General features: G+C 42.0%; 4 protein-coding genes across 6 annotated transcripts; 2 read left to right on the top strand and 2 right to left on the bottom strand.

Moving 5' to 3' along the window:
- Positions 1-1,550: 1,550 nt before the first annotated feature.
- On the bottom strand, positions 1,551-20,394 carry qsox1 (quiescin Q6 sulfhydryl oxidase 1). The gene is made up of 12 exons (XM_010902382.5): positions 20,004-20,394; positions 19,075-19,175; positions 18,691-18,739; positions 18,469-18,571; positions 17,979-18,069; positions 17,217-17,362; positions 15,931-16,071; positions 15,666-15,795; positions 11,400-11,522; positions 9,852-9,990; positions 8,066-8,242; positions 1,551-2,805 (listed from the first exon to the last, which is right to left on the bottom strand). Exons 1-12 carry the CDS (start codon positions 20,293-20,295, stop codon positions 1,853-1,855), a joined length of 2,445 nt encoding a protein of 814 aa, XP_010900684.2. The 5' UTR covers positions 20,296-20,394; the 3' UTR covers positions 1,551-1,852.
- Positions 20,395-23,527: 3,133 nt separating this feature from the next.
- cep350 (centrosomal protein 350) lies at positions 23,528-61,271 on the bottom strand. 3 transcript variants are annotated; one of them, XM_010902380.5, is made up of 38 exons: positions 60,899-61,271; positions 57,605-57,696; positions 57,354-57,397; positions 57,068-57,182; positions 56,619-56,790; positions 55,659-56,236; positions 55,430-55,543; positions 52,917-53,030; positions 51,251-51,367; positions 49,704-50,374; positions 48,968-49,092; positions 47,093-48,000; positions 46,832-46,991; positions 45,091-45,221; positions 44,263-44,452; positions 42,801-43,036; positions 42,550-42,713; positions 42,262-42,372; positions 41,886-42,026; positions 41,461-41,693; positions 40,870-41,033; positions 40,459-40,658; positions 39,605-39,798; positions 39,360-39,447; positions 39,105-39,251; positions 38,223-38,380; positions 36,458-36,580; positions 34,770-34,984; positions 34,484-34,671; positions 32,915-33,056; positions 32,123-32,283; positions 31,417-31,553; positions 31,104-31,186; positions 29,262-31,012; positions 28,190-28,666; positions 27,927-28,073; positions 26,053-26,175; positions 23,528-25,904 (listed from the first exon to the last, which is right to left on the bottom strand). In XM_010902380.5, the coding sequence occupies exons 2-38, from the start codon at positions 57,675-57,677 to the stop codon at positions 25,740-25,742; spliced, it is 9,060 nt and encodes a 3,019-aa protein (XP_010900682.3). In that variant the 5' UTR covers positions 57,678-57,696; positions 60,899-61,271; the 3' UTR covers positions 23,528-25,739. The 3 variants fall into 3 exon arrangements, with proteins under 3 accessions (XP_010900682.3, XP_010900681.3, XP_010900683.3); XM_010902379.5 differs by having other exon boundaries at positions 39,605-39,801; XM_010902381.5 differs by lacking the exon at positions 36,458-36,580 and having other exon boundaries at positions 39,605-39,801.
- Positions 61,272-64,172: 2,901 nt separating this feature from the next.
- LOC105029164 (voltage-dependent R-type calcium channel subunit alpha-1E) lies at positions 64,173-218,005 on the top strand. Its single transcript, XM_034293847.1, is given in 54 exon segments — positions 64,173-64,296; positions 82,233-82,728; positions 117,593-117,862; positions 124,535-124,640; positions 125,105-125,244; positions 150,424-150,527; positions 151,231-151,389; positions 153,760-153,950; positions 160,309-160,412; positions 160,743-160,858; positions 161,391-161,444; positions 164,393-164,482; positions 164,810-165,019; positions 165,576-165,688; positions 166,606-166,718; positions 167,143-167,274; positions 168,003-168,072; positions 168,258-168,375; positions 168,656-168,723; positions 169,019-169,110; positions 171,573-172,442; positions 176,967-177,208; positions 183,566-183,677; positions 184,117-184,246; positions 188,518-188,560; positions 188,563-188,576; positions 188,889-188,995; positions 189,153-189,164; positions 189,342-189,436; positions 190,071-190,078; positions 190,283-190,410; positions 190,647-190,725; positions 190,727-190,803; positions 192,526-192,575; positions 192,578-192,726; positions 193,202-193,243; positions 193,246-193,371; positions 194,508-194,618; positions 194,717-194,797; positions 194,905-195,024; positions 195,106-195,171; positions 195,293-195,384; positions 195,767-195,929; positions 196,066-196,193; positions 197,701-197,797; positions 198,779-198,884; positions 199,149-199,256; positions 199,361-199,461; positions 199,902-200,008; positions 200,120-200,261; positions 213,209-213,337; positions 213,815-213,959; positions 215,602-215,777; positions 215,912-218,005. Coding segments are annotated over 53 exon segments (7,449 nt in total). The 5' UTR covers positions 64,173-64,296; positions 82,233-82,255; the 3' UTR covers positions 216,482-218,005.
- A 4,577-nt stretch (positions 218,006-222,582) lies between these two features.
- On the top strand, positions 222,583-251,361 carry si:dkey-21p1.3 (collagen alpha-1(I) chain). Its single transcript, XM_020048788.2, has 66 exons — positions 222,583-222,683; positions 223,528-223,711; positions 226,143-226,244; positions 226,655-226,736; positions 228,327-228,397; positions 229,588-229,641; positions 229,823-229,942; positions 230,112-230,150; positions 230,546-230,599; positions 230,715-230,768; positions 232,423-232,530; positions 232,629-232,682; positions 233,312-233,365; positions 234,866-234,910; positions 235,177-235,230; positions 235,347-235,391; positions 235,481-235,534; positions 235,618-235,662; positions 235,769-235,822; positions 235,959-236,009; positions 236,369-236,422; positions 236,509-236,553; positions 237,141-237,197; positions 237,439-237,546; positions 237,661-237,714; positions 237,798-237,851; positions 237,979-238,023; positions 238,197-238,250; positions 238,443-238,487; positions 238,643-238,696; positions 238,812-238,865; positions 238,972-239,025; positions 239,162-239,215; positions 239,344-239,397; positions 239,502-239,546; positions 239,641-239,685; positions 239,904-240,011; positions 240,242-240,295; positions 240,384-240,437; positions 240,601-240,654; positions 240,750-240,857; positions 240,987-241,040; positions 241,171-241,278; positions 241,405-241,458; positions 241,614-241,667; positions 241,791-241,844; positions 241,934-241,987; positions 242,094-242,201; positions 243,645-243,698; positions 243,803-243,856; positions 244,010-244,063; positions 244,521-244,574; positions 244,672-244,725; positions 244,860-244,913; positions 246,125-246,178; positions 246,281-246,334; positions 246,411-246,464; positions 246,574-246,627; positions 246,727-246,744; positions 246,827-246,889; positions 246,993-247,067; positions 247,627-247,780; positions 249,320-249,426; positions 249,903-249,977; positions 250,066-250,275; positions 250,438-251,361. The coding sequence occupies exons 2-66, from the start codon at positions 223,673-223,675 to the stop codon at positions 250,585-250,587; spliced, it is 4,311 nt and encodes a 1,436-aa protein (XP_019904347.2). The 5' UTR covers positions 222,583-222,683; positions 223,528-223,672; the 3' UTR covers positions 250,588-251,361.
- The last annotated feature ends 1,365 nt before the right edge of the window (positions 251,362-252,726 follow it).

Here is a 252,726-nt window from a genome sequence, read left to right on the forward strand (position 1 = left end):
GAAGGATAAGAGGGTCTGTGGTTTTTGGTTGCCGAAGTACAACGCTAACAAAACAACTAACCAAGTATGTTACTGTGCTATTTACAAACGGTTTGTACATCGTTTCTTTTTAGAGCCAAAGAGCACGCAGAGATAGAACCCTCTCTGGAGTTTTATAGTGGATCAATCAGAGGTGTTCAGTAACAAGTCTCAAAAGTGCTGTTATTTCTGCGTGACAAACGATGCTTCATCAGTCCATACTAAATATCATAAAATGATATTTGGCTTAATTTGTAATTCGGAAAGGTTTGATTTAATCAGATATCACAGCTGGTAAGGCTTGGCGCTCTACTCTAATGTAGGACCATCAATCGTGTTTTGTTTTCTTGTGTTGACAATTGAGAGCTTCAGCACACCGCTGGCTGCTGAGACCATAGTTCTGCTCTGAAAGCTTGGAAATGGGGAGGGCTTGGAGTCAAAAGGGGGCAGGGCAATGTTCCAGGAAAACACAAAGCTCAAGATCAAGCGCTGGTGTCCTTCAAATGAGCTTGTAATCTGGACTACATCAAAACCGTCTTATCCCCAAAGGTACTCACCCGGCCTTCACATCCACCTCCGCCCCCACGGCCGAAACCCCCCAAAAGCCCATTTCCAAGTGTGTGAAGGAAGAGACCCTAAAAGCCGATTGCGTTTTAATAAAGTTTATTATCGGGTGGGAGCTAATCCTCACGGTAATCTCCCACAGTCCAAAGGAAAGCTGGATTACTCACTTGCTATAATCCCAATGAAATTGTTAGGATTTAGCTAACGCAACAGTCCAGATGGCAACAGGCTTTTCCCTTCAACCTACAGCCACCCCCACATCCTTACCCTTCAACTTGCGGAAAACAATACACTGAATGATATTTACTCGATCGGTCGCATGACATTTGTAAAGACGGGGAGGATCGAGAAAGCATATTTCGGGAATTGTTGGTTGGGTAAATTTTGTTTCCATGCATCCAGAGGTGTAGCTAGATAGATCAAAAGATGCAGCGAGCCATATAATAAACACTATCAGTCAACAAGTGAACAAATGTGACAACAATACACACTTAGCAAAAATAATTTTATTGAGACACGCGAAGCTGAGGTTAAGCGAGACCAGTAAGCTTAATTTAATGGAGACCAGCCAAAACCCAACCCAGTTTATTCAGTTCTCTGAAGTTGTGCTGCTCCACAAAATTTTTTGTCTAATAGTCAGCAGCGCAAAACTAAGTAGGATGATCAGACAGAACCAATAGACCACTGTGGAAAGTTATATTTGAACCATAGAATTACATCTTATTCTGTGAACGATACGTAATTACCAATCTGAGCACACTCTCTGAAACAGTCTTTTTTCTCACAAACATCTGCTTGCTTTAAACAAAAATCTATATGTATAATCCTCCAGGCACTGTTATTCCAAAATGATATTTAAGGCAGATTCTTCACTATAAAATCACATTTTCAAATGGAGGTTGATATCTTTCTAAGCATATAAAATGTTCCTCCATGGTAGAATAAGTAAAAGAAAATAATCCATAAAATTAGATACAGCGATTTATTTTCACAAATGCATTTATCACATTGCAATTACAATAAATATCAAATACATCTATTGATATATTAATAATAATAATAAAAATCTATTATTTTCCTCATGATTTCATTCATCCTACAAAAGTGGTCAAAAAGGCACTTTCTTTCCTCAAATGATCCCGAGTGCAAGCGCCAGAAAGCAATTCATTGATGCAGAACACATTGGATCCCTCACTTAGATGGTTTAAGGATGGACCACAGAATCACTGTTGCTTGTAAATCCACAGCGGTCCTGCCAGGCAATGTTGACTTACGGTAGAGCCACTTTGGTCCGGCGCAGCTGCAGGCGGTTCTTAAAGAAGAGGTACATGGCCAGAAGACAGGTGGACGACAAGAAGTATAGGATTACGCACAGGCTGATGTCCAGTCTGGAGAAGCCCACACTCAGCAGGGACATCCACTGCCTCTTGTTAAGCCTGGGGTACATCTCCAAGGCCCCCTCCTCCTCCGAACCCATGTACTGGCCCGTCAGTATCCTCTTCTGCAACATGTTGCGCTGCCCCAACAGATCGTCCGGCTCCACAGGCTCCAGCCCGAGCCCTAGCCTGGTCCCTTGTTCCAGGCTGGCTCGGAGCCTGGGCTCCTCCTGTCTCTGGAGGGTCCTGGTTCTGACGCGGGAGGACATCGCTGCTGCAGCGCGGAGGGCCTTGGCCTTGTAGTGGTGGTCGACGAAGGAGTCCAAGTCCACAATCTCATCCTGTACAGGCCTGAGTTTCAGACCCACCACGCTGGGTTTGCGGTGTGGCTGTCGGGGTCCCCCCGCCTTTATCTTTACCCCAGGCGGGGGTTCAGACATCTCTCCTCCTGCCCTCTGCCCCATTTCCTCCTCTGCAGCCAGCTCTTCTTCTGCTCCTTCCTCTTCTTCCTCATCCTCCTCCTCTTCTTCTTCTTCTTCTTCCTTCACCTCCTCCTGGCCTGGTAGCAGTTCAGACATGGTGTCCCGAGCTCTCCTTTCTGTTCCTCTCTTGGCCTCCTGGTTCTGTCGGGCAACCAGGCTCTCCTTCTGCCTGGAGAGGAGCTGCCCCTCCTCCTCAAGGTAGTCTGAAAGGAGGTGTTCAGACGAGAAGTGGGTGTGAAGGAAGGCAAGCACCTCTTCCTGCTGCCAGGTGTGTTCTCCGGTCGGCTTCACTCCGTGGCAGCTGGGACATAGCTCTGGGGGCGGCCACTGAATTTTAGGAAAGCGGGGGTCCTCACTTGGAGCACCTGGCCAGAAGGAAAACGACAGGACAGTTATCTGGGGTTGCTCATCGGAGGAACATTATAAACGATACAAGTAATAACAGTCACGTTGAGAGGGGCAAGTCTTTTGGTGCAGACGGTGACTTAACAGGTATCAAGGCACGGTGTCGTCTAATGACACAATAAGAACATCTCTCTCATCAAGACAGCCAATGTGATAATAAAACCGATGTATATTTATGTGTGGACTGGACGTAGCTGTTGAAAACATTCCAACCCATCTACTCCCACATGGGTCATAACAGTCAGCAAGTGCCACGTGTGTGTGTGTGATATCTAGGTGTGCGAGCGCATGACAGGGTCTAACAATGATCAATGGGCTTCTGGTCCATCCCCTGGAGAGAGGGGTGGCAAGATAACAGATGTGGTCCAGGCGGACAGGCCCCGCCCCCTTCTCCACTGGACCCCGAGCCCCTTACCTCCACACCCCTTTGAAGACGGCCCCAATCTCCAAATTGAATATGAAAGCAGTCACCTCCGGGGGGACTCTACCTTTAATGAATTAGAATTCTTTTGCTTTACATGGTTTCTTTAGCCCCCCAAATGGAGGCATCTGCTAATAAATTGCTTGTCGTCGCCATGCTGGGAGGGAAGTCAGAGCTGTAGCCGGGTCTGTCACTTTACAACGCTGTCAATTCACATCGCCTGGGTCGCCCCCCTGCCCCGGATAAATCTCAGTCATATGCATGTGTGTATGTACTCTGCATACAGCACTTTACATAAGAGATACATCAATTTTACGGTGTCCTTCCGGGATTGGGGGCCTTTTATACGTTTCACCAGTGTGACAGCTTTCATAACCCGTCCCCTCAAGATGACACGTGGGCCACTGGTCTCATTTCCAATCACCTCGCCTTTCATTTTACAGAGGTGACTTTAGCAATAATACCGATCCTAATATTGTAACAAAAGCTGGTCAGAGAATGTCATTCATAGCGCCGCATAAATATTCATTGAGCATGAATAAAGAGGAATTTACCACAGCAAACTCTTTGGCACTAGTTCTGAATGTTGAGAAGTATACTACAGGACACAAAGAATCTGTACCTTTTAAAGGGACTGGTAGATTAGCATACCGATGCTCTAACAAAACCCAACAGCAAAATGGATTCTGCGTCGGGAAAACGGAGATGCTCCAGGTCTCAGCTGCACGGCCGTGAAAGCCTCCTTGGCTTCGGCACCTCCCCTCCTCTTTGGCCCGTGGCTCGGCCCTCCATATCCACGCGTCTCCATTTCGCCCCGGCTGACAAGTGGCAATGGGACAGGTCTGCTGCAGCGCTGGCCCTGCTCAGTGCTCCCTTTGTGCCGGCTAAATTAATTGCGTCGCTAGTTTACAAATGGGGCTGGTTTCATGCATGGCTGCCTCTGAAAAAGGACGGGGGGGGGGGGTTTCTAAAGGGCCTCACTTTAAGGGGGAGGTGAAGGAAAGGGAGGATGCTTCCCCTGGGGAAGGCTGGAATGATAAGCAGAGACATGAGGTCTGCGGGGGAGGGGGGGGGGTGAGATATTGGTACTCATTGCTACCAACAGTGCTTGGGTTGAGGGAGGGGGGATGCCAGTGACATGGCGTGTGCCACCTGCTGCCACAAGCACCTTGGGAATTGAGTCTGGTGGCCCCCCGCTCTGGGAGACTGTTGCCATATCAATTGTCAAGCGGAGGATATGACTCTCTGGGGAGAGCGAGTAAGGCAGTCCGAATTGGGAGGAGTGTCTGAAGGGGTGGGGTTCACACGCAACCCTCTGCCCTGTTATCCGGGATGCAGGCTGTCCGGGAGATTGAGGACGGGGGAGTCGGCACCGCCGTCAAGAAAAGACAGCAAAGTGATTTGACAAAGCGAGGTGTTAATGACAGGCCTGTGCCTAATAAAGTACAATGGCGGTTTAAGTTAGCAGTCACACCGGCCTCATTTAAAGGACACATGTCGCAATGTAAAGTACCACAGATGGTCTTCGCTACAGAACATCATTAGATATGAACACTAATGAATACAAACACATAATTGCCAAAATGAAATAAACAATGCAAGTCTTTGCGGTTGGCAGTCTTTGCCGTTTGCAGTATTCAGAACTACTGTTAAGGTCACAGATTGAGTATTTACTGTTGACCTGTAGTGAGCTCTAGACAGGCTGAGGCAGGGCAGGGAGGCTTAGTCTCCTGGAAGATGGGCTAATCTCTGAGGAGGAGACGGAAGAGGGCGAGGAGAGGGGGGGGACAGCTGGTGTCTGCCCAGAGGATCGTTGGGGCGTATTACAAGGATTTCATTTAGGGGGCGAGGAGTTGGGACACTTGGTGGTGGATGAAGGGTGGGACCTGGTCCAGCAAAAAGAATGAAGGTGTGGTCAACGTGAGACCTGTATAAAGGAGTGGGAGGCTGAAATAGATCCTCTAAGGAGGAAAAGGGAAGAGGGAGGAGTACTAGAAGTTGGCAACATGTTCATAATTGGGAACCAGGAATGTGGTTTAACCGACATGAAAGAACGAGTGAAGTAGTGAAGTAAAAAAAAAAAAAAAAAAAAACAGTTTCCCAAAAGCATCTTACGGGGCTCAGTTCATTCAGAACCTTTACAGGAGACATGTTAAAGCTGTGAGCAGTTTACCAAAGCCCTCCTTACTCAAGTTGTACTTTAACACCCCATATTTAATGCCTGCCCCAGACCATTCGCAGAGCAGCGAAGTACAATGTCAGGTACTTCTATGCCTTTCTGCGTCACTTTCTAGAAGATACACACCTATTGATTCAGTGTTTAGAGGATAGCTGCCTCTCTGTGAGCATCGAAAACGTCACAATGTAGTGAGTTCAAAACGCATCTTATCCTGTGAGATGATAAGCCTATTAGGAGCAAGAAGGCCACATATGCTGAAATGTGACATGAACCTGTAACAGCTCATGGTGCGGAACAATGCTTTTCTACCGCCTCCACGCCAAGACTGCACCCATAGACTCCTGAGATCCAACCCTGCTCAGAGACCTTGTCCCTTCCTCACAGGTTCCACCACTCCCAGAAAAAACGGACTGGTTCCACTGAAGTCTCAGGATCACACAATACCGCAGTGCTCATTCCAGTAGTCGGTGACTTGATATTTCCTTTGGGATTAGCGAGTAGCCTAGCTTAAAAATACTTTTCTCAAGCACTTAATTTCAACATTCAAGAACCTACCTTTTTTATTCATTTGCATTTACACATGTATTTCCTGGGCCGCTAACATCAATCGCTGTCAGATTGCGGATTGATGCACCTGCATTGTCCTCATGGCTTAGTATGAAGCATAAGAATAGCAACCCCTTCTGTTGGTACTATGATCATGTCCCCAGTGAGCCTGGAGAAATCACTTTACAATCATAATCCCATTATACATTACACATACACAGTCCACGTCTGGAAGCACATTAAGGGTCATTTTGACCTTAGAACAATGTCATTACAGTTCCCGATAGGATAAACCCCTCCTTTGTCCTTCTAACCTTGCTAATACCTTTGAGCAATGGTGAGACCTGGGGATTCATATCGTATGGGATCTAAACATAGTAGCCATTTTTAGTATTAGTGTATTTGTGTATTTGTAAGTGTATTTGAAACAGAAATTATTTGCATTATCATTCAGTCAAGTTCCATTTTGCTAAATGTAGGATGTCTGTAACATGCCTCCCTCCATACATCCTTGTACAAACTGCTTGAGACAACTTTCACTCCAGTAACAGCTTCAAGTGTTTTGGGGTATGTACCAGCTTAGCACAGTGACTAGATCTGGCACAAATCGGAGTGATTTCTGACCATTATTTTTGGCAGATTTGCTCCAGGTTATTCAGGATGGTTGGACAATGATTGTGGACTGCGATTTTCAAATAGTGCTCGAGACTGAGATCAGGACCTTGACTGGGCCACTCTTGGACATTAACCTTTTAGTTTTTTAGCCGATCCTGTTTTGCTTTGGCCTTTTGCTTGGGATCATTGTCCTAACGAAAGGGAGATTTCCTTCCAAGCTTCAGATTTTTAGCACGCTGAAGCAGGTTCTCTTGCAGTATTTCACGCCATACATTCTTTCCTCCATTTTAACAACATGCCTGGTCCGTGCTGATTAGCATCCCCACAGGACGATGCTGCCACCACCATACTTCACAGTAGTGATGGGGTGTGGTATCTTGGAGTAAGGGCAGTGTAAGGTCTGTGCCACACATAGCACTGAGTTTTAGCTAAAAAGCTCTCTTGGTCTCAAAAAAACTTCCCCTACATTACAGCTGAGGTGTATTCATGAAATCCAAGGGAATCCAGGCTTCCCTTAAAAACGGACCAATAAAAAAAATGTAATTTAGTGTATTATTTTCTTATTTTTCCCTTTCGCATCTGGATACATTTCTACCGGAGATGACACGAGTAACAATGTCCTTATGTGTTGGCCATTTATTTCATGCTAGCTGGTATTACCACCATAACTATTGATTGATGGAAGCCACTTCAGATTTGTCTTCCCTTTATAGAACTAATAAAATAATTTGCCAATCAGCTCACATCACATTCATGCTTCCTGGGAAACTCCAGCTGTTTTCAGATGGTACTTCGACTAATGGCTTCATTCTTGTGATTTTCTCGTACAGGCCAGTGCAATACAGAACTCAAATTGTTGACGGGTGCACCATTACTCCACTCCCAGCTACTGAGTTCAACATGATTGTTGGGAGCGCCTTTCTTCTGCAAGTGTGCTCATTGGGATATCCAAACACATTATTTTGTACCAATTCCCTAATCTATGAATCTGCATTACTTTTGTCTCTTTGGTTTACATATTCAAAACAGGCAACCTTCAACAGTGGGCTTTTTATCCAGAAAATGGGACCTCAACTTGAATGGTTCACCGATGGAGGCCAATGGTAAAGCAGCTTTAATGGTTGTTAGTGCAATATCTTTCATCTGTATAAACCGGAAGCCTCCACAGCACAAGAGTTGAATACTTATGCATGCAACAAATTCTTCTATATATTTCCGTTTTCTTCTACATAAAATCTATTTCTCCCATACAATAACTGATTTAGAGGTTCTGCTTTAAAATATTAAACAAAATGACACGATTGTACGTTCTGTAGAAATATGAGAGAACTGGTCAGGAGTCTGAACAGTTTTGCAAGGCCTGATATATGATAGACAGAAATATGAAAACCCATTTGCCATCTATCAGCATGGGGAAAGGCCAAACTCCCAAATGAAATAAAGCAGTGCGTGTTCTCACCAGCCAGTCTGTTGTTGACTTGGTTATGACGGGACCAGAGCCACAGCACCGGGGTGATCCATGTCCCCACCTGGGACATGCTCTCCATCGCCATGTTCTCAAAGTGGGTGGCGCACTCCCGACAGCCAAAGAAGTAGTAGACATACAACCTCATCGCCTGGATTACTTCCTGTGGGTCTGGGTAGAAGAAAAGATGATGCAATATTTGTCATGCGTATCTGCAAGTCCTTTTGGAAAATCACAACAAGCCCAAGTCTAACTCAGGTAGAAAACAACCAAGCATTACTTCACCCCTGATCTGAGTTTACCCACTTAACCACCAGACCAGTACCTATGGATGTATGGATTTAACACATTGTTAAAATAGGTGAAAAAGTGAATAATTATACACAAAAAAATGTCAGGCTTACGTTAAGCCTAACCCTAAATAAAAATAAAACATTCATGATAACAGACAGTGGAGGGCTTTTCCAGTATTAACCCTTTTAGTGGTGAACAGGGCAATTTGGCCATGCAACCTAGGTGTCGTGGGCATTCCCACGGTGCTGTGCCATGAATAACTGTCAATGTGCGGGGAGAACAATCACACAGGCAGATGTCTGTACTAGCGCCTTACCAATGCAGACATCTCTGTGAGTTTTTGTTGTGTTTAATGTACTGCAACTGTAAAGCCTTGTTTTTGCCCTCCCTGGAGGTGGGGTGGACGCCTAATCCAGAGGTCCAGCCGCAGGAGGCCAGATGGACACCCCTGGCCCCCTTGGTGGCCCATCTGCAAGTTATATGAACCCCCTCCCCATCCTATAAGCCCTGGGATTAAGCCCTCCAGGAGAGGAGCGCTGGTCAGCTGCCTCTTTTATTACGCACACAAATTCCACTAATCTAAAGAAATCCCTTTTTACCCCCCCGCAATTAAAGACTGTTTCAACTCGTGGTGTCAAGAAAACAGAACAAAAAACACATTTTTGTTTTTCTTCTTTTGTACAGGCCTGTCCCGGAATTTGACACTCAAATACTTGTGTGTGTCCATGAGTGTGTGCTGTGTGTGTCCGTGAGTGTGTGCTGTGTGTGTCCGTGAGTGTGTGCTGTGTGTGTCCGTGAGTGTGTGCTGTGTGTGTCCGTGAGTGTGTGCTGTGTGTGTCCGTGAGTGTGTGCTGTGTGTGTCCGTGAGTGTGTGTGTCTACACGGTGTGCTTCCGCAAGTGTGTGGTCACATTAGGAAAATGTGAAACATTCTGCTAAGCATTCCGGGCAAATTTGTTCACAAAGCCCCACAAAGCCCCATTTCTTTCAGTTGAAAGCAACAGCCCTCCACGTGCACGCTGCACTCTTCTGACCGGCTCAAAGCACTAGAGGGATCTGTCCCCAGAGAGCAGTGAGAGTTCTAACAGACTGGAAACGTTTGTGTCACGGTTCATCGCCCAGCACACACTCCCGAACGGCTGAATGGTTGCTGACTTCCGGCCAATTTCCCATGTGGCAATGGGCTCCACAGGTCACATTTCTTTATTTACCATTACTTTACCAGGTAGGTGGACTGAGAACACATTCGTACGTGTCACGGTGGGGGTTGGATGAGCCAATTGGAAGCTGGTGATGATTAGGTGTCCATGACAGTATGGGGGGGGGGGGGGTTGACACACCTACCCCTTATGATCAATGCCATGGGATATTTAGTGACCCCAGAGAGTCAGGAAACCAGTTTAACCTACGGTCCAGAAGCGTCCCTGTTCTATACCCAGAAGTGTCATTGTTACCACGTAAACAGCTGTTTAGTGAGATTTTCCTACCTTTGCTGGCAGCTTCCTTCGCCTGAACAGTGAGGACATGGAAGAGGGTCCACATTCCACACGGGTATCCTCTGAAATGGGGCTTGGAGCCCTGGCAGCCCACCCACCTTACACTGTCTGGTAGAGCAGCATTGGGGACCTAGTCAAACACACAACCATGTACTGACAGTTCATTGCTCCAGACAGGGCCACATTGATCACTAAGCACAGAGCATCTTACAGGGCAAGCTCTGGGCATATGGGACAAAAGTGGCCGCAAATTGCAAAAAATTACCATCCCATGGCAAAATGTATAGAACTGCATGAAATTCGTCATAGAATTGCAAAATCTTTGCACATAATGTGTAAAATTTTAACACAATAAATCAGGGAAGGGCAAACTTTTTGGCTCAGGTTTTTGAAATTAAATGGAGGGACACATTTGTTTTATAATGTGTTAATCATAAATTATTTGCATGGCAGAAACAGGCAATAATTAAAACATTTATACAGTAGGTCCATTATAATCTCTAAATAATTTAATATTGAGATTCAGATGTATAAGAATGGGCTGGTGTGTTGTGTTTTACTTCCCCTCAAAATGATTTCATTACCTACCGCGGGCCGGATGGAATTGCCTCGCGGGCCGGATTTGGCCTGCAGGCCTTAGTTTGCCCACCCCTGCAATAAATGATAACCTTTTTTCTACATCCAGAAGTTAAATTCATGAATACAAGATAAACTTGTAAATAGAAAATATCTACTTCATTGCAACATGTTCAGTAAGTGAACATTCTGTGCCATGCTTCTCCCATTCAATGTCACTCATTTAGAAAAAAATAGAGAATTAAAGAATCAGTTTTGGGATAACCATTTTAAAATACACAGGGTACTTTCTGGAGGTTTTGTCCACCCCCTGAATTTAATATTGTTTACATATATATTTTTCCCCCTCTCCGTATGGGCAGTAGTTAGAGTGCATTCAGGTCAGGAGGAGGAAACACTGGTGAAATGTGGGTTGATCAAACAACATATTTCTTCTGACATGTAGTCATTTCCTTTCTGCCACGGGCCAGGAATGCAGAGTCTGTGATTGACAGAATTACTCTGAAGTCGATAGTAAAGATTCGCTGTGTGTATACGGTTCGACACCAGTCCATTTCCTTAGGGGAGCTGGTTCATACCTCCTCATTGATTCATTGATTCGGCTGCTAAAAAGCTAATGATGTCACTAAGTGACTGGTTCAATTTGTGAACCTTTACGTAGGCATGCATGCTTTCATCTAAGCTTGTTTGTAACACATGCTTTTTATTTATGCATATTTATGTGAAGCATAATGATAATACTAATAGCCTTTAGGAGCTTTTATCCAAAGCAGTTTACAGTTGTGAGTGTCTACATTACACATATAACCCTACTTCCCTGAATGCTGAAATGTAATGCTTTTATCTGTATATTTTAGTAATTAACTATGAAAGCATAAGATTCTGACACATCAACAACATGGTGGGTGGTCATTCTGCCTTGAGCTCGTCTGATTGGCTGGTGGCTGTGGGTTGACCTCTCACCTCTGCGGTGTTGTCCAGTGCATCCTTCAGTGAGCTGTAGGAGAGTTCCGAGTCCTTCCGGTCTTTGAGCCACGTGGCAACAGACTTCAGCAAGTTCATCACCACAGGACGACCAGGAAAGTACTGCCCAAGACAGAGTTAAACAAAGTTATTGTCATCATCATAATCAACTTTCCTTATCCCAGAGGTACTTAAGTATTATTTGAGTCACATAAATTTCCTATGTGAAGACAGCCTGAATGAATAGTTAGAATTTGTTTTGTCAGGATCCATGGCCCCTACTAATCTTACCTCCCAGATATGGCCCACAATTCACTAGTTTAGTACAGGGTCAATAGGCTATTCCATAGGACTTGCACTACTCTATGCTAGTGGTGTAATAATAAACCTGGCAATGAGTCGGAAATCCATCAGCAATGTCATTAAATCTGTCCAGGGTTAAGTCAGACTGTTCCAAATGGTTCCTGCTGTCTTTAGCATTTCTAATGTTGTGTGTTCTGTTTGTCCACTGACCACCTAACACGACATCAGATAAGTCCCCAGAGAATTTGTCAGGATTGTTTCTCAAGAAGCGTTTGTTTTCTTTCTCTAACCTCTGCAGTTGTCAAGACAACATGGTCTGTGTAGAAACATGACACCGCAACTAACGGGAGGGCAGCTCTGGGGGCAAGAGAGGAAATCCCAGTTCCTTGTGTCTGAGGCTGGTGTTGACAGGCCAGTGTCAGCCATAAACAAGGGAGGAATTAGTGACACAACCAGCTGACTGGAGGCACAAAGTCACTTCCTATCCTGAAAAGAGCCCATACATACTGTCATGACTAGACCCTACAGGTCAGCCTGGGTTGAACCCAAATGGCAGAGGACACACCGAAAAAATAAAAATAACGTCATGGCAACCCCCGCAAATTCAAAACAGAGCACTAAGTCAATTTAAATGTTCTACTGTTGAGTCATGGTGAAAATGTGACTACTTATAAGGAGGATGTAGAAAACAATGAGATGACAGGCACACCCACACCCACACCCAAGAATAAGGTCCAACTGTTGGTATAGTAACAGTACGCAGTGCGATACGGATGACTTGGATTGGGCAAGTTATGACCTTTGGTTTCCTGGAGCAGCACTGGGGCACCAACCCATCAATAAGAGCCAACACTGGACGGACCGTGGGGGGGAAGGGGGTGGGGTGCAGCCTCCCAGAGGTGCACCTTTTTTGATTTGTGCAGAGTCTTTTCAATTTGCTCGAGCCATCTGTTCAGCTACGTTTGGGTGCCTGGCTGGGTCCTCCATTCATCACTCTTAACTGGATGCCCATTACACCAGGCCCACTTAAATAGGCTCCTGGAGATTTACTTAACCCCTACGCCCCCACATGGGCTTTGAGTTGCTCCCTTAATCTTCGACATTCAGTCAAAAAGATAGTATTTGGGTATTTGCAGACACATATAGCCAGTCGAGTACTACAGGTGGGGCGTTAATGGGATAAAAAAGGCCCCTCTGTCCTGCAGCTGCTCTTGGTGAGGAAGACAATTGGTTTATCTGCCAGCTGGCCCAGGTCCGGGGACCACACTAACCAGGCCCAGGTCCGGGGACCACTCTAACCAGGCCCAGGGACCACACTAACCAGGCCCAGGTCCGGGGACCACACTAACTAGGCCCAGGTCCGGGGACCACACTAACTAGGCCCAGGTCCGGGGACCACACTAACCAGGCCCAGGGACCACACTAACCAGGCCCAGGTCCGGGGACCACACTAACCAGGCCCAGGTCCGGGGACCACACTAACCAGGCCCAGGTCCGGGGACCACACTAACCAGGCCCAGGTCCGGGGACCACACTAACCAGGCCCAGGTCCGGGGACCACACTAACCAGGCCCAGAAAGCTCATTAACGCACATTTGAATTTAAGAGGGTTGGACATTGGGCCAAACACACTTTGATAACTAGAGCCAAATGCTTAGCATTCGCTGTTCTCCACCAGAGTCTCCATTTCCCAAACCATAAGTTAACATGTTCAGCAAGGAGAATCAGCAGCACATCGTCTGAAGGGTTGGCAGAGAGGTCGCTGATGGAAAACGGTCGGCTAAATATTTAGAGTATGATGAACCACTGCTACTATATACTGCATGGCCATCGTGAAGAATCTCCCCATTGACCTGGGCTATCTTAACCACCTTACACCCCCCCAACCTCACCCCCGATGCCCACCCTCCCCCTGCCTCTCGCTGGACCATGACAATCCACTTCACCCCGGCAATATGTCATCCTAAATCCGATTAGTATCAGCACTTCAGAAACCGCGGTCTCCTCCGAGAGACGTTCAAAAGAGAATGCATCTGTCTGCCTGGTCCAGGAAAGCCCTTTTTAATCCTTCCCCATGCGACCTTAGGGACCCACATTCGTGCCACTAAGTAAAATCTGCTCGACTGCTCCCCCGTTTCCACTATGGTAGCAGGAAGGCGGCAGCAAACCTGTCTGTAATGAGCACAGCCTGACAGAAACCTCCCGTTTAACCGTTTAAGTCAAAAAAGGCTAGTAGGCTACCGGCAAAGTTACCGCCGGCACCGAATTCCTCAACCGTGCCTCTCCGCTAACCTTAGCATGGGCCCAGAGAGCCCCGCGCCACAGGAGAGAGATGGCTTGGATTGGGGCTCAAACCACGCTAATTCCTTGTTTTATTCCCTGGCCCTCCCTCCCACACTGCTGGAGGCTTCTTTCAAGAAAGCAGGATGGAAACGGTAATCCTAAAACCTCTTTTGTAATGCTCTCAAGCTTCCCAGATCCACTTTTAAAAAAAGATAATATTTTTTTAAATCCTCATATGCATGTAGGGATTCATAAATCGGGTTCGACAAGACAGTAAATCGAGTGATATTAAAGCGCAGGACAATAGATGTTGTCCCCGTCCTGACTGAGGTGGAGATTCAGGCCAAAGCGTGTGCGCAGGGCACGCCAACCGTTCTGTTGACAGCTCAATGTGTCATCCCCGGTGTGACGCTGGCTGCATCTTCTGACTGAACACAGTGACTCATTCTCAGGATAATCCAATTACGCCCGTCACTCTAGCCATTTAAAAACTGCAGTTTGTTGTAACACAAACTGTAATCAAGCTGACTGTTAAATGAAATTGTGCCGTCCTCCGTTTTGTCGTAATACGCACACAAGCAAGCCGTGGTTTTACACCCATGATTTACTGGCCTGCATAGCTTCGAACTGGCCCTGAAGAAAGGTTGAACACAAGCCCTTTGTTGAGGCAGCGGCCTTCGACATGCATCAGTAAACACTGCTACGGCTTTGGCTTTCTCTGCTACCGTCTCAGAAAGGACATGGTGGTGGCGACTGGCTGTAACAGCACAGGGAGTTGGAGGTATTGATTAAACAAACTGGAGTTAATAGGGGGCCAGAGAACCCCCCCCCCCCCCCCACCAACACCAGCATCACCCTCCCTCCAACTCATTCTCCGAGGGCCTGTAATAAGCAGAGATTGGTTGGCAGGGAGGTTGCCTGCTGCAAAGAGAGCAGAGCTGGGGAGGTAATTGTCTTGGGCCTAATCAAAAGGATCCCTGGCGCACTTCTGGGTAAGACCAGGAGGGGAGGGGAGTGGAGGGGGACCCAGTTCTAGGAAGTCCTTACTAGGGTATGTCTCCAAATACGGGGAGGGCTGGGCACATACATCGGGGAAGCCAAGAGTCTTTCTTTCAACAATTCCCAACAGAGCCTCTTGTATCCTGTCCAGGATAGGAAGTGACTCTAGGCTTGATCGTCTGTCATTCCTAATGTGCCACTCCCACTGTAATCCATTATACCTAAAATATGTCTGAAGGTCTCTATAAGGAACAAATGTAATATCAGTATGTCTTACCATACTAAATTATTTTTATTATGTGAAACTCAGCAACAGTGCATTATTGTTAAATTGATGAAAAAGTTAAATTATCTTCTTATTATGTTAAAACTAATGCGGTTCATTCAGAAGGTAACCCCAGTTTCACAACTGACAATCCAACCAGTCCAAACCACTGTCTTACTCTCCCTCTAGTGGCAAGACAACAGAACTGCATACACCTAATGCCAGGGAACCACCTACCTACACTACAAGTTAGTACTCGGGCAGACACTATTATCGAGAATGACTGACAGTAGTGCCATGCTTAACCAACCGAGCTACAAGGGTCCCTGCCTACCTCAGAGATAACAGAAATGTGCAGGGTGATTCCTCAGTGTGGGCATCAGATCAACAGGAAGCAGCAGACTTCCTGAACTTACTTTGACTAGGACGGTGAAGTACTCTTGCAGCGCACTCAGAGCCTCCCCTTTGATGACTGTGTGAGCAGCCAGCTCCACGCGCAGAGAGTAGTACAGAGTCGATTCCAGGTCGGCCATGTACACACGAGACCTGATATGACACACACACACACACACACACACACAAGTCAACATTTTTCTAACTGAATCACCAAGGTTACAATGATAAACACTGTAGCATGTTTTTCTGGACACTTGACTGCTTCATCGACTTCAAACCCTTTACCTGTTGAACGGCCTCTCATGGTCCCCTGTTGTGTTTTTCATGAGGTCATAAGTTGGTGGCGGTTGCGGCAGCTTCCCGGCCCGAACTACCCTGGGAAGCGTCTGGAGGGCGTAGGAGTAAAAGACACGGGCCTCGTTGTGTCTGGAAGAAAGCCAAGCAGACAGTTCACAGGTAGGAAACATACGTTTCCAGTGAACTGGCAGGCGGCCACATGAAGATTCTAGCCAGGGGAACAGATGAAAAACCCTTTGCTGCTAGGATGCCAACACAGCCTTTTCTACACTCAGTGTAAGTATGTGTTTTTAAGCTTCTGTTTAGGAACAGGATACAAGTGATGGCCAGTTCTGTTCCACCAGATAGGAGTTGGGAACTGGAGCCACAGGTGGGGCACCTGGTCCTCCCCTTACACCCATCTGGTCCTCCGTCTACTCTGCTGAACAGCTGGTACTGAGAAACCATATCTGATCATTTCCCTCTCCACTACCCCTCATCACAGTCCGTTCCAGCCAGCCAAACCAGCCTGCGGCCCAATGAGAACAAGAGGATGCCAGTTCCGGGCCTGAGATCGCCACTCACCCTAGCCTGGGATTCAATTACGCTGAACTGACCGGGGGAGAAGGGGGGGGGCTATTCATCCTGGGGTCCCCAGAGCACAGAGGCACGCTTCGGAGAGAACTGGGGGGTTGGCCCATGTTCACCTGGGAGAGGCATGCTCATGACCACCCCCCCGCCCGCCAGTTCCACCTTCCCGGATCAATCACGCATTCAGCTGTGATGGGCGACCATCTGTTGCAGTGCGAGGCAGGCTGGGAAGGCTTGGCAGGTGAACCGCAGAAAAATAACAATTGTTTCCACACAAGAAATTAAAAACCTTCCTGTATGCCCGGCAACAGAAGGCGGGGGAATAAATCGGCAATAAATCATTTCCTTTTTTGCATGTCAACTAAAAAGACACTCCCTGCATGCAAAGTTATTGAAATACGCAGAACAAAGCTAAAGATACAGCAGATTAATTCACGGGGTGAGAGCAATCATCATACAAAGTATTATGATATTGAATAATGACTTGCATTTCAATCCTATGCTCCCATTAAGAGGCCAGCTGTTTAAAGGCATCTTACTGATAGCTGTTGTTAATACAATGAATATACTGTAAAGCCTTTCTCAACAACAATGTTCCCTATTTAACTGTAAAATTGAAGGAGAAACACTTGATGAGCAGTTACATTAGGGTCCAGAATAAGCACAACTGAAAAAATATCCCAAATACTCAAACAGCCACTCACACTATAAGCCTGGTGAAATTTCCGCTGGGATAGTACAGGTAGCAGGAAGGAAAATCAGTAACTCCCAATTTAGTTACCAGGCCTTCTTCAGTGTTCAGGACCCTCCGAACAGCTAGGTTTTCATACTGCAGCATGTCCAGAATCACCTAGGAATTATAACAAACCAACCCAATAATCACCTGCCTGCGGTCCAAAACTGGTTTTATCAGCTAAACACACAAGTACATTGTTGACACTGAAACAACAATGATGCAATATCACTGTCAATATTGTCTGCAGACTATACACAGAAACATGTTCAAGGACGCTAAACCCAATTTCTCTATTGGACCACAACCAGGCCTTGTTGCTCCTATTCCCTCTGAGAAGCATGCAGCTTCATCAATTATATACAGCCCTGGAATGAATTAAGAGACCACTGCAACTTTTTCTTTCCTTTCCAAAAAAGTTGAAAAGGAAAGTTTTGAGTGAGGAACAGAATAAAAATTGAAAAGGAAGGTTTTGAGTGAGGAACAGAAGGTTCTGTTCCTCACAATACTTTCCTTTTCAACTTTTTTGGAAAGGAAAGGAAAAGGCACAGTGGTCTCTTAATTTCTTCCAGAGCTGTATATCTGGCCATTTTATGCTTTCATTGTCAGAGAGGTGGAAAGGAGTAGGTATAAAATGTGGGAAAAAAAGCAATAGGCTGGTATCTAACCTGCTGCAGCAGTATGTACATCTGAGACAGAGTTACCTTAGGCCACGGTAATAATGAAGTCTTACCTCTCTGCCAACATAGGAGTTTGACATCTCAAAGATCAACGCCAGGTGTTCCACATTGTTAGTATCAAAAAAATTGTCAATCTCCACTTTGCTGTGGAGAGAAGAGAATAAATATTACATTCAACACGGTGACCACAACATCTCAGATCACACTGACTTTAAACACAAAGTACATTTCATTTGAAACATGATATCAGTTAATCAGGGAAGTGACCCCAAAAATACATGTTCTTTTCTTCAAAAGGGGAAGACCTCATGATCTAACAACCAAGAAAAATTTGAAGCCAAGTGATGGATTTACTTCCTATTTAATCTACTGTTATCTTGTAAAGAGAATCGAGAACAAAATAACCACACATCATCAGTAAAACTGGAGTGTCACTGATAATGATTTGGAGCAGCTTGTGAGAACATATGCTTCACCAGGATGCAATGAGATGGTCGTTAAATGCGAGCTCCTGGGTGATGGCGCGATAAGAGGCTGCATCACCTTGCTGTCTCCAGAGGGGGACACGCTGGGGGCCAGGGATCTTTGTGGGTCTCCATCAAGTCGATGAGCTTATGGCGTAAACCCCTCACATCACGAGGAAAAGCTGCAGAGGATTCAGATAAAAGGAGAGCAAGCCGGAAATCCTTTTTTGTTCAAAACCTCCCATACTAGCCATGCGTATTATCCACACCTGCCCTGGAATTAGAGGACTATTTGCATTACCTTTGAAAACCTGACCCTTGGAGTCGGCCTTGGAGTAGGCGTGGAAGAACTGTCAGTGGAAGAGAGGGAGATTTTATAGGCTCAACTAGCAAGTCGCCACAAGCTTACAAACTTGGACGCTTTAGAGTACAACCCTTAACATCCGCTTAGCTGTTACAAATCAACTGCAGGTGTAGCAGCTCATTCATATACATGATCTTCCCTTTGTATTCAACAGGACAGGAAGGTAAAAAAAATAACATCTGGAGAATAGGCCTGTTAATTCATTGCTTTGTGCTTGCCTGCTTGAAAACCTTTTTTCTTTTTACTCAGTGCGGACTTTAAAACAGTTGAGATGATATAATAAAAAAAATAACAAGGCTGGTGGAATGTAAAAATAAGTACCTTCAGTGTTGGGTACCCCTTGACGTCAAAACCGGAACAAATTGGGATATTCACTGGATTTGCGCAGTCTATAGCGGCTAAATCCATAGCAGGTTTCCACTCTGGAGATACAATAAAATGTGTAAATGCATTACTCCATAAGAGAAAGGTTATGGACAAGAATCCCACATTCTAAACTGCATTTGTTCCTTTCCTATCAAATGGTTCATATATTGTAATTAATCCTACCAAGCATAGACAACTATTGTGTTTGATCAGCAGGAAAGCAGGCCATTGCTGGTGGACTCACTAAGACTAAGGCCTTACCTCTGTTAGGTTCCCATTGGGACCAGCTGTCAATTTTAAATGAATTGTAAAGGATTATTTTCCTGTTATAGTTAGTTGGATTCTGCTTACAGAATGCATTTTCATCTCTGACCACGTTCTAGTGAGACATTAAAATGTATAAATGCATTACTCCATAAGATCCAGGTTATGTACACAAATCCAAAAGTCAAAACAACTTTTGTTCTTGGTCCCAAGTATTCTTCATTAGGAAATAGGTGAATGATTTTGAAACAGGAGAAGTTATGAGACATGAACATAATTCGAACTCCTAAATCACATCACATGCTCCAATAATCAAATATTGAGCCTGCCCTCTGTGAGGGTTGACAGGGACATCTATCCTGTACTCTGGAAAACAACAAAGTATGTTCTCATATCACCTTTTGTGGTTTAATTTATTGTTGTATTATTTCTAAATTCGATACTACATACACTTGTGCTGCATACAAAAACAACATTATTTAGGCTAAATGAAGACAAATAAGCGGGTCTATAGGTCAGGAACATCTATATTTTAAACATACATTTTCATTATGATTGTTTTACTAACAACTACTTTTTTGAAATATTCATTGATATATTACAGGAAAATGGACACCAACCTTTAATATCCCTTGCAAGACTTTTCCAAACGGGAGAAAATGCAATACAATGACCACACCAAGAGGCGTAAAACTCAACTACCATTGCTGCCGTAGAATTTACCAAAACGCTATCCACATTATCCGGCGTTAAGATGACTATCTGATCAGAAGCGGTGTACAAACCAGCTTTAGTGGTGAAAGGAAATAATAAACACACAAATAAAAAGATCGTAGATATGAATGACTCTCTCAACTTGGCATATATTTTCGCTGTAGAACGAGACGTGGCACGGCAGCAGCGCCGCGCCATCTTCGTGTTTTCTTTCTGACAGCCAGCAGCACTGACCGGGCAACCACTGTATGAGAAAGTGGAAGAAACTTTTTTTCACTTGGTCACTAGTCCAACTCTACTCCCTCCCCCAACCTCTCACCTACCGCAGCAGGGCTACATTCACAAGTATGACGGAGATATTTCATTGGCTATTATTGTTCTTGACCTCAACAACAGGAAGCATTTTGTAAAATAAACAAAACGAAAACGATTGGCAAATCATTCCCATAAACAGATACAAAAAGGTTTGGCAACTCATTCTCATTCTCTTTCAATATGTGGCCACCAAAACAGTTTTTTAAATAATATTTGTATGTGCATTTTTTAGACACAAACTAATTTATATAAATGTAATAGTTAGTCACGTGATGTGATATAAAAAAGGCAGACGGATTTAGAGGCGTTCTGTTACTGTTCCATTAAATGTTCGAATTGGCGGAAAAAGATACCTTGAAAAAAGCTGATCATTTTGCCAGGAGCGTAGGTTATAGAATTTTAGAATCAGACGTTTCTGAGGTTTTCACACACAATTGTGTAGGGTTTACAAAGAAAGACTTGAAAATAGTAAATATCCAGTTGGCATTAACATCTATTTGACGAGGAAGCAACTGCGTGATGCCGCCATAGTGTCAGAATGGACCGACGTCTCTGCAATTTTCCAGACATCTGGTAGAATCCATGCTATTATCAAAGAAATCGTGTCCAACCCTGTTCTAGATTGTTGTCCAATTGGACACTGAGTGTACTTCGATAATGTACATAGCCTAATGATGTCTGCAATGCATGCATATGTTTTTAACTTCCGGCACACCATGAGCCTGGACGAATATGTTTTTCTTCCATCAAAAATCGTAATGTACTTAAACATTAGCTGTGACTTGCATGACTATTCCAAACTGTTTAGCCAGTCGACTCGTACCACCTGCTTCTGTCTAAATCAGTTCCCGTGACAGAGGCGGTGTTCTCCCATATTAAAATGTAAACATCCCATTCAAAATCCCTGAATATCATTCTGCCATAGCCATATACGTTTGGAAAGTATTCAGACGAATTCACGTTTTACATATTTCGTTGTGTTATAAATTTTTGTCATCAGTCTACAATAACTAATAATGAGAGCGCTAAGAGCTTAATGTCTTGGGTATGCCTACCAGCCCTCTTTGCAGATCCTTTTCAGCTCTATCATAATCAGAGTGGATCGGGTGCATCAGTGAAATACTCCAATCAAGCTCGGGAGACATTAAGGATGAACAAAATACACAGGACTCGGTGTGGCAAATGGTCTAAATACTTAAGTACATGGGAAGAAACATTTGTGAAGGAGTCTTTATACTTACTGAAGGCGCTTCACATTTTGTTTTTATCAATTACATTCTCCTTCCACCAGCTACTGTACAGACCCGATTCCAAAAAGTTTGGACACTGTACAATTGTGAATAAAAACAGAATGCAATGATGTGGAAGTTTCAAATTTCAATATTTTATTCAGAATAAAACATAGATGACATATCAAATGTTTAAACTGAGAAAATGTATCACTTTAAGGGGGAAAAAAATTGATTTTAAATTTCATGGCATCAACACATCTCAAAAAAGTTGGGACAAGGCCATGTTTACCACTGTTTGGCATCCCCTCTTCTTTTTATAACAGACTGCAAACGTCTAGGAACTGAGGAGACAAGTTGCTCAAGTTTATGAATAGAAATGTTGTCCCATTCTTGTCTAATACAGGCTTCTAGTTGCTTAACTGTCTTAGGTCTTCTTTGTCGCACCTTCCTCTTTATAATGCGCCAAATGTTTTCTATGGGTGAAAGATCTGGACTGCAGGCAGGCCATTTCAGTACCCGGATCCTTCTTCTATGCAGCCATGACATTGTAATTGATGCAGTATGTGGTCTGGCATTGTCATGTTGGAAAATGCAAGGTCTTCCCTGAAAGAAATGACGTCTGGAAAATGCAAGGTCTTCCCTGAAAGAAATGACGTCTGGATATGTTGTTCTAGAACTTGGATATAACGGTCAGCATTGATGGTGCCTTTCCAGATGTGTAGGCTGCCCATGCCACACGCACCCATGCAACCCCATACCATCAGAGATGCAGGCTTCTGAACTGAGCGCTGATAACAACTTGGGTTGTCCTTGTCCTCTTTAGTCCAGATGACATGGAGTCCCAGTTTCCAAAATTAACTTCAAATTTTGATTTTTCTGACCACAGAACACTTTTCCACTTTGCCACAGTCCATTTTAAATGATCCTTGGCCCAGAGAAAACACCTGCGCTTCTGGATCCTGTTTAGATCTGGCCTCTTTTTTGATCTATAGAGATTTAGCCGGCAACGGCAAATGGCACGGTGGATTGTGTTCACCGACAATGTTTTCTGGAAGTATTCCTGAGCCCATGTTGTGATTTCTATTACAGTATCATTCCTGTATGTGATGCAGGGCCGTCTGAGGGCCCGAAGATCACGGGCATCCAGTATGGTTTTCTGGCCTTGACCCTTACGCAGAGATTGTTCCAGATTCTCTGAATCTTTGGATGATATTATGCACTGTAGATGATAACTTCAAACTCTTTGCAATTTTTCTATGAGAAACTCCTTTCTGATATTGCTCCACTATTTTCCGCCACAGCATTGGGGGAATTGGTGATCCTCTGCCCATCTTGACTTCTGAGAGACACTGCCACTCTGAGAGGCTCTTTTTATACCCAATCATGTTGCCAATTGACATAAGTTTCAAATTGGTCCTCCAGCTGTTCCTTATCTGTACATTTAACTTTTCCTGCCTCTTATTGCTACCTGTCCCAACTTTTTTGGAATGTGTAGCTCTCATGAACTCCAAAATGAGCCAAGGCATGAAAATGCAAAATGTCTCACTTTCAACATTCAATGTTATCTATATTCTATTGTGAATTAAATATAAGTTTGAGATTTGTAAATTATTCCATTCCTTTTTTACTCACAATTTGTACCCCTACCTTTTTGGAATCGGGTTTGTACATCGAAGGCTAAACTGTAATGAGTTTGTGTTATGACTCCAGTTGTAAAAGGATATAGTGAAGACTTCCTGCAACAATGTTTGTAAAATGACTTATCAGACAAATCTAAATACAAATGGATGAAAAAAGACGAACCATATTTGATCAAGAAAACTGAGCAGTAGTGAGTCTGAAGGTCACAGCAGCCGACAACATTTTACATTTGGAAATAATGAAAGCTTTATTTACAATTTCAAAGTTCAATTTAATTAACAAATATATATGTATACTATATACATATTCGCAAAGTGAACAATATTTACTTTTACAACAATCTTCCAAGTTCAACAGTAAGTCAGATCCAATAGAAACTGTTCTTGTATATTTACACTCCATTAACCAATGTACAAGTCTTCAAGTGCACCTGCGTTGCTCAGTTGTACATTATCATAAATAGTTATTTACTTAACAGATGCATATAGTCTACTTGATTATTACATTGTTTGTGCCTAGTATAATTTGTGTCCCTGTCCTCAAAACTAGGGCCAACACAATCCTACTAGAGACCTTGCCTGTCTGCAGGCAAGTTCATTATCATATAAGAGGTTCTGAAAATATAAGCTACACTGTGATCCGATGACTTTCCACAAGGATACAAAGCTGGCCTGTATGATGATCCATACATAAAACAATGTACCCGACCAACAAATACTGACTAGTCATGAATGGGACATTACATCCCCCAGAAAAAATCAACACAGATTCTTCCAGGCCATTCTAGTTGGAGGTTTTGAAAAGCACCACCTTACAGAAATGCATTTCCTAGCTACTAAGCACATCACCATTTTAACATGACACACAGCTGGGACTGGAATATGAAGAAAAGTGTACCGAAGGTAAATATCCAGGCTCTAACAACAGATAGTTTCTCTATTCCTCCTCCTGGTAAAAAGAACAGTTTTACTGAAATGCATATTGGTAGGCAAAACTTACTTCATTTCAACCATTAAGGGCACTTTGCTTACAGGCATTACATCTGATGTTCATTGTTGTGCATCCTCAACTCATCTGTACATTACAGTATTCCTGGACTGAAGTAATGAATGAACATGGAAGACAGTATAAGCCCTTGAGTGTAGTTGTTGAATGCTGGGGCATATCAATCCATGACTCACCCTTGCTACTGTGATGTGAAAGCCGTTGCGTACGTGACAGATTGAACAGAACACACTTCCTTACAGTACTGTCAGATGTGCAATGATACTCTGAGGCATAATGCCATAGAAGCAAGTGTTTCTAAGCTACAGTAGGTACTAACTATTGACAATGCTATATATTGATACACAGACATTCAAATAGGGGACTTCCGATGTTCTCTGGTTAAGTATGAGCTTAGGTAGACACTGAATAAGGCAGACTGAAGTTTAACCAAGTTGGGAAACAAAATTTGTCCATTAGGTATTTATAGAATACAGATTACAGTAGATCACATTCAAAAGAGGTCCATAAGAGTAGACACAACAACGTAGGTCTGTAAGTTGTGTTGTTGCTCTTGAGCGAGGCCATTTGTAATATAAAACAAAAGAGGCACTTTAACTGAATCAGGATAGGCTTATCTTAAGGCTTGAATCCAGCATGACAGAATTAAAGGTTTCTAAATTAACCAGATAGAACCTCTTGGTATCAGTTTTCATTGCAGAGGCAAGTTAATAGGCAAAAATTGTGAAAATTGACAGTATTTAAACCCATCAATTACCAATATTGAACTGTTTAAATATTAAATACAAACAGGTATCTTTGCATTTCTTTTCAAGAACATTCCTTTTAAGATCCCTATACAATATATTGCCCACATGTCCACATTTACTTTTCTTGTTGTGCTTTGATATTTTATCAGTTGCTACAGTTATATGTTTCTAAACAGCAAGACAACAGACAAATTATAGTAATGGTAATAATGGTTTTCTTAATCAAATAATTTCAATATTATAACTATCACATTTTGGAAACTAAAGATGTGGTTTAACACAATCAAAAAAGGAATTGGATTACTTCTGTGATTCTTCCATACTTTTTAGTGAATCTCCTGTTTTAAGATATCCAGCCTGCTTATCAATGATGACGTGTTGTCTTGTGAAAATTCCCACGTCCTCATCACATAAGGTACAAGCTTTTCACAGAAGTGTACATTTAGCAGCATTGGTTAACTTAATGCTAAAAGGTCCTTTCCATCTTTGACGAGAAATGAAAAGAGCCGGCATGAGAAATTCAGAAACCACATGTTGGTTAAAGGCTGGATCGAAGACGTTCAGTGTAAAAAGTAGAGTAAATCCAAAATGAGTAGGTCCAAAGCAGTAGCCCAGTGGTACTGGTTACACTGAACTGAAGGTGTCTCAAAATCAATGGCACATCGGCTTTTGGAGGGAATGGTGGAAGCGTTTGAAAATATCAGGAAATAACTGTTTTTGATCTCTTCTGTTGAATGTGTGTGAGCACTTCTGCTGTGTCCTTTATCAATGCATCAAAGATCCCGTCAGCCAACTGCATTTTCACATAGAGCTCATCTTCATCATAGTTTACCCACTGCGACTCTTCCTCATGAAGCTCCTGTACCTGGATACACACAAAACACACAAGACTTACTACCTTTTAACTACCAGAGAGTACACTTCATATGTATCCATTAATAATATGAAGGACTTTCTGAATTGTAAAATATGTTATGAGGAAATCCTAAAGTTTGGTTGTTCAACGCCGTTACCAGAATATGATCCACTCTATCCCGTTTTTTCCTCCCGAATTTTAGCATCTTCTGCCAGTCTGTTTTCTGGTTGCGGTCTTTCTTCAGGCCATACAGCCTCAACACCTCTGTTGTGATGAAGGTCTGGAAGGCAAGATGAAATGTGATCTTAGGGCCCATTCACATTTAGTGACAGTAATTGGGACAACATTTAAATAACATGTTTCTATTCATCTTTGCGACAGGAACTCATTGGAACTTGACGCTGCCAAAATCTGATATAGGTGATGCAAAGAGGTTAATAAAAATTCACCCAAACAATTGAAATCTCATGGAAACATGCATGGAGTAAAGAATAAATTGCCTCATTGCCCTCCAGGAATATTAGCCTAGATTTAAGCTATTATTAATGTGTGTATTTTGCACAATGTTGAAGTAAAACACAGTAGATGCTTATATGGATTACATCCCTAATATTTGTGCATGTAATTGTCACCAAACCACTGCATTACAACTAGAATCTAAGACAAAAAAAATCGCCAATTACTGGATGCTCACTATGCTACCTGATCAGAATCCTTTTCTCTGCAGTAGACCAAGTATACACACTATTTCCAAGGAGAAGTATTTGTTACGTGTATTTTTTTGTGTGACATAATGAAAGAAAAGCATGAAAATAACGTGATTTGCTTAACATAATGTGATATGTTATATATAAACATTAAATATGTTTTGCCAAAAGCTAGCTAGCGACTGTTGCTGATTTAGTAACTAACATTATTTACAAAGCAGCTGCTTCCTGCCTGATTTCCAAACAGTCTTATATTTGGGGCAGTATTTTTACCACTTTAAGAAACAACCTAAGCAAATCCTTTGTGTCTGACGAAGTTGAGTTAGTTTGCTAATCTACTTCGCTAGTTAAGTCAATAATTTCATTAGCTTCTCTGGTGAATATGTCAGTGTCTGATTATACATGAGGCCGAAAGAGTATGTTGACTTCTGAATCTCTCATGTGATTACAATATAGGGCAGTTTTCTTCTTTGCAGGTCCCGCAGGCTGCTGGCAGTTCTCAACCAGCCAGAAAAATAAAGCTTGGTCCAACCCAAACTCTGAGTATAAACCAAAGTTGAAGCCCAAGCCCAGTCTAACAACAAAGGAATTTCCTTTCATTAAACCATGATCGCGGTTTTGCTAACCAAGCTATTTTACACTGGTGTTGACAGGAACACAGCAGCAAGCAAGAAGACTGCAGCAAGTGGAGTGAAGAGGATAATAACTTGCCTTTTATAAGTATAATAAAACCTTATATTAATTTCATTATAAATTGTTTTATAATAGGTTTAATCACAAAAGATTAACTGTTTTGCCTGATGAGGTAATTTGTGTTATTTACTCTGTTTTAAATGGTCAGACATTTTTGTATTTTATAATAAGCCCCTATACATTACTTCACTCACTGGATCTCTTATTTTTCTTAGTCTTAATATAACTTATATTCATTATAACTCAGTTAACAAAACGTCCAGTACGCTTTAACAAAATATCAAAGGGAACCTTGCATAATTACCCCAAAGGGCATTCAACCAATTAGAGGTAATGTGACAGTAATTTTTTTAAATCTAACCTTTACAACAATTTAGTTAACGTTGAATTGAGGACAAATACTACGCCAATATTACTTCAGCTTACATTGACTCTTTCTTTGCACAAATAGTTATTGACATAGACAAAAAATTCTATATAAACATTCACAGTTAATGTATGAGTGTGTACCCTATCGGCAGCTACAGTTCTCTAGCTGACTCTAGTACTGTGAATAGGCCCTTAGAAGTTATAAAACCAAAAGAAGAGTAATCCACTTTAAATAAGAGCACCATAAGCATGGCCGACGCACCTTAACTCTTGTGATATCTTTAGTGCTCTTTACTCGGTGGAAGTAGGAGGAGTTTGTGCGTCGAGGCTTCACCCACTGAGGCTGATGGGCGTTAGGATCCTCGGCAAAGACCTCCTGGATGATCTCCCATGTTAAGTCATACACTGCCTGCGGATGGTAAATGAAGGTTGGGTTGTTGGACATTTTACAATAAAAGCATGGTTTCTCAATTATTTCATATAGCATAAACAGTTGTGGCAAATCCTTTTCAAATGTGGCCTAACCTGTCTGTAACTGCGAACACATTGACCTTCCTGATCCAGGCCCTGGGCATCACATCCCAAGTACTCCTCCGAAGGCTTGGGGACTGGGTGACAAGGTAGGGTCTCGGTACCCTGGCCTAGTTTGCACCTGTCCCAAATCTCCTGGGTGGCAGCGTGGACCAGCTTTTCCACCTCTGGGGCCGAGTGGGGCACAACCATGGCAGGCTGTTCAGGAAGCTTGGGCTGCAGAGGCAGCTCGGGTCTGGGTGGGGTCTTCGCCTGGTCTCCCATTGCAATTGAGCCAGTAGACAGATCCTCTTCCTCCTCCTGCTGCCTCTGTTTTTGTTTCTGCAGTTCTCTACGAGAGCTCAGGCCATAGTCTTCATCAAACCAGTCCTGCTCATCCCCCAGTTCATCAAGAAGCTCACGGCTCAGCTCCAGCTCGGCTAGACGCTTGGCCAACTCCTCTTGACCACTGGCTCCTAACACTGGACTCTCCTACAGACATGGGGAAAGAGAGAGACATTGGCTACTTACAGTGAAACTATTCTATATTACATTACATTATATATAGGGATTTCTTTTTGTTCAAAAATACAAAAGTTTCTATATACTTCAAAAACTATAAAGACATTTACCTGGGTGAAAATCTACAAAAGGTAAAAAAATAAAGCACCGTATTAAATTGGATATCTGTCAACATCTCTTCAGCCAAGCCAAGTTGTTGTTTGACCTTGGGACTCAAACAAACCCCCAAAGGTTTTTTTTTCAGGTGAATCAAGACTGAATGGTAATCAACAGTGCTGATAAACAATTATTGGTGTGTATTCCCCCAGTCACCTGATCAGTTCTGTTTAATCATTAACGAGATGAAGCCTCCAAAGTATTTGGGCTAAAAACAAGGAGTTTAGGGGAGGTTAAAGCATTGGGCCATTATCTAATCAGTTGCTGTCTGTTGAGTCATTGAGTGGCTGTTCCCCAACTGGTTTTGTGAGTCCCTCTGGATGAGAGAGTCTGCTAAATTACTAATATATAAATGTGCTCTAAGCTTTTAATTATTTTGGAGGAGAGAACAGAGTTCAGATTAACTTACCGGTCGGTTGCAAAGTTCTGGGGATGAGAGTTGCTCATCAGGCTCTGACTCTAGGAAGAACGGCAGACCATCTCCTTGTTCTACAGACAGAGATTGGGAGAGAGTCTGCCTGCCCTCTTCTCCATTGAAAAGGTCCACTTTCATTTGATTAGCAGCCGCTACCTTTGCTTCTTTGGCCTTTCTGATCTGTGTGAACTGCTTCACAGCATCTTTCATGAAGGTGTTGAGGAGCTTATCGGCAAAAGAACTGAGGGCATCTCTCTCTAAATCGGTTTGCTCTGAGGTAGACTTCCGATGGACATCAAGGCTTGTCCTCTCAATGAGGGTAGTGGTTTCATCCAGAGTTTGCCTCCCCAAGGCAATCTTGCCCTGTATATCTGTGATGAAGAGACTGGTAGGTACGTCTTCAAGGTCCAGGATGATGGTCTTTGTTCTACCATTGGAGATTGGATAATCAGCCTGTTTGACCTCGTGTGAATTGGTCAGGTTTTTTGGGCGTTCAGCAGGACCATCGCTCAAATCTGCAGGTTTGTTTCCTCCAGAACTCATGTGAGATGTTACCGGTCTGTTATTTCCCAGATTTGTCTCCTCCTCATGCATCTCCTTCTCAAAATCAGGTTTCTTCAGCTCATTGTCAGACTGGTCATCAAGAAAAGAGTCCTCATCCTCTGTGGTGTCCACATAGATCTCAAACCTCTCTGGCAGATGGGAGATCTTGTCTGGAGGAGCAAAGATGCCATGACCCTCTGGACATTCAAAGTAGACCACATCATCGTATGTGCCATTATTGCTTCCCTCTGACTTGTCTAGCTCTACTCCAGCCCAGAAGCCATTGGCAAAGCTGGTGTGGCCCTTGAATCTAAGTGTACCGGGCTGGACATTGCTCACTAAAACCCTGTCTCCAATGGTAAAGTTAGGCATTTCATCAAGAGCTGGTGAAGGTACAGTCTGGAAAGGAGAGATTGTTGGGTAGTGGGTTGAACTAATGACATTTTCCTGGGAAACAATCGGCTCCTGTCTTTTCAGGTCCAGAATTTGTTCCGAGTGAGGGCTGCCACTAGTGACTACAGATCTTTCACTCAGTTCCTCAACGATTTCCTCTTCAGCACTGTGTGAAACGTCCACGGTGTCTTGGTAGGATGGTGAGGTAGGTTTGGAGCCTTGGTTATCCTCCCCAAGTGACAAATCCACTGATGATTCAAAGTCTTCAAGATAACCATCAGCTGAAGGAGCAGGAGATGTCTCCTCCCCCTCTGCTAAAATGTCCTTCTTAGATGGTATGACTTCAGCTTCTGGGGTGTAGGGTTGCTCTTTGACGGGGGACCGAGACTTAAAAGATTTCTCCTCATCATCGAGGCTGCTTGTTGGGGAAAGTCTTTGTTTTCCATTCTTTGAGGAGGCAGGCTCTGAGAGAGACTGGCACTGCTGGGAAGCTGGCCCCCATTCAAGTAGATGGTCTTCAGGGCTGGAGTGAGAATGCTCAGATCCTTCAGACTTCATAGAGTCCAGCTCCTCCAAGACAACACTCTCATCCCCACTGCCGGTAGCCTGTAGCCTGGCTGGCTCCATCAGGGGAAGCCCCCCAACAGAGGGCAGGCTGGGGAGGATGTCTGGGGACAGCAGGCCACTCAGACCGTTGCTGTGCTCTGGACTCCTATTCATTGGGGTTTGGGTGACTGTAGGGGGGTCATCGTCTGAGGAGTCCTCGTGCCCAGAAATATTTTTACTGAGGCCAGATGGTGTGAGCTCAGCTGAAAGACAGAACATTAAACAAATGTATTACAGCATGGGCACACATTTTTTGGATTTTAAGGACAAACCTGTGCCTGTAACACAACATACCTTGTTCAACTGGAGAATCTGGAAGGGTCTTCTCAGCTTTCTCAGAGTCAGAGACAACATTAAGATCTTTGCTTGTTTCGGGCCTGGGGAGAAAAAAGATAAGATCCCGTGAATACAGACCCATTCTTCAGACTTATGAGAGATTGAGTGAAATTGATTCAGATGGGCGATAAGTTAACTTAACATGGATTGATTGATTCAGACTTAAGGTGAGATAAGAGTCAACAGACCTGGACTTGATTACATTTTTAAAATTTATTTTCCTTAAATACATTTCTCAGTGTGAATCCAGCTCATATTAAAGTTGGTGTACCTGTAAGGAAGCAAGGGTTTAATCTTGGGTTTCTCGCAGGCTGAAGTGGGGGTTTTGATCTGAGGTTTGGTCAAAGGTGTCAAGTCCGGTTCTTTATTCAACTCAGTCTTAGTCTTCTCGATGAAGTCATTGTAGGACTAAACATAAGAAAACAGAAATCACAATTTAAGTTGCTGTTCTTGTGACTGACCATTGAATGTAGCAGGGCAGGCTGAGACACAGACACACATCCTCCTTAAAGCCACATTAACTCGACCATTTACAATGGGTTTGATGGTTGACTAATGAGGAAGAACTATAGCTTACATCAAGAGAAGTATTAACAAAAGCAATGGATTTAAGCACCCAAAGAATCATGCAATTCCATAGAACAGCATTAAATGTATGTACAGCTACAGAAAAAAAACAAGTGACCACTGCACCTTTTTATTTCCTTTCCAAAAAAGTGGTAAAGAAAGTTTTTGAGTGAGGAACAGAAGCGTTCAATTTGCAGTGGTCTCTTAATTTTAACCCTTCTGTTCCTCACTCAAAACCTTCCTTTTTAACTTTTTTGGAAAGGAAAGAAAAAGGTGCAATGGTCTCTTAATTTCTTCCAGAGCTGTATATATTCTTTAGGTTGTTAAATCCATAGTTGGGGATCAAAAAGTCATTTTATCTGATTTTGGAGCTCTAGTTTGTTTACTTTAGTTCATGCTCCAGCACTGACCTCTAGCTGCTTCAGCAGGCTGGCCTCCTGGGCTTTCAGACGCTCTTTATGTCTCTTCTTCTGCTCCTTCTTCAGTTGGTACACCACAGTTTTGCGTTTACGCAGCTCCTCTTTGAGAGCACGAATACGGCTCTCTATGTCGCTCTGATCCGACATGGGCTCTGTGTGGCACAATAAGTACGGTTAGAATGCAAAATCCAAACAGGGCCTGATTAGTCAAAAGTAATCCAACTCAGAGCTTCTGAATGGCAATTCTTAGAAAAGAGGTAAGAATGTTTTTTATCGTTTCCGAAAAGGTTCTTGGGCTGTCGATGTGGGTAACTTAAAATAACACTTCCTGGGTTCCATGAAGAATCCTCTTCAGAAGATTCTATATAGAAAGCAGGAGGGTTCAATCTGGAACAAAAAAGGGCTGAGAAAAAAAAACTGGTAATTCTTTGGGTCCAGCCAAATAACCATGCTGGTACCTTTGTTCCCCTTTTCTATGAATGTAGGCAAGTTTGTCATGTGCAATTTAGTAAAACCTGAATATCAAAATGTCCAAATGAATGGCACCACCAAACAGCAACTACAGTGAAAGGCTATGGCTCAGTGACTGAGATGGTTCCTGTAGTCCCATAACACTACCAAGCAGGTTGAATGTCAGGGAAGTGCACCAATCATCTTTTATTTCCTCAGCATCATTTTCTGTCCGAACTGTCAGTCCTCATTCTAAGCCCCGTTTCATGTCTCTAACCGAAAAGAAAAGACATTTCAGAGGTCCTGATGCTCCAGTAGGTGGGATCAACTCACCTGTGTGCGTGGCTGGAGTGGTGTCTGTGGCCTTGGGGTCGTGGCTGGTAGTCCTGGAGGAGGAGCGGAGCTGCATCTTGCTGCTGCTGCTGCTGCCCTCTGGGTGTGCATTAGTGCTGAGGCTGGCTTTTGGTGAAGGAGACTGTACAACAGTGGAAAAGGATAGGGCCCAAAGGGGAGTTCAGGACACAGTCTCCCATTCATCACAACAGCATGGCCAAGCTAACTAAGCATGCCATGAAAAACATCTCTTTCTAACACACACATACAATCAAAAGGTAGTGTCCTTAATGTAGTTAAAGTAATGTAGTACTGCCTTTGTGAATACAAAACTATTCTGCACCGTTTTAGACTTCAAGTCTATAGCAAATTTTCTTGACCCGGTTGGTCAGTTCATTAACAATGCGGCACGTCACACTGAGTAATTGATGAACACAATGAACTAAGCACAAGGAAAGTTACAATTCACCAGAAGCAGCAACTGGACAAAGGCATACATTTACCAAGTTCCCTAGTGATGGTAAGAGAGAGTTGACATTCTCAATTTGCTGTTAGGACAGAGGATCAAACGCAATGACTGACTTCCTTTTGAATGTTGCTTTAAAATTAATTTTGTATACCATAATTCTGTTTATAACCCACCCCATTAATTTTATAGCTGTGTGTGTACACAAACCCAAGTATTAAACACATCCATATATAAACTGCATTTGCCCAGAGAACTGAGACTCGTACATACATTGTACATTAATATTAAACATCTTTAATAGGGTGCTAACTAAATTAATTTGTTGAAGAATAAAAGATGCCTTTGAAAACCCTGTAACACAAATTGTATCTTAATTGATACACAGGTTTCTGAGACCTCTACGTCGTCATGCAATCATCTGGGAAAAAGATATCCTGTGGAAACAGCTTTAAAAATGTCAACCCGCCGTGTTAGTCGCAGCCACGTATAAACCCGCCGTGTTATTCGCAGCCACGTATAAACCCGCCGTGTTAGTCGCAGCCACGTATAAACCCGCCGTGTTAGTCGCAGCCACGTATAAACCCGCCGTGTTAGTCGCAGCCACGTATAAACCCGCCGTGTTAGTCGCACCTACGTATTAACCCGTTGTGTTAGTCGCACCTACGTATTAACCCGCCTTGTTAGTCGCAGCCACGTATTAACCCGTTGTGTTAGTCGCAGCCACGTATTAACCCGCCTTGTTAGTCGCAGCCACGTATTAACCTGTTGTGTTAGTCGCAGCCACGTATAAACCCGCCGTGTTAGTCGCAGCCACGTATAAACCCGTTGTGTTAGTCGCACCTACGTATTAACCCGCCTTGTTTGTCGCACCTACGTATTAACCCGCCTTGTTAGTCGCACCTACGTATTAACCCGCCTTGTTAGTCGCAGCCACGTATTAACCTGTTGTGTTAGTCGCATCCACGTATTAACCCGTTGTGTTAGCCCATTGTGTTACATATGACATGCTTTACCAACTGAGAACATGAAAACAGTGTCTTTCTACCGTAGCAACACAACACTTGCAAAAACATGACATTGTAACATGCACAGGGCCTTACCGTCTTGCCTCCGGAGGGGGAGTCAAAGTCCTGGGAGTATATGGTAGGGCTGTGCTGGCTTGAGGGCAGCTCGGAGATGGCGCCTGGCTGACCTGTGGGGGGGCTGTCAGGACGCTGGGACCCAGACAGCTCTGTGTGCACGCTGGAGCCCGTCACCACGGGGGAGTACTTGGCCTCGCTCACAGAGTCTGACGAGACGGGTGACAAAGTTCAAGGGTCAAAAACGGAGGCGCCACAAGCTCAGTGCACAGTCAGTCACCCTGTGTGTCAAACAATGGGCCGTCACCTGTGTCGGTCTGAGGCGGAGGGCTGAGCTGGCCAGAGCCGTCTCTGTGTTCTGGAGGCTGGTTTCTGGGCCGCTCACGGTCCCAGGCGGCCAGGGCCTGCTTCTCCATGCGCCGGACCTCCGCCTCCTCTGCATCCAGCCTCTGCTTCCACTGCAGCAGCTCCTCGGCGTGCCTCCTCCTCTGCATAAGGCCCTGCTCCCGCTTAGTCAGGAACCTACAGAGTGAGGTGGAGGAGGGCACAACCATCGTGAGGACAAGTAATAAAAAGAAACACCCCAACCCTGCGGGAGGTAGGGGAGACAAAGCTCACCCCGACTGTCCTGCCCATCTGCATGGCAAACTCCAAACCTCTAGGACTGCCCACCAAAAAGGCCCACCTCCACACACATGGTGTACATGACACTGCACCAAAGCTCTTCCCCAGGCAGAGTACAGGCCTTTGATTACGACGGACGAGAAACAGACAGGCAAGCAGTGGGGAGGAGATCATCATGTCAACATCATGCATCAGGTTCAACCAAGTTAACCATCTAGATTACGCATATTGGACGCGTCCATAACAATAAACAGGTCTCCCCCATTCAAGTCAGTGATTATTTTGTTCTAGATATTCTATGACTATACTGGCAGAATAGGCAGAGTCAGGATAGATGACAAAAAAATAAATAAAAAAAATCTCCTTCAGAATAAAGGACTGAATGTGTGTGTGAAACTCAGGCATGAACACAAGAATTAATCCACCATTCACACTGCAGAGAGTAAAGAAGCCATTCAAATCCCTTCATTGATTTGATTTATGATGTTCACTGAAAAGGACTTGTTTGTAATGAGATGCAGGTTAAGAAGCTATTTTACATGTTGAATATAATTAGGAGAAGTGCCTGACAGCACTTCTCTCACTCTATTGTATCAGTTTAATTCATACTACAGTTGAGAAAGACATTGTAGGGCACTGGGCTAGACGGAGCTCCTAATTCTGTTTGGCCCACTTATACCACACTAATTAGCCCATCACAAGCAAGATACCCAATCAGGAACATCCGTGAAGATTTATTGGGCTCATTAGACTGATAAAATCCTTTATCAGCGCTAAAGCACCGGCCAAAGGCTCTGTTGATTCTTAGAAATGGGATGTAGCCAAATAGCTCATGGGCTATGTCTATTGAGTAGCGAGCCGCTTGAATACTGGAAATTAGTAGATGCATGGTCATGTTTTCCCTTTGAATCAGAGTTAAATGAGGGTGTCACCCCACAGGGGTAGGAGAGCTATTGCTGTCCAATGGGAGAGTCTCGCTCAAATCAAGCGACACTTTCTTTTAAGTTGAATGTGTTCTTTGACCTCAGTTTATCAAAGTGAGGTCATATTAGCAATGATGATGCCTTTTCAGGCATTTCCCATCACTTTCTCCACCTGGTGTTCTGAAGTCTGTGCCCCTTCATGCATAGTTGTGATGGTACATGCAGTGATATTTGGTTGGCGTTGCCTTAAGACCAGCTCATTTGAACACAGTCGGGGCACTGGGTGTTTTTTTTCCTCTCACCAAGCTGACAATTCCCCCACTTCCTGAAAACAAACCCGGCAACACCCCATTAAAGTTTCTCCCTCCCAGAAGCGAGAGCCGAACGCAAGCATGCTCCATGGGACAGAAGTCAGGGGCAGCGGTGAAAGGCGAGAGAAGCACTGTACCTGACCAACTGGTTGTAGATAAACAGCTGGAATTTGGGATGGAGGTTGGGAAAACAGACACTGAGAGAGGCCCAGTGGTGAGCCGTGAACACAGAGAAGAAGTAGAGGACAGGAGAGCAGTGTCTACAATAAAAAAAACAAAGCAAAAAGAGGACATGTACAGGGAAAATTAACAACACATGAAGGACAGGGAAAACAGCAAAAACAGAGAAGAAAAGGATGAAACAAAAGACAACGGCAAAGACAGGGAGAGAGAGGTAGAGAGAGCAGTGAGTTAAAGCATGGTGTTTAATTGCACAATATTTCATCCAAAGGCAAGTAATCCTAGCTACTTAGTGGTGTTGTTTTTTACTTTTTACAGCTATTGTCCAACTTGTGAAAAAGACAGCTCTTGGGACTTACATAGGGTTAGGCACACAGTTGGCAGTGCGGCTACAATTTCTTTAAAACTTTAAGAAAATGTAGCCATAATAAGGACTTAGTGACTGGGTTAACTAGCAACGACCTGCATAAACGGGTATTTGTTTATCAGGAGCGGCCAGGACAATGGCAGAATGACAGCATTTGTCTTTTCACTGTGATAAAGGCTGGGTGTCTAGGAATGTGTACCCATGTGTAAATTCGTGTGTCAGTGCCAGAGAGGAGAGCTAGGCCTGATAGATAAATACTAATCCTCAAGGGCTTACGAGAGAGGCCTTTGTCTTGTTTGGCGAACCCAGTGGACATAATGCTTTTCCTTAATTAAAATGAAAAGGATGGGGGAATTTGGGGAGATTATTGTTGCTTAAAGTTGAAAAACAGAGCGCTGGGTAAACAATTTTGTTAATGTTTTTTAACCACTGCTTACTAAATCACGATTAAAGTGTTCATTAGAATAAAATGCTGACTAAAAGCAGATATTAAACTTCACTTTGATTAACAACAAAAATAATAGGTCTGATTATGAGAGAGGGCGTTTGAAAACAATGAAATGGCAGACGGTTAAAAGACCGCGCACAAAAGCACTGCGACGAACGAGGAATAGTCCAGCCTCACACTGACAGCCCTACTTTGAGCAATGACACTGGGTAAAATTGGTGAATTTCCATGTTTGAGGAATCATTAACTGACAGGAATTAGAACTGATTGATGATTAATACAATTAATAAGGTTTGAAATCCCTCAACAACTCAACTCTTGTTAAGATCTGTATTGCAGATGTTGAATGAAAGAACGAGGTCAGTCTGTGTGCGTGTCTGGACATTTGGTGGTCACGTGAGCCCCAGAGTCTTGTCCAGGCAGAATTAATCCTGCCCTGGCTGCTTGCCAGAAACACCAGACTCAGATCTGACACTAAATAATTGCCATGGATCATATCACAAACACCGGAATGAGTAGCACATGGGTTAGAAGGAATGACATGGAGCATGCTTACATTCACATCAGCACCACAGAAGAATCTGGGTGTCTGGTCAAGCCAACCTCAAAGCTATTACAAGACAACAGCAATTCGGAGGCGTTATTCTTGTGAATAACAGCAGCTCTGAAGCTGCTATCTAAATCCTTGTTAAACAACAAAGCAAACAGAATGACTGACACGCCCAACACGAAAACATAGGTCATTGTATCTTTAAAAGCTGGTATCATTTACAGGGGCCTGTTATAAACCCTGGAGCAGAAAAAAACTGCTAGCAAAGAGTTCCGCAGTAAACACTGGTAAAAATACATTTTAGTAGACAATAGAAAAGGGGGACTGAACAACGGGTTAATGGAAAGTGCAAATTACTTCTCGTCCATGTGAGAGCGCATCTTCTTGAGCTTCTGCATGATGCTGCTCGTCTCACTGCCAGACACAGAGAGGGGAGAAGTGCTGCGCATGTCCCCTTCGGTCATGGCAACGCTGGGAGAGGACGCCCCATCTACCAGCTCTGACACGGACGTCTCCTGGAGGACACAGGTGGTCACACAACAAATGACAGGCAGAACGAGACTCTCCATGAAAGCAGGTGCTGTTTTAAACACAGACAACAAAAGCTTTGCTTTCTGAAGATCAGCTCAATATCTACATTCAGATATAAAAATTCAACACACAAGTTAAAGATTTTTTTTCTTCAATCTATGACATTTGTCACACTCACAGGATAGAGAGTGGAAAAGAGTACAGTGCAAGGACTACTCATAAGCTACTTAAGTGCCGTGAAGTATTCAATATCAAGGTGAGATAAAACAACATGGGACAGGGTACCGGACAGGAAGTGGCAACAGAGGAATTCCTCTTACAAAAATCTGTCCGGGTGACATACCAACCGGACGCGTTTTATACGAACGTCAGTGAGAGAGGCAATTTGCTTACTCCAGTCAAAAGATGTTGTGTGACGCTTGAGATCATACATTTTATTATAGACGTGGCAGTTATGAATAATATTACCAGTGTTCACAAATTTGTCTGCCTTTTAATTGGCTAGAGCTGTCCCACCTGTTTTTGCCACCACTGGTAGAACGGCCAAACGACCATCTCGTCAATATTATAGATCTGTGCATGATAAAAAGGTGCTCAGATTTCTGCTCTAAAACTACAAGTCCTTGTCCCAAAGGTGGGAAGCCTGGATGTTAAGCGCCACAGAAACGTATCGCGCCTATTTTGGATGAAGTTTCCTCTAGTACTGACCGGTGGGGTGTCGCCGGCATACTTGAGGCGCTCCTTCAGTTTGAGGGTGGTGTGTCTCATTCTCTCAATGTCCTCTTGCTGTTTGAGGAGTAGCTGTCTCTCCTTCCTGGCGGCCTTGTTGGCCTCCTGCAGACGTTTGATTTCCGCCTGAACGCCACACAGGGTCAAATGGTCATGACACATTGACAGATGGGGAACACTTGTTGTTAATAGGTTCGCTTGATCCACCCTGTTCTCGCCTGCTCTGGTTCTTACCTGCTCCTGTTGCAATTTGAGTAGCAGGCCTCTCTGCTTCTTTCGGATGGGTGGCATCTTGTCATCCTCGCCCTTGTCTCGGAGGCGCCTGTAAGGAAGGGGCAGTGTGAAACATCAGCATAGAAGCATTAGTTCCCATTGAATTCCTACAGAGTGCGCCGACTGTTACACCAGACACTGGCTGAGACTGAATAAAAGAACCATGAAAATGCAACAGCATGGCTGTGGTTAGAGAAAACACGTGCCTCTTCTGGTGCTCCAGCCAGGCCAGCTCTGCTTTGGTCTTCTCCTTCAGGGCCTTCTGGCGCAGGCGGAGCAGGGAGCTCTGGTGGTGGGCGCGCACCTCCTCCTCTTTCATGTACTGGCGCACCATGTCCATAGTGAACCGAGAGAAGCTGTCCTGCCCGCTGGAGAAGACCATGCTGCCATCTGTCTGGGGCTGCTGGGGACGGGGAGGGAGCGGGGACAGTCATTATGATACCACAAGCCTTATCAATTAGGCAACACGGCACACACAGAAAGCAAACAGTGGCAGGCTGAGAGAAATCGTGTTTGCTAAGTAGAATCGGGTGTCGTAAATACCGAAGTCCAATCCAATCATTGTCGGAAGGCCTAGAGCGCAACGGAAGGCCGGGCGATGAGCATAAATCGCCACGGCACGTAGGGCAGTCGGGTTGGAACTGGAGCGTTGGGTTCCCTGCTATCTCTTAGCTTCACCACAATCAAATATTTTGTTTGCGGAATGAGTAAGGAACGAGGGGGCGGACTCAACCCGGCAGGGAATCTCAGAGGAGCAGTTAGGGCGGGAGCACACAGCATGTTTATTGTGCCCAGGCTAGTGAGGAGGTGAGCAGGCTTTCCCAGTCTCTAGGATCCCCTGACTGCGGGAGCAGTCTATGTACCCTCAGGCACACTTCAGAAAATCTGGGGTCCACCACTGCCTGACATTAGGAGCTGGGACACGACAACATGTTGGACCGAAGCAATCAATTCACCATTACGGAGGTTAAATAGGGCAGGGAGGCATAATGCCACGCTTTCCCAAGAGACAGGTAAAACCAACTTCAAACAACTAGCAATCAGAGGTCTTGGATCTGACCTTGGAGATTTCCGGGACAGAAGTTCTCTCTTGACTGGGATCTTCTTCTGACTCCTCGTGGGCATCCCTCTTCCTCTCCGTCGCCCCTCGCCTGTGAGACTCCGAGGGCAGCAGAGAGCGGAACGAGCGCTCCTCTATCTCATCCTCGGTCATAGACTCGTCAAACTTCAGCGAGTACTCCGTGGCGATGGAGGTGGTGTCTGAATGGGGTTGGAGAAGAAAATAAAACAGCGCATCCCTCTAAGACAGTCCATCAGGTAATCTAGTTCAGAGCTACAAGGAAATCGTTTTGAGGTCCCCGAGGAGTGATTGGAGAAAAAAACTGTTGAGAGCCATTTCATTAGGATTGGTACATTCTTTGTCAGTGTGTAAACAGTTGGCTGCTTTGGATAATGGCGCCATCTCGCCCACCTTTGTCATCCAGAAGGGACTGTGCACTGTCACTGGGGAGGGACTCGTCGATGGCCGTATGTGCCTCCTCCTCCGCAGCACTGCTCCCTGCCTCCGCCTTCCTCCACCCTCTCTGATCCGATGAGGCCAAGGAGGGACTCAGGTGGCTGCTGCTCTCCCCACCACTGGGGAGTGGAAGAGAAGGAGAGAGGAAGGTGGCGTGAGAGAAAGATGGTGGGGGGTTTATTAGGTAATCAAGACAAACGAACGGGATCAAAAGTGCAAATTAACACAGATTAACAGCCTAAACTGATGATGCGGAAAAACAGCTCTACGTGTGTAAAGATAATGTGCCAAAACATTATCTTTATTGCACTGAAAAACGACTGATAACATTGTTTGCTGTAGCCATCAGTCGGCTCATTCGCAACTATCCTTTAATTCCAAATTTCACATCCTTTCATCTTTGGGAAAAGTTAACAGCAAAATGACCGGCGTAGGTGAGTTGTATAGACAACTGTGGGTTTATGATCCCAGCTTGGATAAGCAACCAGCCAGAAGCAGATTCACTTAAACCCATCCCATGAGCAACATGTCTAGATCGCCCGTTACCTGAGGGTGGGTCTCCGGGAGGGGATGGAACCAGAGCGGCTGTCCAGGGACGATGGGGGATCCTCGGTCCTGGCCCGGACCTCGCTCCTGGAGACGTCGGCGTCGGCGCAGGGCTGGAGCTGCTTCATGAAGCTTTGGTGGTGCTGCCTCTGCTGGTCCAACAGGGGGGTGATGGGGGCGGCGGCAGGGAGTCCAATGGCTCCGGCAATCTGAGAGCGGGCAAGCTCCGTCATCTGAGGGAGACAGAGCAACGTGTATGGACTGAAGAAGACTTAACTGAGCCCTGTTCCTGAAGAGCAGCCGGGTCGGTAAGATTGCGATTCAACCCTGGAAGACCAGGTGTGTAAGATTAATTCAGTCTACCTCTGGCTAACAAAGAGAACAATGGTCATTTGATGAACAGGGATGAGGGACAGCGCACGGACCTCTTTGATTTGCCGGGCGGCTTCGGCTGTGTAGCGTACAGACTCAGCCTGCTGGTTGATCATCTTTATGGCAGCGTCCTGCACGCCTTCCAGAGACTGCTGCTGTGTCTGGGCCATGTTCTCCTGTAGCTCAATGTGAGCCTGCGAGGAGACACACATTGACTGAATCACACATCTTCGAAAATAGATCCCCAACACATCTTACCCCAGAGCAAATGTAGAACGCTGAACACATAATCTCAAGAGTTTCCCAATACAAAGCCATCATTCCATCCATCATAAGCGTCAACCATGGGCCAAATCGGTCGACGGTTTACACTGAAGCTCAGAAGTCTTCTAGTTCCGCCAGTAACAAACGGCAGTGCCGCCACCCCACCCTGGCTGCTTTCTGACGAGTCTCCTCCAGTTGCCGTTGGGTTTCCAGTGCCTCCACCTCGGCCTTAACCTTCAGCTCGTAAAGGTCACGCTCATGCCGCTGCTGTTGCGCCTGAAAGATTAGAGGTCAAAGGTCAGGGTCTATAGATAAAGGTTGAAACGACCAGAAGCATCATGCCAAAGATGTTGAAACTAACAAATCAAGACTCGACCAGGGACTGCACTAAGCATCTAAATAGACATGTAAGCAGCCTTATGATGCCCAGGTTGGCAGGCGGGCCTCCCTTACCTTGAGTATCTGGGCGAGCGAGACGCTCTCCTGCTGGGCCAGAGACACACCCCTTAGTCGTTCCACGTCACCCAGCTGGCGCACAGACTCCTCTATGGACTCAAGGTAGTTGAGCTCGGCAGACATCCGTTGCTGCAGAACCCCAGGGGTGTAGTGGAGATCGCCTGGAGGGAAGACCGATGTGGCCAAGACGTTGAGTGATGGAAGTATGTGAGGAATGTGTATCAAAGCACTTTCAGAGCAGGTATTACCTGCAGCTTTGGGCTCTGTTCTGCCACTGTTGGCCGGAGATTTTCCCCTGGCGGCAGACGACAGGGAAGAGGAGGAGCCGGGCCGGGCTGACGATTGGGGGGAGCCGGACCCCTGACCTGGGCTGTCAGCCCCGGCTAGGGAGGTGCTGCCCGGAGAAACGCGAGGAGAACCTGACCCTGGAGGAGAGCCAGCTGGAGACAGACTTCTGGGGGACTTCTTACTGTCCAAACCCAAACTGGAACCAAGAAAGGCTGGTGTTTAATTCATAGGAAAGAAACCAGTCCTTTTGTAGCTGTCAATTTAAATCAAGCCTGACACATTTTTTCTTCCCCTCCCCGCAGTTTTGAAGCATACGACTCGATGTGTCTCCACTATACTCACTGATTAACGATTAAAGTGGGTGCCCCCAGGGGAGTCACATTAAGACTTAAAGCAATGTTAAGCCTGACCAAAAGGTATCAATGACCGTTTTGTGCAGCCTTCCGCCAGTGGAATGGGCCTCAATGTCTAATCCCACATGATATATGCTTCTAAAGCTGGTAAACACTGGTGCCTTGCCCCTGCTAGCACGCCCAGGACCTAACCTTACTGGAGAACAACGGGCGCATTAAGGACTGCACCGTGAACGTAGTCGCTATCACATCACGCAGAAAGAAAGGTATGGAGGGAATCTTCCGCCGTGGCCTCTACATGCCTTTTAAGAGGCTCAAATGTCACAGGGAGATTTCTCCCCCTTTTTTGTGGCTGGCAACGCGCCCATTTTGCGGTGAGCAGATTTGACCACCTCGCTGCCCTAACAAAAGAGTCAGTGTTGGACTGTCGTCTCTGCCCCCTTCCTCCGCCTCTCAGCAGTACAGGGCTCTCTGCTGCAGACCCTTCAGCTGCGACCAAGAACTGCAACCACAAGACTTATTTCGCTGGCACTGGGAATCAGACATCCTTAACACATTTAGAAAATGAGTGCTCAGCCTCAACGTCCCGATATGTATCCTCAGCAAAATAAGCATTCTTGAGTGTTGAGTTAGACCGCGGAGTGAGTGAACTGGAGAGACCCTATTAATTCATTTACTCTGGCCAGACAGACTTTGAGATTCATTTGTATGTGGGTGGAAAAGACACGTAATAGAAAGAACAGTGGGGCCCTAATGGTTTTCAGGTTCACTGGAACATTAACCACGGTCAACTGAACTATGCAAACATTATTGGGTACAATGGACTTTTGGAAGCTGGCATCCGCTTTACCATTCATCTTATAATCATAATCATGTGGCAAACCTAAAATGTGGGGAAAAAGAAATCAGGACTGTGCTAGTTCTAACAACACCTCAAAACACACACGGGCTCAGAGTTGTTAAGAAAAACCAGGACTCTCAGTACGAAACTAGAGTAACTATTTAGGATATTCAGGTTTTCGTGGTAGTCCCCAAGAGCCCCTTATTAGCGGTCGGGAAGGCCCCTTACCTGTGGAGTGAGTGCCCGGAGGCACCCCCTAGTGTACAGTCAGAGAAGGTGTTCTTCACTAGGCTGTGAATTGAGCTTTCAGAGGCTGAACCACATCGTCTGGAGTCTCTAGAAGGGGCCTCCGACCCCAGAGAGCAGGGGCTCCTCTGCTCCTCCAATAGCGTGGCATCACTCTTGTCTGACGAACCACCTAAAAGAGAGCAAACAATTTGTTTCAGTGAAGGATATTATGAGCAGCAGAGACACTAAATGTTTTCAGGAAATGTGTTTATTGTCTGGGGAAAGTCCTTAAGACTTTCACCAATAAAAAGATTCTGTTACAATTGAATTGCAATACAATGAAACATATCTTCCATAGTTGCTTTGAAATGGCCTACAATTTGATCTCATTCATCCCATTAAAGACAGAAAAGTAGTAACGGGCTGCAGGTCCGTCTTTTTTCCATTTGCTTAATCTCCCGCTGAAAATTCTGGGCATGTGCAGATAACTTCCCGCACATATATTTATTCTCCATTGGCCTGAACCTTGACATTCGACTCTCTTTACTTCATATGTTTGTTTTTTTATGCTGCCAAAATGAACTTGTATCCTCACTGATGTTCAACATGTGAAATTGAGTGTCCTCCTTGACTACACCGGACAGATCATTGACGGGAAAGAGGAATGTACAGTACAGTACTAATCATAAAAATTAAATAAAAAAACTTGAGTCTGGAGAAAAGCCAGATCCACAGGTAATCCACAACCAAATATTTAGTTGCAATCATCATCCATAAGAGCCTAACTGAAAGAGGCAGTGTTTGCATATGCAAAGTACAAGGTCTAACCTCTCTTAACAGAGCTTCTCGAGTTAGGTGAAGACTGTGGAGTGGAGCCTGAAGACTGGACGGAAGGCAGGTCTGCGAATGGTGACCGGCGGCTTATCAGCTCTTCATAGTGGCTGTTCCCACTGGCAATACTGAAAATGACCATGAAACATTATTTAAATGGACAGAAAAGTTGAAACCAGCAGCCTAACTCCTCGCAACATCCCTCTGTGTTAACATGTGAGATGAGTGCCATCCTGTGGTCAATCTCCAGATTTACAACGGTTTTTCAAATGAAGGTAGTAATATTTTCAGATGGGCACAACTCCATTGTGTGACAGCAGGGGTCATATGGGATTCAGAAATCTACATATTCATCTCATGAAAATAAAATCAGAATTTTCAGCAACTTAACCTGGGTTTTATATTTAAAGGGAGTATTGTTTAGTGACACAATTAATGTTTAATAGTGAGATACACAAAATAAATTTGGCAGAACAAAGGTGTGTTTCCAACACATGACAACAACTGTGCAAGACTATTTGTCTCAAAGAAGAAAATTACTCAAAAATGAAAGTGTCTATTTCTTGCAAAGACGACATGTCCATCAGAATACTATTTGTGGGAAGCCAAACAATATTAATTTTTCTGCTGCTTTTCTGCATATCAATGAACATTTTATTTTCACTTTGCCCTGAAGAAGGCACACTTTCCAAACTGGATAAGTCAGGCAGAGCTTACTCAAATTCACATTTGATACCTGAAAAGTATTCAAACGTCCAAAATAAACTGCTATTCGAACGTGAAGAAATCAACATTGGAATATTAAGATTGGCGTCTGTCACATTTTGTGTGCGCCGTTTCTAAAATCCCCCTGCCTTGTTATTGCTGTCACTCCCAAAAAGTTGTTAATTAGCCAACCAGGTTGGACTTATTCATTATACTGCAGCTGCCATCACCTCAACAGTATGTGGCTTAAAATGCGGAATCCGTTTTCTGGTCAGCCCAGAATGTTTGACGAGCTGACAATAAAGCAGCTGACAATAACACAGCTGACATGGTGTCAATTAAACATGAGTAATGAAAGCTGACGGGCGCTTTGTTTCAAAAGCGCAAGCCTCATTTAAATTGCTTATGGTAAAACAGCAATGGAGAAAGCTCTACATTTAAAGTTCTGGTAATATAAATAATTTGGTTTCTGGGAAGTGAATGGAATCGTAGTTTATAAAATCGAGGCAGCTTTTGCAATCATTCAGCAGTAGCCTACTCTATGACGGAGCTCAATACATCGAATTCACCGAGACTGAGTCTGTTGCCAAACAGACCCGTCTAAGAATACGCTTGCCCATAGCCAGACACATAGGATAAGAAAAAGATCTGCATTTGGCATTTAACAAGTTTGTATGCTAGTATTTCTGTTGAACAACAAATATAGAAAGTGAATTGGGCAGAACAGTTGGGCCAGAATTTTTAGGGCAATGATTGAATTCTATTTACACAATTCCACTTGGCGTTAACATTTCAATTGCGCTTTTGTTTAATGTAAAGCCTAATGTAATGTAAAGCCTTTTTAAACAGACTCAGAATAATGGACACATTTTAGAATACAGTTTTACAAAAATTTTGATGGCCCTAAATGGGTCTAACATCTAAATGTGTTTAACAACCAAAATATTACTGCATTAGATCAGTATATTTTCACTTTAATATCGGATTCAGACCACCCCAAAAACATTGGTTGCCTCTAGTAGAAACCCCTTACCCGCCACGGCCGTTGTGTCCTCTCTTTGACTGGTTACTACCGCTGCTACGCAACGACACAAAATCGTCCTCATAAAGTGCTGCCCCGTCCGCAGCGCTGGCTGCAGAGATTCCGTTCCGTGCTGAAGGGGAGTTCCTGTCTCCTCGCTCCTCTGCGCCAACTGCCGGAAAAACAGGAGGTCAGGGGCTACATTTTGATAAATCATACACCATCGTCTAAAAACCCTCAAAGATGCACAGCTTTGAACGTAACACAGCTGACCATTGGCGTGGCTGTACAGGTGGTTCTTGGTGAAGATGTTGATGACGCTATGCGGGCTCCCCTTTGCCAGCTCCTCCCAGGGGCCTTGGCTGCTGTCCTGGGCCTGAGCGATGGGACTAAGGGCCGGGTACTTCTCTGCCTCTCTCCTGAAGTGAGAGATGGGCTGGAAACTCTCCCGCTGGCCTGCGCAGAAGTCCAGAGCCCCGAGGCACTCAGCCGGGTTGGGGACCGCCTTTGTGTTGGTGCCGGGACTTACGTCACCCTCAGACAAGCTGCATTCGCTCAGCAGTGGGCCCTCACTGATGGAGTCACAGCTGGAGTTGTGGGTGTTGGTCTTCCCCGCCTCCGGCTGCTTAGGGGCGCTGAGGCCGGGGGCTGTTGGAGGCCTGTCGCCCGGAGCGGTGGTCCTTTGTCTCTGTTCTTGGAAGCCCTGCAGGTTGCCCACCCCAGGGAGAGCTCCGTCATACGTACTCTGTGCCGCACTCAACAGCCTCTGGATCCTCAGGGACAGCTGGTCGCCTGTGTCGGCCTCGTCTCTGACCGGCGGGCTGACCGGGTCGGCCCATCGGCCATCGTCTTGAGGCTGAGTCCGAGCGGTCACATCCGCGGCACCCGTGCAGCCGTAGTTGATCCCGGCGCCAGCAAGTTTCCGCGCTTCGCTCTCTATCCGGGTGGACAGGGAGGCAGCTGTGGCTTTCAGGGCCTCGATGCGGTTCTTCTTGGATGCGTTGGCCGTTCCGGTGAGAGTGCAGGGCTGGGGCCTGGTTTGACGGACGGCTGCCTTCTTCAGGTCCAGGAGCTGGGAGAAGAGCTGGTCTGCAGGGGGAGACTGTGGGCATGGGGGCCTGACTATCCGACTCAGATGGTCTGGCTGAAGCCATGATGGAACACCCAGACCCAGCTCATTCCTACAGAAGGAATAGGTGAGGGATTAGTCAGATTATCTAGGAAATGGGAATTGGGGGAAAAGGCAACGAAAATAAATTTAACAGTTTCCAAAGGACTTTGTTTAGTGGATTCGCTAAGTTCTTTAATGTCCGGCCCAATAAAGACTTTTTGTAGAGAGCAATAATTCAAACTGTAAAAATAATTAAAAGCATGTAAATATGCATGAAGACACTAAAATGTGGGGCATGTACTGTATAATAATGAGCTTCTGAAAACAATGTTTGTGTATAAGCAATAGCACTACAGGGCAACAGATGAAATCGATGTGATTCCAAGAACTGCAGAACAGGGTCAGGTCTGGTGAACTAACGCAGCGCTGCCGGGGAAGAAGCACTGTAATGTCTGTGTTTAAGCTGAGGTGAATGAGCATGCATATGTACACATGTATAATCCAATATCCAGATATCTGACATTATGACTTCAGTGAATGGTCATTATTGGTAGACCTGTAATGACAAGGACAACCCTTTATTATGAAGAAAATTACCCTTGACATGGTATCTTACAAGGACTGGGACATTTAAACTAATTCAATTCAGTAGAACATCAAACTTCCCACTGTGGTTTTTAATGACTGAGTATTTAGCCCTAACTACTGTATGCAATTCCACCTGCTTCAAATAGCAATTACAAGAGCACATCTGATGAGGTTTTCCCATGAACTGACAAAGACCAACTCAAAACACATCCAGGAAAAACATTGAATTAAAAAAAATCTGAGTTAAGACTTCTTTCACTATTGCTTTAAAAAATGATGGAGAACATGAGCCGGTCCTCTGCCCTGAGCATGTGACATTCTGACTCATCAAAACAGCATTTTAATTCTGGATACCACCAGAAAATCATAATGGTACTACTGTTAGATTACAGAAATGTTAACAAACGCCCACTGTCTGTGTGTGTGTGTTTGTGTGCAAGTGTGTTGACCTGGACAGTGGTGGGGGCTGAGGCTCTGACAGAGACAGGTCACTGCTGGAGGAGGCACTCTGGGGTCTCTCCTGTCTGCGGTTCTCCTTGTCCGACTCACCAGACGGCTGGTACAGAGGCCTCTGCTGCAGGGTAACACAGACAGACCAGTTATGACTGCATTTTGACACTCCACCCAGCATCGGCATTTTGACTAAAGCTTACAAGGTGAGTAAGGGTTTGGTGAGGGCTTTATCCTCATAAACTAAGAATAACATTCAAAGAAACCAAGACTGGTCTCAGGCAAGACTTATACAAATTGACAGATGAACCGTAATCTTTCAATTTCCCGGCATTAGCGTCTTCACGTACATTTTCAAAAAGAAAGCAGACCTTTTATACGGAGAGAAGCTGGCTGTACTTTGATCCCATGTAGTACACTCATGTTGTGGGGTTATGCATTTAAAAACTACACACTTAAAAATATCCCCAAAAGAGGATCTTGGCGTGGTTCTAACAGGGCTCCAAACCGCCACTGAATGATTGCATTTTGCAACCTGTTTTTCTTGCCCTTTCAAGTTCCATTTGTAATTGGTCGTATGAGCGCAGTTTTAATTCTCCAAAACTAGATGCCTTACATTCTCCTAAAAGGCTATGAAAATGACCACCAAATACTGTTCAAAACTGAATCGCGCCCTGAGAACAACCTTGGTTTCCACTAATGCAATCCAGCCATTACAACCAAAGAGGCCTTTACCTGGTAAATGACAGCGGAAGTGGTTGGCTGTGCCTGTGGAGGCTCCTCCCCTAACTCAGCATGCTCCAGTAACAGTTTAGTGTAAGTCTCCTGCAGTCGTTTCTGGGCCGGGCCCTCCGGAACCACCCCCGGGACCACTGCCTGGCCTTTATTAGCTACCCCTTCTCTCTGCTTCCTGTACAGCTCCTGAAGACGTTGACTTCTCCTCTCCGCCTCCTCCTTCTGGGCCTTCCTCTCCTCCAGCTGACGTCTCTTACGCTCCTCCTGTTGCCGGGCGATGTACTGGCGAACCGAGTCGGCATCGTAGTGCCTCTTCTTTGCCCCTGGTTCAGAGGGCTCGCTCTTGTTGCGTTTGGCAGGGCTGGCACTACGGGACCCGCGTAAGGATGAGCCACCGGCCATCCACGCTGTGGTTCTGACCCGAGTGTCCGAGCCCGTCCGGGGTTCCACTGGACCTTGTCCCCCGGCTCTGCGCTCCAGCTGCAGATCGTCAAGGATGCCACGGATGTCTGCAGAGAGCAGGTCTGTGCTGAGGGCCCGGTTTTCAGCTGGGCCTCCAGACTTTGGGACAGGGGTAATCCTGTCCCGACTATGGGATCTTTCAGAGCTGCTGGGTCTGGACCGACGGTTCAGGTCTGGACGGGGGTAGGAATTTGATCGAGGGTGGGATCCTAAAGAAAATTATACACGTCAAGGAACAAAACCCTAAGCAGACTTCTTTAGGAAAACAACCCTAATCTTCTAAACGAACATCAATATGGTATCACTCAGAGTGATTTCTTTTTTCAAAGCTGTAGAATATTTATTGCAGAAGCGTTTAAAAAGGATTAAAGAGAGTTCGGTCTGGTTCGTTATGGTTTCTTTGGCAAGTGAAAACATTGGGATTCTGGCATTTCATTGGGGTCCAAGAGCAAACCATAACGAGGCACCATGGGTATGATAGGGCTATGAACGCATTGCATTACTGTCTGAAACACCTCCAATCATAATTATGTCATGGGACAGAACAAAATAGCCCTAAGTGTTTTACGGTGGATTTCCCCTTTTAATAAATGTTCTGTGGAGTTCAAGAGGAAGACATTATTTTCTGCAGCCTTGCTCTAATTCTCCCCTGTGTACTTCAGCCTGGTGCCAGGGCCATGGCTGGAAACCAGACAGTGCTGAATTGTGCAGTGAGTCAGAAACGGCTAGTCGATCTTAATTTTTTCCGGTCACTGACAGCCAAACGTAGTAAATGTGGGGGCCCTGTCTGTGTGCTGGAATAGACAATCTCCTAATTTATTGATATTCCCTCAGTGGTGCTGCTCTCTGTCGGGGGGCACTGTGCGCCTTTTAACACGCATTAGAGAATGAAAAAACAACATACGCTTTAACACTTTTCCACTACTGATGGGAAGATTTCTCATGCACATTTAGTTTATTTTACCAGACCACCAACTACTGGGTCTGCTTTTCCCTTAAGATGCGCTGTCTGAACTTAAGTGTGGTTAGGTGGGAGGGGGTGATTAGGGTGGACAAGGGTGAGGGTCAAAGGTCTCCCAACCCACCTATTGTAGCCTGCCTGTCAGCGACCTCCGGCTTTTGATCTCGAGGCAGACGGAGAGGGGGACCCAGGACCATCTTCACCAGCTTCTGGCCTTCACGCCACGATGTGGTGCTGATTACTGCAGCAACAGGGAAACCAGAGGAAAATACCCCAAAGGTCATTATCAATGTAGGGTTCTGTAGTAATGACCTGCAGCAGGGTTGTTTCAATCCAACAGCCAAGACTGACAACGTGAAATACATTGAAATAATGTATAATATTTCCGGAATAGGAATCTTCATGGCAAGAGACATACAATCATTTCAAAGTCAAATTAACAAGAACATAGCATAACAACGACAATAGACGACAACATTATTGACTCTGATTAATTATAAACTGATGTTTGCTTTCATATGTTTTTGTGATTCGTAGATCCTCGAATAAACATAGAGCCAGTGGTTTTGACACTCGATGGCTAAATGTTTTTGGGTGGCTCAGACATAAGGAAGAGGGAATAATATGATCTGTATGCTAGAAGCATTGTGGAACCAGCGTGATTGGGCGCTTAGTAAAACAGCCAGGCAGAAACTATAGACTGGATGCACTTAAATCCCATAAAAGGTCTACTAGTCATCGACAGGCAGAAGAGAAGGGAAAAAAAGAAAAGGGAAAAAATGAATATGTAAAGAATAAATATATGTAAAAAATAGATATATTGTACAATGTCCTCCATAATGGATATATTGCTATTAGAGAGGACACTGAAGCATACATTAGCTGCTCAATTGGACATGGACAACAGGGCAGATTTAACACTATAATGATATTATGAAGATATTATACACAGTATATCAGAGGGACGTCTGGGAAACAGCAGGGGAGCGGGGGGTTGGGGCACCACCTTTGCCAAATTTTTTAGCCAGCACAACCCTTGGTTGGCCAGCAGCGAAGATGGCTGCTTGTCAGAATCAGAACAGAGAGCCAAAGAGAGAAAGAGAAAAGAAAGAGAGAGCATCAAGTCCCTTATTCTCAAAGAAAGAAAAGAAAGAGAGAGCAAGAGAGAGAAGGGAAGAGAGCAAAAGATGGAGAGGGAGGGAGCATAAGACCAGACAAAAAAAGAGAGGAAAAAGAGCAAAGGATAAAGAGTGCGAGAAAAGGAGGACTTAGAGCTCACCAGTGAAGGCCTGACAGACAGGCTGGTATGGGTGCAGTGTAGGGTGGCTGCTCTCAGCTGTCAGAATGCTGAGTATGCCAAGCCCAGCTGAACGGAGACGTATCTGCATTCCAGAGTGTGTGCCTCTAAGCCACAGCGTGCGAAACATTCTGGACATTTCTTATAGAATAAGGGACTTGACGCTGGCATTCTCACATCAACAGAGGCCTGTTGACTAGGACATACTAGAAGAGCCACTCCAAACGACCTGTTGCACAGCTAAGCCGCGTTGTAATTCGTGGTGGGCGGTATATTACGAACCAGCTGTGATTCGTTGTTCTTTATGACAGAGGGGAATCCCTCGATTACAGAAGAAACGGTGGTTTCCGAATCTGCTGGCACTAGCACCCAAACATCAGACATCCTGAAGACACTTTCACATCAATTCAATGAATCCATCTAGGATGAACAAGCACTGCTGAGTGATGGAGAGGAAGAAAGAGAAAGGACTGGAAAGAAATTAAAGAACAACCTGGCTTGGTCTCAGCGTTGGGGACTGAAACTGATTTATGGACCTTCCTCACAGGCTTGGAAGGCTTCCTCTCCTTGGCCTTCTCTTGGGGCTGCTGTTTGGGCTTGGCGCTCTCTAAGATAAAGATACAAAAATCGATTACATAACTGTTTGGATGCAAAAGGAGGGCAAAAAATTACCAAACTATACATTTACAGAAATGTGCATGATACAAAATATCAGAATTCCAAAACGAAGCAATTGAATAGGAAGTCGGTGGGCTGTGCCAGTGCACGCCAGGCATAGGGAGCAGAGGATTTAAAACCCGGGGAGAAACCAGGTATTAGTAGAGAGCCATGGAGAACAAAGAAAAGAGAAATGTCTCTTCAAACATTCATAGAAAAAAATTTGGGAAAGCTAGCTGCGTTGCGGTTGTGGCAAAATGCCTGGAAAATCTACTGCAGAGAAAACCCCACTGCTGCATTTTCTTTTTCAACACTATTCTTGTCCCGAATAAGACGACAGCTGGTTTATTTCTTAAAGCAAACAGTTCAATGGAATACAGTAGGGAGAACAAGTATTTGATACACTGCCGATTTTCCCACTTACAAAGCATGTAGAAGTCTGTAATTTTTATCATAGGTACTCTTCAACTGTGAGAGACAATCTAAAATCCCGAAAATCACATTGTATGATTTATAAGTAAATAATTAGCATTTTATTGCATGACATAAGTATTTGATACATCAGAAAAGCAGAACTTAATATTTGATAGAGAAACCTTTGTTTGCAATGACAGAGATCATATGTTTTCTGTAGTTCTTGACCAAGTTTGCACACACTGCAGCAGGGATTTTGGCCCACTCCTCCATACAGACCTTCTCCAGATCCTTCAGGTTTCGGGGCTGTCGCTGGGCATTACGGACTTTCAGCTCCCTCCAAAGATTTGCTATTGGGTTCAGATCTGGAGACTGGCTAGGCCACTCCAGGACCTTGAGATGCTTCTTACGGAGCCACTCCTTAGTTGCCCTGGCTGTGTGTTTCGGGTCGTTGTCATGCTGGAAGACCCAGCCACGACCCATCTTCAATGCTCTTACTGAGGGAAGGAGGTTGTTGGCCAAGATCTCGGGATACATGGCCCCGTCCATCCTCCCCTCAATACGGTGCAGTCGTCCTGTCCCCTTTGCAGAAAAGCATCCCCAAAGAATGATGTTTCCACCTCCATGCTTCACGATCATCCAGATGGTCATTGGCAAAATTCAGACGGGCCTGGACATGCGCAGGCTTGAGCAGGGGTGACATTGCGTGCACTGCAGGATTTTAATCTATGACGGCGTAGTGTGTTACTAATGGTTGAGATCTCGCATGGCGCCCCAGACCGAGGGAGATTGACCATCATCTTGAACTTCTTCCATTTTCTAATAATTGTGCCAGCAGTTGTTGCCTTCACACTAAGCTGCTTGCATATTGTCCTGTAGCCCATCCCAGCCTTGTGCAGGTCTATACTTTTATCCCTGATGTCCTTACACAACTCTCTGGTCTTGGCTATTGCGGAGAGGTTGGAGTCTGTTTGATTAAGTGCGTGGACAGGTGTCTTTTATACAGGTAACGAGTTCAAACAGGTGCAGTTAATACAGGTAATGAGTGGAGAACAGGAGGGCTTCTTAAAGAAAAACTAACAGGTCTGTGAGAGCCAGAATTCTTACTGGTTGGTAGGAGATCAAATACTTATGTCATGCAATAAAATGCAAATTCATTATTTAAAAAAACACACAATGTGATTTTCTGGATTTTTGTTTTAGGTTCCGTCTCTCGCAGTTGAAGTGTACATATGATAAAAATGACAGACTACATGCTTTGTAAGTAGGAAAACCTGCTAAATCTGCAGTGTATCAAATACTTGTAGGTCATATACAGAGCTAAAATTACTGGAGAATATCTAATAAAGCCATCTCTTTTCAAGAGGAGTTTTAAATGTCAGAGCGTTTAAGCACAGGCAGTTTGAAACCAAAACGTTGGATCCATTTACATCCTGGTCCAGTAAGGCCTCAAAAGCCCACTATTTTTGTTGCACGATGATGAGCTGGCAGTTCATCTCCAGCCCATTGAGTTACTTAGTGCAATATGACCTGTTTCAAGTACAGCAGAAAATATCTACTTTTTAAATATAATAATTCATTGTATTTGTTCGATATATTTTAAAGACGTAGTAAATGGGAAAGTGCAATTTGTCTCTGTGCCAATGCTGTGTGTTTATTAATCAGAAACACCTGCAATGTTCTTGACAAGTTGTGACGGGGCTGAGCCAATACAATTTCAACAAACACGCTTTCACACAAGGCATGGAACCAATTAACTAAATAAAAAGTTTCACTTATTTTTCAGCAAGACTATTAAAAAATATATCACACCCAAGGCTCACGTCTGATATACCACAGCTTTCAGCCAATCAGCATTCAGAATTTCAACCACCTGGTTTATAATGTCTGACTTATAGTATTTGAGGCAGGAATCATCCGGTCTGTAATCCTCACCTGAAAACTGGTGCGACAGGTCTCGGTAGATCTCTCTGCTAAGGTTCTGGTACTCTTTCTCCCGCCACACTTTTCCATCCGGAGTACGGATCTTTGTCTCTGTGCTGTTGAAACCTGATACGGTGCCAAGCGATTGTGTTACAAAACATTTGGTTTCAATGAAATGATGTAATGCCGTTGTTAACACAAGGAGCGTAACAGGAAATTAACTTTGCGCCTGCGGTGGTACCTTGGTATACAGGGGCCGGAGGTGCGGCTGCAACTTTGCGTACTTTGGCAGCGGATGTGGCGGTGGTGTCCGTGGATCCGGCAAAACCCACTGGCCGCTCCAGGTAACCCAGAAGACTGTCCCGCTCTGTGGCTTCTGCCAGGTGCTCTCTCTGCCGGCGGATCCTCTCCTTCAGCTTCTCCAGCTTGTCGTCAGGCTGCCTCCGCCTCAGATTCTCCAGTCGTTGGGAGGCGGAGCCGGGACTAGAGGACACAGAGGTCCCCACCAGGCCCTCCGGGGTGTGGGCTTTGGCCCTGTCCTCTGGGGCCTCCTCCCTGTAGGGGCCCATGACTGCTGTAGCAGCGCGCTCCGGGGAGCGCAGAGCATCCAGTGCGGGACGGTCGTTGAGGTAGCGCAACACAGTGCTGTCCAGAGCAGATGAATGCGTGGTATCCAGGTCTCCACTGGTCTGCTTGTCTCGTGTGTCTCTCCGGTAGACAAGCTGGCTGAGGTCAGAGCTAAGGGGAAGGAGGGCGACCTCCGACTGCAGACTGTGGCCCTCCAGCTGGGAGGAGGTTAGGGGTGGTGGAGTAGCTTCTCTGGGGATAGGTTTAGGGTTAGGGGAATTAGAGCATGCTTAAGGAAACAAATTAGCTAAATGGTATTTAGGCAACACTCAGAAAACAGGTTGCCCCTCACACTGGCGTAAGCATTCGCGCTATTTAAGCAGAAGCTGTCAAGAGTGCACGGCTTGGCAGGACGGCCTTGCGTCCCAAGTGGCTACACATGTAGTTGTGGCGGTTATTGGTCTAAAAACGGCTGTAGCCACTTAATGACCACGCTCAGGCAGCAGGCCTTGTAGGCTCACAAGCTTTTGCCACTAAACTATAGCACAACCTCAGCTCAGTTGCTGCATGCATTGGTGCGCATGATAAAATACCCGCCTAACAAAAATGCTCAAGTTGTTGTAACAGTGCATACCTGTAGGAAACCAGAGGCTCCTTGAACTCTACGCAGTTGCTCCTGCGAACATTGCTTTCCTGTGTAGTGTTCCTCAGGGGACTACGGGAGCTCTTGTCTGGGCTTCGACGACTCCTGGTTCTGGACTTGGAGGTCCCGCCCGCCTGAGAGCAGTCCTCCATGCGACGTCCATCTGAGTCGGGGGACAGACCATTAATATTTTGAGGTAGTCTGATAGGCGGGGAGCCACAGAAAGCTACCTGTTTCAAGAATACCAACTGTCTCCATTACTAACATCAGAAACAATTTCAGAACATCTGAAATGGTGGGTGTCGATGTCTACTCTCTTGTGCTTTTTGAGGTAGGAAAACCCATCGACAAAGTAATGAACATTTCCTGTTTAAGGCTAAACAGTTTTGTAAATAGTAACCATGGCTTTCCAGGATGAGATATCCCATTGTGTGCCTCACCTCTGCGGCTGACTTTCCTGGTGGCACCCCCGGAGCTTTTCTTTGTATCCATGACCGACTCCAGCAGAACCCCAGAGCCAGGGGCCGCCTCCAGGCGGTTCTCGATGTGCCGCAACTGCATGAAATTCAAGAACATCTGACTCAGACACAAGACGCAGAACAAAACCTCACTTCAGAACACAGACAGGCGAATACTACAGCCCTTGTGTCATGGCAATAAGGGCTGAGTACATCTCAGAAAAATAGACTAATTGACAGATGACAGGGCAAAAACTGTTTTACTTACAGCAGCTTTGGTCTGATTCAGACTTTTCCAGGCAGCTGACAGCTCTGCGGAGAGAAAATAATTTTAGTGAAAAGAAAACCAGAGTCAGAAAAAAAGGCAGCTGTGAAAAGGTAAGCAAAGCCACATTTGAGGTGACATGAAAGGGGTTTTCCAACATATCTTTCTGGCTTTGGTGTGCCAGACAATAAAACACTGCATTGAAATGGAGGATGGTAATAGCATTAGAGACATTAAGAAGCTCAGAGGCTGACCTCTCCCGTTGTCCTGCCCAGCGGGCTGCGAGGGGCCCGTCACGGGCGGCTCATTCCACTTGGAGCTCCGCATCGCTCCCTTTCACCTTTGGCTTCAAAACAGGAGGAGAGCAGTGAAGTTTGAACATGAGTGTGACGTTGTTCACGGTTACATTTATCTGATCAATAAACATCATCCACTGTGTGCCTGAAGAATTTAAGGAAGAAAAAAAACGCCAAGAGCAATACTTTTTGCTGTGCCATCTATCCAGGATAAATGCTGGCAGTAGGACAGGTAGAGAATCAAAATGACTTGGACAAGCACCTCTCGTTACCAGCAGTTGAACAAAATAGGATTACCTATGCATACATATAGCCCATGCGTGGATGTGTGAGAAAGACTACATTCATCTTTCATAGCTTTCTGCTGACTCAAGAATTGTTGCAATGCCTTCCATTTAAAACTGGTTCTACAGCAAATTCCAAACAAGGTTTCTGTATGACAAAATAAGGAGAGAACCATTAAAAAAGCAGTATCTATCTTAGGTTGTGTTATACATCAAAGTCATGCTAGAAAGAGTATAAAATTAAGGTGAAAGACGAGTGCAATTCCACAGTAACCGAATGACACAGTTAGATTCATTCGATTTTACACAAACACTACAAAATATTATATATTAAAAAGATACTTAAACAGTGCAGATGCTAATTTTGATAACAGAATGCCAGCATTAACAGCACAAATTCATTTGGTTTGATTTCTTTTTAAAAACCTTCGCCAGACAAAAAAGTGTTTATCTACTAAATTATTCATCAAGTAAATGTCTCTGTAAAATGTTCAGTGGCTAGTTAAAAGTAGTCCGTGAGCATACCGCTTCCCTTAGCAATAAGTTATGTCGTTTATATTGAAATTGCCCAGAACGTCAGTATCCAAATGTTGACATGAAATCCATGTTTACCTTCAGGAAACATTACATGGCATTTTGGTATCTCAAAAATCAAACCTCATGCATTTCTTTCACGTCAGGAACGTTTATTCATAACAATAAAACATAACGACCTTGAATTAGTTCAGGTTGTTATGGAAGACTACGGCAACATAAATGCTAACATTCAAGATATAGCCCTGATCTACTCCACTAGTTTGGGTCTGGTGACCTATCATCTCCACTGGGATGTCCTCTCTCCAATGCCATATTAGAGTCACTGGCTTACTCACTGGCTTACTCTTGTTCAATGGGAGTGAACAATGTGGGCTACACTCAACCCACTTTTAGGGTGGTTGCGGTCTGATGCTGGGGAAAGTGGGTGGAGTAACTTTCGGCCTTGTCAGTCCAGTCCGGGATTACCTTTGTATAGGGCCCCAGTGTCTCTGGACCCCCCGTCTCAGACCCTAGTTATACAGTGCAATATAATTGTGCCGGGGGACTAGGGTCTGTCCTGTCTTAAGTCCCATTTGTTTACGTTGCAATAGTTTATGTGTTGGGGCCATGGGTCACCCTGAAAGTGTGCCCAGATATCCTTTCGAATATAAGGAATGCTCTCCTTAACTCTCCTGGAGTCCTGTTGGACCTCAGGAGGACGTGAGCCCTAGCCACTGCGGATCAACTCTGTTGTTGCTTGCTCTTTGGGGTCTCAGTCTGGGTACCTAACCACCTTGACAACTGCTGACGCAAAAAGAGCTTTAAAAATGAATGGAATTGATTCATGCTGGAAGATAAGCTATAATGTCACTGATACACATGACATCTCTTCACCATAGTCTGCAAACAGTTATTAAAATTGCATGAACATACACCACCCTTTGCTCCATATATTCTATACACTTTGACATGTTGTAGGCACAAACCTGTGCAGGGAAACAACCATTCATAAACTGGCTGTATAGAGTATTTAGACAACATGTAAGACATATCCAAAACGCATATTAGGGAAGGAATTCAACATGAACCGGCCCTTGCAAACCTAACGTATACCGTAGTCTATGGAGTGGCTGCACAAAAGTTAAACTCAATCACACGCTGTCTATCAACATCCTGTGGTAGCCTAACTGCATTACCACTGTGAAACTCAGCAAATCAGGTGGCAGGTAGCTTACATCCTAAATTAGCAGACAATTACAGCAGAGTACTTATGAAATGCATTAATAAACCTCCAGTGTTCTTCATTCAGCAGTTCAGAAATATGAGTAGGTTCCATCATCATCCAAATGTAAGTAGGAAGGGAGTGGGAGCATGGAAGGTTTATCGACAGATACATAAGAAAAGGCAAGGGAGACTGAATGCAAATAGCCATCTATCTACATATAGCATACAAGAGCATATAGGCCTGGGTGTCAAACAAATGGCTGTGGGCAGGAGGGTATAGCTCCAATGACATGTTTGGAAAGTATGTTGCTTGGACAGGTGTAAAGTGAAGGTTGGCAATTAAATGCATACTTTCAGTAATTTCATGTTAATTGTGTGTGTAACTCATTGGAATACCACACACAAAGTGTAATTCATTGGATGATCTCTCCTGATGACCTAGATGAAATAGTGATCCATCCTTACCCTATAGCCATAGAAAGTCCCAGAGGTTTTACTACTTCAAAATTGTGAAGTACTAAAAGGTTTTTGCTGCCTATGCTGAAACAACATTTTGGGCAACTGAGCCCTCTATCCCATTTCTTATGACTTTCAGCATGATTGGGTGTATTTATTCTTTTAAACAAGTTGAAACAGAAGAAAACAATAACAAAACTGGGCACCAGATCTGAATTGGTCCAATAGAAAGTAATATTTGATAATGTAACGTTTTGCAACTTAAATTATGTAAATACACACCTGTTCTCTCGTCTCTGACTCTAAACACGACTGAAATGGAAGGACGCAATCTTGCAACTAAAAAGACGTCTGCCTGCAACTGTGTCCTGAATAGTTAACTGCCTATGTAACGACAGTAACATTGGCTGTTATGAGAGGCAGAGCAAGTTAACCAATAATGTTAACCTAAAACAGTTGTTTTTAGGTGCTTGTTGTTCACATCGACTCGTGCATTAGATACCGTCTGAATTAACGCAAGTTACCGTACAGCACTGTAATTAACAATCCTCAAACTTAAATTAAGTTTAATTTAGCAACCAATGACAATGTAGTTAAACAGCTGACTGGCTAACTTTAGCTAGCTAGAGCAATACATTAAATGCAAAAGTTTTGGACTTACAGTAGCTAGCTAACTACAGACTGTTAGTAACAACTTGTCAACTACAGAGTGCTATTACAGTATTAGGGAATGTTGCACAACTTCACTAAGATGCGAATCGTTACTACATACCGGTATGGTGATGCTCGAATTTAGATGTCCATGGTAATGAAAACGTCTTGATGACAATGGTCAGAAAATCGAACTTCTCCAAAACCTGAACCCAGGCCGCTGCTAGCGAATAAACGTTAGCTAGCTACAACACTGTCTCCGTTGTCCTAACGTAACTGACGGGTTTTGGCCAGCTAACAACAGTAGCTTCGCTAGTTAGCATGAACCAGTTAACTTATTCCCAAAGATCTGTCCCCTGCTATCAATACGTCAGGTTTGTAGAATTTCTATTTAGGCTTCTATAAATTATTAGAAACCCGCCTTTCGCGTTGTCTTTTCCCGGGTTACAGTTGCTATCCCCCGGCAGTTAATTTCACTATCCGCCATTGACAAAATAACTACAGGAAACGGGTGACGCGAACACTCGCGGGATGTGTAAACGGGAAAACGTGATTTTACCAGCGAGACGAAGGGAGACATTCCACTGCATTTTTGTTGTTTTTAAGGAGACCTAACCCAGCTGCTCTAACATTGGTTTCTATGGGAGAACCACCCCGTTAAGTGGACCGGAACTTACCTTCTTTATGGTAAACGGCCTGAATGAAGCCAGCTAAAGATGCAAGAGCTCAATTTCTGCATACTTTCTCCTTCGTCCTCTCATGTTTTACTTTTTAAATGTGTCATAGATGATCAATAAATTGTGATCAGGAGGAAATTGCTTTAAATTGTGTATATGTTCCTATATATGTTCCTCAACGTGCTGCACAGAGCCACTGACCTTCAGGGGGCTCCAACCCAAAAAGGGTCTGTCTGGTAGCAAGGTATGATAAACATTCTTTAAGACATAAAGGTTTAAGGGTCACAATGGAGAGGGGATGGAGGGACTTTTATTTAATAGTTAAAAGGCCATTGGATGAGAAAGGACAAAAAAGTGGGAGGAGAATTGACTTTTTCTAAAATGAGAAAAGGCCAGGGTCACTGAGGAGAAAGGAAAGGGGAAGGTGAAGGACAGCGTTTTCCTAAATAATAAAAAATCAGAGTTCAAGTGTTCAGTGTTCAAGCAATTCAAAGCACAGATATTAAAAACCTTCCCATTATGTGGTATATGAGAACATGCACTTTTCACGCTAATTTCTGTTTTGCTAAGTTTGCTGAACAATTTTTGTAGGGTCTTTAGCATGGTCAAGATCTCAAGCTTTCTTTGAAGATGGCTAGAATTATGACATCTTATCCATGTTTGCCATTGCTAAACTTTGAGATTGGCTTATCCCTTCTAATGACCTAGTTGGACTTGACTCCAACAGGGTAATTAGAAGAGATCATCCAATGAAGTTATGAGTCCCGCCCAATTGACTTGATTAAAATTATACAAGATTTCAATGGCACTCATGCTATAACTGCTTTTTAGTCACCAGAACATTTGATTGATGTAGTTCTAAGTTGTCTTGAACACACCAAAAGTACTGTGTGTATAAACTGGTTTTTACTGACACCCAGAGGCCACCATGCATAATCAGAAGTTATGAGTCTGAAATCTTGGTAAGCAAAAAGAGACGCTTGATATGAATTGTTGGTTGAGAATGTGATAATTGATTATTCACAGTGGCTTCAGTATTCAGACCCTTTCATTTTCTCCACATTTTTGTTATAAATTGAAATTATAATTGATTACATTTTTGTTTTCTTTGTCATCAATCTACACACTGCTCCCTAGTGATGAAGCGACAAGACGTTTTAAGTCATTTGTGCCAATTTATCAAGAACCCCCCCCCCCCCCCCCCCCAAAAAAAAAAGCAGTGATCACAGCTTTGAATCTGCTTAGGTATGCATCTTAACATAACTTAAGACACCCGGATTTGGCCAGTTTCTCACATTCTTCCATGTAGATCCTGTAAATTTTTGTCAGATTGGATGGGGAAGATCTTCAGGTCTCCTCACAAATGTTTGTTGTGGTTCAAGTCTGGGCCCTGTTTGAGCGCCTCAAGGACATTCATAGTCTGTGGTTCAATGTGCTCTGGATCAGGTTTTCTTCAAGGATCTCCATTCACCCGTCCCTCAATCCTGACCAGTCTTCCTGTGCCTGCAACTGAGAAGCATCTCCGGAGCACACTGCTATCGGTATGGATGGTATTAGCCAGATTGTGAGTGGTACCCTGACATATTAATTGACACTCAGGCCTTATTATTTGATTTTGGTCTCATCAGACAAAATCATTCCTTCAGGCAGCATGGCATATGCCCTTTACTCAAAAGTGGCTTCCATCTAGCCACTCTACCTTAAAGGCATGGTTGATGGATTTCTACACAGATTATTGTCCTTCTGGTGGTTCTTGGTCACCTCCCTGGTGGGGCCCTTCTGGCCTGGTTACTTAGTTTGGCAGGATGGCAAGATTGAATTTCTTCATTTTCCCAATAACAATAAGCAAACTATGCTCCTCTGAACTTTCAATGCTTTAGCAATTGTTTAATAACCTTTATAATCTCAGGGGTCTACAGAAACTTTCTTGGACTTTTTTTTGCTCTCATATGTATTGTAGTGAAGGACCTGATGTGGAAAGGTGTCTATCTAATGTTTAATTAATGCCACAGGTGGACTTCAATCAAGTTCTTGAGACATTTCAAGGATGATCAAAGGACACAGGATGTCCCTGTGCTCAATTTTGAGTGTCATGATAAAGAGGCTGAGAACTTCAGTTTTTAATATTCAATAAATGTGCACACCTTTCAAAACAGTTTTTTTTGCTTTGTCATTATAGTGTTATGAGTGTAGATTGATGGCAAAATTCTTTTTTAATCAGTTATAAATTCTGTCTAAAACAGAACAAAATGAGAATGTGATGGGGATACTTTCAGAAGGCACTGTGCTAAATGGTATTACGTGGCAGGTGTTCATTTTAATAATTGGGTCCTATGGCAAGAAAAATTGTGTGCGTTATAAAATATTGTTCTTAAGTGAGCCATATAGCCTATATTCACATAAGCTCATGGATATGAAGTAAGAACTAAGAAGAATTATTAGCTATTTTAAGATCTTATGCTTTTTTTTTACTTACATTTGCCCTCCACTCATTTGCGTGTTTCCGATTATCTACGTAACAGGGAAATTATCAAAAGTGAATAAAATCGATTTCCTAATAATAACTGACAGGATGTCGAAATAGGAAAAATAACAAATGTGATGACCTAAATTATTCATTTTCTTTAATTGCCAATACTGTGACTCTCGCGGCCCCCCTGTGGTCGGTGACTGGGTGAAACTCAGCAGACATTCAGTCTTTCTATCCCCGCCCGGCGTTACCTTGCCACCTCTCACTCACAGCAAAGACATTCTTCGATGAACATGGACATTACCGTTATTTAAGAACAGTTGTTGTTCTTGGGAATCAAGGAAGAAATGGAGATACACCCAGTATATTTAGGTAAAATTGTGTTATTTTCTTCAAACTGTCGTTTCACTTAGAATGAATGGTAAGGCAAATGGCCTATTAGAATGTATAGCACTTGTAGCTCTATCGACTGCCTATGTCACATCTGGGTTTGCAAGTATTTAGATTTTTTCCGTGATTGCACATATTAGCGTATTATTAGTTTTTATCATGGAAAGTGTCATCAGACAACTTTTGTATTACGCAGACAGTAGGCTACCGGGATTGGTCCAGGTACGTTTTTTGTGTTCATATTTTTTATAGTTTACTGTCAAATATCAGATCCCTGGATCGTTCACTTCAGTGAGGCTACAGTGCTTTAAGCGTTGGGAGAGGGAATTTTCCAGTAGTGATTTTAGACATCGTACGTGGTATAGACATTGTACTGGATGTGCAATTGTATATTTTAGCCATGACATGTTGAAGCAGTTTTTTTGTATGAAGATTAATATACGGTAACATGGGGGAAGACGCAGTTGCTAAGATCAATGTCTAATTGCTGACACCAAAAAACAAAGTTCTAAAAAAAGTGGAGATGGCCATTCTAAGGGGTTACAAACTATAAAGGAATATAAATGGCTACAGTTAAATTTTTAAAAATTATTTAATAAAATGTGCTTTCGTAGGAGCTAGCGGGGGTAAGTTGCATCCTCCATTGGGGTAAGTTGACCCCCTAGCCCTTCCAATGTAAGATTATGTCATAGGGGTTCACAGAAGTTTCACACCTGCACATTAATTCCATTTTTTCTTTTGCTTTTTTTACAAGCTCCATTATGTACTGTTAAACAAAACTCATTATCATTTGAACATGTCAGGATTTTAATGTCCGGCAGTGTTTAGACACATGACCAAATGGTTTTAATAACACTGTAACACTTTAGGCTACAAACTGGGGGAGCCCAATATCGTTTCTGGATTCCCTAGTAATAGACAGACAAAAAAATTGTTATCAACTTGGAAATTTGGATGGATAATTTTAGATTATGCTTCATAAAACTGTAAAAAAAAAAAACGCCATCCTTTATTGAATAATTGAGTGAAACAATGCAAACTGAAATATGCTCTCTATTTATTAAAAGATATATTTGAAATAAATGAGGAGTGTATTGTATTTGTACTAAAATGCTAGTTTCAATTGTTTATTATAAGTACATTATGAAATAAGTGATTTTAAAAAAAAAACACCCTTTAAAAAACACTGCTTTATTAAAAAAAAATAATAATCTATATAGAAATTATCTAAAACATTTTCCCATTTTTCATTTCTCAAGTCCAGTGACAGACAGAGAAAATGTATTCATGAATCATGTCAATTAGTCCGTTTCCATTTCTTCATCCAATAAGATAAGTGCACCTTGCCTACGCATGAGCAGCACACTCTGTGAACCTCTGTGGTACATCTCAATCCATAATGATCCAATTTGGATTCCAAAAGGATTCTCAGTCCTCCACTTTGGCCTTATTTACTCCCTCTTATAGATTCCAACAGCACAAGTGTAATGTATAAGGTGAAACTGAACAGTTGCAGAGCTGCTTTGAACCAATTGCTTAATACTTCATCAGTCAGAGGGCGGCTGGGAATGTTGGATGTTATGTACGATTTAATTGTGTTGCTCACATACAATATCCTGTATAACAATGCTTTCCCACAACTTAGAGTTGGTCCATACATTTTAATCACCAAGTGAATTTTGCCCAGCCAAAGTACTCCAGAGGTACTCTCTTATGTGCATTTGACCAATGCGCCTCATTAGTCTTCTCAGTTACCCCATGTGGATAGCCCCCCCAGAGGTACCCCCAGAGGTCCTAGTACACCTGCTTGGTAACCATTGTTGTGTATATGATTTGACAGTTGATTAGTCTAAAGAATCCAGTCTGAATCCTTGAAGAGCTGTGACTCACCTGCTTGCAGTCACTTTTCTTTCCATGTAAAGTTCATTCCTTATGCAGAAATGTCCTTATTTAAAGCTTTGATTTCCAGTTCAGCTTGATGAGTATAACTTATTTTAGTCATGTTCCATGTTTGTACTAATAACCATAACTCAGTCATAATCATAACAAAGTGCCACAGAAGCTACAAAACTGAAACTTAGCCAAGTGCTTGCGTAACTGCCTATGTTTATATAATCTCCAAATATGTGTAAATGTTCTAAAATACTTGGTTTCGGACAGGCTTTTCAAAGGACTTCATGTTTCATTCAGTTTCATGACAGAGTACATTAATGAAATCGTCTTACAGTCATCTGAAAAAGTAAGAGCACTCCCTAGAAAGTTTTTTTTTCTTGTACAGATTTCAATATAAGGATTGTTGAGCTAAATTCCAAACACATTCTTTTATAAAGGCCCAATTCAACAAATCACTTCAAAGTAGATGCTCTTTCTGAAATTAAAATATAGATGGAATTTCCTTTAGTACACCCCTACATTGACCATCACATAACATGGCTACCGTTACAATCAGTTGCACCAAAATGTGTGAAAAGAGAGGGTCCAACCTTCCTTAAAGATTTGAGACTGGATCAGATTTGGTGTTAACCATGTGGGTGTCTGGTAACACATTATGGCAAGATCAAGACCTATCCGAGGCCCTCGGAAGAAAGATAATTGATGCCCATGACTCTGGGAGGTGTTACAAAGCCATTTCCAATTCAAAGTAAATCATTCTCCTGGTCAACGGACCATCTACACCTGGAGAAAAGCTCTGTCCATTAGCAATCTACATAGGACAGCTCAGCCCAGCAAATTCAGCTCAAGAGCTCACCGAAAAATTGTCATAGAAGTCTCTAAGAACTCCAGGATAACATCAAGGGATCTACAGGCCTCTCTGGCTCCACTATGAATGTTGAAGTACATAAGTGAACAGTGACAGAGACTCAGGAAGGGAACAGCCTCTGCCCTAAAAAATGTATATCAAGACATGACTGCCAGTTAACACCTGTGTAAAGACCAAAACTACTGGAACAATATGCTCTGGATAGATTAGTTAAAGTTGGAGTTGTTTAGACGCAATGCCAGAGACAATGTTTGGTGAAAAGCAAATACACCAATAGAATAGAAGAATCTCATAACTTTAAAGAATGGAGCTGGTGATATAAGGTTTGGAGCTGCTTTTCTGCCTCAGAGCCTGGCCAATCTGCAATCATTGAGTCAATCATAAATTCCATATTGAACCAGAGAATTCTTGAGGAGAATGTGAGGCCATCTGTCAAAAAGCTGACGCTGAACCAAACATGGATCTTGCTAAAAGACTGATCCAAAACATGCAAGCAAAGCTACAACAGAATGTCTAAAAAGAAGAAATGGAGGGTTATGGAATAGCTGTGTCAAAGCCCAGATCTCAACCCTGTTGAAATGCTGTGGGAGAATTGAAGCAGTCTGTGCATGTAAGAAAACCGTCAAACATGACACAGTTGAAACAGTACAGTCAAATAGGCAAACATTCCATGCAGTCTGTGAGTTACTGATAGATTGTTAGATGAAACAGCTACATGATGTTATTTCAGCCAAAGGGGCCAACCCCTTCTATTGAAGCTAGGGTTGTACTTTTTTTCAGCAATGCAAAATTAGATTTCTGTAGATTTTTGATCAATCAATGATTGCGAAGTGTAATCTTTCAGTGTGCTTTGTAGAATTATGTTACCTTGAACTGCCAACAGAGTTGAAATGAAGATTACATGTCTGTACGTCCAAATACGTGAAAAAAGTGTACTTCCTTTTTCACACGACTGTAATTATGAAATTATCACAGTCTAGCTTATTTTTAGAGCTAGAGTGTGGAAAGGAAACTTCCCAACACAATAGCAGAGATGGGTGGGGGGAGCAATTATTACCACAGTTAGAAAGAGCAGGAAAAATCCATTAAGCTCAAAAACTGAAATTAGCTATGACTAATTCTAGTGCCTATATCTAATCTTAATAAGATCCCATTCCACAAGACACGAACATCCAAAATAGTCCATATTGATAGAACAGTAATTGTTGTCAACATAATTCAGGCTTTTCATGAGATATGCCTTATTGCTGCTCTAGCAACTCCTTGAGGTGGTTTGGGGGCATGCAAAGTCAATTATGGTGGTTGGCCAGAATTTTGGAATTTGGAGATTTGGTAGTTCTTGTGTTCACTCGTTCACACATTATTTAAAAAAACTATTGCTGATTTTTCTTTTGACAGAAGCTATAGAGACCAGTAAAAAAATATAAGTTAATTTAGCTGATAGTGGCATTGTGATGCAACTTAAATGGAAGCATGCATACACATTAGTTCTTGATGTCTTCTCTTATCACGTGACATTAATTTGCACATCTGCATTTCTAATTATCACCAGAACAAACAAGACAAAGTGTTAAATAAAAAAACAGGAACTCAGTAAAATAATCATCAACGTCAAATAGACAGGTTTTATATTCTCACTGCTCTCAATGTAACTATCTTGGTCTTTGGCTCTCTAAATGAAAACCTGTTTATTTGCCACAGAGGGGGCAAGACACATTTAATCGGCCCCTGTTTGATATACAGTTTCAGTTAGGGCTAATGATGTCAAAAGTAGCTGGTATCACAGAATAATTGTGGAGTCGAAGTAAATCATCATTAAGTAGTAGACAAATCAGAAGAATTGAGATTCAACCATGATGGATCTCACAGTTGCCGATGTTCCACGAGAAGTCCCCAGAGTGTGAAAAGGCTGTGCAGTCCTGTTCAACATCCACCTGTCCGCTTGGGGTAATGCTGAACCAATTTTGCACGGTCGGTGTACTGCAACCAGTATTTGAAGACGTAGCAGTAACTGTGAGGCAGTTACTTAGACAACCCATGCCCACCACTTGGGGGCCCCTGTAGACATATGTATTTCTGTGTGCCTGGCGTGTTTGAATGTCAGCCCGTCACCTTAAACTTAACTCAGACAAGATGGAGGGGCTCTTTCATTGGGGAAGGCCTGTCCACTCTTAAGTCGTATCCATAATGATTGACCTCGCCATGGTGTCCCACTCTCAGAGTGCAAAGAACCTTGACATGACACTTTACCGTGCCATGTTGTTCTCTGCAAACATTGTAGAGGGTGACTCGCTGCTGCAGGTTAATGCTGTACATGATTCGTAGTTTACCTCACCCTACACCGGAAGTGGTACTACTCTGGTGACTGGTCCTCTCACGTCTGGACTGCTGCAACTCATTGATGTTTGGGCCCCCCTCCTTGTGCCATCAAACCCTCCAATCTTACTCAGAACATCTGGTGTTTAACCTTCCCAACTCTTTCCCATGCCACCCAACTCTTTCCCATGCCACTCAACTCTCTACCAGATTCACACTGGTAAATCTTCAAATGCTTTATTTGATCTGCAGAAACAGGGACTCCTATGTGTAAAATGTCTGTAGTATCATTTTAATCTGTTGACCTACGTATCTTTGCAAATATGAGGGCAACATTTCTGAGTGGAAGGAAGTATGTCTACAGACACTGTTCTTATTGATATCTCTGAAGCACTATACTAAAGAATGACTCATTTTAGGAGCCCTGCATTCTGCTTTGGCTTGTGTTTCCTGATTCTTTAGCATAGTCTACAGTAATCTGTTAACATTAACCAGATCTAGACATCCATTCTCCTATTAGTTCTCCCATCAGCAATTAGGCTGATTGAAAGTAGTACCCTTCTTTCAAATCTATTTGATGTTATGTTGAAATAACTTTTAGAATCATTTAACTAGCTCATTCCTTCCTGTTCATATCTATTCATATTTATATTTAATGTTATTGTGTAATTCTATAATACCTTAGTGTGTAGTTCTATAAATAAGACATGTGCATGCCTATTGAATACAAGAAAACACAGAGCACGTGTCATGCTGTGTTAGGTGAGAGTATAGAGCTCTGACAGTAGATAGGAGGCTCCCCATGCCTCTTCCATTCAGAAAATGGACTGAGTTAATATTTTTTCAGTATTTCTTGCCATAGCATTAAATAAAAAAATCTGACCTTGGAGCGAGGACTCCTGGCCAGAAGGTAATTATAATTGTGTTTGTGTGTGCACGTTGAGCTGTGCTGAGCTTAAAGGGGTATGCTGGTTCATGAGAATCCACAGTATATGTTCTGCTGATGATGATGTTGCTGTAAAATGGGGTGGGTGGGTATTCTGGGTTCAGATATATCGTGCGGTCCATCAGTCTAGAATAGGGGCTCTATTTTCCTCTTCGCTTTTCAGTGTATTTGTAATATGTACTGGTCCTCTTCTTATCTGCCATGGTGACAAACAGCAGCAGTATCTGAGTGCAGCCATGAATCATTTCTTTTCATCATCTGCAGAAAGATGGCATTTGTGACAGAAAATAGACCCATTTTATAATGAGGAGGCCATTTACTGTAAGATTTAACCTTCTGTGTCTGGCTGTTTATGAAGTGAACAGCATTAGTGATATATGCAGCTGGACCTTGCTAACCTTTGAGCACAACAAATCTCGGTAGCTGAAATATACATTTGTGTGCGTCAGGAGTATTGCAATGATCTATTTACTTCATGTTTTTTCACCCTGAAACAAGAAGTGAGTCATGTCTTGTGTTAAGTCCTTCTGTAGGTGTATCCTGCCTGGAATAAGATTGCACCCGATGGTTTGTGTGTTGCAACATAATGCTTAGGATTAGTTGGGGCACAACTAGAGTGACAGGGGTGCCAAGTGAAACATTGTACTTTGCAAGAAGAAGATCGTACACACAGTGTAGTTCATTTGGATTAGCTGCACAGCTTTATCTTAGAATAGGCCCCTGTTTATTAGATGACGACTCAAACTAAACTTTTCTACTGCAGAATTGTTTGCTAGATATATCAGTCAGGCACAACCGTACCTCTCAGGTATTCTGTTTGTATTTAACTATTTTGTAATCCGCGATTACATTCGGTATGAACATAAATTGGTGCAATTACGTCAGCTATCCCCCGTGCTATTAATCCTTATGAATCACTATTACGTTGCTCCTTAATGTTTCGTTATTATTTTGCTCCTTAACATAATTGATTCAAAATGAAAATGTATGATTATTATTTACATTTATGGTTTAAGGTTAATTTTGGGAGAGGGTTAGGCATAACAGTACTGGCGTCAGGGTAAGGATTAAGGTTAGGGTTAGGCTACAGTTAAGGTTAGGGTTAGGCTACAGTTAAGGTTAGGGTTAGGCAACAGTTAAGGTTAGGGTTAGGCTACAGTTAAGGTTAGGGTTAGGCTACAGTTAAGGTTAGGGTTAGGCTACAGTTAAGGTTAGGGTTAGGCTACAGTTAAGGTTAGGCATCACAGAGCTGAGGTTAGAGTTAGGACTAAGGTTAAGTGGAAGGTTACAAAGACAGAAAAACATCTGTCTAAACAACACAAACTCTATTCATATGAATACGTTCATATCTGCCCCAAATGGCTGGTTGCGATGGTAAACATGCCCCAAATATTGACACTGAATGTAATCGCGTTAGTTAAGGACCAATAGCAATGGGACATGTTGATATTGAATGTAATAACCCTGCCATGTTATGAATGCTCGAAATTCCTGCAATGATGGATTGGTCAGAGGATCCTTCTAGTCATTTAGATTGTTAAAATGAGAGAGGTTCTACCAAAAAAAAACCTCCATTATTGTATCATCTGTAACCAACTAGAATATCAAAGCCAATTACTCATTTTCTAAATGCCAGGACTAGATTTTGATCACTGGCCCAATACATCAGTTTATTGGACCAGTCAGATGGTTTGGTCGTTTTGCAACTGGAGAGTCCTCGGGGAAATGTTCAAATCCAGACTTGCTGAAGAGGATAAACGAATGTCCGTGGGTGTGGCATAGTGTTCAATGTTTGGGTAGCCAGACAAATTAGTTTGTGAAAGCGATCATAACAATATGATACATGACACATTAATAATTTAGACAGATTTACTGTTCATATCATCAGTGATGCCATGTTTTGAAAGCATGCTGCCTGCATTTTATATGAACTGTACTACATTTAATGATTGGGTCCAGACGATCTGTTCTTTAATGCCTTGTTTCTCAATGAACTGTTTAAAGCACCATCTTCATTTGATCTTTAAATGGAGTGATGTCAGTAGTCTTCAAATATTTCCCCTCTGGTGTATTTTATGCTAGTGCTATTTTCCGTAATAACTGGAATAAATCCTTATATACTATAGCTCATCAAGATGCATATATAGTATATACATATTGGTTACTTGTTTGATCACAGAGATGCAGAAAACAATTGAAAAGCTGTCTATTTAACATAGATGTTGGCCTCAGTCCAAGAATTAATTTGTCAAAAGCCAGTCAGTGAAAAAAATAAAAAAATAAAACATGCAGGGCAATAGACTCTGTGCACCAGCGTAGTGAGGAACTTCCGCTTTAGTCTAGAAGTCTGCATTGCAGTTTCCGGTTTACTTACTAATACTCATCCGCATTAGTAAACACCTAAACTCACAACAAGATGAGTGATGCTGTTTTACGGAAGAAAATGAAATATAATGTACGTGACTCATTGAAGTTTCAAGGTACAAGTGGGGCATCATTTTAATCAGGAGAATGTCCTCTTTTTAATAAAATAGGGCTTGCGCCATTCAATGACTTCAAACGCTAGACTAGACATAGTCAGAAAAGGCGATTTTTTTAATATACTTCCACGTAATGCAGGTTTAACCGCAATTATTACCATATAGGACCAGATGTTTACTTCCTATGTTTACTAATGCAGATGAGTATTAGTAAGTCAACCGGAAACTGCAATGCAGACTTCACCTCACTACGCTGGTGCACAGAGTCTATATTGCATTGTATGATGTAATTCAGTGTTCTTCACTGCAAGGCCCTCGGGCTGCAGATGGCCCCTGGTGGACGTCTGTGCAGCCCTTAAGGTTTGCCTTATTTTGTCTTGTGGCGGCCCTCAAACAGTCTTATCAAACAAAGTGGGCCCCGTTGGAAAATGTGAAGTACACTGATGTTATTTAATAAATGCAAGACATAGTGCTTTTCTTTGCTTTCTGTTCTTTGCATTGCTCCCTAATTGATAGCCTACATATTCGAGCATGTCCAGCCTCTTATTTCAAGATTCAGTTGACTTGAGCTGTGATGGCATTTCCTGACAGACGTGCTTGTTTCGGGTACTACAGATTGAGGTGAATCCAGAGTAGAGATGAGAGAATGCGACAGGTTCATCAGCCCCTGACATGGGCAGCAGGTGTTTCAAGTGGGGTGATCTCCTCCTTCCCTGGGTGGCAGTTCATCTTTTTCACTCCTAATAATCAGCAACTATGGGAACTTGTAGCTCTTCCAATGAACATGAAACATGATTCTATGACCGTGAGTTTATCTTTCCATTCAGATGTTTCAGGGTTCACCCGATTTGATGTTGTTAGATGGTTGTTAGTCTGGAAAGCATGAGTGTCTTGGGCCTGGGGGTTGATAGTAATAATAAGGAAGGGTAATGAGAGGTGGTTGTTACACAGCTGTTCAGCCATGATTGAAACACACACACAAAATAAACGCCTCTTCCTCCCTGTCTGTCTTACAGTCCATAAATCCATTCACGTCCAGCTCTTAACAACCTAGAATTATATGATCCATGATGAATGAGACACGTGTGTGGCTTGCATACATATCAGTCAGGTCCATGTACAGTACCTTCAAATAAAGTGGGATATTACAGTGTCCATGATCAGTGATTGTTACCTGGTGAAAAATACAGTATTCAGAATACAGTATTAAATGTACACTATTAAAAATATTCTATTAAAACTATAGTATTCCCTGTAAAGATGTTTTTTTTATGTTTTCGTTAGTGGGGAAATGGTCATACCATCAGTAAACTTTGTTGACTCTGGTTAATTAAAATAGTAGAGATTTACTCCCCTCAGACATATTTCTCCCAGCCTGTGTAGATGGCTATATCAAAAACTATTTGTAATGCATTCATGAGATTTCAGATCAATGTACAACTCTGCCTTTTTAGGCAGAGCCCGTGTGCTAGAAACCTGATAAGCTCCATTATTTGAACAATTTATTTTACTTTAGTTTGGTTTTATTCGTTCTGATCCAGCCACATGCCAGTGCAGCTAGAGTCTAATTAGGCCTCGTGGAGGATACTTGGCAGCGACAGGTGATCGGTTTTCTGACTCTGTTGGAAGCACATTCATTACTTGTCACGCCTTGATTGGTTTCACCTGTCTCACTATTGTTTCCACCCCCCCCCAACAGGTGTCTCCTATGTCTCTGTTACCTCATGTCCATTTATGCCTGTGTTTTCTGTTCACCCACTGCCAAATCGTATTGTCTTTTCATGCGTTTCCAGTGTTTACTCCCGAGTTACCAGTCTTCTGTTACCCGTTCTCTGCTCAGCCTTCCCAGTTACCTGGGAAGGCTGAGCCTTGTTGACCACCTCATTACGACCTTTGCCTGCCCCCGACCTCGAACCAGCCAATTCCTCTGTACCTCTAGGATTCTGATTCATTGTCTGACTTCTGCCTGCCTGCCAACCACGAGCCTGCCTATTCCTACACTAAACATCTGTGCATGACATCTCCTGTGTGTCCACGCTTGGATCCACACCCCTGCCCTGTCATTACTATGCAGCTGCAATATATCTGGCTCATTTAGTTTGCCTGGAATCTGGTTCTTTCATCATCTAGGTAAGCGCTACAGGATCCATATGCAACATGGATACTTACAACAGAACCACATCGTGTCCTCCAGAATTATTGGTACCCTAGGTGAATTTGAACAAAAAAGGCTGTGAAAAAAAGGCTTGTTCTTGACTCCAAAAAATCATATGAATCTTACTTTTAATTGAATTAAAATGTTTCTTTATTTAAAATCACTAATAATCTTTCTCAAACAGGTCTTTTGACCTTGGCATAATGTAATACCAGACACCCAGATGGTAAAGAACAAACCAGACTAAGTTTCTAATGTTAATGGGAGGCTGGACCATCCCAAGTTACTCTCTAATTATGTCCTGATTAATTGCATTTGTTTTGCTGCATCTAATTCTAAATTTAATAATTTTATATAATGGTTAAGGTACGAGTGTGCTAACTTTCAACGAATCAGGAAGTTGTATTTCTTTTCATTTTATTTGCATGAATTGTTTTGTTGTCATTTGTAGAATTGGGCTACCATTATCAATTAATGTGTTTGAAATTATATAGCACTGTGTCCACATATGTGAAATACAGACAACTTTCCAGTGGGTGTACTTACTTTTTCAAATGACTGTACCACTTTAACATATATGGTTATCATGAAATTTACCCAACCTATATTTTTGTAAATATCCTTAGTTATGTAGCTGTTTTCTTTTTCTTTTAGATTTCTGTCCAATATGTTTTGGGATGGCTCCAAGTCATTAACATTTCTGTACCTGAACAGGGCCCGATAGAGGAGGGAGACTCACTGCTCAGAGGCTGTCAAGTACGAGTTATTAAATATGGGAATGACTGGTTGTGAAAATATTATAATTATTATTTCTACTATAATACATAATTGTAATGGTTGCTTATGTGTGGGTAAGCATTCTAATTCTCTCCATTAGAATGTTTTGTGAAATGGATACCATGGTAATGAAGTGGCTAGTATTTGGTAAATACATTTGACGCTTTTAAGAATTGATGCCGCAGACACACATGTATAAAGGTGAACTACAGATTTGGGACATGGTAAATAAAGGGATGTAAAACAAAATACTTATCACTTACCAGCTACCCCAAACATTAACTAAGGTTTTTGTTGTTTTAAGGAGCTGCAATGCTAGCTGTTTCTTAAATTGGTATGATAAATCATTGTGATTAATTACTGCAAAATATTAATGTCTTTCTGCTTCACATTTTCTCAGTTGCTTAATCTCGTTAATTACTGTGTAGTAGTGTCAATGGATTTCGATGCTGGTTTGTGCTGGGTTATGGTCATAAAAGAAGCTAACAACCTGTTTTCTGTGAAATGAAACCTACAAATATTTCCTTCAGTTATCCTCCTCATGGAAGGACAGTGGTCCTGAATGTTGCAGTCATCCATGGATTGTTTTGATACTTTGGGAAATGAAGGAAAGGGGGATTTCTCTTGAAAAGACTGTTATTGGAACTGTCCATATGGTTGATAGGCCTAGTTGATCAAAAGACTTCCCAGAATTCAAATGGCAATGAGTCAGTCCACCTAAAGGAAGAACACTTCTGTGCCAACCATTTCCAGATAAAGTACTTCCAAAATTGTTTGTCATTAGTAACATATTACTGTTATTATACAATATTATTTTGTTGAAATATTTCATTTTAGGGAAAAAAATATACCTCTTTTTATCCCTTCGTCATATATAAATTCTATCTATAGCCCTATATCACAGGTGTCAAACCGGTTCCACGGAGGGCCGAGTGTCTGCAGGTTTTTGCTCTCTCCTTGTACTTGATTGGTTAATTAGGTCACTGATTGGTTAGTTTCTAACCTCACCTGGTGGTGTAGGTATGAACTAGGAACCAATTTATAGGAAAAACCAAAAACCTGCAGACACTCGGCCCTCCGTGGAACCGGTTTGACACCCCTGCCCTATATCATTGCAACAGCTCGCAATGCATTCTTTCTAGGCATCCGCTCCAAGTCATTTGCCTTTTATTCCCACAGCTTTTCAAATCAGGACATTTTTCAAATTTTCTAATGAATAAATATGTGTAAAGGCACCTTCACTCACCTGTCAGGTTTCCATGCGCCCAAGCCGCCTGATGGAGTCGCTAGGGTGCAATGAGACTATGAATTTCCTGCCGACGGTCCAATCTGCATCACCCATGGGTCTTACCAGACACTAGTCCGCTACTGTCACATTCAGGAAACCTAGACTGTGGAGGCCAGCTTGGTAATACTTTGAGAATGCCCTTAGACTACTCCTCACACGCAAGTAATGGTGAACACGGAAGGAATACAAAAGCTACCTACAGAAAAATGTGTATGAAGCTACAGCTTAGAGAGTTGTTTATTCAAATTATCGTATCTAATGTTTTATCGAATACAGTAAGCCCATTTCTGTGTTAAACCAGTTCTGATCTTGAATATTCATTTCAATTAGATGTGTACTCACATGCAACCTGAATAAGACTGGATAAAGAAGGGAGCTAGTTTACTACTTTTTTACTTAACAGCAGAAACAAGTTACATACTAAATCCTACAAATGAAATACTTGATTTTTCAGTGTTTCCCTCAACAATAGGGTAAACATCATCATAAATGTGTTAACATATTGAGAATACATTCACTTTTTGGGTAATTCACTTAAAACATCTGGTGCAGTTAGACCATTTCTGGTTAACACAGCAGTTGTAGTGGTTTCAATATTACATTATGATCTGTAATGGGTTTCAACTGTACAATTTCCCAATTCCCAAAGACTGTTCAAAACCCTGACCAAGTCCCTAATTTATTTGAATTACAAATGGGACAATTTCGTTCTATTTGATATTATATACAGTGTATAAAACACAAAAAATAATTATACAAATGAATATGTTTCTTACATAAGTATTCAAACCTGTGCCGTGGAAGCTCCCAGTCAACACAGAAATAAGACATTGCTGTGAGGAAACAGTTGACTTACCACTGTCCTTTACCTGTGAACCATTAAAGTAGCTGTCATATTTTGTGGATGTTAAATGATCATTGGTCAGCCTGGAGTTTGTGTAGAAACGGTGCACCGGTTAACCAAGACATCAGCATAAAACTGGCCCGTATTGGAGAGAAATTAGAAAGAAAGAAGCCATTACTCAAATAATCTGAAAGCATTAGAGTCATGTGGGAAAAGTTTTTTTTGGTCAGATGACACCAAGATAGAGCTTTTTGGCACCAACTGCGGTTTAATTACAAAAACAATTTGTAATTAAATAAAAATAGAGAATTGATCAGGGTTTTCAAATCTCTTGCAAGGCATAATACTGCATGTTCAGGACAGAACATTTTCAGTTTTTTAAATTCTGCGATCTGTCTAAAGCATCATGCACCAGTCGTCTCACCTGGAACCAGTTTTTGGGGGAGGCCAGAGGAAAGGTTTGGGAAACCCTGCTCTAATGAAAGGGTAATGAAAGCTATCATTGAAACCAGAAGTAATGTGCCCTGAACCCAGTTGTTCTGTACTATTGCTTATGCATACAATAAAGATGAATTGTGTTTTGTTTGCGACTCCTGAGGTTTTGTCTCCAAAGCCATAACTGTGGTTATGGACTATTTTGAGAAGAATGTGAAAGTAAATGGGCTTATTACAAATTTTCACTTCTTCACTGGTGACCATGCTGGATAGTATAAAGATTTTACAACATTTTAATACATTTTTGCCAGCATGAGGAAATTGCTACTGGTGCCTCTAGTCTATGCCACAAGCCATGAAAAAACTAAATGAGATTGTAGAAACAATACGTCTTACAGAAACAGCAAGCCTTAAAACAGCAAGCCTGAATCTTTAAAATCATAATTTAGTTCAAGATAAATGCATGAAAACTTTGCATATAGAAAATAAAAGCAATAAACTTACAAACTCGATTTCAAAAAAGTTGGGACACTACAAATTGTGAGTAAAAAAGGAATCGAAAAATGTACAAATCTCAACTTATATTTAATTCACAATATAATCTAGATAACATATCGAATGTTGAAAGTGAGACATTTTATAATGTCATGCCAAATTTTGGCTCATTTTGGATTTCATGAGAGCTACACATTCCAAAAAAGTTGGAACAGGTAGCAATAAGAGGCCGGAGAAGTTAAATGTACAGATAAGGAACAGCTGGAGGACCAATTTGCAACTTATTATGTCAATTGGCAACATGATTGGGTATAAAAAGAGCCTCTCAGAGTCAGGATGGGCAGAGGATCACCAATTCCCCCAATGCTGTGGCGAAAAATAGTGGAGCAATATCAGAAAGGAGTTTCTCAGAAAAATTGCAAAGAGTTTGAAGTTATCTACAGTGTATAATATAATGTGTAGATGATGTGGCAAAGTGGAAAAGTGTTCTGTGGTCAGACAAATCAAAATGTGAAGTTCATTTTGGAAAACTGGGACGCCATGTCATCCGGACTAAAGAGGACAAGGACAACCCAAGTTGTTATCAGCGCTCAGTTCAGAAGCCTGCATCTCTGATGGTATGGGGTTGCATGAGTGTGTGTGGCATGGGCAGCCTACACATCTGGAAAGGCACCATCAATGCTGACAGTTATATCCAAGTTCTAGAACAACATATGCTCCCATCCAGACGTTGTCTCTTTCAGGGAAGACCTTGCATTTTCCAACATGACAATGCCAGACCACGTACTGCATCAATTACAATGTCATGGCTGCATAGAAGAAGGATCCGGGTACTTAAATGGCCAGCCTGCAGTCCAGATCTTTCACCCATAGAAAACATTTGGCGCATCATAAAGAGGAAGGTGCGACAAAGAAGACCTAAGACAGTTGAGCAACTAGAAGCCTGTATTAGACAAGAATGGGACAACATTCCTATTCATAAACTTGAGCAACTTGTCTCCTCAGTCCCCAGACGTTTGCAGTCTGTTATAAAAAGAAGAGGGGATGCCACACAGTGGTGAACATGGCCTTGTCCCAACTTTTTTGAGATGTGTTGATGCCATGAAAGTTAAAATCAACTTATTTTTCCCTTAAAGTGATACATTTTCTCCGTTTAAACATTTGATATGTCATCTATTTTGTATTCTGAATATTAAATATTGAAACTTGAAACTTCCACATCATTGCATTCTGTTTTTATTCACTATTGTACAGTGTCCCAACTTTTTTGGAATCGGGTTTGTATGAAATATGACTTTTATAGGACAACATGACATGGAATCTGTGCAGATCAACCGGGAGTATCTGTAAACCATATGCATGCACAACTACACCCCCACACACACCCACCTCACACACATGCCTGTAATCAAACACCTCTATCTTGGTCAAAACTGACCACAGCACAATGATCTGGAGTTTTTCTGGATTATTTTGTTGTTATACTGTCTCTCACTGTTCAAATAAACCTACCATTAAAATAATAGGGCAAACATACAAAATCAGCAGGGGATCAAATAATTGTTCCCTCACTGTATATCAGATGACCACGTTTGTTTAGAGACAATGTTATTGATTGCCACGTTAAGGCAAGGCATTGCTGAACAAATGAACACTTAATCCATTAATACAGAGCATTCTTTCTCTGACTGCCCTATTTTTCAGGATAAATAAATTCTGAATACCAGTAGCAAGATAACTGTATGCAAAGTTTACTTTTGAAAATGTCAAAAATAAATCTAAACTGGGTGGTTCAAATACTGAATGCTGATTGGCTGAAAGCCGTAATGTATGACAACATATACCACAAGTATGACAAATAATTACCTTACCATTACCATTACTTTTAACTCTGCATTGGTAACAATTTTATAATAGCAGTAAGTAAACACTATTGTGGTTGGTGCTGTATATGGTCAGTATACCGTGGCTAAAGGATGTATCCAGGCATTCCACATTGCCAAAGAGAAGACCTTAACTGTGGTATATTGGCCATAAACCTCACCTCCTCATGCTCTGTAGAGATCCCAATCCGTTAGTGTGGGTATACACCGATCAACCATAACATTATACCCACTGACAGGTGAAGTGAATAACACTGATAATCTTGTTATCATGGCACCTAAGAGAGGGTGGGACATATTAGGCAGCAAGTGAACATTCTGTCCTCAAAGTTGATGTGTTAGAAGCAGGAGAAATGGGCAAGCGTAAGGTTCTGAGCGAATTTTGATGGCTAGACGACTGGGTCAGAGCATCTCCAAAACTACAGCCCTTGTAGGGTGTTCCTGGTCTGCAGTGACTGCACTGACAGTACCTATCAAAAGTGGTCCAAGGAAGGAAAAGCGATGAACCAGCAACAGGGTCATGGGCGGTCGAGGCTCATTGATGCATTTGGGGAGCGAAAGCTGGCCCGTGTGGTCCGATCCAACAGACGAGCAACTGTAGCTCAAACTGCTTAAAAAGTTAATGCTGTTACTGATAGAAAGGGATCAGAACACGTAGTGCATTGCAGTTTGTTGCGTATGGGGCTGCTTAGCCGCAGGCCAGTCAGGGTGCCCATGCTGACCCCTGTCCACTACCGAAAGTGCCTACAATGGGCACATGAGCATCAGAACTGGATCAGGAAGCAATGGAAGAAGGTGGCCTGGTCTGATGAATCACGTTTTCTTTTATATCAAGTTGATGGCCGGGTGCGTCTATGTTGCTTACCTGGAGAACACATGGCACCAGAATGAACTATGGGAAGAAGGCAACATGGTGGAGGCAGTGTGATGCTTTGGGCAATGTTCTCCTGGGAAACCTTGGGTCCTGTCATTCATGTGGATGTTACTTTGACACATACCACCTACCTGAGCATTGCAGACCATGTGCTCCCTTTCATGGCAACAGTATTCCCTGATGGCATTGGCCTCTTTCAGCAGGATAATGTGCCCTGCCACAAAGCAAAAATTGTTCAGGAACACAACAGCAAGTTCAAGGTGTTGACTAGGCTTTCAAATTCCCTGGATCTTGTTCCAATCGAGCATCTGTGGGATTTGCAGGACAAACAGATATGATCCATGGAGGCCCCACCTCGCAAATTACAGGACTTAAAGGATCTGTTGCTAACGTCTTGGTGCCAGATACCACAGCACACCTTCAGAGGTCTAGTGGAGTCCATGCTTCGCCAGGTCAGGGCTGTTTTGGCTGCAAAAGGGGGACCTACACAATATTAGGCAAGTGGTCATAATGTTATGGCTGATCGGTATATGTCTGCATGTGTCTTGTGAATGTTCAGGCTGGCTGGTGACCTTAAGACCCTGCGAGCAACCACAGGGAGATCCCGTTGAAACCATTCCCAGCTTTTCCTGTGTGTTAACTGTCTCTCTCCCTCTCTTAACAGCACTATGAGAAAACAGCTCCAGGATGTTGGAATTTGGCACCCGTTCAGACATCTCTCAGCCCGCGGCGGACCACAATGCCCTAGGGGTGCCCCAGCTGGCCAGGGGAGGTGTGTGCGGGACCAGCACTCCGCGCCGCTACGTCCTCTACCCAGAGCCCGAAAACTGGCACAAGCACCGCCTCGGCCTAGCCGGGGGTTCCCGCTCCTGTTCTTTACTGGAGCCCCAGATCCTGTCAGACAGCCTCTTGTCCCACACGGCCAGCGTCGACTCCCTCTACCTCCCTCAAAATGCCCACACCCGTCATGGCCTTTCACTGGACGTGGGCAGCTCTTTCGACGGACCAGGGGGAACACCGGGCATAGACCCCGACCAGCCTGTCAGCCCTATTGCCATTAATCGACGTAGGGGGGGCCTCATCGAGCAGCGGGACATCATTAAGGCCCACCAGGCTCACAAGATTCAGAGCACCCCACAGGCCCTGCGCAAGGAATGGGAGTAAGTAAAACCTGCCGCTCATCTTTTAGCAAGCAAGCTGTCACATGCAAAAGGTTGTGAGATCAATTAGTTTTTTTGGAACTTGAGAGTATCTAGAGAATTTATTCTATAAAAATGGGGACTGTCAAATGTGTTTATTATTTATTCTATTTCTACTCACTGATTTAAGCCCAGCATCACCATAAAATCACTATGTTTTGAATTTTTTATGAAATCCTAAAGGGCACATTTTTATATGCTCTTTATTATAAGCAACTGCAGTTTGACTTAGCTGAGTTAATATCTTAACACAAAGTGTTTCCATTAAAAAATTGTTTAATAGATGATTATAAATCATTCTGTTAAAATCATTGTGTAATAGGTGATTATAAATCTTTCTATGGTTTGAACTAACAATGGACTGAATTTGTTTAATGTTTTGTGGTTGTTCCTTTATAAGATGTAATTACTGAGGTCTCTGTTTAATGGTATGACTGTGAGGTCAGAAGGAATTTTCATTGATCAAAATAACAAAATCACTCACATCAATCTCTGTCAATGCTGCCTGGGGTTGGTGTTGGACACAACATAAATTGCCTAATCGTTGTAGGTCGGGCACCTGCAAGCTCAGTCGTTGTTGCTGGCCAGTGAATGTGTTTTACTACAAGTGTATAGGTCCTGGCAAGTATTTCCTGGGTTGGTAAGTGTGTGATTAAAAGCAGAATGGTTTAGTGGGATGTGCATTGAAGGACACAATTCTCGATCCTGAGTCTGCCTGGAGTTGTTCTGATAAGGAAAGTCCAGAAGCATCCATTGGAATTCACAAAATTGTTAGGGGAGAAAAGCTATAAATATGTATATTTGAAATATATTTACACACTTTTATTATTTTTTTACATTTTTATTTTTAAGTAATTGTTTCACTTATTTGATTTGATAATTCACTCAGCAGTGTACAACTTTCAGTATAACATGTCAGGGGAAGTGAGTACAACAGCACAAAAAGTTAAACGTGAAAAGTGATTAACAACAAACAGATATACCTTCATAAAAAAACAGGTTGTTGACACCACATAGTATGTAACAACAAAGCACAAATAATAATCCACTGTAGGTGCAAACAAGTGAGCAATATAAATAGTGTCCTTGGTGATTGGTAATGAGGAACAGGTGTGCAGGAGTGGGGTGCATTCAGAACGACTGCCGGTTGTGCGGGCCGCTGGTTAGAACACCTTGGTTAGTACACCTTGGTTAGTACACCTTGGTTAGTACACCTTTGTTAGTACAACGGCGGGGCGGAGTGCAAGAGAGGATCCGGAGTGTTCCGGATTGGTGACATTACATTCACAGGTATTATACATGGGTTTAATCAATAGCAGCAGACAAAACTGATTCAAAGCTGTGTGAAACTGACGGCACTCCCTTGCAGTGCTAATACTTAACTTTGCCATAGAGATGAGACTCCTTCATCCTTCCCAGAGGTGTTCTTAAATCTGTGCTTCCTGACCGTGATGACTACCTGTCTACCATTATATTACAGTGACTGTGGAGTAGCCCTCTACACTGCAAGTTGTTTATCTTTTTTGAAGTATCTTTCCTTATACAGTATAACACCTTTTTTTAAGTTCAATTCTGACACTGTAAAGTAAATGTAAGAAAAAAAACTACACATTTTACGTGCATTATCTTTTTATTTTGCTGAGATGAATATGTTTTCATTGTGGCCATGTCATCCCCACTAGCAGCACCCCAGGCACAGGAAGACCTGCCTGGCTGGAGAGAGAACATAGATAGGGGTCATTAACTAGGGCTGATGGGGGGGGGGGGGGACTATTAGTCTCTGCTCCAACCATTTCCCTTTGTTTTAATTAACAAATACAATGTCAAGGGACAAGACAGGGAAAAATGAATATGAGCATTTAAAGGAACCATGAGCTTTATGTGGAAATGAATAAAATTGGTCTGTGTGCAGTTACATTTTGTGTTAACTTACAATCCATGGCTTTGGTTTGTCATGTATTTTGATGAAGAATATGAGCCTCTGTTGTCAGAGATCTGTCCTTTTTGCATATGTTGTGACAGTAGAAAAAGACAGGGCATGGGGTATTTGATTAATTACTGCGTCATCAGGCTTGTTCAAATGGTTTTCACAGTTGGGGCTCGCTTCCTATTGCGTGGTTAATTGATTTGGAACAATTCGATCTGAGTCGGCTTGTGTCATCGCCATGGGCTTTACCTCTCAGTGTCATTTAGAAGGGTTCTGTCAGGTGCTACCAGGCAGACAGAAATATACAAACACACTAGGTTTATTAGTACTAGGTTTATTCTGGCGCTACGTTTAGAGTCAGTAGGGATGAGAGGGACAACATTTAACGTGTAGCCACATGGACATGTGTAAATCGCCTCGGAAGTGTTCGATTAAACCAAATAACAGCAACGAGAGGCTTAAAGTAAAGATAAAAATGACAGTTATTTTCCATAATTTATCTGACATTTCCATACGTAACAGTTGCTATAGGTGAATTCAACTGATGGAGTTGTCATCAAGGAAAGCATTGAAATTCTGATCGTTTGTCCCCACCGTTGTTGAGAGGGCCCAGCGTTAGCAGGACCACATGCAGCTGTGGAGGGATGTGACCATCAATCTCTGGATTGTGGATAATTACTACTTCATTCAGAGTTTATTTAGAGGGCAAACAGGAAGGCTGTTGTCAAGCCATGGTAAATCAAGACTGGATCGAATTGAATATGGGTTTTAATTGAGAAAGAAAATGCCTTGCTTCGTATTGTTTTCTCCCTCACAGTTAAAGCGCTGATACTCAGATGATTAGATGAGTGTTATGACACATTGATGGGCTGGATAGAAATTGGAATAGGAATGATTTAAAAACCTCCATGGTCCGATTTGGTTAAATATGTTCTTAAATGTGTGTGCCAAAGGCGCGACGCTCTGTCAGTGTCTTGCTGTATACAGTGAACTCAAAGTGACAAATGTTTTTTGGCTCTGTTTTCCCGTGTATTTCAACTGAGGCAATCACTTTGTGTTTGAGGTCCAGTCTGTCAGTTTTAATTTGAGGTTATTTTCATACATTGTGGATGGGCCTTTTTCAAATTGGAACGTGTTCGGTACATTGTCCCCCAATTTAAGAGAGGGCAGCACTTGCCTATTCTTTGCATTCAGTGATTACATGGAGTCTGCTACTTATAAACATCGGCACTGCAGCCGTCTTCAGTTCCTGAACTTTTTAAAGACAAACAACAACTTGACATTATCCTGACAAACTTCCAAAACATAGATTTCCACAAATGTAAACAAGTGCAAGACTCCAAATGAACTTTTCACTTACAAACATCTACAGTGTCTTCTTCAGTCTTATATTTGGCATGTGAAAGGCATGCCAAATTGGATTCAGGTAAGGGTATTGACTTAGCCAGGTGAGAACCTACCACATTTTGGCACAGAAAACATTTGACTGACATTTACATATTGGTAGCAATGTAAGTGTGTTTGGGCCTATTTCATGAAGCGCCCTCCAATTATTATAGAGTTCACCCTGCTACCGCTATCATAAATGTTGCCTAAAGTTAACCAATTTATCTTCCAGTGGCAGCCAAGCATTCTCTAAACCCCCCACACCCCATATTTCACAAACGAGATTGTGTGCGAGATCCCTTTTCAGACTTTCGTCTTGCCATGTTAAATGTTAGTCTCACATAATTTTCTTCGATAATTTTTGGACTGTCCTGTTTTTGAGGCTTAAAAATCATCTGTACCTTGCAGGCCAGCCTCTGTAGCTTGGCTGGTGAATTATTCTGCGGTTTGTCATTGCTGACATATCCAACCCTTATGGAGACTGTTTCCTTTCCTTTTTTATTCATTATTGTTTGCATTCTTTGGTCTTTCCCTGCAGAAGCGTTCCAGGTAGTTTGTTATTTCTAAGCTTACTAGGCTTACAGTGCTTAATGGATCAACAGTTTATTTTGGCACATCTGATGTTATGGATATGTCTCAGATTTTTTCACAATTATTGCTATAATGGCAATCTTGTACATCGTACATCGACACCATGACAACATGGCCCTCATGTTGTCATATGCTAGCAAAAGTTTGCAAATGCCGATGCAATGCCTAGAATGAAGATTAGACATTTACAGCTCTATTATGCTTGCACTAACAATGCAAAAAAGCACACCTGCCTAAAAACAGAGATTAAGCAAAAATGCAGCTATGAGCATTTCAGTTAATGTGAGAAAACAAACACTCAATACGGTTGGGAATCATTGTGCCACAAATATCAATATGAATGTTTTTTAAATCAAGTTTTTTTTCTGAAATTTTATATTGTAAATAAACATGTTCTACCCCAAACCTGTTCAATATCAAGGAAGCTCAGCTGTGCTTTATTATCTATTCCACAACATTGTTACAATGTTGAAAGAAGTACATCTCCATTATAGGGTGTTAGAACATGCTTATATTTTAAGGTCTGCTAGCAGCAAGTATCCAATGGTGAAGAATTAAGCTGTGTGAATGCCAAGGCCATTGAAGTGGTTCCCAGTTCTTGCAGGGAGGATTGTTTGATCATTTCCAGCGTCTTCTACAATGTGAAATGTTCAGGATTTTTAAACCCAGGACCAACATATTGCCAGATATTCATGAGGAAAGGCATTATTCTTCCTTCTGTCTAATATGTTTTTTCTATTTTGTTCTTCTATCAGTTTCTTTCGTAATTTACTGTTCGGTAACAGTAGGTCATAAATACAGTAGTTTGTATTGCGTTTATTTTTGTGGTATTGCTTTTTGTTATATCACGCCATGTTTATTTTGTCAACCTTTTTAACTTCAATGTTTATTTCCCCTGCTCCCAATTTGCTTTATATTTATAAATAACATATGGTAATGAATTGAGTCTGTTCTTGTGTGACTTCAATGTACACCTGTTTGTCAGTGTGATAAAGGCACTTGTGTCCGCAATGCGTTGGTGCATTATTAATCATTTCTCTGCATGTGGGGTAAACAATAAAGGCGATATAATGTTATCACTACATGAGAGGGCCTTGATTACTTCTGGAAGTATGGATGTCAGTTGCAGACACTCCTATAATAATATTTGTATCGCAAAATCAAGTTGTGTTGTTTACTGTGTCAGCAAAGCCTTGCTAAGGAGTGCAGCCTGCTACTACATGTCAGAGTCATAATAATCTCGCCACTCCAACGCTTGTCTAAAATTACTTTGATAGTGGGACTCTGTGAATGGTTGCTCACTGGGGTGTGAATGCGCATTCATCATCAAACCCAAACCAAAAAGAAAAAATGTGTATGGAGTTGTTCTAGCTCTGCTAATACGACACTTTCAATTTGAAAACATGAACACAAAAGGACATGAAGCCGAGCATACACGTTCTACCCTGTTATTATGTTTGCTAGGTACCACTGATGTTATGCCTATATTTGTAGAGAATATAAATGATTGCTGCTCAAGACTGGCAGTGATTTATCTTCCTAGCTCACATTTCTCCTTCACACAAACCCAGGTGAACATTGTTATCACTCCAAAATCCACTAATGCTAGAAGTCATTCAATCATCTTCAATCAAAGGCTATATGTACATTCTATAGCAGAATGGACTGATTGGATGCATGTAGATTAGTGTATATGTGTCAGTTGAGTGTGGGTGTTTGTGAGTTTACAAAAGGTCTTGAAGGTGCAGGTCAGTGTGCAGGGCAAATAGTAAGATTACCAGTCTGATGGCCTTGGAGTAGACGCTTTGTTTTCAGTCTCTCTGTTCTTTATGTTGCTCCTGATCCATCTCTGCCTCCTAGATGGTAGCAGTGCTAATCGTTCAAAGCAGCAGCATGGCATCCTGCCTGCCACTGATGTCTGGCCTTCAAAGCTATGCAAGGTTGTTCCTGGTCAGTTCATGGTTGAGAGAACAGTTTGAAATGTTGTTGAAAGGCCCTTAATTCCGGTCTAATGATACACTACATGGCCAAAATTATGTGGACACCCAACCATCACTTCTATATGCGCTTATTGGAAATCTCATTCCTATCAAAGTTGCCACTCTTCTGGGAAGGGTTTCCACAAGATTTTGGAGGATCTCTGTGGGAATTTGTCCCTATTCAGCCAAAAGAGCATTTCCAAGGTCAGGCACTGATGTTGGACATGAAGGCCTGGCTCGCAATTGCTGTTCCAATTCATCCCAAAGGTGTTCAGTGGGGTTGAGGTCAGGACTTTGTGCAGGCCACTCAAGTTCCTCCACACCAACCTCGTCAAACCATGTCTTTTTGGCCCCAGCTTGTGCAAAGGGGCACCGTCGTGCTGGAACAGGATAAGGGCCTTCCCCAAACTGTTGCCACAAAGTTGGAAGCACCCAATTGTCAAAAATGCCTTTATATCCTGTAGCATTTAGATGACACTTCACTGGAAGGGGCCTAGCCCAAACCTGAAACACAGCCCCATACCATTATCCCTCCTCCTAACTGTACAGTAGGCACTATGCATTCTGGTAAGTAGTGTTCTTCTGACATCCGCCACACCCTGATTGATCCATCAGACTGCCAGATAGTGAAGTTTGATTCATCACTCCAGAGAACATGATTCCACTGCTCCAGGGTCCAGTGACGGCGTGCTTTACACCACTACAGTCAACGCTTGGCATTGCGCATGTTGATGCAAGGCTTGTGTACAGCTGCTAGGCCACCCATTTCATTAAGCTACCGATGCAAAGTTGTGCTGATGTTGCATCCATAGTTGTGCTGATGTTGTGCTGATGTGACGCAATAGATGATCAGTGATTTTTATTCGCTACGCACTTGGCCATTCAGCGGCCCCACTGTGTGCATTTGCGTGGCCTACCATTTCGTGACTGGGCGGTTGTTGCTCCTAGACACTTCCATTTCAGTAGAGCACCTTCAGTTGACCAGGGCAAATCTAATGGGCAGAAATTTTACAAACTGACTTGTGCCAAATGACTCTGCCACGTTTAAAGGCACTGAGCTCTGCAGTACAACCCATTGTACCTCCAATGTTTGTCTATGGAGATTTCATGGCTATGTGCTGGATTTTATGCACCTGTGAGCAATGGGTGTGGCTGAAACGCCTGAACTCAATAATTAGTAGGGTTGTCCACATACCTTTGGCCTTATAGTGTAACTCAAATGGTTTAGTTGAAGGTCCTTGGATATTTTTGGTTCCAGTCCCTCCCTGATTGTTTCAGTAGTATTACAATACATCAACTAAATGTGTAACTAGTACTCAAGTACTTTGTTGACTGAGTACTCTTTTATTCTTACTTGAGTTGATGGTTACTTTTACATCAGTAACTATAATCGTATTCATGTACTCTACCCACCCCTGGTGGTTACTAAAGATCCGATGGCGGTTATTGTAAGAGTAGGGCTGTTAATCCTAATAAACCCCAAACCTGAAGCCTTTGAATCTCTCTTCAGTAACTTTGTCAATGTGTATGGGGGGGGTTCTCTTTCATTGATCTCTTGAAGTTCATGATAAGCTTTTTATTTACACTCACCTAAAGGATTATTAGGAACACCTGTTCAATTTCTCATTAATGCAATTATCTAATCAACCAATCACATGGCAGTTGCTTCAATGCATTTAGGGGTGTGGTCCTGGTCAAGACAATCTCCTGAACTCCAAACTGAATCTCAGAATGGGAAAGAAAGGTGATTCAAGCAATTTTGAGTGTGGCATGGTTGTTGGTGCCAGACGGGCCGGTCTGAGTATTTCACAATCTGCTCAGTTACTGGGATTTTCACGCACAACCATTTCTAGGGTTTACAAAGAATGGTGTGAAAAGGGAAAAACATCCAGTATGCGGCAGTCTTGTGGGCGAAAATGCCTTGTTGATGCTAGAGGTCAGAGGAGAATGGACCGACTGATTCAAGCTGATAGAAGAGCAACTTTGACTGAAATAACCAGTCGTTACAACCGAGGTATGCAGCAAAGCATTTGTGAAGCCATAACACGCACAACCTTAAGGCGGATGGGCTACAACAGCAGAAGACCCCACCGGGTACCATTCATCTCCACTACAAATAGGAAAAAGAGGCTACAATTTGCACAAGCTCACCAAAATTGGACAGTTGAAGACTGGAAGAATGTTGCCTGGTCTGATGAGTCTCTTTTTCTGTTGAGACATTCAGATGGTAGATTCAGGATGTGCATCCCACAAATCTGCCCTGGATGTGCATCCCACAAATCTCCATCAACTGCAAGATGCTATTCTATCAATATGGGCCATCTTTTCTAAAGAATGCTTTCAGAACCTTGTTGAATCAATGCCACGTAGAATTAAGGCAGTTCTGAAGGCGAAAGGGGGTCAAACACAGTATTAGTATGGTCCATCCATCCATCCATCCATCCATCTTCTTCCGCTTATACGGGTCCGGGTCGCAGGGGCAGCAGTCTAAGCAGAGATGCCCAGACTTCCCTCTCCCTAGACACTTCCTCCAGCTCTTCCGGGGGGACACTGAGGCGTTCCCAGGCCAGTCGGGAGACATAGTCCCTCCAGCGTGTCCTAGGTCTTCCCCGGGGTCTCCTCCCGGTGGGACGGGCCTGGAACACCTTCCCGGGAAGGCGTTCAGGAGGCATCCGGAACAGATGCCCAAGCCACCTCAGCTGACCCCTCTCGATGTGGAGGAGCAGCGGCTCTACTCTGAGCTCCTCCCGGGTGACCGAGCTTTTCACCCTATCTCTAAGGGATCGCCCAGCCACCCTGCGGAGAAAGCTCATTTCGGCCGCCTGTATCCGGGATAATAATGACCCAAAGCTCATGACCATAGGTGAGAGTAGGAACGTAGATTGACAGGTAAATCGAGAGCTTTGCCTTGCGGCTCAGCTCTTTCTTCACCACGACAGACCGATACATCAACCCCATTACTGCAGAAGCTGCACCGATCCGTCTGTCAATCTTCCGTTCAGTCCTTCCCTCACTCGTGAACAAGACCCCTAGATACTTAAACTCCTCCACTTGAGGCAGGGACTCTCCACCAACCTGAAGTGGGCAAGCCACCCTTTTCCAACTGAGGACCATGGCCTCGGATTTGGAGGTACTGATTTTCATCCCCACTGCTTCACACTCGGCTGCAAACCGTCCCAGTGCATGCTGAAGGTCCTGGCTTGAAGGGGCCAACACGACAACATCATCCGTCTCGAGGGAGATGTTGAAAGTATTAGTATGGTGTTCCTAATAATCCTTTAGGTGAGTGTATATAAATTCATTATTATTAGAGAAACAATACTAAACAGTTCATGAACAGTATTCTACTGTAGGTAAAGATACAGATGCTTCTTTCTGCAGTATTTGTTTCACTGTCTGAAAGGTAATAGCTTGCTGCTTTCAACATGCTACTGTAGCATTTTTATAGAATATAAGGGCTTTTTTACATTATGAGTGGCAGAATTAAACACTAGATAGACATGTCTTATTTTACATAATAATTTCCATAATGTTTGAATTTATATGTTCCTGGGTAATCCTGGGAAATTTGAGGGATATGTTTTACGCAGAGAAACGTACGGTAACATGGGGCAAGACGCCACCTGCGGTAAAACTGCGGTAAGACCCCAAGTAACCCTCACAAAAACCACCAAAAATATTACCTTTCTTTTTTTCAATACCTCCTTTGGCTGCCACTAGTCTTAATCAACTACACATTTCCTCTATATCATCAGACCTGCTCAGCCAACTATTAAAAAACCTTTTCTTCTGAATCTGCATTATTTAAACGATAATAGGTTTCTTTAAAACCCTAAGGCATTATCTTCTATTGGGATAAGATTCCACAGGAGGCAACTAACCCGATGGGGGGCATCTTTCCCCAGTAGCTGGGGAAAATGCCCCTTTCCTAGAATATACATTTCATTAAATACAAATGACTCTATCAACTTAGCCATTTATTTTACTTTATAATGTTACCCTATGCTTAGCCATCTTCAACATACAAAATTTTTTACTTTTCTTTAATATTTAAGTAAATAGACATGAATCTTCGGGGGGCAATTACCCCAAACAACCCTAATAGTTGTGCCAGAATTGTCTTCACCCTTGCATATCTTTGGGGTGTATAGGAGGAGCATATGCCAGACAAAATCTAGGAACAGTAAACATTGCCAATTAAGATTTCCTTATCACACATGGAGAAAAACACCTGTGTTCATCCACCAGTTGATAGGACTGAAAGTGGACGAAGTGCAGGCTATTGTTTAATGAAATGTCACACTAAACTATTTTGTAAACAAATTGCCATTTTGTACGGATATTTCACCTTTACAAATACAGTTTACATAGCTACATCTGTGTACAGGAATTGTAATATTCCAAGGATCACGTTAAGGTAGTGCTATTGGTTACAGAATGTGGTAAGAGAGTAAGCTTCAAATGATTTACAGTACAATTATGCAGTTCTAAAGCCATTCCTACAGGGTGACATTTCCCCTACTTCCAGACAGGGCATCTATCAGCTGCCAAATATGATAAACTCTTCAATCTCCTAATGGCTGCAGTAGCTATTACTCTGCTCATGCATGTTTTCAGATGGAATATTATATAATAATGTATGCTATACAAGCTAGGTATGTTTATGAAAACATGTGAAAGATACTGTAGCATATCGAACTGTTTCATTCATTCATTTCCCAGGTCATTGCTGTAATTGAGATTGAGTTCTCTCTTTCCATAACAATTCCATAACACAGTCAAAAAAAAAATCTTCCTTGCTACAAGGGAGATGTTGAAAGACACAACAGTGATGCTCCTTTGAGACTGGTTAGGGCGAGTAATTCATTTGTTGGGATAGGGGGGTTGGTCAAACTCTAGGTGTCTATAAATGAAATGCACCACCCTCCCCAACCTAAAAAAGATCTTCCACTTGTCCCTCCCCTTGTCCCGAAGCTACTCCTGTGCTGCCTTGTCTGTGTGCTTAGGGTTGTTTGCTGTTGGAAGGTGAACCTTTGCCATAGTTTGAGGTCCTGATCACTCTGGAGATGGTTTCATCATGGAAAATGCTGCAGATATTTTTTGGTACCCATCCCCAGATATGTGCTTCGACTCAATTCTGTCTCTGTGCTCTACGGACAATTCCTTCAACCTTATTACTTGGTTTTTCGGTCTGACATGCAGAGCATCTGTGGGGTTATGTATAGCCAGATGTGTGCCTTTACAAATCATGTCCAATCAGTTGAATTTACCATAGGTGCACCTGAGCTACATTTGCAGTGTAATAGCAAATGTTCTGGATACTTCCGGAAATGTGATATTTCTGTCGAAATAATAAATATATATATTTTTTTTGCTTTTTCATTATGGGTAATTGTGTGTGGACTGACGACTGATTAAAACAATTTAATAATTTAAGGCGCTAACGTAACAAATTGTGGAAAAAGTGAAGTTGTTTCAACTTCCCAAATGCTCTGTACAGGATAGATAAGCAGGTACCATTTAGTAAGCCAGCTAGAAAGAAATGTAAATCATTTTAGTTGCTAGCTATATTGAATTTAAGGTTTTACGATTGCTAACAGGCATTGTTCAATACTGCGGATCTCTAAATGCAGTTATCAAAACAACATGTAACTTGGCAAAGCACATCCTACATGTTTCAAAAATATCTTTCTACCAAATGAAAGCTAACAATCTGTCACGACATGCACACTTTGTCATTCATAGTATCATGACCTACAAAACAAAAAAAAAACAGCTACCACTTACAAATTTGCCAATTTGTCTTTGATAGCATATTGTTTTAGATTAACCAGCAGTAATTTTTTCAAAAGACGAGTGGCAAACGTAGGCAATAGAATGTTCTGCAATATATGTAAATATATGAATTAGATAGGCTGCAATATGCTTCAATACAATTTACTGTATTTTTGCAAATTACTGTATTTTGCTTTTTGCACAAAATTAAATAATTCCAGTCCTGTTTAACAAAGAAAATAGTATACACACTGTGATTATGTATAACATATTGTCCAAATGAAACAGATATATGACAATGCAAGTCAACCCTGTCTGCTGCAGGTTCTCATCCACAACACAACGTATGGCCTGGGTAGGTCTTCCCTTATGTAATGTAGAATGAAAATCAGCTGCGAATGATTAAGAGTTATTATTATACACATAATTCACTGTTGCTCTGGCGCAACAACCTTAATTTCAGCAAAGGAATGTTTACATACAAGCTATTTATTAGACTACTTGCTTAAGTGGTGATGAAACCTTTGTTCTTTAGTTTGGTAGCAGATATTATTTCCAAGAACAGAGCAGACAATTTCTCTATGTGTTTAATTTCTGGGCATGTATGTTGGAGAGGCATGTTAGGACTATTACCATATTTCGTGTTAGCATATTTCTAACTGAACGTTCATCAAAGCGTTGGCTACTGAACTCAGCTCAGATTCTTCCAATACAAGTACCATAAAACAAGGCAGGGGAAAGATGGAATTAATTAAATTAAGAAAATCTGCAAACCCATCTTTAAACCCCCACCAAAAAAAAACACTCTGCCATCCCCTCTGACCCCCCCCCCCCACACACACACAAAGACTCCCACTAAGCAAAAATACATCCCCATTTCTATTTCCCCTACCACAATTAAAATCAACCTGTCCCTTAGAGAACTCATGTTAATGCTTCATGCGTATATGCCAGGGCTTACCATCCCAGTCACAGCAGACAATCTGCATTGAGTTTGTGAATACTGGAATCAAGACAATATCCGACTGGGTGCAAATATCTTCTCTGAACCAACGGAGACATTCTCATGGTTGTGTTGGGAGCAGGAGTTAGCGCAGCGACACAACTTAGACTGCTGCGCTAATCAGCAGTACCTTCCCCCAGATATTTAAATGACATTTGATAATGAAATAGATCACTTCCTCTGTAATTTGGCTTGTACACCTGTTTTTCCTTAATATGTTGTAAATTCTTTTTGCACTGTTCATTCTAGACGTTTGGTTTCATGAAAGAGTGTCCTCCTTTGTGAACTTGTCCGAATCAAGTTAATTTTGTTCTACATTAATACATTTTAAATTCAAGCTGTATAATAAAAATGTGTATAAAGCCAAGGGGGTTGAATACTTTTTGAAGCCATTGTGCATTATATTCCACTGTTGTACCTAACAAATGGTGTATACAGAAACATTCATTTGTTTGCTGACTTGTTGCTTTTCTTAACAACATGTAGAACGACCACAGAAAAGAAATGAAGGAGCAGGTGGCTAATTTGCTAATATTTCAACTGGTGAGGTGTCCGTATGTGTTATATCTATTCAGTCGGATTATTCAGATGAATTGTAACCAAACAAATCTCTGAATTGCCCCAGTGAGATGATGAAAGCAGCATGGTATGTGGGAGCTACTCAATGAAAGACGAGTCCATCTTTTTATCATCTCAGTATCTGCGTTATGTGTCATCAAGATGATTGATCAAATGTTCTACTACAACACAAAAAAAATTCATTGTCACACTGTTCCAGTGATGGAGGTAGATATGCGTAGGTTGGCATCTGCAGACAAGAGGGAAGTTTAATCAAGAATCGTCAGTTGATGTATTCTCCAGAGGAGCAGGAAGGCTCAGCTGTCGTATATGAAGGTTAGAAACATCAGATCAGCAGAATGTGAGTGTAAGCCTGCAAATAACAACATTTTCAATTCTGTTCATGACCTGACTGTAAATTCTGTTCATTCTCTGGTCCTGTCCATAACTATATCTCCATAGAAACAAGCCTATTTTTCTTCTTAACGGTTTCTCAGAACATTGGCCGGCTCATTGAAAGGTAATAATAAGGTGTCAGAACCTCCTCTAGCTATGATTTCCTGGCACAAATATATACAGTAAATGTTTTAGCGAAACCCAGAAACTCCACTGTTTTAATGTCGTCATCATATCAGCCTGTTGAGACGCAGACGCTTTGTGAGACTGCTGTGACCAGGAGATTGTGATTGAGAATGGCACATTGACGTTTAAACATGTGGGTCTGACAGGGATCTCACAGGGCCAGACATAAGGGTAGTGTGCTGTACTCTGGAAGGTGGAGGTGTTCCAAAGTGCGGAAGATTTGGGTTTATCAGATCCTAACTCACAGAAACTGAAACCCCTCTGGTGGTTTTCTGTCATGTTTTCTCAGTACATCTTTGCCCATTGACCGTGCTTATTGAAGTGGTCCCACTTTATATCTGAGAGTACATCAATCAGTTTAGGTAGTCCAAAAATAGATTTGTTTTGAGCAGGTCATACATGCTTGATAACAATGGGCAACAACAGACCCCAGTGTTAGGCTCAGGACTAATCTGTAAACAAGATGTAAGAATTATATATTAATCTAAAGTTCACACCAAACTCTCCATTACTCTTAGTTTCCTAAATTACTGATAAAATAATTTCTTCCTCAATTGTTTTCATCAGACTATTAATATATCCGACTCCCTCTGACAAGGGGGACAGTGTAAATGTCAGAGTGGTGTGTCACAGCTTCATTATTTATGTTGACATGTTGAAAAAGCTTATTCATAATCCTTATCTGATGTGTCTGTCACAGAAAAGAGTAAGAAAAAAATAAGCATAAGTCATTTAAGAGCCCAGAAACCACTGTCTGATGCACGCTAATATCTTCCTTAAATGTGTTGGATGTCTTCATTAATGAGAAATAGTGGACTGTTATAGAAAAGTCCAGGAACGCAGGTCCATTGCTTATTCAATTATTTATTTTTATCCCCAGTAGCATACACTCTTCCCTGCATCAAAGTGAAACGTAAAAAAACAACAGTGATACATTAGAAGAACAGTCCCATTGTGTGACTATGTATAGGTGTTAAGGAAAATACAAGTATAGTAATTCAATCCTTGTTCTGCAATGATATGTTTAGTCAAGCCTTTTCTTAACAGTAGATATAAGAGGGAGACAAATGAGTTGGAAACAGAAGTGAAGGCTCTCTCAGGCGACTGCCCTCACAGACATAGCATTGTGCCTTATTTTTATACAATTGTTTTCCTTTTTTCCTAACACATTTTTCTCCTTTTGTCTTATCTCTTTTATCCACTTGCTTTTTGGACTTTGATTAAATATTTTGCAACTTGAATTGGCCATACAGTCAGCATCCATTCTCAATAGTTTCCCAAAAAAGCTAAACGTGTCACTATCCACATACTTCTGGAGGTTTACTATCATTCATGGTACTCCAAATAATATTTCCAGTGTGTTTTGTGTAATTTATCATGATTTGATTATCTGCAGTTTTACTGCAGTTTTATCTTAGTTTTACATTTAGTCACTGGATTTTTAAATGTGCAATATGATAAAGATCTTCTGAGTATTCTTGCCTTTGGCACTATAATGTTTTAATTTATTGCTTTTAACATCTACATTTAACTACAAATAAATATTTTTTTTTGGGTTGAGCAGGGCAAAGCAAACTCTCAGAATAATGGAGTGCCCTGACAAGCTCACATTCAGCTCTGCAGTGGTGCAGTTGTGTTGTATTGTTTTGGAGCAAGTAGTTGTAGAGTCTGGAAGGTGTCAGTGACAAGTTCAATTTTATGTGACGTGAAACAGAGACGAGTGCCAGGGCTTCTTGGCTTGAATGGACAGATTCCCTTACTCATCAAAACATGCCCTGTGTAGGAATAGATTGTGGTGATGAAGATCGGTCGGAGGAAAGCCCTGTAATGTCATTTTGACTGCTGGGGATGCATTGTTGTATTAGTGTTGTTTCTATCTAGTGCAGTAGTTTTCCATAATGGTAGTAATGCTTGTGGCCATAAGGTATTTAAGTACCTTAAATTGTGCTATTTTAATGAGACTCTAATGTGATTATGAGAGAAAAACTAGTGTTGCTTTTATTGCTTTAGATAACAGCTGGTTCTGAGTTCCATTTACGTTAAGCATTGAATTCAGGAAGTGGTGCGCTACATTTTGAAATGTGCTTTGCATCTAGACTGACATTAGGAGTTGATACATTTTCTAACTGGAGAAACAGGAGGGGTCCAGACAAAGAAAGTCTTGGTAGACCCATCCATAAGCTGCCAATGCATGGCTTTTACAAGAATGTTAACAATGGTTGAATGACGGGTTAACACACTCTCATTACTCTATAACTCATCAACATTAGGCATAATGGCAAAGCAAAGAGGGCCTGATTATAGATCCATTTCTTTGATGAGTCTCATTAATTTGAACATTAAAAAATATTTTTGACTTTAGCGTAATCCAGAGTTTGAATTATCCTTTGATTATCCCTCCAGCAATTAAATGAATTAAAAAGAATTGTTAATCAACAAGTTGTGCGGAGCAGGACATTTATATTCCAATGTTAATCGATGACCTATACATCCCTACACAATGCAGCAACTACATTAAAAATATATAGATTGTCTGGTTAGGTGAGACTTTAATAATGTTGTTGGTGTTACAACACTTTGTGATGGCTTGTGTGCCTGTGAGGTCAGTGGGAAATGTCTTCGGACACATAGGGATCCGTGTCTTGACTTCCTGGTTAAGTGAGCAGCGTGATAAGAACCGGAATGGCATTGGGAGGGCTTTAGAAAACACATATCTCAACATCTACTGTCCCAAATCAGCTGGGAGTTGCTCCAGTGAAGCGGGACCTTAATTACAAATTGGATGTCTCCACATTCAGAAAACTAAAAAGATGAGAAAAAGGATAGAATGGGGCTTGTAAAAATAATGGTAAAAAAGATTTATTGTTTTGAGTCAGTTTGTGTGGATTCACTGTCAACAAAACTACAGTTGCAGCTCACACAAGATTAATAAATCCATTTTTGATGCTGTCATTATTATTCTATATAATTTCAACCAGAAAAAAAACAAGCTTGCAATGTTTTGATTGCTTGCTAATAACAGTGTGTCTTTATAATATGTTTCATTGGATTTCACATCTTTCAGAAATTTGTGGCAGATCCGGATGAAGAAGAACAATGAGGGTATTTGTCTTTCTCTCTCTCTCTGCTTTTCTCAGTGTGTGTCACAGTGTTGTAGGGAGTGGAGACAGACACAGGAAATGTGTTAAGGGTTTCTATAACCCAAATCAAAGCACGTCAAAAAACTGACTGGGCAAGTCCAAAGTAAAGTGAGGTGAAAAGCCTCCAAAACCCGAACACGCGGGCAAAGCCAGAGCGATACAATACACATAGGCATAGAATATTTGTACTCACTGCACGGTGACATGGAAATAATAACCAACACGGCACTGGGGAAACAGGGCCATATATATAGGCATGAAAATCAGTGAGAATGGGAAACAGGTGTGGGCGACAATATGGGGACAGTCTGGGGTGAAGGTGATTAACCGGAAACCGTGGTGCCTGGAAGGCTGGTGACGTAGACCCCCGGAGCCGGTGCAACGGAGGAGCCCCTGCACCGAAGGGATTCGTGACAGTGTGTTTCTATGACATCTGTCTATCTGCTGGATTTTCATTTGATATTTAAAGTAATGTTAAGTGTTCATGTGATTTTTGAGCTCATTAGAATGTAGACAAAATCATTATTTCATTGAACATTTCTGATTCTTTTTCATAATTTATTGCACATAGGTCCACTCTTAGTAATAACACATTTAATGTTACATTTTCTTGAATAAGTAACGATTTGCCCAGTATAAATGAGATTAGTTCTTATGTAACAATGAGAAAAGCCCAAGAAAAGAATCTCATTGCAATAGATCCTATTAGAAATGTATGGTTGCTAAAACAATTTTGTAGGACAATATCCATATATAAAAGTCTAATAGGAATTATATAGGATTGTTTTTTTTCATGTTTATTTATGAAAATGCTATAGGTCCTATAAGAAATCCAAAGAAAATCGTGCATTTACAAAACATGACAAAAAAAATTGATTTTTATATTTTAAACCTAAAGGATGTTTCGACTAGTGTAGACAGGAATGGGTGGTACTTGATTATATATTCTGATTGACCGGCTTTTTTCTGTGTTAGGATATTACATACCACTTTAATAAGGTCATATACAGTACCTGGTCATTCCAAATGATCAAAGCTTTTTAACCTAATCTTTGCAGGGCAGGATTAGTTTCTCTTTTTGTTCTCACCCATCCACTCCATTTCATGGAAAAGAAAATGGCCACCATTCATCTTGAGGCCCCTGCTCCACCTACAAATATAGTGTCTTGTGAAATATGGCCTTGACCCTTATACAATAGACCCTGCGGTTGCCTTCACTGTAAGGCACACACATTGTTATATGTGTTCAATTATTAAAAGGCGCCAATCTGGCTGCAAGCAATATTCTGAAATAACCTCAGCAGCTCTTTTTGATGGTGAGGTTTCAACTGTAATTTGGTTTGTCTACATATGTGTTGAACACTCTCAATCATATTAAGTCACTAATAATATTTACTGTGAACATTTCAGTAAACACTTCACTGTCAAAGTGTTATTTACACTCTTTAAAACAACCTTGCTTGGAAGACAGAGATTCATATTGTATTGTGATTAAAATGCACTCTAGAAATGAGCAGACAGTGACTTTTCTTACGAGCATGGAGGGGTTGTTCCTTACTAAGGACCTGGGCCCTGCTGAACCATCCAGTGTAGTCAGGGGCCACTCTGGCCACATACAGTGGGGAGAACAAGTATTTGATACCGGAAGGATCTGGAGAAGGTCTGTATGGAGGAGTGGGCCAAAATCCCTGCTGCAGTGTGTGCAAACCTGGTCAAGAACTACAGGAAACGTATTTTCCGGATTTTTGTTTTTGATTCCGTCAGTCACAGTTGAAGAGTACCTATGATAAAGATTACAGACTTCTACATGCTTTGTAAGTGGGAAAACCTGCAAAATCGGCAGTGTATCAAATACTTGTTCTCCCTACTGTAACTTACTGCAGAACTCTCAGGGTTAAATGTAAATCTGGGACATTCTCACTAATAGGATTTACTACTTAATGCTACAGATTTTCAGCTGGATGTGTAATATGTCGTTTATATGTGCATAAACTAAAAGAAGAATCACTATTACCGTATGTCAGTTAGCCATGACATTTTTAGCGAGTGATTTGATGACATGGCTCATATAGTCAAATAGCACAATAAAGACCCGTTTTGGCTCGATAGCATTACAATTTCTGCAACCAGTGGACAAAAATGGTGGTGTGCAACTTTATGTTTAAAGTTAAGGTTAAGGTATGTAGGTTGGGATTAAGTGTTAATCAATGAAAGTTAAGGTAAAGATTGGTGTTTGGAAAATATTTAATAACTACTCCTGTGGATTCAAACTCAGTCAGTCAGAGTCTTTATCCAGAATGCAAATGTCCAGTCTGTTCAAATTTAAAATTGTTCACAACTACCCCTAGTGGCTGTACAAAACGTAAATATCATACTAACTTTAGTCTCGTAGCAAACCACACCAAAAGAAACATATCATACTCACTTTATTTTCACAGAATTATTTGTCTAATATGCTACTTTTATCTGTGAGACCAGATCACTGACAATATTGTTCCAATCACAGAATTGGCAGATTCTTTTGCCCATGCACAGGGTTGAGGTGGGGATTTTAGTTAGGGCATTAATATATCTGTTCCCCCAAAAAAGCTGCACTTGACCCTGTTGCCATTCACTGGAGATCTGTTGTGAGTCTGTTAAGTGATGCAGGATGCATGAATGCATTCTCTGTCCTTTGCTGTGGAATCACTCATATGCATATAGCAGATTTAAATATCAAAGGTGAAGCTGTGTTCACTGCTGTTGGCATGCCAGCAGATGCCTCCTGTCTTTGATGAAAGATAATGAAATGCTTCCCTCTGTGAGGCCTATCTGGATAGATTTGGTCTGGTCTAATTTCCAAGCCTTTTTTGGCTTTCTTTTCTAGCCTCGTGTTCTCAGTATCCAGGCTCTCCTGTGGTGCTAACGTAGTGAACTAGACAACTCTAGCTTGCTGCTAATACCCTGTTCAAGGACTCTCTCTCTCTCTCTCTCTCTTTAGAAATATTGTAGGGCCTCTAGGTTACCATCTCTCTCTTCTTGAATAAATATTTCAATTTTATATTTTTTTCATTAATTAACACATGACTATCACTGTCCTCTTCCATTTTCAATGTTAAAAACAGTAATTTTTGTTATAATCTGTAAAATGTTACATTTAATGATGAAAACACTGGAGACAGGTAGCATAACACTGGAGACAGGTAGCATATTGCTATCTTATAGCAATACCTAAAAAAAGAGAGAATTATAGTTTTTTTTCAGTCTTTGAGGGTTCATAATTAGGTAGCTAGTAATAGGATTGTTCTCTCTCATTCTCTCCATGGTCATTTGTTTTTGTCTCAAACGGGGGGAAATAATCTGGATGCATGTTTAGTTATAATCAGTAGATTGCATGATTGTACTTCCATCTGATGTTCGAAGACAATTTGCAAAGGTGGATAAGAAGTGTTCATGACCTGATGCTGTCAGACATTCTAACTTTGCCAGCATGTTCCCTAGAACTCTCCTGTTAGTTGCATGCAGTTTTACAATGTTATGTCATTTATTTTGGGATTTATGATCATTTCAAACTATAAGTTGTAGGTAGCACAGAGGCCCAACTTATCAGATGGACCAAAAATACAGATAATTTTATTATAACACTTCATCTGTTGTGGGAATTGATTAACTTATTATAGGAAATGAATAGATACAATCCATATTCATTACAAACAACTGTAGATATTTGTTATATTGTGAAAAATATGGTGAAAATAACTAAATGTAGGAAAATAGGGCATCTTGGAGACCGTAACCCTAACGCTGTTTTACAAAATTAACTAAAACTATGTCTAAACTGTGTTTTCTCTAAATTAGGTTTAATGTTTGGGGTTGAGACTGGTGCTTTGGATATGTCACCTTGGGGCTATGTCTGAAGGAGTAGCTGAAGTAGCTTGCCTGTATTTTTATCTGAGGCTAAGATATGGCCAAAAATCTATAAAATTATTGTCAAAATCGCCATACAATTTTGACTGTTTGTGACTGCACTAAACATGCAACCATACCAAAATAACAATAGGTAACATTTTGGGAGGATTAAATCTAGCAACTCCACACTGTTATCTGTAGGTTGGAACCAGATCAGACAATTCTACTGTGGAATTATTTAGTTATTGATCCGGAAATGTAACCATTCAATTCATCCTTATGGAACAACCCCTGACCTCTGTGTAAAATATGAAAGCTTGGGAGTTGAGACTATTGCTTAGAACATGTCACCTGGAAACTAGTCTTGAATTGTATGGTGATTTTGACAATAATTTCTATAGATTTCTGGCCATATCTTGGCCTTAGATAAAGATACAGGCAAGCTACTTCAGCAACTCCTTCAAGACTAGTTTCCAGGTGACATATTCTAAGCAATAGTCTCAACTCCCAAGCTTTCATGTTTTACACAGAGGTCAGGGGTTGTTCCATAAGGATGAATTGAATGCTTTGCGGGTTAATTTTCAGGATCTATAACTAAAGAATTCCTCCGTAATATAATCTGATCTGGTTCCAACCTATAGATATTAGTGTGATGTTGCTGGATTTTATACTCCCATATAACGAATTTGTAGATTTGTTACATTATCTTGGGTATTGAACAGGTTAAAGGTAAGCTACTTTTGCCATTACTTCCAAATGTTGCCAATTGTTGTTTTTGCAACATTGCCTGTTTTTTCTATTCAGGGTTATTTATGGTAATTGCCCTGTTGGAATGATAAGACATGGTTCTAACAGCAATAAAGGTATGTTTTTGTCCTCTCCACTTCAAATACCATCTCACAGAATGTTCTAAAATATCTATTAACATCAATTTAGTTTTGTGAATTAGGGTTAGGTTAATAGAGTCAATGAGTTTTTGTTTAATTATATTACACATTTCTAGTTTTAATGGTTTGTAGTTTACATGACATCATTACAAATAGACAGGAGAGATATGTAATCTAACAAGGAATAATTTTTGGTCATATGTGTATTTTTTCATATAAAGCTGTAATGGCCCATTGACATGAATGAGAAATCCAAAGTGCAAAGAGGCCCTATAAATATTGAAGTAGCCGAGATGCCCTACCGAGTATCTGCGATGCCTTACCGAGTAGCCAAGATGCCCTACCAATGTAGCCAAGATGCCCTATAGGTAGCCAAGATGCCCTGTTTCGGGTAGCCAAGATGCCGTTACAGATATCTCTCTCTCTCTCTCTCTCTCTCTCTGGCTGTCTGGCTTTCTCTCTCTTCATGTGGGTAATCTATAATTTTGACTGCCCATATAACTTACAAACCAAATGTTCCAGTGTGTGGACTAATGTTGCTCCTTGGAGCCATTTGACAAATAGCTGATGTACATCCCTCCCAGCATGTCTTTTACTATTTTCTGTTTATCTGTTGTCTCTTCCCTCTGGTGGAGATTAAGGGAACTGTTCATTGGGATTCTATTCATCTTGTTGCATGCAGCAAATATGGTTCAGGGGATTTTGGGGTACCCTAAACTGATTAATTGCTGTACTTGACACACACACACATTTGTTTTTCAATACTTGGGACCTGAAACCCCCAAAACATGTTGTCTATTCCTTAACACTAAACAAGATATGCCTAAACCTAACTTTAACCTAATTCTATACTCTAACATTTGGCTGCAGAAGGGGGTGTTCTGAAGAGCCCATGATGCAGCAATACATGAGCACTGGAGGCAGCAGCTTAGACCACTGAACTATCCTAGGCCACAAGAGCCTGGATTCGAACTGCATCCATAATAATCCATTGTTATGTTGATTTAAATCACATATTCATCCCATTATTTCATAAAAACTGAGTGGCACCAACTTAAGATTCCATTAGTGGTATTTGCTATTTCCCCAGGACAGCTCACCGCTTTCTATTTTGGTAAAATCTTCAGACTCACTTCAGATAAACAGGGTAGACAGTTGTATATAGTGGAGTATTTCAGATATTTTGTTATTGACCATAGAATAAATAAGAATCATACACCAGGGACATGTGTGATTTGTTTAACAAATGGAAAGTACAAACACCCAAAGACGAAGACAAAAATATGAAGACCATAAAAAGGTAACCAACCTGCATGTCAAGCCTTGCCAAATGCATTTCAATCTTTAATAAAAACTAATCTCATACATTTTGTACCCTTATTTTACAATATAGTACGACTGAGAACTCATTTAAAATTTTAGCAATGACCTGGGAGCGATCTAGTTTTAGAACTTTGCTGGCTCTGAGATTAAATCAAGCAACCTTTGGTTTTTTTTTAGCTGCTAGGCTTACCTGCTGCTGCAAAACCCAGAAGGGCTCTCTCCCTCGGTCAAGAAATGTATTTACATTGGGAGATTAGAGATGAAAAGGATGCAGTGGGTTCATTTATAATTTGCTAGTGGAATAGTTGGGATCCAACCACAAACAACAACTTGGGGACGAGCCACATGGGACACGTCTGAGGTCTAAAACAACAAACCAAAATCTCAAACTGGCTTTTGCTTTGACCCTAACTTTAACCAAACCTTAAACCCTGACCCTAAACCTAGCCCAAATCTTCATATACCTTCAACAAATTCTGAAAATAAATGTTTGTTGCCGGGTAATACGAGTCCGTATAGAATCTCCTGACCTAGAGTCTCAGAGCCGGCGATGTAACTAAAACACTACCAGCAGACATCACAAATTTGGCCAGCCATTTCACACCAGTTGAATGGTACGTTTTGATGGAAAGAGAGGCTCTAAACTCTGACAGTTTCAGATAGATTGAATGAGTCGTCTGTGGGATTCCTAGCAGCTTTCCCTTCGATCAACCTGTCCAGGCTCCAACAATTCAGTTACAGTAAGTTCCCAACTCTGTCTCTCCAGCCTCCTGCTATTCCGCTCACATCCCAGCTGTGAGCCGTGGGGCTGGCTGTCGGATAGGGGGGAAGGAGCCCGGCACACCCCGTTTCATGCCCTGGTCCTGGTGCAGTGTCTCTGCGCCACACATAAACCCGGCAGGGCTGTCCGTGTATTCTCAGAGGGAACAGCTACTGATAACTCTGCTGTAGAGGGCGAGAGATTTACAGCCAATATTGATCTGCTGTGCTGCCAGCATGAATTTAATTATAACATTCATTCATTTTAATATTCTGTCAGATCCCTGAAGAGATATGCAGTATGAACAGTTGGATTGATTCATTAAAAAGAAAGTAGACAGACGGGAGAGCATCCTCAGTCTACATTGGATATGGTTTACTTGTGGCTTTTCCGATTACTCCCCAGTTTTCTCCCTCAGCAGTTCTCTTTTCTGTTTCTCCTCTTTTTACCTGAAAGACCCTTTATTTTGACACAAATGTTTTCAGATATTTGAAGTATAAATGTTGTTCTGTTGGTGTACTTCCTGTGTGAATGCATAGGACACAGATGTTTAACTAGCTTAATTATATATATTTTTAATTTATTTTAGAGACGTAACAACCTACATTCCTCCACCAGAGGGAGATAAAAGCCCAGAGAACACTGTAAGACAATAGTCCGACATCCCATTACCGCTCAAACACAGATGCTTCTATTGCCATAGATGAGTGAAATATCCCTTTTAGTATCTCATCTGTCTTATTGGTGGACTTTAATAGAAATAACAAGCACTTACACACATTAAGAACCAGGGCTGTATTACAGTGGGGTCTGAAGTTAGACTGCCTTGATAAAGAAGACTCAATCACTGTCTGGCATCCTTATATTTTGCTCATGCATGGTATTTTGAACACCAAACACACCAGCAGTGTGAATTGCTAAAGAGGTTTGGCTGGTGGATCTTTGATGTGATAAGACTATTTTGCTTCTTCTGGTCTTGGAGCCCATAAAGGTATGTTGTACTGTATCCTTAAGTAAACCCAGTACCAGATCCAGCAACACACATCAACACCCACAGGAAAGAAATTGTTAATTGGCCACCAAATCAACATAATGCATTTGGCATCTTAATTTTTGTGTGTGAAACTAATTTAAAACGTGTGACTAAAGAGGGTGGTCTGAAAGAATAGATATGAAGGACCTGGGAGGATTCTGTCTGAAGGAGTGGTCTAAGGACCCTCCTAATAGGTTGTCCAACTCCTACATTTTGGGGGGAAAACGTCCAGTGCCCTTAAAATGGCAAGGCTTTTCTTTTTGATTTGATGATATATCCACAGGTTCCCCTAAGTGAAAGTTCTTTGACTTAGATGATTACTGTGTGAACACTGCCTTTAGACGCCTGTAACTGTACCACTTACTGTGTTGCAGTTACGTTCACACAACCTAAAGACGTTTCTAAAGGACAATTAAGTGTGTGAACACAAACCCTAGTGATTGGCTGTTCCTTTTTGTGCTATGCATTGTCTGTCTGCTGAGTGTTACTTGTGGTGTTCCTCTGTACATACTAATTGTATCTTTGTATCACCATTTTAAGTGTCTTTTCAAAAACCTGCCTAGTGACTTTGTTTGAAACAGCTAGTTATAAAACCAACTCTTTTGGTGGTCATACAGATTTCTGACCTTGAAAAAATAAGATAGCAAAATAAAAAGCATGCTAGATTTTGTGCTTAATTGGGTTATGGTTATTTCATATTATTTTGAGAGTTTAGGTCACACTTTCTGCTCTCTTAATCTGAGTTTCATGAGAATGCATGTGAATTAATTGTTTTAAGTTATTATTGTAATTCTTTCTGTAATGAAAATAGTCAATATCTTACTGGAGGAAATGTAGCTCAGAGTATAAGCTGCTATGTTTCTGGTCAACCTGGTAATGAGCTGGTGGACACATCTGATCATACTGGTAAGGACATGGTTGAGCAAGTGGCTGGCTTTTCTTTTAAAGATACCTGTTTTTACAGCGTTTTATTCTTTATTGTCCAGGATAGAGGTGAAATGTAGGGTGAATCGTTTTTTCTTTGCTGAAAGAGCAGTTGTCTGGATTTGAACCCACACTACAGCAACACATTTGCTCTGGAGCCAGCTACTTAGACCACCCTAGGCTGTGGCTGGAGTTTCCAACAGAAACTACATCTGGTTATTTATATCAACTGCCCATTTCACCCACATGCCGAATAATCATTCATCTCAATCTGAATCATTATACGATGTGATGGAATGTGTTCGAACTGAAAATGCATCTTTGGTTTTCATAGCAGCAGTAACGCTGAAGAGGGGTGTGATTGATATGAATTTTATGTAAGCTACGGTTTATGGTTACTGCTCGCTATTAACATGCTCGGAAGAGGATATATTGGTTGCTAGGTAACAGCGTGAAGAAAACACTTAACTGCTCAAACTAAGGCTGTGGTTTGCAATGCTGCAGCAATGCTATACATGTGTTTCATTGCTCTTCACAGTTCTGGTGAAGTGCAATGATGAATGAAAATCAGCTGTTGTGTTTCTGACACAGACTTTTAATGCTGTTCTGCAGACAACACTGGAGGGTCAATTATTCTGCTAATCCAATCATTAGCATCTCAAAGTGGCTAAAAATATACTGTCCTCACCTGACCTTTTCATGCTACCATAATGACATCACTATGATGTGCCTAGGTAAGCACACAGCAGGTGTCCTTTTGTCAAATACTGACAGTTACACACAGACTAGCTGATTAAAGGGCTGACTTCCGATTGACACATTTGTCTTTGGACCTACTTTAATACCAATTGATTATTGAAGAATGAAATATAGTTAACTGTTGTTCCCCATAACAATCAAAAAGACAATCAGATTTTATCTTATGAAACTGTATATGATGTGGCAAGGTAGCCTTGCCATTCTATCTCTGAGCAAGACAGTTAACTCAAATTTCTTCCAGATCATTGCACCACCAGGTTATTGTATATATTGCATATATCCTCAAAACATGGATACTATTATTATTTTAATTGCATGGGTGTTTTATCTGTGTGCTATAGCTCTATTTATTAATCTGAGAATAGGGACATTTCACCAGCCCCATCCCTTTAGCCGCTTTCTAAAAACCAAGATGGACCTTTCAACCAAATTCTTATATTTTAATGTTTTTTTATATGATGTAAGATGGTTACCTATCTTCAAAATAGTCTATGGGCCAAGAGAAATTGTAATCCATGTTTCAGTTTTCTTTTAATAGCCATTACAAACCTTTAGGTAATGCTAACTAAAAATAAATATAATACATTTGAGCATCTTTTTTAAATTGCCAAACGACCATAGACTACTTTCAGAGAAACTAAGCATTTAAAAGGCTACACATTAATTTCAATGTGTTGGGACATCCCAGTGAGCATTGTTGGATCTATAATCAAGGAAGTGGGAGCTTTGTCACACCACCCAGGCACTGCCAAGAAAAGGCTGTCCCTTATTACTCAATGCTTGAAAAAGAAGATGATTCATGAGAGAAGCTACAGATTGGCCAAAAACAACCACCAGAACGGATAATGGTGACCAAGGCTGCAATGTTAAAAAAGGTTTTGTGGTAAGATGAGAGCAACTTAAAGCCTTTTAGCCAAAACTCAAAGTGCTCTGTGTAGTGCAAACCTAACATTGCCGATTCCTCAACACAACAACCTTACAGAGAAGTATGCTGGTGGCAGCATCATGCTGTGGGGAATCTTCTCATATGGAGTGGGCGTCTTGTTTAAATTTAAGGAAGAATGGAAGGAGCTAAATACAAGCAATACTGTTAGAAAACCTGCTTCAGTCCACAAAAAAACTGAAGCCTGGGAGGAAATTGACCTTTCAGCAACAAAAACATGAATGTCCTACAGCGGTCCAGTCAAAGTCCTGATATCAATCCCAATATCTTTGGTACTACTTTAAAATTGCAACCTGAATCAAAGAAGAACAATAGGCCAAACTTCCTGCCACATGGTGCAGATCTGATACATACTTACCACTACTTTAAGATGTTATTTCAGCAAAAGATGGCTCTACCAGTTAATAATGTGTAGGGTTGTATACTTATGCAAGCAACATATGTCTGCTTTTAATGTCAGTCAATGGGTGAATGCAAGTCTTTTCCTTTGATTATTTAGCTACCTTTACTTAAGCTGCTAGTGTTAATACTTGTCTAAGTTAAAAATGGGCTGTTGAAACTACATGATTATGTCCTTTGAGTTATGATGCATTGTGAATATTTGCATCTTGAGAAGCAGGATCTGTGGTGGTGGTTAGGGAAAAAGGAGGTGTCTTTTTACAATGCCCAGTCTGGACAAGTAAGAGGACAAATCAGACATTCAATGGTGTACTGTCGCTATGGAAACTACTGTTAAGATGAAAAGGATGCAGAATTATTCATGCAGTAGCGGCGACATTTTTCAAGCTGATACTCCTCTGCTAACTGCTTTAATTAAATGGTGCTTACGTAACACATATAGGTAAGCAGACAGTTTACGAGTTTGATTTAACCCGGCAACTATTAACATCCAGTATAGTGATGCTCTCCCTCAATTCTTGTCAAACAAAGCTCCTTATCTAAATGAAAGTTAACATGAACTCCAAAGCCAACATTGTGAAAGTTGTTTTAAGAGTATATGAATCTGTATAAAAAATCTCTAGGTGTTTTATGACTTTAATACTACCATGTAATGAAAATGACCACCACAGAGCCAATTATACAGGCTAACACTTGAAAGCTCACAGAAATGACCACTTTGGCATTGTTAATAACAACAGGGGTAACCTCATGTTAATCTTCAACTGGTGACTGCTGAAACCTTCAGGTAACACTAATAGGCCACATGGGCTGACCTCCACCCCTTCCCTCAAACTTTTTCTTTACCGAGCAGGAGGTGACTTTTTGCAAACCCCCTACTCCTACTTCTCCCCCTTGAGATTACGGGCTCAACTGTAAGTTTGGCTGTATCATTTTAACTCATATAGATCGTCACCGCAGCTGGACAACATCACAGCAATCACCAAGATGCCACACGAGCAGAAATGCAGAGCCTTACGGAAAGTATACAAACCCCTCCACTTTCTTCACATTTTGTTTTGTAGATGTTTTTTTGCAACACACAATACCACATAATGAAAAAGCAAAAACATATCTATGCCAATTTATAAACAAAAATTATATATATATATATTACATAAGTATTCAGACCCTTTATTCAGTACTTTGTAGAAGTGCCTTTGGTAGTGATCACAGCTTTTACTTTTCTTGGTTAGGCCTGTACCAGCTTTGCACACCTAGATCTGGGAAGTTTCTGGTGAATATGTGATGTTTTAAGGCTGTTTTGCCCTGAAAATCATGTTATGATACCAGGCATAATGGATTCTGTCAAGAATCAGGAGATTTGTTTAACCAAAATCTGCCTGCCTCAGGCAAAAATTGGAAACATTCGATCTTCGAGTAGAACAGTGATCCAAAAAAATGTGTCCATATCCACACAAAGATGGCTATCACCAAATCAAGCTTTTGCTTTGGCTATCCCAGTCCCTTGACCTCTACCACACTGAAGATTTGTGGGTTGAGCTGAAGAGTCCTTAGGCCAGTGGACTCTGAAGGACCTAGAGAGATTATGCATGTATGATTGGTCTCAAAACTCTTGATATGTCTTCTCCCACCCCATTAAACATTATATTGGAAGACTCAATGTAGTTATCTTGGCAAGGGTTTGGTGCATGAACTAAAACTTGCCAATAATATTGACATGTTTTTTGAGAAAGGCACTGTATATATTTCTAGATTAAGTATAGTTTTTTCTTCAACCAATCATTGAATTTCTCTTTTATTTTCAGTGTAATATCAAGATGATATAGTGTACGTACAGTGGGGAGAACCAGTATTTGATACACTGCCGATTACAGAAATCATACGTTTCCTGTAGTTCTTGACCAGGTTTGCACACACTGCTGCAGGGATTTTGGCCCACTCCTCCATACAGACCTTCTCCAGATCTTTCAGGTTTCGGGGCTGTCGCTGGGCAATACGGACTTTCAGCTCCCTCCAAAGATTTTCTATTGGGTTCAGGTCTGGAGACTGGCTTGGCCACTCCAGGACCTTGAGATGCTTCTTACGGAGTCACTCCTTAGTTGCCCTGGCTGTGTGTTTCAGGTCGTTGTCATACTGGAAGAACCAGCCACGACCAATCTTCAATACTCTTACTGAGGGAAGGAGGTTGTTGGCCAAGATCTCGCGATACATGGCCCCATCCATCCTCCCCTCAATACGGTGCAGTCGTCCTGTCCCCTTTGCAGAAAAGCATCCCCAAAGAATGATGTTTCCACCTCCATGCTTCACGGTTGGGACGGTTTTCTTGGGGTTGTACTCATCCTTCTTCTTCCTCCAAACACGACGATTGGAGTTTAGACCAAAAAGCTCTATTTTTGTCTCATCAGACCACATGACCTTCTCCCATTCCTCCTCTGGATCATCCAGATGGTCATTGGCAAACTTCAGATGGGCCTGGACATGCACTGGCTTGAGCAGGGGGACCTTGCGTGCGCTGCAGGATTTTAATCCATGACGGTGTAGTGTGTTACTAATGGTTTTCTTTGAGACTGTGGTCCCAGCTCTCTTCAGGTCATTGACCAGGTCCTGCTGTGTAGTTCTGGGCTGATCCCTCACCTTCCTCATGATCATTGATGCCCCACAAGGTGAGATCTTGCATGGAGCCCCAGACTGAGGGAGATTGACTGTCATCTTGAACTTCTTCCATTTTCTAATAATTGCGCCAACAGTTGTTGCCTTCTCACCAAGTTGCTTGCCTATTGTCCTGTAGCCCATCCCAGTCTTGTGCAGGTCTACAATTGTATCCCTGATGTTCTTACACAGCTCTCTGGTCTGGGCCATTGTGGAGAGGTTGGAGTCTGTTTGATTGAGTGTGTGGACAGGTGTCTTTTATACAGGTAACGAGTTCAAACAGGTGCAGTTAATACAGGTAATGAGTGGAGAACAGGAGGGCTTCTTAAAGAAAAATTAACAGGTCTGCAAGAGCCGGAATTCTTACTGGTTGGTAGGTGAGCAAATACTTATGTCATGCAATAAAATGCAAATTCATTATTTAAAAATCATACAATGTGATTTTCTGGATTTTGGTTTTAGATTTCGTCTCTCACAGTTGAAGAGTACCTATGATAAACATTACATACCTCTACATGCTTTGTAAGTAGGAAAACCTGCAAAATTGGCAGTGTATCAAATACTTGTTCTCCCCATTGTATGTGCTGCCACTACCTTGACCTAACCCAGCCCAATAGTCACTACCTTGACCTAACCCAGCCCAATGGCCACTACCTTGACCTAACCCAGCCCAATGGCCACTACCTTGGTCAAAGCAATGCTAGCAGATCTCTGTCCTATCATTGTCGAGGTAATCAACACATCCATTCAATCTGGCTTCAGTGTCTCCATATCGGATGTACATTAAAATCCTGCTGTGCCACTCTGGGTGCCCACAGGCATCTAAAGTATACGTTTAAGACTGTTAAAGTCCTTATAGCCTTAAGCCTATGATTTTACTTTAATCATTGCTCAGTAAACACCCACACCATTGGCCAATGTAACAAAATGCATAGGGGAAATGTAGCCTTGAGAGTTTTGCACATTGGCAAGATGTCACCAACACTTTAGAGCAACATTTTGACACTTGAATGGTGTATAACCAATGGAGAAGTGTAGAATTTTAAATATATCTGGAAAGAGCTCCATGTTCTCCATGTTACAGTTTAACCTTGTATCATATGTTCCAAAGTTGTGCAAACATGTGCCATCTGGATGTAGGACTATTATATGATACTGTAGGTCTATAATGTTATTTTTTTATTAAAAACATTTTAATTGTCTTTGTTATTAATAATGATAATATATTCTTGTTTGAGTACTTTTTCTTTCAGTTTTGTTTTCCTGAAAGGTCTCCAATGCTTTTCATCGCATGCATTCATTCAGTAGATAATGACAATGTGTTGACATGTATGCAGAAACATGCTCATAGGTAGCTTGCTCACACACAAACCCATACACAGACACACAAACCCATTCAGACGCACAAACGTATACACAGACACATAAAATCATACACAGACACGTAAAATCATACACAGACACATAAAATCATACACAGACACACAGATCCATACACAGACACACAAACTTATACAAAGATGCACAAACCCATACAGACAAAGAAACTTATACACAGACCCAGAAACATGTACACAGACACATAAAATCATACACAGACATGCAAACACACAAACCCATACACAGACACACAAACACACACACACACACAAACTCACACACACACACACACAGACACACAAACACACAAACACAGATACACAAGCAATCTTGTTTACTTGTTCCAAACCCTGGTGCACTTTGTATACATCCTTTTGAGGTCTTTTTTGTTGTTGTGATAATTGGCCTTTCAAAGAAGGCTCTGACAGCTTGGGAAAGCTGGGGCCTTTGTGTAATAGGGGCTCTTATTTAAAGAGCAAGTCTATTCTATACATAGAGCCTCCCAGCGCCACGATCAGGGATCTGTCCCTAAAAAATACTTGTTTAGTTCTAGACTAATCTAGACAAACATCCCATAATCAGGTTTCACCTCAGTTCTGACAGATGCTTTTAAGCATGGTCTTGTATCTATTCATTTGTTAAATAGGTTCTCTGATGTCATGTCAGTGTAAATTCATTTTTTTTACCAATGTTAAAAACCAGTTCCACAGAACCGATAACACATGGCTTTAATCTGAATAAAATTCAGATTATATATTTTCAGAAATACTTATATATTTTCAGAAATTATACTTACTACACATGTAAACAAATAATATATCATTTGTACATCACCTATATACATTTAGTTGTGTTTTTGGCTTTATGTTAATGTAACTTAAACCTTAGAATTTACCTTGGGATAATAACAGATGATTTCCATTTTGTTCTATTTCCACACTCCAAGCTGTGCAGCTGTCTTTTTAATGACCTCAATATTAGAGGATACTGGGTTACTGGATCTCTGCCCTCTTCATAACTATTAATATTACCACAGCCTATTGGTCTCAGTGTGCTAGTATAATTCTTCAGTACATCCATATTTTCTCATTTTTTCACCACACAAAATAACTTTTTGTAATAGAATGACCATTCAATATGATTTCACAGGTTTGTGCACATAGGTTTTTGTAGACTAATAGTTATGGCAAGTTTATAGGGATTAACTTAATTTCCATTCCCACTATAAAATACTACTTTTGTTTCTTTGGTTCCAATGAGTTTCAACGTTTAGTTGACGAAGATTGTCTGTTTACTCCTCAGGTTAAAATTTTCATTAAATGTTTTACCAATGTTGTATCCATGTTCATGTTTGAGACTTGATTCTTCTGGAATTCGGCCCGTGCGTCTAGTAAGCTCTCCCGTGTTTGAATGTAGGCTCTCCCACGCAACGCACATTCACTGGGAGGTCATGTCCTGAGACAATGACTTTTAATTAACCCAGCAATTACCTTTTATCTTCGTGGCGGTGCAGACTGTGTCTTGATAGTGGATATCATATGCAGCAAAAAAGATAACCTACGCGGTACTCTGAAAATGCGTCGCCTTTTCAGATGAATAACTTTGATCTAATATGTTTTATTATGAAGGATCCGCTAAAACGTGCTAAAGAGATGTACGATTCTTTAAAACAGAAAACAGTCACAAGAGACAAACAAACAAGAGGTTACAACAAAAAAGTAGGTGTTTGTTATTGATTCAAGATAGCACATCTAGTCTACGTACTGCAGCCTATAACCAACATTACTGGGATGTTGGTGTGTGAACTGAATTAAGATTATTAATATCTTGATCATATTTACATAACATATATTCCCATTACTGTAACTTGCATTAGGCTACATAAATGTTATTACTAGACTGTGGAAGCTCTTAGTACATTTAAGTTCATATACAATGTTAAATAATCTTCTGAATTATCACCATGGCTATACAATTATTCTATAATGTATCGAATTTCAGTCGTCCAGTATGATATTTTAATTTTAAATATCATACATTTTTAAATTTTTCTAAATTTGACTGGAGAGACCAAATTAATGCAGCAGACACGTTTTCGTTGCTTAATGTAAGACCTTGCTACCTCATTGCAGAGAATATTGCTCAAAGGATAGCGTGGGTTATAGTGCCTCTACCTTTGTGACTTCCAGTTTAGCTTGTTGCGCATCGAGGGCTTGGTGCGGTTCATGTGGCACGGAAAAGCGAAGCAACATTTTTGATAAGGAAAAAAGTTTGCGCGCTGTTTTTTTTGTTGTTGTTTCTTTTTCAGTGGGAATGTGTTAATAGCAGATGCTCAGTAGGAAAATAGACGATGAAGACAGCGGTGTAATGACAAGCAATCTCCGTTCATCCGTGGACCCGTACAAAATGCTCTCATCTCTTACAAGGACAAACCTTCGGGAGACGTCGATCCTGTATTGAGAAATGTTGCAGAGGGGTGTGGATGAAACCTCCACAATGGATTTTAAATGGAGATTGTGTTTTTCAGTGAATTGATTGAAGTTCACGTTTGACAAATTGACTCTCGAGTTATCTTTTTTTTTTCTTTTTTCATACTTGGTTTTAATCTTATCCTGTCTATTGGACAATTGACAGTTGTGTTGCTTTGTAACATTCCTACTCGTTGAAGACGTGCGTGGACTTTTATTTATTCACAAGGATAGACAGCCTACCGTTGTGATGGCTTAAATTGAAACTGTGAACATTAAAACGGAGCAATATTTACATGTGGACTCTCCAGGCGGATATTATTATATATCATCACTTGTTGCCTTGACTAAGGACATAATGATGGACAAAAAACAAGTTTAATTTCTGTCAAATCGATTGCCTCACCCCGCCCTGCTTGCCAGGAGCTAACCCTTTTCATTCTCCCCTGTTTTCCTTGCTCCTCGCAGAATGGCCCGGTTCGGAGACGACGTCCCCGGCTTGTTGGCCTCCCGGGATGGGGACTCCGAGCGCAACAGAACCCGGGAGGGACCGGCTGTGTCTACAGGTGGTGGTGTGTCCCCAGCCTTCAAACAGACCAAAGCTCAGAGAGCCCGCACCATGGCCCTGTACAACCCCATCCCTGTCAGACAGAACTGTTTCACCGTCAATAGATCACTCTTCATTTTCGGAGAAGACAACATTGTTCGGAAGTACGCCAAGAAGGTCATAGAATGGCCATATCCTTTTGATTAAGTGTAATCACTCACATGTACAGTTTCAACAAAAAGTTTTTTTTTAAAATAGGTTGAATTGTCTATCCTGTTCACATTTGTTCTATAATCAAGGATATGCTTCCATGAATTGTGGAATCAGAACCATGGACAGAACCTGTAGCAGTTGTACATAGGATTTATGTAGCATTGGTTTTTGTTTTTGTATTCTACTCCAATTTAGGGCAGAGCCAACGATTTTGCCTATTACATACACGCATACACACACACACACACCAGCTGGATTACCATATTACAAAAAAAACACATGTAAAAAATATTTACATTTATATTTTTCTCTGTCTCAGTGGGTCTATGTGTTTCTCTCTCTTCCTCTCTCCATCTTCCCCTCAAACATATGCATGCACGCACACAACACACACGCACACAACACACACGCACACAACACACACGCACACAACACACACGCACACAACACACACGCACACATTGCACACGCACACAACGCACATGCACACACTGAGGTCTTCTTTACTGACCACCCATAATCCACTGAGAGTTAAGGCAGGCAACTGTGACCGTTGTCCATGGTCCTGAAACATTTCCACATGGTACGACCTTAGGGCTTCTGCTTTGTGTCATTGACCAGAAGTCCTAGAGGTTTTGGGTAACAACATCATGTGCTGTGTCTAGGCTAAGCACACACAGACAATGGGATAACACTTCCAATGGCCTCTCTTTTGTGGTGCTTGATGCACAATATAGAACCGGGGGTATTCAAGCCTCTGAGTGTGGATTCAGCGTGGTGAAGCATGACAGGGCAGGCAGAAGGCTGCACGACAGGTCTTCGGCTGTAATTGACTGCCAAGATTGAAGAGCCGCTATGATCAAGTGTATGAGATTGAAACCCTGTTATAGTTGAAAAGTGTTCTACTCGATTTCACAATGGTGTTCTTGTTGTAATACGTTTAAGATTATTGTTATCAGGGTCCATTCCATTTCATGTCCAGTCAAATTCTGGACATATGCAAGAATTCCTGTTCTATTCAATTATTTTAATAGGGAATATTTGAGTTAGGAGTTTGGTTCCTCTTTTGAATTCACTGGAACTGAATTGGAATTGACCCCAACTTGGCTCTTATTTCAGTGGTTATGGTAACATTATATCAGATCTTTTTTAAAACACAGATTTGCCTTTACATATCTCCTCTGCATGGTTAGCCTTAAATCTCAGACTTTTGAGATTTGAGATCAAAATTGGGTCAATATCACAAGGCCATCTTGAATTATTGATTTACTGTCCTCTTTCATTATGCCAAGGTTATTATTATGAAAATAGTAGTGTATTTTAAGGGTTTCATTTAGATTTTTAGAGTAAGAGTTCTTACAGGAAGACCTTTAGCAATTTGTAGGATATGTTTGACATTTGTCTTGCTTATGATCCTGGCGTTCACCTTTCAGTTATCAATGTATCATAGGGAAATCTGATGTTAAGCAAGCAGTGTGTCGAATCATAACGTACATGAACAAGATACAGCGGGGCTGTCACTGGAAAACCTTTGTAGTTTAGTCTATTTATGGCCAGACATTGGTGATCATTACCTTTGTCTAGCGGTGGGAGAGTGTAACACACGTCAGCCGGCGGAAAGTGAATTAGTCCCCTGTGCGGCCAACATCGTTCTGTCAACAGCATGCAGGTGTTCTCAAGCGTGATGATCAGTGGCTGGAGATTTGAGGCGCTTCGCCTCATTTCCACATGTCACAGAGGAGAGGAGATAGAACGTCCGAAAATGGAGGACCACTAATAGCCTGGAAATGACTTGGCACCACAGCAAAGCCTATAGAATTCCTTTTTCTTGCCCCCTTGCGTTGGTCTTCTATTGTTTAATGATAGGACACCACGGATCTCAGGTGTGTAGTTCCAGTCGTTCCTAGCTCTATGGCTTTCTCTTTCTAAAACAGTAGTCCTTGATTCATTTTAAGGCAGAATGGAATACCGAACTTGTTTCCTACTCGTATTTTCTTTATGGAAAGATTGGTTTATGAGCAGGGACACAGAGAAGAGGGAGTAGAAATGTGTAGGACTCTCGCTGGAATTGAACAGGCACCCCTGCCGCAGGGGAAAACATATGGTTTTGGAGCTGTGTGTGTTAACAAATCAACCAACCTCTGGCCCCTTTGATCATGCGAATGGAAGGGAATATTCTCAGCAGTACCAATGGCCTGGTTTTCCATTATTAATTCAACATTGAGTTTAGTCCCATTGAACTTATAAAAGTAGACTGTTGCGTGTGGCAAGGACAGCCTACATGCAGAGGGGTTCAATCCATGCATTCTCGCCACTGCAAGCGTGTAGAGCAGGGCTGACCAACCCTGTTCCTGGAGATCTAGTGTCCTGTAGGTTTTCTCTCCAACTCTAAGTCAGCGAACCTGATTCTTATAATTAGATGGATGAAAACCTAAATCAGGTTAGTCACAAATGGGGTTGAGGAGAAAACCTACAGGACAGTAGATCTCCAGGAACAGGGTTGGGCATCCCTGGTGGAGAGTTTCTGATTGTTGCTCCATTGCATCTTGCTGTGCTCTTGGTTGGAAAGTACTGAAACGAACCTACTTCTTAATGAGGCAGTGTGCTGGGAGTGTCCCATTTCATCTAATTAACTTAGTCAATGTAATTAACAAACATTATATTGATGACGTCCAATCTGTGTACCATGAGCTATAAAGTGATTAAAACTGTAACTGATTATCTTATTCAGAGCAGTTTCCTATTATGATGTGACACAGGCTGATATTGGGAAGCTTCATCTTCACCAGGACTCAAATATTCAACGGTGAGCCCTCACGCGCTCCCACTCACAAACCTGAACGATGCATGCCAGCGTGCACGCACGCACCAACGCACAATCAGGCCTCCGTAGATGACAGTCAAAAGGTCATAGTTGCGGGCAGAACAACCCGCATTCAGGCTCTTTGCGAGTGCTCAATTAAAATGAGTGATCGATGAGGAGGTTATTTCCAGGCTTCCGTGACTGGTGTGCTGCAAGGAGCCACAGGGGTGCGTCAGGGTCGATGTGGAAGCAAGCAGGGGCTTGGTGGAGGAGCCATACAGGCCTGATGAAACATGTGGCCCACTTTGGTGCAGGGGGCCTGGGGAGGACAAGCAGCTGCTCGCCCTGTCTGATGCCCACTGGGAGGCTGCTACAGGAAGTGCCTCAGGGTTTAGATACTCCGTTAATAATTGATCTTGTCCATGGAAGAGCAAGTCTGAGGGGCGGCGCCCTGACTGACTCCGCCCTCTGCCGCCACCCGTTCCTTGAGCAGCACGATCACTGACAGCAGCAGGACTGGCAAATCAGCTTGATTCGATTTCAGATGGCAGAACTTATCTGACGTTGGCACTTTGCCACATGTGCATTTACTCTCGTTTCCTGAGCAGTCTGTTGAGTTCTGAGTCGTTTGTTTTTAGCCATTGAAAAGGAGGCTAGCTAATTTCTTGAGACAGCCTTGCTAATCTACATCTAATTCTCTCGGCAAAGCTTTCCGACAATGCTGTATTTAACGGCATGGATTTAATGGCGGTATTTACCTTCGCATAAAATTTACTTCAGCCATTTTGAAAGATGACCACTTGTTTGCGTTTCAAAGAGTGCTGTCAAATGTCACACTTTTAAATGTAATCAATGACACTACGCTTTGATTGTAAGGGATGGAAACATAAAATGATCTATATCCTAATCAACACTGACATACTGCTGGTGTGTTAACGCTTAACCTAACCCAATACCGTATCTTTAATCTCAATAGCCTAACCTTTATACCTAAACCTATCCTACCCACAATTCCTGATCCTAAACCTAACACTGAGCCCAATTCTAAGTTTCCCCCAAATCCTAACCCCTAGGCTGGAGTAACCGTTGTGGGGATTAGCTGAAACCCCAAGTTTTATTATCATTGTGCAGACTTTTGATCCTCACATGTAGTGTTCGACTTGTCAGTGACTCAACCCATTCAGATGAAGTATGGTGAAAAGGATGACAATATGGGGTGACACAAATAAGCCAGTGACTCAGCCCCCATAATAGCATTGGAGAGAGGAGATACCAGTGCAGAGAGGGGAGCATGCCAGGCAAAGACAGCAAGGATGGTTTGTAAATCCAATGCCTTGCTGTTCATTTTCACGCACCTGGGCCCGTATCCATTTAATCAAAGGACTTGCTGAAGAGATCAGTCTTCAGTAAAGAACTAAAGGTTAAGAGTGATTCTGCATCTCTCATATGGGTCAGTAGATCATTCCACTAAAATGGAGCTGTGTAGAAGAAAGCCCTGCCTCCACATGTCTGTTTACAAATTCCAATGCAAATTGTGACTGTTGCGTACGGATTCTTGTTTACGAGTCAGAGAAATAAGTCAAAGAAATAATTCAGTTTAATGCTTTGTAGATTAACAGCAAAACCTTGAAGTCTGCCTTAACAGGTGTAGAGAGGCTGGCAATAGTAATGTGAGCAAGAGTAATGTGAATAAACATGAATAACTTGATTAGTCAACTCTCTAGGAGAGGAAACTATTCTTTTAGCTTACCAACTATTCAACATCTTGACCTCTTATCGGTTTCCAGGTCATTGAGGTTGTAGTAAAGGGAAGATAGGATCGAGGATCAACTTCACCTAGATGAGAAAAATGTGGGGGGAAAAAATGCTGTTGTTTGTTGATTTTGTCCTTACAAATATCAGTGCGGAGAAGAAGTGTGCTCAAAAAGGTTCTGTGCAATGGACAACTGAAAATGCAATTAACGGCATCCCCCAAAAAACTCTGGACACATTCTTTTTTACATGTTAACATGATTTTATCAACCCCCAGTTTGAAAGTCAATGTCATATTTTTATTTTATTTTTTTCCTTAAGGTTGTATAAAATCACATTTTACTTGTCAAACATGTTAGACTTTGTTCAGTGATCCAGAATCCACCACAGAATTATTCTCCCTGATGTCTCTGACATGGTTTGAATCCAGTCTTAAACCAGCTACATAGATGCACCGTGTAACACATTCCACTGCTATTTTTAACCTTTTCGTTGAACGAGAGCCAACACAGACTTGTCAGTGTGACTCGCACCCCCCCCCCAAACTGTCATTACAGAGCTCCTTTGTGGATAAATGGCACTGCTTTTCTCTGAATTATACATGATAAGATGAAAAATGTGGAAGATTTTCTGAGGTTACAGCTTCTCAATATAGGCCGAAGGTGAGACTGAAGATGATAGTGAAGCCTGTCCCTGAAGAAATCACTCTTCTCTCATTGTGTATAAAAACACATGGCTTTGTGTGTGTACAAACTTCATGTGTTGTATATGATTGAGTGGACTTTAGAGATTTCCACAAGGCGGGATTTGACATTGATCAGGAGGGCGGTTGTAACATCTGGGACTCCGCGATCATTACGAATGACGCCCATTTAATGTGAACACTGAATTTTGGATGAGAGGAGCCTGTTGCCGTGGATACCTCTCTCTCCCGCTCTGTCGCTGAGTACAGTTTCAGTGGTCATCCTGTTCATGCTGTCATGTCTGAGAGGATGCTAGGGTGTGGCTGTGCGATGGAGGCCTCTCAAGTCTCTGAGACAACCATGGGTGTTGTAGTGTTTTACAAGACGGCGAAAGCTACCAAATGAAAGAGGCGATTCATTTCCTACATTTTGCTTCTACTTGTTTGTAGTTTGCTCAGTACTCCCGTAAGAGCAAGCCAGGGAGTGCTGAATCCTGGCCAAATGGTAAAAGCTCTTGTTGATTTGGATATTCATTGCTCAGTTGATGGGTTGTCCCTGTGCGAGCCTCCGGGCAGCAATTCAATTCCAGCTCCGTTCGCATTGATCCTTCTCTCGTTCTGTCTCACCACCGAAGAGATGAAGGCTTTCTCATTCTCTACCCTTTTCTTTATACCCCGCGCAGCCCAAGAAATCCAGTTCCCACGCACAAAATTAGAGAATCGTGTATCCCTGGCTCATCCGTGTGCCCCATTTAAACCTCCAACCTCCACGGGTCCCTTGGTACGAGTTTTAAGTTGGTAGTGTAATGCCCTTATTTGTTTGATAGAACTCTGGTTCCACCCACACATCTCCTGATGCGCGGACCCATCTTTCTTCCAGATTCCCTGAAACTCTTCTCAAGGTTATGGCCTGTTTACTGCCACTGTCACCGGTTAGTGTTCACACCCAAACGTCCCCTGCCCCCTGCTACATAACCGGCTTGCTGAATGGTTGAATGGGCTCAGGGTGCTGTGAATTGCTGGCAGCCCGTGTCTCTGTGTGCCACTCCCTGTTTGAAGGATGAGCAGTGGGGGAGGATGTGGCGGAACTCTGCCAGGCGATCATTAGTAGGCTGGGTTAACCGCGGTCGGCCGCCCAAACAAACAGAGAAGTCAGGCAATCAGGCGCGTCCCACCGTTCAACCAATCAGAGGAACTGTCATCCGATGTCTTACAAACTTGAAGCAAGCGGGGCAAGTGGTCCTGGACCTGCCTGATGATGTCATCGTCCTGATATCACTCACGGTCGCGGCTGAACTATCACGTTGTGTTGTTGAATTTCGCATTTTAAGAATATTTGAAATAACAACAGCAGGGTTTATGCAATGTTCAGTTTGCACTGATAAATTGGTATTCCTTGACGTGTCGCTTCACTCCATTTGAGTACATGATCCTTGCAACCATCATCGCCAACTGTATCGTCCTGGCCTTGGAGCAGCACTTGCCTGGAGAGGACAAGACCCCAATGTCCAAAAGACTGGTGAGTCCCTGGTTACCCAACGTCTATTCTGTTTGGTCATTCTGAATAGAGCCTGGTGTTAGACAGTGTCAGGTTCATCCCCTTAAGCCTGTTAGTAGCTTTTTTTACTTTGGTAGATAGTAAACTAACTTCAGTAGATGCGAAACTAGCTATAATAATTGGTTCTTAATTCTTAGCTGCTGTAGTATTATTGCAGTGTATTATCATGCAAGCATGACAGTACCTTCTAGCTAAGAGAAAAATTATTTTAGAACATTACTTCATTTTGTGTAGTATGCAGATCAGTCATGTACACAGATGACTCGTAGTCAAAGCTTGATGATGTGTTGGTCATTTAATAAGCTGTTTAGTGCTATGGGCCTAAACACAGGTTTCCATTTGACCTTTTTTATGTACCTAAAGTGTTCATTCACCACACTTAAACCTTTTTGTGTCCTGCCATGTCTGCCATTTGTAATCCACAGGAAAAGACAGAGCCTTACTTCATTGGGATGTTCTGCCTTGAAGCCGGGATCAAAGTGGTGGCATTGGGATTTGTATTCCATAAAGGCTCCTACCTGAGGAACGGCTGGAATGTCATGGACTTCATCGTGGTTTTAAGTGGGTGAGTAGCCAGGCTGCTTTAGCCCGAGACAGTCGAAACACTGCTTGACTGTTAATTACTACTGCCGAACAGCGCCATCCTGTTTCAATACCCTGTCCACGGCTGTTTAAACAAAAAAAAAGGCCAATTTTACATGCGCTCCCAAGTCAAATGTGTTGTTTTATTTTTGGGGATTAGATTGGCCCTCAGTGCCTGTGTGCACCAAAGAGTTTGTTAAGCCCTAGGCTGACGGACAAATATGACACACAGCAATTTTACATTCTGTCTATGACAAGCCACAAGTTCTCTCTGGCATGGAAATAATGTTGCAATGATTCAATGAACGACTTCATGACATCGGTTGATCAAGATGCCCACCCTGTCGGTATTTGCTTTCACCACTTTGTCAAAACCATGCACTGAATTGGCGGGGGGGGCAGGGGTAGCACTGTGGAGAGACTTGCAATCTGGTGGCTGAAACGAGTAATAGCATTTTTTCAAAAGAAATGAGTGGAATAATGAATTGCATTGTTTAAAAAAGTTTATTTTATTTTAAATCACACAAATGAACTAAATGGTGGTAGGTAATACATCTGATTTCATATACTGCTTTAGTAAAAATGAGTTTTTATTTTGCCCCCCCTGGCTCGAATGTCAAACTCCGCCTATGGTCAAAACAACGCAAAGGAAGAGAAAAACTGCAACATGAAAATATCAACACGAGGCAGAGAATGTGACTAGTCAACCTTTATTCTTTAGACATATTTGCTAGATTTATGTCCAAAGCAAGCTGCAATAACTACTTCGCTAAGACAAAAGTTTGCTGAGTCAAAGGAAAGAAACAGAAATACAGAGCTGTTGATAACATTTGTAAATTAAGTGAAAGGACAGGTTTTGTGATTGGACAATAAACGTTCTATTGTTTTGTTCTTGACCCCGGAAAGTCAGCGCTAACCCTGCTCCCGAACAGGGCCAGTTAGCCCTAGGCTAAGTGTGTTGCTAACCCACTTCAAAATATGCAAGTGTGTACACCTGCTTAGCCCTGGGCTTAGGAGGCTCTTAGCCCTAGACTAAGGTGCAGTGTGAACACGCCTATTGATGCTTACCTGTTGTTCATTTTTTGAAAGGAGGTGAATTCATTTCTGAGGTAACAGTGGTGGCACATCTCAGTTCAGATGCCATGCAAAAAATGACTGTCAGTGGAATAACTCGAGTAACAGGGTATGGGATTCTCTGGAGAGGCTGAGATATGAAGGACAAATATATTTTTGCAATGGGAGCCGCCTTTTAAAAACAGCAAGGCCAACATTAGTTTGTGGTTGCTTCAAATCAGACACATACGCACAGTCGCACACAGATGAAATATTAATCCATTCCATAGTTCAAAAGTAGAAAAAGGGTTAGCAGGGTTCTTAAGGAATTTTACATGATTCTCTGCTTTCAATTATTGATGAGTGTGCTCAGCACAGGCTCTCTGTACTCAGTAAGGAGGAGAGAGGGATGAGGAGGGAGGGATGAGGAGAGTGGGATGAGGAGGGAGAGGGGTGTCAGGCCAGGGCTTTGGAGATCATCTTTAAGAATCTGTGATATGAAATTCTGATAATGTATCCTCAACCAAACTGCCCTGTTCCCCCCACCACGTCTCCTCTGTGAGTTTGTGTGTTGTGAAGGGATGTGTGTTTGTTGTGAAGGGATGTGTGTTTGTTGTGAAGGGATGTGTGTTTGTTGTGAAGGGATGTGTGTTTGCTGTGAAGGGATGTGTGTTTGTTGTGAAGGGATGCGTGTTTGTTGTGAAGGGATGTGTGTTTGTGTGTTGTGAATGGATGTGTGTTTGTGTGTTGTGAATGGATGTGTGTTTGTTGTGAAGGGATGTGTATGTGTGTGTTGTGAAGGGATGTGTGTTTGTTGTGAAGGGGTGTGTGTTTGTTGTGAAGGGATGTGTGTTTGTGTGTTGTGAAGGGATGTGTGTTTGTGTGTTGTGAAGGGATGTGTGTTTATGTGTTGTGAAGGGGTGTGTGTTTATGTGTTGTGAAGAGGTGTGTGTTTGTTGTGAAGGGATGTGTGTTTGTTGTGAAGGGATGTGTGTTTGTTGTGAAGGGATGTGTGTTTATTGTGAAGGGATGTGTGTTTGTGTGTTGTGAATGGGGTGTGTGTTTGTTGTGAAGGGATGTGTGTTTGTTGTGAAGGGATGTGTGTTTGTTGTGAAGGGATGTGTGTTTGTGTGTTGTGAAGGGATGTGTGTTTGTGTGTTGTGAAGGGATGTGTGTTTGTTGTGAAGGGATGTGTGTTTGCTGTGAAGGGATGTGTGTTTGTTGTGAAGGGAAGTGTGTTTGTTGTGAAGGGATGTGTGTTTGTGTGTTGTGAATGGATGTGTGTTTGTGTGTTGTGAATGGATGTGTGTTTGTTGTGAAGGGATGTGTATGTGTGTGTTGTGAAGAGATGTGTGTTTGTTGTGAAGGGGTGTGTGTTTGTTGTGATGGGATGTGTGTTTGTGTGTTGTGAAGGGATGTGTGTTTGTTGTGAAGGGATGTGTGTTTGTGTGTTGTGAAGGGATGTGTGTTTATGTGTTGTGAAGAGGTGTGTGTTTGTTGTGAAGGGATGTGTGTTTGTGTGTTGTGAAGGGATGTGTGTTTGTGTGTTGTGAAGGGATGTGTGTTTGTTGTAAAGGGATGTGTGTTTGTTGTGAAGGGATGTGTGTTTATTGTGAAGGGATGTGTGTTTGTGTGTTGTGAATGGGGTGTGTGTTTGTTGTGAATGGGGTGTGTGTTTGTTGTGAAGGGATGTGTGTTTGTGTGTTGTGAAGGGATGTGTGTTTGTTGTGAAGGGATGTGTGTTTATGTGTTGTGAAGGGGTGTATGTTTGTTGTGAAGGGATGTGTGTTTGTGTGTTGTGAAGGGATGTGTGTTTGTTGTGAAGGGATATGTGTTTGTTGTGAAGGGATGTGTGTTTGTGTGTTGTGAATGGGGTGTGTGTTTGTTGTGAAGAGATGTGTGTTTGTGTGTTGTGAAGGGATGTGTGTTTGTGTGTTGTGAAGGGATGTGTGTTTGTTGTGAAGGGATGTGTGTTTATGTGTTGTGAAGGGGTGTATGTTTGTTGTGAAGGGATGTGTGTTTGTGTGTTGTGAAGGGATGTGTGTTTGTTGTGAAGGGATGTGTGTTTGTGTGTTGTGAAGGGATGTGTGTTTGTGTGTTGTGAAGGGATGTGTGTTTGTTGTGAAGGGATGTGTGTTTGCTGTGAAGGGATGTGTGTTTGTTGTGAAGGGAAGTGTGTTTGTTGTGAAGGGATGTGTGTTTGTGTGTTGTGAATGGATGTGTGTTTGTGTGTTGTGAATGGATGTGTGTTTGTTGTGAAGGGATGTGTATGTGTGTGTTGTGAAGGGATGTGTGTTTGTTGTGAAGGGGTGTGTGTTTGTTGTGATGGGATGTGTGTTTGTGTGTTGTGAAGGGATGTGTGTTTGTTGTGAAGGGATGTGTGTTTGTGTGTTGTGAAGGGATGTGTGTTTATGTGTTGTGAAGAGGTGTGTGTTTGTTGTGAAGGGATGTGTGTTTGTGTGTTGTGAAGGGATGTGTGTTTGTGTGTTGTGAAGGGATGTGTGTTTGTTGTAAAGGGATGTGTGTTTGTTGTGAAGGGATGTGTGTTTATTGTGAAGGGATGTGTGTTTGTGTGTTGTGAATGGGGTGTGTGTTTGTTGTGAATGGGGTGTGTGTTTGTTGTGAAGGGATGTGTGTTTGTGTGTTGTGAAGGGATGTGTGTTTGTTGTGAAGGGATGTGTGTTTATGTGTTGTGAAGGGGTGTATGTTTGTTGTGAAGGGATGTGTGTTTGTGTGTTGTGAAGGGATGTGTGTTTGTTGTGAAGGGATATGTGTTTGTTGTGAAGGGATGTGTGTTTGTGTGTTGTGAATGGGGTGTGTGTTTGTTGTGAAGAGATGTGTGTTTGTGTGTTGTGAAGGGATGTGTGTTTGTGTGTTGTGAAGGGATGTGTGTTTGTTGTGAAGGGATGTGTGTTTATGTGTTGTGAAGGGGTGTATGTTTGTTGTGAAGGGATGTGTGTTTGTGTGTTGTGAAGGGATGTGTGTTTATTGTGAAGGGATGTGTGTTTGTGTGGTGTGAAGGGATGTGTGTTTATTGTGAAGGGATGTGTGTTTGTGTGTTGTGAAGGGATGTGTGTTTGTTGTGAAGGGATGTGTGTTTGTGTGTTGTGAAGGGATGTGTGTTTGTTGTGAAGGGATGTGTGTTTGTGTGTTGTGAATAGATGTGTGTTTGTGTGTTGTGAAGGGATGTGTGTTTGTTGTGAAGGGATGTGTGTTTGTGTGTTGTGAATAGATGTGTGTTTGTGTGTTGTGAATAGATGTGTGTTTGTGTGTTGTGAAGGGATGTGTCTGTGTGTTGTGAAGGGATGTGTGTTTATTGTGAAGGGATATGTGTTTGTGTGTTGTGAAGGGATGTGTGTTTGTTGTGAAGGGATGTGTGTTTGTGTGTTGTGAAGGGATGTGTGTTTGTTGTGAAGGGATGTGTGTTTGTGTGTTGTGAATAGATGTGTGTTTGTGTGTTGTGAATAGATGTGTGTTTGTGTGTTGTGAAGGGATGTGTCTTTGTGTGTTGTGAAGGGTTTGTGTGTTTGTGTGTTTTGTGAAGAGGTGTGTGCTTGTTATGTAGGGGTGTGTGTTTGTTATGTAGGCATGTGTGTTTGTATGTTGTGAAGGGTTTGTGTGTTGTGAGGGGTTGTGTGTTTGTGTGTTGTGAAGGGATGTGTGTTTGTTGTGAAGGGATTTGTGTTGGTGTGTTGTGAAGAGATGTGTGTTTGTGTGTTTTGTGAAGGGATGTGTGTTTGTTGTGAAGGGATGTGTGTTTGTGTGTTATGAAGGGGTGTGTGTTTGTAGATGTCAGCATAGATGTTTGTGTCAGGTCATTAGCTTCAGTTATTCTCTCATCTTTTGCATTACTCACCTTAACACAGCCCGATTCAATTAAAACACAGTAGGGTGCAGTCAGTTTAAATTGATTGGCTCACTCCGGTCAGTCTTTCCGGGTACTCCATCTCACCAGGCCTAATTTCCGTCCTTGAATGACCTTTTGTGTCTGACCTTAGAACTACCAGATGAATACTTAACTCTGATGCCTATTGATAGAGATTTCCCTTTATGTTTTCCTTTACTTTATTGTCAGAAATACAGTGCCTTCGGAAAGCATCCCAACCCCTTAACTTTCTCCAGATTGTTTATAGACCTAATTTATAATTGATTAAATGTGTTTTTGCCATCAATCTACACACAATACCCCATAATGACAAAGTGAAAGTGTTTTTGTATTGGAGACAATTTATTGAATACGAAAACATATCTCATGTACTTAAGTTTTCTTTTACAATATTTGTAGTGGCCTAAAGTGATCTAGTGACCTAAGATGATCTAGTGGTCTAAGGTGAACTAGTGGTCTAAAATGGTTTAAAGCTGAAGTGGTCTAAGGTGTTGTAGTGACCTAAAGTGGTCAATTGGTCTAAGGTGGTGTAGTGACCGAAGGTGGTTGAAGGTGTAGTGGCCTAAGGTGTAGTAGCCTAAGGTTTCAAGTGAGAATCTCTCCACTTCAGCTCCATTGATGTGTATGGGGGCATGAACCCCCCCCCCCCCTTGCCACTTTCTGAAGTCCACGATCACCTCTTTAGTCTTACAGATGTTGAGAGAAGGGTTGTTGCCCTGGCACCATGTAGCCAGGTTCCTTACCTATTCTCTGTAAGCGGTTTCATCGTTGTTGGAGATGAGACCCAGGATGGTAGTGTCGTCCACAAATTTAAGGATGATGTTGGAGATGTGTGTGGTCACGCAGTCTTGCGTGAACTGGGAGTACAGGAGGGGATCGAATATGCAGCCCTGTGGGGCTCCAGCGCTCAGGGTCAATGTAGAGGAGGTGAGGTTGCCCATTCTCACCTCCTGGGGTCTGCCCGTCAGGAAGTCCCGAATCCAGTTGCAGAGGGCGATGTTAAGTCCCAGGGTCCTGAGCTTGTGAACAAGCTTGGCGGGCACAATAGTGTTGAATGCTGAACTGTAGTCCATGAAGGTGATCTTCACATGTGTTGCCTTTTTCCAGGTGGGAGAGGGCGGTGTGTGTCGTCAGGGTGATGGCATCATCCGTAGATCCGTAGGTGGTTGAAGGTGTAGTGGTCTAAGGTGGTCTAGTGGCTTGAGGTAGTATAGTGGTCTAAGGTGGTCTAGTGGCTTGAGGTAGTATAGTGGTCTAAGGTGGTCTAGTGGCTTGAGGTAGTATAGTGGTCTAAGGTGGTCTAGTGGCTTGAGGTAGTATAGTGGTCTAAGGTGTTGTAAGGTCGTCTAATGGCTTAAGGTGATCTAGTGGCCTAAGGTGATCTAGTGGCCTAAGGTGATCTAGTGGCCTAAGGTGATCTAGTGGCTTAAGGTGTTCTGGTGGCTTAAGGTGATCTAGTGGCCTAAGGTCCTTGCCTCCAGTACATACATATTGTTGCAGCATGAGTTAATTTCCGACTTACTGCATGTTTACACTCCCTGGCCTGTCTTTACCATTTTCTCTCATCTATTAATAAAACCATACAAAATGCTTCTGGAAATGTACCTTCAAAATATATTCAGCAAATTGAATTCAACAATAATCCTTGAGCAGTGTCAGATAAGAGAATGTTGATGAACCAAACAGAATGTTCTTTTCCTTAAATTGCCTTCATGGCATGCAGCATGTATTGACATTATTAATCCATATGTTTTCCTGGGGTGTTTTTATATCCACATGTAATGCTGTACATGGCACTAACCCTTCCACCTGCCAAGTATCTGGCCATTGCCAAGTGATCTCAGCTTCCAGATGGATCCTTCTAGCATGTCTTGGATTCTTATTACTCTTGGTGAACACTTTCCAGCCTTGACCGATAGACAGATTGACAACTGCGACTTGTTTTTCTCCTCTTTGAGCGTGTAGAGGTAGCTGGATGATTCATGGAACAAAATGGGGGAAGGATATCTGCTTTTTTTGACTGATAGGAAATCAGAACAAATGCCACCTTTCAGTCCAGACATGGAGGACCACGGTCCTGGCAATCTGCAACCATTTATACAGTACAACATTATGGGTGAATGTGGACCGCAGCATGACAGCAGAATCTCGTCTTATGAAAAGGGACTTGTTGCAGTCTGGAGATACTATTCTTTTAGGTTATTTCGATTTATTTTCTGTATAACAAAATGGGGTTTGGCGGATGTTTTCTTTTTTGGCAACTGCAATGTGATTAAATTAATGTAATCTTTTCCTCTGGGTCTCTCTCACAGACACACACACACACACATTCCCAATTCCGGCAGGGGTTTGCAAACTTATTGGGTAATTAGTAAACACGATTAGATTTGGTGGTAGCTGTGGAGAAGTCATGAGGCTCAGTTTCTTTTTAATGAACAGACATTTGGAGACAACAGTCAACTGTCCACATTACATTTCTCTGCCATTAGAAGTCAAAGCTGAGGTTGCCGGGGTTACGGCATCATGGAACCCTGTGCAAGTTTCACTGTTTTCGAATGGTCAAATCACCCTTAACTGAATGTCAGTTTGAGTGGAAGACTTAATGGATTTTCGGGATGGATCAACCTAAGGCATGTTATTGGCTGGCTGTGGATCGGAGTGATTTAACTGCAAATACAAGGATGTGTTGGGTAATCTTATGCTTGGTTTCCAGTGGAAACGTCCTCTGCAGCATGTGTTGGAGAAGAATCCCCCATGCGTAAGGGCAGTAATTGGCACGTTGGCCCTGGTGGCCCCTTCATTACACTGAGAACATGATGACAGTCCGCTTGGCCCTCACACGGCTCATTGGCACGGCTCTTTCTGTGCGTCTGAGTTCTGTATCAGGGACTACTGGTTGTGAGAGACCAAAACGGAATTGCAAGTTTTTTGTGACATACAAACATTTCTCAATGGACATTTGTGATGAGCCATAATATTTTTGTATACTGTATAGGATGGGATTCTTTTTTTCATGATTAACTGTATATTCTTTGTGATATAAACATGTTGCACTGTGTTAGTGGGGCAGCTCTGCACATGTTTCTGCATTGTATTTGCAATGGCCTTGCGCCACACACATGCCAGCAAAGAGCGGAGTAGGGGGTCTCAGTCAGAAAAACTCATCATAATTCCAAGGTATAAACTGTCACAAAACTGGAATGGTTTGTGGTGGCAGTTTACTGAACATGTAGTACACCTGTGGTTTTCTGTTGTCTGCTTACATTGGTTTCTGTAACCTTGACTAGAGCTTTAGATTGCTAGAAACATTTACTGAGGCTTCAAGAGCAGCAATATGTTCCCAAATCTACTGACAATACAAAGGAAAATAATTTAAACTGCAGAGAAAAAACAGTAACACATCCAATAAACTAATCAACACAAAGATGCAGTCTGAACGGGATGTTTGAACTTTTTGAACTGGGTGTGTGAGATGTTGATTACATGTCCATAGTGTGTAAATAGACATTGCTGCGTAGTGGTATTGAATAGATATGGAATGGTCCTTAATGACACAGATCAACCCTGTGAACGGGCAGGCGACGTGAGCCCATCGGCCGAAGTGACATGCATTTTGCCAATGGACAAACGTACTACATGTGTGCACTGATGATGGATAGAAATGGAAAGTGAGTTTCCATCAGGGGGGGCAGAGGCTGTGGAGAGGGGGCTACAGTGGGGCAACATACTACTAGACCTGTTTTGGCTTGAAAGCTTAGCGTTTACCAACAGCTGCCAACGACTCCAGGATGCATCTTTAAAGATTGGATTCATGTAGAAAATGTTTTGTTATTTATGTTGGTTTAGCATACTGTACGTGTACTTAAATTATCATTGTATATGCAAAAACATATCCAAACAATCAAGTCTGAAAATGTACCTGCATTTGAGCATGCTGGGAAATACTTTTTAAAAACACTTAATGGCAATGAGATCCAATGAGATCAGTACAGTATGTGTAAAATGGATGAGGGCATACCAGATAGTGTATATGTAAAAACAATTCTGTGCAGGTGCAGTTTAAGATATTCTTTTCAGAACCCTAACCTCCACAAATAACCTTTGTTTTTCTATGTGGCGGGCAGCTTTGTTTCTCTGTCTTCAGGGAGATTGGGACATTAATGATCTGGACCTGCTTTGCCTCCATCCAGATCTTGCTATGTATCAGGGCTGGCGAATGACCTGGGGACTGAGACATGTATATGGCCAAGCTTTCACGATGGGTGAAATTCAATGGCAAAGTAAAGCAAGGGGGGAGGAAGTGGTGGGAGAGAAAAGTGGTATGTTGGGAGGTTCCAGATGGACAGACAGACAGCTGTCACAGCTAGGAGACCCACTGTTCTTCCCGGACTTTATAGCCTAGCAGCTATTTTTATTACAGCACTTGGCTCCGAGGGACAGGCTCTTAATGGGAGAGTTTCTCAGTTTCCCTCCTGTCACAGCACCGGCACAGAGCTGCCTGAGCCATAATGAGGGAAGAGGAGTGCAGCTTGGGTTGAGTGTGACCTGTGACGCTGGTGCTCTGTTAACAACTCTTTCCAAAGGGGTGACTGGGTTAATTAGATAGTCTACCCATTCTCGTTTCACACGCTGTTCTTATTGTCTCAGGGTTGATGTCAGGCAGAGTATTGTGACACTGTGACAACAAGCTGAGAACTAAAACGGTAAAAACGGTAAACAAATTGGTAGTTATATATCTTAGCTTTCATGCCATGTCAATATTGTCTGTGTGATGATTTGCTGTGGAAGCATAAAAGTATTTATTTTCTTAGAAACCTGTTCTCAGTCTTCTTTTTAAATAAAGAGCCAATAGATAGTACATTTATTCCCATAACCAGTTGTGGTTCTAGCTTGTATGGCTCCCTGGGCAAACCCCTCGTTCAGCCCCCCCATAAAAGTATGTAAAAAATTACATTATTCTCTTAAATTTCAAAAAGAAGTAACAAATATAAATAGAAACAACTTGTAGTATATGAATGCAAAAAAAGATAATAAATGTTTGCCCTGTTGCTAACAAATAATATACAACACGAAACTGCACAAAGCCTAGATGACTCCTCATCCTGGCCAGTGACAGTGGGTGCTCAAAAAGCTATCAGAAGTGACCCTGAATTTGCATTGAAATACAGTATACGAGTGTGACACCCTAAATGCATTTGTTGCAATGTTAAATATACATGTCATTATGTACAGTTTATGAAACTTTCAGAATAACAAATGAACCATACAACCTCCTTGACTAATTTCAGGCATAAGACATCCCAAAAGAGTAAATATATCACAAAAGACACAAAATATCAGCATAATATAGACATTTTCTAAGTTAGCATACAGCATTGGAAATTTCCCTTACTGAGCTCAGGATCTAGTCAATACAATCAATGAAAAAACCTTTGTGATCCGGCCTCAATGAAAATTAAGCAAGTCAATGATGTTAGGTTGTAGCCATTTTGCTGAAGGCTACATACATTATCATGATGAAACTGTGTGAAATGATATGTTACTGAATACTGTATAGTCGGCCCTATGTGTAATAGTGTATCAATCAACAAGATGCCATCCTGGGCGGCTTCCCATGTCGCCTAGAGCTAAAACCGCCACTGTCTGTAACATATTTTTTTTATTCTCATGGTCCTCTCTTCATTTAAAGCAAACCAATGGTCCGCAGTGTCATTAGAACTTAGAATCGGTGTGAAGTCACAGTATCAAAGCACAATACATATGGAATCATGACCTATTGTATCGACCCCTCATTATCTCATTGGTATCGTATCTCTATAGAATCATATCTCAATGATATCGTATCTCATTGATATTGTATAGGTACCCGGCTGTTCCTGGACTTTTAGTCTGTCGGTTAAAGCTCTTCTGTCCACCGGTCTGGGGCTCTCTGTTTTAGGATGACCCTAACCGAGACTCATACCATCACGCCATTAGGCACACAAGCACATGTGCATACACAATAGTTCTGTAGACGCAGCTAATGGGAATCATAATGAACTAAATGCATAAATAAAGACACACGCACACACAGAGTCCATCTGTTGTGTGATCCATTGATTAGAATGGACAAGGCAGAGGTTTCTGTCTCCCGAAGCAGGAATCACTGCAACCCTACACTGCAGCACAACCCTATGGCTTGGTCTGGCCTGACCACTGACAGGATGTCAACAGACTGGGTCGTGTCATTTAATGCTTTGGGTCATCAAACTGGACCAAGGAGTGAATCATTATTTCTAGACATCTCAAGTTCCTCAAGCATTAACTAAACACGTAGAGTTCACTAACACACACACACACACTTTTGTTTTTCTATCCTTGTCGCGACCGGACAACTGATTCTCCAGGTTCCTTAACCTTTTATCTATTAACCCTAAATTTAACCCAAACACTAATTCTTACCCTTACCCTAACCTCAACCATAACAAATTAACCTTTATGGTGACTTCACTTAGCCTTAATTTATAAAGCTTGCTGGCAATTCCTCTCAGTATTAATTGTATGTATGTAATGTTTACATGTCAATGTTTTTGTTCAAATTTGTTTATGCCTGTTATGTCTTTTTATTTCAGTGTTGGACCTCCAAAAAACTTACGATCATAGTGGCATCACCTAATGAGGAACCAAATTAACCCATAATACACCAAAAGTCATACAAATGATCTGTATAGCATGGCCTTGGATGCCATAGAGAAAACACTTCATTTACATGTCGATAATGTCTCCCTGTTTGTCTGGACTGTTTTCACTTAATTCAACAACATTATGAATTGAATGAGTTAGAGTAGGCAATAGAGTTATGTTCCATCTGTAATTCAGAACTGCTGAATGATAATCTCGTGGTCAAGTACTCCCAGGGAGCACTTGTTGCTGTGCTTCGGCTGAGTGGGAGAGACAGGAGAGCACTGTTACGTATCTGTCTGCTTTAGCTAAACCGACCTGAATATTTGGTAAAACATGAATGATGTTGAGGCATTATTAGTTGTAAACGTGCAACATTGCAGTTTGTTCCATTTAAAATGTGGGCTGAGACAGATGATTGGGGGATTAGTTCAAGGGGCACTGTGTAGTGTCCTGCCTCAAACTTAAATTAAGACTGAATTTAAACAATAACATGACTTGTCTCTTCCTCTTCTCTAACCAAACGAGACAGGAAGAGTATTTGCAAGTCCAGGTTGCTTTAGGGTCTGGGGGGGTAGTAATGTGACTGTCTATATCGAGTATGAAGAGACTAAAGGTAAATGCAAACTGATAGATGGATCAGAACATTTCATTGGGAAATTGCTCAAGCACTCTGAACAGTTTTGGAGAAAAATATTTCCTACAAAACATAATGAAATATTAAATACAGTATAATTTTTTTAAAAACACATACAAAATAGAAATACATTGAATGGCATTCCATGAGTGTGGGGCAAAATATTTAAAGGCTGTTTTACCCAGTTCTGAATAGGCACACGTTATCTCCAGCACTGTCTCATCTTGAGAGCTTGTTTGGTAACTGCTATTCTTCTAACTCATTTTCTCTGTAAGATAGAAAGATTTTGCATGACTGCCAATGTTTCTAGGTGTCATTGACTCCCAGCCTATAACAGCCAGTGATGAATGTGAAAATTTTGACCACTGATAAAACGGACGGTCGAATGATAGACTGCATCCTGAAACTTGAGTACAGAAGCTGAGACATGCATTTATCATATTTCACCATAATCTAGTAGCAACATTTAATTTCTTTTTTTACCAACTCATCAACGTGTTTTCATCCAACCAAATCTCAAGGTATTTGTAAGTAGCAATACATTCTGTAAAAGAACCATTTAGTGTAGTCATTTTAGGGTCATCCAAAGCTAGGTTCTGTAACAGTTGAATATCAGACAGCAGGTGTGCTACAACTTGTTCAAGAGAAAGAGATGTAGTGTATTGTACTGTGTCATCAGCATAAAAAAGAAATGCACAATTTCTATAGGGTAATATTTATCAAGGACACTGGGGTCCCCACCCTTATGCATTGGGAGCACATGAGAGTTTTTCCGGACTTTAAGGATAACCTCCGAAATTAATCATAAATTAAATATATGAATTAGAGCTCCAGCGATAATTGGAGCAGCCATAACCAATAAGCATAAAATATCAGCCCCTGTGGTTTTCTTAGTGTCTATAACTAGCAATGAATCAAGGACCTCTATTTCAGTGACTCAGACTCAGTGAGAACCCTTCACTCTTAAATCAGTGTTTCTGTATAATTACTAGATTTTTATGTATTCTTCTGTCATTTATTCCTCTTTCATTTGGGGTTGGTATATATATTTATTTTTTTCAAAAAGAACACCTACAATAAATAGGCAAAAAAGCATCAGCAATTGCATTTTGATCAGTAAAATGTACATAGTCCAACACTATCTGTTGTGGTAGTGTGTGGTGGCGGCATTGTTCTTCAGGGTTTTTACAGTTTTTCCGAATTAAGAAGGACGTCCATTACAGGTACATAGCATACTTACATAGTACTATGCTTTTGTAATACGTTTTTTACATACAGTGGGGAGAACAAATATTTAATACACTGCTGATTCTGCAGGTTTTCTCACTTACAAAGCATGTAGAACTGTGTAATTTTCTATATATTTTTTTAAAAATCCAGAAAATCACATTGTATAATTTTTAAGTAATTAATTTGCATTTTATTGCATAACATAAGTATTTGATACATCATAAAAGCAGAACTTAATATTTGGTACAGAAACCTTTGCTTGCAGTTACAGAGATCATCCAGACCTCTACATGCTTTGTAATTAGGAAAACCTGCAGCAGTGTATCAAATACTTGTTCTCCCCACTGTAGGTTTCTGAGTGTCTTAAAAGTCTGCCAGTGCAAGCAAGACGTTATTTCTATAATTTGCCAAAGCTATGTTTAATTTATGAACAGCGTCTGATATTTCAGAATCAAACCAGGGATTGGATCTGTTTTTCACTCTTATCTTTATATAAGAGGCATGCTTATCTGCTATATAGGTAAAAACACTAGTGGAATACAGTTGTGCTAGTTTGGTCTGTGGAATGGCTGAAATGGAAGTTAAGATGGTCTCGTAAAAAGCTTGTTCACTAAGATTTCAGGCAATGGTCAGGCAATGGTCGCTGATAGCGGAAATACACTGCTTGCCATATATTTTTGTGGAATGTTTGTCAATATATAATCCATTGGTGTAGACTTTATAGGCTCCTTTAAATTTGTCCAAGTTGGCTTGGAGAACTAGCAGGGTTCAGATTCAACCAACACTGAACTCCTTGATAGCATCAGCTTCCTTTGATTCCCAGTCAAGGCAACTGCAACTAGTAGTACAGTTCCAGGTCTAACAGCCAAGCCTTCTCACACGTTGCTTCGCCTGATGTCTGTTTAATCCAAGAAGCAGGGAAAAGAAGCAGCCTGGACTGGCGGCCATGTTTTGAAATTGTACTATGCATTTCATTAGGCGTGTAATGCTTGGACAAAAAACACAATGTGCACCCATTTGGGTTTCAGGTGTAGGACTGAAAACCACTAGCTGTGAATAAGCACATCAATTTTTGCACTCTTGATTTACTGCAATTTGTTCCATTTTAATTATCCATATTTTAAGATGAAAAAAATCAGTAATTTAGGATGCACAGTGTTTTGTATATGCAGTATGTGTCTAGTCTTGAAATCAAACAAACAAATGCACATGCTATATATTTAGGCACTCCTATCCATACTTTAGTGTGAAATTGTGCAAGCTCAGAAATAGTGAATGTGCCTCATGGAATTGTACTTTGCTAGTGGAGTCTGTAAAGTTGCACAGTTGCTGGACGGGCAATTAGACATTCTAAGTAGTCTTTACATCCTTGATGACACTGTGCTTCTGAATGTCCAAATCAATCAAGTCACATTTATTTTACCAAGCCCTGTTTACTTCAGCAGTTGAAACAAAGTGCATTTACAGACAGCCGGCCTGAAACCACAAAGAGCAACACGAGTTGATGCACAGTGGCTAGGAAATACTCCCTAGTAGGGTCCAAAATTAGGAAGAAACGTAGAGAAGAACCAGACTCTGAGGGTTGTCCAGTCCTCTTCTGGCTGTGGCTGGGTAAGTGTACACAACCTTAAGGGCAACAACAATGTTTTTGCATGTTCTGATAAGCAGGTCTCAAGTTACATAAACTAATGCAACGTAACAATTGGGACTTCAATTCAATCAAATTTATTTTATAAGGCTTTTTTTATAGCAACATTTATCACAAAGTTTTTATACAGATACCCAGCCCAGAAACCCAAAAGACCAATCAATAAAAAGAGTTGATGCGTAATCAGTCAGACTAGTCCCCTGAACATAAACTACAGTAGCCTAGTAACTGGGGACTGAGACGATGGGGGTGGGTGGATCAGAAGATGCTATTTCCCTGTCCTCTGGGTGGCGCACTAACTAAGAGGTGTCCTCCCTTGGGTTTGGCCTAGAGGACAATCCTCCCAGCGTAACCCATAACCCCCAGGCGTAACTTAATCATAGATTATTGCAGTGTAAAAACTAGGGACTGAGATGGGGGTCTGGACACTGTAGTAGCTAAGGTCAAGACAGGACAGACAATCCCTAGTCCCCTGGCACAATAACATTGCAGCGTAAAACTGAGGTCTGAGACGGGGGTCCAGACATACTGTAGTCCTGTCTGAAGTTAACCCCAAACAGGGACGACCAGGCTGGAAGGATGGAGGGCCAAGGGCAAGGGCGGTGGACCATTTGGTTTCAGTACGGGACAGTGACCTAAAAAGTGATCTAAGTTACTCAATTAAGAATCAATAAAAAATTGCAAACACTCTGTTGAGCGATTTTGATTTGTGCAGTACAGCACAGTATATAGAGGCATCACATCATTGTCCAAGAAATATACATACATCGCATCATTGTCCAAGAAATATACATGCATCACATCATTGTCCAAGAAAGTTCATTACAGAAATTGTACAAAGCAGCAGGTTTTAAAGACATCTGTTTCAGTCTGCTGTTCTCTGTCACCTTGCATTGTTTCAAAGTGGTAATGACCTAAATCAGTTTATGTCCACAGAGAAAGCGGTGAATGCATATTTGCCACACAGTATTAAATTATTCTCCTCTTACTTGAGCTTAGTCTCTCTGTGGTGTTCTCTAAAGGCTGTACTGAACAAACAGTCGATCGAATTTGAGCAACATGTTATATCCCCATCTGGTCTCAGTGGTCAACAGACCCAAAAAACGAATATAGTACTCAGACTTTGAAAGGCCTTGCAGCAGGACTAAGCAACTCTTTCTGTGGAGGGTTGCGGGTGCTTCAGGATCTTGTTCCTATGAGTCTCCACACTGATTGAATAAATTCCATCCACCTGGTCTTCCTGTTTAGATCAATTAAAACATGAAGTGCCTGCAGCTCTCCAGGACCATGATTGCCTATCTCTCCCTTAAAGGCTTTTAAAAACTGGTGGTTCAAGGTTTGAAACAAAAAGATGTTCAACAAAAGCCTCCAATACACTTTTTCTGTGGGTTATTACATTTACATGTAGTATCTGTGTTGAAGGGAATGGGAATGGCCAAGGATAATTAACATGAACAGAAACTTAAACTGTTGAACCCCATTGGGTTTGATGTCCTGTGGAGTGTCTGTAAAATTCAGCAGCAATTTTAGTGTGTTTATTCAGTCAAATAATACTCTAAATATTTATTACATTACAATACGCTAAATATTTATTGCATTTTTTATATTGCTCTAGGCAGCCGAGAAGGGAATTGTAGAGGGTGTCATGTCTCACAGGCCTTTCAGCTGAATGGCCCCGGCTTGTCAATGTTTTGAAGTAATGTTGTTGCTCTGATATAGAGTATTCACTCAAACTATCCCAGGGAACTTCAAATGGCCCATTTTGGTAAATTTGCTTTTTCATTTCTGTAGGATGCCTTCTCTAACTTCTTTCTCGCCAGCTTGTATGAGTGGGACACAATTTTCACTATTGGCTGTAGTGTCTGTGATGAGCAACTAAGCTGGGTTTATTGATATACTACAAGTTGTGTTTAGGCAACATTGACATCAAATGAGCCTAGACACTAGGTTTAAGGTTCCTGCTGCTACACACACTCTATAATGGCCCGCTAACAGCTGTTCCACTCGTGGGGCTTTATTTATGAAGCGTGCACAGAGAATACCCCAAATGTGTAGTTACGAATTGAGAATGCTCATACACATAGAAAAAATGTGATTTATCAAAAAGATTTAGGACAGTTTTTCTGCACACCATTAGGAGATCACCATTGATAAATCACTTGTTCTTATCCTCAAGCACTCATGCTGCAGAATGTCATTACATGTAAAATAAACAAACTCCTTTTAAATTCAACCTGTTTTTATTTACTTATTTAGCGTTATTTATACAGAGACCAACTGAGACCAAGGTCTCTTTTACAGCTGAGCCCTGTATGACGACAAAAACACATATACATAATGGCATTAAAATATACATTAAAAACATCACTCTTGAATTATAATATATGGAAATTGTGTGAAAATGTGTGTTTTGTGGACATTTATCGTCTTGCTCATTCTGGGTGGATAACACCAAGACAAAGTCCACAGAGAGAGAGGGAGAATGATCAAGGGAGAGAGAGACATATAGAGGGAGAGGGAGGGAGGGAGGGAGGGAGGGAGGGAGGGAGGGAGGGAGGGAGGGAGGGAGGGAGGGAGGGAGGGAGGGAGGGAGGGAGGGAGGGAGGGAGGGAGGGAGGGAGGGAGGGAGGGAGGGAGGGAGGGTATAGTTATCAAAACCTGCACTTGAACCAAGAAATAGCATCTCCAAAAAGTAGTCTGACGGATCAAGACCGGAATGGCTTCTTTGACTCGAGGAGAATAGCCTCAACAACATATTCCTGGATCGTTCTCAGTGGTGCTTTGATGATCAGTCAAGCCAATGTTAGTTTCTTGGTGGGAGAGATGGATGAGACAAGGCACCACAGTGCTTAATTTGTACATCGGGAGATCACGGGACACACTGGGGCGTGCGAGAGACATGGATCCAGTTGGCAAATCCGCACGAATAAAGCACATCGGTAGCGCAAATAGCGGAGTTGGACAACAAAAAGCTAAAACTTTCACAATCTTGTCAGGCATTGCTGAAGCTACAAGAGGCTGCAGGAATAGGCAATTTTATGAACTCTGATTGCTTTTAGTAGAATGTATACAGTGCAATGCGAACACAGTGATGGAAAAAGACAATCATGCGCAGCTGATCTGTGAAAATGTAGGTGCCGGAAAAAACTGAGGAAAATCGTAGAGGTGCTGGATCCTGTTCCGGCAGGATCCGACTCAAATGAACCACTGGGTCAGCATAGCCGGATTCAACGTTGTCATCCAAGGCCAGTCCTCTACTTTAGGGTCTTCAAATTCCGGTTGGTTGTATTCTTGAGACATATTGCTTGATTGTCACAGGCCAACTGTCTGTTTTTATGTTGTGTTGAGGAATGTGTTTGCTTAAGACGGGGCTTCAGGGTTTTACATCAGTCAACCAATGTGTAGTTGCTTTCACACTCTAACATGCCAACATTGGCCAGAAATGTCTCCAATCTAATGGAGTCATACAGTTTTAATGCTTCAACGACTTTAAACACATCTATGGTATTAGGGGTTCCCAGCTTTGGCCTCAAATAAAACACTTTTCGAAACATAGCCCATAGATTAGCCCATTATCACACCCAGCTGAAACACTTAAGACAATTCATAAAATGCGACCTCCCGGATCTCAGGGTTGAAAATGCATCCACCAATTCACCTGGCTTCAAACTTCAACTCCTCTGTTAACATATCCTGGTGTAGTTGAATTCAAGTGAAACTCTGCATCTTGATCATGTCTTTGCCATCCATTTGTAATCTCTTGCCAATTTACAGAGCAGCAGTTAATCTGCTAGCTTTCACCAGTGTTTCAACACCATTGTTGATTGTTGCGCCGCCCGCCATGGTTTGTAATGTGTACGTAAGTTTACTCAGGCAAGTTTGAATGACCACCACTGGGGTCTGTGTGGTTTAAATACACAGTAGGGTTGCAAATAATATAATAAAAAAACAGACCACTGCAGTCACCCATCGCATCATAAAACATGAAAGGCTGCCAGACATCGGTTATACCATCTATTACAGACGCATCATGTATAACAGTTATAGTAATATCAATTGCCTGGGAATTTAACAAACCAGAATGCTGGAGACCCATTGTAAAACATCAAACATCTATGAAGAAACCAAAGCAATCATAAATTACATAGTCAATCCATACACCCTGCCATATTTCATTCACTGGATATGCAGACATCATACAGGAAGTTCCACCCCTAGCATCCACCTGTCAAATCGCTTGACCGGAATGCCCATAAGGGTCATAACTCACCAAAGTGACAGAAGCTATCCTAGATTAACTACTCGTGATGTCACACCATTGCTTTACAGAGGTGATAGAATGGGGGATGGCCAGTTCCTGTGCCGCCACAAAATATAACCTTGGATGTTGATATGAATCAGGGGGTTTCACTGTCCCCTCTACTCACTTCCAGTTTATCAAATATTTGCAAGTTGTTGTTGAAACAACGCCCAAGGCATTGCATATAGAGATCAGCCGGCACGCTTCAGCAATGAGTATGAGACCAAGACACTTCTCTGTTTTCTAACTATTCCAGGTTGTCTATCACTGGCTGTCTGGATGTGATGTGTGACAAATAGCTAAGTGTTTGCTCTTTAGCCAAGATGAATAATAGATCTGGTGATGAGTCAATGATTCATAAGCCATCTGTCTTAGCGCAGAGCTGTGTCGTTGAGAGACGAACCCTCATCAAAGCACAACACTCTCTGTAACACAGCAGAGGAGACAGGCCGTAGAGCTCTAATTAACATGCTCGACTGACTGTAGTCAACGTTAATACGACACCGCTAATGCCTAATGTTTGTCCACTGGTCCATATGTGATATTGGTTACGCTGCCACCGTCTTTCAATTCTACACCGCCAAAATTCTGTCACCACGATCACCCAATGCCTAAACATGTGTAGTCAGAAACAGGACTGTATTTGGATATGAAGTGAATAACACAGATAATCCCGTCATCATTGCACCTGTCAGTAGGTGGGATATATTAGGCAGCAAGTGGACATTCTGTCCTCAAAGTTGATGTGTTAGAAGCAGGAGAAATGGGCAAGCATAAGGATCTGAGCGACTTTGACAAGGGCCAAATTGTGATGGCTAGATGACTGGGTCAGAGCATCTCCAAAACTGCAGACCTTTTGGGGTGTTCCTGGTCTGCAGTGGTCAGTACCTGTTAAAAGTGGTCCAAGGAAGGAAAAGCAGTGAATCGGCAACAGGATTCCTTAATGCATGTGGGGAGCGAAGGCTGGCCCGTGTGGTTCAATCTAACAGACGAGCTACTGTAGCTCAAATTGTGAAAATTGTAATGCTGGTACTTATAGAAAGGTTCCAGAACACACAGTGCATCGTAGTTTGTTGCGTATGGGGCTGCGTAGCCACAGACCAGTCAGGGTGCCCATGCTGACCGCTGTCCACTGCCAAAAGCACCTACAATGGGCACTTGAGCATCAGAACTGGACCACTGAGCAATGGATGAAGGTGGCCTGGTCTGATGGATCATGTTTTCTTACAAGGATACCTTACAATGATGGCCAGATGCATGTGCATCGCTTACCTGGAGAACACGTGGCACCAGGATGCACTATGGGAAGGACGCAAGCCGGTGGAGGCAGTGTGATGCTTTGGGCAATGTTCTGCTGGGAAACCTTGGGTCCTGTCATTCATGTGGATGTTACTTTGACATGTACCACCTACCTGAGCATTGTTGCAGACCATGTGCACCCTTTCATGGCAACGGTATACCCTAATGGAATTGGCCTCTTTCAGCAGCATAATGCGCCCTGCCACAAAGCAAAAATGGTTCAGGTATGGTTTGAGGAACAAAACAACGAGTTCAAGGTGTTGACTTGACGTCCAAATTCCCTTGATCTCAGTCCAGTCGAGCATCTGTGGGATGTGCTGGACAAACAAATCCGATCCATGGAGGCCCCACCTTGCAACTTACAGGACTTAAAGGATCTGCCACTAATGTTTTGGTGCCAGATACCACAGCACACCTTCAGAGGTCTAGTGGACTCCATGCCTCGACGGGTCAGGGCTGTTTTGGCGGAAAAATGGGGACCTACACAATATTAGGCAGGTGGTCATAATGTTATGGCTGATCGGTGTAAATATAGACATTGTATTTTTGATTACTGGTTGTAATTTGTTACATTGCAGCAGAGAGTCTATGGATTAAGTCACCACGATAAGCCAGTCTTACCAGCATATATTTGGAAATGGTCCTGGGGTAATGGAAAACGATAGAGGGTTGTTATTACTGTGGCTGTTGAAAACATGAAAACAGCCTTGGGTCAGCATGGCTGTTTGATTGACGGGGAGAGTTGCGGGTTTGTCGTCTCTGTCATGGGCATACACGTTAAAGGTGTCTGGTGGAAATGTGGTGAACTTTTAAAGCAAAGACTTCAACAACATGGCATACGTCCTCCCTGTCAAAGCTGTCAGTTAAATGAGTTCCTAACCTAGATTTGCCCTCGAGAAGTTGTGGCTGTCTGACATTTGACGTGATGCTAATGACAGGTGTCAACCATTGATAGCACTATGACTTATGCTTTATGGCACTGCCGCGTGAAATATTATGGCGTATCTTGTCTGTGGATTAGTTGTGTCACGTTTTTAAACTCAGCAGTTAATTGAATAATCACATTTTCTCTGAATCTTTTTCTTCCCTCAGTATTCTGTGATGTCCTGTACGCATGTTTGGCCTTGTATTGCAGCACACTCATCAGCAGGGAAGAGCAACAGCAATGCAGGTCTACTGTGAGGCAGTAACTTAGTCCACTGAGCAACTCAGTGGCACTTAAATTACCTACTTTCAATCAGTTTGCTGTTATTTTTTTAAAAACTTTTTAACCAGTTTTGCTTCCTGGAAATAGATTGTTCACTGGCATGCAGTGGTGCCAGAGACAGTGGCATGTCCTTATGGAGGCTTTGTGCTTTCCCTGAGGTACTCCCACACTGCTCAGCTTTCTGGTACAATGAAAGAGCCTCCAATCCTTCTGAAGCCTCCCACAGTGTCCTCATATCGCCCAGGGTTTTAACATGCTGCATTATGCTCCCTGGCTGAAAAAAACACTCTTGCCTCTGAACTTTGTTGGTTAAATAGTATTTCCTGAATGGATTACCAAATGTATGGGATATGCACCGGCAGTACCACCCACAGAGAGTTCCTCTTTGTACTTTAGAATGCCTTCTGTTGATTGGACCTGGGTGGCTACAATGTACTGTCAATATGAATCATCAAGCTTGTGGACCTAGCCAACACATCTGCCTGCCCAGTAGGCACGTACTCAGAACGCCGATCTAGACCAGGTCAGGATACAGCGCGCCTGGCTGGCTTCTCATAAATCACAAGGGTGCCTGCCTGAGCAGAAAGTGCATCTGCAGACAAAAACAAAAAACTATGGGGATGACATTTTTAGCTCCTAGACCCCCCCCCCCCCCCGTCTCCATAACAACTAAAGAGCGACCGAGACAGGGTAATGATTTAGAGAAGGGGAGAAGGTTTAAGTGTCTGTGCTCAGCTCATCCTAGATAGAATAATAGCATTTCTATCTCTGTACGGACATGCTATTTTAATAGCTCGCTCCAGTCTTAATTAAAATGTCTGACACCCTGGTGTCCTGACACCCCAGATGTGACTAATCCTCAGGAAAGTATGGCTGGAGCTTTTCTTTACAGACTATAATTGGATCTGTGTTATTTCTGGGTAACACTTTCTTCAGAAAATGTGAAAATGGAAACCATTTCCTAACAGTTTGCTACAATGTTTGCTTTGTTTGTTTGAGGACTCATCTGCAGCCACACGTCATTGAATCTCGGTATTTTCTAGTTCTGGAGTTCAGGTCATGGAATTGAAATGCGTTCCTGGAAAGAAACCTCAGAATCGGTCTCCAGTCTTTCTTGTGTTCAGAAATGTCAAAGTGAATTACATTGCCGTAGGTCAGATCTGGGCAAAAGGGCAGAAAAGAAAGTCAGAAAGCGCGTGGACACTTACTAAGTTATAAACTGCCTCCAGTATTCACAACATAGTGCCAGTGTCATATAGAGGAAGAGAAGCTGTATCAGAGGAGAGGGAGAGCCAGGGGCAACGTTTGAGAATACACTGGGAAAAGTAAACACCTGCTTCCCATATCTCCCTTTCACCTGCTGCACTGAATCTCCAATGAATTTGCCCCTATTAGCAGGCACATCAGAGAAAGGACAACATTTGCATTTTATAATGAGCTGCTTCTCATGTGTTCCAGCTACTAGCGGGCAAGCCGGGCCTTTCCTTACTATCTGTGGACCGTGCCATTTATCCGGGGGGCTGCGACTCCATGCCCACTGCTTGAAGGGTTAAAATTGTCGTCCTGTTTTGTATTCAATGTTTTAGTACGTGAGCCGCCATAATCTGTGTTTGTATCTATTTAACAGTTTACAGTATACTTGCCTCAGGTTACATTGCCTTGATGGAGCTGCAGTCTTCAGTTCCCAAATAGAATGTGCCTGTGCCTTCTTCCTACGCAGTGCAGCCAAACGAAGACTTCACTGCCTGGGATAGACCCTCGTGCTATATATTATTTCTGTTTGCTCGCATGCATGCGCGTGCCATTCACAAGCAACAACCAGTCAACTCCCCAGTGTTTAAACCTGAGTGGATCACATCTGTAATGGCTGGTCTCGTTTTTCAGTCTGAAAAAAAGAAAAGTAACACGGTTAGCTGCACACATGTGAAAGATGACTCAGATGAAACGCAGAGATGAAATGCTGTGATAGCGACTGAGTGTTAAACCGAGCAGGAGCCAAACACTCATTAAAATCTGGAATTGTTCTATTTGAGTTTTACCTATGACTAATACCGATGAATGGTATTGACGATAGACTGTATTAAGATATGTACCAGCTAATGGTCTTGCTTGACTGTTTCATGTGGTTTTGAGACTATTTTGTGCCAGTAGTATGAAAACAGAACCCTGTGTTGTAATTACGAAGATGAATTGTTTAATTAGTCACAAGCAGACTCCGTGCTGATGAAAAGTTGTATTTTCCTGGTGAGCTGATGTGATGAATTCACAACTGATGACTGTCAGAAAAAATGCGTTTGACACTAGTGCCAATACATTAACCGCCCACAAAGTGTGCAATGTGTTCAACCCTAACCGATCCTAAAAGTCCATGAAGAAATGTAACACACATTCCCTTATTCTGATCACTATTTGATTTAGTAACGACATATTACCGGTTAATAGCGTTTTAGGTGTGCATGCCAAAGCAAAGCTAGACTTTAGATTTCTCTCATGGTCTTAATAGGTGTGCTTGCATAAGGCACTATCATTTTAATACTAATTCTAGGATATAACAATATTTAAATGATTTCGCAACGCATTTCACCAGGAAAAAAGGGTCATTGCCTTGAAAGGGAACAATTGTTTTTTTGTTACGTAGAACCACAATGTTACAGAGGATTTCATTCAAAATGATCATGCTTATACTGTAAGAAAATCAATCTATAATACCAGTCTTATCAATCTATAATACCAGTCTTATTTTACCAGTCAACAGACTTTATAAATTAGCATTGAATAGTATGAATTAACCATAAAAAAAACATTTAGGCTGTCCCAACGTCAAAGTCATTAATGTGTATCGACAGTTACTATACTAAATTTGCATACATTGCATTAATTAAACCTAAAACAGTGTCTCTTGTACTGTTTAAGCTAGAGAAACCAAATTAATTTCAAATGTTTAGGCTATGCCAACTTGAAGTTCCTAAATGTACAGTACCAATCAAAAGTTTTGAGAAGTGTGTTTGGACAGAACTTTTGCCAAGTTATGTATATTGACATGGACAATATTAATAACCATGAATAAATCCTAAAAAAGTATCTCTTCAGTCTATCAAGCTAGGGGGACTAAACCAACATTGTTTCACGTGGTTTGGCCTTCCCAGAGCATTGAGTATAAACAAGCTGGGAAGCACACCACATTTACTCCTGTAAATGTATTTTCTAGTTTAATGTGTGTGTGTGTGTGTGTGTGTGTGCAGGATTCTGGCCACAGCGGGAGCTCACATGAACATCCCTGTTGACCTGCGGACACTTAGGGCTGTCCGTGTTCTGAGACCCCTCAAACTTGTCTCGGGAATTCCCAGTAAGTAGCCTATACCAAATAATGTAAGTAGCCTATACCAACTAATGTAGGTAGCCTATTCCAACTAATGTAAGTAGCCTATACCAACTGATGGCTAGAAAATACAGCAATATATATATATATATATATATATATATATATATATATAAACAAAACGAAGTGTCTTCAGATGTCTTGAGACTGAAAAGAAATCTATAAAATGTTTCCTATGAAATCACTAGACATTTTACGACATTTCTTCAGAACAACAATTTTGTTAAACATGACTATAAGTCTTCAGAGTGTTTCTTTACACTAACTTTCTTTCAAATGGTCAAACAATGTGTTATTGTGGAGTTGTGAATGGGTACAACAGTTAAACTAAACTAAACTACATTTAACTTTAAAAACTAATGATTTTAAAGTTAAATTCTTCAAGAATTAAGGAATAAATTGCATGTACTGATGCAGTATGTCCAACTCCAGACTGCTCCTTTAACCAAAAAGTTTAAAAAGATGCTGCAACATAACTAGAGAAGGTTAGGCAGGCAGAAATGTTTTGGTGGAACTGCACTGCTAGCCATTGTGTAAATGAGTTCTGACAGCGTTATGTTCTAAATAGTTCCCACACTTCTCATCTATTACTGTTCAGCGCTCCATGACTCACTGCTGGTGACACGTGACAGTTTTCTCTCTCTCTTGTCATCTTTCCTCATGTGACCAGGCCTGCAGATAGTCCTGAAATCCATCATGAAAGCCATGGTGCCGTTACTCCAGATTGGCCTGCTGCTCTTCTTTGCCATTCTTATGTTTGCAATCATCGGTCTGGAGTTCTACAGTGGAAAGCTCCACAATACCTGTCTGCCCATGCCCAATATTTTAGGTAAGGCAGAATATGCATGATTTTACATTTTTATTTTTTCACTTCTCTAGGACAGGTAAATTAAATATTGCTAGAATGGAAGATAATTATTTCTCAAATGGTTTTCTGACAATTCTTTTCAAATCAATTGAATAATTACTACTATCAGAATTGAATCAAATTGTTCCCTTAATGCAATGTTTAATACGCTTTTCTCCCAAAACAAGCAGACAACTGCTGGCACAAAATCCATCGCGTTTGTTGATCTTCCTTGCTAGTTATTGAGTTATCCATTTGCCAAGTTATAGAAATAAATTATTCTGCAAACAGTTTGTATATTCATGAACATTTGAGGGGACTGCTCTAGGAGAGAGAGAAAGAATGGAACTGTGTTTTTGGAAATACATTTTTTGATCAATGACATTATCTAGCAACATATTCATAGCAAGAACATATTTTGGTAATAAATGAAGCTAATGTGTTGAGTTCACACTCCCTAAAGTGTTCAATTATCAAACAGTCTAGATAAACGCTGAGATTTTACATTAAAAAAAAAACAATTGTGTGCCACCAATAAATGTATGTTGTTATATTAGGCTTGTTTTTTATAACAACGTAGCCATCTAGTTGTTTCACGGATCATCTACAAATAGACAAAACTGCAGACCACTGGCATTCTACATAGGACAAGTTGTCCCATGACATGCAGGCCAAGTGACCAAAAAATGCTCATAGAAATCTCTGAGAACCCCAGGCCTCCCATGCCTCCATCATTGTCGAGGTGCATGCATTAACTGTCAGAAAGAGACTGTACAAACCTGGCCTACATGGGAAGACAGGAATGAAGAAGCCTCTGCTTTCAAAGAAGAATATCAAGACAGTACTGACCATGGGAGGTGCTGGAGGTGCGGTTGCACCAGGCCCGCAGTGGATGGGAGGGCCCATGCTAGGCCTCAAGCAGAAAATTATTTTGTATTTTTATTTTATATTGTGAGTTTCTATGCGGTTATCACAGTCAGACGTCAGCTGTTAATCTAAGGCTATATCGGCTTTACATGTGTATATTCCGCTTCTTAATTTTTCATCCGGCTGGGGTGGGGTCTGTAAGGACAGCTTGCACCCAGGCCCAGCTCTGGACTGATGAGTCAAAGATGGAGTTGTTTGGAAAAGAAACAATGCCTTTGATCAGAAGAACCTCATACCAACCGTAAAGAATGTAGGTAGCATTGTGTTGTGGGGCTGCTTTGCTGCCTCAGGGCCTGGCCGACTTTCCATCATTAATTCACATTTTTATTTTAATCTGAGGCCATGTGTCAAAAGGTTTGCTACAGGACAAAGATCCAAAACACACAAGAAAAGTTACAAAAGAATGGCTCCAGAATAAGAAATGGAGGGTAATGGAATGGCCGTGTCAAAGCCCTGATTTCAACCCTATTCAAATGCTGTAGGATGACTTCAAGAACAAGTTCAATTAGGTTATCTTTATCTGTCAATAATCTATATTACATGTAAACATTTAGGGTACATCATCATAAACCTCCTTAAGCCAATCATTTATCATTAGGCTCATACTACGCCTACACAGCCTTTAAAACATGTGGATTATCATTTTCTGTGAAGCTTCCTCAGCTGTAATGACAGACCATGCAAACGTCCTGTGATTTTTCTCTCTTGCTTCGGTTCCACCCGCCCACCCAGTGTAGGTTGTGGTCAGGCTGACAGTAAATGTTACCCAACCGACCTGAAACAGTCAACGCCACAACCTAGCTGCATCTATAAATGTAACCATAACCTGCTTGGCTTCCTGTGTAATTTAACCCCACTCTATATCTCAAAACCTCAACTAATTGGAAAGGAATAAATAATGTTGCCTGGTCATTGAATGGATGACGTTAGATCTACATGAAAGGTTATCTCCTAAACATAATTTGTTATTCAGGGAGTATGGTAACAAGCTTACCTCAGGGTTTGTTTCTTAAGCTTTTCACCTTATAGTAATAATATTTGTCTCAGATAAAGCCTTGGGTTAAATGAGCTGTCCTCTGAAAATATCATTTTCAGAACAGATTGTCCTCACCTAATGAATACGATCCTTCGTTGAGGGCTCAATATCACTAATGACTTGACTGAGTCACACTGTGTCCTCTGATTTGTTGACAGACTGTCTTAGTGGATCTCTGCTGTTGTAGTGGACATCAAATGTTGAAAAATCTTATCTTTCTACCTTTAATAAAAACATGCTACCAACAATATTTAAGTGAAAAACAAATGGATCTTTTCTTGGGAAAATAATAGTAAATAATGTATCACTTTTGTTAAATGCCTCACATCAAATGTCTCCATTGGACAATATCAGCCAATTGAGAAAGCTGTCTTTTGTCTTTCTGTCAGAAAATGAGACAGTGGACAAGTCCGAATCTGAGTTCCCGTGTGGAGTGCGGAAGTGCCCTGAAAAATATGCCTGCCGTGACACCTGGATTGGCCCAAATGATGGCATCACACAGTTTGACAACATCCTTTTTGCCGTGCTGACTGTGTTCCAGTGTATAACAATGGAAGGATGGACCACAGTGCTTTACAATGTGAGTCACACCTGTTTTGTCTCTAACAATGTCCTTTTATCTGGTTAGGCCTATTACTTGACCGTAATATTTCTTCCTTTAGTTTGCCTATTGCCTTTGCTTTGTAGAATCAAATAGACCTGCATCACTGAGGAGGCGCAGTTGTCCTTTTATCTTTATGGAAGGTGCCAGTATAGAAGTACTCAGAATTAGACTTTTTGGAGTTGAATGACAATCGTTCAAGGGATTAACATGCTCAGAGTCAACCTATTCTGCATTCCCAATTGTAACATTGCAACTAGAATTTTTCTAATTTAACAAATACAGTATGTTCTCTTTTCACAATTTTTTTATTACAATTATGGCCTTGCCTTATTTCAACAATTCCATAGCAGGTTCAGGAGATTCAAAGATAGAGATACATGTCCTCTGATGGACAAACAGCTTTTAATCACACTGCTTGGTCAACCAGGAAGTATTTGGTGACAAGTATAAATAGCAAGAGAGTGTATTCCCCAGCCAGTTGTCCACTCAATCTTAATATTGATGTTATCTATCACCCAGATTAGTTGCAACAAGCTAAGCTTGACACCTTCGATAAGATAATTTCTTGATGGTAGCTCACACCTCAGATTACTTGGTGACTTCAATTTCCCAACATCTGCCGTTGATTCATTTTTTCTCAAATATTTCAAAATTTTGTAATATGGGTTAGTCAACATTTGACAGTGCAAACACTAAGATTCTCCCCTCCACTCTCTCCACTCACTTTATTTCTTAGGTGAGGTCTGCCCAATCCTGTTCCTGTATGTTTTCTCTCCAACTCTAATTTAGCCCACCTGATTCTAGAAATTAGATGGATGAAAAGCTAAATCAGGTTAGTCACAAATGGGGTTGATGAGAACCTACAGGACAGTAGATCTCCAAGAACAGGGTTGGGCAGACCTGTCTTAGGTTCTGCATTGCATCCTACCTGTCAGGCCTCTTCTACCAGGTGATGTGGAGAGGATCCCGCATGCTCTCACTACTGGTGTGACTGCTCCAATATTTTCCCTTTTCAGACCGTGGCCTGACTCTGGACAGCATCCTGTCATTTTCTACAACGCAGTGACCCGGTCTTGCAGGTTCATGCTCTAAATCATTTGTAGAGTACCACCTTACCCCACACAGAAAGAGGCTCTGGTCCTAATCCAAGCACTTGTAAACTTCCTTCTAGACAACAGTAACTCGCTGTTAGCTTCCCGCTTGTGCCATCTAACGCCCACAACTTGCTCCAGAATGCTGCAGCCTTCCTGTGGTTCGACCTTCCCAATTGTCCAACTGTAGTTGAAAGTTACCTTTATTATCCACTCTTTTCTATATTTATATAATTTGAATCTTTTTGCCGGACCGCGTAAGTGGAGCCGGCCAAGAAGAGCGAATGTCTCTTACTGAGTGACTGACTGACTGACTGACTGAGGATACCTTGTTAAATAGCGTAGTGGTTAGTGAAGCGGTCCTGCCAACTATAGATGCCGAGTTTGTATCTCCACGCAGGCAAAGCCAAGTACGCATTATGAATTGTTCCGTATAGACAAAAACTTTGCTGGCTAAAACCTCCAGTAACTACATTATCGTAAGCCTGAAATAAAAAAGTTTACTGTTATATTGCGACTGTTTCTGGTGGATTTTCAAAGCACGCATCCGTGCATGTGTTTTTGGTCAGGATAAACAAACACTTTTGCTGGCTACAACATACAGTAGTTACATTATGGTAAGGCCTTAACTGAGACTGTACACGGTTATATTGCGACTGTTTCTGGCATGGAAAAGCTCAATTCTTGATTATTCCTTGGACGTTAGTAGATACTAGTAACCCTATTATTGGCTTATAAACTGTTAAAACGGCCAGTGGCAAAAGCCACAGTTCATAGAGGCTATGGTGGAGGTAAACTTAATAAGAAACTTTAGTCAGTTTAACACAATCCTCAGTGGAGTCTAGCGACTGCTGAAACATGTAATGTCGTAGTGTAGTGGTTAAAGACAGTGCCCTTCATTTGGAAGTACTGAGTTCGAATCTATTGAGAGCAATGACATTTGTTAATTATTTCTGGTAGATTCCTCTTTTCTCTTGTCTTTTCACTTGATGAAAAAGTTAGTTATCGTCACCTTTATTGATAGTTATTGTATCTATGTCATTCATGAATGAAAGACAAAAGTACGTTGTTTTGCCATGAAATAAATAAATATGCTCTTATGCCATGAAATGAAATAGCTTTGGCAGACTCGCTAGCAATTGCTCAATTCTTATGACTATTCCAGTAAGTTAGTAGATACCGGTAAAGCTTATTATTGGGTAATACGCTGTTAAAACGGCCAGTGGCAAATGGCATACATAGATCCTATTTGTGGTGGAGGTAAACTAAGTCAGTTTAACTATATCAATGTCATTCACAAATGGCCATATAACTGTTAAAACGACCAGTGGCATAAGAGGATTTGTTCAGGATAGAGACAAGAGGCTATACTGACACCTGGCAAATATGCAGCTCCATGGTGTAGTGGTTAATGACACAGCCTTTCACGTGGGCGAATTGGTTTCGAAACTCGAGGTTTAGATTGTAAAACTGTTAGATTGTATAATTTAAGTATAATTTATCCAGTTTACCTTTTAATCCTGGGGCTGCCAGGATGAGCGCCTGAAGAGAAATTCAGGTTAATTGTCTTGAACAGGCACAGAAGTATATATATACATTTTCAACTTGCCAGCTCTCCATTCTATCTAGCAACATTTCGGTTACTGTCAGAAGCTCTAACCGCTAGGCTACAACTTAATGGTGTGGTTTATAAAACAAGTGAGCACCTTATCACTTTCATGTTTTGGCATTCAGGTCTAAACAGTCTTGTTGTGAATATTTCATGTAGATGTAATAAAGGAATTATTCAAATCAAAAGCAGTGCAGTCAAAAAGGAATTCAATTCAAATAGGTCACTGAAACTATTGAAACTGAAACAGTCAGATGTGTTGACAACTTGACACACTCTAACATAATTTTTCAATGACTCCCCTGTCCTGCAATTATAAACACAATCGATTCCACTCTGTGCTTGAGTCAAATACATGAAGCTTTGGACAATGATACGCAAACACCCCATGTAGCGTAGGCGTGTATCTGTGTCAGGCGAGTAGGGTAATTAAGTGCAGTGAATAGGCTGGAGAGTGAGACCAGGTAACGTATCCTGATTATCTCTCAACTGTGCTGCCTCCGCTGCCATATGCCCACTGACCCTTCTCATGTAATAACACACGATCGCTTAAACACATGGTCGTGATTTGGCCGATCTGGGACCTGACAGATATTTTGGGCTGCCACTGTTCTTTGAGATATCCGTTACACTCCTTATGTCTGATTAGACTCATTCTGAGGACAGTAAATCATCAGGGCAGACGTGAAATCTTTGTACTATCTATATTTAAGCCTCTTATAGCACATTGTACCGACTGCAAATTATTTTGATGGAATTATCTTACATTATTTCCCCCTTTTTTTTTTTTTTTACTTTAGATTTTCTGAGCGAATTATTTTGATTCCGTTCGTTCTTTTTGTTTAGTGTTTTTTTAGAAAATGAAAATGACTGAGACAACATTGTTGACTGTGCACGGAGCGTGGTGATTTCTGCATGTCTGACTGTCACACATTGTCTTAGGACTCTCCCTGATGTGAAGGATAAGAAAAGCTTTTCAAATGACAATTTGCCAAATCATAAAAACAGCATAAATACTATACATTTATTTAATGTAACATAAAAGAGCCAGCTGCTGGATTGTCAGTCAAGGACCTTGTGAAGTGTGAACTCTCCATACATGAGTCACATTCTTTCTGAGGATGATTTCACTAGACATTTACCTCAATACATCCCAGGTTAAAACTAGCTGTACTTGGCTGGCTGGCTGGTGTTATGTTGCAGCAGGCAGCGTCTATTTCAGGAGGGGCACAGACAGACAGTGCAGTAATTCCCTAATCTGATCATGTGCACGCCCAACTCAACCAAACTGAATAATGTTGGCCTATCCCTCCTTCGGCCAGCCAAATCAATTGTCGTCATTAATGCTTCTTACTCCTTGTCCACTCGTTTCACTCTCACAATGGATTGATTGTCACTGTTAATGTGAGAGGCAGCCTGCTGAAACCTGTGTTGTGTGTTAATGGTGATGCAATACAATGCCCTACAAAACCATTCAGCCTATGGCCAAAGGGTTTAGCTCTTTTGCAAAGGAAATTCTGCACAGGAGTAGAGTCTGCTTTTGTATATGCACCCATAGTACCTGGAAATCAGCATGTTAACATGTAACTGCATCAAATAAAACTGTAATATTTTAAACATTGTAATGATGTTGGTTTCAGAGCCAAAATCAATTGCCTTTCAATCCAAGACTGTTGGAGCCACCTGCCTTCCTGGGTTTACAACAGGACAAATGCTAATTGTAATTTTGTGCCCATGTGTTTGTGCCATGGGTTTTTGCCACTAAAGTACTTGCTGACCGAAGGCCTCTGCAGCAAAACCTCTGAATGTTACTGTTTTTGCATAAACTGGGATGTAGATTCACAGGAATATTCTACAGGACCGATTTTCTGTAAGGTAGTGGAAACTCGATTGGATTGTTTTTGACTAAATGTTTCATTATTTACTGCCTGACTAGCAGTGTAAGACGGTTTATCATAAGCCTACTGACAGAACGCAGATTGCAGGCCATATTTTCTGCTTTAATGGCTTTTTATTTGAATTGATGGTTGCAAAGGATTTGCTGCTGTGATTATATTATGTTGACTTACGTCACTGTGAATGGACTTTATTAAGACATGGCAGATTTGCTCCAATACTCCTTGCTTTTTTGTATTCCTTTCTACAGGAGCCAAGCCCACAGCAGCCACAGCAACTTACACTTAGAAAAACACACACACACATTCCAACAAACACACATAATCTCATACTCAGCCATCCAGTCATTCACAAACAAAACTTTCCACCCAACCCATTCTAACAAAACAAGGTTGAGTACACATGGTACTGTTCTCTGTTGTTGGAATTACATTCTCTCTTTCAGAATCCACTTACTGTTGTATGGGAGCCACTCCACCCTCTCATTCTGGCCCAGAGCTAATCAATACTACTGATTTCTCACACCAGCCTTCTGTTCTTTCTGCGATTGAGACACCAGCAGGCAGCTCTATCTCACTTTGCAATAATTCTCCCGTATCTTAGTAACAATTAAAACAAATCAACTTGGCTTCAGTTTCCGACGTGTGCTGTTGTGTTATGTTCCCCCATGTCCAGATTCAAGTTCTGTAATGATGGTTGATGAATCGTGGATGAAGGGACTTGTTGAAAGGGGGGTAGAGAACACACCAGGCTCTCTCAGGGTGTCACTGAGCACTGTGTAGGACTGTTAGACCGAGTGTGTTTGAACGCGGTTTCCTTTCTGTAGTCAGTCAGCCAGCTTCTGCCTGGCTCATTACTGACCATAGTAAAGCCTAATGGCTTGTTAAAGACTACCGCTGTCTGAACACTGCCGTCCGATGAAGCACAGATCCTCCGAGACGTGACAGCGGGCGGACAAAGGTGCGCCTCAGGTTAGGCAAACCAAAGCAGCGCGAGTCAAGAGCTACTCGCATCCATGACGACTTGTTCAGAATGGCTTTGGGAAAGTGACTTTTAGGTCATTGCAAAGCCGAGTGCATGTTTTCACTGAAGATGCGTACAACCGGTAATTGAGAGAGTGCTTGGAAATGAGGAAGTATTGACACGGAAGCACCAGCTATGTCTGCTGGCGGGGTCTTAGGGTGTGTGGAGGGGCCTGTTATGTAACCCACGCGTTTCACTTTTCCACCTGCATCTCTACTTTGCCACAACACTCAGGGAGGAGTCCATAAGTCTCCCATGACTTCCCACTTCTACCGATGGTCGAACTGTTGGAAGGAACTGAGCCAGAGACGTACTGTCAGACTACAGTAACTCACAACTTCACACACATTATCTATTGATGCTCTTTGTAAATAGCCACGCTGTTCTTGTAAATATAATAGATTCTTCATACCATTTTGAATGTATTCAATTATTGATCAGTAAATCACTGTATGTATTCCTTGGTTCACTTTTTTCAGTCTTCTATGGTATCTGCCCTTTTTTATAGGACAAGGAAGCCTTTCAGGTTTAGTCGACATTGACCACCACATTTTGGTTGTGTGATTCTCATGTCTTGTTTCGGACAACGTTGTTGATTCCCAATGTATCGTGTTGGTCTACAGAATAATACGGTACACCATACAGAATAACCCTAGAGTGCTTTCTTCTGGAACCACAATCACCTGTTCATTGTTGGCTCTTCGTATCTCCACAGACCAACGATGCTTTAGGCCCTACGTGGAACTGTATGTACTTCATCCCTCTGATCATCATCGGCTCCTTCTTCGTGCTGAACCTGGTATTAGGAGTGCTGTCAGGGTGAGTTGACGTCACAGCAGCACGGTTACCCCTGCCCCCAACCCCTCTCACATTACCTGCATGGAGAAAAGACAGCCTATCCATTGGTGGTGTCATTGCATTGCCCCTACAAGCTAATCATGCTTCACATAATCAACCTCTTGGGGGGGTTTCTGTATTTCTGTTTTTAAAACGACACACACTAGCTGAGAATATCTAATAGTGTACATGCAACACACCCCATTTCCTCTTGCTGGATATGAACAGACGTCTGCTGAACACATGTAGTTGGATTTCAATGGGCGTGCACAGACCTTCAGGAAGTCCTCATCTGCTGTTCTGTTTGGGCAGGGAGTTTGCCAAGGAGAGGGAGCGGGTGGAGAACCGCCGAGCATTCATGAAGCTGCGGAGGCAACAGCAGATTGAGAGGGAGCTCAATGGCTACCGGGCCTGGATTGACAGAGCAGGTACTGAAAGGACTGTACGAACGAAACGGCATGCACCACACGTGTCTACCTGTCAAAGGTCACCTCGGACAGCGTCTGGCTCCCAGGTGGCAAGGCTTTCTAAGGCTCTCCTTCATGGTACAAAGCTGTTCACCACAGTCTAGGTCTGTCCCTTGATGGTGCCACTGGCTGATGTTTGGCTTGGAGCTCCATGGGGCGAGGCCGGTTAGCTAAGCACAGACTAGGGTGAAAGGTGCTAGCTACTCCCTCGTAAGTTAAACCGAGATCAGAGTGAGCTCATCTTCTTCGTCTGGATGTGCAGTGTGGGAGAAATGGCTAGGACGGCTCAGACCAAGGAATGCTCCATCTCTCCTCAGCCTGATCAATGTTGGTGTGAAGAGACATCATCATAGCTACTCTCTGATATCAAGAAAACAGGGAGGGGAGATAAAATAGTTCAAATAAGTGGAGTGGCTAGACTGAAAACAGGGTTCTTTGGATTTAAACAATTTCCCAGTAGTGTTCTGTACTAACAAGATTTCATCCTTTGCAGAGGAGGTGATGCTTGCTGAGGAAAATAAGAATTCAGGACCGTCTGCCCTCGATGGTAAGACAGCAAAAATGAACCCATTGGTTATGTCTTTTACATTACTATTTTTATGGGAGTCTGTTTTGAATGTCTGTCATGAGATTATTTCTCATCCTCCAATCCGGGAAGACTGTCCACTGGAAATATAACAGGGCTATAGTGGAACAAATCATTTGTAAAATAAACATGTATTCTTCTTGAATTATGTTCATATTACCTGATGCACTGTGCTTGAGACAGTACATATTCATTGAGGTAGGTAAGCACTATGGAAAAACTACAGGAGTATGAAAGAGCTGGGGCAGCAGATCACCTAGCGGTTCGAGCAGTGAACCAGGAACCAAACAGAAAGATTGGCTGTTGTGCCTTTGAGGCTAATTTCTCTGCTAAGTAACTAAGAGCATCAGCTGAATAACTAAATGTATCATTAAATATTAGTCTGCTGGAGTAAAAATGTATACATTTTGTCTCATTAAGTGTTGGAATGTACACTACTATCTCTCTTGTTGACTGCTCTCACAATAGTTTTACTATTTTGAACAGTATTGTCGCTCATGACTTGATATGTTTGTGTGTTGGTCTGTGTGTCCAGGCTTGTGCGTATTCATAATATGTACAGTGAAAAAGTATTTGGAAAATGACAAAAGTTTGGTGGTATTACTCCAGCATAGTGGATTTCTTCATGACAAAATGATGATGGGGTTAAAGTACAGACTGACAGCTTTATTTTGAGGGTGTTTTGATCCATATTGAATGAGTGATTTAGAAATAGCAATATGTTTTGAACGACCCTGTTTCCCAAAAAGTTGGGATGCTGCGTAAAATGCCAATGAAAGCCCTGGACTTTGATCCAAACCCACCCACCTCCCATCCACCTCCATCCATATCTACCAACAGCAGCCTCACAATGCTTCCAGTGCTCACATCAACTTTTCCTCATCAGTGTGTATGTGATAAGGAAGGGACAAGGGGCGGGGCTGGCAGTGATATCCTGCCATGGGAGGAATGGGCCGGGGCTCGTGGTAGTCAGAGATGGCCCGGGGGGCCAGCTGGGGCAGCCCTCAGTCCTTGCCCCTACAGTAGGGACAGAAAATAAAAAAAATTATACCAGATGGCCAGTCTGTTGTTGCCAGACACACACATACAAATCTATTACCTTATTAAGTTAAGCATGATTTCCCCCAGCAAATGATCAAGTGAAGTATGATTTTTTTACCTAATAAATAAACAATCAAATCAACGTTTTTTTATTAAATGTTGATTGACAGCTCCCAAGAGGCTGTCTGAATGGAATACAGACGGTAACCATGGTGAGGAACAACTTCTATTCTACACTTCCTTGCCACCTTTTGTTCCTTTTCAACAATTCAGTCTGACAATGGATGCTAAAATAGGGCTGGCTATTTAGGTCCACAGACCACACTTACAAATAAACCGTAAACCACCTTGACATCCCAAAATGTATTTTGTCAGTAGACAAAATGGGACCTCATGCTGTTCTGATAGAAATATATACAGGAAACTAATGCAGGAAACAATAAATACTTCTTCAAAAATATGTAAAAAAAATTGAAATGAGGACAACTTGTCTTTAAAAGACAATAGCCAGTGGGTTGAGAAGATTTTGTTGTAACAACACAGAAAATTCAGAAGCTACATTTTATTCAGACACCACAACAAATCTGAAGAAAGCTGATATTCTTGTTTTGACACTTTAAATATTCATACTTGTTTACATGTTTTCAGGATTATAACGGCCAGTCACGGCCTGTGCGTTGCCTGTCCTTGCAGTTCTATGTGTTTTAGTTCTAGTTTTCTTGTTTCTATGTTTAGTCTTGTCATTGTAATTGGTTTCCCCTGTGTCTCATTAACCCCTTGTTAATTCCCTATTTTAAGTTCCTCCTGCCCTAGTGTTTCTTGTCTGTTGTTGTAGCTTGTTTCATGTGATGTTTGTTTCTCGCTTTACCTGAATTAAACAAACTATATTGGAAGAATGTCTGCGCCTGTGTCCTGCACCCTTTTAATGTGACAAGAATGTTTTTTTCTGTTTCAAACAATATTTACTCACCCCATTCACATATTGTTTATGCTTGATTCAAGCATTTTGTTCTTATTTTTTGGAAGCATTTTTTGCAGTGTAAGGAGAGTGCCGCTGTTGCCCTAGCAACCAAAATGAAATTAACAGGCGCAGCCAATGTGTTCTTTGTGCACTCATAACTGTAGCCTGGTTCAATTGCTTATTAACAGGGTCAAAGTCTAGGAAAATATGAATAGATCAATTTGATTCTTACCAATTGGTGGTGAAGGAGTGTAGGTGGTTTGGATTAAGGCACATCAACTCAACCTGATAATAATATGTTCCGCATCACTCATATACCACAGAGTGGGGTAGGTAGGTGCTTCAAAACCACTCTTTTTCATTGGATACTGCACATTAATATTGCTTGTCTCAAAGTTAGTATGGGCAAAGGTTGTAGTCCAGTTCAACCGGAGCAACCGTGTGTGACAGGGAGCCTAGTGGATATAGCTCTGACCACGTTGCTAGATTGAATCCAGACAAGGTGAAAAATCTGTTGTTCCTTTCTTGAGCAAGACAGCTAAACCAAATTGCTTCCTGGATGTTCACCGTGGCAGCTCGCTGCACCTCTCCAATTTGGAGAGGTGAGGATGAAAAGCGGAAGCCATTACTCTATTTTTAACCTAAACCCAGCAAATATCCAATAGAGTCATAACAATAGACACACATTTTATTAGCGTCATACAGCCGTGTCTTATTGCCCATCTGTACTATGTGCATTTAACTGTAGTCTTGTTTCACAAAACCCAAAGTGCCAAACCCTGTGCCGTGTAAAAGTGTCTGTTATTTTCACCATTCTCTTCTCATCAGTGTTCTCTGTTTTGGAGTGTCATAATCGTTGCAGGGTTTTATTTTCTGCGGCCTGACAATGTGAATCCTTTGGCTGCAGTGCTAAAGAGGGCCACCATCAAAAGGAGAGGGCCAGATGCTGGTCACCGTGGCCCAGGGGATGACCACTATGGTGATATCTCTTCTGTCGGTTAGTATGGTTTGGAGCTTGTGTGTGTCTGTGTAGCCACTAAATACAGCAGTGCTTTGTAGCTGTGCTGCATAGTTGAATGCCCACCTCTTCATATTATACCCTGATATTATAGGGGAGGACAATGTAATTGTTGTCATTGGGAATCAGACGGCAAATGGCAGATTATCAGTTCCAGACATCATCACGTCTGTGGCTGAGCTAATGTGAAGACTCTTTTTATCTTGTACTAACTGTTGTCCAATAGAATAAAAGATAGCTCGATGTGCCTGTGTCATCGTACTACTGGGGTCCATTGTAGTGTGTTGGATGTTCTGTCCCGTCCAGGCAGCCCCATGGCCAGAGCCAGCATCAGGAGCGCTAAAAGAGGTCCCACGGCTTATTTCAAGCGTAAGGAACGCTTGCTGCGTATCTCTATCCGGCGAATGGTGAAGACACACACTTTCTACTGGACTGTACTGGGCCTGGTGGCACTCAATACGTTTTGTGTGGCCATCGTCCATCACAACCAGCCCCACTGGCTGTCTGTCTTCCTTTGTAAGTCGCTAACGTACACACGCACACGCACACACATTCCTGAAAGGAGGGATTTCACCTTTTGCCAGGCAATCGTTGTTTAATAGTTAGTTCTTAACTGACTTAAAACAATAAACCCACGATCACACAGTGTACCATGTATTTAGAGGTTTGGGCCAGTGCGGTTTCTGCATTGTGATGCTTTTATGGACATGATATCTTAATTAACATTCTATTGCAGCCTTGTTAGCTCCTAATCAACATTAAATAAGCGCAGTGGTCTCAACCCCTGTTCCTGGAAAGCTACCCTCTTGTAGGCGTTCACTCCAATCACAGTCATGACTAATCTCAGCTGGACAAAATTGGGGTTGGAGAGGGTGGTTCTCCAGGAGTGCGGTTGGAGACTATTTAACCGTACAATGTAACTGATTATATGAAATATTCTACGGTTTGGCTTAGCTCTGAAAATATTTCTGTTACCATATTCTCCATATAAAATAAATAAGGATGGCTAACCAACTTAAAAAAAAAATGGTTTCTACTATGTGTATAAATGTTGTTTCTGTTGGTATTTCAGACTATGCAGAATTCCTTTTTCTGGGTCTTTTTCTCGCTGAGATGTGTTTAAAGATGTACAGCCTGGGACCCCGACTCTACTTTCACTCTGCATTCAACCGCTTCGACTGTGGTGTGAGTTTCTTTTCTCCTCACTCTTATAAACTTTACCAACATGGAGAGGGTGGGCTAGATAGGGACTTTAAGGTGCCTGGTGGCTAGGTTAGAGCTTCTTATGTTGCTTGGTTGAATCCCAGAGCTGGCAAGATGCTAAGTCTCCCATTCTATCATTTTGCAAGGTATTTAACCCTAATTGCAGAAAGTCTTCCTAATTAATCTTAGAATATATAACAAGCATACAATATAACAAGCATACAGTATTGCTACCATTCCAAAGGCCTGAGAGTTTCAGGATGCTTTGCTCAAAACTTGGGAGTGATTTTTTTTAATTAACAGTGATGGGTGTACTTATATTAATAATGAAGTGCAGTAAACGTCTTTGCACTGTTTCTGTCGCCTCTGTAGTCCTCTTTGTGGAGACCTCCTTCAGCCTTGTCTCTCTGTGTGCTGAAAGCTGTTGGTGTGCTTTTTGTCTCTGTGTCAGTGATGTTTGTGATGTAGTTTGCCAAACAATCCCTGCAACCCATTGGTGGCTTGCTTCTGAAGAAAAGCAGCGTTGATCCTGTCAGCTTCTTTCTTGCAGGCCTGAAAGTCCTGTTCAAAAGGCTGGTTGGAGGCATTCTTTCCTCTGTTCACCCCAAAATATTCTAATGCCCCAGGGCAGTGTTTCAGGACATTGCCCTGCATGGGTTGCCAACTTTCTAATGGGATGTTAAACAGGTTTCCTGACTCACTGAAGATCCCATGACTGAAAATAAGGGTGTGAACTCAGTTGTCCTTGCTACATTTCTAATCTGGCCCACATACCATTTTGGCCTCCTAATCATCCTGTTTTCATCTGGCCGTATCCCCTCTCCTCCCACTGTAACTATTGGGAATGTATTCTCAGTTTCTCAGTTTCCTGGCAAAATATAGTGTTGGTTTGTTCATAGGTGATTGTGGGCAGCATTTTCGAGGTTATGTGGGGGTTCTTCAGGCCTGGCACCTCCTTTGGCATCAGCGTGCTACGAGCTCTCCGACTGCTGAGGATATTCAAGATCACCAAGTTAGTCCAAGAACTACTACTGCTACTACTACTAATGCTACTACTACTGCTGCTACTGCTACTACTGCTACTACTACTACTACTACTGCTACTTCTACTACAACTACTACTACTACTACTACTACTACTACTACTACTGCTAAATGTGCTCACAGACATTTATAGTATTATTTATTTGTACCTAAACCAGTTTGAAAACCCCTTCCTAGATCATAAGGTTGCTAGCTTGTTTCAGATGTTACCTTGTTAGATTGGTACTTTTCTGCTATGGTAGGGCATGTTGATGTGTATACATTGCATCACTTCATCTAGTCAAATCATTTCAAACCCTCCCAATAACTAAGTGGTTATTCAGTGATTGGTCTATTGTTTGGGCTGATTTAGAATCAAACAAATCTCACTCCTGGTTGGCTGTGATTGACAGGTACTGGGCATCGCTGAGGAACCTGGTGATATCCCTGATGAATTCGATGAAGTCCATCATCAGCCTCATCTTCCTCCTCTTCCTTTTCATCCTGGTCTTTGCTTTGCTGGGCATGCAGCTATTCGGCGGCAGGTACAATATCATTGATAAAAGGACAAACTACCACTGTCTGACTGTCAGGTGTGGACTAATGGTTTTTACCTGCGGAGTACTGCAGTTGCTCTGCAGATTTTAGTAGAAATTTGTATATATATATTTAAATAAATGACCGGAGCCAGTGGCTTGGACTGCTAAACCACCTAAGCCACTATAGTAGGTCTGTTAGTTTCACTGATATGATTGACATAAACGTTTGAGCTTCAGGATCTTTCATGTAAAAAGATTCTGCGACTCTGCGATCAGTGGTCCTTGAGAGCTTTTGATTGTGATTCGGGGGTCCCAAATCAATGGAATGGATTTAGGAATCGCTGGACTAGAATCATTCTAAACAATGATGGACATTTGCAGCATGTTATCTAAGTAGATGGAGTGAAACTGTTTGGTCTTGTTTATCATCATCTGCTCGGTGCAACATAGTTGATATTTCAGTGTAAATGTACATCCCCTGAGGTAAAACACATTGAAAGGGTTTAGTCTTGCCTTAGCAGATTCTATCACACATCTAGTCTTAGCTGTTCTGCAGCCATGTTCCCTCAAGTAAAGGGCCTTCTCTGGGCAACTGTCACGTCAAATTATTCAGTTCATGGAGAGGTATATTGCCCAGCCACTCAAAATAAAAAGAACTTCAAAAAAAGTTCCCACTTTCCCTAGTAAGGAAAATACAACAACTCTGTCTTCTCGGTCCTTTTCTATCCATGCAGGTTCATCTTTGAAGACTACACTCCTGCAAACTTTGATACCTTTCCTGCAGCCATCATGACTGTCTTTCAAGTGCGTCCCAACTCAGTCAAGTATCGTGTTTTTTTTTATCTAGGAAGAAATTCTGCAAGATTAACAGTAATCTAAGATTTAAAAGTTTAAATAATTCTTATGGGACCATGGATGGTCGGGAGCCTATAGCTTATCTACATGTGTCTTGTGTCGAATTGCTGGGGTGTGGGGCATTACTTTTCTAGATCTTGACCGGAGAAGACTGGAATGAGGTCATGTACAATGGAATCCGCTCCCAAGGAGGGGTCAAGTCAGGAATGTGGTCGTCCATATACTTTATTGTGCTCACTCTCTTTGGTAACTGTATCCTTTCACAGCCAGATTATCATTTTCCATGCTGCAGGTGATTATTAGATTAGATGTCAGAGGTGTGTTTTCTGTTCGATTATTCTGTTTGATAATTCCATAGGTTTATTGGTGTGGAGCTGCGGAACAGTGGTAACAGTCCCAACTCCATTCATTATGGGAGACCAGGGTTCAATACCTGTCTCTGCCCTTTACCACCATATCTCTACCTCTCAATGTTATGTCTGTTCAAAAGTTCTTTCTTAAAAAAGTAGCCCCTTAACATGAATGTGACAAGACACCCTGTTGAATGTCTTCTTGGCCATCGCTGTGGACAATCTGGCCAACGCCCAGGAACTAACTAAGGTAAAAACTGTTCAAGTCCTACTGTAAGTAAATAGGATAACCACTCTCATCACCACCTTTGAGCGATTATTAGATCCTATGCAATCTCATGTAACCCTCTCATAATGGGTCAGATAATTAATATGGTATATATGGGAAATATGGTAAAAAAAAAAAATCTCAGTAAAACAATGGACTTGTTATATATTGCTAGGGGAAGTAAAAAAAAAAGATATAAGAGGAAAGGGATATATTGTACTATAGCAAAGTACATTGTACAGTAACATAACATTCTGTTTAATGCACTTGTATCTAGGATGAAGAAGACGAAGAGGCTGCTTTCAATCAGAAACATGCTCTCCAGAAAGCCAAGGAAGTCGGGGCAATGTCCTCCCTGATATCCTCAGAGTAAGTGATGTGTGTGTCCCTGCTGCTTGTCCCCTCCCGTGTCTCTCACAACTCATTGATAACTTACAGCCTCAACAGTGAGGATTCTCACCAGTGGAAGCTTCCGCGGTACCGTCAACTCTAAAGCCAGGGAGGGATTCAGGCTGGGAAACGGGAAAACCTGTTTGGTGCATTTGTTTTATGTACTGTCTCCCTGCAGTGTATTAGAGCGTGGGTTTGAATTAGTGCCGATTTCAGTTTGTGTCACTGGCCAATTATAGTTGGTCTATTAAGTTATTTTAAGTCAATTTTAATGCGTACATTTAGAATATGTTTGAAATTGAACAATGTGTCACTATGGCTACCGGCACCCAGATTCCGCAGGGATGATCCTACTGTATGCCGTCGTCATAGAGACAGCATTACTGGCATTCAAATGCATGTATCATTACAGTCAGAGGAGTAATTTACTGCAGTGCTTAGGCATCCTTATTTTCATAAGACACTTTTTTTATCGTTAACATTTTTGTAGTAAATAGAATTACCAGGAATTAATCTGGGTAATTTTGGGTTACAGGAGGGTAATGTTTTTTCATGTAACCCTGCTGTATTGATACCCTATATGGATCATTTTCAGGACTCCTAGCCTGTCTCGGGAAATGCATGCGCATGGTGCAGCATTGATAAACTGGAATGCATGTTTGAAATGTGCAGCATATTGCATGGGCGTTCCAAGCATAGTTCATTTTTTTAATATGAAAGTTTTGGGTCTCATGCTGTGCAGCATTGGTTCTCCGCGGCTGTATGTTAATACACCAGGAGTAGAGCGTTGCTGGATTTCACAAATGTAGTCAGTTACATTAATTGCTAATGGAGAGCAGAGGGAACCAACTACAGGGTTTTCCCCTAGGTCACATGACGTATTGTTTTAGATTCAGATTTACCCAGGTAGCATTAGGGATCGGTGAGGTTTGCAGGGTACTTTATTTTAAACCGTCTGACATATTCAGGGTCGGGCACTTGTCTAATCACATTGACGAGATTTAAATACCATACGTTTTTCCAGGGTCTGTGTTTGGAGACGGGTCTTAACTTTTGTTGCGTTTCATAATGCCTGCGTTGTTTGGGGTGAAATGCTATGACTGTCTTAACTTTCACGGGGCTACTGCACTGAACTTCAGAGCATGATGATGTTGACAAAGTAAAAAATAAGGCTGAAGCATGTCTGAGAATCCTGATATTCTAGATCTGGGAGAGCAGTGGGTGCATGTATCTGACTAGCATGACCAATGGGAATGTGACTCAGCACAACTTTTGGGCAGGAGGGCTGTGCACAATGCAAACGGATGTGGTTGCCTTGCTTAAACGATCTTTCTTTGTTCCACCATTTCTGTGTATTATTCCTGTACCATAATATGTCTTTGAATGTGTTTAACATTTCAAACTTCAAGATTTTACATGTTGCACCTGTTGATGTCAATGTTGTTGAGATTTAATACTGTGACCATCCTGTTTGTCATGTGGCGCTTTGCCTGCCTGTAGGCACACCCCAAAAACATTAAGGCAAAATGAAATTGGTTAAATAATTTTAAAGGAATTTATCTTGCTGTACACATTTAGATTATTTAACCTGTACAGACAGAAAATGCATTAGATTCATAGACTGACACTGGTGCATTGAAATTGGCAATTGCCCCCTTTAGGTTCATGAGTTTTGGGCTGTGTCGCAGGGCCTGTTTTGTCTCTGCTCACAAAAGCACTAATGTCTTGTTTTCAACCAATCGCTTATTGATAACACGGACCACACAAGAGTACAAGCCCGAGTAAGTATTAACACTGTCAGTTCATTTAAATTTCTAAACAAAACAGCCTGTCTGATGTTCTTAACTGGGTAAATGTTCTGTTCTTTATTACATTCCTTCTTTCACTTCCAGAATCTTATAGTATTTGGTTCTGTATTTTATATCAGTTCTAGTTTCTACTTTTCTAGTGTTTCTTTGTTTTCAATGTTTTATTATGAAGCTTTAGAAAAAAACAGACAGAGAAAAGACACATTTACAAGCTTCAAAATAAGACAACAAACATCAACTTTCTTTAACATTACTTCTACTTGCTAGTAAAATGTTGCTACATTTATCACATAACATGTTCATTAAACTGGTAAATTGTTATGTATCATAACTGCTTTATCAACTTTCTGGAATGTGCTTACCAAGCTTTGAAAATCAGACTAGATTGTCTTTTCTTGAATGTGTTCCCACTGCTCACTAGTTCTGTACAAATGTTTCATTTATAAATGTATGTTTCGAAAACATTTGTACACAAGCGAGTAGAAGACATTCAAAAGCAATTGTAACACACTCTGGAAATGTTTTCAAATGAGCAAGTAGTGCTTACAACCTTAATATTATGCATTATCTGTGCCAAGATGTCCTTATCTCTCTTACTGCTCCTCCTAATGATGTTGTTGTCCTCTCTTTCAGCAGGCGGAGGAGACCCTACCTGTACAGGAAAAGAGCCATACACAGGACCCGGCATGCCTACTCTCTGGAGCAGGCTGAAAGCCTCGCCGATGGGGCCTCCTGCCGGCCACTGAATTCCTCTAACTCTTTCATGTCCAGGAGGGAAAGGAGAAGACGGATGACCATGTCTGTGTGGGAGCAGAGAACCAGCCAACTGCGCAGGCACCGGCAGATGTCCAGCCGAGAGATCCTTTTCAGCAGCCCCAGTGATGAGCAGGATGCACCCCCTGGCTGCCCCTGCAGCCCCAAAACCACAGGTACACCCACGGGCAGCCTAAAGCTGGCTGACACCACGGCTGATCCCACGGCCTCTGTGGCCGAGCCGCCCAAGCCCATGGACCTGCCACTAGATGACCCGGCCCTGCATATGGGTGTCCCTGACCCCCCCTTAGCCCCCCCTTTAGCAGAGCCCTCCACGGACAGGCCCATGCCTGACCCCCCAGAGCCCACAGCCGCGTTCACACAGGAGACCGCTGGATCCGATCCACGCCCCGAGGGCAATCTGGCCATTGTCAACCACTGCCGCCCGGGACTCAATGGTCTCAGGAGCCCCAGGTTGAATGGCGAGAGAAGGAGGAGAGCGGTGCGTAAGTTCCGCCCCCCCGCTGGCGACACCCTGACCCCCGACGTGGCTGGCGTCAAGCACAGGAGGCCGCGGGGCGCCGGGTACTGCAAGGTCCCTGCTGGTGCCAGAGGTGTGGACTCTCCCCAGGATGAGGGGAGCAGTCGCTCAGTCAGCAGGGAGAGGAAGACCGCGGAGGAGCAGGGGAGGAGGGATGGTGAGGAGGGAAAAGCCAACTCACCTTCGGAGACCAGAGAGGCTGAACACAGGTGAGGAGTTCACATGGATGGAAAGCTAGTTCAATAGTTACTCGTCTGTTTGTAGAAGTCCTTCTATGCCCTAACACCCTAATGGTGGTATCAGCTTTTCCTTGAAGCTAGGACAGCTGATCCTTTGCCAGTTTTCTGAAACCTTCTAAAACCCTACCTTCATAAAGAGCATCTAAAATCATTTCAAACCTCAAAGTGTCTCTTTTCGATACCTAATGCCCGTACTTGACTTTAAAGGGGAAGTTCAGCAAAAAACTACGTGTTTTGGGCCCTTTAAAACACATTCCTGTTTTTTTTCATCACCCCTGACAGTTTTTCTGTTGCATGAGGGTTTCAGCAATTTTAGAGATATTAGATAAAGATTAGATTTCTCAAATCACCTAAAATCTATGACAAACGTATATTTATCTATACATAAGCAACAGGTGATGTCTCAACACTGAATTGACGAAAATCTGAATATTGTAACAGATTAAATGGTAGTTCAAACATCGTTATGGTCCATCAGGTTGTTACTCTTCTTTCTGGTTTCTAAGATTGATAATTTAAGGAGGCGGGACGAAAGAATGTCTTATTGGTCTTCAAGAAAGAAGTTAAGACAACAGGAAATAAACAGAATGGTTAGCCAACTCCTGATATTTTTATATTGCTTGAAGTTTCATGTGTGGTAGTAGTATTGGCACAGACAAAAGGTAAAAGCTAGCTATCTGGCAACACTTTGATTCATTACACCAGTAGTGATGCACCAGTCAGCAGTTTTTTCACCCGCACTCACCTGCAATTCTAAATAACCTATCTGAAAACATCCTGACTATATCATTAAAGTTCACTTCTTAAGCCCGCAACCGACCCCCACACCCAAAGATTCAGAAAATGCTGCTGTTGTTGTACCCTTAAAAAGGGAAAAAGTAGCGGGAAGGTTTAAGAAACACACAAGACGCTGCTCTCGCCTTCACTCGTCTGTATTGAATGAGTTGAACAATGTATACAATAAACCATACACTTCTTGCACTTGTACACATTCTAAGGCTTTCTAATTTATCTTTTTAACTAAATTACCATATAAAATGTGAATTGTTTTAAACAAAGTTACCAAATACATTTTAATACTCCTTTTTAAATGGGTTCTCAAGTAACATTAAATTAATTATACTTTTAACAATATTCAGCAGTATTCAGTATCTCAGCATCACAATAAATCACCCTTATAGTGATAATTACACAATAACATTTACAGCAACAACGTGTGTACACACTGTAAACACTCATATGTGTCGAGACTCGGACACGACGGAGCCACGAGATACTTAGCAGCTAGCATAAAATTACACACCTACGCGGTTATCACAAAACTCTTTAAACAATGCAAAAACTGTCTTATTTACTCATATAAAACCACAATATCATAACGATTTATATTATAAACATGTTTTAATATCTACATTGCTTTGTGAGTGGTAACTACCTTAAAAAGGGAAAAAGTAGCGGGAAGGTTTAAGAAACACACAAGACGCTGCTCACGCCTTCACTCGTCTGTATTGAATGAGGAAGAAAAGCGCGCGCCTGCGATCCCCCTACAGAAGCCCCAAGGCATTACTAATACATTGACGAATAATCAATCTATACATGGATCAGCATTATCTGAATTCTGCTTCTCAATATTACTCATCTAATTTTAACAGTGACAACCTTAATACGGTTTTTAACAGTGACGAACTTAATGTGTATTCTAATATAACCATTAATATAACAGACTATTGTAAATTAAATGAGTTAGAACCACTTGTCACACTGTAGCACACAGTCCACTGCCCTATAGGCTTACTTTGCAGACGAGCAAAACTATTCTCTCCCAAAAAGTAGACTGTGTCAAGAAATGTGCATGTGTATTTGACACAATCTTATTCCCTTGTAGACAAGTCTGTGATAATTAACAGGCATCACAGCATAAACAACCAATTTTTTTTATCTGATTTAATAACCATAAACAATAGATTACAATTTCGGCTGGAGACAAATAGTCAGCTATGCCTTGAGTTACGTGAATAATACATAGAGAACCAAGCATTATGTGTTTGTGGAATTTAGAGGGGAGGAATTAGTGTTTTTAGACCAAGCGCTCCACATTAAATGACAGAGGCACGTGCTGGCAGCTGAAACGTGGCCTACTCAGTGAGGCGTACTGTTGTCTAGTTCCTAAAGAAGCAACAGATTATTACAAAGAAAGTTGTTTTGCCTAGCAATGTCATTTAACATTCAACCCACTCGCAACCCACCCACTCCAATAATATTTTATGATCCTTTACCTGGCTGCTCCATGTGTATAACCACTGAATGCTGTGTAGTAAAATTTTCACATTACCCCCCACAACCATTGGCTCAGGTAGAAGCAATTTTCCAAATAGTGTAAAAGTCTACTTTGTGGGCTATCTATTTTGTTTTTGAAAACTCTAGTTAGTTAATCATGATAGCTTGGTTACAAAGAAACGTGTGCCGACTGACATTTCCAATGGCATAGTAACAATTGTGTTTCTATGTTTTATACTAAGTTCATGTGCTTTTTTTGAAAACTTGGAATAAAATGTTTCTTTATTAGATATATTAATATTCTATGTTGTGAGCCTCTGCTACCTGTAATCCAGCCTGTCATGCACTGGGGTCAGGGTGCTGTCACCACACAGGCTGGGAGCACCTGGTGTTGGCCACTGCCAAGACATTGTCCACACAGGATCGACTCCAAGGTGATTCTATAGGAAACACGTCTGAATTGTAAGAGAGAGAAAATACATAGATGACAAAAATGTACAGCCATAGCAAGACAATAGGCTTAGTCCTGTGTAACATAAAATAATAATAGGCTCATTTGGCCTTTTCATTTATAACCCGTGAAAAACTATAACAGCTCGTTTATTGTTCACTTGAAGACTATACAACCAACTCAGTGTTGAAAAGGTGCAGATTTTCAAGTGTGACTCTGTTTGCCTTCATCTTTATTGTGTGGATTTCTACTAAATGGGATATTGGTGGTGTAAAAGCTGAACTGGCAGTTAATACTTCTTACTACTTGATACTTCTTACAATATTTGTTCATATAAGTAGGCTGTTGTTTATTTAGACCATATTGTGAAGTGCCCATCAAGTACGTTATAGTTGTATGGCTCATCCATTTGTTCGCGATACAGTGTATTTATCCAGCTTGTCAAAACTTTGAAGGGGAGACTACAGTAGCCAGTTACAGTATAGTGTAGGCACTAGGTAGCTTACTAGAACATTCAGCTGGGTGTAATTAGTAGGTATTATATTTATTTTTATCTGAGTATAATCATTTAGGCTAATATATCTTAATTTACAAAACAGTTACGCTTCAAAGAGCTTCCATTTGGGCCATCAGGAATGGCACATTGCTGCCAGATGATCCTGTCCATTCTAAAAAAAAAAACAGGATTTATGAGAGCAGGAAGATCGATGCCTTTACTGATGCAGATGTTTAGTTGTTCTCCATCAGTTTGATGCTCAATCGCCTCCGTAATGGTGAGCAACATGTCTGACAGCAGAGACGTTCCAAGTCCATCAGCAGAGGAAGGCATCTATGGGAACTGCCCTACCAATCACCGTTCGTTCAGGGGAAGAGCCTGTGAATCCTCGACTGCCCTTCATTCTGATCTTTATCTTCGTCTTCTCTCTCAATCTGTCCAAAATGTATCTATTGCACCACTGTTACTCTGGTCTATATTTTGATCAAAATGTCTGGTCTTCCTCTTCGATTTCTTGGTCTGACATTTTCTTGTGGTGAGCAACATGTCTGACATATTCTTATAAAAGGTTTAATAACATGAAGGCAGCCATAAGTTCGATCAGTGTCGTATTGTTTGCATCTGCACTCTGAAATCACACCCACTTGGAAAGTTCTGACTAAGACCAGGTCCCAGCTTGTGGCGTGTATAAATCTAACGTTACTTCCTGGAGTTCATTGAGAAAATAACAAAATTAATTGGTAAACCCCCGACCTAGTGAAATAATATGCTAAATAGTAGTGTAGAGAATTTCATTATAAAGACCATTGTGATCATGGCAGTGGTTAATTTGGAAATAAAATGAATGAAAAAGCCACACACTCTATACTCAAATGCATATACCAATTCTTTTTGATAAGACCAACGTTTTGCGAGACACGTTGTCTTCATCAGGGTACCTGATTAATTTGGAACATGGTTAATTTGGAACATATTTATGATGGACTTTGAAGTTGAATGAGGTTTGTAGGGAAGGTGGGAGTAGAACTAACTTATGAGCTACATCTATGAGCTAGACCAAAAAAACTGTTCCCTGATATTTTACGATTAATGCAATAACTGAAAGTCTGTCCTCTAATATAAATGTCATCTGGAGACTGTATAGTAGTTAGGTATGTGTCAGTATTCTCATATTTGGAATGTATCAATGTTCCGGGTAACCTAAATACAACAGATCTCTTGTGAATGCAGACACGGCTTAGATATCAAGCCTTATCCTTATCCCCAACAGGCAGGTTGACGTGGACCAGACAGCGGGTCCTGAACTGCAGAACATGGAGGAGGGTCCACAGTCAGAGCCACCCACCATGCAGTCGTCTCAGGCTGCCGTGCTGGAGCTCCCAGAAGACCCCTCAGGAGACCGGGAGAGCGAGAACAAAGCCACTCAGAACGAGGACAAGTCCCTTCTGAGCTCCAGTGTTGTCATAGAGGTGCCAGATATTCAGTCATCACTAGAGCTCACCCCCATCCCAGGTAACCCAGTCCTTATTCTGTCACATGCTTTAATGAAGAAATTGTTTAAAGATGCAGGGCCTGTATCGTAGTCCGTGGTTCACGATCTTCGAGTCTCCGGAGCCTGTTGGGAGTAGACAAGGTTGAAATACAACTTGAATGTCAAATTGGATGAGTTTTTGTGACATGTCATGCTTGGTGATTGCATTATAGTAAAAATTAGATAGCTGATCTTAATGGGGGGACATGTGTTGAGAATGCCTACAATTAGATGAGAAAATGCCTTGACAGAGGCTTGTGCAATCCTGAAGCTTTCAGTTCCTTTGTGGAACCAAAAGCATTAGCTGAATCAATGGACAACATCTTGCATCATCCCATGGCTTTCCAGTCCAATCTCTTTGAGGCTCTGGGAAATGATGTTCTTACTTTGTGCCTGCATTTGTCCAATAGATATAGAATCCCAACTCCTGAGTGTCGTTCATCTTTCAAAACTTGATTACTTGATTTCTTGCTTCCATGATTTCTAAACAAAATAACTGATTCACTGATCTTCTTAATTTTGTGGAGCATTGAAGTTCTGGCATCACTCCCTCCACATTGTTATGGATTACTTCTTGGACACTTCTCTTCCCTAGCCTAGCTTTGCGTGGCGTCCATTGGTCAGTTTTCCAATTGCTCCAAAATACAGATAAATACTTGAAATGGCTTAATGCTAAAGGGTCTGCCCCTCTCTCAGTGAATCCAGCAATCTTTGTTGCTCTGCAGGGACTGGAGGTGGAATACGCTCTTTTTTATAAAGGTATTGAGGGGGGAATCTGCAAGGTTGGTTGAGGGACACTGCTGGGGAGGGGGGACTGTTCACAGAGGGCACACATTTCTTTTTGAACACAAGTTATGCCAGATTCTTTAAGACCTCCAATGAATAGCACGGCTGAGCTCACTTTTGCGATGTGAAACACAAGGATCTAAACCAGTAACAAAAGATAGACAGGTTACTATCCACTGCTTCCTCATGTTTCTTGTGCCATTTAGCACATTTTTGACATCTTTAATTTCAGTTCACAGCCACCAATCACTGTCACAAATTATGAAATACTTTTAAGCTTGACACGTTCTTTACACCTTACTCCTTCAAAAACAACTGAACACATTCATATCTCATCAAAGCAACTAGCTGAACTTCAAATTATATTGTATTGAATGCATTCATTCATTGTATTTATAAATGTTTGTTGTTGATTATTTCATTTATCTTTATATTTGTACATTATTTGTGGCTCTGAGTGTTTTGTTCACTGAGTATTGAATGCCTTTGTCCTGGTTTTCATTAGAAACAATAATTGGCTCTCAACTGACTTATGGCTATGATGTAGGCCTATTATAGTGCCCTAACAACAAAATCAATGGAGAAAAATCCCACAGCATTTTTACCTAGAAATTACTTTTGGGTGCAGTATTCCAGACTAAGAGTAAGCCTTGCCCAGGAATAAAAAAGAATATCCCATGGAGATTTTTAATGAGCTTGATTTTCAGTGCAAGGTCTAGTCTGTGACTGGAAAACTATGGGTTGATGTCTTTTTCCATTTAGTGGACTCTCTTATCCAGAGCTGCAATTGTATTAATTGCATGTTTACATCCCATTAGACATTTGGGCTTGAATTTTTTTTACTTGGTCTATGACATTGTTTGCTACTAATTAAGTTTAGCCACACCCATTGCTCACAGGTACATAAAATCCAGCACATTGCCATGAAATCTCCAAAGACAAACATTGGTAGTACAATGGATCATACTGAAGATCTCAGTGACTTTAAACGTGGCATTGTCACAGTATGCCACCTTTGGCACAAGTTAGTTTGTGAAATGTCTGCCCTACTAGATCTGCCCCAGTCAACTGTAAGCGCTATAACTGTGAAATGGAAGCATCTAGGAGCAACAACAGCCCAGCCACGAAGTGGTAGACCACGCATACTCACTGAGCAATGCCGCCAAGTGCTGAAGCACATAGCTCGTAAAAATCGCCTATCATCTGTTGCATCACTCACCACAGAATTCCAAACTGCTTCTGGAAGAAACATCAGCACAAGAACTGTGTGTTGGGAGCTCCAGGAAATGGGTTTCCATGGCTGTACAGCTGTGCGCAAGACTCACATCAACATGCGCAATGTCAAATCAGCTGGAGTGGTGTAAAGCACGCCTCCACTGGACTCTGGTGCAGCGGCTATGTGTTCTTTAGAGTGATGAATCACGCTACACTATCTGGCAGTCTGATGGACGAATCTGGGTGTGGTGGATGCCTGGAGAATGCTACCTACCGGAATGCATGTAAAGTTACTGTGAAGTTTGGTGGAGAGGGATTATGGTCTGGGGCTGTGTTTCAGGGTTTGGGCTAGGCCTCTTAGTTCCAGTGAAGCATCATCTTAATGCTACAGGATACAAAGACATTTTAGACAATTGGTTACCATCTTTGTGGCAACAGTTTGGGGAAGGCCCTTTCCTGTTGCAGTGTGACTGTGCCCCTGTGCACAAAGCAGGGTCCATAAAGACATGGTTTGATGGGGTTGGTGTAGAGCACAGGTGTCGAACCGGTTCCACAAAGGGCCGAGTGTCTGCAGGTTTTTGGTTTTTCCTATAAATTGGTTCCTAGTTCATACCTACACAACCAGGTGAGGGTAGAAACTAACCAATCAGTGACCTAATTAACCAATCAAGTACAAGGAGAGAGCAAAAACCTGCAGACACTCGGCCCTCTGTGGAACCGGTTTGACACCTCTGGTGTAGAGGAACTCTAGAGCCCTGAGCTCAACTCCATTGAACACCTTTGGGATGAATTGGAACGGCGGTTGCGAGCCAGGCCTTCTCATCCAACATCAGTGTCTGACCTCACAAGCACTCTTTTGGCTGAGTGGGTATAAATTCCAAACATAGACACAAACAAATATTGTGGAAAGTCTTCCCAGAATAGTTGCAGCTGTTATAGCTGGAAAGGGGGGGGGGGGGACTACATATTTGATTTTGGAATGGGATGTCCAGCAAGCTCATATAGGTGTGATGTTTAGGTGTCCACATATTATTAGCCAATTAGTGTGTGCAACCATAATTGTATTTTTATTTGGCTGAAGAAACCACAAATTAACCACAAAATAAAATGCATTATAAATACCATAGGGCCTTCAGAGAATTTCACAATGTCAGCTACCATCTGCTAATTATTATTCAAGCCTGTCCCCAAATACACTGCCTATTTAGGTTGTGAGCAAGCCTTTTACCTGACTAGTGTTTCAAAATCTGCTTGAAGTAGGTTACACCTTTTTGTGTTCTTGTAGGGTGCAGTAACTTATGAACTGATGAACAATACTTAACCTATAATTAATTAAGATATAGGTAAAGTATAATTAGGCTAATATCTTGACCTTGAGTTAATAAACAAAAAATTGCAAATGTGTGATCTGTCTGGCTACACTCTGACCAGAGCTCTGGTCTGAAACATGAATTCACTCGCTGATAGGCTCTTTGGACATCTTTAGAGGAATTCTACTCCAGGGCATGCTGCCTCTGTCTTCAAACATAAGATCTGCTCGGGCTGGCAAGCCTTCTGTGCAACATTCCTAGAAGAGTTGCACGGCCACACTCGTGTAGCTTAAAGGGTACATTAGTTTAGCCCATTTTAAGTTTATGTCCTTTGAAATATTCTCACAAGAAGCCCACTAAAAGATTCACTCCTATATCAGGCTTAGATGTAGATGGATGTATCATTCTACACTCTCTGCCAGACTGACAGGTGTGGAAAGGAGTTCCCTTCCGGAGCGTCTGCTAAATTACTAAAATGTAATATAAAGCTACAAAACCATTGGTCGGGATAGGCACTATCTGACAGTAAAATAGGGAAATATAACATTTAGTGGAATTCCTGGAGGAGATTTTAACTGTGGACTGTACCAGTACTTGGATCGGTCTTCCTCCTGCTGTGCTCTCGCCTCTAGCAACATTGAATTAATAAACACACAAATCTACTTTACTTTGAGGAAAGTCTTTAACCTCACAAGCAGAGATGGTGGGAGAGGAGTGGGCTGCCCCAAGACTACCAGGCCCAGATGACTCTGAGCTTTTCCTGTTTGAAGTCTTCCTGGATGTGTTGCAGATCAGGTTGCTGCCTGATGATTTCTGCGGCCACTGCCCACAACCCACCTAATTGTCCCTAATTATCCCTGTTCTGCCCGCCTGGTTATACAGTGGCCTTGGATTCTGTTTAAGGACTTAATGGTCACCGCCCACTTGCGTTTATTGACATGCTTGTCTTTTGATCATGCGTCATGGCCCGAAAGGTCATGTACAGTGAGGGATTATTACATTTTTTTAACTCCTGCTGATTTTGTAAGTTGGCCCGCTGACAAAGAAATGATCAGTCTATATTTTTAATGGTAGGTTTATTTGATCAGTGAGAGACAGAATAACAACAAAGAAATCCAGAAAAACACATGTCAAAAATGTTAGCAATTTATTTGCATTTAATGAGTGAAATAAGTATTTCATCCCCTCTCATTGAGAAAGATTTCTGCCTCCCAGGTGTCTTTTATACAGGTTACGATCTGAGATTAGGAGCACAGTCTTAAAGGGAGTGCTCCTAATCTCAGCTTGTTACCTGTATAAAAGACACCTGTCCACAGAACAATCAATCAATCAGATTCCAAGCTCTCCACCATGGCCAAGACCAAGGAGCTGTCCAGGATGTCAGGGACAAGATTGTAGACCTACACAAGGTTGGAATGGGTTACAAGACCATCGCCAAGCAGCTTGCTGAGAAGGTGACAACAGTTGGTGCGATTATTCGCAAATGGAAGAAACACAAAAGAACTGTCAATCACCCTCGGCCTGGGGCTCCATCCAAGATCTCACCTTGTGGAGTTACAGTGATCATGAGAACGCTGAGGAATCAGCCCAGAACTACACGGGAGGATCTTGTCAATGATCTCAAGGCAGCTGGGACCATAGTCACCAAGAAAACAATTGGTAACACACTACGCCGTGAAGGACTGAAATCATGTACAGGCCCATCTGATGTTTGCCAATGAATATCTGAATGATTCAGAGGAGAACTGGGTGAAAGTGTTGTGATCAGATGAGACCAAAATCAAGCTCTTTGGCATCAACTCAACTCGCCATGTTTTGAGGAGCAGGAATGCTGCCTATGACCCCGAGAACACCATCCCCAACGTCAAACATAGAGGTGGAAACATTATGCATTGGGGGGGGGTTTCTGCTAAGGGGACAGGACAACTTCACTGCATCAAAGGGACGATGGACGGGGCCATGTACCGTCAAATCTTGGGTGAGAACCTCTTTCTCTCAGCCAGGGCATTGAAAATGTGTTGTGGATAGGGATTCCAGCATGACAATAACCCAAAACACACTCCTTTATTGCCAAGGCAATAAAGGAGTGGCTCAAGAAGAAGCACATTAAGGTCCTGGAGTTGGAGTTGCTAAACACCAGCCTTGAAATGACATGGAGAAGATCTGCAAAGAGGAGTGGGACAAAATCCCTCCTGAGATGTGTGCAGACCTGGTGACCAACAACAAGAAACATCTGACCTCTGTGATTGCCAACAAGGGTTTTGCCACCAACTACTAAGTCAAGTTTTGCAGAGGGGTGGAATACTTATTTCACTCATTAAAATTCAAATCAATTTATAAGATTTTTAAATGCGTTTTTTTCAGTCTCTCACTGTTAAAATAAATTAAAATTATAGACTGATAATTTTTTTGTCAGTGGGCAGATGTACAAAATCAGCACCGGACCAAAAATGTTTTCTTATAATCTTCACCCGGCTCAGCCAGAGGAGAACTGGCCAACCCTCAGTCAGGTTCCTCTCTAGGTTTCTTCCTAATTTTAAAACTGTACTAGGGAGTTTTTTTTAGCCACTGTGCATTAACTGTTGTTGCTTGCTCTTTGAGGTTTCAGGCTGGGTATATCTAAAAGTACTTTGTGACGACTGTTCATATTAAAAGGGCTTGTATACAATTTGAAAGCATTTATAAAATACATTTGACTGATTGATAGACGTTTTCTTTGGGATGGTGTGGGGATTCGGGAGGGAGAAAGGGGGGGTCCTTATCTGGCTGGGGAGGATGTTAATCGTTATTCTTTATTCATATCTAGTTTTTTTACTTGTCTAAAAAACGTATAGTATGTTAATGGTTACAAACCAGTACAGCCCAGTGTTTATGTTGTAGTTATATAGTAATATTTTAAAGAATTGGATATAACAAAATTGGGGAGAAAAATCTGTTAATCCTTGGTCCATAATGTCCCTGATATTAAATCAAACAACAGTATCAGTCAGAGCACACCAACCCGCCCACAATCTCCACCTCTTCCAGGTAATAGTAAAGATGTGGAGGCATCCAAGCCTGAGAAGGAGGAGGAGCAGGTGGCCATCCCAGTCAATACTGTCATACCAGACAGCATGTTTATATTCAAACCGGAAAACCCGTAAGTCCTTTTCATCTCCCCTCTGCTACTTCATTACAGAATTTTCGTCATCAAACCCAGACATGTTAAAGATATAATAATCATAAAATATAATAATAATTGGATGCACAATTTCATACACAACTTTCAAAACAAAGTGTCACATTTCAAACACAAAATAAGAAGTGACACATAAAACATTGATCAATACATAAAAAATATCCATTTAAAAACACATGCAAGACAGACATTAAAGGCCTACAATGGCTAAAGAAAAGTCAGCTAAAAAAATGTACAGCATGGTATTGTCTACATTATAAATGCCTTTCGAAACTGGTCTGCCTTAAACCTTCTTTTAGAAGATTGAAGACCAATTCAGAAAAAAAAAATTCATTTTTTTTGTCTTACTCCGTCATTCTTCTCACTTTGAAAGCGGACCTGTCCTCTTTTCTCTCTCCAGGATCCGCCGAGCCTGTCACTATGTGGTGAACCTGCGCTACTTTGAGATGTGCATCCTTCTGGTGATCGCTGCCAGCAGCATCGCCCTGGCAGCAGAGGACCCTGTGTCAGCCACGTCCGACTGGAACAAAGTAAGAGCCACTCACAGGGGTTTACAATGACTCCGCGGACAGCTGTTGAATTCACTGTAGAAATAGTCTATAATGAACACTTCCAGAATGTTGGCTTGACAGTTGGCTTTGGTACGACTGCAATTGTTTTGTTTTTCTCTGCTGTATAATTGGTTTTCTTCATCATAATACAAGTTGTGCGAATACATACTCATCATGGGAATTGGGTCCGTGTCTGACACTGTCTCGGGTGACTTTGCTGGTCTCACAGAGAGAGCAATATTAGAACTGTCACCTCCAGCTAACACTGAGGAGCTAGATAAATTAGGGTGTTGGAAGTGGGGTAGAATCATCACATCGCACTCCCTGCAGCTGTCTCTGGTTTTGACTTTTCAAAAAACAACATCAGACAGACAGCACAAACGGTCTATAACCCTCACCTCAGGAACCCTAGCCATTTCATGTATTTGATCTATTCCAGAGGTGGCACCCCTGATTAGACTTGACAGCTAATCTTCAATGCCTTGATTAGGCAGGTGTGCCTGTTCAGGGCTACAATAAAATGTGAAGTGTCTAGGGGCTGTGAGAAGAGGGTAGGAGACCCTGTAATCCACAACCCCTTTTCCAAAGTTGTGACGTTGAATAAAATGCAAATGAAAAGAGAATGCAATGATATGCAAATCATTCATCCCTATACTTAATTGACAATAGGACGAAGACAACATATCAAATGTTGAAACTGAGAAATGTTATTGTTTTTGGAAAAATACAGTTAGGTCTGGAAATAATTGGACAGTTTTGTTATTTTGGCAGTTTTTAAACGTTGATTCCTAAACATTTCATAGGATATTTTTTTTCAACCCCTTGAAATAAAGCTGAAATCCTGCACTTCATTTGCATCTTGGTTGTTTCATTTCAAATACTTTGTGGTGGCATACAGAGCCAAAATTATGAAAATTGTGCATTTTAAATTTGTCCCAACGTTTCTAAAACATTGGGACAGGGGCATGTTTATCATTGTGTTGCATTGCATCACCTCTTCTTTAAACAACATTGTAAGCATTTGGGAACTGATGAGACCCACTGCTGTAATTTTGAAAGTGAAATTTTTTACCATTCTTGCTATAGGATTTCAGCTGTTCCATTTTTCATTTCATAATGTTCCAAACATTTTCAATGGGTGGCAGGTCTGGACTGCCGGCAAGCCAGTTTAGCACCATGATTATTTTTACTACGGAGTCATGCTGTTGTAATACGTGCAGAATGTGGTTTGGCATTGCCTTGCTGAAATAAGCATAACTTACATTTGTGGATGCAACGACATAATGTGTTCATTGACAATGGTTTTCGGAAGTGTTCCTGAGACCATGCTATGATTTTCGCTACAGAATCGTGTCTGTTTTTAAATAATGTTTTCGACCTTGACCCTTGCTGAAAGAGATTTCTCTGGATTCTTTGAATATTTAATTAAAATTATGTACCATAGATCAGGGGTGTCAAACCGGTTCCACGGAGGGCCGAGTGTCTGCAGGTCTTTGGGTTTTCCTTTAAATTGGTTCCCAGGTCAGACCTGAACAACCAGGTGGGGGTAGAAATTAACCAATTAGTGAACTAATTAATCAATCAAGTACAAGGTGAGAGCGAAAACCTGCAGACACTCGGCCCTCCGTGGAACCGGTTTGACACCTGTGCCATAGATCATGAGATCCCCAGACTCTTTGTAATTTAATGTTGAGAACTTGATACTTAAATTGTTGTACTATTTGCCTGCACAGTCTTTCACAGAGTGGCGAATCCCTTCTGATCTTCCGATACTTCTGAAAGACTCATCGGCTCTTTGATGCTCTGTTTATACCCAATCATGTTACCGACCTGTTGCCCATTAACCTAATTACTTGTGAGATGTTCCACCAAGTTATTTTTAAGCATTACACAACTTTTCCAGTCTTTTGTTGCCCCTGTCCAAGCTTTTATGAAATGTGTTGCTGGCATCAAATTCAAAGAAGGCATATATTTTTGAAGAACGAAACAATTTAAAACAACAGTATCAGTCAATTTAAAAGAAACAATTTTAAAAAATCCTAGCTGCAACATTTGATATGTTGTCTTTGTACTATTTTCTATGGAATACAGGGTTTAAAGGATTTTCAGAACATTGCATACTGTTTTTCTTGACACTTTACACAGCGTCCCAACTTCCCAACAGGTTGTAGTAAAATCCGGAATGGTACGTAACAGATTTCTGCCACAGTTTTTATGCTTGTCATTATAGAACGTCCTTCAAGTAATTGGGAATCATGGAGAACGTGTGCCCCGGGGTCTTATACTAGCGGAACAGCTGTTTAGACTGTAAGAAACAAAGCATTAGAATAATTGTTTTCTGATGGTTTCCCATGGTGTCTCGATGGGGGGCTTTCACTAGATGGTGATGTTTGAGGCAAGTGGAGTTTTAAATAGAATGGGCCTTTGTGTTAGGCTAGGGAGCTAAAGGCACCAACAGCAGGAATCGACTCCACTTGTAAATATCATCCTGAAGTCTGAAATAGAAATAGATAAACCTTAGGGTCACTGATCAATGCTCCCATTAAAGAGAAAAATCGGTTTCCTAAAAGGGAAATACTGAATTGTACCCTGTTCTGTGGTAATGAAACTGATTGCAACATATTAACAGAACTTCTTTATAAAAATGCTTGAATTATGTGCACTTCCGAGGACAAATCATAAGATATTAGACCATCGAAATACTAACTCTTATAAAAAAGATTTAGGCTTATATTCAGTTATCATAATTTAGGTATAATTTCTGTTAAGATGTTTTTGAAAAGCACAATCTAATAAAATATATACACTACTGTTAAAATTTTGAAGAAAAGCATTTTTTCCCCCATTAAAATAACCTATTTAATCAGAAATACAGTGTACACATTGTTAATGCAGTATATGACTATTGTAGCTGGAAAAGGCTGAATATCAACAAAGGCCTACAGAGGCCTATTACCAGTAACCATCACTCCTGTGTTCCAATGGCATGTTTTTGCTAATTTAAGTTTTATAATTTTAAAAGGCTTTTGCCCTTTTTCCACTGAAAACTGTTGACCAACTGGCCATCTTTAGACTAGTTCAGTATCTTCAGCATCAATGTTTCTGGCCTCAATTACAGGCTAAAAATGGCCAGAAACAAAGAACTTTCTTCTGAAACTCATCAGTCTGTTCTTCTGCTATTCAACATGAGAAATTGCCAATAAAATGAAGATCTCATACAGGTTGTTTAGTACTCTCTTCACAGAAAGCACATAGTGGCTCTAGCCAGAATAGAAAGAGGAGTGGGAGGCCCCAGTGCACAACTGCAGCAGGAGGACCAATACATTAGAGTGTCTAGTTTGAGAAAACAGAAGCCTCTCAGGTCCTCAACTGGCGGTTTCATTAATAGTAGCCCGCAAAACACCAGTCTCAACTTGTAAATTATATTCCTATTCATATTTTACGTTATGAGTGACGACTCTGGGATGCTGGGATGCATATCTGGGATGCATATTACCAAGGTGTCAATATTAGTGAGGGGCATTCTGTGCATTCTATGTATGGCTTGGATACAAGCTGTTTCCAAAATGGCAGCCCTGCCATTACTTCCAGGGTTTTGAAGCTCACAATATACTTTTTTTTGTTGAGGCTGGGTCACAGAGGTGAAGACAAAAATTATGTTAATTTTTTAGCTTCACTCTGCAGAATTGAACAACAGTCCTATTGAGTGTTCCTATATCCTTGTCTTTCAGCTTTAACCACTTTTCCTTTTTGGCAATGCAATTTGTCCTTGTTCGACATATACTGTCATAATATTTGAGACTGTTCCCTTTGACACATGAAATAAATGCGTCAACTATTTGGCCTCCTTGGAACTCTGTTAATTGCCTCATGTTGCTTTGAAAAGTCATATCACAGTGCAAATTGTCCAAACCTTTTTATGGCTTTTTATGCTGTCCTGCTAATTGGCAATCAATCTAATTTGACCTCTGCAGCTGCGTTTATAATTGTTATTTAGTTACTTCAAAGTAAAATTAATTTTCTATGTGGTGTTTCCATTATTTTGTCGCACCCACTGTATACCACAGCTTTTAGCCAGTCAGTCTTTTGGGTTCACCACCTGTCTTTATAATTGTAGTAATATATACCGCCTTGTGCCTTATCGCATATGTATGAGCTGATGCTAATGGCAAGGAATGAAAATGTCAACCACTTAGTCCAATTTTTTAAAGTTACAGATGTAAAGTATTTGTCTTCCTTTTACTTCCTAGGTTTTTACGATACTTCGACTACGGTTCACAGGTGTCTTTCCGTTTGAATGATAATAAAGGTGAGTTAGTAATAGACTTCAAATACAGTATTCTCTATTGATAGGACATACAGTTTAGCTGTGGATTGCTCAAATAGTACAGATGTAGGCTCATAATTTGATCTTTGTATGAAAAAATACTGCAGCAAAAGGAAATGTAAATTATTATCTGGTTTGTAATCAATGGACTCATTTGTCTATGGGTTTCATATATTTTGTTAGGCCAAACCCATTCCCATAAAATTTTCAGAATTGGAAATTGCAAGCCAGATTGACGAAATACATGTTATGTGTTTGCCTAATTAACCGTAAGGGTGCTGGTTTATTTGACAGATGATTGACCAGGGCTTGATTCTCCATGATGGCTCCTATTTCCGGGATTTGTGGAACATCCTGGACTTTATTGTGGTGATCGGAGCTCTAGTGGCATTTGCCCTCACGTGAGTCATATGGCCTCGCATAGGTTGTTACTTCTTGTGTAAGTTAGATTTAAACTTTTCTTTGTGATATACATTTTCCACCCACCTTGAGATGTAAAATGATTTTTTTCCCTGTCGTCCTCTGCTTCCTGACAATTGTGGTGCTGTGGGACTGCAGGAATGTGTTGGGGTAAAAAAAAACATTATTCGTCCTTTCGTCCTGCTCTTTTCTTAACAGACTCCTCTATAGTACATACAGTATACATTAATATATAAAGATCAAAGTCTGTTGCTACCTCTGGTGTTATGTGTAATGTGGTTAGCTGAATTTTAAAGCAGTGCTTTTATTCTATGTGTGTCTACTTAGAAATAACAAAGGACGGGACATCAAAACCATCAAGTCTCTTCGGGTGTTGCGTGTCCTTAGGCCTTTGAAAACCATCAAGAGACTGCAAACTCAAGGTTACCATTTCCATTTGTTTAGTTTTTTTTTTTCAGATTATGACTCATGGTTACTTGACCACAGTCGTATGTTTAGAAAGTTTGGCCAATGTACTGTAGTGGAACGTTCAGAGATGGTCCTTTTCACTCCCAATTTTGTGATGTCCAATATCGCAATTATTGTACAGTTGTGGAGGAGAGTGCATTCCCAGGCTAACAACCTGCTAGTCAGTGTACAGGCAACTATATAACACAAGGAGATCAGAGGCACTGACCTAGCCCAGTGGCCAATCTAAATCCGCCCCAAACTCTTATTCATACTCGAAACAGCATGGCCGTTTTCTCAGAGTATGCAGAGTTATCAAGACTGAGGAGAGTAGATCTCTGTGAAACCTGGAGAAAAATGAGTCAGACTTAGACCTGTAGTGAGCAAACCAGGGACTTGTTTAGCAAGCTGCTACCAGACAAACAGGCAATCAATAAACATGATTGACCTGGGACTGGGATAGTGAAATAATGATCTACAGAGTAACAAAATCCTCTTCCAGTCATTCAATATCATCCCAGTTTGAAGCTGACAGTTTTTTGAAACCTGCAGTATCGCTGTCTTAACTGTTTTTGAATTGCCTTCTCTATGTTTATCTCTGGGTGCCAGGTAGCCTAGTGATTCTCACCATTAACTGAAAGGTTGTTGGTTAGAATCCTAGCCAGAAGATTTTTGTCCTGAGGATGGCAAGATAACAATAGGTGCTCCCAGGTCATTTTTTAAAAATGGAATGTGTTCATGGTCATCTTAATAGGTGACATTCTTAATCCTTTGTCTGTATGTGTAGGCGGTGTTTGACTGTGTGGTTGACCTCTTTGAAGAATGTCTTCAACATCCTCATCGTCTACAAGCTCTTCATGTTATCTTCGCTGTCATCGCCGTGCAGCTTTTCAAAGGGGAAGTTCTTCTACTGCTCGGACGGATCCAAAGACACTGAGAAGGACTGCCAGTGAGTTTCTGCTCAGCTGCATGTGTTAACTCAGGCACCGGGCCACTGACTCTCATTCGATCATGGCTATCTAATCATCCACATGTTCCAATTTGCTAATATATTCCCTCTCAACTCTTTACATTTTAATTAAGTTTCAAAATCAGAATAATATAAAGATCTTCAGAGTTTTTGGAAAATCGACATTCAGCTTTTTGAGCATTTCTAATGTCTATGGATTGTCTACTGTTAACCAGTCACTGTGTTACTACAGGGCTTTTACATTGCTATGAGAAAGGAGAAAAGAAGGAGGTGAGGAGGAGGGAGTGGAGGAGGGCATGACTTCCACTATGACAACGTTGTCTGGGCTCTTCTTACGCTGTTCACCGTGTCCACTGGGGAAGGTTGGCCGCAGTGAGTCCCTTTCTCAACGTGCGCACAGCACACCGTGCACAAACACACACACACACACACACTGTGGGGAGAACAGTATTTGATACACTGCCGATTTTCAGGTTTTCCCACTTACAAAGCATGTAGAGGTCTGTCATTTTTATACATAGGTACACTTCAAATGTAAGTGACGGAACCTAAAACAAAAATCCAGGAAATCACATTGTATGATTTTAAGTAATTAATTAGCATTTTATTGCATGACATAAGTATATTGATGCATCAGAAAAGCAGAACTTAATATTTGGTACAGAAACCTTTGTTTGCAATTACAGAGATCATAACGTTTCCTGTAGTTCTTGACCAGGTTTGCACACTCTGCAGCAGGGATGTTTGGCCCACTCCTCCATACAGGCCCTACTCCAGATCCTTCAGGTTTCGGGGCTGTTTCTGGGCAATACGGACTTTCAGCTCCCTCAAAAGATTTTCTATTGGGTTCAGGTCTGGAGACTGGCTAGGCCACTCCAGGACCTTAAGTTGCTTCTTACGGATCCACTCCTTAGTTGCCCTGGCTGTGTGTTTCGGGTTGTTGTCATGCTGGAAGACCCAGCCACGACCCATCTTCAACGCTCTTACTGAGGGAAGGAGGTTGTTGGCCAAGATCTCGCAATACATGGCCCCATCCATCCTCCCCTCAGTACGGTGCAGTTGTCCTGTCCCCTTTGCAGAAAAGCATCCCCAAAGAATGATGTTTCCACCTCCATGCTTCACGGTTGGGATGGTGTTCTTGGGGTTGTACTCATCCTTCTTCTTCCTCCAAACACAGCGAGCAGAGTTTAGACCAAAAAGCTCTATTTTTGTCTCATCAGACCACATGACCCTTCTCCCATTCCTCCTCTGGATCATCCAGATGGTCATTGGCAAACTTCAGACAGGCCTGGACATAAGCTGGCTTGAGCAGGGGGACCTTGCGTGCGCTGCAGGATTTTAATCCATGACGGCGTAGTGTGTTACTAATGGTTTTCTTTGAGACTGTGGTCCCAGCTCTCTTCAGGTCATTGACCAGGTCCTGCCGTGTAGTTCTGGGCTTATCCCATACCTTCCTCATGATCATTGATGCCCCACGAGGTGAGATCTTGCATGGAGCCCCAGACCAAGGGAGATTGACCGTCATCTTGAATAATTGCTCCAACAGTTGTTGCCTTATCACCAAGCTGCTTGCCTATTGTCCTGTAGCCCATCTCAGCCTTGTGCAGGTCTACAATTGTATCCCTGATGTCCTTACACAACTCTCTGGTCTTGGCCATTGTGGAGAGGTTGGAGTCTGTTTGATTAAGTGCGTGGACAGGTGTCTTTTATACAGGTAACAAGTTCAAACAGGTTCAGTTAATACAGGTAATGAGTGGAGAAAAGGAGGGCTTCTTAAAGAAAAACTAGGTCTGTGAGAGCCGGAATTCTTACTGGTTGGTAGGTGATCAAATACTTATGTCATGCAATAAAATGCAAATTAATTATTTAAAAATCATTCAATGTGATTTTCTGGATTTTTGTTTTAGATTCCGTCTCTCACAGTTGAAGTGTACCTATCATAAAAATTACTGACCTCTACATGGGTTTGTAAGTAGGAAAACCTGCAAAATCGGCAGTGTATCAAATTGTTCTCCCCACTGTACACACTGTTCACTATGACACCTTAGTAGATGGTCTGTGCTGAGGGCAGTGTGTGCGTTTCTGTGTGTCCAGGGTCCTACAGCACTCCGTTGATGTGACAGAGGAGGGACAGAGGCCGAGCCGAGCAACAGGATGGAGATGTCCATCTTTTACGTCATCTACTTTGTGGTGTTTCCCTTCTTCTTTGTCAACATCTTTGTGGCTCTCATCATCATCACCTTTCAGGAGCAGGGAGACAAGATGATGGAAGAGTGCAGCTTGGAGAAGAACGAGGTGATGGAGTCACACGCATGGGCGTGCGCACTTTAGTAGAACAAAATGGAACCCAGACCTTCGTTTAGAACTGTACACTTTCTGCTTATAAAATCGGCAGGCTGGTTCACCTATGTGTTTGTTATGTAGTTTGCTGATGGAATGTAGCACTCTCATCAAAATAGCCCTGTCTGGGCTTGTAGACTTAACTTCGCTCAGTCCTGGTAGCTGATGAGGAGTACACTGGAAAGCTGGCTGGTAAATATATCAGGAGTAGTGAGAGTTCCATTCTAGACTCAAACAGTCCCTCCTACCTGGTTTCCCTCAGCCAATAGTTGACCAGAAGGTTTCCAGCGTTTCACAAAGGGATGTGTCTGCTTAAAAAAAAAAAGAAAATAGAAGGAGTTTCCCAGAGCTAGTTGCTACATGTTAATTCTCAGCCATTTCCATCCCGCAATGTGTTTTCCAACTTTCGTTTTTGTGTTTTCATTTACAGAGGGCTTGCATTGACTTTGCCATAAGTGCCAAACCCCTGACGCCGCCTATATGCCCCAGAACAGACAGACGTTCCAGTATCGCCTCTGGCACTTTGTCGTGTCAGCCGTCGTGTGAGTACACTGTGCCTGGCCATGATCGCACTTAACACCCATCGTCCTGATGATGAAGGTCTGGATAATGATTGCATAAAAAAAAAAACACATGCATTTACACCTTTTTCTATTCCATTTATAAAGCCTAGTGTAACATTAGTAAGTCCCTGTGGGACAGAAAGCATTATAGAACCAGTTATTGTAGCTGATCGGGGTTGAAAGATTCATGTTACTCTACCAAGCACTGCTGGGCTCTAGTTAACAGTCTGGACATTATTTTCTTCCAATCCGATTCCCCTTGAGCATTTAATTTATTCCAAGATAAGGTCTCCAGTCAGACGGAGGGAGTGAGCTATTAGACGGACCAGAGGATGACTCAGCATCTATTAAATATTGATCTTTATCCAACAGCTAGTATTTAACATGCCCTCATTAACTCAGAGGAATGGCTTCTTTTTATAGTCTCACTTTGGTTGTACGCATTTACGTATCAGAAGGAGTCTGTTATGGACCTGTGGTTATTGAGTGCCAGTAATATGGCAATTAGGTGAGGTGATGTATTTTGGTTGATTTCATCTCACATGTTAAAAGTTGTTGTGATGCCTCCCTTGGAGGTCTGAATACTTTATTTGCCAAAGGATTGTTTGAGTGGACCACTGGCCCCTAGTGGCATGATTTGCATGGATGTTACATTTCTAAAAACCTCTTCCACATGCCCCGTTAGTTCTACATTTCATGTTTTAGTCACAGGTTTTCAGACTGGACATGATATGTTTTGCACAGTTGTTCCAAATACTAGTTTACAATGTAGAATAGTGTCAGAATAGCTAAAAGAAAAGGAAAAAACAATTATAAACTAATAATACCCTATACACAAAATCAGCCTGCATCAACATTTGTTTTAAGTTGATTTTGACTGCCATACATTTAAAGGGGAGAATTGGATTCTCAGTGCCGTTCTGTTGTTGTGGAATTGTCTTACATTAATATTGTGATCTCCAGCAGTCCTCTGCCCAAGCATTGGTTTGATGTTTTGCAAAGCAACACAGATATTGAAATGATCCTTAACCCTTGGGTTACTATTAACCCTAGCCTTAGCAGGGAGCCTGTTTTTGATAAGCTTTCATTTTGTTATTTTGGGTTATCTGTATCTCGCATTATTAATTCCAGTGGCTTTTAATGGTGTTTTGTCTATTTCCTGTGCAATGGTAGTATTACTCGGCTCCACCAGCATACGAGGCTGTGCTGAAACACCTGAACACAGCCTTCACTGTGCTTTTCTCTGTGGAATGCATCCTCAAGATCATGGCTTTTGGATTTCTGGTGAGAAACGAGTTAACGTATTGATTTGATACTATTAGCGATGCTATAAACATGAACATCTACTCACTGGAGTATGGATGTGTTACCCTCTTCTCTAGAACTACTTTCGAGACACTTGGAATATATTTGATTTCATCACTGTCTTGGGCAGCATCACAGAAATAGTGGTCGACTTGCAGGTAACAATGCACCACTGAGCATCAGTTTAAAGTGGATTGTGTTGCCATGTCCAAAGGATGCACCGTAAATCAGCTGTAAATCCTGTGTCTCTCCCTTTTTACTTTAGTCAATAGAGACTTTCAACATGGGTTTCCTGAAGCTGTTCCGAGCAGCTCGACTGATCAAGCTACTGAGGCAGGGCTACACCATCCGGATCCTTCTCTGGACATTTGTTCAGTCCTTTAAGGTCAGCCACCCTCACGACAGGGCACTGAAGGCAGTGGTGTGAATGTAACCTCGGTAACTATATACTGGCTTGTCTTTTCAGGCGCTCCCCTACGTCTGTCTGCTCATTGCCATGCTCTTCTTCATATATGCAATCATTGGAATGCAGGTATGACGTTGCTCGCGCCCCGTGTGCATTCTGCCATGCTTTTGGTTTTGTCCTTGGAGGGAACGTGTGGGTTTTGAGTATATAACACTGAGTCAATACACAGGCCTGAATATTCCATCAGGTTTTTGGAAACATCAGACTGGATGAGGAGACTCACATCAATCAGCACAACAACTTCAAGACCTTCTTCGGCGCTCTGATGTTGCTTTTCAGGTAGAGTAGGACTGGCTGCGTTCGTCACACTCACTCTCAGTCTAGGAGCAACAGACACTCTCAGTCTAGGAGCAACAGACACTCTCAGTCTAGGAGCAACAGACACTCTAAGTCTAGGAGCAACAGACACTCTCAGTCTAGGAGTAACAGACACTCTCAGTCTAGGAGCAACAGACACTCTCAATCTAGGAGCAACAGACACTCTCAGTCTAGGAGCAACAGACACTCTCAGTCTAGGAGCAACAGACACTCTCAGTCTAGGAGCAACAGACACTCAGTCTAGGAGCAACAGACACTCTCAGTCTAGGAGCAACAGACACTCTCAGTCTAGGAGCAACAGACACTCTCAGTCTAGGAGCAACAAACTGCTGTTTGTTCACAGGAGCGCCACGGGGGAGTCGTGGCAGGAGATCATGCTGTCATGTTTAGGGGGGCAGAAGTGTGAGCCAGATCCCTTAGCTCTGCCATCGGACAATGGGGAACGCTGCGGAACTGAGTTTGCCTACTTCTACTTTGTCTCCTTCATCTTCTTCAGTTCATTTTTGGTAAGAGTCCTCTACTCTCGCCAGAAAAGAGCGGATGAAGTCGAAGGAGACATTTCCACACATACATTCTCACTTCGGTGCATGCCGACTGTTGCTGTAGCTCTTTGTCTGTTACCTCCTCTGGCTCACGTTTTAGATGCTGAACCTGTTTGTGGCTGTGATCATGGACAACTTTGAGTACCTGACCCGGGATTCCTCCATCTTGGGCCCTCATCACCTGGATGAGTTTGTTCGTATCTGGGGTGAATATGATCGAGCTGCTAGGTAAGTCAAAGGCTTAACAAAAACATGAAGAAATACGAGGAAGTACTACAAAAGTCCATTTATGAATGATTTACTGCTATACAATTCTTAAACATTTTCACCCACCTACTTACAGAAAAGAACAATATGGCCTTCCAATCTAAATCATTTCAAAATTGAAATTGTATTGTAGTTCATCTTTGGCTATTGCTGCCCAGTGTTTCACAATGCTTTGCTTTCCAGGTTTTTAATGTTAGGACGATCCTGCCATTCCAGCAAAGCTGAAACTGTATTCATTGTTAACTACAGAAATGTGTTCTTTCCAGTGGAAGGATTCACTATAAGGAGATGTACAAGGTAGTACGCACTATTTCACCTCCCCTGGGCTTTGGAAAGAACTGCCCCTACAGGGTGGCCTGCAAGGTTTGGCTCCCCCACCACTACGCGACTATCCCTCACTCCCTGAACCCCTTCCTCCATTGGGATCCTTCCTCTGCCCCCCTGCAATCCTCTGCACCAGTCATCACTACCCCTCTGTCAATTGCTTTCGCTCTGCTCTAGAACCAGTAATTACTGGGCTATGGCTTCAGGACATGGAGACAGATCATCACATCCTTGAGCATGCAGAAATGATTACAACGCTTTGTTATTTAGACGCAGGCGATAGATAACCTAGCGGTTACAGCCTCTGACCACTAACTGAGAGTTTGTTGCTCTGAATATCAGCGCTGTCAAGGTGAGAAATCAGTTGTTCTGCTCTGGAACAAGACGGTTAACCCTAATTGCTGTAGGTCTACTGAATGACAAAAACAAAGATCAAATGACAATTGGAACATTTTGTTTAAATAATAATTATACCATGTGCCTAGTCATGTGATACCCTGTCTCTCAATGCCAGGTTGGATCTGGTACCTCTGAGTTGTCTGACAGTAGCAGAGTAGAATTGTTAGAATGGGTTACTGCGGAGCATACATTAAAGGTAGATGTTAATGCAGCTGTGTAACAGCACCTCACTGTAACAGTGTGAGACAAACCTGTCAATATGCACCTTAATTGAGGACCAGCTAGTAGAAATGGCTGGAATGGAATAAATGAACTGGTATCAAAACATGCTTTCCATGTGTTCTGTTCCCCTCAGTTTCATCCATTCCAGCCAATGTTATAAGCAACTATGATTGTATCAGGGTGACCTATTAATATCTCGAATTTCACTCGTGTCAACGTCATTTTGCCGAGCTACAGGTTTAGGATGGCTGGTCAATTTCTACCAGATCCACGGGGCACCCTGTTGTCATCTCCTTTTAATATTAATATTTTCTTCCTCTCCCTTGTTTCTATGCCATGACCGCATAGAAAGAGACTACAACCTGACTGTAGCCCTGCTTTCTCCTCTCTGCACAACGTTCATGAAATAAACCTCTCTCTGATCTCTCTCCCCTTTTCATGTGCGTTTCGTCCTCCATCCCTTGGGAATGCCTTCCCCACCCTTCCTCCTCTTCGCTTGCCTTGCTGCCTGCCTCCTCCCCAGCGGGCGCATTCATTACACAGACATGTATGAGATGTTGACCCACATGTCGCCACCCCTTGGCCTTGGCAAGAAATGCCCCTCCAAACTGGCTTATAAGGTAGACCAAAGACAAACATTTCAGCACTTAGGTCAATGGAGAACACTAATGCAAACTGTGCCCTCTGTTCCACGTACCGGATCATCCCGGTTTCACATGAAGTGTGGGAAATTGCTGTTGTCCATCATATCATAATGTGCTGCTTGTAGAACTTTAAGAGAATCTGCAATGGGGTTGTTCGTTTGGCCGAAAAGAATACACTCAGTAAAAAAAAAAAGTGCTTTGGCATTTTCTTGTTTTGTGTTGGTTTGCGTTTTGGCAGAGAACTGACGTTTGTGTGAGCTGTTTGTGGAATAATTGACTTTCGGAGTCAGTAAGAATGCTATAGTTTTATAACAGGTGCATAATTTGACATCCATTCTATAGAGCCATACTGTCTGGTGTCAGAATGTCATACAATCTACCTCAATCAGTTTCTTGATTATTGCTTGTACCTGTTTGCACGTGCTTTCCGCCATTACCCTCTTTGCCCTTTTAAGTCTAATTTCTGTGTTATATGTATGCATGTACAGTAGCTGAGATGAACCTATACCCTCTTTGTGCATGCTGTGTTGTGCATCTCTTGGCTGGTAGAACATCCTTAATACAGAATATTGTTATTACATCATTTATTCATGTTAGATCACAAATGTGGCTTGATCAGGATAAATCGAGTGGAGACTTGACCTTTACTGTAAGATATGGAAGGTTGAAAAAGAATTTCAAGTTCTTACAACTTGATGTTAAATGTTCCTATCACTGTAGTCCGTGGTCATAACACCATGGACTACAGTGATAGGAACAAATGGTAGCAAAATTTTGCCACAACTACCTAAACTGGGAATTATTTGTCCCTATTTTCAGTGTGAGAAACCATTAAACATCAAATTGTAAAATGTTGAACTGTCCTTTACCTGAGCTTCTCTTATTGCCAGCATGTTGTTTTTGGGTTGGTAAGTAATATTTCTTTGCTTCCTCTGTCTCCTCAATGAATGTCTTCAGAGGCTTGTACTCATGAACATGCCTGTGGATGAAGATATGTCTGTTCACTTCACGTCCACCCTCATGGCTCTGATCCGAACTGCCCTGGAGGTCAAGATAGCCAGAGGTAATTTACTTTCTCTTTAATTGTTTTTTCTTTTATGTATTCAGTGGTTCAAACCTTTTTTATACATGTGCCCAATTAACAGATGTACCTTTTTTGCATTTATAGCTCCACTCTACAATAAAACATTTGTAACCAGGATAGTCAGAGGTCAGGTGTTAGCTAACAAGCTAAATTAGCTAAATTGAACTTCCATTGAACGCTGGTGTCAGCTCTATCCAAAACCCCTGATGAATGCGTTATCTTCTGTTGCTTTGGTGCTTTCAGGAGGAGAGGACCGAGGGCAGATGGACTCAGACTTACAGAAGGAGATCAGCATCATTTGGCCACACCTCTCACAGAAGACTCTGGACTTGCTTGTACCCATTCACAAAGGTGACTGTGAGAGTGTCCAGTACTGGCATTAGTCAATGAAATTAAACTATTTATTATTGCTATTGAAAAAATTCCAAATTAGTAACCTGCCATTGGTCTTTCAGCCAGTCATATGACCATTGGAAAGATCTATGCAGCAATGATGATCATGGACTACTACAAGCAGAGCAAAGCAAAGAAGCTCAGACAACAGCTGGAGGAGCAGGTAACTGTGTAACTATGTATAAAACCTAGGTTTAAATACATTTTAATGTACCCCCTTTCAACTAAAAAGTGACAACTTTACTTACCGGATGAGCCCTCAATTTGTTACGTTCCCTACTAATCAACCAAAAGAATGTTGCTAAAATAAAAGGTAACTAACAATGAAAATCACAAACAACCAAAAACCAAAACAAGAAGGGATTCAAAATTGGGTTCTCGAAAACTGATATTCTAGCATGACAATTGTTAATCAGGACGAGGTGATAATTGTACTCACGTCAGAGCACAAACCAAGTGCCTATATGTGTCTTAGCCTTAAGGTCACAGAACTAACATTAGTATGGATGATGCCTTCCGAGGCAATATCAATGCTAGGACGCTTTACCTCAGTTAAATTCTGTAACCATCTCTATGGCTAACAGTGTTTTATCCTCACCCCAGAAACATGCTCCCATGTTCCAGCGAATGGATGCATCCTCTCTGCCTCAGGACATCCTTTGCAGTGCCAAAGCTCTCCCATTCCTGTCCCACAGTGCTGGATCAGCCCTGTAAATATACAGTTTGACAATTGTCCATGAGTCATACACGTTAATAGATCATATGTATTTGTTGTAGATAGGTGTGCCTCTCTAAATCTATTTCTGGATCTATCCCATTAGTACCAGAGGAGGGTTTGTAGCCTTGAGTCCCATTTCCCCTCAGGAGATGTTCATGCAGCCTATATCCCAGGCCCTGGAAGACAAGGACGATGACTACCACCACTATCGGCAGCACCAGCTCCAGCAACAGCTCCAGACATTGGTAAGGACTGGGATTCAAGTAAGTCAGGGACATTATTTCAAGTTTGATTGGCCAACACATACTGTAGCTTGACTTGCCTACATAAGCTGAGATTCTATGAAAAAGTTGGACCTCCCCCCATGGACACACACAGAAATGGCCATATCTAAACACATTTACAGAATCACATACAGCCACATAACAAGCTAGCAATTCCCCCCTGTCATAGGCTACAAGCCATTATAAGTAAAGCCTTTCCTGTCAGTACAGAATACACTCACCTAAAGGATTATTAGGAACACCTGTTCAATTTCTCATTAATGCAATTATCTAATCAACCAATCACATGGCAGTTGCTTCAATGCATTTAGGGGTGTGGTCCTGGTCAAGACAATCTCCTGAACTCCAAACTGAATGTCACAATGGGAAAGAAAGGTGATTTAAGCAATTTTGAGCATGGCATGGTTGTTGGTGCCAGACGGGCCGGTCTGAGTATTTCACAATCTGCTCAGTTACTGGGATTTTCACGCACAACCATTTCTAGGGTTTACAAAGAATGGTGTGAAAAGGGAAAAACATCCAGTATGCGGCAGTCCTGTGGGCGAAAATGCCTTGTTGATGCTTGAGGTCAGAGGAGAATGGGCCGACTGATTCAAGCTGATAGAAGAGCAACTTAGACTGAAATAACCACTTGTTACAACCGAGGTATGCAGCAAAGCATTTGTGAAGCCACAACACGCACAACCTTGAGGCGGATGGGCTACAACAGCAGAAGACCCCACCGGGTACCACTCATCTCCACTACAAATAGGAAAAAAAGAGGCTACAATTTGCACAAGTTCACCAAAATTGGACAGTTGAAGACTGGAAGAATGTTGCCTGGTCTGATGAGTCTCGATTTCTGTTGAGACATTCAGATGGTAGAGTCAGAATTTGGCGTAAACAGAATGAGAACATGGATCCATCATGCCTTGTTACCACTGTGCAGGCTGGTGGTGGTGGTGTAATGGTGTGGGGGATGTTTTCTTGGCACACTTTAGGCCCCTTAGTGCCAATTGGGCATGGCTTAAATGCCACGGCCTACCTGAGCATTGTTTCTGACCATGTCCATCCCTTTATGACCACCATGTACCCATCCTCTGATGGCTACTTCCAGCAGGATAATGCACCATGTCACAAAGCTCCAATCATTTCAAATTGGTTTCTTGAACATGACAATGAGTTCACTGTACTGAAATGGCACCCACAGTCACCAGATCTCAACCCAATAGAGCATCTTTGGGATGTGGTGGAACGGGAGTTTCGTGTCCTGGATGTGCATCCCACAAATCTCCATCAACTGCAAGATGCTATCCTATCAATATGGGCCAACATTTCTAAAGAATGCTTTTAGCACCTTGTTGAATCAATGCCACGTAGAATTAAGGCAGTTCGGAAGGCTAAAGGGGGTCAAACACAGTATTAGTATGGTGTTCCTAATAATCCTTTAGGAGAGTGTATAGGAGAGTGAAAGAAACTTACAAGCAAAGCTTGACCTCTAAAGTTATGTGATCTCCATAGAGCATCTACAAAATAACAACTAGGTGGTGCTGGGTACAAAAAACAAATGCACAACATGATGAATGCCATGACACTTTGGTATTGATTACATATCACTATACACTAACCTGACTTCAGGAGAATGTCTACCATAACCTGTACAGTATTAGTTTTTGTGAGACTTGAGAAAAACTACCTTGGAGTTAGTGGTCAAAATGATGCAGTTCCATACATTTTTAGTGTGAAGTCAAGGATGCATCTGGAAACTCCTATTCTCTCCCAAGTTCCTTCAATCTGAGATGAATTAGGTGGTTTGAAGATCCTTATGCAGCCTTGAGTACTTTCTTTGGTTCCATAGGGTCAGTTAGCAGGATTTCTAACTCTTTGCAAGAGCCAGTGAAATTTGTTCTGAAATCCGAGCTAACCTGCTTGGCAGGCAGTTATAGTGTCATGTCATCTTCTTCTACTTATCCGGGGCCGGGTCGCGGGGGCAGCAGTCTAAGCAGGGATGCCCAGACTTCCCTCTCCCCAGACACTTCCTCTAGCTCTTCCGGGGGGACACCGAGGCGTTCCCAGGCCAGCCGGGAGACATAGTCCCTCCAGCGTGTCCTAGGTCTTCCCCGGGGTCTCCTCCCGGTGGGACGGGACCGGAACACCTTCCCAGGAAGGCGTTCCGGAGGCATCCGAAAAAGATGCCCAAGCCACCTCAGCTGACCCCTCTCGATGTGGAGGAGCAGCGGCTCTACTCTGAGCTCCTCCCGGGTGACCGAGCTTCTCACCCTATCTCTAAGGGATCGCCCGGCCACCCTGCGGAGAAAGCTCATTTCGGCCGCCTGTATCCGGGATCTTGTCCTTTCGGTCATGACCCAAAGCTCATGAACATAGGTGAGAGTAGGAACGTAGATTGACTGGTAAATCAAGAGCTTCGCCTTGCGGCTCAGCTCTTTCTTCACCACGACAGACCGATACATCGACTGCATTACTGCAGAAGCTGCACCGATCCGTCTGTCAATCTCCCGTTCCATCCTTCCCTCACTCGTGAACAAGACCCCTAGATACTTAAACTCCTCCACTTGAGGCAGGCACTCTCCACCAACCTGAAGTGGGCAAGCCACCCTTTTCCGACTGAGGACCATGGCCTCGGATTTGGAGGTACTGATTTTCATCCCCACCGCTTCACGGCTGCAAACCGTCCCAGCGCATGCTGAAGGTCCTGGTTAGAAGGGGCCAACACGACAACATCATCTGCAAAGAGCAGAGACGAAATTGTGTGGTCCCCAAACCTGACACCCTCCGGCCCCTGGCTGCGCCTAGAAATTCTGTCCATAAAAATTACGAACAGAACCGGTGACAAAGGGCAGCCCTGCCGGAGTTCAACATGCACTGGGAACAAGTCTGACTTACTGCCGGCAATGCGGACCAAGCTCCTGCTTCGGTTGTACAGGGACCTGACAGCCCTTAGCAAAGGACCCAGGACCCCATATTCTCCAAGCACCCTCCACAAGATGTCGCGAGGGACACAGTCGAATGCCTTCTCCAAATCCACAAAACACATGTGGATTGGTTGGGCAAACTCCCATGAACCCTCCAACACCCTGTAGAGGGTATAGAGCTGGTCCAGTGTTCCACGGCCCGGACGAAAACCACACTGTTCCTCCTGAATCCGAGGTTCTACTATCGGCCGTATTCTCCTCTCCAGAACCCTGGCATAGACTTTCCCGGGGAGGCTGAGAAGTGTGATCCCCCTATAGTTGGAACACACCCTCCGGTCCCCCTTCTTAAAAAGAGGGACCACCACCCCGGTCTGCCATCCCAGAGGCACTGTCCCCGACCGCCACGCGATGTTGCACAGGCGTGTCAACCAAGACAGCCCCACAACATCCAGAGACTTGAGGTACTCAGGGCGGATCTCATCCACCCCCGGTGCCTTGCCACCGAGGAGTTTCTTGACCACCTCAGTGACTTCAGCCCGGGTGATGGACGAGTCCACCTCTGATACCTCATCCTCTGCTTCCTCAATGGAAGAAGTGACAGCGGGATTGAGGAGATCCTCGAAGTACTCCTTCCACCGCCCGACGACATCCTCAGTTGAGGTCAACAGCTGCCCACCTCTACTGTAAACAGCGTTGGTAGGGCACTGTTTCCCTCTCTTGAGGCGCCGGATGGTTTGCCAGAATCTCTTCGAGGCCAGCCGATAGTCCTTCTCCATGGCCTCACCGAACTCCTCCCAGGCCCGAGTTTTTGCCTCCACAACCACCCGGGCTGCAGCCCGCTTGGCCTGTCGGTACCCGTCAGCTGCGTCAGGAGTCCCACAAGCCAACCAGGCCTGATAGGACTCCTTCTTCAGCTTGACGGCATCCCTTACTTCCGGTGTCCACCACCGGGTTCGGGGATTGCCGCCTCGACAGGCACCGGAGACCTTACGGCCACAGCTCCGAGCGGCCGCTTCGACAATGGCGGTGGAGAACATGGTCCACTCGGACTCAATATCTCCAACCTCCCTCGGGATCCAGTCGAAGCTCTGCCGGAGGTGGGAGTTAAAGATCTCTCTGACAGGAGACTCGGCCAGACGTTCCCAGCAGACCCTTACAGTACGCTTGGGCCTGCCGACTCTGTCCAGCTTTCTCCCCCGCCATCGGATCCAACTCACCACCAGGTGGTGATCAGTTGACAGCTCCGCCCCTCTCTTCACCCGAGTGTCCAAGACATACGACCGCAGGTCAGATGAGACGACAACAAAGTCGATCATCGACCTGCGTCCTAGGTTGTCCTGGTGCCACATGCACTGATGGACACCCTTATGCTTGAACATGGTGTTCGTTATGGACAAACTGTGACTAGCACAGAAGTCCAATAACTGAACACCACTCGGGTTCAGATCAGGGGGGCCGTTCCTCCCAATCACGCCCCTCCAGGTGTCACTGTCGTTGCCCACGTGGGCGTTGAAGTCCCCCAGTAGAACAATAGAGTCCCCAGTCGGAGCACTTTCCAGCACCCCTCCCAGAGACTCCAAGAAGGTCGGGTACTCTGCACTGCCGTTCGGCCCGTAGGCACAAACAACAGTGAGAGACCTATCCCCGACCCGTAGGCGCAGGGAAACGACCCTCTCGTTCACTGGGGTAAACTCCAACACATGGCGGCAGCCCGCCGCCTCTCACCATGGGCAACTCCAGAGTGGTGAAGAGTCCATCCTCTCTCAAGGAGTGTGGTTCCAGAGCCCAAGCCGTGCGTAGAGGTGATCCCGACTACCTCTAATCGGAACCTCTCAACCTCACGCACTAACTCAGGCTCCTTCCCCGCCAGCGAGGTGACATTCCACGTCCCTAGAGCTAGTTTCCGTGTCCAGAGATCGGGTTGTCTAGGCCCCTGCCTTTGACTGCCGCCCGATCCTCTTCGCACCGGCCCCTTATGGTCCCTCCTGTGGGTGGTGAGCCCACGGGAGGGCGGCCCCACGTCGCCCGTTCGGGCTGAGCCCAGCCGGGCCCCATGGGGGAAGGCCCGGCCACCAGGCGCTCGCATACGAGCCCCAACCCCGGGCCTGGCTCCAGGGTGGGGCCCCGGCTGCGCCATACCGGGCGACGTCACGGTACTCAATATTTTTTTCATCATTAAGGGGGGGTTTGAACCGCTCTTAGTCTGACCGGTCGCCTAAGACCTGTTTGCCTTGGGAGACCCTACCAGGGGCATATAGCCCCAGACAACATAGCTCCTAGGGTCACTCGGGTACTCAAACCCCTCCACCACGTTAAGGTGGCAGTTCTTGGAGGGGCCACCTTAGTTATAGTGTTTGAGTTGAAAACCTGTTGTCGGAATACATCCTTCATTGAGATTCAGACTTTTTTACAGGACAGTTTCTGTGAATTTCTTTTCCATATACAATACAGACAAATTCTTCCTTGCTTCTGGCTACACGCACTTGATACCTAGATTGTCAGTGGAGATTGTAGTATGTGAATGAACTGCTACATCAGTCAAGCATAATGAGCTATTGTCTCTTCGGTTGGTTACAGTAATGCAGGTCCTGCGAGCCATGAGGTTTCTTTTAAAACTGCTACAGGAACTGACCTGGTTGTGTGATCTTCAGGATTTTGGCATGTTGCTAGGTAGTGCCACTGTTCCAGACTAGAACATTTATGGATTCGTTGTACCATGTTGCTTACATATGAGTAAAATATTGCTTGGTTTCTGACATATCCCAAGAATGCTGAAGTCCAAATATCAACTTTGCAATCTGTGTTGCTAGAAACGCAGTGGCCAGTTCCAACCTAGTGGGTGGTGTGTACAGACTGCTGTGCAAGCTTTGCCTTTCCTAGGATCTATCCTATGTCACATACATCTTGACAATTGATTACTTTAAAATATGTGACTGCCGCAATCGGCTTTTCAGAGGCATCTGAAAGGACTGTTGACATGGAGCTAGAGGTTCTAGGTATCTCCAGCTGCTCGATATCTTGCAAAGAATCTGTCCAAGTCACCAATTCGCCTCTTTTTTTCTGGAGTGGGCAAGTCCCAGTCTTAAGCTTCATCTGTGAGTCTCTCGTTACAAAAACTTTTGCTGGATGGTGACAGGACCCACAATTCCAAAAGGATCAAAAACACTATTAACAGTAACTACTACCAAGATTCCTGTCCTTCATGCAGGAGTGGAACCTTTTTAGCATAGTCACAATCAAAGATCTTTTGGATCGAGGCCACAAAACAGCAGTAAGCATTAATTTCTGCATACTTGTGGACCGTCTCTATGCAGACATCTCCTACAAACCACCCAAGATCAAGTTTCTGTACATAGGCGGCATTTTGAGGACCTTCGCATTGTTTGCGCACTTTGTTGACTTGGAGAATGTCACAACCCAGTAGACCCTCTTAAATCAACTGGACGAATGCAATGAGCTCTAGGCTTGAGGTGAATGTGATACTGTGATGCCTCAGGAGTCAGTATTGCTGCTCTGTTGACTGATACGTTGTGTGTGGGCCGTGTGTCTTCTCGCTTCATCTATTGACTCGGCCAGGAATCCTGTCACTCTTCTCCCTGTTTCAGTTACTCCTACACATGTTTGGCATGTGTGAAAGTGATCCCTTGATGTTAAAAAGATTCAACCTAATTCTGGCTTGGGACCTAATGCTTTGGCAATTAAGAATCACATACACTTTTCCTGCCTTCTGGGGGTGGGAGGCTGGAAAGATCTTCACTAAGCAGATCTTAGAGCTGGACTTCACACTTTTTCCAATTCCACAGACTTCTTTACATTAAAAGGTGATTGCCATTTGCGGTGTTCTTCCTGCCATGTTATGAAAGGGTCCAAGGTGAAGGTCACAGATGAAGGGCTGCAATGTTTCCTTCGCTGTCACATTCCTTGTACATGATAGCTACTTAACAGGTATTTGCCAGGTGACTGGTTTCAGAGCAGCCTCTACAGCAAATCCCTTTAGCCTTAAGGTAGGACTTGTGCTCCTCAAGAGGCTTGCTCATGAAGCCCCTGCATTGTTTTCAAGGATGAGTCTTATGGATAAGACATTTCTTGTCAACATCATCTAATTTCTTTAAACTGTCTTGACTGAGTTTGTTGGTCAGAAAAAATGTCTTGTGAGGAGACAATGTACTCTTTATGCTTCTTTTAGCTGTCGGCTTGGAGTAAAGCTTGGATCATTTCTAATGTGTTTGGAACACATGAAGTTAAGGAAGAATTAAAATAGAGAAAACAACATCTGGTGTTAGCCTTTGTACTTGAGGTATCCACTTTTCCTGCAGGTTATGAGGCAGTTCTTTGATAATAGGCATAACACCTCACAGGATATCTTGGTATGAGTCCAGACAGCTCTCTGAGTTTCATCACATCCTTGTTGCTAATCTAAAGAAAGGTGCTATGTAATATCTTTAGTGACAAGGCACTTTACCAACATCATGTAATGATGGGTGAGAGAAGCATGATGATGAGGGAGGTGTTCTTGAACTGAAGCTAGCTTTCCTGTATTTTAGTGTATTTACTAGGGTGTATTTTTTATGATTCTGTTTCAAATGTACGGGTCATTAGATTAGATTAGATTAAACTTTATTGACATTGAAGAGTACAAACACAGTACAATGAAATGCAGTAAGCATTTCAAAAAGTATTTACAAGTATTAAGTATAAACTTCGTGCACAATTATTATTTCTCAAGATTTATTTTATTGTTGAACAAACACAAACACAGTCAATCCAAAATATAATTGATCCTCAAACCTGAATTTTCAACAAAGGAAAAGTTAGTTTTGGTCTTTCTCAGGGGAATATATAAGTGTGCACAATTATTAGGCAACAATTGGTGTGCACAATTATTGGGCTCCTAAATTACAAAAATAGTTTCTCCCTACTCATTTGTTTATTCTACATTTTTAAAGACAGTGTAACAAATAAATAACACAAAATGACAATTAATTAAAATGTGTGTTTTTTCAAATATATTCAGTGACCAATATAGCCACCCTTCTTTTCAATAACTCCCATGAGCCTTCTATCCATGGAGTCTGTCAATTTCTTGATCTGTTCAAGATCAGCTTTGCTGAAACAGCAACCACAGCCTCCCAAATGCTGTTCAAAGAGGTGTATTGTCTTCCCTGACTGTAAATCTCACATTTTGAGAAGGGCCCACAAATGCTCAATAGGATTTAAGTCAGGTGAGGAGGGGGCCAGGTCATTATTCGGGCATCTTTGAGGCCATTGCTTGCCTTAATGTAATCCGTTACAGTTACAAGTTACCTGTCCACATTTGTAATCAGTAACATAACTTTTTGATTACTCAAACTCATTAATTTAATCTGATTGCTTTAGATTACTTTCATATTAAGAGGCATTAGAAAACAAATAGGAATAGCTTACAAGCAATTGAACACCTTTTACGGGATCAATCAACGTTAGAGGTAACATAGCTGGCCAACAACGGAATTTGCATTTTACCTTAAGGGTTCTGTACAGTGCCTTTGGAAAACGTTTCTAAACCATTGCTTTCCACTTCAATATGACAGGCCTACATCTCTACATTACACGCTAAAGGTCTGACAGATATTCAGTCATTCCAATTAATCCAATAACCCTCGATCTTCTACAATCAGACTTTTTATCTGAACATAAACCAAAATCTAAGGATGTGTTAGCCTATTCTGTTATTTGTGTTTTATTCATGTTTTTAACTGCTTCAAGACACTGTTGAAAAATAAATGTCAATTTCTTGAAAAGGGTATTGACATTATTGTTTAAAAAAATCTAAATATCCGTAGCTTTTTGCATGTACACTCAATCTGCAGTCGCCTGATGTTTTGCTCCACAACCACCAGCATTGTTAAAACATTGCAGAAACCCCAGGCACACGAATGCACGTTTGCAATCGTGAGCACCCGCATACAAATAGGTTTTACCTGCGGGAACCTAACCTGCGATTACCAGGGCCACCAGTGAGGGATTTTCAAAACGCAAAGAAATAAACTGTGATTATACACCTGCAGTCTTAAAGTTAGTGTCGTCAGCAACCAATGATAAACAATGGACGCAATTTTGTGGTGGATGCATAAAATGCAAAACATGATCCTTGGGTAGAGTGCTTCCCTACACCTTTTCTCCTCTAATATCGTGATAAATGTTAAATGTTTTATCTTGAAGGCAGCGCAATGTTACAGCTATCTAACAAATATGTGCCTCATCTTCTAAACAATTCCTGTCTTAGATGTTCAGTGCAACTGTTCCTGGCTGTGTTGTTCAGTGCATTTGACAAATAAACCTTGAAAATTATAAAACACCAGGTAGGCCTATAACCTAACATTGTTCTTCTGAGAAAGATGCTTCAATAGTAGATAACTAAATCACATTTTATATGGGTAGGCTAATATTATCGAAAAAAAATCTAACATGCAACATGTCATCATTATTTCGTGCACCTATTCTTTTTCAATTGAAGTAATCCAAAAAGTAATCATAGATTTTTTTCAAAAGTATCTGTAATCTGATTACAATGTTTTAGTTGGTAAGGTAATGGCTTACAGTTACTGTTTTACATTTACAGTAATCAGTTACATGTAAAGGATTAGTTGTAATCCATTACACCCCAACTCTGTCCATTAGTGATCCAGCCATGGGCCCATCCATTTGATCCATCATGAGTCACTCTCATTTCATTTGTCCATAAAACCTTTGAAAAATCTGTCTTCGGGTATTTCTTTGCCTAATCCATACGCTTCAATTTGAGAATCTTATTCAGTGGTGGTCTTCTTTCAGCCTTCTTGACCTTGGCCATGTCTCTGAGCACTTGACACCTTGTACTTCTGGACACACCAGGTAGGTTGCAGTTCTGGAATATGGTGGCGCTGGGGGATAATGGGTTCCTGGTAGCTTCACATTAAATTATTCTCAAGTCTTTTGCAGTTAATTTGCGTCTTTTGTTCTACATGCATTTTTTGCGCTCCAGTGGACTATTCACAACAAAACGTTAGAGTGTCCGGTCGTCACGCATCAATAGTTTAGCTATTTCAAGAGTGTTGGATCTGTCTGACTTTTCGGTGTCAGTTAAATCTCTTTTTTGGCCCATTTTACCTGAGGTCATGAAGCTGCCTAATAATTATGCACACCTTGATATAACGTGTAATTCACTTTCACCACACCCTCCCTCATTAAACAAATATGTATCACCTGAAAATGATTAAATCCAATGAACATTCAAGTTTATATGGTTTGGAGTTGGAAAATGTGCATAGAAATAATCAGAATACTCACTTGCCTTATAATTGTGCACGCAGTGTATGTGTATTACAAGTGGAATGTGTAGATGTGCAATGAAGGCAAATGCAGTACAACTGGCGATACTAAATGTGCAATTAAGGCAAAGGAGGAGGAAGGAAAGTTTACAAGTATTAGATGGGATAACAGTTGTTCAGGTACAAATATCACTTTCAAAATGGCATACAAGATGTGCAAACAAGGGAAGTGAAGGAGTACTGCAGTAGGGTAGCATGAGCAACTATGATGCAGAGAAAGCAGCACTATGTTCCTTTGTAAAAATGCAAGTAGAATGGCAATACTAAATTTGCATAGAGGCATAAATGTGCAAGGTGCATGTGCAACTGAAATGCTGGGATAGCAGTGGTGAGGTTCCTGAGGTAGACCTGTAACCACTGAAAACCTCCATTATCAGCCTTTGCAAGGCAGTGTCAGAGTAGTACAAGGGAGAAGTGCAGCAAGGACTCTGAGAGGTGGGTTATGGTAAGTGATGGGTCACAGAGTGCACAGAGTTCCCTGGGTCACAGATTTCAGCAGGGTTACAGTGGATGGGAAGAAACTGTTCGTGAGCCTGCTGGTGTGGGACGGAAGAGACCTTTACCACCTGCCTGATGGTAGGAGGGCGAACAGTTGGTGGCATGGGTGTGAAGGGTCCCTGATGATCCTGTGCGCCCTGTGCATACACCGTTTGCTCTGGTAGTCTACGATGGCAGGAAGCTGGGCACCAGTGATGCGCTGGGAGGTTTTCACCAGCTGTGGCAGGGCCGTCTGGTTGGCTATGGAGCAGCTACTAAACCACACTTTGGCACAGTTTATCAGAATGCTCTCAATTGTGCAGCGGTAAACATTCACAAGGATCTTGGATGACAGGCAGGCTTTCTTCAGCCTCCTCAAAAAGTACAAGCACTGCTGCTTTTTGACCAGAGCTAAGGTTATCTACACAAATCTACAGATAGTGAATACTCTTTACAGAAGAGTGAAGTTAACTTGGTCTTCATTTCACATTTATTAATTTGTAAAACAGAAAATGAAATTAAGCACAATGTACTGTATAGCATCCTGAAATAAATTTCACACTAAAGTTGCAATCAATAGAATAACCAAAATGTATAAAGGATGTTAACATAGGTGCTCAGAATATTCACAGCATTGTCCTAAACCTGCAATTACCATTTGTAAACATAGTTAGAGAATCATACAACCACATAACCAGCTAGCATTTTCACCCTAGTCATAAGCTACAAGCTAGGATAAGATAACATTTACCTGTCTGCATAGACAAAGAGTGAAGTCTTAAAAAAGAGTAAAGCCAATGGTAAAGCATTTCACTACAATTCACTAGTAACAAAAACTTTTGCTGGCTGGTGACAGGACCCAAAAAGACTATTAACAGTAACTACTACCAAGATTCCTGTCCTTCATGCAGGAGTGAAGCTTTTTTAGCATAGAAGTTTCTAAGACTGATAGAAACTTACAAAGTTCTCCAAGGCATAAATCAGGATAAGAAAGATCAAACCAGATAGAGAATTTTCATCAACTATTGAAGCATTGTCCTCCAAACTCACATAACCTCCATAGAGAGTTTTTACAAAATAACCAATCGGTGGTGCTGGAAACAAAATAGAATGCACTCCAGGTCTGATCCCTACAATAACTGGCATGATAACTTTTACCCCACGCACAGATTGGTCTCTCAACTATGAGTCACACAATCTTAACCTACACTCAGAGCCATTCAAACTCAAACCTGCTATACATTCTGACTCATGCACACTCATTCAGACTATACTCTTCAAAAGACTGTTCTACTCTATCTAACAGAGATGATTACAGTAGCCGCTATGACTGCCTTACCCGTTCTCTCATTCCCAGCTTCACTATGGCAACTTCTCACCATGCTGTTCAACCCTCAGTGTTGTCCCATATTTTAGGCATTTAATGCTACTCAACCATTTCTTGGAATGGTGTCATCGTCTCTTTCCGCCATAGGCTTTTGCGTATTGTGCTTGGTTTGTGAGTCTGGTGGAATTCTGGTGAAGATTCGGTCACTACGTGGGACTCCACATTAAATCATGTTATTTTTTGTATGTGTGTGAATGGAACCGAGACAGAGACAGCCTCTCAGTTTTGTGGTTTAGCTTTGCTATGTTAGCATTTGGCACCTTTGTCATCACACAGAGCTATGCTACATGGGCAATCACTAGTGAATAAGCAGTTATGTAAGGAGGAGGCTGCTCATATTCTGTGGCTTTGGTTTCTTACCGCTTCCCGGCTCTCCCCAGCTCATCGCGAAAGAGCAGGGTGTTTCGGTTTCCAGTGCCTGCATGCCTATGATTCTTTCTTTCCTCCTCTTCACAGCTTTCAGTTATTCAAGCTTCATCTTTGGCTTTAACCCTGTGTCGTGCATGTAGACACTGCTCCTTCGCTGCTGTCTGTCCCAACTTTGCCTTGTCCCGCCCTCCTGGCGACTGAGGCACTCCAACCCACCGTACGAAAGCATACTTTACACCGCCAACACAGTGTTTTGGCTGCCATTGTGCTCAGCCAGCCAATAGAGGGGATGGTCATTAGAAAGTTATTGCACAGTACATCTGCACTTGGCCCTCTAGTCAGAACCTAGTCCCCCTGACGTCACTCTCGCAAATTCTTGTCTGTTTTGTTTCTCTCCTTTCTCTGACTATATAGGTGCCGGAGCACAAAGAGTCTAACCGTGACCTTTGCCCCACTAACAGACAGGATTCCTCACTCAGGGTGCCCGGGCGGGCAGTCTCTATCCGAGCATCGTCTATGCCTCGGCTGGCTGTTGGCACTCAGGTACCTGTTACTGTACAGTCTCACCTCCTCTCCTCTGCCCATGGGGGCTCAGAGGGAGGACAGGGTCAGGCTGAGAGACAGCCTCTGTATGGGGCTTCAGTGGGACACTGGGGCAGCGCCGAGACATAGATTCAGTAGTCAGTCAGTCAGCTATGGATTGGAGGAAGATTGGTTGGTCACTAGGTTTGGTAGAAACATCTGACGACAGTTGTTGTCGTCCTTTTATTGGTGGTTTCAGATCCTTGTGTAGCAAAAATGTCAGGGTGCCAGTTCATTTCTTTGGGGAAGCGGCTCTGGCTTCTTGAGAAGGACTATGTGAAATGCACTGTAAAACATGGAATTAATGCGGTGCATGAGAGAACGTTGTCTACTGAGAACTCAGATTTAAACTCCACACACTCTCTGTCCTCCCACATTCTCTCAACCGCGTGTTTGTGTGTGTGTGCGTGTGTGTACTGTGTACGTCTGTGTGTGTAGGTGGGGACCGAAAGCAGTAAATCAATAAAGCGCTCCTTCTCCACCATTGGGGACCAGTGTGTCAACGGGCTGTGGCAGGAGGAACACTCTCTGGAGAGGGTCAGCCCTGACCGCCTGTATAGACCACGACAGAGGAGCATCCGAGGTACATCATACAAACCCACCAACTTAACACGCCTCTCGTTTCCTTCTCACACGCAAAAAGGGCTACCTGCAAGGTTTCTTTGGCTGTCCTGTTGGGGAATCCTTGTTTCGGTCCAGGAAGAACCCTCTGTGGTTTAAAATTGAAATATTTTGGGGTTCCAGGTGGATATTCTGGAACCAGAAGGTTCACACTGGAACCTTCACCACTTGGGACAGTGAAAGAACCCTAATGGCGAATGGGCAAAGGTTTTAGCTCATTGACATTCATAGTCCTACCTTTGATTTTACAGGAATATAATTAAAATGCCATTGTGTCAGTTAATGGGAAACTACCTGTCCCCTTAGTTGTCAGATAACACACATCCTATTTCATACACACAGTACTCTCTCACATACACATCTACCTGAGTCCAGGCCAACACACCTCTTTCTCTCCTGATCCCTAAGACACCAAAAACCTTTAGGAAACACTAGAAAAAGATTAATGTTTGATTGACAATGTTTGATCTGTAAATTATGTTGATTGCACTTAATGAATAAGTCTACTGTATTATATTTGATGAAATGATCTTGATATCGAGCTAGTGCTGGTAATCAATATTGTTTGCAAGAATAAAGATATGTCTCAGGACATGATTTATTCCATTAGCCTAAATAAAACGTGTGCAAATCCATGGCAGATAGTGGCCCCAGTATATAAGGAATGATGCTTGACAATTGGGTACAGACAGTTTTCAGTGACACTGCTCGTTTCCTATGTGGCACTTAGGTGACTGCAAAGCTCTCGGTTCTGTCACTTATGTCTCTGGCCTTTGCTCTCGGTTCTTTCACGTATGTCTCTGGCCTTTGCTCTCGGTTCTTTCACGTATGTCTCTGGCCTTTGCTCTCGGTTCTTTCACGTATGTCTCTGGCCTTTGCTCTCGGTTCTTTCACGTATGTCTCTGGCCTTTGCTCTCGGTTCTGTCACGTATGTCTCTGGCCTTTGCTCTCGGTTCTGTCACTTATGTCTCTGGCCTTTGCTCTCGGTTCTGTCACTTATGTCTCTGGCCTTTGCTCTCGGTTCTGTCACTTATGTCTCTGGTCTTTGCTCTCGGTTCTGTCACTTATGTCTGTGGTCTTTATATACCCCTATTCTCATTCAGCAGGTGGCTCTTTTTCCGATAGAATTTTGCGCATGAAAATTGGGGAATGTGCAGCTGACAGGCGGATCCCACATTATTCATGCCAGTGATGGATGCACAGACTCTAATATTAGTAACACATTAGTCTTAACTGTAGCCATTCAAAGATTGAGGAAGTAGCCATCTGGCTCCAGAGACCATGCTGACACCACACATTTATTTTTTATATTTCTTTATATGAAGAACATTTTTCTGTTCAGTTTTTCATTATATACAGTGATGGAAATGGCAAATAACAGCAGAATTTTTAAAATAAAATAAAAAATATATATTATAAAACCGATGTCAGGCCAGGTAAAATCCCCCCCCCCCCCCCCCCCCCCCCCCCGCCTTATGAAGAGCAGGAAGTACGCCTCTGCTCTGAACCATGCACTGATATGTACCCCTTTAAATGTAGTGACGTTTGTGTGTTGACCGCAAAAGTTTCTCTTCATAGCTGCCCTTTCTCTCCCTGCCTCTCAGGCATCCGGTCAAACCTCAGGGAGCAAGCGGTTAACGAGCGAGGGCGGTCCAAAGAGCGGCGCCACCTGCTGTCTCCGGACGTGTCCCGTTGCAATTCTGAGGAGCGGAGCCGGGACCCGTCACAGGAAGGAAAGCGCTCCCGTTCCCCAAGCGAAGGACCTGTCCTGAACAGACAGGTGTGTGCAGTGTGGGCCACGGTGTCTTGATGGCCCAGAGCCTGTTATCGTAATTCTCCTGGTCTTACCTGTCAGTAGAAGCCCCTGATACCACTGAAGCCTGGTTTTATGTGTGAGTTCTTGTATCTTTGCAGGGCGACACTTTAAGCGGCCCGGGTCCGTCCAGCTCTGAGTTCGGTACCCCCCGTAGCCGCCGCCAGCTCCCCCAGACACCATCGCGGCCACGTCCTCACATCTCCTACTCACCCCTGGTGTGCCGGGCCAACCCCTCCCCACTTGCTGCCAGCGAAAACAGAGCCCAGGCCCAGGAGGCGCCTGGAGAGCTGGAGGATCCGTCTCGGAGGGGGGCGGGGGAGAAGCCAGTCCAAGTGGCAGGTACGGGATTGGGGGTGGTGCCTGCGGTGGGTGTTCCAGGTCCAGGGGTCAGTAACCCACATGTCTCCCCTCACCGGTACATCTCGGAGCCGTACCTACCCCTGCGTGAGGAGTTTCACAGCCCGGAATCCTCAAGCCTGGAGGAGACTCTGACTTTTGAGGCGGCCATAGCAACCAGTCTGGGCCGGGCCAACACCATTAGCTCCGCCCCCCAGCTCAGACACAACTGGCAGGTCCCCAACGGACACTTCCATAAGCGCCTGGGTCAAGCCAGCTCTGTACCCGCCTGTGAGCTCCGGAGCGACACGGACGAGGATGATCGCTGTTAGGGATGGGACTGGGAGAGGAAGAGGAGGAAGATGGTGCGTAAAAGTGGCTGCCAAAAATAGAGGGGCCCTCAGTCTATAGACTGTCAAGAGTGTGTACTCCGCGTGCACCTGTCCACGTCTGTTTCTCTGTGTGTTTATAGGAATAAAGTGTTTGCCAAAGTCATGGAACGGGGAAGGTATGAGTTTGCACTGCTGATGTACAGTGCAAAAGTTCACCAGTTTAATTTAGATTGTTTGTTGTTTGAACAAAGTAGCTAAGCTCAAGATGTTGCAAATCCCCACTTAAGATCTAGGTATGAAATAATGAGTATGTCTGAAGTACAGTGTGTAGCGATAAATAGCATGTGGTACTGAAGCGTCAGGAACATATTGAAAGTGTCTTTAAGGATGACGATAATGCTTCTGCTGAAACAGCAGCTGGTGTGTAAGGATCTGCAACATGTGCTTTGTCATCGGGGAAGAGGTATCAAACCAGGACCTACTATGGGAATGAGTTCACTTGATGAACTCTCAGCTGAGAACAAAAAAGGTGGTAGAACAAACTATTTTTAATATGAAAGCCTTTCCATTAATTGCCCAAGTAATATGACCGCCTACTTCAATCCTACAGTCCCACTGAGCGAGGACCAGGCGTTACATTTCCAGAGCTTTCGGCTTTGATTTCCTCTGAAGTCAGGTGTTCCAACATCATTTAGTATCATTCTTATGCTGAATATGGCAGGTCTTTGTGTCCCCTGCAATGTGTCACTGGACAGATGACCCACTCCTCCGTTGCCTGTCTCTGTCACCTCCCTGGATTAAGCATGATGTCCACTGTGAGATGTCAAGGGTGAGGCCAGGCCCTGAACTATAGACAGTCACTGAACAGCATCGACGCCTGGCCTCTCCTGCCGAACCATACAGAAACAACAGAAGTCATGCAAAGTTTCATGTGCTGTGTACTACTGGAGAAGGTCTACAAAAGCCATTATTCCTGTAAATACAATCGACTGTCTTGAGGATGTTTTGCCTTTTATGTAATAATGAATAATGTCTGTTCTTTAATGCAAATTATGTCAATATGGATGTTTTTATGGATGATTCCTAACTATGATTCATTTATTTAGTCAACTCCCATGACACTGAACACTGAGTGCTGTATAAAAAAGAAGGTTTATGTTGTAGCAACATGATGATAATGGCTTATGGTAATAGGGATCAAACGCTGCAGCCTATGAGGAGAACGGCTCAGTGCGGTCAATGGATGTACCTGTTCTCTCTTTTTAGACCCCATCTAAATTATGTTTGCACATGCGGTATTTTGAGCCCATCTTTAGAACATTTTCCATTTTAAATATTCCAGCATTTGAACAGCGATTGTTCCCCAAATGAGAGCTTATACCATGTGCTGTGCTGTAATGTTTTTGTTGACATGTTTCTGAAATATGAATAGGACGTATTTGGTCCAATGTTACACAGCTCTGTGAAACATGAAGACTTCTTATGTGGCTACATTTATGGTATAAGAAGCTTTCTGGTATATACTGTATGTAGTGTATATATATATATATATATATATATATATATATATATATATACATATATATGTATATATAAAAATATAAATAAATGTCCAATTTAATGCACTGTTTGTACTGTATTTCAATCTACAGTAGATTGCATATTGGTGTAAAGATTTTTTTTTTTCTATCAATGTACACTCACCTAAAGGATTCTTTAGAAATGTGGGCCCATATTGATAGGATAGCATCTTGCAGTTGATGGAGATTTGTGGGATGCACATCCAGGGCACGAAGCTCCCGTTCCACCACATCCCAAAGATGCTCTATTGGGTTGAGATCTGGTGACTGTGGGGGCCATTTCAGTACAGTGAACTCATTTGAAATGATTTGAGCTTTGTGACATGGTGCATTATCCTGCTGGAAGTAGCCATCAGAGGATGGGTACATGGTGGTCATAAAGGGATGGACATGGTCAGAAACAATGCTCAGGTAGGCTGTGGCATTTAAACGATGCTCAATTGGCACTAAGGGGCCTAAAGTGTGCCAAGAAAACATCCCCCACACCATTACACCACCAGCACCAGCCTGCACAGTGGTAACAAGGCATGATGGATCCATGTTCTCATTTTGTTTACGCCAAATTCTGACTCTACCATCTGAATGTCTCAACAGAAATCGAGACTCATCAGACCAGGCAACATTCTTCCAGTCTTCAACTGTCCAATTTTGGTGAGCTCGTGCAAATTGTAGCCTCTTTTTCTTATTTGTAGTGGAGATGAGTGGTACCCGGTGAGGTCTCCTGATGTTGTAGCCCATCCGCCTCAAGGTTGTGCGTGTTGTGGCTTCACAAATGCTTTGCTGCATACCTCGGTTGTAACGAGTGGTTATTTCAGTCAAAGTTGTTCTTCTATCAGCTTGAATCAGTCGGCCCATTCTCCTCTGACCTCTCAACAAGGCATTTTCGCCCACAGGACTGCCGCATACTGGATGTTTTTCCCTTTTCACACCATTCTTTGTAAACCCTAGAAATGGTTGTGTGTGAAAATCCCAGTAACTGAGCAGATTGTGAAATACTCAGACCGGCCCGTCTGGCACCAACAACCATGCCACGCTCAAAATTGCTTAAATCACCTTTCTTTCCCATTCTGACATTCAGTTTGGAGTTCAGGAGATTGTCTTGACCAGGACCACACCCCTAAATGCATTGAAGCAACTGCCATGCGATTGGTTGATTAGATAATTGCATTAATGAGAAATTGAACAGGTGTTCCTAATAATCCTTTAGGTGAGTGTATGTATCAAAGAATTAACCAAGCGTATTTATGATCTAGTGTCACTGCTTTTGATGTAGCAGTTACTGTATGTACAATCAAGAGAGCTGTCTCTTTTAGCTTGGCTGCTTGGCATTATTTCAGTGGGCTAAAGATAAGCCATATGCGCTTTGATATGGACATGTGCATACTTATGCTCGTGCATGGGTGTAAGTACCCACATAGAGCTCATGTGAGAGTGGCTCATTGGTTCAGTAGACAGGCATTAAGGGAGGCCTCTTCAGTGTGTGAGAAGTAGACAATGGCAGCTGATACATTGCGAGTCATTGCGATCGCGTCCTCAGATCCTCCTAACTAACCGCTAGGACATGATAGGCATTTGCATGGCGGGGTTTCTGCTGCTCCTTTGGGCAGGAATGGTTTGGTTGGCTTAGGGAACAAGAACCTCTCAGGATTAGTCCATACATGGGATGGGAGGAGGAACATGTGGAACATGTGTTTGGCAGGTTAAGACCAACAACAGCCCAGGCAGAAGGTGAGTAAAGCACCCCATGATGCAAGAGCTCTGGTCATGGCAGCAATTTGTTGTTTGCATGTTTAGTGTATTCAGCATAATTGATATGGAAGATGAAGACACACGTTTTGATATTTTGTCAATCCCAGAATTTTCTGAAGGTAGAATATTCGTTTTTTTCTGTAACAAACAAATTATCCAAATTTCACCAAATGCTGTACGGGTAGATACATTTTAGGTTAGGGTAAATCAAATCTAAAATTAAAACTACCAAAAAACAACAGCATATTGTGTTTAGAAAGGTGTTTTGTTTGTATTCCGCCTTTTTTGTAACCATGGCAACTTTACCAGTGCCATATACACTCAGCTTATTAGGTTCACCAACAACAAATTAATAACTAGTAAAGACATTCAGCCCTGGTTTCCTATGTACTGCTCTACTAAATGTCTGTATTGTTTTGACTTTTGCCTCAGTGTTGCCATGAAAACCCTTAAAATAGGTGGAGAAATGTGGCCTTGAGTAGTTAATAGATGAGTATATATCGCTGCCACAAAGGTTTAAATATATCTACATAATTTCGGCACACTTCTCAAGCATTCCCAGTATATAGTTGGTTCAAGTAATAGGGAGACTCCACTCAGTCATTCCAGGTGAGAGTCATGTCTTTGATCTCACAGAAAGAGCAGCCCGGTTCTCTCCATAGACACGGTGAACCGTTCCAGTTATGAGCAGCTGATACCTTGCCCTCAGCTGGCAAAACAGATGTGGGAGAATTACATTATCACCCCTAGCTTGTTTGAAACGTGATGATGTCCTCTCGTATACCAAAGTAAAAGTATAAAACACTGATCAGCGATTCATGTATTGTTTCCTTTTGTAGAAGTCGATCTGTTAGGACATTTGGACATGCTTTCCCCTGCCCTCTACATGCGTCTACAGTGGAGGATGACCAAGGCTTGGCATGAAAGATCAGAGGGAATTCCCTCTTGTTCCAACCACACAAACACATTTAAAGGAGAAATGTGTAAGTTCTGCTCTCAAGCGTCTACAAGGGGAATAGCAGAAATAACTAGCTAGCATGACAATCTAGCTAACATTGTACAACATGTGGTTTGGAATCCCCAATTTATACACAGTGGGGAGAACAAGTATTTGATACACTGCCGATTTTGCAGGTTTTCTACAAAGCATGTAGAAGTCTGTAATTTTTATCATAGGTACTCTTCAACTGTGAGTGACAGAATCTAAACAAAAATCCAGAAAATCACATTGTATGATTTTTAAGTAATTCATTAGCATTTTATGGCATGGCATAAGTATTTGATACATCAGAAAAGCAGAACTTAATATTTGGCACAGAAACTTTTGTTTGCAATTACAGAGATCATACGTTTCCTGTAGTTCTTGACCAGGTTTGCACACACTGCAGCAGGGATTTTGTCTCACTCCTCCATACAGACCTCCTCCATACACTCCACCATACAGATCCTTCAGGTTTTGGGGCTGTCGCTGGGCAATACAGACTTTCAGCTCCATCCAAAGATTTTCTATTGGGTTCAGGTCTGGTCTATTGGGTTCAGGTCATGTCCTTCAGACATGGGTGTTTCTAATCCAGTGCTGCTGCATCACACTGGTGTTTCTGACCCAGTGCTGCTGCATCACACTGGTGTTTCTGAGGAGTTATTGACAGCAATGTCAACCATCTGCCAAAATAATGCCCAGGTACAATCGGTGGGACTTTGCTGATGATCACCCAATACTGGGTGATCATCATGTCAGCCAAATCCAATCCTCCCATTTTTGTACTCAGACACAATCTTCCTCATCTTCCTCGCTGGTTCCCTCCTCTGAATCAGATGAACCATCAGGTGCCAAAACTACAGACTTCACCTCTCTCCTTGGACAGTTGAAACTGCTGACAGAACTTCCCTGAAAACGTGCACACTAAAAATAAAAACACTTACCTCATGGCTAGTGTCTTGGTCCATATATGCTCCCACTTTGGATTTTGATACAAATGTTTGGAATGTCAGCATAAAGTCACATGACCTGATTACATGACCCATCCCCCCTAGAGTGTTTCTTATGAAGTGTACCCACATAATGCCCCTCCCCCCACATCCTGTCAAATGACTGTATCCCCCAAGATACAGAAACCATTTAAGGGTTAAAGAAAAACTAACAGGTCTGTGAGAGCTGGAATTCTTACTGGTTGGTAGGTGATCAAATACTCATGTCATGCAATAAAATGCTAATTAATTATTAAAAAAATCATACAATGTGATTTTCTGAATTTTTGTTTTAGATTCCATCTCTCACAGTTGAAGTGTACCTATGATAAAAAGTACAGACCTCTACATGCTTTGTAAGTAGGAAAACCTGCAAAATAGGCAGTGTATCAAATACTTGTTCTCCCCACTGTAGGTGAGTTTTAGTGAGGCTAAATCAGTGCCATTCTTCTTGACCATGGCCTTCTGTTTCTGTGAGACAAATTAAAAGAAAAGTTACAAATGTATGCTTATTTGACTATATCAAATATTATTATTTGACTTTATAAAGAAAAAAATTACTGCTTTTCTATCCTTCAGCGGGTGAAACCTAAAGAATGCATCTGCCTTTTATTTTGCTCTGAAAAAAATGAATATTCCTTCTCAACAGAGATCAATACTGACTGCCTCTCTACTAATCCACCACATTCCTGTATCTCCCCTTTATCTTGGCACGTTTCTAGCAGGGCTCCGGTGGGATGGAAAGTGGCACTGGCTTGCCCTGTCTGTCTTGTCCAGACTGGAGGTGTATGCTCACTGGAAACTACTGAAGAGTACACCCTGGAATAACTCCCAGCCTGGAGGTATCCACCCAGGGCCCCACTCTGATGGGAGGTGCTACCCAGCTGTACCACACACCTTTTACCGTAAGCCCACTGCTTTTCTGACCCCCGTGCTACATTCCTCACACCGGCCCCAGCCCTCCTCCCACCTTGGGTGAATGAGGGGGATAGACCTGAAAGGACGGCAGGCTCTGTGTGAAGTTCATTGTCACGTTTTTGGGTGGAATGTTTGGTTGGATTAATCAGAGGACAGGACAAACTAACTTGGCAATGTACCCTGATTATTCATATCTTCTTTTACAGTTAGTAATATAATTTTATCTTAGAAATTGATTCATTACTTCCATTTGAACTGATATCGCTCTTGATGATATAATCGTTTTTATATGCATTTAAAATATAATTGGAATTTTGTATATTTTACTGGCAATTGTTCTTTTTTTTTTATATGAAATGCCCTTCTGACAAGTCTTCACAAATGCAGCTCTGCGTTAAATGCATAGAAATCAAGGAAAAAACATCATTACATTGTGTTTCTTGGTCCTGTATGGCTGGTGCATGCTGTGGACACAGGCAGGCGTATGGTGTATAGTGTGGGTGGTCTCTGAGTCCAGCCATCCTTCATCCTGGCCCACGTCAGTGACATGACCTGTATGGATGACGCTGCTTCTGGCTCACTGCTTACCTGCATGTATAAAATGTCCGGTACCCAATCACCCTGTCCTTCATTGCTCTAAACAGCACCAACACATACCTCACACTATAACAACTTGCAATCCTCTCTGTAAACCACTGACTAATTTACATGGAATATACATATTTTCAGTAAATGATCTGGCGGATTCTGGTCTGCCTGTCTGGAGCCACCACATGACACAGGAAGTGGACCGTGGTTGAAGGCTTTTTTTCCCTGGTGGTTCGGTCACAGCAATGGCCTGTGAAAGCCAGCCCAGCACTGGGCCTTCAGCAGGGAGGGGTCTGGTCTAGCCCTGTGTGTGTGGGAGTGAGACAGGGAGACCGACTCTTACTACAGTCAGAGGGATCCGCTGCCAGCATCTGTCAAGTCCGCAGTGATGCAGGGCCTTGTCACTGCTCTGCTGCTGTTATGCTATGTAAGTTCAAATCCTCTACTATCAACTCTGATTTTATAGATTTGCGAGGAACAGGAAATAGCTGAACATTATTAAATGTGTTATAAAATAGCGATTGATGGGATGTGAAACAATGCTTGCATACAGATTCGTGCTCTGTTGTACTCTGAAATGGTATCATGTCTTACTGGTAAGCCTGTGATGAGTGCTATTGCAATATAAGACAGAAGGTAAATCCGACATGGGTGTTTTGATTTGTTCCCGGTCAGTGCCTTGGCAGTGGCATACGAGGCCTGGTCACTAACAGTGCAATTTTTGCAGAATCTAATTCATTTCCAACCTGTTTAATTGGGACTGACCTTCCTGTCAGAGTATAGCATTGCTTACTTTTTTAGATTCTTTATGGGTTTTTGGCAAATGCAAATGTATTCACCACTCTTTCCTGCATCTTGATGTGGTGGGTACACAGTGTCCAGCCATTGGGAGAAATATGCCCTGGATCAAGCCTGAGGCCTTTTTACATGTGCATGTGAGTGAATGGGAGTGGACAGTGAGATTTTCACATTTGCAAGACAAGTCTCATAAATCGTGGGGTAAAAGCTGGCAAGCCCAAACCCTTAGTAATATTACCTCTGTTCGAAAAGATTTAATTCTTTATGCAATCTTAAACAGAATAGGTGTAATATTACAATGTAATACAGCATCTTTCTGTTTTTGGCGTTTGGCCTTGACATTTCAGTGCAAAAGAGGCATGAACTGAAAACTCTGAATATGATTTAGTACTTAGTTCAGCAATGATTGGCATCTCCAAGGCAACATAATACATTCATTTGGTAGTGGATTCTACTCAGTTTTATTGTTGCATATTTCCCATTTACTCATAAAATCATAGTCCACTACATAAAACTATTTTAAAAAAGTCCTCAGTGTTTTTAAATTACAATCACTATTAGCTGTTTGACATTTGAAGACATAAAGCTTTGTGTTACAGGCAAGGCCCATTCCTCTTCCACCTCACATCAATGGGGCTATTTTGCTTTTTAGTCATTCCTGTTGGACACTGTATACTTAAATTACTACCCTGGTGCAATAAAAGACACCGTCTGGGATAACATTCTGGGATAACATTCTGCTGTTAATACCCAAATACAGCCCCTTGTTCAACCATTTCTTGAATATAGATATAGCTAGAGGAAAGGCTTAAGTGGGATGCTGCCTGGCTGAGTTAGACCTGTAACTCATGTAAGCTGCCATGGCCACGTGACCAGGATGCACTTACCAGTTGCCTGTGAGTTGGCCCCTTACACGCGGTCAGGGCCAAAGCAATGGGGCTCATTGCTACTTGAACTATGGAGTTGTACTGTCATTGTATGACATCATCAAGCACAGACTGCCATTCAGTCTGCAGAGTCCTGTCCACTTCTCATTGGTTTAGACCATTGACCAAAAGGTTCTCACAACTTTGTTGGGGTACATGTGTGTGACTGTGTGTGATAGTGAGATATCACTATCAGAGTTAAAACATTCTGTTTTCTTGTAAATTCATGTATGTGTTGAGTCGTGAAAGTGAACAGCCAAACAAATCAGTTTACTCATCCAGTGGTAAGCTTTAGCTGTGTTATTAGTTATTTCATCTTAGAGAATTATCGCTTTAGTAAATGTGTATTTAAAATTAATAAATATTTTTGTGAATGTGATTATAAAGAAGGAAGGGCATTCTCTTTAAATAATAATTAAAATATAATTACATAACAACTAAAAACTATCAGCATATGTCTCAGAATATTGATACTGTCCACTTAAGGTTCCCTTAAGATGAGGACCTTGTTATGTTATGAATAGGTCTTGGTTGTGAAATCTTTGATGCTCAATATCACAGAAATATGCTTTGCACAATTAGATATTTAAACTCCAAAGGTCTCAAGAGAAGAATAAAAAATAACCTTTATTGATCATAAGATGTTTTAGTCAGTTATTAGACTTTTTTATTCGTACAAAATACAGGATCATCTTTCCTTTTATCAATATCAAAGGCATTTAGCTGCTAGGATTGCTGCCTTTGCCAGTTATTATATTAGTTTTAGTAAAATTATTCATACCATTTGATTTTCCCAACAAAGCGTCTGTTGTATAAATCAGAAATAGTCCCAGTGATTTTGTCCCAAAACTCTCATGTAAAGAGGAGTTTATGTATTCTCTTGTTCTCAGTTTCATAAATCTCTCTTATCTTTCCCCTGTCTCCCCTCTATCAATAAAGCATGACATGCCCACCAATATAACTCAAACCATTTAAAAGTAAATGGGCATTCAAATAATTGTTTGCAAGACATGAATGTCAGCTTTGAATCATAGGGAAAAAAGAAACCCAGACACATCAGAGACACAGTGATCCAATGCTGATGATTAGGGAAAGTCAACATAGCAACAGTCACTGTTTTGTTTCTGTTTCCAGGGCACTGTCAACCAGGTGACCTTTACAATGGCTGACCCGACCGCAGCCAAACTGCTCTGTGAAGACGACCATGCCCCCTGCATCCTTTACAGAAACAAATGGGTATGGTCCACCCAGGTGTTTATTTGTAGGGCCTGAATTAATAACCAATAAAGCTTTATGCAAATGTATTTTTTGTGTGACACCAATGGTTGGGATTTTAACTGCGCCACAACTCGTCTGTTGGGAGGCTCCATCAGTTGTAAAAACGGTCTCCGTGAGTTTGCAAGGTTAATGAGAGGAATAAATAGTTTTTATTTTGGACTCAAACTCGACTCTTAATGATCTTCCTGGATTTTTTTTTAAGTAGGGTGGCCTTCTTTTAAGTCCTCTTCAAAAAATGTGGCATAGTCCTACGCCAAGCACATTGGTTTCTTTATAAAGCATATATATTCCTCATTGAAATATTGACTAGATTCTTCATTGAAATCTAAAAATAAAATGAAATGTTAAATGTTTTAATTTCTCTCCAGGAAAAAGTGGTTGCAGATGATGAAGAGGTACTTGGTCAAGTTACGACCTGGGCATCATTCAGAAAGGAAGATCCCTCAGGAAGTAAGTTTCATGGACCTGCTCTGAGTGATCAGACTGCAGTGCAGAACAAGAGCACTGACCGACGGACACAAACCTTGACATCCAGAAGAACACAGCCAGGACCAGAGAAACTGAGAAGGACTAGAGGAATTACCCCAGAAATAGACTTATTAACTATTCCTCATGAGATTGGAAGCCCGAATGAAACCTCTACACTGCAGGGTGATGATGAAGCAAAAATAGCTAGACATGTAGTTAAATATGTACATCTTGCAGCTGATACCTTGTCAGAGTTCCCCCTTTCTGCCCCTGACAGACCATCTAAGAGGGACAGGTCTAGTGAACAGGGGTCCCACTCTGAACTCCATTCACTGGAAGATATCAAAAAGACACATAGTGAAAACAACACGGCGTCTTCACGTACTACCAGACCCATTCATCAGCCATACCAAACCAATACGTCCAGTTATATCTCTGAAATCAAATCTCCAGTATTACCCTCTCAGACAGTGGAGACAGCCCTTCTCAGTCCCACCGCATGGTCTGAAAACCCCACTGAACCGGCCCTTCTGGGCTGGGAGGCAGATGGAGGAGAATCAGTAGTTTCAGAGAAGACAATATTAATGAGGTTAGATGATGTAGAGATTCCACCTGAAACCAAAAAGGCCTTTGGGCCCGGAAGACAAAGTGGGTCTTTAGAACGCACTATACAAGCCAACCTTTCAGAAACCAAGAGTATAGGTCAGGAGATGCTGAAATCAGTTTTGATTACTCCTCGTCCAGTGTCACCTGCTGAGAATAGCACTGTCACATGGAGAAAGATCGTTGCAGAGGCTTCTCTGCCCAGCAGTTTGGCTACAAAAGCAAATCACACTGATATCCCTTTCACATCAGCTGATGGTGAAGCTTCTAACCAGAGACAAAAGGAGAGTAAAAATATGACAAAGACTTCGACAGAGGCTGGACATGTTGTTGAGAAGTGGGATTTGGTTTTACCTGAAGTAAAGTCATTACCAGTGGATACAGAGGTGCACACCAAAACGGAGTCAGAAAACAAAATGAACACAGAAACAAAAATAGAAGATGTGGATGACCTCAGTGGTAAGGTAGCAGAGATAAAGGATGTGGATGACCTCAGTGGTAAGGTACCAGAGATAAAGGATGTGGATGACCTCAGTGGTAAGGTACCAGAGATAAAGGATTTGGATGTAGCCGACAGCAAGTTGGCACACAACAGAACACAAGTCAACACAAAACAGCTCAAAAACATTGGGGGAACTGCAAAAAACAAAGTTCTAACTGAGCTTATGTCCCAGAAGCAGAGAGGATCGAAGCATAAACTGTCACCTACCCATCCACCTTCTGCCCACGTTCCAGGTAAAGTACACAGCATGTGCCCTTCGGCACTGTACCCTCACAGCATGCAGAGGGAGGGCACCCTTCTGGCTCTCTGTGGCTCGGGTTTCCTCAGAGAGTCGAGAGGTCAAAGGGTGATCTCCATGGCAACAGTTGAGGCGGGGCCACAACCACTGAAACAGCATCTGTCTCTGAAAGCACTGAGGATTCTGTAGGAGTCCAAGATGAACACCCTGTCCATTCCTGTCATTTCAGGCAGTTATCAACCAAGACCCACTCTCAGAGAGCAAGTGACAACTTACAGGCCACGACTTCGAGGGCAACAGGTAAAATATGCCATTGATAGAGATTCAAATCACACAAAAATACTTTAAGTATGTTAGCTGTCTAAAGCATAATGATGATGTAATAGAATGTTTTGGGGCGCACACATTGGAGACTAAAACATTCATTCCTTATTTTTGGTCTTTGAACAAAAACATTACCATACTAAAGAATGTCCTTGATATTTTCAACCAATCTACATGGAAGTGAAGCAACTCTGAACACCCAGGAAAATACTGGTTGGTTTGCTACCTCATCCAGTCCATTGAACACCATACACACAATGCAAGCCAAAAAAACAAGACCATTCAGGGAACCCTAGACGTTTCACAATTGTGTTATAGCCCTAAGCTAAATCCGTTGTGCTAGCTCTGGAACGTCTCTAGGGGTCCCCGAAGAGAAGTTTGAGAATCATTTGAATATTCCCAAGAATATCTTCAACACAATAACGCTGCAGCGTTATGAAAGGATATCTATTCTCAGTGCAGGATGACCAGACACTTACCCACTACTGCAAGCCAATAGTGGCTGAAGATCATGTGTGAATGAGTTTGGTTGAAGCTTATTGAATTAAGCCCAGGGTGTTGCTGAAGGAATTGGGTCATTCACGTCCACTGCAAAGGCCTTACGCATGGGGCTTGGCCTATTATGCTGCATGTATAGAGAGAAATTGCCCATATTGAAAGAGGGAGGGAAAATGCAGGAGGGAGGGATGACGCTGTTCATCATCTGTATAGCCGGCAGGAGTCTGCAATAAATGAAAGTTCAACAAAGCTATACACTTGCCTCCTCCAGTGGTTGGTTTTGGAATTGCAACATCTAAGTTCTCCTGTACGTTAAGCAGCGGACATAGGAAACGACTGGGATATTTTACTTAAACATGTTTAGTATTTTGTTCATTATTCCACTGGTGAGTCACATTTTCAAGAGAAAAATTTTAAACTTGATTGCTCACATGCAAATGTTTTTACTGTATAATGAATAAAGTAACAAAATGCTAAAAGATACTTGAGTAAAATATCCCTTTAATTTATCAAGAAAGGGAGACATGATTTTCTTTTGAACCCAAATAGTATTTTGAAAGGAATAGAGAACTGGGATATTTGTCAATTGCACAAGTATAACCAAAATAGAGCTACAAATAATACTTCTGAATTCAGAGAATAAAGAGAATGGATTTTGTTTTTGCCAGGGACTTCAAGGCCCACCGGGTTTGACTGGACTGCCTGGGCCAAAGGGGGATAAAGTATGTGTTCAAACAAAATCTCATGTATTCATAAGGGACATATGATCGTCTTAATGGCTTTGTATTTACTGGAAACTCTGTATTCTTTGTGCTCAGAAGATTCCTATTTATACATGATAGTGGGCTTGCCCATGTGACCATTTTGTGGAAGTCCATAAAACACTGGTGTGTTTTGTGACAGGGCTACGCTGGTGGGATGGGCCGGACTGGACTCACAGGCTACCGAGGCCCCGTCGGCCCACCAGGGATGCCCGCCATCATAGTGTTCAAAACCTCTGAGGAAGAGTGGAGGGATTTCAAGGTGCTGTTTTACTGTTTCTCATAGTGCACACCAAAAGCTTACATTGCGTGTTTGTTTGGGTAAATTATTATAAATGTGATTATATTTCACCATACCACAGCTGGTTCTATGCCCGGACTTGTGATTTGTGAGTGACCCTTCAAAAGTTGTGTGTGCTGTTCTCTTCCAGAAAAAGAAATTCTACAAAAAGCTAGTTGCAACTTGGCCGGTAGGTGATCAGGCTCTATACAGAGAGAGATGGTGTTATTGGAGGCGGCGTAGCGACCAAACCTCGTAGGAGTCTAGATCACTGTCTGTAATTCTTTCAAATGTTTTTCATGATGAAGCCACAGAGTAAAAAACACAATTAAACACAATGGTGCAGAAAATGAACAATCAAAACGAGAACGTTATAAAAAAAAAAGGCTAACCATTTTTTTTATGAATCACAACTTGTCACAGATACCTAGACCACATCGCCCATCCGGGGATTAATGACGCATATCAAATAAACTGTATAACATCAGATTAGAAGACCATTATATAGATAGACCATTTTCGTTTTTGAAATAATTTCACAGTCTGTCCTGTACATCATTTAGAATGTTGGTTGTTTATCCTCAGAGATTAAAGGGCCCTCCAGGACTACCTGGCCCCCCCGGAGATCCTGGACCTCCTGTGGGTATAAGCTGTAACAATATCAGTAGCCCATTACTCACTAATGGACAATTTGAATTGACACCTGTCACACTCAACACTTGTTTACTGATAGCTAAGGTTGTTTTTATTCCAGGGACCACCAGGAATCACTGGAAAACAAGGAAAGAAAGGAGATCAAGGGAAAATCGTAGGTATCTCAGTTTCTTCTGAATTTGATCAATGTCTCGGGCGAGCCACAGCTGAGTGGGAACTCATAGGGCCATGTGGCTCTGTAATTTGAGCTTGGTGCTTGCAAAGCCAGGATTGTGGGTTCAATTCCCTAGGGGGACAAGTGCAAATAAGTACGAAAATACATGCACTAACTAATGTGATTTATCTGGATAAGAGAGTATGCTGACTGACGGAAATGTGATCAGCTCGTTTTTATTATACATTCATTACAGCTGACAGCTCCAACAATGAGAACAGCATCAGTTAAGTCAGCCTATATGTTTGAATGTCAACGTTAAATTCTATTGCTTTGACTCAGATCTAAAAGCACGCATGGCAGTGAGGTGAAGTTAACCCACCTGCTGTTTCCATTTTCCCTCCTCTGCTATCCCAGAGTGTTAACCACACTTATAATAGGATTGCTCTAAGATGAGTGAAATGAGTGCTTCCACACCACAGTATCATAGCAACACCAACGTCAGGCCAGAGGCCAAGACTGCTCTCATTAGAATGCACTGGAGATCTGAGCCTAAAAGCTACATACTGCTTTTGCTTTCAGCACTTTGGTCTGTAATGCAGCAGCACCATCAAGTATATGAGAAATTCTTGCGAGTGCCTGAAGTGTCACTGATTCACCACACCGTAGCTGGACCTGTTTTTCAGTGATCAGCTGTCAAAAGCAGAGATTTAGCAAGGTTTTATAGGATGTTTATGGGCTTTTGTAGCTCGTTTCAGTGTTTGTCTTCCTGTTTAATTGAGCAGAGAAAAATGGAACATACCCAAATATATGCTTGACATTTTTATACTTTTATATTGACTGAATTTTAAAAACATATTCAACACAAGTGATGCCATTCCAATACCCAAATACCCATTCATCTGAAATGCATCACTGCTAGTTGCTCTTTTTGTCCTGGCACAGTGTAACTGCCGTGATGCCCAGCCGTGCCAGGCTGTCTCAGACAGACGGTGGCAATGTTGGCACCACATAGGCCAGCAGACTGGGCAAACTGTCTGTAACTGAGTGCCAGTAAACCTAGCAAATAGTCTGAAAGAACAACTTCCACCACAGTGTTACCTCAGCTAAGCTTTAGTTGAGATCCAAAAATATGTTTTTATGATTTACCTTAACACAACACTTGGGGTTTTTATCATTAACTTATGGTAATTCACCCTTGCTAGGGAAACACTGTACCCTCACATTCTCTCTGCTTTTTAGAGTCTATAAACCTTGCCCAAAAACACCACTTGTTGGCTTAAAAAATGAATGGAAGATTTCCATTTGTAAGGGAAAGCATTGTCATTAATGTGTTACCCATTGGAGTCGTTACCTGAACATCTGACATTATAATCATTTTCACATTACATTAGTTTTATCTAGTTGAATGAGACTTTTTTACAAGTGGATTTATGTGCCTTTCAGGCCAGGACACTTGCCAAAGTGCTGCTAGCACATTTGTTGAGCCTCACCGTATACCTCTGGCCCAGAGAGAGTTTTTCATTATATTATGCAAATAGAAAATAGTATTTACATATTATGTTAATGTTATTTAAATAGCTTTGTGATCAGGAAAATTGTTGCAGTGTATACAAACTGTAAATCTCCTACCACCCCAACCTCTGTATTCCAGGGGCTTCCTGGATCACCAGGAATACCCGGGCCTCCAGGACGACCTGGGAATGATGGGATTGATGGTATGGATTCTGATGATGGCCCACCAGGCCCACCCGGGGAAAAGGTATGTTACCTACAGAGGAAGGAGGGTTCAATGCATTTTATGTTAATAAGGACCATTCAGGTGTCATTGTTGACAGACTCCTCTACTCGTCCTAACAGGGTCTCCAGGGTTACAGAGGAGAGAAGGGAATTAAGGGGGAGCTGGGTGAGTGGGTAAGAATTGCTAGAACTTTTAATGTTGTGTAGATAATGCGCGATAAGGCCTAAGAGTGTGCGGTATGTGACCAAAATACCACGACTGTTCTTAAACACAACTTAAAGGGCTGTTCTTAAACATAACTTCAGCGCAGTCTGATTGGATACAACGCAATAGCTGTGATATACTGGCCTTAAAAAAAAAACCTGGAGGTGCTATATTGCTGTTATAAACTGGTTACCAATGTAAATAGAACAGTTTAAAGGAAGGTTTTGTCATACCCATAGTACATCGATTGATTTACCAAAGCCAATTCATATTTAGGGCTCAAACCAGAAACTTTAACATTTTGTGTAACATAAAAAAACACCAAGATGTATTAGTGGACATATATAGTTCCAGCCCAAAGTTCAAACTGTTGACTGGTACTTTATATGAAAGTCAAATTTATAAAATGAATGGTTTTAAGCTGGGGCAAACATCATAATGTAAGGTCTGACCATATAGGTTTTTATCTTGAGGGCCAGCTGCAATATGCCCTGAGACTTTCCACAATTGGGTTCTGCAATAAATAGTATGCTAGACATTTCTTTGATACTGTAGAAGTATTGCCACCAATTTGAAAGCAATTCTGTGTCCTGTTCAGGGTTATGAAGGAGAACCAGGACAACAGGGAAACAGAGGCAGAAAAGGAGATAAGGTAAGAATGGGCACCAAGAAAGTGCTGTTACTGGTGATAGTATAATTGTTTTGATGCCAGTGTGAGATGTTTGCTTCCCAACATTGATTTCTTTTCCAATTCTGTTTATGGAGCTGGAAGGACTTGCAGAACCAGATGTCCACCACTCATTCCACTCCAATACACATAGTTCAGTAGCCTTACGAGTATCGGTCAAAAAGTGTTCCACATTACCTCAGAAGGTGACCATGTTTATCCATTTATACTATACAGTATATCTGACGTAAATCTGGGTCATCTATATGAAATAAATTCTTGTTCATTTATAAGAAACTATTGTAGTGTAATAACAACAGAAGTGTTCTCACACTCCAAGGAGAATATCATTATTTCCAGTACTGATTTTAGATCATACATCTTTGGCCAATTTGTGTCACTGTCCAAATATTTATGGATGGCACTGTATTTTGGAGCTTGCATAAGTATAATGGGTGCACTGCATAATACTGTACAGACTGGCAAATCAAAAAGGATTTTAACCACTTCATTATAATTTCCATTTTATTTGTTGCAGTGCAGAATCAACTCCCACATTAAGATTTAAATTGTTTAACCTTAACTTCCTGCGCAATCCAAAAATGGACATGGGGATGTATGGAGTGACTGGTGATAAAGAAAATAATAGATATTATTATCTTATTAGTATTAGTTTGTAATTACATTATTTACAAAAACAGAGAAAAACTAAATACAAGTCAGTGTTCCTGCAATGTTCACAAACAATAACTACATTTAAATGCAATATAAAAAAATATATTGCTGGTACAGGTTGCTTTTTTATTAATCTTTCTGTTGTCAAAATCTATTATCCATTACAAATGCTTTGTAGTATCGTGTCTTTTAAAATGTCAAGTCAACAATAAAAACAATGAAACATAAAACATACTATCACCATTTGTCTGTACATTCATGTATTACCATTAGTATTTAGCATCTACCAGCAATAACTATGGTATATTAAACTAAAAAAGGGAATCATAAGGGGTTACAGTAAATTATATTAATACGTTACAGAGAGAGCTTTCTGTACTAGCAGTGTCATTTCATGCTGCTCCAGGCCAATGCTAAACAATGCTACCAACATTTTGCATGCAAAACCATCAAACAAAAGTACTGAGCTGGTTTTCACTTAATTAGAACTCCCTTTGAACACTGCCTACTAAATGGACAATATAGTTATGTGATCTAATTCTTTTGAGAGTCGTATTGTACTTTTGCCCATTCCAAACCTGAATTAACAGTGTAGAATGAGATGAGTGTTGTTCACTATCAGACATTCTCTAGATTGTTTTGTTAGTGGCGTTTAACGTTTGCTAAAGTTTGCTGTAAAATATTGACATCTATCTTATTGACATTTATATCAACACTGATTAAGGAATTATTTTAAAGTTTATATTGGTTTTCAACATTACATTCTGACTTTTAAATGTAGTTCTAATTTACTGACATTGTTGTTGTCAGGGAAATAAAGGAAACCGTGGACTCATAGGGATCACTGGATATATAGTGAGTAATAACTAACTAACATCCCCTCTAACTAAAAGCAGCAATTCTAGATGATAACTAACCCTTCCTTGATTAGCATCTCTAAATGTCAGTTTTCAAAACTATGTTTAGTTAAAGTACTTTGTTGACACTGCAAACCTGGCCTAACCCTCTTGATACATGTGCTTGTATACATCAGCTGTTTGATACTGAAGCTGTGTTAACTATGAACAGACTGAAGTATGTTGACTGTTTAAATGGTTCCTTTCATGCTGTGGTCTGTGTAGGGAATAACTGGACCCAGAGGACAACTGGGCTTCCCAGGAACATCAGGACCTACCGTAAGTGTCACGGTTGTCTGTGAACAGTTACAGTCATTATTAACCTGTTCCTCAAAAGAATCCACCTGTCTTCTTAAAGATGTCTGCTCTGTCTTGAGAGTTTTTCTGTTTTTAAGGGAGACATCGGTTTCGTTGGGTTCGTCGGATCGCCTGGCCCTCCTGTAAGTGACCCTGCTTCACTTTTTTGGATCATACAATGGAAACCAAGTCCTACAAGCCACTTATATTAACCTAATAATGACATTTTTAGGGCATAATGGGGCCAAGAGGACCGATCGGAGTCCCAGGAGTCAATGGACCACCAGTAAGAACAAACTGTCGCATTATGTTTTAGTTATTGTGACAGATGTGTCAACAGCGCTGTCCAATCTCTCCATCTATTATTAGGGCCAACCAGGTGAACTAGGCCTAAGGGGAGCTGTTGGACCTCTGGTGAGAATCCAACTTCCTGAATTGAAAGATAAATTGAACTCACCTCTAATATTGTCACCCAGGTTCAAGTCTTATTCTGGTATTGCGCTTTTGTTTCATATACCAGGGAGAGCCAGGTTCTAGTGGGAATGTTGGATTCCCTGGTGTTCGTGGGCCTCAGGTTTGAATGATTATATTGATACACATACTTTTCAAAATGTGAACTACAGTTTATATCTGAGCTAGCCTAAGTTTATGTCACATTTATGCTCTGGATTCACTAAAGCAAAGGATGAATATATTGGTTTTGTCCACAGGGAGAAATAGGTGGAGATGGACCTGCCGGTCCAAAAGGGGATCCTGTGAGTGTCAGTTGATTATTTTGAGAGTTTTCATTGACTGTGTTTACTCACTGACTGTGTTTACCAATTTTATCACCAATTGGTCTCTCTGAAGAGAGAAGGCCTGTGGTAATTGGTCCAAATGAAAGGAAAAACAGCAATAAGTTGACAGCCTGCATACACATAGCAAAGAAATAAACAAGAAATGCTTCTTCTTAAATCCATGTTTTGACGTAAGCTTAAAAACAAAGATCGTATTTGGCTACATTTTGGATTTGAAGCGGAACTCACATTTTGTTTGGAAGTTGGATTCAGTGGACCATGAGGTGAACTTAAAGTATAATCTTTTGTATTTCATTCAGTCAAATGTTTGTGTTTATTAACAGGGGGAAGCAGGTGATGAGGGGGACATAGGTGAACCAGGACCCCCTGGACTTAATGTATGTTTACATTTTTTTATTCCTGAAATGCTAGATGTTTATGTTTAATAAATCCAATTGTAAAGTTATTTTTCCTGTTATACCAGGGAGCCAATGGCAAGCCAGGAAAAACTGGACCCTCAGGTGATCCAGTAAGATTACTTAAAGCAATTTATTTTCTTAAATTAAAACAATCTTTGTTTGCACACCTGTGAAGTAACAGGGAAATTTCACATGGTCAAATAACACATTCATTTTGTAGATTTAGCCCTTTTAACCAATCAGTGTGCTTAAACTTTATGCCAAAGTCAGGTTTTCTTACAACTTAATACTTACCTATTAGCCATTCACCTGCAGCATAGCACCCTGCATCCAACTGCTGGCATGCTATTAAACTAAGCAGGGTCGGTCTTGGCCTGTTTCTTGATGGTAGACCAGATGCTGCTGATGGTGTTGGAGTGCCAGAAGGTATCCCAGTACCCCAGGGCAGTTAATGGCTACATTTCCAATCTGGCCCTCAAATAATTTAACCTAATCATCCCTGGCTTCCACTTGGCTAAACGTGTTTTTTTTAAGTACTATAGGTACTAAATGTATGCAGTCAACAATGTAAATTGCATACGAGCATCAACTAAATGACTTCAATGTTAATTTACCCTTAGTGTCTATTCTACCCACTTTACTATGTAGCTGCACGTCCTTGTGTGTCCCATTGTCCATGTTTTCCTTCCTGATCTAGGGGATCAAAGCATCAACGAGAGGTGACAAGGGTGATCCTGGAATGAAAGGGGACCGGGTCAGTGAACATTATTGCCATACTACTCAAAGTCCTTGCTGCAGTATATTCAATTCATTATAGTACAAGTGTTAGGTTTATCAATGGGCATATCTTTTAACTTAATGCTTAAGTATGACAGCCTTTCACCTATGTCAATTTGAGCATGAACATGAAGAGAATTTCTAAAATGTTCAACATGTCAATTGCATAGATGTCCAACTGAAATTTGGATTCCTTTTCTTTCCCCATTGATGGGCAGGGTGGACCTGGGCCTCCTGGCCGAAAAGGCTTTAAAGGTAGAGGAGGAGCCTCGGGCACGGTGGGTAATGCAGGACCAGTTGGGCCGCCTGGATTCCCTGGAACCAGAGTAAGTGGAACATCTTTGATCTGGTCATGTGTAGCTCTGTGATAGGACTACAGTCTATTAATTTTATCTTGTTATTCCTTATAATAACTTTGCTTTACCTATCGGTTTCAACAGGGATATGATGGAATCATTGGTGAGAATGGGAAGCAGGGAAAGGACGGGCCAAAGGTAAGAGCAGTCTTATGGTGATTTACAAAGTGGTTCTCTAGATAGACCCATGCATATTAAACACTGACCGTCTGTCTGTGCAGGGTGACAGAGGTCCTACCGGTGGCCTGGGCGTTATTGGACCAAGGGGTGTTAAGGTATTGTATGAGTTCTCTCAATCTACTATAGATTTATCATTCGCTTATTCATCACTTTATCAGTCATTATTCTGGTTGTGTTGGTTCTTCAGTGTGAGATGACATGTTGTTTGTTGGTCTTTCTAAGGGTCGAGAAGGTCGTGCGGGATTTGCTGGCTTGCCAGGGCCTTTTGTAAGTGGAAATAGCATGTCTTCATTTACGAGACCATGCACAGGATCAAAATCATGGAATCCTTCAAAAAGTGGTGAAATACTATTTTTACCTTATGTCATGTAAACACAGATTCCTGAGTTAAGATATATCCGCAAGTTTTATTGATCTTAATGTGTCGGTCTGGTTCACAGGGAGCAGTGGGGAAGATAGGAGACAGAGGACCTGAAGGAGAACCCGGTATTAAGGTCCCTATGTACCAACAGTTCTTTTTCCATGTCTATTCAGGTTGTTATGGTCCATAGGGAACAATTTTCTCACGGTATAAATTTAAACACCAGACCATGGAAAGGTGGAGTTGATGATGTTATAGAGATATTGAGACCTGCTGTCAGTTTTTAAAGGTCTTGTATTTTCATCTGACAACTTGAATCATTCAGGGGAGGCCGGGAATTCCTGGAGTCATTGGAATGAAAGGGATGAAGGTAACCCATGAATGGGATGAAGGTTATGTCTGTTTATTTTAGGTTTATTTGTACTGATTGAAAAAGTGATCGGTTTTTACACACTTGCAAATGTGCCCTAATGAAATGTGCTATTAGACCAAAACAGGAAATCTGAACAACATTTTTCTTCACAGGGACTTCAAGGACCTCTAGGAGGTAGGGGTCTGAATGGACCACATGGGCCCCCGGTAAGATCCCACTGCGCTCCATGTGTTCCACGCGCACAGATGGCCTGCTGTCTTATACACTTGGAGATGTCACGCAAGCGCTTAATGTGGTTTGACCAGTATTTTTGTCCTGTAGGGATCAATTGGAGCATCTGCTTCTGATGGGGATCCTGGACCTACTGGACTCAGGGTAGGCATTATACAACGTATATGTTTTATTGCTGTTGTAGGTTTTTGGGGGCTTTTCTGGCACTATTTCTCTTACTAATGGAAGATATCTCCATATGATTTCATAGGGAATGATGGGGAAGACTGGGACTCCAGGATTTCAAGGCCCAGTAGGAAGGAATGTAAGTATTGTACAATTCTTGGCCAAAAGTGTTCTACCTAGAACCCAAAAGTGTTCTTTAATGTGTTCTCCTACAAGGACAGCCAAATAACTTTTGGAATCCTTTTTTCTAAACATGGTGGTAATATTTTTAACAGGGAGATTCTGGCGGTAGAGGAATTAGTGGAAAGCCAGGAAAGCCAGGGGTCAGAGTAAGTCCAGTCTAAGGTACTCCATAAACACTCCAACTCTTCTGCTTAGCCTTGTCTGACAAAGTGTTGTGTTTGTCAGCATCAATGGAATTTTGCTTTGTACGTTTGTTTCATTATCCTTTGCATAGGGTGCCAAAGGTAAAGAGGGTCCAGTCGGGCCTCCTGGAAATCCTGGACTGAAGGTACCGAAAACACTGTAGAAAATGGATCCCAATAAAGCAACAACAGAGCTATGTAGTGTATTTCAATAGTGATACATAACTTCCTAACATATTTATTTCTGAAGGGGAATAGAGGTCAAGAAGGCCCAAAGGGGAAACGCGGAGGTCCAGTAAGTGTCAAATATGTCTGTTTTTTCCCCAGAGGTTTATGTCTGACTGAACTCGGAGGGAATCTCACAGAGATATTCTCCCATTGTGTTTCAGGGCCTGCAGGGATTGACAGGGATGAAGGGATACAGAGGAGCTCCTGTAAGACTACAACACCTTTTAGTAACTGTAGCACGGTAGATGTTACCATTCAGCCATGTTATTCCTTAACATGTGCAGTGGCACCTGTGGAGTTCCTGGGACCATCAGTATCCCTGGTCTTAACAGTAGCATTACAGACCTCTTAGCATTATTGTGAATGTTGTCCAGTTATATTCAGTGCTATTAGATTTTGTTCATGACCTGCACTGTTTCTACAGGGCATAGCAGGTAATATCGGACCATGGGGTAAAATGGGCTTGCAAGGGCCACCAGGGGACAAGGGGCCCAGAGGAACAATCGGGCCCCAAGGGGTTATTGGTTACCCAGTAAGTTAATTTGAGCTGTTCCCATACATTTTCATGTTTTTTTTGTGTGGAGACAAAGCCAGTGAGTAAAGATAGAGTTTCTGATGAAAGAGCAGTGGGCTGGATTTGTAGGCAATGTTCACCGGAGGCAGTGGTTTAGCCTGATGGACGCCCAAAAAACAAATAACATGTCTATTTAATGGACTACTTTATTCTTCATGGTTTTGTGTTTATGAATGTGCTCACTGTAGGGTAAAGACGGTCCACCAGGAAACATTGGCCCTTTTGGAGATAAAGGTGATAAGGTAAAACTCTCTCTTTACAGGTCATCAACCATCTTTCCTAACTAATCATAGGGTTATTATACACTTCTCGTGTCCTATGTTTGTGCAGGGGTCCATTGGAGCTACTGGACAGAAGGGAGTTGCCGGTGTCGATGGTGAGGAGGTAGATTGATTATACTGTATTGATTATTTTGTCATTATAACAAGATCTAGATCCATTTGGTCCAGGTATAACCTTTTCTACCAAAGAGTGTAATGTGAGCCAATTGACTCTCAATGGGTAAAGATGGTTGCATAAAAAAAGGACAAGTGTTGCTGTAATTTAGGGTCCAACTGGATTACACGGGCCATTGGGGCCACCAGGACTGAATGGGCTACCGGTAAGTATTAATTCATTTGTCACTAATACATGTATTAGTCATTATTTTTGGTATTCAAAAGTCAAAATGTTAAATGTTTTATTTTAATGTTTTAGGGTGAAAAGGGGAAAATGGGAGCTCCTGGGGAAAGAGGTGGAAAAGGTATCCAGGGAGACAGAGGCAACCCAGGTCAACAAGGTCCAAAGGGCCCACCTGGCAAAAAAGTAGGTTGTTGGGTTTGGACACTGTGATGTGTCCATTACGGAAATGTAAATGCGATGGCCCGAAGTCAGAGTTCCAGTAAGTTTATATCTACGAAAAAAACATTAATGCTGGTTTCCTCTGATTCCCAGGGATACTTAGGACCCTCTGGGGACCGTGGAACAGAAGGGTTTTCTGGACTGAAGGTGAGTCGTAAATCAGAAAATTATCTAATTTCAGCCCGAACTTAGATCCTATTTAATTGAAATTTGACTGAAATGACATGAGATTTCTAAATGATTCCTGAGTGTCTCAAAGATGTAGATGTCCTACCAGGGTGAGCCAGGCATCAGAGGCCCATCAGGCCTTGCTGGTCCTTATGGTCCTGGGGGCAAAACCGGAGCAGCAGGGGCCAAGGCAGAGAAGGGCTTTCTTGGAACCACAGTGAGTACACTCCACTGTCATGGTACCACTGTTTATGAGTCCAGTACAGAAGCTGAAGTTTTTCTGGGTGTCATGCTCTGGGCTGTTGTTAATGACTGTCTCGTTGGGTTCTGTCTGATGTCACAGGGACCCCCTGGAAGGTTAGGGCCACCGGGCTTTGTGGGATCAAAAGGACCAATAGTAAGAATTCATTTTTAGAGTTAATTGTATCTAATACACAGTTACTAAGTATCACCCAGAAGTTGACTGTCTCCCAGGGGCAACATTATCACATTCAGTTATCTTTTGCTCCTTAGTTTGCAGTCCAAAACTTCCTTCTTGTCCTGTCATTGCAGGGTTTACCAGGAAAAAGAGGAATAATTGGAAAGCTTGGACTTCAAGGACCAAAGGTGTTAAGAACCATTCTATTATTGTCCTCAAGGATTCAAAGTAATTTACATGATTTAACCAGTTCCAAGGGACTTGATTTACTAGTACAAGTTTGAATAAGATTTGTGTTTAATTAATCCCAGGGAGATCATGGGGAGAATGGAAAGACTGGCACGGCCGGTGTCAAAGGAAATGTGGTATGTTTTTACTCTGCTTTTTTAATTAACTTCTAAATGTTTCCAGCCACCACATCTATCTACTATCTTTACTCTTTTGTTATTCTTAGGGATTACAAGGTTCAAAGGGGACGAAAGGAGATTCTGGAACAAAAGGCAGGATGGTAGGGAATATTATTGTACTTTTGTACAATTGTAAAAAAGTTACTAGCAGTTTTTTATTTAAATTATAAATTAAATTATATTATTTTCTTGGATGTTCATATGCAGGGCACACTGGGAAAAAGGGGATTCCCAGGGTCTCTAGGAGCCAAAGGCAGATCTGGACCTGTTGGTCCTCCTGGAGAGAAAGGTTTTAAGGGGCACAAAGGGTCAAAGGTGAGAGGTTATGTTAACATAATATACGAGAGTGGGGTAACAGAAATTTGATTTATCATCATTATGTCAAGAGAAATATAATATTGTTTCTAACAAAAATGTTGACGTACAGCATATTTAGGATGTTGTGTTTCATTGGAAATACTATGCAGTTACTGTACCTATGTAAGTCATATAGCAACGTTGCAATCTACAGCAACTTAGTGTGAGTGCATACATTTTCATACTTTGTTCATACTTGATCCCCATGGGAATACAAACCGCAAGCCTGTAGTTGTGAAAACTACACAGAATAGAATTCATATAAACATTACAGATTAACAAAATATCATGTCCAAAAAAAAGAAGTCTCATTTTAATATGTACTTATGGGTATGAAATAAGTTGAACATATGAACAAGGTAAGTTAAGACACCTTGTGGTAAGTTGCTGTTGGTTTTTTGTGACAGTGGGTGATGTTTGTCTTTTGGCGTGTCACGCGGTAAAAGCACATCTAGGGGAGCCAGGGGTGTAGAATTAGGGGGGGATGGTTGAGTCATGAACCCCCCAATATTACCGACAGGTCAATGTGACCCCCCTGGAAAAGAGTGAAAATGCTGGGATCCAGTGACCCTGACCCCCCAATAAATAATACAAACCTATGTTGTTGAGGGGGCGTGCATGCGCACAGACCTAAACAGAAACACAATGACACCTTAAGGCCAAAAAGGCCTGAGCCAGCAGGGACCCCCACCTCACAAGCTACAACAACTGGAGTTAGATCTGGTTATATTTATTTAATAACTCTTTAGCACATTCAACAGTTTGTTCCCTGCTTCAGTAACACCTGTGGCATTGCCATTGTTCCAACCAACCTGCACAGATTTTGTCTGGTGTGTCTCGATTAGTGTCCCACTTTGGCTTCCTAGCACCCACTGAGTTTGTGTGATTTCTGTTGCTGGCTGTACTTAGTAACTCTCGGTGGGAGAGCACGAATGTCTGATATGAGCTCCCCTGTATTCATTGGCTCCGTTCACATCCCCTGTCACAGTTTTGGTTCCCCTGGGTTCTGTCCTAATTGTCGTAACAAAATGAAAAATGTAGCATTTACCCTAGAGGTTTGTGAGAAATCTATGCAGAATCCTGGGGGGACTGGCTTTTGGAGTCTTACTGAGGCATTATAATGATCATTATGTACTGAGGAATATAATGATCTTAAAAGCATTTACTGGGTAAGATTCCATTGACTTTGTTAATCAAAAGATTTTACCTGTAACTTTTTCCATAAGTCTTCTTTCTTGACAGAGTACATGAAATGGATTAAAGAAATATGGTTTCCTGGAAACAAGTGTTGGCTCAACCAACCATTTGGATAATCTAACCCCGCTCTACTGAAGAACCTCTTGAATTATGGTATCTTTATATAGTGATTGTATCTGACTTGCTCATTTATCTTTGATGAAGGGATTGCGCAGCAGCCCAGGAAAGCAAGGCAACAAAGGGGTTAGAGGCAAACCGGTGAGTGGAGTCAGTTCTTTTTGAACACATACACTAAATGTATAATAGCAAACACTCAATTGTTCATTTTGAATTTTTCTTCAATACCATTGTCTTGCTTATAGGGAGGCAAAGGTCCATTAGGACTGGATGGACCAGTTGGAAGACCTGGAAAACCAGCAAGTATCCCTATAGGACACATTGACTATGACCCTTATTCTCAGCTACATAATCTAATCACAGAAATTACAATATGCAGAGTTAAGGTGATTATGTTGATCTTATTGATATGCAAGCAAGCTACAAGTCATTTATATCTCTTGTTTTCTCAGGGACTTGCTGGTTTGGATGGATTACTGGGAGTTGAAGGAAATGAAGGAGACAATGTAAGCAATATCTTGTACCCAAGCATAATCTCATGTATACGTGAACCAGGACATATTAATTCTTCAACCGAATGACCACAATGTCATGTTTATTTTCAGATGATTTTACCTTGTTATTCTTTCACCTATATGTTCAGAGTTCTAAGTGAGATGGAAATGTACAGCTCCGGAAAAAATTAAAAGACCACTGCACCTTTTTCTTTCCTTTCCAAAAAAGTTGAGAAGGAAGGTTTTGAGTGAGGAACAGAAGGGTTAAAATTAAGAGATCACTGCAAATTGAACGCTTCTGTTCCTCACTCAAAACCTTCCTTTTCGACCTTTTTTGGAAAGGAAAGAAAAACTTGAAATATACCATGTCACCAGAATTCAGAAACTGAGATTTAAGGTCCTTCTGTTGAAGGGTTCATAATAGCGCATGTTGTCTTATAGCTCTTCTTTTGATTCTATTATTCCCCAGGGTGATATTGGTTACAGAGGAGCCCCCGGTAGGCCTGGTCAACCAGGAAAGATGGTGAGCGAAATAAAAACCTAGGCGCAGTGTTTTTGTTAAGACTGATATGCATAAAATATGTTGTGATGCATCACTACTCTAATGATTCATTATATAGGGTCAACGTGGAAATCCTGGATTACAGGGCAGCCGCGGAGGAACAGGATCTAAGGTAGGTCCTGTGCTTGACTAATCCCTAACAAAAATGAGCTTTAGTGCATGCCCATAGATATACAGAACCTAGTTAGCTGGAATTCTTTGGCTTGCCATGGTTTGTGTTCTAAACCTTCCTCCTGTTTTCTTTAGGGTTATCTTGGATCAAAAGGAAAACAAGGACCTGCAGGACCAGTGGGACCAAGGGTAAGTACTAATATACTACCGTATGTGTCACAAAGCAGACGTCCTGGCCTTGGAAATTGAACCCACTATCCTTGTGCTGCTAGACCAAAGCTCTACCTAGTGAGCTATAGAGAACTTTCCCAAATCCTTTGCTCTGGACAAAATACAGCTCCCGGAAAAAATTGAGAGACCACTGCACCTTGTTCTTTCCTTTCCAAAAATGATCAAGAAACCACTGCAAATTTAACGCTTCTGTTCCTCCCTCAAAACTTTCCTTTTCAACTTTTTTGGAAAGGAAAGAAAAAGGTGCAGTGGTCTCTTAATTTTTTCCAGAGCTGTAAATCACACGTCAACCGACGCTTGTTTCTTCTCTGCAAGGATTCTGGATCTGGGGGCCCCCGGTCCAAAAAAAATAACTGCAGAACCTTCAGTCAGTGTAATCAATGAGTTTGTATGATTATTCCTAGAAACTGATGGGTTGGGTCACAGCCAATCCCCAGATGGGCAACGTGATCATTTAATCATGCGCCCACTGGGTCTCCCAAATGGCACTGCAGTACTCCCTTAATTCTTGGCGGTACATCTAGGTCATTGCAGCCAGGAGTTCAAACTCTGGTAGAGGCGTATTGTCAATGCCTTGGCACTTTCAAGTGGTGGGGAACATTGGCTCAGCACCTACTATGTTGGTGGGGTTGTTGTTGACCAAGAGCTATCTTGAATAGTCATGCTCTGTCAACTCCTTGAAGTTGGTTGGTCACCTGCAAGCCATTGTGCTTGTTGGCCGGTGAATGCGATCTGCTCCAAGCGTGTAGTTGCTGTTAATGCTTCCTACTTGAGAGAGTAGTGTGATAAGCAGAATGGCCTGTTGGTGAAATGTGCTTTTGAAAGACGCATCTTGATCTTCATCTCTCCCGAGTCTACTGGGAGCTGCTATGCTAAAGCAAGGTCGTGAGTGTGAAAGTAACTTCACAAACTTGGAAGGGGGAATGAATTGGGAACCAATTGAACATTTATCATTGTTCACTTGATACTCTGAGTGGTTAGAGATCCAACCGCTGATAATATTCTTTTGTACCACAAGTTGATGACACCAAAAACGCAATGGAAGGAGACCCGAAACATGTAATGAACAATAATGCAAACTGAGGACCATATTGGAGACCTTTAAGTTCCACGCTTGGTTGTAAATCCATGTCCATTTTCTCAGCCTCTATTATTACCATTTTGCATAGGGTATTCCAGGGCTTAGAGGAGAGAAGGGGAATGTTGGCCAGCAAGGATCAAAGGTGCTGTATAACTTAGAAAACACATCATCACCTTTGTTATAGAATACAACAGTGCTTCTTTTCTATGGTTTTATATCATTGCTGCTTCCGTTTTCCTCTCAGGGTCAGGCTGGTGCCAAAGGTCGACAGGGACCTACTGGACCACAAGGAGTTAAAGTAGGTCAATTGGAATGAGGTTCAAAAATACAACCACCTTACATTTACACTTTTTCACACGGTCTTATTTTCATAGGGAAAATCCGGACCCCCAGGGCATAAAGGGCGACTAGGTCCAAAAGGCATACAGGTTTGATTGTGGGGAAAAAATTTATATATTAAAGAATCACATATATCTTGTGCAACAAGGTCCGAACAATATTTCTTATCAGCTGATGTGTATTCATTGCCTGCCGTAGGGAGACATTGGTCCTCGAGGTCCATTTGGAAAAAGGGGCTACCCTGGTCTACCGGTATGCAGCCACATTTCTCAAACCTCAGAGTCTTTTATTGAACAGTTTAATAACGCCATTGGGTCTTGTTTGGTCAATTTGGTTTGTTTTGTTTCATAGGGTCTCTTTGGAAAGAGGGTATGTAACCATTAAGCATTCAAGTGTCTAGTGTTGGGAATATTGCCATGGTTTCTGTCTAAATATATCGTGCCCTTTGCAGGGTTTTAAGGGGAGACAAGGAATGCCTGGAGCTAAGGGCATGAAAGGGCGGCGTGGTCTCCCAGTAAGGAGGATTACTGTTTTGTAATTCATGTTAGTGACAGTAACTGAATCATCCAGAATAATGGATCCATGTGTATAAATGAAACCTTCCATGTATCTCACAGGGAAAACCAGGTCCTCCTGGCCATCCATTAAATACGCAACCTGGACTCCATGGAAAAAGTAGAAGATCAAAAAAGGTTTGTACATGATTAATACCTGTTTATTGTACTGTAAGATATCACCTGTAACGTACAGAGGTGAGGGAGGCGGATACAGATGCAGGCGGATGGGTTTTAAAGACACTAAATAACGGGCAGAACACGACGGACAAACAGACCTGACAAGACACAACTTGTCTATGGACAGAACAGACTAAACATAGTCCTCAGCGGTCAGTTCGAGACTGAAGAATTGTGTGGCAGCGTTACACAACGGTCGATAAGATCTGTCAATGGACTAACCACTGAGGATGACGTATAAATGGTAGGTGATGAGCTGATGGGAGTCTATCTGTGCATGATTGCAATGTGGAACAGGTACAGGTGGCTGGAAGGGTGCGTTTGGTTGATGACACCCAGAAAGCCGGCAAGGTGGAGCCCCTGCACGGGACAGGTGGAGGGGCCAGCCGTGACACCATGCTTTACATTTAGCTTTTATTGAAAGTAATTACATTACCTTGCGCTGCATGATGTCTGAGTCTTTAGAAATAGGTCATACCTCCTAATGTAAGTCTGTTTTTTGATGGCTCTGAATAAGATTCCCCAGCAATATTGGACCATGAGTAGGAGAACGCTTGCTTCACTCCCTGACCAGGACGCAAGCAGCTCATTCAGCTGGCCTCAGGGAACTAAAGACAACCCGGCAACCACGTGCCACGAGCTAGGGCTGATTCACCCCCACCTGCAGAATGGTGAGTAGAGCCCGACAGCTGGCAGTTAAACTGGCCATTGAGGGGCGGGGCTATGCGGACAAGCCTGCCCAACAAAATGATGACGTATATGTGCTGACATAATTCCCGCAGCTTAGATATGGTTCAATCAATTGGATTCAGTCAGGCATCATGTTAATGGTCATACATTTGCAATTTGAATGAAGTGCTGTTTTTGTTTTACACTGACATTACAAAATCTGTTGTTTAATGAATTTTAAAGTAGGAAACGTAATATTCTATTGGAACTGGGGATTTTACTAGCAAAAAGAACCCAGTAAACCAAATGAAATTGTTCCACTAATCAAGTTAGCTAATTAATTTAGTTTTAGGTTGTTTAGTAGGAAACAATGGGGGCTCGTCGATATCTTGTTTCCCATGAGTGTGGTTTTAGATCTAATCCCCTACTCTTGAAGTCTATTGTGCTCATAATGTCCATGCATTTTATTGGTCATTAGATTAGGGAAATCACCCATCTACCTACACCAGCATTCTGTAGAAGAGATACAACTTTCACGGAGCTCATTCACGGTAAAGTGCTCTGACAATCAGTTCTCGCTTCAAATTTTGGCTTGTTTCACTGGGAGGTTGGACGCTTGAAAGCTCAACTGTGGCTGACGGCCTCAATGCATCTTCCAGCATGCATGTGTCAGCAGATAATTCCTGGGTGACTGTGCAGTGTGATAAAAAGAAGAATGACTTAGTGCATTGTGCATCGTCTTGATCTCTGATTTGTCACACCTGCTGTGGAGCTGTAGCCATGGGGCGAGGCCATAGTCCTGAACTGGGGATGGTAAGGCAAGGATAGAATCTTTGGGAAAAATATCATACACTACCATTCAAAACTTTTGGTTCACTTAGAAATTTCCTTATTTTTGAAAGAAAAGCTAATGTTTTAAAATTGATCAGAAATACAGTGTAGACATTGTTAATGTTGTAAATGACTGTTGTAGCTAGAAACAGATGATTTTCAGTGGAATATCTACATAGGCGTACAGAGGCCCACTATCAGCAACCATCAGTCCTGTGTTCCAATGGCACGTTGTTTGCAAATCCAAATATATCATTTTAAAAGACTATGTGATCAGTAGAAAAGCCTTTAGCAATTATGTTAGCACAGCTGAAAACTGTTGTACTGATTAACTAAAGAAGCAATAAAACTGGCCTTCTTTAGAATAGTTGAGTATCTGAACTTCAGCAGATGTGAGTTCAATTACAGGCTCAAAATGGCCAGAAACAAAGAACATTATTTTGAAACTCGTCAGTCTATTCTTGTTCTGAGAAATAAAGGCCCATTCGGGAAATTGCCAAGAAACTCATGATCTCATACAACACTGTGTACTAATCCCTTCACAGAACAGCGAGAACTGTCTCTAACCAGAATAGAAAGAGGAGTGGGAGGCCCTGATGTTTGAGAAACAGATGCCTCACCGGTCCTCAATAAGAATAGACCGACTCAAAAGGTTTAGAAGGAAGTTCTTTGTTTCTTTTGTTAGCTTTAAAAATGCATGCTCTTTCCAGGAAACTTCTACATGGATCCTAACCAGGGCTGTCCATTTGATGCCATGCAAGTGTTCTGTAACTTCACTGCAGGAGGGAGTACCTGCATTCCTCCTGTCCAGTCACAGGTAAATAGGGTCTGGTAGCTCAAACTATTATTTTATGTACGATTATTATGTTATTTGCATCTTGAGAAAGTATGGAGGAATATGCAGAAAGACTGAAAAAAATTATATTTATCAGCACAAAGATTTTACATTACAAAATATTAAGGCCGTAGATTAGCTTTTAATAGAAGCTCAACAATAATATTATCATGCAAATGAATAATATAACAAATACAAAATAACAGCCCATAAAATATGTAGCCTAAAATTAACAGAAATGGTTCAGAAGTTGTTTAACCACTTTTGAACTTTTGGTGAGAACTCCTAACACTTTTAAATATTAGTTCCAGTGGTTAAACCTGTTTTTACATAAATGTGGACTGGGATTCTGTTGTGCATTATGGACTCTGCATACTGTGAAAGGCTTAAACAATTCCTCACATCATTAAAATATATATAATAATTGGAAAGGTATGATTTGATTTATCCATCTATAGATAAAAGCCAAATGGGAAGCAGAAAAGTCCAAAAAGTCTATCCAATGGTTTAGCCAGCTTGATGGTGGCTATAAGGTAAGACACACTGCATAATATATTTTGAATCCGTGTACAAAACCATTATTGTAACTAATCAAAATTATGAATACCCCTCTTGCTGCAGTTTGAGTATGCCGGTCTTGATGTTGTCCAACTCCGGTTTCTACGGTTACACAGCCACTCAGTTTTTCAGCGTCTGAACATTGCCTGCCCTGTAAACCACACTAGCAGAGCAAACTGGAGAAGTGCAACTAACAGGGTTCTCCACTTTCTGGGAAACTCCGGGTCGGAGATTGGTTCAAGCTATATGACTGTATCAACGTATGGTTGTGAAGTAAGACCCAAAGAAAAATGTAGGCCTGCATGCAACACTGAAATTTACCACCTGGCCACTAGATGTCAGTGAAAAGCCCACAGCTTCAGTTTCAGACCAATGTTGTGATACTGTTAAGACATCAAGGTATTTTCTGCTTGTTCTCTCATGTCTGTCACCCAGGTGGAGGTGGAGGTAAGAGTACGGGGGAACACAGAGATCCACAGAGGGAACATGGAGCTGTTGCCCCTCAGGGACGTTAGTGTGCAGGGAAGGGGAGACCACTGGGGCATAGACCTCAGAGCTACCCTGGGACCTCTGTGCTTTTTGTAGCCTCCATTTACAGTGTATGGAGAAGAAGTCGTATAGTTTTGATAGCAAGTAGTTGAGAAATTATATTTTGGACTTATTTGTAATTTTTTATAATGTATATTTATAAGGAAAGATTTGAACAGTTTTTTTTATCTGCTGCATGGCATGCCTTTTTAATGATTTATAATTCTCAACGATTTAATTTGTGTATATAGTGTGCTTCAGATTATTTTTATCATGTAGATTTCTAAAAATGTAATGTACTCATTTTGTATTTAATTGTGAAACTTTTGTATGTTTCTGCTATTATTTGAGGGTTTCAGATAAAAATCTGAATCGACTAAATTGTTGTATATAATTTTTCTCTAAAGTTTCTCTCAAAAACATCTTAAAACATTTTATGGTTTACACCCCGATGAAATAAAAAGTATTACACCTCGTTGTCAAATATGGAATGAAAAGACATTTGTGAATTAATTATATGCTAATATGCATGGTTTATGAATGGAAACTATTGTAGTAATTCTATTTATGACAGATCAGGATTTGCAAGACCATAAAATCATGCTTGTTAGAATTGTTCCTAACTCTTCATACCTACCATTTGCAGCAGAAGGTTATATACTTTCATACATAGAGAAATAATTAAGGTATGTCTTTTGTTTTGCGTGACACATTTACCCAAAACAATGTTCATTGACCTTATACAGGCCTGTGTGCATTATGTTCTGCAACATTAAATAAAACACATGGTGGTTTACTGAATGACCCATATAAATACTGAGAAGCATTGTGGGTTGGGGAATTACAATGTCATTAGGCTCAATGAGGATTCCATTACATATTTCTACTTGTGATTACAGAATACTTCTTGATATGAGTATAATTAAAGATTCATTTGATTTACTATTATGTTTTTATTATTTGATTATACAGTTTTGGTAATTTTATGGTTTATTGGATAGGGACAGTGGGAAAAGATAGTGCATAGTTTTTGTTGAAATAATTATAGCCCAGATTCAAAACCATGATGCAGCGGCATATGGAAACTGAGGGAAAATCTGTTGTCCTGACCCTGAGCAAGGCACTTTAGCCAAATTACTTCCAGGTTGTTATTGTCAATGGGAATGGTCCAGGAAGCAAAATCTGTTTGGTTTCACGTAGGATCCCTTTAGTTCTATGTAGAACCCTTTTGAGTGTTCCACTTGCAAACATTCCCATTAAATACACCATCTGATGTTATGGTTGATAAATGTTTAAAGGAATTTGAAGGATATCTTGAGTATAGGAAAGTTGGTTTGGTGCCTATAGCTTTAACTGTTCAAGAGTTACTGTTTATAAATACCCTCAGAGAGCAATATCTTCTCTGATAGGTATATCGATTGGGTAGCAGTATTGACAAATATAGCCTGCAAGACCATACAAACAATTGTTTTGGTGCCTCTTGCTTGAATGTTTCAAATGTTACTATAGGTTATTTTAAGTATATTTATGCAAATGTGTTATAGTAATTAATGTTTCACAGAATTCGAAGTTGAATGATATTTTGAGCATCTGAAAGTATTTTTGGTTCCTCTGGCTTAAACGATTCAAAAGTTACTGTTTAACTTAATCCCAAGAGATGTATCCATTAGGTGGAGAAGGTCTGAGAAGGACTTTTCTGAGAGATGGCAGTAGCTGGATGCTATTGCATAAGTTGGATATGTCTCAGTGGTATGTGTAAAAAACATACTACACCTAGTTAAAAACACATCAGTAAAATATAAATATAACCTACTCTAAACTTTTTGTCTTCATATTTTACTACACAATGCCAATCTTAAAGTTTTGGCTGTGTTATATTGTGAAATCAGACAAAATTACAGCTATAAAGGGGGTTAACTTCATAACGGCATTTTTTGTTGTTAAATGTTACAACACAACCCTATATTTATACTTCTATTTATACTAACTCTAAGCTTACTTTTTGTTTATGGTTGATGGTAGGCAATTTCTTAACGTGAATATATCCAAATACCTCCTGAAACGTCCAGTTGTTAATGAGGTTTATATTTTCAATATTTAATGAGATTTCATATTTTATACATTTTCTGCATTTCAATTTCATGGTCGCTTTATTAATTAAGAATTGGCCCGTGTATTGCCGTCCCGAAGTCTGCC

This window comes from Esox lucius, chromosome 8 (genome assembly GCF_011004845.1).
Source record: "Esox lucius isolate fEsoLuc1 chromosome 8, fEsoLuc1.pri, whole genome shotgun sequence".
Classification (NCBI taxonomy): domain Eukaryota; kingdom Metazoa; phylum Chordata; class Actinopteri; order Esociformes; family Esocidae; genus Esox; species Esox lucius.

Bases quoted from the DNA above. Each gene is read 5' to 3' on its own strand.
- qsox1 (XM_010902382.5), bottom strand. From the start codon at position 20,295: ATGGCGCGGCGCTGCTGCCGTGCCACGTCTCGTTCTACAGCGAAAATA. The intron at 18,740-19,074 runs GTACTTATTTTT...TTCCACTGACAG, and splicing joins AGGGGTACCCAACACTGAAG to TTCTTCCACGCCTACTCCAA. The intron at 16,072-17,216 runs GTGAGTGGCTGT...GCTTTCTTCCAG, and splicing joins AATTTCACCAGGCTTATAGT to ACACAACGAGGCCCGTGTCT.
- cep350 (XM_010902379.5), bottom strand. From the start codon at position 57,677: ATGCGGAGCTCCAAGTGGAATGAGCCGCCCGTGACGGGCCCCTCGCAG. The intron at 43,037-44,262 runs GTAAGGGGCCTT...TCTTGGTTCCAG, and splicing joins TCCGGGCACTCACTCCACAG to TTTGGGTTTGGACAGTAAGA. The intron at 32,284-32,914 runs GTGAGTTGATCC...TGTGCCACACAG, and splicing joins CACTCCAGCCACGCACACAG to AGCCCATGTCGGATCAGAGC.
- si:dkey-21p1.3 (XM_020048788.2), top strand. From the start codon at position 223,673: ATGCAGGGCCTTGTCACTGCTCTGCTGCTGTTATGCTAT. The intron at 237,547-237,660 runs GTAAGTGGAACA...CGGTTTCAACAG, and splicing joins CTGGATTCCCTGGAACCAGA to GGATATGATGGAATCATTGG. The intron at 241,988-242,093 runs GTAGGGAATATT...GTTCATATGCAG, and splicing joins CTGGAACAAAAGGCAGGATG to GGCACACTGGGAAAAAGGGG.